Source organism: Rana temporaria, chromosome 7 (assembly GCF_905171775.1).
Source record: "Rana temporaria chromosome 7, aRanTem1.1, whole genome shotgun sequence".
Classification (NCBI taxonomy): domain Eukaryota; kingdom Metazoa; phylum Chordata; class Amphibia; order Anura; family Ranidae; genus Rana; species Rana temporaria.
In genome coordinates this window covers 104,508,088-104,796,445 of record NC_053495.1, presented here as the reverse complement: position 1 = coordinate 104,796,445, position 288,358 = coordinate 104,508,088, and positions in this window count along the sequence as shown.

Here is a 288,358-nt window from a genome sequence, read left to right as displayed (position 1 = left end):
ACTCTTCTCTACTCCAAAAATAATATTGATACAATTTGTGAGGAGATCTCTAATGTGCAGATACCTTCCCATTTTTTTTACTCCTTTATAGGATTAACCAGATGGACGTGTTTTTTCAACCTATGTAGCTATGTAATTCACTCCCTGGTCATCTCCCGCCTTGACTTTTGAAACTCCCTGATCATTGGCTTACCCTTACATAGGCTATCCCCCCTTCAGTTCATCGTGAGTGCTGCTGACAGGCTCATTCACCTTACAAAAAGATCAGTGTCTCCTACCCCTCTCTGTCAATACCTCCACTGGCAGGGAAGTGCTACAGTTAGTTACCATGATCCCCAAATTTATTAAAGGTACTTGCCTTCATGGTAATTACAGGCAAATTTCCCTCTTAAATGCTGATCTAAAAATCTATGCCAAAGCATTAGGCCTAAGATCATTAGACATCATTCTGTCTCTAATTCATCTAATTCACCCAGATAAGGTGGGTTTCATAAAAAAAACGGACAGGCCCTTGATGTACAAAACAGATTATAGCGCACACATGCAAAAATTACATTTATCCTGCAAGGCTAGTTAAAAACACCTGAACATATTCAAAAATACTTGGGTTTGGTCACACTTTATGGTCATATAGTGCTAAGCCCACTTACTGCGACAAAGTACCCCAAATTAGTGGGTCCTACCCTGTTAATAGAATGAAAGAACCTGTGTCTCAAACATGGGAGATAAACTCCTCTATGTGGGAGAACTAAAGGGATTCCTCCTATGCACTGGTGGCCACTAATGTGAGGTAATGAAGAGGGGGAGGGGTGCTCCAGCACAAGAGACCTGGTCAGGGTCTATACAACATACAAAAACATACGTGGGGGGCACACCCTAAAAATGCTATACATCTAAGATGGTGCTGCTATAAGACCAGAAACAGTACAAAACAGATTATAGCGCACACATGCAAAAACAACATTTATCCTGCAAGGCTAGTTAAAAAACACCTGAACATATTCAAAAATACAGGGGTTTGGTCACACTATATGGTCATATAGTGCTAAGCCCACTTGGTGTAACCAGAGGAATTTTACACCTACTTAGACACTCTGAGATCCATAAATCTCCCACGCTTTTTCCATCATTAGATTCAGAAAAAACATTGACCGGGTGCACATGGTATTCCTAGAAGTGGTCTGAAAGAAATTTGGCTTTCAAGACCCATTCTTATCTGCCATTATGGCTCTATATTTGCTTCCCTCTGCAAGAGTATACTCTTTGGGAGCCTTCTTATCTTCTGTATTCCCTATTACAAACGGGACCAGGCAAGGCTGCCCATTATCACTGCTTATCTTCGCACTTGGTAAGAACTAGACATGTACGGTTTATATCGTTCAGAATTAATTTCAGACACATTTTTTTTTTTATTCGGAGATCAGATATATCCGAATACCGAACTACAGTAAAAAAAAAAAAAAAAACTTTACTGAATGTTCCAAATAACAAAACAAAATTTGTCCGAATTTACGAAATTCTAATTTAAATTTGAATTGAATTCTATATTGAATTTCAATGTAATCGAACTGTAAACACATTTCTGAAATCAAAGACTGTGCGTGTTATAAGTAGGGACTAGGGAGGGATGAGCTGAACACCCCCAGTTTGGTTCGCATCCAGAACATGTGACCAGAACAAAAATTCACGCAAACATTTGAAACCGTTAAAGTCTATGGGACGTGAATGTGAAAAATCAAAAGTGCAAATTTTAAGGGTTAATTTCCCCAGGGGACATGTATCAATGCAAAAAAAGTTTTAAAAACTGCAGTTTTTCAGGAGCAGTGATTTTAAAAATGCTTAAAGTGAAACAAAAAAAGGGAAATATTCCTTTAAATTTCGTACCTGGGGGTGTCTAAAGTATGCATGTAAAGTAGCGCATGTTTCCCATGCTTAGAATTGTCCCTGCACAAAGTGTAATTTCTGAAGGAAAACAAGTCATTTAAAACTACAAGCAGCTATTCATGAATTGTCAGTCCCGGCAATACAGAGAAAAGTAATTGAAAACAATTACAGGGGTCCCCCCCAGGCCATTACCAGGCCCTGGTATGAATATTAAGGGGAACCCCTGTCATTTTTTTCAATTACTTTTATCTGTATTGCCGGGACCGACAATTCATTAATAGCAGGAGTAGCTTTAAATGACTTTTTTTTTATTCAAAAATTACATTTTGTGCAGGAAACCAAAATTATAAAAACAAAATTTGTGGGGGTCCCCAAAAAATTCCATATCAGGCCCTTCAGGTCTGATATGGATATTAGGGGGAACCATGTGTAATTTAAAAATAAATGACGTGGGGTTCCCCCAAAAAATCCATATCAGACCCTTTATCCGAGCACGCAACTTGGGAGGCTGCAGGAAAAGAGGGGGGACGAGAGAGCACCCCCCTTCTGAACCATACCAGGCCACATGCCCTCAACATTTGGAGGATCTCCCCATATTGATAGGCACAAGGGCCTCATCCCCAAAACCCTTGCCCGGTGGTTGTGGGGGTCTGCCGTCTGGGGGGGCTTATCGGAATCTGGAAGTCCCCTTTAACAAAGGGGACCCCCAGATCCCGCCCCCCATGTGAATTGATAACGGGTACATTGTACCCCTATAATTTCACAAAAAAAAAGAGTCAAATTGTTAAAAACCACACAGACACAGCTTTATAAATCCTTTAAAAAAAAAAATGAAAAAGAAAAAAAAGATTACAGCGATGAAATCCACTCTCGATCTCCACTTTTATTTGCATTGATACATGTCCCCTGGGGCAGGACCCAGGTCCCCAAACACTTTTTAAGACAATAACTTGAAAATTAACCTTTAAAATTAGCACTTTAGAATTCTCCCATAGACTTTTACAGGGTGTTTTGCGGCTTTTCGAATTTGCTGCGAACACCCCAAATTGTTCGCCAAACTGGCGAACAGCCAATGTTCGAGTCAAACTCATGCTCCACTCAACCTCGAAGCTCATCCCTAGTTATAAGAGTACCATTTCAAAATAAAGCTGTGTTTGTTAAGCCAAAGGTGATTTAAAGTGTTTAATTTGAGAATACATATATGTTTTTTTATATTTTGCGCTTACCCAAAATTAATCAAATAAATTCTGTGTATAATTACAAATTTGAAGAAATAATGATTGGTTAATTGGTGCTGCAACTTCAAAAGAATCAAAATACTTAATTCAGCTATATGGAATCAAAAATCAAGTGCACAACCACAAATAAACATAGTGGGCCAGATTCACAAAGCACTTACGCTGGCGTATCTCGAGATGCGCGGCGTAAGTGTAAATATGCGCCGTTGTATCTATGCGCCGTATCCCCAAAACCAGATACACCTGAAAACCAGCTTTTTCCAGCAGATGTAAAAAAATTACATCGGCGCATCGTGGGGCGCAAAAATACACTAGACGCACCATTGTTTTGCTAGTCAAATATGCAAATGAGGGAGATACGGCGATCCACAAAAGTATGTTTGTGCGGCGCAGGCTACGCCCTGTGCGCATCAGCTGTACGTCCGGTCTAAAGTTACCCCTTATAAAAGCAGCTTTAACTTTGCACCAGACGTGTGCAGGTGAGCTAAAGCAACACCGTTAGGGACAAGCTGAGCACACACACTTGCAGGACAACAATCTGTATGGCAACATGCCAGGGGCATCCATGGTCATAGCTATACTAGTGGCTTTAGATGTGCGCAGAAGGAGGAGGGAACGGAGGAGGAGGAGGAGGGCACGGGAGCGGATATACCGACCGCGCATAGACGTCTTTGGCATGGCTGATTCTGAGGTGGTTCACATCTTCAGATTCAGCCCTGATGCCATCATGGAATTAACCACAACCCTGAAAGATGACATCACCAGCCCAACACACCGCTCACATGCAGTGCAGCCACTGGTCAAGGTCCTGGCAACACTCCATTTCCTCGCCACTGGCTCTTTTCAGCGTACAAGTGGAGTGGTGGCTGGTATGTCACAATCCTCCATTAGCAGATGTGTGCACCAGGTTGTCCCCGCAATCCTCAGATGCATGGCCAACCAAATCATCAAACCCACCCAGGAGGGCCTGCGGATGAAGGCAATGCGTGATTTCTACAGAATTGCAGAATTCCCACGCACTGTGGGGGCCATTGATTGCACACATGTGGCACTACAGCCCCCCCGTGAGATAGAGCACATATACCGCAATCGGAAGCATTGGCATTCCATCAACGTACAGGTCATAGTCGATGCCCAATGCCTCATATGCTACGTCCGTGCCAAACACCCAGGATCCAGCCATGACAGCTACATATACCGTCAGAGCCACATCTCCACAGAATTTGAACAGAACGTGTACAGGGACAGCTGGCTGGTTGGTGAGTGACATGGGTGTCAGGCATGTCTGTCCCCCCCATGATGCAGACATCACGAGGGGCACATGCACGACTAACATCCTCCTGTCTTTTCCCTTCCAGGTGACTCTGCATATGCACTTGGGCCCCATCTCATGACTCCATTCCGGAATCCCCAAACCCCAAGAGAGGAAAGATACAATGAAGCACACGCACGTACTCGTGGAGTGGTGGAACGCACCTTTGGCCTCCTGAAGTCCCGTTTCCGATGCCTGGATAAGTCTGGGGGTACCCTGTTGTATTCCCCAAACTTTGTGTGCCAGATCATCGGTGCATGTTGCATGCTGCACAACTTTGCCGTGAGAAGGGGCCTGGAGATTGAGCTACGTGATGACCTGACCCCCCGAAACACACAATCCCCCCCTGACCGAGGGTACCCCGTCTTCTGAGGGAGCAGCAGTCAGAAGACGCCTTGCAGAAGGCATCTTTGCACGTTAAACACACACATTAATCATGGCACAATGAGAATGCACGCATGCACACCACTGTGGACCCTAGCACACACACACCCCACATCCTTATCAAATTGGATTAGACCAAAGTACACCGCACGGTACTAGGGAGCAGCAACGCCACGCCAAGGCTCCAATTATGTCACTGTACATTCATGCACCATTTACACGGACCTGGGGATCACTTCTCCCTGGTCCTGGGGAACCCTTCTCCACCACAAATGAGGGTGACACCCCTTTTCCGGCAGGAATGTCACCCCCACATTCATACATCATTCACAAACATAAAACAAATCATAATCACAGTAAAAAAATAAAATAAAAAAAAAACACTGAAAACAAAAATACACAAAAAATTAACGTCATTGGCGTGACCCACGCCGGGGGCCAGCCACGGCCCCGGCCCCTCAGGGGAGACTCATGGGGGGGAATTAGGGGAAGGAGGAGCCTCCCCTGGTCTCTGCCCACCTGCCAGCCTGCCCTCCAAGGCCACGGCAATTCTGTTGAGGCCCACATTGAGGGCTGCCGTATTGGCCTGGACTGCCTGGGTCAGGGCACTCACCTCCTGACCCATGCCTGCTGTGGCAGTCTGCATTTCATTAAAGCAGTTTATGAGAGCCAGGGAGTTACAGTTCATGTCCTGAACTGAGTCCTTTTTGGAGGCCAGGCTCTCCTCCATCCGGGCCAAAGTCTGGGTGAACTGACCCAGATGGCGGGTCTGAAGGGCCTGGTCCCTCCGCAGATTAGCAGGCAGAAAGTCTGCCACCCCCTGGTCTTGTGGGTCACCTTCCTGCCTCCAGATGAGGCTTGTGGCCTGGGAGTAGGAGAGACCCCTGGGGGGGAAGCCCTGTTGGGGGAGGAGTGGGAGGGGCTAGCCCTGATGGAGGCCTGACTGCTGCCAGCCACAGGGGGAGCCTCCTCCAAATGGAGAAGTACCTCATTGGCACTGGTTACCTCCTCCCCCTCAACCTCCTCCTCCTCATCCTCCTCCTCCTCCTCATGAGGTGAGCTGTGGCCACTCCCCTCCCCTGAGGACTCCTGGCTTTCCTGGGGGTCTTCATCAGCCTGATGTCCGGGGGATGGTGCAGAGTGGCCAGATGGCCCTGCACCCTCGTGCACACCTGTGGATGACACAAAACATACACAGGTTGGAGGATCCACACACTTGTCACATATTCCCTTCCCCCCCCCCACACATGCTACTCGCCAGATATAAAAAAAACGTACCTGTCCTCACGGCCTCCTTGGATTTAAAGCCAGGCAGGCCCACTACTTGCTGCCTGTGGAAGCACTGGGGCACTGCACGCTCCTCAGCAGTCAGCCTAATATTGCAAGGTGGTCCCCCTCTAGTGCCCCTGGCATGTGCTGTTAGCTTGGCCATTTTCCCACGGACCACGCGCCTCAGATCGTTGATCTTTTTTTTATCACACTGAGGCTCCTCGTCTCACCCCCAACGCATTGATATCATCTACAATGTCCTGCAGGATCTGCTTCCTCCTGGCCGGGGTGGTGTCCCGACTCTCAGGGCCATGCAAAAACCGCCCATGTAGGGTAATGGCCCTGATAAGAATCTCCTTCTCCCGCACAGAGAAGTTCAATTTCCTCTTCCTTGTTGCCATCTCAGCAACAAACACTCAGCACAAACAGACACAAAAAACAGACAGCAAAAACAGACAGCAAAAACAGACACCAAAAACAAACAGCAAATACAATCTCCAATAACACTCTCCAATAAGACTTTCCAATAACACTCCGACACAAACCAACAAACACCAACGGACAACAGAACAAAAGCACCTTGCTTCAGGAAGGGAAACACATGGATGTACTTTTGCAATGGAAGGGCGTATGTCTGTGCCTATTTATGCATTGGGCGTATCTCACTAAGTACGCCGGGCCTAGTTCCTATCTCACTGATTGCGCCGGGGCGAGTTCTGAGCATGCGCAGTCAGGCGCAGAACATAGTCGGCGTCATGCGCGCATGCGCAGTCCGGCTGGCCCTTCATTTGCATGGGGTCACGGCTCATTTCAATGGAGCACGCCCACTTCCTTCCCACTTTCAATTACCCCGCCTTACGCCATAATTTACGTTACGCTGGCGCATATTTGGACGCAAATACTCTGTGGATACGGTACTTGCGTCTCTAAGTTGAGCCGGCGTAACGGAAATGAGATGCGCTACGCCGGTCTATATATGCGCCGCTCTACGTGAATCTGGCCCAGTGATCATATATGGCTAAAAACAAGTGATAAAGTCCACATCACAAATAACATTTTAGTGAATACAGTCTATGTGTATTCAGTGCCAAGCATGGATGTCCCTGATATTCACTGCTGCAACATATAAATGGCCTCTTACCAGACAGGATGGACCCCAAGTTATAGGTCTCTAAAATGCTTGTAACCACCTGCGGTATCCTCCTCTGTCGGCTCAGCTGCAAAGTAGGGATGAGCCGAACACCCCCCGGTTCGGTTCACACCAGAACCTGCGAACTAACTGAAAGTTTGCCCGAACTTTAGAACCCCATTTAAGTCTATGGGACTCGAACGTTCAACATCAAAAGTGCTAATTTTAAAGGCTAATATGCAAGTTATTGTCCTAAAAAGGGTCTGGGGACCTGCGTCCTGCACCAGGGGACATGTATCAATGAACAAAAAAAGTTTTAAAACAGACGTTTTTGGGGAGCAGTGATTTTAATGATACTTAAAGTGAAAAAAAAATGTAAATATTAATTTAAATATCATACCTGCTGGGTGTCTATAGTATGCCTGTGAAGTGGCACGTGTGTCCAATGTTTAGAACTGTCCCTGCACAAAATGACATTTATATAGGAAAACAAGTCATTTAAAACTGCTTGCGGCTTTAATGTAATGTCTGGTTCCTGTAATATGGATGAAAATCATTGAGAAAAATGGCATAGGTTTCCAGGCCCTATATACTCTGAACAGCAGTATACAGGCGGTGCAAACAAGACAGGGACTGTATGTTTGTTGTTAAGCAGAATCTGTTTGTTATTTTGAACTGGTACATTTTTAAAGTGTAGCTCCAGCCAAAAAATCAATTTTTAAGCTTTTTGGAAAACAAAGGGAAGGGTTATCACCTCTGTTGAAAGTAGGGGCCTGCCACAACACTGTAAGCCCTCACTGTTAGTCTTGGTGGGCGCTGGAACTCCGTGCTGCGAACTATTATATCAAGAATTGTAATTACATGCCATTGTTGAACAGTGGTAGAAAAATTGGGCCTTTGGTGGCGGTGGTGGTGCTGGTGCCACACCATTGTAAATCCTCGCAGTTACTCTTGGTGGGTGCTGGAAAGAGCCCTGCTGTGAAATATTATATTAAGAATTGTAATTACATGCACCTGTTGAACAGGAGCAAAAAAAATTGGGCCTTTGGTGGTGGTGGTGTTGCCACAACACTGTAAGCCCTCACAGTTACTCTTGGTGGGCGCAGGAATGGGCCCTGCTGTGAAATGCTAGATCAAGAATTGTAATTACATGCCCCTGTTGAAGAGGGGCAGAAAAATTGGGCCTTAGGCACTGATGCCACAACACAGCAACCCCTCACAGATACTCTACTTGAAGCGCAGGAATGAGCCCTGCTGCAAAGTATTGCATTAAAAATAGTAATTACATGCCCCTATTAAACAGGGGTAGAAAATTAAGCCTAAGGCCCCATACAGACGACCGAACATGTCTGCTGAAACTGGTCCGCGGACCAGTTTCACTAGACATGTTCGGTCGTCTGTACAGCCGAGCGGACAGGATTCCAGCGTACATTTGGCCGCCGGGCCTTTTTTGAGCGGGCAAATATTTCTAAACATGTTTAGAAACATGCCCGCTGGAATCCTGTCCGTCGGACATGTTCGGTCGTCTGTACAGGCCTACTGTACATGTCCGAGCGGCCGCCATCCCTCGCATGCGTCGAATGACTTTGACGCATGCGTGGAAGCATTGAACTGCCAGGGCCACGCACGTCGCCGCGTCGCCGCGTATCGAGTATGCGCGGATTTCTGTATGATGATGAGTACAGTCATCATACAGAAATCTCCGGGCAGACATGTACGCTGAAAACGGTCCGGCGGACCGTTTTCATCGTACATGTTTGCTCGTCTGTACGAGGCCTTAGGCACTGATGCTGGTGCCACAACACTGCAACCCCTCACAGATACTCTAATTGGAGCACAGGAACAAGCCCTGCTGCAAAGTATTGCATCAAAAATTGTAATTACATGCACCTGTTTTTGTTTTTTTTCATTTATCTTTATTAGTTTTCTATATACACATCATTATTGCTTTGTACATAACATATCAAAAAGTCATTATTAAAGGGTCACTAAAGGAAAAAAATTTTTTAGCTGAAATGACTGTTTACAGGGCATAGAGACATAATAGTTAACTGATTCCTTTTAAAAATGATTACAAATAGTTAAAAAAACAATCATATAATGTGCCTGCAGTGTAGTTTCGTTTTTGCTGTTGTTTGCTGGTTCTCTGATGTACAGAGAGCCACTAGAGGGCAGTCAGCCAATAGAGAGCAGTGATACTTTGTCTAAAACTCCTCAGCACCAATCCAGTTTCGTTTTACACACAGCTCCTTGATTAGTGACCACCGTGAGAAATCTCCCAGTACTGTGGTTATCAGGAAACAGGCAACCAGGAAGTGTCCAGAACAGAGAGGATTTACAGCAACATCAAAGCAAAAACGAACAATGAGGACATGAAACCAGGACTGCAGCAAGGTAAAGGAAGCTATTTAGCTAAAAAAAAAAATTCCTTTAGTGACCCTTTAATATAGATATATCATAAAAAGTATAAAATATCACAAATCCCCCCCCCCCTCCCCAACCTCACCCCTCTAATATATCTCCAACTTCTCTTTTTCATATACTTTTCTCCTCTTCTCCCTACTGCCTAATAATAATTCGGATTTATACTATACTCCTATCACTTCTGCGTATCCCATTGTCTGTTAATACTCAGTCCATTCCTTCCACTTTTCTTTAAAATCCTCCCTTTCATCTCCCTCACTGAACCTCAAATATTCCATATTATAAATTTCATCTACTTTATTGCACCACCCCTTCAGTGTGGGACATTCCTGTTCTTGCCAATGTATGGGTATTTGGCTATTTGCAGCATTCAGGAGCTGTGGGAGTATTGTTTTTAGGTAGTGTTTAGTTGGTGTTCGAAACCCATGTAACAAGCATACCCACGGGTCATCTGGAGATTCAATGTTTATTATTTCTCTGATTTTTTGTCTTATCTCCCCCCAGTATTTTCTAATTTTGGGCTATGTCCAACAAATGTGGGCCATAGTTCAAGTTTCCTTGCAGCCCCTCCAGCATAACTGTGATGTTACCCCTGAGCATTTATGTACCTTGTCCGGAGTTAGATATCAACGAACGAGGCATTTATAATTCAATTCCATTATATTACAGTTTACCGATGTAGCATGCACCCTCTTTATTAATTGTGTAATTTCAAAATTATTAACATATGAGCCCAATTCCTCCTCCCACTTCCTGATGTATGGCGGCATGCCCAACTTTTTTAAATCGTTTAATATCTTGTATATTTTGGAAATTATCCCCTTCCCAGCCTTTCCCTCACATAATTTCTCCAGGGGCCTTAAATTTTTTACTGATCGAATAGAGTAGGATAGTCTTTCAAATAAATGTTTTAATTGTGCATATCACCATACATCAATCAGCATCACTTCCTTTTTTTTTTTTTAGTTCCTGATAAGTTAACAGTTTATTTTGCTCCATTACGTCTTTTTATTGTGTGTTTTCTTGTATAATCTATTTACCAAACTCTTTTTCTACTCCTGGTGTGAAATATTTTGTGTTGGTTAGTGGTATAAAAGGTGAATTGTAATCCCAATATTCCTTCTGGTGTATTTTGTCCCATATTTTTAAAGCGTGCTTGGTAATACAATGTGTGTCTGTGCTCAGTTCTCTGTACTGTGTCGGAATCCAAATTAATTTCCCCAGTGATGTTTTACTGATTGTAATTTCCATATTTACCCACCTTTTTTCAGTGTTAGTTTTAACCCATTCTATTATTTGCGATATTACAATCGTGTGATAATAGTTTCTTATATCGGGTGCCCCTAATCCTTGTTGTGCCTCATCCTTTGTCAATAATGTTAATTTAATACGTGTTTTTTCCCTCTCCAGATACATTTTAGGAACATTGGGCCAGATTCACAAAGCACTTACGCCGACGTATCCAGAGATGTGCGGCGTAATTAAATGCGCCGTATCCTCAAAACGAGATACGCCTGAAAACCATTTTTTTCGGTCCGACAAAAAACGATTACACCAGTGCATCTTGGAGAGCAAAATACGCTAGACACACCATTGATTTGCTAGTTAAATATGCAAATGAGGGAGATACGGCGATCCACAAAAGTATGCCCTGTGCGCATCTGCTAGTTTCCCGGTGTAAAGTTACACCTTATAAAAGCTGCCTTAACTTTGCACCAGCCGTGTACAGGTCAGCTAAAGCAACACCGTTAGGGAAGAGCTGAGCACACACACTTGCAGGACAACAATCTGTATGCCAACATGCCAGGGGCATCCATGCTCATAGCTATACTAGTGACTTTAGAGGAATGCAGAAGGAGGAGGGAACGGAGGAGGAGGAGGGCACAGGAGAGGATATACCGCACACGCCTAGATGGCTGTTTCTGAGGTGTATCGCAACTTCAGATTTACCCCTGAAGCCATCATGGAATTAACCACAACCCTGCAGGATGACATCACCAGCCCAACACACCGCTCACATGCACTGGAGCCACTGGTCAAGGTAGTGGCAACACTCCATTTCCTTGCCACTGGCTCTTTTCAGCGCACCAGTGGATTGTTGGCTGGGATGTCACAATCCTCCATTAGCAGATGTGTGCACCAGGTTGTCCCCGCAATCCTGAGACGCATGGCCAATCAAATCAAACCCACCCAGGAGGACCTGCGGATGAAGACAATGACAGATTTCTACAAAATTGCCAGATTCCCACGCACCGTGGGGGCCATTGATTGCACACATGTGGCACTACAGCCCCCCCATGAGACAGAGCACATGTACCGCAATCGGAAGCATTTGCATTCAATCAATGTACAGGTGATAGTCGATGCCCAATACCTCATATGGCACGTCCGTGCCAAACACCCAGGATCCAGCCATGACAGCTTCATATAACGTCAAAGCAACATCCCAAGAGAATTTGAACAGAACGTGTATGGGGACAGCTGGCTGGTTGGTGAGTGACATGGGTGTCAGGTATGACTGTCCCCCCCCCCATGATGCAGACATCACGAGGGGCACATGCATGACTAACATCCTCCTGTCTTTTCCCTTCCAGGTGACTCTGCATATGCACCTGGACCCCATCTCATGACTCCATTCCGGAACCCCCAAACCCCAGGAGAGGAAAACTACAATGCTGCACACATACGTACCCGTGCAGTGGTGGAACGCACCTTTGGCCTCCTGAAGTCCCGTTTCCGATGCCTGGATAAGTCCGGGGGTACCCTGTTGTATTCCCCAAACTTTGTGTGCCAGATCATCGGTGCATGTTGCATGCTGCACAACTTCGCAGTGAGAAGGGGCCTGGAGATTGACATACGTGATGACCTGACCCCCCAACCAGACATTCCCCCCCTGACCGAGGGTACCCCCTCTTCTGAGGGAACAGCAGCCAGGAGACGCCTCGCAGAAGGCATCTTTGCACAGTAAACACACACATTAATCATGGCACAATGAGAATGCACGCATGCACACCACTGTGGTCCCTAGCACACACACCCCACATCCTCATCTAATTGGATTAGACCGAAGTACACAGCATGGTACTAGGGAGCAGCAACGCCTCGCCAAGGCTCCAATTATGTCACTGTGCATTCATACACCATTCGCATGGACCTGGGATCACTTCTCCCTGGTCCTGGGGATCCCTACTCCACCAAAAATGAGGGTGACACCCTTTTTTCAACAGGAATGTCACCCCCACATTCATACATCATTCACCATAAATATAACAAATCATAATCACAGTACAAATCAAAAACAAAAAAAAAATCAAAAGCACATCCCTAACGATGGCGTGAGATACGCCTGGGCCGGCCACGGCCACGGCCACTCAGGGGCGACTCATGGGGGGCCTCTCCTGGTGCCTCTCCTGGTGTCTGTACACCTGCTGGCCTGCCCTCCAAGGCCATGGCTATCCTGTTCAGGCCCACAGTGAGGGCTGCCGTATTGGCCTGGACAGCCTGGGTATTGGCCTGGACAGCCTGGGTCAGGGCAAACACCTCCAGGGCCATGCCTGCTGTGGCGGCCTGTAGGTCACAAAAACAAGTTATGACCACCAACGAGTTTGTGCTTAAATCATTGACCAAGTCCTTAATGGCGGACAGGCTGTCCTCCATCTGGGCCAAAGTCCGGGTGACCTGACCCAGATGTTGGGTCTGACGAGCCTGGTCCCTCCGCAGAAACTCGGCCACCCCCTGGTCTTCTGGGTGGCCTTCCTGCCTGCAGATGTGGCTTGTGGCCTGGGAGGAGGGGAGAGAGAGACCCTTGGGGGGAGCTCTGTTGGGGGAGGAGTGGGAGGGGCTACCCCTGATGGAGGCCTGACTGCTGTCAGCCACAAGGGGAGCCACATCCAAAAGTCCAAGTATTTCCCTGGCAAGGTCCATCCGATCATCCTTAACCTCCCCCCTCATCCTCCTCCCCCTCAACCCCCTCATGAGGTGAGGTGTGGCCACTCCCCTGCCCTGGGGACTCCTGCCTTTCTTGGGGCTCTTCAGCAGCCTGATGTCCGGGGGTTGGTGCAGACTGGCCTGATGGCCCAGCAACCTCCTGGCCATCTGTGGATGACACAAAACATACACAGGTTGGAGGATCCACACACTTGGCACATATTCCCCCCCCCCACACATGCTACTCGCCAGATAGAAATAAAAAAAAACGTGCCTTCACGGCCTCATCGGAGTCAAAGCCAGGCAGGCCCACCACTTGCTGGCTGTGGAAGCACTGGGCCACGCACGCTCCTCATCTGTCCACCTGATGGTGCAAGGTGGTCCCCCGCCAGTGCCCCTGGCATGGGCAGTTACCTTGGCCAGCTTGTCACGGACCAGGCTCCTCAGATCATTGATCTTCTTTGTGATCCCACTGGTGGTCCTCGTCTCACCCCCCCGCATTGATCTCATCAGTAATCTCCTGAAGGATCGCCCTCTTCCTGGCCGGGGTGATGTCCCGGCTCTCAGGGCCATGCAAATATCGCCCATATCTGGTGATGGCCCAAACAAGTATTTCCTTCTCACGCACCGAGAAGTTGAGCTTTCTCCTCTTTGGTGCCATATCACCACACAGCACTCAGCACCAAACAGAAACAAAAATCAGACAGAACAAACAAACACAAAAAGACACAGAACAAACAGACACAAAAAGACACAGAACAAACAAACACAAAAATCAGACAGCAAAAACCAGACAGCAAAAGAAAACAGCACAAACACACAGCTAATACAAAATCAAAAAAACACACAGAAAATACAGACACAAAAAACACTCAGAAAAAACAAACACCTACTACAATCTCCTACTTCAATAAATCTTTACTCTAACACTACTACATTAACCAACAAACAGCCACAGACAACAGAACAAAAGCACCTTACTTCAGGAAGGGGAACACATGGATGTACTTTTGCAATGGAAGGGCGTTTGTCTGGGGCTATTTAAGCACAGGGCGTATCTCACTAAGTATGCCGGGCCTATTTCCTATCTCATTGATTGCGCCGGGCCGAGTTCTGAGCATGCCCAGTGAGGTGCATATTCATGCACGCATGCACAGTACGGCCGGCCCTTCATTTGCATGGGGTCACGGCTCATTTCAATGGAGCACGCCCACTTCCTTCCCACTTTCAATTACCCCGCCTTACGCTTCAGAATTTACGTTAGGCTGGCGCAAATTTGGGCGCAAATACTCTGTGGATACGGCACTTACGTCACAAAATTGAGCCGCCGTAACGTAAATGACATGCTAAATATGCGCCGCTCTACGTAAATCTGGCCCATTGACTGTAACGTTTTAAAAAATCCTGTGGTAATGGAATTGGGAGCACCTGCATTTTGTATACTATTTTGGGTAATATTACTATTTTAAAGATATTTATTCTGCCGCTCCAAGACAGTTGCCCCGGTGCAATTCTGTTAAGCTCTACCTTAATCTCATTTAACCACTTAACCCCCGGACCATATTGCTGCTCAAAGACCAGAGCACTTTTTGCAATTCGGCACTGCGTCGCTTTAACTGACAATTGCGCGGTCGTGCGACGTGGCTCCCAAACAAAATTGACGTCCCACAAATAGAGCTTTCTTTTGGTGGTATTTGATCACCTCTGTGGTTTTTAGTTTTTGCGCTATAAACAAAAATAGAGCGACAATTTTGAAAAAAAATTATATTTTTTACTTTTTGCTATAATAAATATCCCCCAAAAATATATATAAAAATAAATGTTTCGAGTGCGCATGCACGGGACTTCCGTGAAGACGTGCTGAACGGGAGCTCCGGACCGCCCCAGCACATCGTGGCTCATAGCGGCTGACTTGCTGGGAGATTTCTTCTGAGGAAGGTCCGTGGGGATAGCGGAGAACGAGGAGCATTGCCCTGGATGTCTGGCGGCAGTGAAAAGAGGGGTTCCAGCTGTCAGCTGGACTTCGGCCTAGCAGCTCCCTCAAGCCTCAAGATGGCGGCCGCGGCGCCTCCTCGTGGAGATGCTGCGGACACAGAGTCTATTGCAGACCCCTCGTCCCCCCGATCCAGCACACTCTACCCTTGCTGGCAACTCCTGTGAGTAATGATCCCTCCATCATGGTTTCCCCAGCCTCCACGGAATCGCTTATTAAGCACACTATGGCAAACATTCTGGGCACCTCCATGCTGCAATCCCCCATGAGTCAGGCTGGCCTCCAGACACCATCTCCCATGCCCCAACCCTCTCAATCTGATATGGCTCAGCTTCTGAACTGCTTTTCTGACATGCTGGGGTTAACACAGACTGCAACACAGATTACATCCTCCATTAAAGCTGATCTGCAGAATATAGGAGCCCGCATGGAAGCTATTGAGCAGGCGGTTGACAATACAGCAGCACGTACCAACCAAAATACTAACTGTATACAGTCACTGCAGGACCAACTTGACATAGCGCTTGCCAAAATTGACGATTTAGAGAATCGCAACAGGAGATATAACTTTCGCATACGGGGTATCCCCGAGGGGGTGGTTAATATCCCTGAGACTGTGAAATTATTCATTAAAACCATTATCCCTGACATTCCTGAGCATAAGCTCGAACTGGACAGGGCCCACAGAGCTCTACAACCTCCTCGCCAAGATGGACTCCCGAGGGATGTGGTGGTTAAGCCCCACTACTATAGTGTAAAGGAGGAGGTCATGAGGAGATCCCATAATATCGATGACCTCAATGTTCAGGGGACCAAGATACAATTATTTGCTGATATATCTCCAGCCACTATCCAGAAGAGGAGGTTCCTGAAGCCCCTTTTAGGGATCCTTTTGCAGAAATCCATTAAATACAGGCGGTCCTTTCCATTTCGTCTCCAGTTTGATTATAAGGACAAATCTTATGCCTTCTCGAGCTTCAGAGATGGTGAACAACTACTACTACGTCTTGGATTTATCAATCAAGAACTGCCCCCTCAGGAAGCTTCTCTCCGTTCCGGTTCATCTAAAAGGCCTCCCACTGGCAGTCCCATCTCCCCGTTGTGGAATAAGCAGCAACCAAAGAGGTCCAGAGATTCTCGTCCTCCAAGATGACTGTTTTTCCTGGAAATTTTTTCTTTGTGCCTACTTCTACCTTACTCGGGTGTTGTGTTTCCTGCCGGTATAGTGCTGCTTCCTATACCCAACAAATTCGTGCTACTTAAGTTGACTTTAGTATTTTCATTTTGCAGACATAGTCTTCTCTCTAATTTTTTTTTAGTCCCTGTTCTCCTTTTGGGGTTTACGAGGTCGTGTGTTGTCCTGTACGCTAATATTTATCTGTCTGCCATATTGATATTGTTTTTGCTTTAAGCTTCTTCATTGATTTTATATATTTTTTTTTGTTGCCTTTATCTAGGCCTATGGCCTGGAGGCCTCCCAGCCTGAGTTTCAATGCTTTTATGTTGGCCTTTAGGCTGGGGCGGTCTAGCACGCCACTCCCTCTGCGGTGACAGGTTAGAGTTTGCTCTTCTTGCTACTGCAGGTATACGTCACCTTACAGGGTCCACCCTTGGTTTGGACCCAAATTCAGGACTTGGTCGGCCAGTCCTGTCTAAAATTTTTCTCCTAGGCATTTTTATCTAGGTCTCTTTCTTCTCTTTCTTTTCTCTCTTTCCTTTTTTCCCAACTCTAATGTCTGCTTATTGTATCTCATATTTTTCTTTTTGTTCCCTTAAAATCCTCAGAAGTTTACACGGAGGGCCTCTACTTTGGTGGGAATTAACATACGACTTCCACTTGACTCCTCATCGCATGGTCCTGGTCTTTCGTGGGTTAAGGTAAGCCTTTCTCCAGTATGCTCGTCCTCACCCTTTTTGGTCCATGGCTGACACACCTCCCAGACTGGCTGCGCTTAGGATAGCCTCACACAATACACAAGGCCTAAACTCCCCACTCAAAAGACGCAAGGCGTTTCAGAGTTACCAATCCAGGGGTCTGGACGTTGTCCTACTCCAGGAGACCCATTTCCCCATCACGTATAACCCCCGTTTTCTACACCGTGGATACCCTACTTTTTTTTTGGCGAATGCTGAATCTAAAAAAAGAGGGGTAGCTATCCTTTTCTCGAAAAAGACCCATTTCGTACACTCTATGACTGTCACAGACAAGGACGGGCGTTATATTCTTGTTAAGGGTTCGATAGAAGGTAAGGTTCACACCATAGTCTCTTATTATGCTCCCAACACTGGGCAAAATCACTTTTTCTCCAAATTATTTACCACTTAGGCGCCACATTTTGAAGGCAGGGTGATTTTGGGTGGTGATTCTAATGTCACCTTTGACAATATCCTTAACAAATCAGCAGCTGGGATCCCACACCTCAAAAGACCTCCTAAACATAGCCTTCAAATTGCCCGTCTTCTGCATTCACTGGGTCTCGTAGACACTTGGAGGGAGCTTAACCCTACGGTAAAAGACTACACGCATTACTCGGCAACTCATAAAACTTACGCGAGAATTGATCATATTTTTTTACATGCCTCTGAGGTCCACAATGCGTCTTCCGCGTCCATTTTTGATGTTCCATGGTCGGACCATTCTTTGGTGCTCGTCAAACTTGCTAATACGATTTCTCCTCCCGGGTTTCGTCTGTGGTGCCTTAACGCATCTCTTCTCTCTAACTCGGTTCATTGTACCATGTTGGAGAAGGAGATTCGGGAATATTTTGAGAACAATGACAATAATGAGACTTCTCCCAGTTCCCTATGGGGGGCTCATAAGGCGGTAATCCGGGGTAAGATCATACAGCTTTCGTCGAAATTGAAACGGGAACATAAGATAGACATACTGAAACTTGAGAAAGATTTTGAAATTCTAAGTAAGTCCCACAAGCGGGACCCCTCTCGGGCTTCCCTTGCCAAGCTTGATTCTGCCAGACTGGCGCTCAATTTGGCTCTCACATCCTCGGCGGACAAACATCTGTTATGGCGGAACAGTAAATTTTACATGCGGGTGAATAAGTTCGGGCCACAGTTAGCAGCCAAACTCTCGCCTAAATTAAGGTCGTATGTGATTCCCAAGATTAAGGCTTCGAATGGCCACTTGACCCAAAACCCCGAAAAGATTCTTTAGGCCTTTCAATCTTTTTACTCAACTCTATATTCCTCCGATGCACGACATTCCCAAGCGGACCTTGACTCTTTTTTGTAGAATGTCCCTCTCCCCAGACTTTCAGACTCCCATCGCTCCATCCTTGACTCACCATTCCAAGTAGCAGAGATTTGCGATGTTATTAAAGATCTTAAGACTGACTCTTTTTCAAACCATTACTACAAGACTTTCTCCGAGATTCTGGTTCTGTCAGGGAAGGTTCCCCCTGCTGGTGTTACTGCCTGGTATTTGGCGTGCAGTACTGTGGCCCACCACCAGGTGTCTCCCGACAGTCTTGGACTGTCGGGGGAGTTCTTCCCTGGTGGTGCTATGTTATCCTTGGGCTGCAGTACTGGCGTCCACCAGCGGGGGATTCTTAGCAGTGTGGAGCACACAGCCCTTCCTGCGTTCAGGTGTAACCTGAACATAATTAACAGGCTTATATATACCCGGCGTGTGCAATCAGTCCTCGCCCTGGTATCGGTCTACTTACCCTGATCTTGAGCTTGTATTTGACCCTGATTTCTGGACTTGATCCCTGGACCTGATCCTGATCCCGATCCTTGATCCCTGCATGGACTTGTCCTCCCTGTGTCCTGATTCCTGTCCCCATCCTTACCCATCTACTGACCTCCCATGTGTATGACCTCGGCTTGGCTCGTTTATGAATACGGTATTCCCCTTTATTTGTACATACTGTTTGTCGTTTTATTGTGCACTGGTGGTTCACACATTTGTAAATAAACACCTTTTATTTCACTACTCACCTTGTTTGGTTCCTCTGTGCAGTCACACAGTCTGATCTACCAGCATTCCTGACAGGTTCCCTATCTGGTTTGGTTCTTCAATTCCATGCGTAAAGATCCATTATTGGATCCCTCAGCGAACCTAGAGTTCATATCAGTCATTCCCAAACCGGGGAAGGACCCTAGTGAAGGGAGCAATTATAGGCCAATCTCGTTAATTAACAATGATATGAAGATAATGACGAAAGCCTTGGCCAATAGACTGGCTTCCTTTATTGGCTCTTATATTAATAAGGATCAGGTGGGTTTCATCCCGGGAAGACAGGGACCGGACCAGATACGGAGAGCAGTGGACGTTATTTCCCTTATGAGGTCAGGCTGGGATGGAGGGCCCCCCCAAGAAGGCTACCTGCTGTCTATTGATCTTCAAAAGGCATTTGATACGGTTGAATGGCCTTACCTTTTTGAGTTGCTCCGTCAATGGGGTTTCGGGCCTGACTTTATCAAAATATTGGAAGCACTTTATTCCCAACCGATAGCACAGGTCATATTTCAGGGTCATTTTTCGGCGCAATTCCCTATCAGAAAGGGAATGAGACAGGGTTGCCCCCTTTCCCCCCTTCTTTTCGCGGTGGCCATAGAAACTTTGGCCATCGCGATCAGAAATCACCCTGATATACAGGGGGTTCGATGCGGACAATCGACACATAAATGTGCCTTGTTCGCAGACGACGTCCTCCTCTTTCTTACAGCCCCACTCACCTCGACACCTAATGTAATCCACCTCCTTAATGATTTCGGCGGCATATCAGGTCTGAGAGTTAATATGTCTAAATCGGTGGCACTTAATGTATCCCTCCCGCAATCACAAGTAGATAGCTTGAAAAGTAACTTCCCATTCTCCTGGAACTCTACATCTATCCCTTATTTGGGTATTAACCTCACTTCACAGATTGAATTTCTCCACAAATATTATTACCCACCCATGGTTAAAAAGTTAATGGAAGATCTACGTCAATGGTCTTTATATAATCTTTCTTGGCTTGGCCTTGTAAATGCAGTTAAGATGACCCTCCTACCCAAGATTTTATATATTTTCCGCTCCCTTCCCATCCCGGTCACTAAATCATATATTGATTCTCTCCAATCTGCTATAACTAAATTCATTTGGGAGAAAAAAGGGAACCGCCTTTCTAAATCGGTGCTTTTTAGGCCCAGGCTGAAAGGGGGTCTCGGTCTACCTAATTTGTGGTGGTACTATCGTGCTGCCCAACTTAGCCAGTTTTCTATAATTTACCTTAAAGGTCCCAAGCCAGACTGGGTCTTCATGGAAAGAGCAGCGACCCCGGGATTTACTCTAGATTTCCTTTTATGGACCCATCCTAGGAACCGACCTCCGATTTTATCTCCTACACTGTCCCACTCTATGTCTCTTTGTGACTCATTACATAAACTAACATCAGTGGTATCTCATTGGCACCCTCTTGCACATATCTTCCACAATCCTCGATTCCCACCCGGTTTAGACATTACAGCCTTCAAATGGTGGCTGGACAAAGGTTTATATAGAATTGGCCACTTTTTTTAATTCGAACGGACCCCTCACATTAGGTTATTGCTCCTCTAGATTAAAAATGCCCCTTCTGAGAAATTTCGCTTTTTTCAAATTTCCCACTTTTTACACCAGATTAAGAGGACCTGTACGGAACAACCTTCTGTGACCCCTTATGAGCAGTGGTGCTCCTCAGCCATGGACACAAAGGGGGGAGCCTCTGGAGAAAGCGCTTTACATGAAGAACTGGGAGCGTGACCTTGATCTCGATTGGTCATTGGAACGATGGCATGCTAATCTGGCTCGTTCCTTTAAGGGCATTCTGAATGTGTCACTTACCGAAGCGTGCCTCAAGGTCATGACCCGTTGGAACTTAGTTCCCACCTGTATTGCCAAATTTTACCTGCAATCCTCCCCTCTGTGTTTTAGGGGTTGTGGACTTTCTGGTTCATTCCTTCATATATTGTGGGAATGCCCCAGGATTCATTCCTTCTGGCACAAAGTTTTCCACCTTATTAGAAAAGTCACGGGAATAGGGGTTGCTTGTGATCCGGCAATTGCTTTACTTAACAGCCCTATCCCCAAAATTCCCAAAAGCTCACAGTCGCTGATATTTTTTATTTTATTAGGGGCAAAGATGACTATCACCAAGGCTTGGAAATCCCCGTCGGTCTCTATTTTAATGGCTAAGAGAAAAATCTCGTGGATGATGTCCAACGAGAGGATTTCCAACATAATCCTTGATTCGGTTGATAGCTTCAAGCTTATCTGGGAACCTTGGGCAACGTATGTTGGAGTCCTCCTCTGATTCCTTTCGTATGCTCTTGAAATATACGGTTTGATAGGCCCTCCGTGTACCTCCGTGGTCCTCTTGCTTTTTGATCTTCTGTCTTCTCCTCTTTGCTCTGTTTCCCCCTATCTTTCTCTATTTCTTTTCTTTTCTTCACTGTACTAGTCTCTACAATTTGATTAACATTACAGTTCAGGCCCGAGAGGGTCCATTTCGTTCTAATCACTTAATTGCATACGGTTCTGACTTTTATTTTTTTGCAATAAGGGTTTGTGATGCTTTATTTAAGGTCATTGAAAGTTTTTTGTTTTTGGTCATACCAATCTCCTATGACCCATGTGTTTCGTTGACCCTTAAGTCCTCCTCAAGCTTGTTTTAGTCCAGAGCTATTCTCAATATGACAGGCCTATCCTTAGTTATGTTGGTTTATTTGGGCTATTTGTTCATTTGGGATGATTCTAGGCCGCCCACTCCCGGGACAGTGTGTTCCCTCTTGGGGCTCGGGGGGAGGGCGGGTCGGGAATTTCCGTCACTATGGTTAGGTCTGCCTGTGATTTCCAGCTTATGTTATTATGGATACGGCTATATACTGTTTTCTTTTGATCTGGACTTATGGTACCTTTATGTATAATTTGCAAACCTTTTCAATAAAAAAATTTAAATAAAAAAAAAAAAAAATGTTTCCTCAATTTAGGCCGATACGTATTCTTCTACATATTTTTCGTAAAAAAAAAATCGCAATAAGCGATTACTAGTAATACTAGTAATGGCGGCGATCAGCATTTTTTTTCGGTACTGCGACATTATGGCGGACACTTCGGACACTTTTGACACATTTTTGGGACCATTGGCATTTTTATAGCGATCAGTGCTATAAAAATGCATTTGATTACTATAAAAATGCCACTGGCAGTGAAGGGGTTAACACTAGGGGCGGGGAAGGGGTTAAGTATGTTCCCTTGGTGTGTTCTAACTGTATGGCGGTGGCCTCACTAGGGGAAATGACTGATCTTCTGTTCATACATTGTATGAACAGAGGATCAGCTTTTCCCCCCCTGACAGGACCGGGAGCTCCCGGTTGCCGCTCTGTAACGAGTGATCGCATGTGCCCGACGGCGATTGTGCCCGCCGGGCACGCGCATGGGGAGCGATGTTATACTACGGGCTCTCGCGCAGGGGAGCCGACTTGCTGCCGTAAAAGGAAGGTGGGCAGTCGGCAAGTAGTTAACAATGGAATGAAATTAGCTTATTAGCTTTATATAATATCTCAGTAGTAGTTGCCAGCCTAATTCCCAGATATTTCAGTTCTTTTTTTTTTCCAGCTAAATGGGAAATCTTCCTGAAAAATACTCCTTTCTGCTTTAGGGATATTTATACTCAGTGGGCCAGATTCATCAAGAGATACGACGGTGGATCTCCTGATCTGCCGTCGTATCTCTGAGATCCGACGGTCGGATCTATGCGACTGATTCATAAGAATCAGTTACGCATAGATCTCCCTTAGATCCGACTGGTGTAAGTGACTTACATCGTGGGATCTTAGGCTGCAATATCCCGCCGCCCGCTAGGTGTCGCTTCGTTTTTTTACGCGAGGAATATGCAAATTCCGATTTCCGACGATTCAGAAACGAACGCCCGCCCGTTGCTTTATTTTTACGTCGTTTGCGTTCGGCTTTTTCCGGCGGATAGTTACCCCTGCTATATGAGGGGTAGCTAATGTTAAGTATGGCCGTCGTTCCCGCGCCGAGTTTCAAATTTTTACGTCGTTTGCGTAAGTCGGTCTGGAATACGGATGGCCGCAATTTACGTTGCCACCGAAAACAATGACGTCCTAGCGACGTCATTTGGAGCATGCGCACTGGGAAATTTCGCCGGCGGCGCATGCGCAGTTAAATCGGCGCGGGAACGCGCCTGATTTAAATTGTACACTCCCTCTAGCCGCGAAATTTGAATTCCGCCGGGGGAGTTACGATCCGCCGGTGCAAGTTTTGAGGTAAGTGCTTTGTGAATACTGCACTAGCCTCGCAAAATTGCACAGGTGGATCGTAAATCACATAGATTATGCGGATCTAAAGATCCGCTAATCTATGTGAATCTAGCCCAGTATTTCTGGATCCGTCGGATCTTAGGCTGCAATCTCCCGCCAGCCGCTAGGTGACGCTTCGGTTTTTTACGCGACAAATATGCAAATTCCGATTTCCACCGATTCAGAAACGAACGCCTGCCCGTCGCTTTTTTTTTACGTCGTTTGCGTTCGACTTTTTCCGGCGTATACTTACCCCTGCTATATGCAGGGTATCCAATGTTAAGTATGGCCGTCGTTCCCGCTCCGAGTTTTGAATTTTTATGTCGTTTGCGTAAGTCGGTCGCGAATACGGATGGACGTAATTTACGTTCACGCCGAAACCAATGACGTTCTAGCGACGTCATTTGGAGCATGTGCACTGGGAAAAATCGCGGCCGCGCAGGCGCAGTACGATGGGCGCGGGGACGCGCCTGATTTAAATAATACACTCCCCCTAGCCGCGGAATTTAAATTCCGCCGGGGGAGTTACGATCCGCCAGCGCAAGTTTCGAGGTAAGTGCTTTATGAATACTGCACTTGCCTCAAAAAATTGCGCTGGTGGATCGTAAATAAGATAGATTACGCGGATCTAAATTCTGATCTGAATCTAGCCCAGTGTGTCTAGTGCAGGATTCTGTAATTTACAATATAGTGTATATATTGCAGGAGTCTGTGAAGATAGTTTCGTTATTTCACAATCCTGCCCAGTCTCCTTCTGCTTTCACCTTGTGATCTGGCCAGTAAAACACCTGTTGTGTTAATAAATTTGGAACTACTAACAAATTTAAGCCAAACTCCAGCTCACATGTCATAATCTGATTTTTTTTTTTTTTTTGGATAAAGGTTTTGCATGAATAAATCAAAGCTGATAATTTTAATCACCCTTGTCAGTGTTAAATGGTTTATCTCAATTATGTAAACTGACTATGCTGGAGAGTTTGTGCTGTGAAAAACAACAAACTTGCTGGCTTGATTACCAGATGAGTAAAGTAAAAATAAACGAATACAGCCATCACATCTAAGAGCTGGAAAGCTGCAATATAATAAATGTTTGCTTTTGAGTTCAATAAGGCTTTAACATTTGTGACGCTATGCGAGGTGCGATACATGATCATAGGTACATTTTACCTCGCATACGTTCTATCATGAGAGACTGAACCGGAATCCATTCCGGGTTTTACAGCCTCTGGGCCTGGCTAGGGTTCCGGTCCGGATGTTTGGGTCCACTGGAGTCCACAATCAGCTGGACTTTAAATGACCAGGAAGAGAGCACAACAGGGCTCTGGCTTGAGACTCAGGAAGGAACCTGAGTGAGGGGAGCGCTGAGTGCTGGACTAAAAAGGTTTGCTTTAATGCATGTTTTTGTGGGTGATGGGGACCAGCCCCACATTGTATAGAGAGGAGATCCTGTTTGTTTAGTTTAGTGCCGGACGGCAAGGATTTAATTTACTGTTTTGTTTATTTTAACCTGCGAACCTTTTACAAATAAAATCTGGCATCCGCCAGACTTAAAAGAAAGTGCCTGCTTGCAGACTGTGATTCAGAAAAGGTGATCCCCACGAGCTAATCCCTCACACGTGGTGGATTCAGCGGGCACTTTTCTGAAAATGGAAGAAATGTTAAAGGCCCTGCTACAGGCCAATGCAGCCCAGCGGGAAACCAACCGCCAAGTCGCAGAGGCCGCTGCTGCACAACGAGAGGCCGCTGCAGCACAACAGGCTGCCCAGCAGGAGATAAACTGCCATGCATTAGGCCATATTGATGCAGACTGCCCTCTAAATGATGAACCTATGCAATGTGATTATGTTGATAGGGTAAGACGCATTTCTCTGTTTGCACAGGTCGCATGTGTTGCGACAGGTCAGCGTCACCTTGAAAAACAGATGTGCATTATTTCCGTAGATGGCAAGCCTCTTACAGCACTGCTAGACTCTGGTAGTGTGGTGACCTTAGTCAGGAGTGCGTGTGTAGACCCTGCAAAACTACACCCCAGTAGTATTGGGGTAATATGCATCCATGGGGACACTCGGGACTACCAGACAGCGGTGGTTGAGGTTGATACCCCCTGGGGCTGTGTAACACATTCAGTGGGGGTGGTACCTTCACTGCTCCATGAAGCCTTAGTGGGGAGAGACTTTCCTTATTTTTGGAAATTATGGGAGAGTGAAGGGAGGCCCGTAGATAGCGCTCCCCCTACTGGCGAAACTCGAGAACTCTCACCAGACCTGTTTTGCCAAAGGGAAGGGCATGCTGTTGGTGGGATCGAGGAGGCCAGAGATCCTCCACCATTCCCTGCCATGGCTGGGGAACCGGATGACTTAGAAGCTAGCACCCAGCCTGAGGGTAACGAACAGGAAACCTCGCCTGACCCTGACATGGAGAGTAGCCAAAATGTGGTACCCGACTTGGAGGTCAGGAGGGAGGATTTCTGTACCGAGCAACTGCGAGAGCCCACCCTCATGAATGCCAGGGAAAATGTTAAGGTGTTGGATGGGGAACCGGTGGATCCTAAGTGGGTGGTGTCCTTTCCCTACATGGCAATTAAAAACAATTTGTTGTATCGAGTGATAAAACATGGAGGGGAAGAGGTAGAACAGCTACTGGTTCCCAAAACTTTTCGCAGGGTGGTGCTAGACCTGGCTCATGGTCATGTAATGGGGGGCCATCTCGGGGTCGAAAAAACCCGGGAGAGAATCACCCAAAGATTCTTCTGGCCCGGTTTGCATGCAGAGGTCAAGGAGTACTGCGAATCGTGCCCCGAGTGCCAAATGTCAGCACCATCTCCCCATTTTCGCAGCCCCCTTGTCCCTCTACCAATAATTGAGGTCCCCATTGAAAGGATTGGCATGGTTGGTGGGGCCGGTGGGGCCGGTGGTGAAATCTGCCCGAGGTCACCAGCATATTCTGGTGATCCTGGACTATGCGATTCGCTATCCTGAGTCCATACCCTTGCGTAACACCTCCGCTAAGGTTATTGCCAAGGAATTAGTCCAGGTATTTAGTCGAGTGGGGATCCCAAAAGAGATCTTGACGGATCAAGGCACCCCTTTTATGTCCAGGGTTACCAAGGAATTGTGTAGATTGTACAAAATCTCCCATCTCCGTACTTCTGTCTACCACCCCCAGACAGATGGTCTGGTCGAAAGGTTTAATAAAACATTGAAGAGTATGTTGAAAAAGGTGGTCGACAAGGATGGGAGAAACTGAGATTTTTTGCTACCATATCTCATGTTTGCCATACGAGAGGTTCCACAGGCCTCCACAGGCTATTCCCCCTTTGAGCTCTTGTATGGTAGGCATGCCAGGGGCCTGCTAGATATTGCTAAAGAAACGTGGGAAGGAGAGGTCAGCCCATATAGGAGCATCATAGAGCATGTCTCCCTGATGCAGGACCGAATCGCAGCCGTCCTGCCCCTAGTACGGGAACATATGGAGCGAGCTCAGGAGGCCCAAAGGAGGGTCTATAACCGGGGTGCTAAGGTCCGTACTTTCAGCCCGGGGGACAGAGTGTTGGTACTGGTTCCCACGGTAGAAAGTAAGTTTTTAGCCAAGTGGCAGGGTCCCTTTGAGGTTGTCGAAAGGGTGGGAGAGGTAAACTACAAAGTCTACCAGCCAGGCAAAAGGAAACCCCACCAAATTTACCATGTAAATCTCTTAAAGCCCTGGAAGGACCGAGAGACTTTACTGGCCACGACCCCACCTCCAACAGACCGGATACCCGTGATACCTGACGTTCCCATCACGGATTCCCTGTCCGTAGCACAACAAACTGACGTTAGGGCATTCGTGCAGAAAAATAGAGACTTTTTCTCCCCCTTACCCGGACTGACCAACACGATCCAACATGACATAGTGACGGAACCAGGGGTTCGGGTAAATGTAAAACCGTATAGAATTCCAGAGGCCCGGCGAGAGGCAGTTGCGGAGGAAATAAAAAATATGTTAGAGTTGGATGTAATCGAAGAGTCCCACAGTGAGTGGTCAAGTCCCATAGTGCTGGTCCCAAAACCTGATGGCAGTATCAGGTTTTGTAATGACTTTAGAAAACTTAACAGTGTGTCCAAGTTTGACGCCTACCTAATGCCCCGGGTCGACGAACTTGTGGACAGGTTGGGACAGGCTCGCTACATAACGACCCTAGACCTAACGAAAGGTTATTGGCAGATACCGCTTACTGAATCGGCCAAGGAGAAGACTGCCTTTTCCACTCCTGAGGGCTCGTTTCAGTATAAGCGGATGCCGTTTGGTCTGCACGGAGCCCCTGCATCATTCCAGCGAATGATGGACAAAATTTTGAGACCACATCGCTCGTATGCAGCGGCGTACTTGGACGATGTGGTCATCCACAGCCCAGATTGGGAATCGCACCTGCTCCGTGTACAAGCGGTGGTAGATTCCCTTAGGGAAGCACGTCTCACGGCAAATCCAAAAAAATGTGCCATAGGCCTGGAGGAGGCCAAATACCTTGGGTACATTATTGGCCGGGGAGTGGTCAAGCCGCAGACCAATAAGATTGAGGCAATTCAAAAATGGCCCCAACCAGTCAATAAAAAACAAATGAGGGCCTTCCTGGGCATTACGGGGTATTACAGGCGTTTTATACCCAATTTTGCCACCATTGCCGCCCCCTTGACCGATCTGACGAAGGGTAGGGGGTCGGTCATGGTCAAGTGGAACCCCGAAGCTGAGGAGGCATTTCAGAAGTTAAAACAGGCTCTTTGTATGGTACCCGTACTAGTAACCCCGGATTTTAGCCTGGAGTTTGTTGTACAGACGGACGCCTCTGAGGTGGGCCTAGGGGCCGTACTCTCACAGAACAGGGATGGTGAGGAGCACCCAGTGGTATACCTGAGCAGGAAGCTGAACAAGCACGAGAAAAATTATGCCATTGTAGAAAAGGAGTGTCTCGCCATTAAGTGGGCCTTAGACTCCCTGAGGTATTACCTACTGGGGAGGTCATTCAAGCTGGTCACAGACCATGCTCCCCTGAAGTGGATGTGTTATAACAGGGAGAAAAATGCTTGGGTGACAAGGTGGTTCCTGGCTCTACAGCCTTTTAAATTTACGGTGGAGCACAGGCCAGGAAAGCTCCAAAATAATGCAGATGCCCTCTCCCGTGTGCACTGTATGGTAGGGTCAAGTGCTCAGCCGCAGGGGCTTGAGCAGAGGGGGAGGATATGTGACGCTATGCGAGGTGCGATACATGATCATAGGTACATTTCACCTCGCATACGTTCTATCATGAGAGACTGAACCGGAATCCATTCCGGGTTTTACAGCCTCTGGGCCTGGCTAGGGTTCCGGTCCGGATGTTTGGGTCCACTGGAGTCCACAATCAGCTGGACTTTAAATGACCAGGAAGAGAGCACAACAGGGCTCTGGCTTGAGACTCAGGAAGGAACCTGAGTGAGGGGAGCGCTGAGTGCTGGACTAAAAAGGTTTTACAAATCAAATCTGGCATCCGCCAGACTTAAAAGAAAGTGCCTGCTTGCAGACTGTGATTCAGAAAAGGTGATCCCCACGAGCTAATCCCTCACACATTGTTAAAGTCAACATTGCATACAAATTTAAGGTCCATGTTTCCTGAAGCCCTCCCCCTTCCCATCGTCCTATGTTAAAACACTTAAGCCCTGATCACACGATCGGTCAATCCGATGAGAACGGTCTGATGGATTTTTCCATTAGTTAACCGATGAAGCTGACTGATGGTCGGTCGTGCCTACACACCATCGATTAAAAAACCAATCGTGTCAGAATGTGGTCACGTAAACCACATGCAACGGCACTATAAAGGGGAAGTTCAACTCCAATGGCGCCACCCTTGGGGCTGCTTTTGCTGATTCTGTGTTACCGCGTGTTTGGTTAGAGCCGATTCGCGCTTTTCTGTCTGTTACAGCGTGATGAATGTGCTATAACGAACGCTAGGTTTACCAGAACGAGCGCTCCCGTCCCCTAATTTAGTCTGAGCATGCGTGGATTTTTAACCGATTGACAATCGTTTTTTTTTCTATCAGTTAGGTATCCATCGGTTAATTTTAAAACAAGCTTCAAATTTTTTAACCGATGGATAAATAACCGATGGGGCCTACACACGATCGGTTTGGTTTGATGAAAACGGTCCATCAGACAGTTCTCATCGGTTTGACTGGAAGGGCTGAATCCTATTGCAGGAATTTTTTCCTGCACTATATGGGATCCTCAGCCTTCCCAGGGTCCCATTAGAAGACCTGGCAATATGTCTTTGGTATCTACAGGAAGCCAGTTGTGAAGTTAGAAATGTTTACATCATTTTCATTTTCTTGTCCATTGAGTATTTTAAAATACAGGTACGGGAAGCTGAAGGATGAAAATCTGCTTTTACAAAGATTCTTAACCTTGTTGCAGTAAAGATAGTGCTTGGTAGTATGTTTCCTCATTCATTTGTTATACATGGAATATATATTATTTTTTTTTTTTGGGGGGGGGGTGTTTGCTTTCTATGGGCCAGATTCACGTAGAATCGCGGCGGCGTAACTTATCCTAGATAAGTTACACCGCCGCAATTTTTCATCGCATGTGCCTGATTCACCAAGCACACAAGCAAACTACGCCCGCGGCCTCCGGCGCAAGGCGGGCCAATTCAAATGGGCGTGTGCCATTTAAATTAGGCGCGCTCCTGCGCCGGACCTACTGCGCATGCTCCGTTTCCTAACTCCCGCCGTGCTTTACGTGCCGTGACATAATTTTTTTGAACGGCGACGCACGTAGCGTACTTCCGTATTCCCGGACGGCTTACGCAAACGATGTTAAATTTTGAATTTCGACGCGGGAACGACGGCCATACTTTAGACAGCAATACACTTGCTGACTAAAGTCAAGGCACCAAAAAAAAAGTGTAACTTTGCGACCGGAAACTAGACTAGCGGCGACGTAGCGAACACGAAAAACTGCCGTGGATCCGCCATTACTCCTAATTTGCATACCCGACGCTGGTTTACGACGCAAACTCCCCCCAGCGGCGGCCGCGGTACTGCATCCTAAGATCCGACAGTGTAAAACTATTACACCTGTTGGATCTTAGGGATATCTATGCGTAACTGATTCTATGAATCAGTCGCATAGATAGAAACAGGGATACGACGGCGTATCAGGAGAAACGCCGTCGTATCCCTTTTGTGAATCTGGCCCTATATTTCTTTTGCATTTCCTTTTTCTTATAATTACCTGGATGGTTTAGCAGCTGAAATGAGGAATGAAATCAAAATATCCAATACATTTTTCTAAGATTATTATGAATATAAAAAATTCACATTTTACAATTTATTCCTCTTGCTGACAAGTTAACAGCACAAATACAATGTTCATGACTGCTACAATCAAAACACGTCTTCCTGTAATTATATTAATGGTTCTGAAGCAAATATAATTATAATTTTAGAAATAAAATTGCCATCAAAAACTTTTAATGTTATAACAAAACTGTCATAATTTCAAGGAAGATTATTATTATTAGGACAAGAAAGAGCTGGCTTGTACCACTATTATGAAAGAAAAATGATTAGGCAATATGATAGCTGCTAAACTGTTGCCAACTACATTCATGAACATACTGTATATGACAAGGCTAATGTGCAATTTTTCTGTGTATGTGTATATATATATATATATATATATATATATATATATATATATATATATATATATATATATATATATATATATATATATATATATATACTAAAGCAATATGAGATAATATTCAATTTTCTTTATCTTTGACCATATTCATATGGTTTTAATTCAAATAATTTAGGTAGGATGGCTTATGCTATAAAATAGTCTGCACCACTTACTTTCTGTGTGCCTTCCTCCAGAAATGTAACATTACTCTTTTACCACCATTGATATCTTTGGCTTGTCTTTTTTTAACTGTGGTAGTCATAGATTATGCAACTGCTATGAATGCACAATGGCTGTAAATTTTCCTAGCACCTGGCTCTATTCTTGGCATGCTACAGATTCCAGAAATAAGACAGAGCTGAGTGTTAGGCAGATAAAAAGACACAAATCATTTAATCTCTTTAATCATTAATACATAATTAAAAGTATTTTTAAAAGCAAGCAGTGTAAAGTAAATATGGTACCTAAATTTGGCCTTGATTTAGAGTCTTGCAGTCCCTTTACAGCAGGGACTGAGTGGCTCCTGAGATGTGAATTCCGGTTCTGGAGAAAGAGAGGTGGGGGGAGGGGACAAAGAAAAATGGAGAGAAAGAAGAAGGGATAGAAAGCACAAGAAAGATGGATAGGGAGAGAGAGAAAAGGGGAAGAAAGGAGAACAGAAAGCAAACAGTAGGGTAAAAAATATTTGAACATTTTTATTGGGGGGGGGGGGGGTGACACCATATTTTACCGCACCAGGTGACACCAACCCTAGTGACGCCACTGACTGAGTGTAAAAGGAGAAAAGCAGGGCAAGCCAAGGAGTCAATTAGTTCATATTCAGGCATTCAGCTTGTTGATAGAAGCAGACAGCAAAATAACAGATAGATGAGCCTAATGCCCCGTACACACCATCACTTTATGTGATGAAAAAAAATGACGTTTTTAAAAACGTCACTTTAATTGACCGTGTGTGGGGGAAAACGTTGTTTTATGTCTTCTAAAAAACGACCAAAAAAAATTGAAGCATGCTTCAATTTTATGTGTCGTTTTTCAAAACGTCAACTTTTACTTCACAGAAATTGACCGTGTGTAGCAAAAACGTCGTTTAAAACGACGTTTTTTCACCCGCGCATGCCTAGAAGCTACTTATGAAGTGAGCTTCAATGGAAAAACGTGGTGGAACGTAACCTCGCTTTGCTAGAACATTGTGAGAAAAACGATGGTGTGTAGGCAACTTCGTCTTTGAAAATTGAAGTTTCAAAAACGTAATTTTTTACTTCACAGAAAATGTCGTTTTTTTTCATCACATAAAGTGATGGTGTGTACGGGGCATATCATTCTGTTGTTTTTCCTCTCACTGTGCAGTAACAGGCTGTAGAAGGCCCCAGACAGCCTCAAAGATGAGGCTGAATAATGCTTAACATCATAATGGGAAATATAATAGTGGGATATAACAACTGTGGAGGAGATTACTGGGTGGAAGGTGAATAACTCAGCAAAAGGTGTTTTTTGTATACTAACTTTTAATAGGTTATTTATTTATTTTGCTGTAGGGATAATTTCTGTATGCTAAATTATTTCAACCCAAAGAAAGAGCCACCATTATTTTATGGTTTTCGTACTATGTTTAAATACAGAATAAACTCCTTATTGTTTTAATTTGTATTCAATTTTTTTTTTTTTTTTTTTTTTTTTTTTACACGTCAGACTCTGCTCACATAAAGCCGAGAGACTAGCTCACGGTTCGCCCGCCCTTAGCGTCTCTCTTGCGGCTTTGCATCATTCGTGTTTTTTTTTTTTTTTTTTTTTTTTAAACATTACAGGTTTAACATTTTTAAATATTTAAGTTAATCTTTTCCCGCTTAACAGGTCTCACAGCCTTCCTTGCTAACGTAACATAGTTAATCCCCCCCTTTTTTTTTTTTTTTTTTTTTTTTTCCCCCCCACCCATCTCTTCCCTTCCCCCCCCCTCCTCCCCCCCCCAGATCTGTGTGCCATGCAATCTTCTTTATGGTTTCTCAGCTATCTGCTTCTATTATTCCCTGGACGACCTTTTCTGAGGATTTAAACACTTTCCATTTTTCCCAAACCACCCTGTATTTGTCCACTTCTCCTATCTCTGCAGGCAAGGTATTCCATCTCTTCTATATATTCCACCCTTTCTATCCACTCTTTAATTGATGGCCTCTTTGGGTGTAGCCATTTTTTGGGGATCAGAGCCTTAGCTGCATTTAACAACACTGGGACCAGAGTTATTCCATATTGTTTTTTTGTTTTTTCAGTTCCGTGAAACAAACAGGGCAGCGGGCTACATAGAATCGTCTCCCCTGTTATTTCTACAATATATTTCAGAATTTCTTTCCAATATTCTTGTATTCTCGGGCAGTCCCACCATATATGTAGCGTTGTTCCTTTTTGTTTACAGTTTCTCCAGCATAACTCAGAATTACTTGGGTAAATCTTACTCATTCTTGATGGGGTCAGGTGCCATCGCACCATACATTTATAGTTTGCTTCTATGGTGGTAATGTCCGCGGCATGATTATATACTGCACCTATCATTTGTGTTTTATCGATTTTTTTACCGATGTCGCTTTCCCATTTTTCTAAAAAGGGCAATGCTTCCTGAGTCTCGAGTTCTGTTAGTATCCCGTATACCTTTGATATACCGTGTGTCAGGGGCTTGTCCATGCTGCATATTTTTTCTATTGGGTATAGTATCTTATCTTCCCTAATTGGTTGTGGTAGTGTGCTCACAAAATGTTTTAACTGCAAGTACTCCCATTCACTCATGCTTTGTTCCCCTTCCCCTATTTTTATCTCTTGCCTTAGTTTAATTTTTCCCCGTGTAACAATATCTTTTAATTTTTTCTCCTCTAAGTGCTTTCCAAAGCGTGTTCCATTACCTGGTGGAAAAAAATTAGTGCCTGCTAATGGGATTAGTGGAGAGTTATACTCCCATTTTTCCCGTCTAAATATTGTGTCCCATATCCTAAATACGTTCCTTGTTATGCTATGTGTATTTGTGCTCAATTCCCTCATTTTCGGTGGTATCCATACATTTCTATATAATAGTGTCCCACTTAATATTTCTTCCATTCGTACCCATTTTTTTTTTGTGTATGCATTTGTCCATTCTACCAACCTCGCTAAGTTTACAGCATTATAATATCTTTTTATATCGGGGAGCCCCAACCCCCCTCCTTTTTTTTTCATGCTCAACAATGAGTAGCTTAATCTGGCCTTTTTACCCGCCCATATATATTTTAAAATTACTGTTTTAATTACTTTAAAGAAACTTTGCGGTATTTTTATTGGGAGCATTTGAAGTTTATATGTTATCTTCGGTAATATCATCATTTTAAACGCGTTAATTTTACCTATCCAAGAAATATGTTTTTTTGCTAGGTTTTTCAAGTCTTGGTTAATATCGTTGATTAAGGGGACAAAGTTGGCCGAGTAAAGTTTTTCAACTGTAGATGTAATTTTTATACCCAGGTATGTTATAGCTTCTTTTTCCCATGTAAATGGATATTCTTTCTGTAGTTCTTCTACTTCTTTTTTTTCCAACCCCAGATTCAAGATTACTGTTTTTATCGGGTTTATTTTGAAGTTTGAAAGTTCACCATATCTTTTTATTTCCTTTATGACATTGGGAAGGGAGATTCTAGGTTTGGTCAAATATAGGAGTATGTCATCCGCATACGCCGCCACCTTATGTTCTTCATCTCCCACTCTCACCCCCCCTATCCCCGGGTTTTCCCGAATTCTTGCTAACAGTGGTTCCAAAGCTATTACATATAGGAGAGGCGAGAGCGGGCATCCCTGTCTGGTTCCGTTTTCCATGTTGAACACAGACGACACACTCCCGTTGACCTTCACCCTTGCCGTTGGATGGCTATACAAGTTCTTTACCCATTTCATGAACCTTGGTCCCAGGCCTATATTTTGTAAAGTTTCCATCATATACCCCCAGTCGACTCTGTCAAATGCTTTTTCAGCATCTAAGGACATGAGTACGACTGGGGGTTTCTTTTTTGGATCTCGTTGTAGCAGTAACAGGGTCCTTATACTATTATCTCTTCCTTCTCTGCCTGCTACAAAGCCCGCCTGATCTGAATTTATTAATTGCGGCATTAAACTTTTTATCCTAGTTGCTAATATTTTCGCGTATACTTTCAGGTCTGCGTTTAACAATGCTATTGGACGATAGCTGGAACACAACGTTCCATCTTTTCCCGTTTTAGGGATAATAGAAATATTTGCCAAAAGAGATTCTTTTCTCATTTCCTCTTCTTCTCCTATTTTGTTAAAATAGTTACACATCTCTGGGACCAAGAGTTCTCCAAATGTTTTGTAATATTTGATCGGCAAGCCATCTGGGCCTGGGCTCTTCCCACATGGTGTTTCCCTGAAGGCTTTGTATATCTCTTCTTGGGTTATTGGGGACTCTAGGGATTCAATGTCATTTTGGGAAATTTTAGGTAGTTTCACTTCTTCTAGGTAATCCCTGATTTTCCTTTTTCTCATCTTTTCTTGCTCTTGGGTTTCCTTGGTTCTTATTGAATATAATGAACTATAAAAAGTCCGAAAGGATTCCGCTATTTCGGACGTCTTATATTTCATAAGGCCGTCTTGATTTTTTATTTTTTCGATGTAGTTTTTTTTTTTTTTTCCCTAGATATTCTGGCTAAATGTTTCCCTGGTTTGTTCCCCCATTTGTACCTCTCCTTTCTAACATTTTTGAATATGTCTCTTGTTTCAACCTTCATCAGATCCCTAAGCTGGGTCCTCTTTACTATAATTTCTTGATATATTTCATTTTCTCCTCGCTCTTTATGCATTTGTTCCAGTTCAAATAGCTCAGTTGTTAATTTTTTCATGTTTAATTTCCTTATCTTTTTTTTCCCTGCTCCTATTGAGATTAGTTTCCCTCTGATGTATGCCTTATGGGCCTCCCATACGGTAGCTACCCTTACTTCAGGTGTATTATTAAAGGTGAAGAATTGATCCAAATCCGTTCTCACTGTGTTGTTTACCTCTATATCCTCTATAAGTTCTTCATTTAAGTTCCATGATCCTTTTCTTTGCTCTATTTCTTTGAATCTAATTTCCACTATTACAGGGGCGTGATCTGAGATTGTAGATACACCTATTGAGGTTTTAACTACCTCTTCCAATAACTCGTGGTCTACCATTATATAGTCCAGTCTTGAGTATGTTCCGTGCACGGAAGAGTAATAGGTATAGTCTCTTTTATTTGGATATATAATCCTCCAGGGGTCTATTAAACAGTAACTATACATTTTTTTTCTTAATATTCTAAGCTGTTTGGTATTTCGCCTCTGAGCCCCGGATGTGCTATCCAGTTGATGGTCCATTGAAAGATTGAAGTCTCCTGCTAATATTACATGTCCTGATTTAAAGTCCATTAAGGCATTCAAAATCCCCCTCAGGTATTTATGTGGTTGACTGTTTGGGCAGTATATATTTGCCAGCGTGTATTTTTTCCCATGGAGTACTCCTTTTAGGAACAAATAACGACCATCTGGGTCTACCTTCCTATCTTCTACTGTAAAAGAGATATTCTTCCCTATTCCTATGGCAACCCCCTTAGCTCTCTTTTTTGGGGAGTCCCCATAGTACCAAATGGGAACTGCCCGAGAATACAATCTGACATTAGAATCCAACGTTATATGCGTCTCTTGCAGGAAAACTATTTCAGCGGAATACCTTTCAACTTCTCTTAGTACCATATGCCTTTTTTCAGGGCAACTGAGACCTCTTACATTGTATGTTAAGAAATTTATATTTGTCATAGTTTTTTTTTTTTTTTTTCCCGCTTTCGTGGGTATATATATTCTTTCCTATTGCATGACACACAGATCTAAATCCCTTTCCCCCCTCCCTCCCTAATCCTCCCCTCTCCCTTCCTACCCCAACTCCTCTTTCCCCTCCCTTCTCTTTCCCCCCCTCCACCGGTACCTTACCCCCTTGATCTTTATTTGGGGCTTTCTCCTCCCCTCCCCCCGCCCCCCCATCGATCCCTGACCTTCTGGTCATTTTTTAGAGCATTTTCTATTTGGCGCTCCTGGCGCTCTTTTGCTCCTCAGGCTGAGGTGGAGTTCTATTTTAGCCCGGTCTCCTATCCCCCTATACTGGGGAACTGGTGAAGAAGCACTCTCTGGGTCTCCCCTCTCCCCAGTCCCACCCCGACAGTTTACTATCTTGACCCTCCCCATCTCCCTCCCACCCCCAGCCCCCCCCCATCACTCCCCCCCTCCTCCACCAGTCAGCACTAATAATTTTTTGGTGTTGGGATGCCTAAACTATGACAAAATTCTGGTGTTTCCTCCAGAAACCTCAATCTTGCCGAAACACCATTTTTCCTGCCTATCAGGCACGCTGGGAATCCCCAATTATACTGAATATCGTGCTCCTGCAAGACACCCAGCAATGGTTTTAAACTTCTTCTTCGTTTTAACGTCTCTTGTGACAGATCTTGATAAATTTGAATATTATGTTGATCATATTCTAACGGCGACTTCCCTCTCAATTTTCTCCATAGCTGGTTTTTCTCTTCCCAGTTTTCAAAACGCACTATAATGTCCCTTGGGTAGTCCTGTGCTCTCTCCCTAGGACGTCTTATCCTATGTGCTCGTTCTATTCTGAGCGGGGAAGTTGTTTCTCTCTCTAATATTGGATTACAGATTTTTCTTATTATTTCTGGGAGGTCCTCAACCTGTGTCGTTTCTGGAACTCCGCGTATTCTTATATTCTTTCTTCTGTCTCTATTCTCTTGATCTTCTAATTTATACGCCTGTTCTCGTTGATTTATTTTTAATGCTTTTATTTCATCTTCTAGCTTTTTAAGTGAGGTTACATTGTGGTCAACTTTTTTCTCCACTTCTTCCACTCTTTCCAATATCTGCCCCATATTTCTCTCCATTTTTTCCATTTGCGTTTTGAGAGATCTTTCTAAAGCAGCGAACATTCCTTCCATTTCCCTTTTTGTTGGCAAAAGTGTCATATCCTGCGTTTCTCCTTTATTTCTCTGGTCTAAATCTGTTTCTTTATCTGTTTCACTATCTTGGTCTGTTCTACTCTCAAGGAGTGATTCTGTGAGTATTTCTGAGTCCGCCAGGGTGTTAGCTGGCCCTTTTTTCTTATCCTTTTTCTTTTCTTTTTCAGCTTGGCCTGCTCTACCAGTCGATGGTTTTTCTATATGCGGGTTATCCCCGTTTGTCCCATGGGTCACAAATTTGCACATTGGGCCTGGGCTTTGACTTAATCGGGGTACCTTTGGGATTGCCCCACCTTTCACTATTTTTCCTCTTGTGGTCATCTTTGCGCCTGAGTTGTAACTACGTCACTTTAGAGAGGTTCTGAGGGAGAACCGTTTGCACATATGATAGGTGTGTACTGCAAAAAAAAACTTTTTGATGTTTCTTATATCACAATCTCAAGTTATTATGATATTTCTTCTCTTTGGTTTTGACTTGGAGCTATTTGGGGCACCCGACTCATGTACTGACCTCCCCTCTCCTGCCCGTCTCCGGCGCCCGTATATCTCTAGGACCTCCTTCTACGGGTTTTCCTGGCTCTGTAGTCTGATTACCTGCAGTGTATGTAATGCTTTTACCGATGCTTTTACCGATACTTTTACTGTTACGTCTTTTGATGTTTCATTTATCACAGTTTAAAGTTGCTGTAATATTTCTGTTCTTTGTCATTGTCTTTAGCTTTACACAAAGGTATTCAAAACCATATGCATGTATACTCGCCCCCCTCTTCTATCCGACTCCAGTGTTCGTCTATCGAGTATAGTGCAAAAAGAGTTCCGTATGTCTAGTACACCAATTAATCCCCAAAAAAAAAAAAAAAAAAAAAAAAAGAGAAAGTATCCCAAAAGGGAGCCACCAGAGAAACTATGAGGTTACCGAACTCCTTACTGGAACCCAAAAATACAGTGCTGCACTCATGTCACTTATGACACATTTTTTTCACATTTTTATGTCACATTTTTTCAGGCTTTCATATCAATCCCGTTCATTTATCAGTCTCCTCAGGAAGGGGTGTCCCATTTGTTTATTTCTATTTTCTTAATTTTTAAGAGATAGAACGTTTGTACTCACCACTTCGTTGGTCAGAGTGCACTGTGGTATGTACTTACCATTCCAATGGTTGTCTACATGAGAGGAGCTTACCATCTGCTGTAATAGGTTCCAGGGTTTTCCCCACCTACTATTGTGGCTATGATGTGGTGGTAATGCCAGCCGCAGACTAGGTCCTCTTAGTCTTAATCTGGGGCTGATGCCCCATTTCGCTGGACTGCAGGGCTACAGAGCCAGAGAGCCACCCAGCACTGCGTGTCGCCCCCCCCCCCCGAGCCCCCCTCCCGGAGCCGCGCGGCACGCCTCCACAGCGCATTCGCTCGCACTCTCCAGGGACCCGGGCAGATCGGAGAATCAGGGGAGACGAGGGAGACGCAGCACCGCCGCAAGCTAGTCAGCCGGGAGAGTCGAAGGAACCGAGGAAGCCGCCCACGTGACAGCCCAAGTGTCAGGTAAACAGATCGGGGGAGACCCGTGCTGGTCCGCTCCAGCCAACAAGGAGCTATGTTCTGAAGAGGGAAAGGAGGAGTAAGGGGGGGGCGCCGGCGCCCTAGTGGAGGGAGCGGAGGGAGCGGGGGATCCGGTTCTCGCTCATTTCAGCGTGGGTTCGGAGCATGGCTGGGGAGCAGGCATCCCGTCTAGCTACTCCTCCACACTGACCGCGCCATCTCTAGACTCCTCCCTCTGACCGTTCAGACCAATTTGTATTCAATTAATGAGATATAAATTATTCCTGTATTGTATATGTAAAAAGTGTCAATAAGTATAATGTTCATAAACACATTTTAATTTGGTCTTTCTATAGATACACTAATGTCAGGTTATTGTTGTCCTTGCCTATAGTACGGAATGATCCAGTAGCTTGGACCTTGTAGGAAGTTAAGAGACCAATCCTGAGGGAAAATATCAGCCCACCTGACTTGTGTGAGTCCATAATAGCTTCTAGAGGTTAAGAAGTGATGTGCTGTGTATATCTATATCTATATTTATATCTATATTTCTATCTATCTATCCATCTATCCATCCATCCACCTATCTATCTATCTATCTATCTATCTACACACACATAAATATATATATATATATATATATATATATATATATATATATATATATACAGTTGGGATCGAAAGTTTGGGCACCCCAGGTAAAAATTTGTATTAATGTGCATAACGAAGCCAAAGATGGGAAAATTTTCAAAAGGCATCAAATTACAGATTAGACATTCTTATAATATGTCAAAAAAAGTTAGATTTTATTTCCATCATTTACACTTTCAAAATTACAGAAAACAAAAAAATGGCGTCTGCAAAAGTTTGGACACCCTGCAGAATTTATAGCATGCACTGCATCCTTTGCAAAGCTGAGACCTGCCAGTGTCATGGATTGTTCTCAATCATCGTCTGGGAAGACCAGGTGATGTCAATCTCAAAGGTTTTAAATGCCCAGACTCATCTGACCTTGCCCCAACAATCAGCACTAGATATGTGCATTCCCGTTCGTACGAATGTTATTTTCGTACGAAAATGTTCATTTTCGTACCCGCAGAATAATGTGTACATACGAAAAGATTTAAGCACCAAAATACGAAAATGACGGGATTACGAATGAGTCGCATAACCAACAACCGCAAATACGAACAAACGATCCGACGAAAATACAACAAAACGAAAACGGCAAAAGAACGAATATGAGATCTATAACAAAAGACTTGCATTCTTTATTTTGTTTGAATCCTTGTTCTGTTCGTATTTTGATTTTCAGTCGTATGTTCATATGACATCTAACAAAAGATTTTCATTCTGTATTTTGTTTGATTGCTTTTTCTGTTTGTATGTTCATATGACATCTATAACAAAAGATTTGTATTCTGTATTCTGAATTCCTTTTTTCTGTTCTTAATTTGGTTTCAAAATACAGAATACAAATCTTTTGTTATAAGATGTCATTTTCGTTTTTTTGAATGGACAGTGAGTGTAGTTAGTTAGTGAAGCAGCTTCTCTTTTGTGCTGAGTACAGTAGTATAGTAAAGCCAAATAAACTTTTCTGTGGATTTTCGTCTGAAGGGAGAGATCAGTTGGCCAGACTTTTGAACCTGGAACCCAAAAATGGTTTTCTGATGGAGTTTAAAAACGAACGAACGTTCGGTAAAACGATCGTTTTTATGTTTGTTGTTAAAAAAGTCTGACCAAGTGTATGGGGCTTAACAATAGTTAATATGGATGAGCCGCGTGTTGAAAGTGCCGCGAATCCCGCGATATATTTACGAAAGTACAAAATGACGAAAATTCACAAAAATTATTGTCTAACAAGTAACGAACATGAATTAAACAGAATAACGAACCATCCCGCATGTACGAAAATAAAACGGTAACCAAAATACGAAACGATCGGAATACGAAAAAATCGCGTCGTACGAAAAACGAACGGGAACGAACAGGAAAACGGGCGTCTTACGAAAAACGAACGGGAACGAACCTACGGAACGATACGAAACAGAACAAAAAAAAACAAAAAAAATTTCTGTGCACATGTCTAATCAGCACCATGGGTTCTTCTAAGCAGTTGTCTAGAAAACTGAAAAAGAAAATAGTTGACGCTCACAAAGCTGGAGAAGGCTATAAGAAGATAGCAAAGCGTTTTCAGATGTCAATATCCTCTGTTCGGAATGTAATTAACCACTTCATTACCCAGCCATAGTCAAATGACGTCCACAGATGAGATCTCCCATCCTGGGTGGACATCATATGACGTCCTCGGCTTTTCGCCGCTGCTGTGGGCCCCTGGGGGCCCGCCGAGTGGCGATCGGGGATCCGGTGTGTCCCTTGGGACACAGCCATCCCCCGATGGGGGTAATGGAGCGGTGGTGGAGCGGCGGCAGGCAGGCAGCGGAGCTTCATGTGCTGCTGACCGGCTAGCATTATGCAGAGCTGTGCAGCGGAATGCATGGAGCCCGCACGCGCCACCGGGGGCACGCAGAACGGCAATCGGGGATCCTGGGTGTCCCTGAGTACACAGCTGATCCCTGATTGGTGTAACGTAGCAGCGGCGGGCGGCGGAACTTTCCGGTATCGCTTACCGGATTTGATGCAGAGTACCTGCCACCAGAGTACCCACCACCAGAGCACACTCCACCAGAGTACCCACCACCAGAGTACCCGCCACCTCACCACCTGCCACCAGAGTACCCGCCACCTCACCACCTGCCACCAGAGTACCCGCCAAAAGAGTACCCACCACCTTACCAGAGTACCTGCCACCTCACCACCAGAGTACCTGCCACCTCACCACCTGCCACCAGAGTACCTGCCACCTCACTACCTGCCACCAGAGTACCCACCACCAGAGTACCTGCCTCCTCACCAGAGTACCTGCCACCAGAGTACCCGCCACCTCACCACCTGCCACCAGAGTACCCACCATCAGAGTACCTGCCACCTCACCAGAGTACCTGCCACCAGAGTACCCGCCACTTCACCAGAGTACCTGCCAGAAACCAGTACCTGGTTGAGAAATGAGATGTGTAATTTATGCTTGTAGAATGCCTGACGGTGCTACTTCAATGTTGGGCTTCTGTATATGGCCAGGCTGTGTAAAAGTCTCACACATGTGGCATCGCCATACTCAGGAGGAGTAGCAGAATGTATTTTGGGGTGTCATTGCAAGTATGAATGTGCTGTGTAAGAGAAATAACTTGTTGTTATGACAATTTTGTGAAAAAAAATTATAAAATGTTTTCCCCCAAGTATTGTGTGAAAAAATTACACGTTCAAAAAACTCACCATGCCTCTTACTAAATACCTTGGAATGTCTGCTTTCCAAAAAGGGGTAATTTGGGGGGTATTTGTACTTTCCTGGCTTGTTAGGGTCTCAAGAAATGAGATAGGCCGTCAGTACTTTAGGTGTGATCAGATGTGATAATTTTTCAATGATTTGCACTATAGCTTGTAGACTCTATAACTTTCACAGAGACCAAATAATATACACTTGTTTTTATTATTTTTACTAAAGATATGTAGCAGTATATATGTTGGCTCAAATTTATGAAGAAAAATTACTTATTTGCAAAATTTTAGACTAGAAACTAAAAAAAAAGTGTTTTTTTCCCCCCAAAATGTCTCTATTTTTTCTGCTTATATTGCAAAAAATCTAAAGCCCAGCTGTGATTAAATACCACCAAAAGAAAGCTCTGTTTATGAGAAGAAAATGATAAAAATTTGGTTTGGGTACAGTGTAGCATGACTGAGTAATTGTAATTCAAATTGTGAGAGCGCTGAAAGCTAAAAATTGGTCTGGGAAGGAAGGGTGTATAAAAGCCCTGTATTGAAGTGGTTAAGAAATGTCAGTCATCAGGAAAAGTGGAAGTTAAAGCAAGATCTGGAAGACCAAGAAAAATATCAGACAGAACAGCTCACAGGATTGTGAGAAAATCAATTCAAAACCCACGTTTGACCGCACGATCCCTCCAGAAAGATCTGGCAGACACTGGAGTTGTGGTACACTATTCCACTATAAAGAGATACTTGTACAAATATGGTCTTCATGGAAGAGTCATCAGAAGAAAACCTCTTCTACGTCCTCACCACAAAAATCACCGTTTGAACTTTTCAAATGAACATATAGACATTAGACAAGCCTGATGCATTTTGGAAACAAGTTCTGTGGGCCGATGAGGTTAAAATATAACTTTTTGGCCGGAATGAGCAAAGGTACGTTTGGAGAAGAAAGGGCACAGAATTTAATGAAAAGAACCTCTGTCCAACTGTTAAGCATGGGGGTGGATCAATCATGCTTTGAGGTTGTATTGCAGCCAGTAGCACAGGGAACATTTCACGAGTAGAAGGAAACATGGATTCAATAAAATTTCAGCAAATTTTGGATGGTAACTTGATGCCATCTGTAAAAAAGAGGAAGTTAAAGAGAGGATGGCTTCTACAAATGGATAATAAAGCTAAACACACCTCAAAATCCACAGGGGATTACATCAAGAGGTGTAAACAGAAGGTTTTGCCATGGCCTTCACAATCTCCTGACCTCAACATAATTGAAAATCTATGGATAGACCTTAAAAGAGCAGTGCGTGACAGACAGCCCAGAAATCTCAAAGAACTGGAAGACTTTTGTAAGGAAGAATGGGCAAAGATACCTCAAACAAGATTTGAAAGACTCTTGGCTGGCTACAAAAATCGTTTACAAGCTGTGATACTTGCCAAAGGAGGCAGTACAAGATATTAACTCTGCAGGGTGCCCAAACTTTTGCAGATGTCATTTTTTTGTTTTCTGTAATTTTGAAAGTGTAAATGATTGAAATAAAATCTAACTTTTTTTGACATATTATAAGAATGTCTAATCTGTAATGTGATGCCTTTTGGAGATTTTTCCATCTTTCCTTGGCTTCGTTATGCACATAAATACAATTTTTTACCTGGGGTGCCCAAACTTTCGATCTCCACTGTGTATGTGTATATATATATATATATATATATATATATATATATATATATATATATATATATATATATATATATATATATAATATTATATATGTTATGAAGATAAGAGGAAACTAGCAAAAATGCATTACTATATATTATAAAAAAACACATAAGCTTATGTATTCATATTTTTCCCACAGTCCTGCAGATGAGTAATGATCTAAATGTAACTTGGGGATAGAATTTACAAGACTGTTTCTTTAAAATGCTGCAGATACGAACATTATCAAGCAGACCTATAGAAAGTAGATGATCAGATTCCATTACTCTTGTTACAAAATTCTGATAACCCAACTTCACCATTTGAGGAGAACAAAGTCCTGAACTAATATATTGAATCATTCAATAAGGAAGTCATTGATTGTAAACAAGAAATAGATATTTTCCAGGTATCTACTTGCATACAGAACTGGTCAAGCCTATAAATGGTTACGACCTATTAGAAAAAGATCTATGTGCCCTGTCTTTGAATCTTCCTCTAGACACAGCACAAATTCATTGGATTCAGATATTGATATTTCTCTTTCCACAACCTTGCTATCCTCTCAGAGTAGCGAGGCTTCTTCAAAATGCTCTTCCACTTGCACAGGCATGGGTAGATCTAAAAAATTGGTCAGAATACACATAACACACATTCAAAGAGACACAATACTCAATATATTTCAGACTTTGATCTCACACGCTCCTAATGCCCCGAAAACACGGTCGGAATTTCTGCCAGCAAAAGTCCGATGTGAGCTTTTCGTCGGAAATTCTGACCGTGTATATGCTCCATCAGACTTTTGCTGGCAGAATTTCTGCCAGCAAAAGTTTGAGAGCAGGTTCTCTATTTTTCCGTTGGAAAAAATTCCTACAGAAAAATCTGATCGTCTGTAGCAATTCTGACGCGCAAAATTCCAACGCATGCTCGGAAATAATTTGACGCATTCTTGGAAGCATTGAACTTAATTTTCTCAGCCTGTCGTAGTGTTGTATGTCACCGCTTTCTTGACAAACAAAAGTTTAGAGAACTTTTGTGTGACTGGGTGTATGCAAGCCAAGCTTGAGCGGAATTCCGTCAGAAAAACCATCTAAAGTTTTTCCATCGGAAAATCAAATCGTGTGTACGGAGAATAATTTTGAGGATCACAAAAGGATTTATAAAGCAGGGAAACCCATTGGTAAGAATGATTTGACCAAACTAAATGCCACTTAACAACCTATACCAAGTTTGATTCCTTTAGAGGAATCCAAGAAAACACAGCATGCTATGCAGGTTATTAATCTTTCCTCTCACCTTAAGGTATTACAACTAAGATTTCACTATTCAGGATTTGTGGGTTTTATGTAATTTTATGTGTCTTTATGAGGAGGGTGGAGTAGATGATATTGATGATAGTGAAGATGAGAATTCTGTTGCTGATGAGGTGATTCCAAAGACACAAGATTGTATGGAGCCCTCATTACAATCAGCTTTACAAAAACGTAAAAACAACTCAGATTTGATCAATAAGCCCTTGGATAAGGGAGGTAATGGCTCATAATGAACAGATCTCAGTACATCACCATGTGTCAAATAGGGATGAGTCGAACACCCCCCCCCATTTGGTTTGCACCAGAACCTTCGAACGGACCGAACGTTCACGCAAACATTTCGAACCCCATTGACGTCTATGGGACTCGAACGTTCGAATTAAAAAGTGCTAATTTTAAAGCCTAATATGCAAGTAATTGTCGTACAACGTCTTTGAGAACCCGGGTCTTGCCCCAGGGAACATGTATCAATGGAAAAAAAGTTTTAAAAACGGTTGTTTTTTCTGGAGCACCGATTTTAATGATGCTTAAAGTGAAAAAAAAATGAAAAATTTCTTTAAATATCGTACCTGCTGGGTGTCTATAGTATGCCTGTGAGGTGGCACGTGTTTAGAACTGTCCCTGCACAAAATGACATTACTATAAGAAAAAAGTAATTTAATACTGCTTGCTTTCAGTGATTTTCATCCATATTGCAGGGACCAAACATTACATTAAATGTAATGTTTGGTCCCTGCAATATGGATGAAAATCACTGAAAAAAAGAGCATGGGTTTCCCCGCCCCCACTCCCCCCAGGTCATTACAAGACTCTTTGGCCCTATATACTTTGAACAGCAGTATACAAACAAGACAGGGACTGTAGGTTTGTTGTTAAGTAGAATCTCAACCATGTCATACTTTGCTGCTGCATATTGCACAATTTCCTAAAGAGAGACTCAACAAATTACATGACACTTGTGCCTGATGAGGCCATTGATGTTCCAGTGGCAGCCCGTGAGGCTGGCCATACAGGCTTGGCCCCCCAAAGCGCACGTGCTGTGCGGCAACAATATGCCGATTATTTTAGGAGTAGGGGGGGGGCATTCCAATGCCAGATCTTGGCTGAATATTTTTTTTTTTTTTTAAAGAAAAATTCTATAAAAAAGGGGGGTTGCCATCCGGGGCCCCCTTTGAACAAATTCTGTGAAGAACTCCTGTTCTCTGAAGGCCTCCATTATTTCTGCAAGTCAAAACTAAGCAAAAAAAGCTAATGTCAGTCAAACCTCTACTACCAAGCTTTCTCCCCATATCTAACCCATAAACTCATCCACTGATCATAAAGTCTAAAATCAAGTTACGTACTGTCATAGTAAACGGTCGTTTCTTCTGCCTTCTTCGACAGACTGTGAACAACGTTTTCACTCACGCGGTATCCCTTTATACACTGCGCATGCGATAAGCTCTGCACGTTTCCCCGCCCCTGACGATCATACTAGTACTTTCCCCGTCCCTTTTCGGTCGTTCAATGCAATACAACATAGAGGACACTCAGCAAGTTGCAACCTCAAGCCAGGAGCGAAGCCAGGCGGTAGCACACACCAGATACAGGAGCAGGAGGTACAAGGCCACAAATATGGCGTTTGAGGAGATGGTGGAAATGGTGGCAATCCTAAGGAGGGAGGATTATGATGGAAAACATGGCCCTTACAAGAATCCAAACAAAGTGAAGGCCCATATCATGGACAATGTGCTGAAGAGTCTCCACCATAAATTCGGGGTGCGCAGGTCAAGGGAACAGCTCTGCAAAATGTGGTCTGACCTTAAATTAAGGGAGCCGGAGCAAATGGAGAAGATTAAAAATGTCATTAGAAGAAGTAAGTAATTTTCATGTGTACTCTGATTTGTTTTTCTTATTATTGTGCGGCATGTGCTTTTTCTTTCAGGTTGTATATAAACAGTTCAAGAATAGATGTCTCAAGGTTCATGATTGTGAGCATAATAATTGGTTGTATGAGTCATCGTTCATTCGCTCACTAATAATAAAATACAGACAAAAAGATGGTATTTTATTAATAGTGAGTGAGCGAATGAACGACGACTCATATGACCAATTATTGTGCACAATACACACAAACATGAAACTTTAGACATCTTGATCTATTTATGTGAGACTAATTTATTATTTAATGTAGATGTGTTCTTAACTAGATTTAAATAATCCAACTTAAGTCAATATACAGTAAAAGGAGAGTATGCTCAGCAGTTGGTTACACATATGGACTCAGTAGCACAAGTGTTGGCCACAAGAACAACCTATTTAGGGTGTCACACAGAGGTGATCCAGTGGATACTTGGTGTGTTTCCATGTAGGAAACTTGGCCAAAGATAGAGAAATGTAGCAGCTTTGGTAATGGATACAATCCTGTGTTAAGCTTAGAAGGATTGTAAAAACAGACAATTGTACCACACTTTATAAAAAGAATGATTCATATTCCTCTTTCAGGCCTCTAATCTTTTTGATTTGTGTATCCCTTTTTTACAATCTCATAGGGCGCAATCAAGCTTCAAGACTGGAGCAGAGAAACCCCACACATACCAAAGCCCCACCCCCGCGGGATGTGCAGGAAGTGGAAACTGCCACCACATCAGGTCAGTGTCATACAGCACAGCTTCAGGTAATAGATGTAGGCCTGCATAATTTTAATACATGGTTTGTTTCCAAATTTCAGGAGGTTTTCGTGCTGTTGATGGTGGATTGGACACATACAGCGCCCAGCTGTTAATTGGAGAGGTGTTGTCCTGCAGGGCTGAAATCGAGGACATCCACATCTGTTTGAAGAAGATGAGAAAAAAACAAAAACGGTGGAGCGAAAACTAAAGAATTTAATGGATGTTCTGTGGAGGGTTTAAAAAAATAATAATTAAGTTTTGTTTGTTTTTATATGTATGTTTTGTTTTAATTTTTTTAAAGTTGAATCTTTAGTTTTCTGGCTAAAACGCATGAACAATGACAAATGCTAAAAATTTGGTCATTCTTCATGCGTTTTAACCAGAAATGTTTTAATTTTGTTATTCTCAAAGAAGATACACCAAAAAAAAAAAGATATATAAGAAAAAAAAAGATCTCTAAAAAAATAACAACCAAAAATTATATATATATAAAAAAAATTGATGTTGACAAATATTTCTAGCCAAAAATATATTTCTTGATCATAATAAAAAAAAAATATTCTAATAAGATATTTTTGGATAAAAAAAACCATAATGACACATTTTAAATGTGAAACGATAAATATTTTTGGATACTCAACAATGTGTGGCTTATTATTATATCAATGCTGCCTAAAAGAACAAATCTAGATTTGTGGTGTTTACATTGACAATGATGAGTATTTAGTACAGGACAATAAACATGGCACTATGATAACCTAGGCAAAAGCTACATTAAACCAAAATTAGAAAATAATCAAACAAAGAAAAATACTAGAACAGGGGCAGAAAAATTGGGCCTTAGGCACTGGTGGCGGTGCCACAACACTGCTACCCCTCACAGATACTCTAGTTGGAGCGCAGTAATAAGCCCTGCTGCAAATTATTGCATCAAAAATTGTAATTACACGATCCCTGTTAAACAGGGGCAGAAAAATTGGGCCTTAGGCACTGGTGCTGGTGCCACAACACTGCAACCCCTCACAGATACTGTAATTGGAGCGCAGAAAAGAGCCTCATGCAAAGAATTGCATCAAAAATTGTTATTACGGTGCCCAGAACCAACAATGTTCTTCGAAAATATCAGCAAGATTATTGAGGAGGGAAAGGATATTCAGTCAGCATAACAGGACAGTCACTGAGCATCAGCATAGGCAGTCTCCAAGGGATCTGACATTTCAAAAAAGTTATTCAGTTACATCAGCATCAGGTGCTTGGTAGCTGGTGGTGATCCAAACCTGATTCATTTTTATAAAGGTCAGTCGATCTACGGAGTCGCTGGAGAGGCGCACCCTGTGATCGGTCACAAAGCCTCCAGCAGCACTGAATGTGCGTTCTGAAAGAACGCTGGATGCAGGACAAGCCAGTAGCTCAATTGCGTACTGTGCAAGCTCTGGCCAGTGATCCATCCTCAAGACCCAGTAAGCCAGAGGATTTTCGGTGGGGAAGGTGTCCAAGTCTGATTTTGCCCCTAGGTATTCCTGCACCATGTAAACCAGACGCTGGCAATGGTTGCTGGAACCGGTCATACCTTGGGGCTGCAGAATAAAAAATTGTCTGAACGCATCAGTCAGATGGTCGCCTTCTCCACCGATCCTTCTGTGACTCACCGAAGCCTCAGCAACACATTGTCCAGGACCAGGATTTGGTAACCCCCTAGTCTCTGGGAATGCGTTGCACAGACCTTTCTGCTAGGCCTCCCGAAGATGTTTCATCTTCTGATCCCTCTGCGACGGCAAGATAATGTCTGCAACCTTACTCTTGTAACGTGGATCAAGGAGAGTTGCCAGCCAGTAATGATCCCTTTCCTTGATACCACGAATATGAGGATCCTTACACAGACTTTGCAGGATCATGGAGGCCATGCAGCGTAGGTTTGCTGAGGCATTCGGGGCAGAGTCCTCTGGGTCACTGAGGACGACAGGATCCGCAGCCACCTCATCCCAGCCACGTAAAAGTCCACAGGATCCTTGGGACTGTAATTGATCCCTTGAAGACTGCTGATGATGCTGAGTGCTAGGCTCCACCTCCATGCTGCTGATACAATCCTCCTCCTCCTCATCCTCATCCTGTGTGATAGGTGGGCAAGCAGGACCACTGTCTGGATAAAGGGGGCCTTGTAAGGTAAGGAAGTCCTCCTCTTCTTCCCTCTGTTCTGCCTCAAGGGTCCTGTCCATTATTCCATGTAGCGTGTGCTCCAACATGTGAATAAGAGGGACAGTCTCACTGATGCATGCACTGTCACTGCTCACCATCCTCGTGGCCTCCTCAAATGGTGACAGGACAGTGCATGCATCCCTGATCAAGGCCCACTGGCGTGGGGAAAAAAAACAAGCTCCCTGACCCAGTTCTGCTGCCATATTGGCACAGATACTCATTGATGGCCCTCTGCTGTGTGTGCAGCCGCTGCAGCATGGCCAATGTAGAGTTCCACCTGGTGGGCATGTCACAGATTAGGCGGTTCTTGGGCAGGTTGTATTCCCTTTGGAGGTCTGTCAGCCGAGCACTGGCATTATATGACCTTTGGAAATGCACACAGACTTTCCTGGCCTGCTTCAGGACATCCTGTAAGCCTGGGTACCTGCCCAAGAACCGCTGTACCACCAAATTCAGAACATGAGCAAAACAAGGTACATGGGTCAGTTGTCCCTGTCGCAGGGCAGAGAGGAGGTTGGTGTCATTGTCGCTAACCACCATTCCTGGCTTAAGCTGGCGTGGCGTCAACCACCTCTGAGCCTGCCCCTGCAGAGCTGACAGAACCTCTGCCCCAGTGTGGCTCCTGTCTCCCAAGCACACCAGCTCTAGCACCGCATGGCATCTATTTGCCTGCATTCCTCGTAGCCCCTCGTACGCCTACGGAGCACCGCTGGTTTCCGAGGACACATCAGCACATGAAGAGTCCACAGAGGAAGAAGAAGAGGGGGTGGAGGAGAGAGGTGTGTCATAACCAGTAGTAGTAGTTTGGAGGCGTGGTGGCGGGGCAACCTCCAACAATACTGTACCTTGCCCTGCGTCCTTCCCAGCTGCCAGCAGTCACCCAATGCGCCGTGAAAGAGAAGTAACATCCCTGTCCATGCCTGCTGGACCATGAGTCAGCGGTAATATGCACCTTACCACTGACCGCCCTGTCCAGCGAGGCATGGACATTGCCTTCCACATGGCGGTAGAGAGCCGGAATCGCCTTCCATGAGAAAAAGCGTTTGGGAACTTGCCACTGAGGTACCGCACATTCCACAAACTCACGGAAGGAGGCATAATCTACCAACTGAAAAGGCAGCAGTTGAAGTGCTAGCAATTTCGCTAAGCTAGCATTCAACCGCTGGGCATGTGGATGGCTGGGAGAGTACTTTGTTCGGCACTGCATCATCTGGGGCAGGGAAATTTGTCTGGTACAATCTGCCATCGGTGTGCCGATAGTAGATTGCCCGCATGTACTACTAGGTTGTGATACACCTAATTCTACACCTTCAGTCCTATCAGTGCAGGCTTCAGAGAGGACTGAGGGTATAGTGGGGTTGGATATCCCAGCTGATGAGGGGCAAGGGGAGGTCCTCTTTGTTCTTTGCTGTGGGTCTTTCAGGTATGCTTGCCAACGAACTGCATGGCAGGTCGACATATGTCTGGTCAAGCATGTGGTGCCCAAGCGGGTGATGTTTTGGCCACGCGAGATACACTTGAGACATATGTAGCAAATAGCAACGGTGCGATCTGATGCACATGTCTCAAAAAATGCCCACACCAAAGAACTTTTGCAATAACGCTGAAACACAGCAGCGCCCTGCACATGCGTAGCTCTGCATTGTAATGCAGTCGGTGTGCTGCCCTTAAGCTGGCCCCTGGAGGGAATCCTGCCTCGTTGGAGATGTGCCTGTGCCTCCTGCTCCCTCCTATCAGGATCCCATGTACAGTCAGTGACCTCATCATCCACTCCCTCCTTATCACTGTCAAAAACCTGGCAGTATGCTGCAGCTGGGGGAACATGACTGCCAGATTGCTGTGCTTCTTGGGCACCCCCTCTCTCTGGGCTCACATTACTGCCTTCCTCTATCTGTGTTCCATCATCGGAGCCTTCAAAACGCTGCGCATCCTCATGCAGCATGTACCCAACACTCTGTTCAAACAGTTCGGGGGACTCCTCAGGAGGACATGGTGGGACTAGGGAAGGAGTTAGTGATGCCATTGAGCAGAGGGTAGAGGAAGCCTTGGCAGGTACTTTGCCAGACAAAGTACCCTGAGCCTGGGTGAGAGAGGATGAGGAGGATGAGGACGGCTTGGTCATCCACTCTACCAATTTGTCTGCATGTTGAGGCTCAACACGGCCAGCTCCCGAAAACAAGGACAAGCGTGTCCAACGGCCACATGCTGAAGAGGGTGCACCGTGTCCAAAACCAGCACATTTGCCTCTAGACGCAGAACCTGCTTGCCCTCGTGACTCTCTGCCTCTCTTTGTTGTCCTTCCAGACATTATAATGGCCTGCAGAGGACAAAGTCAGTACATACACCAAGTGGGTTTAGGTGAAAAGTAATGAGCACACTTGCAGTATACACCAAGTGGGTTTAGGTGCAAAGTAATGAGCACACTAGCCATATACACCAAGTGGGTTTAGGTGCAAACTAATGAGCACACTTGCAGTATAAACCAAGTGGGTTTAGGTGCAAAGTAATGAGCAAACTTGCAGTAGTAATGAGCACACTAGCAGTATACACCAAGTGGGTTTAGGTGCAAACTAATGAGCACACTTTCAGTATACACCAAGTGGGTTTAGGTGCAAAGTATCGAGCAAACTTGCAGTATACACCAAGTGGGTTTAGGTGCAAAGTAATGAGCAAACTTGAAGTATACACCAAGTGGGTTTAGGTTCAAAGTAATGAGCACACTAGCAGTATACACCAAGTGGGTTTAGGTGCAAAGTAATGAGCAAACTTGCAGTATACACCAAGTGGATTTAGGTGCAAAGTAATGAGCAAACTTGCAGTATACACCAAGTGGGTTTAGGTTCAAAGAAATGAGCACACAAGCAGTATACACCAAGTGGGTTTAGGTGCAAAGTAATGAGCAAACTTGCAGTATACACCAAGTGGGTTTAGGTTTAAAGTAATGAGCAAACTTGCAGTATACACCAAGTGGGTTTAGGTGCAAAGTAATGAGCACACTATCAGTATACACCAAGTGGGTTTAGGTTCAAAGTAATGAGCACACTAGCAGTATACACCAAGTGGGTTTAGGTGCAAAGTAATGAGCAAACTTGCAGTATACACCAAGTGGGTTTAGGTTCAAAGTAATGAGCACACTAGCAGTATACACCAAGTGAGTTTAGGTGCAAACTAATGAGCACAATTGCAGTATACTCCAAGTGGGTGTAGGTGAAAACTAATGAGCACACTAGCAGTATACACCAAGTGGGTTTAGGTTCAAGCTAATGAGCACACGTTCAGTATACACCAAGTGGGTTTAGGTGCAAAGTAATGAATACACTAGCAATATACACCAAGTGGGTTTATGTGCAAAGTAATGAGCACACTAGCAGTATACACCAAGTGGGTTTAGGTGCAAAGTAATGAGCAAACTTGCAGTATACACCACGTGGGTTTAGTTGCAAAGTAATAAGCACACTAGCAGTATACACCAAGTGGGTTTAGGTGCAAACTAATGAGCACACTTGCAGTATACACTAAGTGGGTTTAGGTGCAAAGTAATGAGCAATTTGCAGTATACACCAAGTGGGTTTAGGTTCAAAGTAATGAGAAAACTTGCAGTATACACCAAGTGGGTTTATGTTTAAAGTAATGAGCAAATTTGCAGTATACACCAAGTGGGTTTAGGTGCAAACTAATGAACACACTTGCAGTATACACCAAGTGGGTTTAGGTGGAAAAAAAATGAGCACACTTGCAGTATACATTAAGTGGGTTTAGGTGCAAAGTAATGAGCAAACTTGCAGTATACACCAAGTGGGTTTATGTTCAAAGTAATTAGCAAACTTGCAGTATACACCAAGTGGGTTTAGGTGCAAACTAATGAGCACACTTGCAGTATACACCAAGTGGGTTTAGGTGCAAAGTAATGAGCAAACTTGCAGTATACACCGAGTGGGTTTAGGTTTAAAGTAATGAACACACTAGCAGTATACACCAAGTGGGTTTAGGTGCAAAGTAATGAGCACACTAGCAGTATACACCAAGTGGGTTTAGGTGCAAACTAATGAACACACTAGCAGTATACACCAAGTAGGTTCAGGTGCAAAGTAATGAGCACACTAGCAGTATACACCAAGTGGGTTTAGGTGCAAACTAATGAGCACACTAGCAGTATACACCAAGTGGGTTTAGGTGCAAAGTAATTAGCAAACTTGCAGTATACACCAATTGGGTTTAGGTGCAAACTAATAAGCACACTTGCATTATGCACCAAGTAGGTTTAGGTGCAAACTAATAAGCACACTTGCAGTATACACCAAGTAGGTTTAGGTGCACTGAGCACACGGGCAATACAACACATGAGAAGAACACTGCTGCTAACACAATCAACTGCCTGACAGATTATGAAGAACTAATCTAACTAAACTATACAGTGTATAAATATATGTACAACACCTGGGATGTATATATATCCTCTACACACTGTAAATTTTACTGACTAGCGTGCCTGCTCTATCTAGCTAGAAAAAAAAACAATCTCTCTCTCTCTGTCTGATCTGTGACGAGCGCCGGAACACACTACACGAGGCCGCCGAGGCTGCAGGTGGCCTTTTATAGTCAGGGGCATGTACTAAAGCCCTGAGCCATCATTGGCCAAAGCCACCCTGGCTTTGGCCGATTACGGCTCTCTTTACTGACGGCGCTGTGATTGGCCAATCATGCGGGTCAAAGAGCATGCTTGGCCAATCATAAGCAAGCAATGCCGCAGTGAATTATGGGCCGTGGCACGTCACTCTAATTTGACGCGAACGACCCGTTTTGTTCGTATTTCGACGAACGATCGAACATACGATGTTCGAGTCGAACCTACGTTTGACTCGAACACAAAGCTCATCCCTAGTGTCAAAGTATTCTATCTAATAATGAATGGTACAAATTGATCTCAGAATCACAGATTGCTAAGTACTATGCATAGTATAGGATGATTATCAATGAAGCCTATTCAAGGGGCCTCCTTAATAAAGATACCTGGGAATATCTCAATGCCAAGTGTCCGGTGACACCAACTGACCCCTAGGCCATCCAATTTTATCTGTTATAGGCTACATATCAGGGGCTTGACAGTCAATTGGTGGACGATTATTTGAGACCATTTGTCTTTTTCTCTACTTTCCTAAGATGTACCCAATATCCATTTGTATGGGGGGTGGGATCTGGGGACCCCTTGTTAAAGGGGGCTTCCAGATTCCGATAAGCGCCTTGTCCACAGACCCTGACAATCACAGCACGAAGGGTCTGGTATGGACTAGGGGATAGGGGGGCACGCTTTTTTTTTCTTTTTTTTTTCAATAGCCGGGTGCCGACAGTAACTGTGAGTCATTTTAAAAGGGATTTTTTTTTTCTTTAGAAATGTCATTTTTGCAGTAGTGTGTTTTATGCATGCTACAGATGCACCACTTTGCAGGCACATTAAGAGGACTCCCCAGTCACTATATTTAAAGGAATTTTCATTTTTATTGTTGCACTTTACACATAATTAAAATTATTGATCCTGAAAAAAACTATCATTTAAAAAATGCAAATAAATTATTGATACATGTCCTCCAGGGCAGTACCCAGAGCCCCTGTTATGCCCAATTACTTGCATATAATTCTTGAAAATTGGCACTTTTGAATTTTCCTCTTCACCCTCCATAGACTTTTCTATGGGGTTTGCTGTCTGGGTTAGAACATTTCCCCTGTTTGGGACTTCTGCTGTGAACCAAACAGGGTGGTGTTCGGCCCATCCCTATTTCTTACAGAGGACCCTATCATAGCCAAACTGGCGATTACTTATAAGAGAGCTAAATCTCTTAGAGATCACCTAACAAATAGAAATCTTGCTAAAATGTCACAACCTCTAAGGCAGAGTCCTAAGGTTTGTGGTAAATGAGAGGAAATTGCCATTATATATCCTATAATTGCATTGATATATATCAGCTACAATATACACATAGGGGCAGATCCACAGAGATCTGCACCGGCGCAGCGTATGGGAGATACGCTATGCCGCTGTAACTTACTTGTTTAAACTTTGAATCCTGGAAGAATTTGCGCCGTAAGTTACGTCGGCGTAGTCTATCTCTCGCGACGTAAGGGCGCCTAATTCAAATCGCCGAGTAGGGGGCGTGTCTCATTTAAATCAAGCACGTCCCCGTGCCGAATGAACTGCGCATGTGCCGTTCCTAAATTTCCCACCGTGCATTGCGCTAAATGACGTCGCAAGGACGTCATATTTTTTAACATTGACGTGAATTACGTCCATCCCGATTCACGGACGACTTACGAAAAAAAAAAAATTCTAAATAAACGCGGGAACGACGGCCATACTTAACATGGCAAGTCTAACTATACGCCGCAAAACAGCAGCTTTAACTATACGCCGTAAAAAGCCGACTAGAGACGACGTAAGAGAATGCGACGGCTGCGCGTACGTTCGTGGATCGTCGGAAATAGCTAATTTGCATACTCGACGCGGAAAACGATGAGAACTCCACCCAGCGGACGCCGAAGTATTGCATCTAAGATCCGAAGGCGTACGAAGCCATACGCCTGTCGGATCTAACCCAGATGCCGTCAGTATCTTGGTTTGAGGATTCAAGCCAAAGATACGATGCGGGAAATTTGAAAGTACGCCGGCATATCAGTAGATACGCCAGCGTACTCTCTTTGTGGATCTGCCCCAGCCTATACAGCATATCAGCTATAATATACACATAGCCATAATCTTTTACATAGCGATAGTTAGAGTTCCTTTATATGTAGGAAAATTACTGGTATAGTCTTTTAAACAAGTAAGAGATGTTTTGCAGATGTTTGCAGATGTTATGTAACCACAAGTTCATCTCAAGATAGCACTGTCTGAGGTACATACAGCTAAGTTGCAGAACTCGTCTGAAAAGTGTACAAACACCTGCCAACTCTAGGCCACATATCCTGGGATAAAAGGGATGACATTTGCTATAGCAAATGTTGTGGTAGATGTGTTATGTTATTAGCTATTATTTGCATAACAAATGTGACATGTTTTTTCTATGTACCTTGTATTCTGTATAACCTCTGTGTAACGGGGTAGATTTTATAAACTCCTTAGTTGATTGGGCATTGGGGTGTTGGGAGGGTGTTAAGCTAAGGGGAGGTTTTGGGAGGTATAGGGAAATCTTGTGTTTTAAAGTTATAAATTGTCTACAATGTCAAAACTCAATACACAATCGTATGAACCCATCACTGTGTATTAGTCATTTTTGATTGTCCAGCTAGCCGAAGGTTCACACACAGATCAAACCAAGGGTGCACCCGGGTTAAGGATCCTTACAGTAACTTTAAATGTCACAATTGTGAATTGGGTCAAGGAAGGAACTAGCATCAAACTTCCTAATGGTCAAGTATGAACACACCGCTATCAAATAGATTGTCATACAATTGGGGTGATGTACTCCTTGAAGTGCAAATGTAATGCATTCTTTATTGGTAAAATTTGCAGACCCTTCTGGAATATAATTCAGTACCACATCTACTTGATTAAAAATGGTAAGATGGTGACTACCATCAGAAGGCACATAGGGCTCTATCACAGTTTTGATTTATCTCTGATTGAGTTCTTTGCATTAGAACTATTAAGATTAGAAACTAAATGGATCCTTATGCCATGTAAACACGATCAGAATTTCTGACAACAAATATTCGATGTGAGCTTTTGGTCGGATATTCCAACCGTGTGTATGCTTCATCGAACATCTGCTGGGGCTTCAAAATCTCCCTGCCTTAATTAGCTACAAGACATTCCTATGAATTATTTGGACCCCTTTTTTTTCGGATAGCTTTTCCATTTCTTGCTACATGCTATTTCCAGGGTGTTTCATATGCTTATTTAGCATGTCTTTTGTGTTTTCTGTTTTTTAGCTCATTATTATGTAAACAGTGCTTTTGACCTTAATTTATGGACCACCTGTCACCATAGGCTAGACTCATGCAGTGGGCAATTTGATTTAATTAAATATATATATATATATATATATATATATGTATATATATGTATGTGTATATATATATATATATATATATATATATATATATATATATATATATATATATATATATTTTTTTTTAACTATCTTTATGTATGTGAGTTGAGAACTTTTCCCTCCCATGCTGTCCCCCCGTGGTGGGTTTTTGGGTGATTTGTTTGTTTTTTTGGTTACTGTATGAGGTGGTGTGTTTATGCGCTGTGCGAATGGTCGGGGACTTCAGTTGTATGATTTGGTGCATGGGTGGGTATGGTGTGGTGTAGGATGTGCAATTTGTTTTGGTCCAAATCTAAATTCAGACACATTTTTTGTTATTCGGAGATTCTGAGATATTTGAATATCCAAATAACATTTTTTAATAAAGTTTGTTAAAATGTGTTTCATTTTGTTTCATTAATTTGTTTTGTAACAAATTCAAAATTTTCAAAACCATTCCAATTCAAATCAGTCAAAAATGTATTGACCAATCCGAATTCTCGCTGTTAGCTCGTCGTTAAGAAGTGTCAGGAAGCCGGCCGCTACATTCTTAACAACTGAAGACTCGTCAGTGGGTTTCCCAGGTGCAGCCTGGGGGGGGGTCATCTGACTACATCACCCTGAGACACCGCCCCTTCTGACCTCACATGCCCAGCATGCACCAGTCCCTGATGTCAGAAGGGGGTTGTGCCACCGAGTAACATAGCCAGGTGGCCCGCCCCTTATGTTATAAGAAATGTCAAAGTGCAGAGGAGGCATTTGGAGGCAAGAGCATTTTTTTTATTATTATCATTTTATTTTTTAATAACCAATTTATCAAAAACTCTTGTGTTTATAACTTTTTGAATTTTTTTGGTGAATGGGTAGGGTTACTATGTACACGATACCCATTCACATGGGGTGAAGGATCAAGGGGCCCCTGGGTGGGATCTGGAGGCCCCCTTGTTAAAAGGAGCTTCCAGATTCCGATAAGCCCCCCCCCCCGCCCACAGACCCTGACAACCACAGCCCAGGGTTGTTGGGAAGAGACCCTTGTCCACATCGTCATGGGGATAAGGCAGAGCCACCCACCTCATAGCACCCACCCCCACGTTGAGGGCATGTGGCCTGGTATGGTTCAGGAGGGGGGGTCACTCGTTCCCCCTTTCCTGACCTGCAAGGCTGCATGCCCGGATAAGGGTCTGGTATGGGTTTTGAGGGGGACCCCATGACGTTTTTTTTGGCGTGGGGTTCTCCTCCAAATCCATAACAGTCCGCAACCAGACATCTCATGATTATCTTTTATGATCATAAATTCCCTCTGATGGCCATAGTGTAACATATTATGGCCACTAGATGGCAGTGTTGCCAACCATCAGTATTTTTACTGGCAGCCAGTAAAAAATGGGCACTTTTCTCCTGCCAGTAAATGCCAGTAACAGGAAAGGGTTGGCAGTAAAAAATATGGCTGTGACACTCAGTCCGAAGCCAGCCGAGACCATTCGTGTGCCTGCTACAATTTTTTTCGGGCAGCAGGTCTGGCGGAGACAGTGCTTAAGCATGTCGTGTGATGTCAAGGTGCAAGGGAGCCGAGCCGAGTAGCCAGAGCCTTGTGTGTGGGTCTGTGCGACGGGAGCAAGGCAAGTCAGGAGCAGAACTGTCAGTGCTGTTTGGACTGGATTGAACTGAAGGGACCACCGTGGAGAGAGAGTGTCTCTGTGACTCGGGAGGGGACATGTTATGTCAGTGAGGTGTAATCATTATCTGGGCTGCTGCACACTGCTGTCAGTGTCACTGTGAGAGTCAATTTCATGTGTGTGTGCCCACCCATTCTAATTTCTTTCCCTCCTGAGTCCTGTCCCTGAGCTACTTACTATATCGAAAATAGAATAAGAAATATGTTTTTTCCTTAATATCTACCTTAAATCACATTGCTAATTGCACTACGTACTTGTTTGCAGCCTAAATACTGAAATTTGCACTTTCAACTGTAACTTTGTAACTTTTGGAAATGCCAGTAAAAACTTGACTGTGCCAGTAAATTTTTGGTGATGTGTCAGTAAATTTCAATCTGGTAGGTTGGCCACACTGCTAGATGTGCTTATAATCATAGGAGATAATTATATTACACTGAATGTGGTAAGTTTCATTGGTGTTGTGCAAATATTTGTTACATTTGTTCTGTGAACATTTTATAAATCAACCCCTAATGCCACGTACACAGAATCGGAATTTCCGATAGATAAAGTCAGACTGACTTTTTCCATCGGAAATTCCGACTGTGTGTATGCCCCATTGGTTAAATTCCATCGGAATTCCGATGAATTCCATCAGAGTTTAAATATAGAACATGTTCTATTTTACTCTCAGGCCCCGTACACACGTTCGAGGAACTCGACGTGCCAAACACATCGAGTTCCTCGTCGAGTTCAGTGTGGAAGCCACCGAGGATCTCGGCAGGCCGACTTTCCTCATTGAACAACGAGGAAAAAGAGAACATGTTCTCTTTTCGGCCCGACGAGTTCCTCGTCGGCTTCCTCGCTGAAAAGTGTACACACGACCGAGTTTCTCGGCAGAATCCAGCTCCGACCGAGTTTCTGGCTGAATTCTGCCGAGAAACTCGTGTGTATGGGGCCTGATGGAAATCCGTCGGAATTCCGATGTGCTTTTGGTCGGGCAAAAGCCTGATCGTGTGTATGTGGCATAAGTGACTTCTCCACTAAATATATTTTCTTTTTTGTGTAATATGTAAATAAAACAGTACACCTACAAGCTTGTGTTTCTGGAGCACAGCAGTATCACCACTTATTTCTAAATGTTACAGTAAATCTGTACTGCTTAGCAAACAAAAATCTTGATACAGTACACAAATATATTTTTGGTTGTTGTTGTTTTGCTTTTAGTTTACTGATGCAATTCAGTCCATTGTCTTTTTTTTTTACACTATTGATTTTTTTATTTTATCAAAATTATTTTTGTACTCCATTAGTCCCCTTGCATGCCTTGTTATGCATGAAAACAATGACTCAGAGGAGAAAATAACTTTTCAGTTGAAAATAGTTACTGAATAATTTGCATCTTGTACTAACAATATTTTCAGTAAAAGAATACACCAAAAAATAATACAGACTGCATCTGCTGTGCCCATCTTATTCTCTTTGTTTTGAAAATCGTTTATCAAAATGGAAGCATCATTTAAAACAAATGATTTCCGCTTTGCTTTTTTTGAATAATGAAAACAACATAATAAACAAAGAAATGGCATTGTTATATTTGGTATTGCTAAATTAAAACGTGGCAAGACAAACACATCTGTGTAACCATTAACCACTTAAGCCCCGGACCAATATGCTGCTAAATGCCCAAAGGCGTTTTTACAATTCGGCACTGCGTCGCTTTAACAGACAATTGCGCGGTTGTGCGACGTGGCTCCCAAACAAAATAGGCGTCCTTTTTTCCCCACAAATAGAGCTTTCTTTTGGTGGTATTTGATCACCTCTGCGTTTTTTATTTTTTGCACTATAAATAAAAATAGAGCGACAATTTTGAAAAAAATGCAATATTTTTTACTTTTTGCTGTAATAAATATCCCCCAAAAACATATATAAAAAAAAAATTTCCTCAGTTTAGGCCAATACGTATTCTTCTACCTATTTTTGGTAAAAAAAATCGCAATAAGCGTTTATCGATTGGTTTGCGCAAAATTTAGAGCGTTTACAAAATAGGGGATAGTTTTATTATTATTTTTTTTTTACTACTAATGGCGGCGATCAGCGATTTTTTTTCATGACTGCGGCATTATGGCGGACACTTCGGACAATTTTGACACATTTTTGGGACCATTGTCATTTTCACAGCAAAAAATGCATTTAAATTGCATTGTTTATTGTGAAAATGACAGTTGCAGTTTGGGAGTTAACCACAGGGGGCGCTGTAGGAGTTAGGGTTCACCTAGTGTGTGTTTACAACTGTAGGAGGGTGTGGCTGTAGGACTGACGTCATCGATCGAGTCTCCCTATAAATGGGATCACTCGATCGATGCAGCCGCCACAGTGAAGCACGGGGAAGCCGTGTTTACATACGGCTCTCCCCGTTCTTCAGCTCCGGGGAGTGATCGCGACGGAGCGGCTATAAACAAATAGCTGCTGTCGTCCCGGATTGCGACCCGCGGGAATCCGACCGCCGCCTGTAGCGGAGGGGGGGGGGTCCCGATCGGACCCCCGACCCGCAGGAAAGGCAAGGACGTACCTGTATGCCCTTTTGCCTATACGTGTCATTCTGTGGACGTACATATACATGCGGCGGTCGGGAAGTGTTTTTTGTATCATGTAGATGTAGGAATTTAGTGAAAAATGTATTTAAAACTTAAATGAAAGAAAAGTATCCCAAGTCCTGAGCTAGCTATGTAAGCTAGGGAGTAACAGCAAAGACTGCCTTTTTAATAAGTGGTGTTGAATCAACTATTGCAGTGACCTGTCTTCTAAAATGGTACTTCAGGCAGTTAATAACCAACAGTATTAATTTGCAGCCCACATTAGGCAACTAGCATTCTAGCTTATTTTCATGACCCTGGCATTTAACTGTTAGATTAAAACTGAAAATATATATGTTGCCTCTGTCCATCCATTTTATCCTCCTTAACTTTTAAACAATGTGGCCTTTATGAAAAGCATCTGGAGGCAATGTTAAGACAAGTTCTAGCTTATTACAATTAGCCTTATAAAAGCATTATTTTTATTTTCTCCAATACAGCTACTTATGTGGTTGACCTTTGGAAAGGCACATCTACTGTATTCTGGTGCAGTAACACCCTAAATAGGATAGCTATAATGCTTTACTCATTCGTTGAACTTTTAGACAAATGTTTTATTTTTTTCCTTGAAAGATCTTTCCAAATTCACCACTATGCCTCATCACTTAGAAGATTATTCATGTAAACTAGAGAAGTGAAACACAAAATAGTTGTGTCTAAGTCCCTAAGGAAACAATGTACAGTAATACAAAAGGGACAATGGAAATTGTCACAGCCTCTGCCTGTACTCCCTGGTTAACTATGTCCAGCTTAAAGGAGTTGTAAAGGAAAACATTTTTTGCCTAAAATTAATGTCTGCAAGGAAGACAGACAGAATAGTGTAATGATTCTGTTAAAAAACAAGTAAATACCTATTAAATTCCTTCATCTATATCACCTCCGGTGTTCTAGTTTCTGTTCTCTCATTCACTTCCTGGTTTGCATCGCTCGTTCATGTAAGAACTACATTTCCCAGTATGAATTGCGGCACGCCCAGTAATTCACACCTCATTGAATTCTCCAACATGTAGAGAGCGTCCTGCCACACAGATGTAGTTCCCAGGAGGGGGTGAGCACGTTACGGACCACCGCAGAAAAGCCTCCCTTCACAGTGGTCAGTAAAATCAGACAAGCAGGAAGTGAATAAAACAGAGAAAAAATAGAGCAACTTCTGAGCAAAAACGAACAATGAGGAAGTGAAAAGAGGAATATCTGCAGGTAAAGGATGCTTATTATGAAAAAATGTGTTTTCCTTTACAACCCCTTTAAAGGTTTCCCCAGAACCAGTGACACCCTCAGAGAAGAAAATCCATCTGTCTGATTTCTACCCCCTCCTTTCTTACTTATTTTGTTCTCCTGTCTTTGTTTCCAATGCTACAGCTTTCTTAATTAGCTGTTTATACATATCTGGCTTTCTATCTTTGAATCATTAAATGTTAACTCATGTTAATGAAGCTGGAGGCAAATTGAATCAGAAAAGTTCACCTTTTCAAAATATCTTTAAATAAATATAAAAGGACAACACCCTTTTCTTTAAAAGCTAAAGCTGTTTACTGTACAATAAAAATATTTTTTCCTCCCTTGCTCTGACCTTCTGGACTTAGATCATTTTGGCATGGTATATTATTTGTCTAAAGGCATAAAACTTCTCTCTACGTCGTGTTACTCAGATATGCTGTTGGACTTCTCCTGTTGTATCAATTCTTGTGTATTTTTTTCTAAAACAGATGACCTAAGCTTCCGTAATATATTTGGATTGTAACCACTAATGCTCCGTACACACAATTGGATTTTCAGTCAGAAAAACCTTGGATGGTTTTTCCGACGGAATTCCGCTCAAGCTTGGTTTGCATACACATGGTCACACAAAAGTTCTCTGACCTTTCTACCGTCAAGAACATGGTGACATACAACACTACGACGAGCTGAGAAAATTAAGTTCATTGGGCCAAATCTTCAAAGGAGATACGCAGGCGGAACTGCTGTTCAGCCTGCGTATCCCTGTGGCTATCTTTGGAAACGATCCTCAGAAGGATTTTTCCAAAGATAGTCAGAAGATCCGACATCTGTAATAGACTTACACTGTCGGATCTTATGATGCAGTACCGCATCTGCCGCTGGGGGCATTTCGAGTCGAAATGCCGCTTTGCGTATGCAAATGATTACTTAAGCAGATCCACAAAGCTTTTTAGCTTTGTGTTTTCTGCGTAAGTTATGTTTTGCATACGTAAAATTAGGGATGCTTTTACAAGGCCTAAACTGTTTAGACCTTGTAAAAACAAACCTTTTTTTCGATCGCCGCGTTTTTTTTTTAATTTCGAATTTTTTTTCCCGGCGCGTATTTTTTTTTTTACCCGACGCAACTTTATTGTCCCGTTGCGATCCACAAAGCCCGGCGTAAAGTACGTTCGCGCGATGCACGTCGGGAAAAATGACGTCACAGGCATGCGCCGAACGTCCGGCGCGGGAGCGCGCCTCATTTGAATAGGAATCGCCCCCTCGAGCAGACGACCGCCTTGCGACGGAGGCACTTAGGTTACACAGCGTGTAATTTCTAGGTAAGTGCTTTGTGGATCGGGCACTTAGGTAGAAATTTAACGCCTGTGTAACTTAACTGCTGAAAGTTAAGTTAGGCAGCTTTTTTGAAGATTTGGCCCATTGTTTCCGTCTGAATTTCTACAGAAGCTCAGATTTTCTTATAGGAATTTTTTCCGTCTGAATATTTGAGATACAGCTCTCAATCTTTTGCTGGCAGAAATTCCAACAGCAAAAGTCTGTTGGAGCATACACACGGTCGGAGTTTCCGTTCAAAAGCTCACATCGGACCTTTGCTGTCGGAATTTCCGATCGTGTGTACGGGGCATTAGGCTAATGTTAGGATTATTATGTCTTTGGACTGTGGAAAGAAATGAGAGCACCCAAAAGAAACCCATGTATACATCAGGAAAACAGGATACTTGCAGGTGTTGCCCTCGCTGGGAATTGAAGACTCTCAAGCCTAATATGAACAATATAAAACATACAAATAAATAAATACAAGAAGGCTAGAGTGTAAAGGTTATTTCTTTACTGAAGCAGTTGCAAACACCAAATGGGCCCATGTACCTTTTGGAATACATTTCTGAAAATAATCTCTGTAAAAGCAAATAGTAACTGAACATGAAGTTGGTCACTAGGGATGAGCTTTATGTTCAACATTGGCTGTTCGTCCGTTCGGCGAACAGCGAACACTTTGGGGTGTTCGTGGCAAATTCGAAAGCCGTGGAACACTGTTAAAAGTCTATGGGAGAAATCAAAAGTGCTAATTTTAAAGGCTAATATGCAAGTTATTGTCATAAAAAGTGTTTGGAGACTTGGATCCTGCCCCAGGGGACATGTATCAATGCAAAAAAAGTTTTAAAAATGTCAGTTTTTTCAGGAGCAGTGATCTGGAGGATCTGGAGTACCCCTTTGTTAAAGGGGGCTTCCAGATTTCGATTTTCCCCATGTTGAGGGCATGTGGCCTTGTACGGTTCAGGAGGGGGGCGCTCTCTCATCCCCCCCCTCTTTTCCTGCGGCCTGCCAGGTTGCATGCTCGGATAAGGGTCTGGTATGGATTTTTGGGGGGACCCCACGCCATTTTTTTTATTTGGTGTGGGGTTCCCATTACTATCCATACCAAACCTGAAGGGCCTGATATGGAATTTGGGGGGGCCCCCATGTTTTTTTTTTGGTTCGGGGTTCCCCCAAAGGGCCTGGTAATGGACTGAGGGGGGGGGAGACTCCTGACATTTTTTTCAATGACTTTGATATTTGCCAACAATTCATGAATAGCCCCGAGTAGTTTTAAATTACTTTATTTCCTTTAGAAATTACATTTTGTGCAGGGACAGTTTTAAAAACGGGAAACATGCGCTACCTTACAGACATACTATACACACCCCCCAGGTATGAAATTTAAAGGAATATTTCACATTTATTGTTTCACTTAAAACCATTGCTCCAGAAAAAACAGACATTTAAAAAAAAAAATTGCACTGATACATGTCCCCTGGGGAAGGACCCAGGCCCCCAAACACTTTTTATGACAATAACTTGCATATTAACCTTTAAAATTAGTATTTTTGCGTGCTCAAACAAATGTTTTGCCTGTTCACATGTTCTGGTGTGAACAGAACAAGGGGGTGCACGGCTCATCCCTATTGGTGACTAGTGACCAATAACATTAAGGCAGATTGAAAGATGATGCTTGATAAAAATTGGCTTTTTTGAATTTTTTTTCCATGTTGCAACATCTATTGATCGGTGCAAGATATGTTTTCAGAAAATACAGTGCCTTAAAAAAGTATTCAAACCCCTTGACATTTTCCAAATTTTGTCAACCAAAAACATAAATGTATTTTATTGGGGTTTTATGTTATAGACCAACACAAAGTGCCACATAATTGTGAAGTAGAAGGAAAATGATAAATGATTTTTCATTTATTTTTTACAAATGAATATCTGAAGAGCGTGGCATACATTTGTATTCAGCCCTACCGAGTCAATACTTTGTAGAACCACATCTCGCTGCAATTACAGCTGCAAGTCTTTTTGGGTATGTCTCTAATAGCTTTGAACATCTAGAGAGTGACATTTTTGCCCATTCTTCTTTGTAAAATAGCTCAAGTGCCATCAGATTGGATGGAAAACGTCTGTGAACAGCAATTTTCAAGTCTTGCCACAGAATTATCAATTAGCTTTAGGTCTGGACTTTGACTGGGCCATTCTAAGGCCTCGAACACACGACCATTTTCCTCGGCAGAATCCATCAAGAAACTTGGTGGCAGAGCTTTTTTGCCAAAGAAAACAGTCATGTGTATGTTTTTCGTTCTCTTTTTGCTCGTCGGGAGTCTCAATTTCCTCGTTGTGTTTCTCGTCGGGCTGGTTTTGGACGAGAAACACGTTTGTGTGTATGCTTAGAAACCTGTGAATTCTCAGAATAAAGTATGAGACGGGAGGGCACCTTCGATAAAAGTAGCGTTCGTAATGGAGATAGCACATTCGTCACGCTGCAAAAATGATTGCATCGTTTAAATACTGTGCATTTAAATCATCTTTAGAATGGTCCAAAAATGAACAATAATGATCTTCTTTTGCTACTGATATTCACACAGAGATCTGACTAACTTTTTGTAACATTTTTCATGCTATCATGAATATTTTTGAAAAATTTATATAGCCCGAAAAATATGTTTTTTTTTTCAAATATAGATCTTCATTTTTAATTATTAGTTAATTTCTAGTCATCTCCATGATTTATTTTTTAATTGTGTTGTGTCAAGTTACCACCATTGTAACGTTATTGTTTGGTCTTATCTGATCTGTCCCTTTATAATTATACCTTGTGTAGTTTTTTTAAAAAATTTAACCTACCTACTCACAAGCTACATTTTTGGGTTGATTAAAAACACATAGGCAAGTATGAAATGTAAAACAAAACGACCATTTATTCTGGTAAAGAATATTAATAAAATAAATAGAAGGCAGCACTGAAGAACCTGCTGCCATGTGTGCAACTCTATGTGGACACTAAAATTGGGACATTGAGAGGCACATACAGGAGGGAGCCCAATCTGGTCCTGGACTCCCAGAGGTCAGGAACAGCAGCAGGTCAGATAAATGTCCCAAGGTTGTGATACTACAGCAGGCTGCCTTCTGTCAGACCACCTTGAAGCAAGGCCATCACTTCCTGGTCTTCCTGGTAGCCTTCCCTGCAGCCTTCCTTGCTGCTTTCTCTGCAGCCTACTCTGCAGCCTTCTCTGCAGCCTTCTCTGCAGCCTTCCTTCTCCGCTTGGCTGTGCCTCTTGAGGTGTACTTGTGCCAGGAGGAGGAGAAGAAGGTGGAGGAGTAGGAGGTGAAGGAGATGAATGTGGAGGAGAAGAAGGTGGAGGAGAAGAAAGTGGAGGAGGAGGAGGTGGAGGAGATGAAGGCGGAGGAGATGAAGGTGGAAGAGATGAAGGTGGAGGAGGAGGAGCTGGAGAAGAAGAAGGTGGAGGAGGTTGAGAAGAAGGAGGTGGAGGAGGTTGAGAAGAAGCAGGTGGAGGAGATTGAGAAGAAGCAGGTGGAGGAGGAGGAGGTTGAGAAAAAGCAGGTGGAGGAGAAGGGGGAGGTTGAGAAGAAGAAGGTGGAGGAAGAGGACGAAGTTGAGAAAAAGCAGGTGGGGGAGGATGGCCGTGGCTATAAATGACCATGTCCTCAGTAAGTAGCCCCCTCACCCCCTTATTCAGCAAACTTATGAGTAGTGGCTTAAATATGAGGCGTTGATCCTCGGTCATTTGGCTCATTTTAGCCATTACGAGGGTGCCATAGCCCTCTTCAGGGGTGGTAGGCTGCTGGAGGATGGCCTATGCCTCTCTAATCAGGGCCAGTGCTGCCTCGCTCACCCTCATATCCCTCCTGGCCCTTCTTGTAGGAAGGCGGATGGGAGGCACCTGGCACCTTGTGCTGCCACTTTGCCCTGCCACCTCCTCTGTGCCACTCACTCCTGCCACCTCCTCTGTGCCACTCACCCTGGCCTCCTCCTGCCTGACACTTTCCAGACCCTCATCCTGGCTGATGTCCTCCTGTGTTTAAAAAAGGGACAGTTTGAGTTTTGGGTTCAACAATCACACACAATTTTCAGCTCATGACTGATTGATTGATTGATTGATTGATTGATTGGATTTGTAATGCGCCAAATACTGACCCGTCAGGGAAGCGTCTAAGCGCAGAAGACATACCTGTAAATAGATAAATCAAGTCAGGGAAAGAAAATAGAAGGAAAAGAAAAAAGGAGAGCACAAAAAAAAGCAAACTACCAAGGAACAACAGGGAAAACTAACGTGACTCAGCCTGCTTTTCCCTCAAAAAACCAAGTTTTTATCCTTTTACGAAAGGCCATAATGGAGGGGAGAGACCGGATAGAAACAGGGAGACTATTCCATAGGGCTGTTGCTTTCACAGAAAAGCGTCTACCCCCGAAGGTAAGCAGGCGAGCAGATGGACAAGTGACGAGACCAGCTGTAAGAGATCTAAGTCCTCGTGCAGGGGTGTATCGCGTTATCAAGGAATTCAGGTATTGTGGGCCCGTCCCATGATAAGCGCGATAGGCGAGACAGAGAGCCTTAAACTCAATGCGATCTACCACAGTGAGCCAGTGCAGTGATCGCAGGGTAGGGGTAATATGCTCCCGCCTATTTAAGCCGGAGATTAGTCTAGCGGCCTGGTTCTGGACGAGCTGGATTTTCCTCAGCCACTTTAGAGGCATACCCAAATACACAATATTGTTGAAGTCAATCCGGGAGTTGACGAGAGATTGAACCAAGACTTTCCGGTGGTACTGAGAAAACAAATTTTTGACCTTTCTCAAACACCTGATATAATACAGTGCATTGTGGATACATTGATTGACTTGGGGTATCCAATTCAGATTACAGTCAAAAATTGTCCCCAGGACGCGGACTTGATTCACTGGAACCGGACACGGCCCAAGGCTCGTGGGCCAGTTTCCCAAAAAGACAGCTGGATCAATACGTCCAGAGATGAGAATTTCTGTCTTTTTAGCATTTAGACTAAGGGAATTGCGATCCATCCATTGTTTGATGTCTAATAGACAGGAAGCAAGCTGCAGGCCAGGAGCAGGGTTGGATAGGCTGTCAACGACCAACTGGACATCGTCTGCGTACAACCGATTAAACACTGCATGGGTGTCCAGCAGACTCGCAAGCGGCCGAAGATACACATTAAACAGCCATGGTGACAGGGCAGAGCCCTGAGGCACCCCACAACTCAGGGTGCTGATGGCAGATAGGAAAGGACCGGTTTTAACCTGAAAGGTCCTGTGGGTGAGAAAGTCTGAAAGCCAATGTGAAGCGGAGCCGGTAATGTGAAACTCGTCCCGAAGCCTGGCAATCAACATAGCGTGGTCCACGGTGTCAAAGGCCGCGGAGAGGTCAAGGAGCACCAAGGCAGCCGCTCCCCCCGCATCCCTGACTCCGAGCAGCTTCTCTCTGGTGGAAAGAATCATGAGCTCAATCCCACGGCCCGGGCGGAAACCGCACTGCGAGTCGTGGAACAGACCTGTTGTCTCCGAGTACGATTGAAGTTGGAGAAAAATTTCGTATTCCACCAGTTTAGCCAGGAAACCTATAGCAGAAATGGGTCTGTAATTAGAAAGACAGCCAGGGTCCAAGTTGGTTTTTTTTAAAATTGGTGTGATAATGGCATGTTTCCAGCGAGCCGGAAACACGCCATGGGTTAGAGAAAGATTGACAAGTATCAGAAGGTCGTTCACAACCAGCTCCGCATTCTTCTTCAAGAGCCAGGCTGGACAAATGTCACCATAGAAGTAGGAGGCCTTAATTTTTGCCATAGATTTTAGAAGATGTTCCCGGCTGACCTTACTAAAGGACGACAGGGAATTAGGCACTGAGGAATTTGGTTTGGAATTTGGTTTGGGGGGGCAAGACTGCTGAAAATTGATTGTAAATAAATAGACAATCATTCTGACCCCAGCTGTTTTCATTCTTTTCTCCCCAACTTTTTGGGCCACTACTGTCTATTGATATGGAAAACACTTTTAGATCAAAGTCCAGTATGGGATAAGAAAGAAAGTTTACCGCTCAGAGGTCCCAGAGAACTGCAAGGCAAAGTCCAAACACTTGGGTGCAGGCACTGCAATAATATGCAAAAATGTATGTGGAAAAACCGCACTCCAAAAATAAAAATGTGTTCCTTTTAATAAAAATCAGGAAAAGGGCTAACGCGTTTCACACTCTAATGTAGTGCTTATTCATTGCTATGAATAAGCACTACATGAGAGTGTGAAACGCGTTAGCCCTTTTCCTGATTTTTTGCTGTGACATATCCATGTTGTGACCAGTTTTTATTAAAAGGAACACATTTTTATTTTTGGAGTGCGGCCGTCCCGGTTTTTCCACATACATTTTTACTTTTAGATCAAACATTATATATTTTTTACATATTAACATCTATTTGACAGCATTTTTTGTCCACAATAAATACATTTAAAATACTATACCTGGCTCCAGACAGCCAAATATGTCTCCTCTTGCTCCTGAGAAGGCTCACCTTGCTCCTGAGAAGGATCAGCTTGGCTGCAGGGAAGGCTGTAGGCTTGTCTTGAGGGAAGGCTGGAGGGAAGTCTGGTGCTTTTTCTGGAGCTTTTTCTGGAGGGTTGTCTGGGGAGAAGGCTGGAAAGTGATGGCCTTGATTCAAGGTGGTCATCAAGGAAGAACATTCTGCTGTAGTACCACAACTTCGGTACATATACCTTCCCTGCTGCTGCTCCAGACCTCTGAGAAGCCAGGACCATGTTACGCGCAGTCCTGTATGTGCCTCTCAAGGTCCCAATTTTAGTCTCCAGTTGTTCAGCTGTTACATTGGGCATCTTTGTGTGCACAAATGGGAGCAGGCTATTTAGTTCTGCTGTCCTTAGCTCTTTATTCCTGTGGATGGGGTCTTTTGTCGCTCAAAGAACGGGCAGCTCCCTTAACCTGTCAATAAATTTCCCCAGGAACTCTCTCTCCTGAAATGGATTCATATTTTCTGCAAGACAAAACAACAGACAAATATACTAAGGTCAATCACAGTCTATAAACTCTAGTAATCTTTATCCCAAAAAAAACCCTAAATCTCTTTGCAGTATAGGCCACTGATGTCCCAAGTTCAAATCATACCTTCATTCACACGTTCGTCAATCTAACGCCTTCCTCCATACATACCGAACGACACATGTGTGTTAAGCTTTATATACACTACGTATGCGTGACACTCCGTACACGTTGCCCGCCCATGACGTTCTTACTCGATGTTTCCCCGCCCCTTCTCTTTCGGTGCGCAAACGACATGGCGGAATCAGATGAGCAGGTGTTTGATATTAGGCCAACTTCATCCAAAAACGAGGACATGGCGGAATCAGATGAGCAGGTGTATGATATTATGCCAAGTTCATCAGAAAACGATGATATGGCGCAATCAAATGAGCAGGTGTCTGAAAATAGACCTAGATCATCCAGAAAAGTCGACGTGGCAGGATCAGATGAGCAGGTGTCTCCAATTAGGCCTAGATCATTCAGAAACTACGACGTGGCGGAGTCAGATGAGCAGGTGTCTGTAATTATAATTTGTCTAACGACGACACAACAAGCCCAGAGCCTAAAGAGGAAACGTCAGAAACACGGAGCAGATACAAGGCATCTAACATGTCCTACGCGGAAATGGAGGAAATGGTGGACATCTTACAAAAATCTGATTACGATGGCAAGCATGGGCCCTATACCCACCATAATTTAAGGAAGGGCAAAATTATGGATAAAGTGCAAAGAAGCCTGGATTGTCATTTTGGGGTGAAACGATCGAAGGAGCAGCTCAGAAAGAGGTGGTCAGACCTCAAACTCAGGGAGCCGGAACAGTTAAAGAGCATTAAGAGAATGCTTGAAAAAAGTAAGTACTTCTCCTGTGTCCCTATTATTATTGTTTTTCAGAACTTGTATGTTGCTCCATGTTGTTGCTTTTGCATATAGGACCTTAGAAAATAAATGCCAAATTTTCTTTTAAAAATTGTCATTTGAAAAAATGACAACAAGAAAATATTGCTTTAAGAAGCATGGACGACGGGTGGGGGCCATCTTGCCCTCACTCGCATCCACAGCAAGCAGGAGACAGCACCTGATCCCTCCGCCGCTGCCGACGGCTCCGGTAAGCGGCGGAGGGCACGGGAGAGCAGCGGGAGGGGGGCCCCTCTCCCGTCGCTGATAACGGTGATCTTGCGGCGAATACGCCGCGGAGACCACCGTTATCGTTTAGAGGACCTCTCAAGGAAAATATGGATATCTCGGTTGTGGCAGCAGCTGCTGCCGTTACCGAGATATCCATCTTTAAAAACAGGACGTATGTAGTCGTAAGCGGGTCCTTAAGTGGTTAAATGAAGCATGCATCCCAGGACATACACAACAAGAAATAACTATGGCAATAACCTGTTGCATTTAAACTTAAATCGTTAAATTAGGGCATTGCAAATCGACAATTGGCAGTCATTACTTTAATTGTATATAAAATATATCAACAACAATCATAACACAGTATACCTAGTTTATCGGTTAAAAATGGAATAGTACATAGAATATAACAATATTGGTAGCAAAGTATAATAACATGATAAGTTCATAATAAAAACAATGCAACAGAGCCAGTTTGTAAGGTGTATCTCCATGGTGGGTAGGTGTAGCCTAGATACATTGGTACAGTCCAATTAATGTATAGAAATAGTTGCTGGTAGTAGTGCAGTATATAGACAAATGAGCTTCTAAAGGCTCAAGATAGCATGATATGGCAACATGATTGGTACACAGTATAAATGTTAAAAAACAGTTAATTGGAGTAAATCTCTATAGTAGCTGTAATCCTAATTGGTCGGTAGAGTCCAATTGGTATCTGGGATAGTTGGTAAAAAGGTAGCAATATATGTGTGATGGGCATCTATTAGCTCTACGTGTTTCGTGGTCATCGCCACTCTTCAGGAGCAAGTATGAGGTGAATGTCTAAAATGTTAAAAAATAAGATTGTAAAACTAAAAATAAAGTTTTATAATGGGTCTAGCTATGAAGAGGGTGGAGAGAGAGGGGGAGAAAAATAGAGGCAACAACGATTCCCCAAAATTACTTACAGGTAAGTCTATGACTGGTAGCGTAGGCGTGGAGGGCAGGAGGCTGGCCGAAGGAAAGCACAGAGAGGGAGAAGAACCGACAGAGGGAGAAGACATTGCCAGAGGGGGAGAAGAGACAGAGAGGGAAGTAGAAATTGGAAGAGACGCCGGGCTGATTTAATAAATTACTTAAAAAACCTGTGTAGTGTTTTTATTTCTTAACACTTTTTTGGAGTGAATGGGTACCATGCACCTAGGGTGGGGAGCCAGGATCTGGCAAAAGAGCGAGAAGACAACAGAGAGAGAAGACAGCGCAGAGAGAAGACAGCACATAAAGGAGAAAAACTGGAGAGGGGAGAGGGACCGACAGAGGGAGAAGACGCCGCCAGAAGAGGGAGAAGAGCCGGAGCTGCCTTAACAAAATAATTTCAAAACCTGTGAATTATGTTAATTTTTGACACTTTTTTAAGGTGAATGGGTAGGGGTGCGATGTACCCCATACTCATTCACGTATACCCCATACTATATTCTACTTTCTGTTCTAAAACATATCCAAAAATATAAAAATAAATACAATTTCTTCATAAATTTAGGGCAAAATATATTTTGCTACACGTCTTTGGTAAAAAAAATCCCAATAAGTGTATTTTAATTGGTTTGTTTCAAAAGTTATAGCGTCTATAAACTATGCTATATATACTAGAATTTACGCAGCTATAGATGCTATACTATAATGGCGGTGATCAGCGACTTATAGTGGGACTGTAATAGGGTGGTTTCTTTTGATACTTAATGTATGTTCTGCGATATGGGGGTGAGTGTCTCTTTTCTATTTGGTCCGATTCTGTTGTCGTTTTCTCCTTTTTTTCAGCTTTTTCTTTCTTTTCTGGAGGTTTCTAAAACTCAGAGTTGTGCTTGACACCTTCTATGGTCCTTGGTGGAAGCTCTAGGCTGACTGTCCACTGTCCTTATATCTCATCCAATATGAGCTGTGTACAATGTGAATTATTCCAAAGTCATTGGCTCATATTACAGTTTTTACATCACATGACATTTGTTGGGATGGACCATGTACCTGGAAATGATGTTTCCATCTCTTGTTGTGTTTATGTACCTTTGATGTACAGGTGAAAAAATTTGAATATCGTGAAAAAGTTCATTTATTTCACTAATGCAACTTCTTTTTTTTTTTTTTTTTTTTTTTTTTTTCCCGCCACTTCAGACTTCACCACAGCGAGAGACACGCTCATGATTTTATTCATAATTCCGTCTCTACATCTGGTTTAGCATCATTTGTGGTCTATTACTTATCATGTTTTATACTTATTTTATTTTTATTTTTTTTTTTTTTTTTTTTTTTTTTTTTTTTTTTTTTTTTTTTTTCCCCAACGGGGACTATATCCATTGTACTAAGTACAGATTTTCAATAACAGAAAATTTTTTTTATCCACGTGGCAGAAAAAAAAAACAAACCCCTTTACCCCCCTCCCCAACAGAAAAAACCCCCTCTTCCCCCCACCCTACCCCCCCCTGGACCATCCCACGACTCCACTTGATGAATTCATTCCCTTAATTGCAATTTCATTCCCATTCCTCTCTCAGGTTTTCTGCGAAACTCCAGGTCTTTTTAAATTCCAACCAGGATGCCCACATATCCTTTTCCCCTACCTTGTTTTTATAAACTCCATATTTTAATTTCTCTCTCCTATAAGTATCCTCTACGGAGTCAATCCATTCCCACATTTGCGGACTTTCCAGCTCTCTCCATTTTAGGGGTATCAGTCGTTTAGCTGCATTGAGCATATGAGGGATCAATGAACTCTTATATTCCTTCTCTGGTACCTCCCCCCCGTGGAAGAGAACTACCCATGGGTTATCTTCTACTTCCTTTTTTGTTATTACTTTTATCAGGGCCAAGATTTTTTTCCAATAGGCTTTAATTTTCAAGCAGTCCCACCAGAGGTGCGCCATCGTTCCTCTTGACGCACAACCTCTCCAACATTTCTCTGACTCCTCCGTTCTAAATTTGGCCATTTTATCTGGAGTGGCATACCACCTCGTCAGGCATTTAAAGTTCATCTCAGCGGTTTTTACATCCACCGCCGAGGTGTGAGTCATGTTCAGGATTCTTCCTATGGACGTTTTCCCCCTCGGGACACCTAAATCTCTTTCCCAATTTTGGATGTATTTTAGCGTGTCCGACTCTTCCGTTTTCTGCAGGTAATTATAGATTTTAGATATATTTCCTTTTGAGCTCTCGGTGCTACACATTTGTTCCAGAATAGTGTATTCCTCTTGTGTCCTCAAAGGGTGTGGGAGGCGCTTGACAAATGACACCAACTGCAAGTATCTCCACTCGTCAAGCGCCCTAATTCCAATCTTATATTTGATATCGTGAAGTGTCCTAATTTTACCCTCTAGTGTTATATCTTTTAGCTGTGTTCTATTTGTAATCCAATTTCCGCCAACTTCTTTTGTCCCTGGTGAAAAATATTCATTTTCTTTTAACTCTATTAAGGGTGAGTTGAATTTTGTTTTTAATTGTTTATGTAATCTATCCCAAATCCTCCACGCATTATGTGTAATTGTGTGTGTTGACGTGTGTAAAGATCTATATTGTGGTGGGTTCCAAATTAATCTCCCTAACTGTGCCCTCGCTAATGTGCATTCAATGTGTATCCATCTTTTATCCTGGGACTCTTTAGCCCATTCTATAACCCGTGAGAGAACCGAAGCGTTATAATACAATCTGATATCCGGTACCGCTAAGCCTCCCTTTTTCTTGGCCCGTTTTAGTGTTTGAGCAGACACCCTGTGTTTTTTATTATTCCAAATATAGTTCATTATGAGGGAGTTGATTATCTTAATGTATGACGGTGGCAGGTAAATTGGGACCATTTGAAACTTATACAACATTTTTGGAATAAGGACCATTTTTACCACATTTATCCTCCCGAACCACGAAATTGGTTTATTATATATGTTTTTAATTTCTCTTTTAATTTCGTTGAGCAGGGGGATAAAGTTTATTTTATATATTTTCTTAAAATTATTTGCTAGTTTTATGCCCAGATACTTTATCTCACTTTGCCATGTAAAGTTATATTTCTTCCGCAGATATTGTTCTTCCTCTTTAAGAATATTAATGTTCAGGATTTCCGTCTTTTCTGTATTCATTTTAAAGTTTGATACCTCACCATATTGTTTTAAGGTAGCTATTAATTTCGGAAAAGTGACTCTTGGGCTGCTTATAAAAAATAGAATATCGTCTGCAAAGGCGGACAATTTGTGCTCGTCTTCTCCTACTTCTACTCCATATATTTCTGGATTTTGTCGAACCATTGCCAGAAGGGGTTCCAATGAGAGGACAAAAAGGAGGGGGGACAGGGGGCACCCCTGCCTGGTTCCATTTCTCATCTCGAAGGGTGCTGAAAGAGATCCGTTGACCTTGATCCTAGCACATGGATGGAAATAGAGAGTTTTGATCCATTTGATCATCCTTGGACCTATTCCTATATATTCTAATGTTTGTATCAGGAACCCCCAGTCTACCCTGTCGAACGCTTTCTCAGCGTCTACTGACAGGAATAGACCGGGGGTCCCTTTTTCTTTAATCTGCTCCAAGAGTAAAAGAGCCCTAACCCCATTGTCTTTACCCTCCCTCCCAGGTATGAAGCCAACCTGGTCTGGGTGGACAACAGCTGACATCACCCCCTTCATTCTTTCGGCCAAAATTTTTGCATACAGTTTAGTGTCTGCATTCAGGAGTGAGATTGGTCGAAACCCTGAGCAGATCGTGTTGTCCTTTCCCTCTTTTTTAATGACAGTGATCGTAGCTGTTAATGCCTCTCTACTCATCTCGTAGTCTAGGCCCAGGCCGTTGAAGTATTGGCAAAGTCTAGGGACTAAGATGGTACTAAACCTTTGTATGTAGGCTGGCGTGAAGCCGTCAGGTCCGGGGCTTTTCCCCTTAGGGGTATTTTTTAAGACCTCTCTTATTTCCTGCTCGGTTATACATTCCTCCATTCTTTCTATCTCGTACTCTTCTATCTTCGGTAGGTTAGTTTGCTGTAATACTTCCCTGATCTTATCCCTTTTTTCGGCTGGGTCCCTATACTTCTGTTGAACATCGTATAGTTTTTCATTATAGCTTCTAAAAGATTCTGCTATTTGATTTGTCACGTATACTAAGTCCCCATTCCCGTTCCTGATTTTTTCAATAAAATTCCTGGTTTTCTTTTTTCTTACCATTCTGGCCAAATTTTTACTAGGTTTATTTCCCCAGACGTATCTTTCTCTCTCTATCCTCTCCATGAAATTCTTGGTTTCTTGCCCAGCAAGGGCTTTATATTCATCTCTTGTTATAGTTAACTTACGGAGTGTTTCCCTCTTTTGGCCCTGTATTTTATGTTCCTGTTCCAGCTTATATATCTCCTCCTTTAATGTTTTTAATTTACTCGTCCTTATTTTCTTTTTCTTTGCCCCTTCTGCAATGAAAATCCCTCTTATATAGGCTTTGTGGGCGTCCCACAGAGTTGCTCTTGAGATACCCTCCCTGTCATTCTCCCGGAAATACCATTCTAATTCTTTCTGTACTCTTTCGACCACCTCCTCGTCCCCCAACAGACCTTCATCCAATCTCCATTCAGGTGGAATGGATATTTGTATGGATGTGTTTATTTTCATGGTTACAGGAGCATGGTCTGATAGTGTCGTAATCTCACACCTTGCTTCAACCACCCTCTCCAAAAGTCTGTGGTCCACGAGGATGTAGTCTATCCTCGAGTACGTCCCATGCACAGGGGAAAAAAACGTATAGTCACGTGTCTTGGGGTTACAGATTCGCCAGACATCAACCATTTGGTTTTGTGACATTTGTTTTTTCAATAGCTTAAGCTGCTCACCACTATTCCCCTGTACCAGGGACGTACTATCGAGGCTCGGGCACATGCAGAAGTTAAAGTCCCCCATCAGCACCACATGTCCCTCCTCAAAATCTTTTAATTTTCTGAGGATTTTACTGATATATTTAACCGAATTCACATTGGGGGCATACACATTTGCCAGGGTGTAACCCTCCTCTCCTAGTTTTATTTTCAAGAACAAGTATCTCCCCTCTGGGTCGATCATTCTGTCCACCAATGTGAATCTAACTCCTCTCGAAAATCCAATGGCAACCCCACGAGATCTCGATGAGACTGTATCTCCATAATACCATACAGGATATTCAAGTGAGTGCAGCTTTATATTGGACTCTAAGGTGATGTGGGTCTCTTGTAGGTAAACAATATCTACTTTATACTGCGTTAATTCGCCAAGAATTTTATGTCTCTTGGTATGGGAGTTTAATCCTTTTACATTGTATGATAGAAACTTAATATCTGTCATTTAACTTTTTTTTTTTTTTTTTTTTTATAAGTTTGATAGAGAATTCTTGTGGAGTCGTTCGGATGGTCCCCCTCCCGTTTCCCTCCCTCCCTCCCTCTTTCCCCCCCTCCCTCCCTCTTTCCCCCCTCCCCCCCCCCGCCCTGGCCCATTATTGGCCTGGGAGCCACTCTTGAAAGACTCCTCGTCTTCCCCCTTGGCTCCTCGTTCGTGGTGGTGCTCCAGAGCACTCCATTGACTCCCCCCCCACACACACCAACCGCCCCATCCAGTTGCTCAAAATTTCAGACTTTCCAGAACCCAACTAATCCACCCAGTCCGGTAACTCAGGAGCTATTAAATCCATTTTAGAGCAGAATTCATTCAGTTCCTCCGGATACCTTAGTCGTGCTGTTTTACCCCCCTTTATGCCTATGAGGCATGCCGGGAAACCCCATTGATACTTTATATTTTGTGCCCGCATCAGCTCTAGGAGGGGTTTCAGGTGTCTTCTCCTTGCCAATGTTTCTTTCGACAAGTCGGAGAATATTTGTAGCTCAGTCTCTCTATATTTCAAAGGGGGTTTCCCCCTGAGCCTTCCCCAGATTTCTGCTTTGTCGACGTAGTTCCTGAAACGTACCACAACATCCCTTGGGCCGTATCTTCCTGTCTGTTGGGGATTCCCCACTCGGTGCACTCTCTCGATCTTAAGGGGCTTCGATTCTGCTGATCTCTCTAGCAGGGGGTTAAAAATTGTGTTCATGATGACTCTGAGGTCTTCATCCTTTTCTTCTACTATGGCTCTGATTCTAAGGTTCTGTCGCCTGTTGCGATTCTCCTGGTCCTCTATCCTATATGCCGCCAGTCTTTGACTTTCGCTCAGGGCCTTTACTTTCTTTTTCAGGGAGTTTATTTCCTGGTCCTGTTCCTCTATTCTCCTTTCCGTCTCTTCCACTCTTTCGCGGAGCCCTCCAAGGTCTGTTCTAACCTTATTAATTTCTGTCCTTATGACATTTTCCATCCTCAGCAGCATTGCGTTCATCTCAGCCTTTGTGGGGGGTTGTGTGTCTTGTGTGTCTTGAGCTAGCTCTTCAGAAATATTATGGTCATGCTCGCTTTCTATTGTCGTTTCCCCTTTAGAACTCTCCGCACTGCTTGCGCCTTTTTTTATGTGGTTCTTCTTCTTTTCAGTTTTTTTTGCGAGTCCTGGGCTTTTCAGGCTCCCTTCTTGAGTCATGTATTGCTGAATAGAGCTATTCCCGGAATTATTCTTGGTTGGTTTTGTAGTGACTCCTCTCGTCGATCTATTCATTTTATTGGAGGGTCTGATTCTCTTCCCCAGTTTGGAATATTTTTTTTTTTTTTTTTTTTTTTTTTTTTTTTTTTGCGCTCTAAGGTTTATTTCTTATACTCAGCCTTACTTAGGTGACTACCCACGGGGATTACTATTCCTCTCTCGCTATCTTTTCCCTTCCCTTTCCCCTCGCTCCTCTCCCTTCCACTCCCTCCTAGGAGGTCAAACCGCATAAATTGTCGTATATTCTGCTCTGCTCCAGTTAGGGTGTTTAACACACACGTGACAAAGTATACTGGTCTATCTGTGGGGGAGAAATAAGGAGCAAAGGGGAAAAGGGAGAAACTACCGGGTAATCAATCAATTTAAAAAGAGAAAGAAAAGGACCAGAAAGAAATCAGGGAGGAGACACCAGGGGAAGAGGAAACCCCGGAGCGGAGCTACCACCTGCGGCCTCTCCGTCCCGTTTCCCTGTTGAGTCCTGTCTACTGCCCGTCTAAAACCCAGTTTAATTACTACTATGGTCTATCCAGCTGTAGCTTCCGGATTATCTCGTTATAGGGGTGATATCCGCAGTGTATTTTAGTGATTTAACCCCGGTATTTTCTCTAACCAATCTTCCTTTCACTGGGTGACCTGCCCGAGCAGGTGTTCAGGTGACGCGAAGCAGATGCAGATGCTTATAGCTAAAACTTCCCTTTTCACTGCCACCCCATTCATGAGCACTAGGAATTTACTAGCATAGACCAGGCGCCTATATATCTTACTTCAGATAAATCCTGCAAAGTTGTGTATTTATGACCATCATTCACATGCATAGATTTCTGCTCTTCAAACCATTAATACTTCGGTACCCGCATTGACATGATCACCTTCTCGTCTTAGCCCAGAGTCTCTTCCCTGGGCTATGCTCCACAGATGCCCTGAGGGATTTTTATATCAGTAACCACCTTGTACATGAGGGTTATACAGCTCCTCAAACTAATGAGGCTATGATAATAAATTACCACCCTTCCTCCTTGATCTCTGCCTTAGGTCACCATCCAAAGTTACTTCTCTGTGTTCAATTTCTTGGCATACATTTTATGAGTCATCCGACCCGGTGGGGGGGGGGCGGGGGGGGACCCCGTGGGGGAGGAGGGGGATCGGGTCGGCACCCGACCCTGCTCGGCTCAACTGAGCGTCTCACCCAACCTAGGGGTCCTCTCACGACCTGCTGCCACTGCTCCGCTTTTCCCTGCTGATCTCCTCCTTCGTCTGTGTCCTGGCAGTCTCTATAGCTCAGTGATGTGTCCGTCCGGACCCGCTGCGCTGGGAGACTGAAGACTTCCGTCACATCGGTCCGTCGGGAATCTGTTGAGTCCTGGGTCTTGGGTCCCGCAAGTGTGTCAGGTCGCGCTGAGCGGGTTTCCGACTCCAGTCTTCGGGATGTCAGCCTCTCACGCTGGTCTCCACCGGACCGTTGCTGGCTCCGTCGGACCCCCGCCACTCGCTACCTCCAGCCATGGAGCGCTCCGGCACCTCCCACCCTCACGCACGTCACGTCCTCATTACGTGCCCCGTCCTCTGATATCCATTAGATCTGACAGGCTCACTAATGCAACTTAAAGGGTGAAACTAATATATGAGATAGACTCATTACATGCAAAGCAAGATAGTTCAAGCCATGATTTGTCATAATTGTGATGAATTTGGCTTACAGCTCATGAAAACCCCAAATCCACAATCTCAGAATCACAATCAATAAAACAAGGATTGCACATAGAACAATATCGGACCTCTGAAATATATAAGCATGCATATGTACTCAGTACTTGGTTTGGGCCCCTTTTGCAGCAATTACTGCCTCAATGCGGTGTTGCATGGAAGCTATCAGCCTGTGGCACTGCTGAGGTGTTATGGAAGACCAGGAAGCTTCAATAGAGGCCTTAAGTTAGGTCTCATGTCTCTCATCTCTCTCTTGGCAATGCCCTATAGATTCTCTATGGGGTTCAGGTTCAGGTCTGTGGTCTTCCATAACACCTCAGCAGTGCCACAGGCTGATAGCTTCCATGCAATGCCGCATTGAGGCAGTAATTGCTGCAAAAGGGGCCCAAACCAAGTACTGAGTACATATGCATGCTTATATATTTCAGAGGTCCGATATTGTTCAATGTGCAATCCTTGTTTTATTGATTGTGATTCTGAGATTGTGGATTTGGGGTTTTCATGAGCTGTAAGCCATAATCATCACAATTATGACAAATCATGGCTTGAACTATCTTGCTTTGCATGTAATGAGTCTATCTCATATATTAGTTTCAGCTTTTTAAGTTGCATTAGTGAAATAAATGAACTTTTGCATGATAGTCACATTTTTCGAGTTTCACCTGTATCGCTGCTGTTTCAAGGTTTTATTCTTCATTTTGATTAAAAATTAAAAATATATTGAAAGAAAAAGAAGAAGAAAACTCACAACTGAAATATAGCTTTAATCATATGCTTCTTTGCCATATTGTCACTGAATATTCTTCTTCTTGGGGGCCTAATAGAAAAAAATCCAATTTACAACAATGTGAATTAAGATATATTGCAACGTACCTGATGATGGAGTCTGAATTACATAGGTAGACCTTTCCTACGGCTCTGGCTCAGGAGCCCTGGTAAGGTAACAGGGAATGCAGAAGCACAGAGTTGCACAAGTGCCTGTAAAGTTTTCTGCCAGCACATGCTGATGTGTGTTAAGGCACGCAGAGATGACTGGCTGGATGCACATAGGCAGAAGGACCAGAGCTGGAGGCAGGCACAGGTCAGCTAATGCAGATGTAGGTATGAGAGCCAAGGCAAGGTCAGACAGTCCAGGTCAGCAATATTCAGGCAGATAAAGGTACAGACAGCAGGTAGCAGGTAGCAGGTAGCAGAGTAATCAGAAACCAGGTTGGGTTCAGCAACAGCAAGGCAGATCATACAAAGTAGCAGGCAGAAGAACAGTCCAGAGGTAAGCCAGGGGTCGGTACAGGCAGCGTTCAGGCAGAGTCAGGTACAGGTGAGGTCAGCAGCAGAGGATCAACACAGTAACAGATGCATAGATGCTTCAGAAAAAAAAAAGACTTTCTGTGTTTGTTCTTCCAAGTGCCACCCTTGGGAATTTTAACAACCTTCATTGTGTGTGTTAAATGTAGAAACTGTAAGGCCCCGTACACACGACCAAACATGTCTGCTGAAACTGGTCCACGGGCCAGTTTCAGCAGACATGTTCGGTCGTGTGTAGGACCGAGCGGACAGAATTCGAGCAAACATTTGCCCGCCGGGCCTTTTCCCAGCAGACAAATATTCCTGGACTTGTTTTCAAACAGCCCGCTGGAATCCTGTCCGCTCGGACATGTTCGGTCGTCAGTACACAAAAGCAGCGTACAAAAAAACCCGCGCATGCTCAGACAAAATGAGGGGCCGGGAGCGCTCGTTCAGGTAAAACCCGCGTTTCTTTGGGATATGGCACATTCGTCATTTCAAAGATTTATTCTAGCAATAGAACAATGAATAAAACGACGCAATAAACAACAGTTTATTGCGTCGTTTTATTCATTGTTCTCTTGCTAGAATAAACCTGTTCTCTTGCTGATGCAATTTCAACTGAGTTGTCCCATACTGAAATGTGACATTTGTTGCTTGTGATGTAATATTTCGTAAATGTTTTCGAGCCCAGACGTGGCTTTTTTTTTTCGTGGTCCTCCACATGTATTTTCAATTTTTTTTTTTTAAGTTAATGTTCATTTTTTCTTTATTTTTTGGTTGTTTCTAGTTATGTCACCATTTTTTTCATTTTGGTACTTGTTATATTTTTAATTTTTGTCAATTTTTGGAATAATTTTTATTTTTGTTGTTGATTAAAATAGTTTCCCATGTTGGCACACCAAATGTCCCCCCCCCCCCAAGGAGTTTGTTTTTTTGGTAAATGACCCATTGTATTTGTTTTTAATGTTTGATGCCTAATAATCCCCACAGTATAACAAACAATAGACACGTTTTCAAAATAAAGCAAAATGCCATTTATTTTGGCAAATGCAAAATTTAAAAAAAAACAGAATGGCAGCACTTGAACAGCAGCACTTGAAGAGCTAGCAGAATACATGCAAACTTGCATTTTAGACATGATGAAGGATAAACTAGCAAACCTCAGGAGGCACCCAAAAAAAATCTGAAGCAGCAGCACATAACCAAAGGAACCCAAACTGTGGTAGTCCAAACAAGATGTCTTTTGTGGGGAATCAAATGGAAGGCAGGGAATCAACGTTTCCTCCTCTTTCCAGCCTTCCCTCCAGGCTGCCTTCCAGCGGATCTTCCACGGACCCGTACACGGCCCCTTGCAGGTGGGGATGATGTGGCAGCAGGAGGATGGTGTTCAGCAAGCCGGGCCGGGTCACATAGCCCAGTGTCTGTGGACAGCAGGTCCCTCTCCATCCACCAAAGGACCTGATTGATCAGGCCCTTTGCCAGTCTCCTCTGCTCCTCCCCCCCTTGATTAAGATCGTGAGCCACGGAGGCACTGTAGGCCTCTGTGGGGTTGAGGGGGGCCCTCATGATGGCACTGGCCTCCTGGATCATACGGAGGCTTGCCTCCTCAACAAGCCTCAAGTGCCTCCTTCGGCCTGGTGGCCTCACCTGGGGGGGAGAAACCTGGCTGGTGGTGGTTGTCCTGGGCGGGGGGACCTGCTGAACGCCACTGGGCCCAGCCTCCTCCTGGCTGCCACTGACCCCTTCGGCCTGGCTGACAGTGACTGGAGGATCTGCCACCTCCTGGCTGGTCTCTTCTTCCTGAGTCAAAAAAGTGACATGTTTTAATATTTATCCCAATCAAATCACACACATTTTCATGCTTGATTTTATATTGTTTTGGTTCATTTTAACTTGAACAGACTCTCCTTCTGACCTCTGCAGTTGTCATCCCTGACACCTATTTGTGTCGCCACAATTTTTTTATATTTTTCCCAGCTTGGCTTTTATTTTACAATATCAAGTCAATAATCCAACAAAAATTATTTAGGCCAGAAATATTGGGGAAACTACTATACCTCATCAGTGAAGAGTCGCAGATCTGCCTCTCTGTCAGCCAGGCCCTCTTTTTCCGACTCTGCAGGGCTGTGTGGATCTTGGGAAGGTCCGCTGGAAGGTAGCGTGGAGGGAAGGCTGGGAGTCAGACTTGACATCGATTTCCTGCCATCCAGTTGATCCCGCAAAAAAGACATCTGTTTGTAATACCACAGCTTGGGCTCCTTTGGTTGTCTTGCTGCTGCTCCAGATTTTTTTAATTGGTGAGCTTTGTACGCTCTTCTATATGTGCCTCTGAGGTTGGCAAGTTTATCCTTCACCATGTTGGCAGTGCATTCTGGCACCCATGTTCTCATGTAGTTTGCTAGCTCTTCAAGTGCTGCCGCTCGTAAATCTTTATTGCAATAATTAGGTTGCTTAGAATCCCACAGGATGGGCATCTCTCTGAATTTATCCAGCAAGTTCTGGATAACTTCCTGGTTTTGAAGTAGGTCCATTGCTTGGCCTTTTCAATTGATCTTAGTTTAGTCTAGATTAACAAAACATAAATAAGAAAAAAACAAGATTGTAAAAAGGCTCAGCGTTGACATTGATAGAATATGTGTCTCCAAATTTATGACCTAGATATAAATACAAATACAGTGTCTCCTGTTTCAAAAAATCTGGCCAACTCTTCCCCATTGGTTGTCCCAAAAATTGATTTTATACATGCAGCCCCTTTGGTTACATTGCAGTAAATAAGTGGAATCTAGAACCATACCCAATTATTACAAATGAGAGCATTAATCTAGGCACTCTTTCATGTGTAGATATCCTGCCCCTCAGCATTGATGACATAAAAGACACTTCCTAATGACCTCTGTCCAATCAACACAGAACAATACTTGGCCTGATCTGAATACACCATTCAAAAATTTTAATGAGGTAGAGCATTGTTCCCATGTATATTTTGTGATGTGTCCAAAAACATTTGGATACCAAAATACCATTGTGGTACCCAAGAGACATGATAGCTTAAAAGGGTGCAACCAACAGACCAAACCCCCATCCCATGGGTCTCCATTTTCTAGGCCTCTGCTGATCCCATGTTGAAATTTCTTACCTTCGTCTCTCTAGCTCCTCGATTCTCACGCTCGACTAATTACCGCGTAACCTAAGTAATCACGTTGTTTGCCTTTTATACACTCCGCGTATGTATGAAACGCCGCCCTCGTCACCTTTGCCATGCCCCTAATCAATGTGTTACGGAAATATGGCGTTAACTGTGTATGTTCTGGAATCGATCGAATAATCTCCGCGTAACCTACGTAAACACGTTGTTTGCATTCTCTACCCTCCGCGTATGTATGAAACGCCGCCCTTGTCTCCGCCCATGGCGGAACATTTCCTCTTTTCCACGCCCATATTCTCTGTGGGAAGGAAAGATGGCGATGTCACACGAGCGGGCACGATGCTCTCAGGCCGCAAGTGAAGGGACAGAGGCAGGGACGTCCCGATCCAGCCAAAAAAGATACAAAGCCACTAATATGGGGTTCGACGAAATGGTGGAGTTAGTTTCCATCATGCGGAGGAAGGACTATGATGGTGAATTAGGGCCATACAAGACCCCTAACCGCCGAAAGGCACACATTATGGACAAGGTGGCGAGGAGAATGCAGGAGATGTTTGGTGTCACCAGGTCCAAAGAACAGCTCCTAAAACGCTGGTCCGACTTAAAATTGAGGGAGCCACATCAGATGAAGAAGATCCTTAAAATTCTGTGTAAAAGTAAGTAATTTTTTTTTGGGGGGGGGGGGGGGATTGTCTGCAAGAATGTGTTGACATGTATATTTCGACATCTGCCTCCTTGGCCTGCTTGTACTTTTGAAGACATGTTGAAATTTTATTGTTTTTATGTAAATACCTACCTTTTGCAAATAGTGTTCTTAGTAAACCGCGTAACATCACATCGTTTCTCATAAATGCGAGGTTAGTCCAGGAACAACACACCTGGACATGGCTCACTGGCCAAAAACGTTGTTTGCAAACATTGTGTAAAAGCTAGTTCTGACAAATCAAATTAAGAGAATGTGAAAGGCAAACAGGATTCATTCTCAACACTGATAATAAAGCAGATGTTTTCCCATCTGCAATGCAGAGCACCTGTGTCTCCCAAATAAATGTGAATTTTTTGGTAGGGTCTCCCAGAAAGAAAGTTTAGGGGGGACATCCATGTGTGTCACTTCGCTAAAAAGGGGCAGGATCAGAGCTTGGCCTAGAAGTCTGTCAAAAATGTAGGTTTGGTGAAAGAAGAAAACAAAAAAAAGACAGCCTCTTCTAAGCAATGTATGCGATTTCTGCTCTCCAATATCTGTGTGCTGATGAGTATACCTTTTGTTTTGTGTTATTTAGGGGAAAGAAGACGCCAGCATTTGGAGGAGGCAGAGAGGGCCAGACAAGGCCAAAACCTTCCATCTCGCCATGTGGAGGAGGAGGAGGATGTGGAAGGAGAAGAGGATGTGGAAGGAGAAGAGGATGTGGAAGGAGAGGAGGATGTGGAAGGAGAAGAGGATGTGGAAGGAGAGGAGGATGGAAGAAAGGAGGAAGGAAGAGAGGAGGAAGAAGTCATTTTGGATTTAGAATTTATAGAAGATGAAGGGGAAGTTGAGGAAGAAGAATTTGGCGATTTGGAAGAAGGTGGATTGATGGATGAAGGAGGAGTCGATGATGATGGGGAAGTGGTTGAAGAAGTAGGAGTCGTGGAAGATGATGGTGAAGTGGTGGAAGAAGGTGGAGTGATTGAAGATGGCGAAGTTGTGGAGGTGGAAATGAGCAGACCATCAGGTCAGTGTCACCCCAGCTTTATATGGCAAAACATATGTAGATAGGCGTAATAAAATATTTTATTTTTGATTGCCCAATTTTAATTTTTTTTGGGGATGAAGATGGTGTTGCACATTTTTTGCGTGCAAGTGCTGCAATAATTATTCAGCAGGTAATGGAGTGCAGCACAGAGATGGACAATATGCGGGAAAGGATGGTTGTCATGGAACAGAATGTTACAAATGTCCTTTTGGAGTGCAGCACGGAGGTGGACAATATGCGGCAAAGAATGTTGGTCATCAAAGCTAATTTTAAAAATATTATTGACATGATGGGCCGTGTCAAAGACTGGAACACCCCCGCCCATCCCCCACCCCCACAACCCTTTTAAATTTTTAATTCAGCAATACGCCAAAATTTGAAGATGCACACACGTGCTATCTGCCATCACAGAATATCTATTGTCTGTGCTTTGTGGGTACAACCCCCTCCTCGCTCCTCAAGTAGTTGAGAGGAAGGGTTTGCTCCCCCAAAACACAGACATTGATCACCCATGATGTCAGATAGCACATGTGGCCATTTGTCTGTTGAAACAATGACATTTGGCGAATTGACACTGAATTTGTGCATCTTCAAATTTTGGCGTGTTCCAGTGTGAAAGCACACCATGACTGACTGCTGTTGTGAATTGTTTACATTTTTTACTGTTTAAGTTCTATTGGTTGTCCATTTTGACATTTTGACCTAAGAAAAATGTGAGAAAAGCAACAACCCAAAACCAAACAAAAAAAAAAGATTTGGGATATATATATATATTTCTATAATTATATATCTTAAAAAAATAATCTAAAAAATTATGAAGTATATATTTTGTTAAAAAAAAGGAAACAGAAAGCTTTATTTTTCAAAAAAAAAAAAGAGAAAAAAAATTAAAAATGTTTTACGAAATAATGAAAACTATTAAAAACCAAAAAATATTATATTTTTTACCTCAAAAAAATAAAATATATTAAAAAGTTTTTGAAACAAAAAAAACAAAATATATTTGTATATTTTGCTAAAAAGCAGACAAATCTATATTTGATGACCTAGATCTTTTTTTTTTTTTTGAAACAATTATATTCAGTATATATATATATATATATATATATATATATATATATATATATATATATATATATATATATATATATATATATATATATATATAAACTAAAAAAAAAAAAACGAGTTCAGAACAAAAAATGTCAAATTTTTAACACATTTATATTGTTGATAAGAATTTTGTAAAAAAAAAAAAAGGTCAAAAAAGATTAAACCCAAAAATAAAAAAATATGACTCCTAATTTTAAAAACATGTTTGGCGAAAAAAAAGCCTACTTTTTTGTGTGGTCATGAACAAGCTGAAAATAAAAAGCTTGACCTCAAAATTCAATAAATGAGTGGCTTCTTATTTCTAGACTCAATACCCTGTTTGTAGATGAGTGAATAATGTGCAATTGTGGTTATTTACTAAAAGTGGAGAACTACATTTCACACTATAAGTGCACTAGTTAGTTTGAGAACCAGGAAGACAGATAAAAAGCGAAAAAGCAATAATGACAAACAACTGTATAAAGTCCAATGGTCAAATATGATCTGGCATAGCAATGGCCCCCCGACCCATGAAAGTACTCAACATATTTGTCGCGTACCTCACGAGCAGATTGTGGGGCCAAGCCAGCGCGACCAGTGTCCAGCCCAGGAAGGGTATCTGAGGGTAGTCTTGCCTCAGAACCGATGTCGGGTAGGTACGTCTGGGAGTGCCTGCGTAAAAAGTTGTGCAAAATGCAGCAGGCAAATACAATGGTGTTCAATTTATATTTCGCTGTCAGGAACAGGCGGAACCGGTTGGAGAGGATCCCAAAGGCATTCTTGACTACCCTCCGAGCCCTGGCCAACCGATAATTGAACACCCTCCTCTCTGAGGTTAGGGTCCTCTGGGGAAAAGGCCACATGAGGTGAGGTCCAAGCCCGAAAGCTTCGTCCGCTAGAAACACAAACGGAAGTCCTTCCACATTATCTTCATCCGGTGGCAGTGCCAGACCACCAGCTTGGAGACGACTGTAGAAATCTGTCCGCGCGAACACTCCCCCATTAGACATCCGGCCGTTCTTCCCCACATCCACATATAGAAACTCATACTGTGCCGACACCACCGCCATCAACACAATACTATGATAACCTTTGTAGTTAAAATAGTAGGACCCCGAGTGGGGTGGGGGCACTATGCGGACGTGTTTCCCATCTATTGCTCCACCGCAGTTCGGAAAATCCCACCGCTGGGCAAATTGGGAAGCCACAGACTGCCATTCCTGTGGTGTGGAGGGTAGCTGTGGGGACAAACAAATAAAGAGATTTAGTACTTTGGCACATAAACATTGCAAACATAATCCTACAAGCATCCTTGTGTAACTTCACAGTATTCAAATTGCATTTCTAATTTGTGCAGGGATAATTTCGGGCCACAAATATATAGGCCCACTTAATTAAGAGATTCCACAGCCCTCTGATGGGGACAAAAACAGTTTTAAGGGGGGGGGGGGTTTAAACTGAAAAAAGAAAAAGTCAAGATAAAAATAGGCTAGGTGGGGTTGTCCCTAGGATAGCATGGTGGACAGGTTAATATTGGGTAAGGTACAAATATGCAGGTAGGCCAAGAAAAATAACATAGAAAGCTTATATCAACATGCATAGGGAGAAAAGGGAACGTTAGTTAAACACACAGCATATCTGGGAAATTAAAAAAAAAAAATTGCCCACATTATTAACCAGTTAGCAACCGCCCTATAGACTAAATACGTCTACAAGGTGGTTGCTTAACTCTGGGAGGGCGTCAATGTACGTCCTCCCAGAATCGCGCTCCCGCGCGCCCTGTGGGGCGCGCACACGGGAATCTCCGTGACCGCCGGGTCCTCAGGACCCGGCTGATCACGGATCACGGTAAATCGCCGCTGATAGCGGCGGTTTACCACGTGATCGCTCCGTCCAATGACGGAGCGATCACTAGTAAACAAACCGGCGTCATGCGATGACGCCGGTTCCTCCCTCTCCTCTCTGTACCGAACGGTACAGTGTGAGAGAGGAGAGGGGAGAGAGCGCATGCAGCAGCAGCTGCTGCGGGCTGGATCTGTGACACATGCAGTCACAGATCCAGCCAGCCATCCATCCCTCCCTGTGCAATACTCTGCAATGCCCCAGCAATACTCTGCAATGCCCCAGCAATACTCTGCAATGCCCAAGCAATACTCTGCAATGCCCCAGCAATACTCTGCAATGCCCAAGCAATACTCTGCAATGCCCAAGCAATACTCTGCAATGCCCCAGCAATACTCTGCAATGCCCCAGCAATACTCTGCAATGCCCCAGCAATACTCGGCAATACACTGCAATGCCCCAGCAATACTCTGCAATGCCCCGTCAATACTCTGCAATGCCCCAGCAATACTCTGCAATGCCCCGGCAATAATTTTTTCTCTTATAGCGCAAAAAATAAAAAACCCAACGGTGATTAAATACCACCAAAAGAAAGCTCTATTTGTGTGAAAAAAAGGATGAAAATTAAATTTGGGTACAATGTTGTATGACTGAGTAATTGTCATTCAAATTGTGAGAACACCGAAAGCTGAAAATTGGTCTGGTTATTAAGTGGGTTTACGTGCCCAGTGGTCAAGTGGTTAAAGACAGATTGTGAGGTTAAAATGAGGAAACTTACCTTAATATACTCCTCCTGCAGAACTTTGATGATGGCAGAACACGTGTCCGGTATGATGACCCCAAGCGCCTGCGGAGAGATGCCTGTCGAGAACTTGAGGTCCTGCAGGCTCCTCCCAGTCGCCAGGTACCGCAACGTGGCAATAAGCCTCTGCTCGGCCGTGATGGCTTGGCGCATCACAGTGTCCTGCCTCGTGATATAGGGGGACAGAAGATCCAGCAGACGGTTGAATACGGGCTCCGTCATGCGGAGAAAGTTCCTATAGTCATTAGGATTATTCTCCTGGAGTTCCCTAAGCAGAGGCATATGAGAGAACTGGTCATGCTGGCGCAACCAATTCTTGGCCCAGAAAAGCCTCCTCCCCCTGTTCCTGGCCAAACTACTGGAATGATGAGCATATCCAGAAGCCATCCCATAAACAGCACCAATTCGCGAAAATTGACGCTGCTGCTCCATCATGTCTTCAAACCGGCAGGCTGGTCAGTCAAGAACACACTCCTTCAGAAAGCACTCGCAAATCCAGCACTACCTGCAAAGAAAGCGCGACAAACAGATACGAGCGGACAGGACGCAACTGCAAAGCAGCACGACCTGAAAGCCTGTACTCGATTGCCAACTACGATCCCGCAAGCACACGCACTGAACCCGAGAATACTACCTGGTAAAGCGCGGAGACCGAAAAGCGCGAAACGGCTCTAACCAAACCTTCACTAACACGAGCAAACCCGTAACTAGTAAAAGCGGAACAGAGGGCGGCGCCATTGACTTTGGGCTTTCCCTTTATAGTGACGTCGTACGTGGTTTACGTGCACGCGTTCTGGTATGACGGGAATTTGGTCCGCTGGTGTGTACAAGCCAGCGGACCAAAAGACAAATCTGCTTTGTACGCCGGAAACTGCCCGTCGGACAGTTTCAAACGGACATGTTTGGTCGTCTGTACAAGGCCTAAGTCTATTCATATGAGACACAGTTGGATTTAAACACCCTTTTTTTTCCCTTTATGCTTAGATTTATTTTTTCATTAATTAATTTATTGGTGAGTGCACTCACACTAGCATTAGTGGGCTAGTGCTTCACAGGTCAATTTTTAGCGCAGCTTTTTTTCCTTTATAATCTCTATAGATGCTCAGGAGCCTAATAGCCCAAGAGCCTAAGGGGGTAATCCACAAAGAAGCGACGCAACGTAATTTTTCCTATTTAAGTTACACCGCCGCAAAATTTCTACCTAAGTGCCCGATCCACAAAGCACTTACCTAGAAATTTTGAGCGGTGTAACTTAAATTCTCCAGGGGGCGATTCCCATTTAAATGAGGCGCACTCCCGCACCGGCCGTACTGCGCATGCTCGTGACGTCATTTTCCCGACGTGCATAGCGCAAAATTATGTTACGTCGGGCTTTGTGGATCGCGACGGGACAATAAAATTGCGTCGGGTAAAAAAAAAGATACGGCGCCAAAAAAAAAAATTTAAATTAAAAAAAAATCGCGTCGCTAGCAAGAAAGGTCTGTTTTTACAAGGTGTAAACAGTTTACACCTTGTAAAAGCAGCCCTAATTTTGCGTTTGCAAAATAAAACTTACGGAGAAGAAACGAAGCTGAAAAGCTTTGTGGATCTCCGTAAGTCCTAATTTGCATACCCGAGGCGGCATTTCGACGCGAAATGCCCCCAGCGGCGGATGCGGTACTGCATCCTAAGATCCGACAGTGTAATTCAATTACACATGTCGGATCTTCGTCCTAACTATGGGAAACTGATTCTGTGGATCAGTTCCATAGTTAGGACCAGGGATATGACGGAGTAACAGCAGTTACTTCGTCGTATCTCTTTTGAGGATTTGGCCCTAAGAGCCTAATAGCCCAAATGGTACTGACACATAGGACTAGTGCAGTTTAAATAGCCCACCTTGCGCCAATGCGCATGAAAACATGCACCCACCACATGGCCATGGGCAGTGGTTTTTAGGCCTATGCACTTGCTTGCAAGCAAACGTCTTTCCTGACAAATATATCTTTCTGAAAACCAGGTCACCAACCTATACATTGTTTCTATTATGTTAAATACATATTTATATGGTAACTAAATTTTCAGTTCCTATAAGGAAAGTAATCTTTGAACAAACCAATGTTGAAAATATCTGTAAGCAGTAACAAACCCCTTAAACACTGCATAGTTTGCATGACCCTCATGCCTGATGTTCACAAGCAATGATCTCTCTGATCAGTTTCCTCTCTTGTTGAGAGCACAGTTGGATACACACAGAGAATCAGGCTCAAGAAAAATCACATTCGTTTCTAAGTCTACTTGTAAGGCAAGGAGCTTGAAATGATTTACCAACATTTTATTTTAAAGTACAGTATGTTGAAAAAAAAATTTTTAGCTATGTCCTCTCTGGAGCAGATTTTTTTTTTCACACACATTTTAAAATCTGCATTTTCACTAGAAATTACTTAAAGAAGAAGTCCAGCCTGGGCTTTTCCTCTGGGTCATAGGAGTGCAAATCAGTTCGCACTGCTGTGACCCGTTTTCAAGTTTCAATTTTTCCAAGTCTGGACCTGCCAGGTGCCTTAACCTCCCTGACAGTATGATTATTTCAGATTTTAGGTGCTGAAAGCGGTACCATTATTTTGCAAGGAAATTTGGCGTTTTACATTGTAGGTCTGTAATTCTTAGGCCTTGTACTCACGACCGGATCTGTCCGCTGTAAACTGTCTGACGGACAGTTTCCGGCGAACAAGGCTGATTTGGCTTTTGGTCCGCTGGCTTGTACACACCAGCGGACCAAATTCCCGTTGTACCGGAACGCGTGCACGTAAACCACGTACGACGTCACTATAAAGGGGAAGACCAAAGTCAATAGCGCCGCCCTCTGTTCCTCTTTTGCTAGTTACGGGTTTGCTCGTGTTAGTGAAGGTTTGGTTCGAGCCGATTCACGCTTTTCGGTCTCCGTGCTTTTCCAGGTTGTATTCACGGGTTCAGTGCGTGTGCTTGCGGGGTCGTACTTGTCATTCGGCTATAGGCTTGCAGGTTGTTTCTGCTTTTGCAGTTGCGTCCTGTACGCTCGTATCTGTTTGTCACGCGTTCTTCGCAGGTAGTGCTGGTTTTGCGAGTGCTTTCTGTTGGAGTGTGTTCTTGACTGACCAGCCGGCCGGTTTGAAGCCATGACGGAGCAGCAGCGTCAATTTTCGCGAGTTGGTGCTGGTTATGGGATGGCTGCTGGATATGTTCATCATTCCAGTACTTTGGCCAGAAACAGGGGGCGGAGGCGTTTCTGGACCAAGAATTGGTTGCGCCAGCGTGACCAGTTCTCACATATGCCTCTGCTTAGGGAACTCCAGGAGAATAATCCAAATGACTATAGGAACTTTCTCCGCATGACGGAGCCCGTATTCAACCGTCTGCTGGATCTTCTGTCCCCCTATATCACGAGGCAGGACACTGTGATGCGCCAAGCCATCACGGCCGAGCAGAGGCTTATTGCCACGTTGCGGTACCTGGTGACTGGGAGGAGCCTGCAGGACCTCAAGTTCTCGACATGCATCTCTCCGCAGGCGCTTGGGGTCATCATACCGGACACGTGTGCTGCCATCATCAAAGTTCTGCAGGAGGAGTATATTAAGGTAAGTTTCCTCATTTAAACCTCACAATCTGTCTTTAATAATGTGGGCAACTAACTATTTATTTTATTTCCCAGATATGCTGTGTGTTTAACTAACGTTCCCTTTTCTCCCTATGCATGTTGATATAAGCTTTCCATGTTTTATTCTTGGCCTACCTGCATATTTGTCCCTTACCCAATATTAACCTGTCCAGCATGCTATCCTAGGGACAAACCCACCTTGCCAATTTTTAAAACAGGACTTTTGGGTTTTTCTGTTCCAACCCCCCCCCCCCCCCCTTAAAACTTTTTTAGTCCCCATCAGAGGGCTGTGGAGTCTCTTAATTAAGTGTCCCTATATATTTCATTCCCCAAATTCTCCCTGCACATTTTTGAAATGCAATTTGAATACTGTGAAGTAGCACAAGGATGCTTGTAGGATTATGTTTTCAATGTTTATGTGCCAAAGTACTAAATTGCTTTATTTGTTTGTCCCCACAGCTACCCTCCACACCACAGGAATGGCAGTCTGTGGCTTCCCAATTTGCCTAGCGGTGAGATTTCCTGAACTGCGGTGGAGCAATAGATGGGAAACACGTCCGCATAGTGCCCCCACCCCACTCGGGGTCCTACTATTATAACAACAAGGGTTATCATAGTATTGTGTTGATGGCGGTGGTGTCGGCACAGTATGAGTTTCTATATGTGGACGTGGGGAAGAACGGCCGGCTGTCTGATGGGGGAGTGTTCGCACGGACTGATTTCTATGATCGTCTCCAAGCTGGTGGTCTGGCACTGCCACCAGATGAAGATAATGTGGAAGGACTTCCGTTTGTGTTCCTAGCGGACGAGGCTTTCGGGCTTGGTCCTCACCTCATGCGGCCTTTTCCCCAGAGGACCCTCACCTCAGAGAGGAGGGTGTTTAATTATCGGTTGGCCAGGGCTCGGAGGGTAGTCGAGAATGCCTTTGGGATACTCTCCAACCGGTTCCGCCTGTTCAGGACAGCGATACACTTGGCGGAATATAAATTGAACACCGTTGTATTTGCCTGCTGCATTTTGCACAACTTTTTACGCAGGCACTCCCAGACGTACCTACCCGACATCAGTTCTGAGGCAAGACTACCCTCAGATCCCCTTCCCGGGCTGGACACTGGTCGCGCTGGCTTGGCCACCCAATCAGCTCATGAGGTACGCGACAAATATGTTGAGTACTTCATGGGTCGGGGGGCCATTGCTATGCCAGATCATATTTCTTTCTAATTCGGCCCCTAAAGAAAGAAATATTCACAGAACTAATAAATAATTAGACCATTGGACTTTATACAGTTGTTTGTCATTAATGCTTTTTCTCTTTTTATCTGTCTTCCTGGTTTTCAAACTAACTATTGCACTTCTATTGACACATTTAGTTCTCTAGTTTTCTGAAATCACCACAATTGCACAATATTCACTCATCTCCAAACTGGGTATTGACTCTAGAAATAAGAAGCCACTCCTTTTTCAAATTTTGAGGTCAAGCTTTTTATTTTCTGCTTGTTGATGACCGCACAAAAAATTTGTGTTTTTTAAAGTACTCCCTGCTTTTGGACTTAGGAGTCTACAATATTTTTAGTCCTTTTTTTATTAATTTTTTCTTTTATTTACCAAAAAATATTCTCAAGAATATACATTTTTAAACAAGTTCACATTTTTGGTTATCAAATATAGTTCTATTTCTTTTTGACATAGATATATATATATATATATAATGTAGTAAAACTTTGGCCAATAAACTCTAAAAATAGAGAGATATATAGATAATATTTTTTTTGTGGGGTGTTTACCGCCATTTATTGAGTGTTTTTTTTTTTTTTTTTCTGACCTTTGGACCTTTTGTTTCCAAATAAAATAATTTATATTTTTGAGAAATATTTTGTTTCGATTTTTCGAAATGTTATCTTTTTCTATTTTTTAAAAAAATTATATTTTTTGGGTTTGTTCTTATTTTTTTTTGGTAAATATTTTTTTGTCTTTTTTTTTTTAGTAAAAAATATTATATTTGTTTTTGATTTTGGTGTCAAATATCGACTTACCGAAATTTTGGCTTTTTAAGATATATAATTATACATATATATATATATATATATATATATATATATATATATATATATATATATATATATATATATATATTTGTTTGGTGTTTATTCTTTGATTGTTTATGGTATAAACTTTTTAGTATCCAAAAATGACAAGATGGACAAACAAAAGAACTTAAACCTTATAAAAATATAAGAATTCACAACAGCAGTCAGTCATGGTGTGCTTTCACACTGGAACACGCCAAAATTTGAAGATGCACACATTCAGTGAAAATCGCCAAATGTCATTGGTTCAACAGACAAATGGCCACATGTGCTATCTGACATCATGGGTGATCAATGTCTGTGTTTTGTGGGAGCAAACCCCTCCTCTCAACTACTTGAGGATGGAGGAGGGGGTTGGACCCACAAAGCACAGACACTAGATATTCTGTGATGGCAGATAGCACATGTTGGCACACTGTGTGTGCATCTTCAAATTTTGGCGTATTCATTATTCAAAAAGTAAAAATGGTTGTGGGGGTGGGGGATGGGCGGGGGGTGTTTCAGTCTTTGACACGGCCCATAATGTCAATAATATTTTTAAAATTTGCTTCGATGACCATCATTCTTTGCTGCATATTGTCCATTTCCGTGCTGCACTCCAAAAGGACATTTGTTACATTCTGTTCCATGACAACCATCCTTTCACGCATATTGTGCATTTCAGTGCTGCACTCCATTACCTGCTGAATAATTATAGCAGCACTTGCACGTGAAAAATTTGCAACACCATCTTCATCCCCTAAAACAAAATTAAAATGGGCAATCAAAACTAAAATATTTTATGAGGCCTATCTACATATGTTTTGCCAAATAAAGCTGGGGTGACACTGACCTGATGGTCTGCTCCTTTCCACCTCCACAACTTCGCCATCTTCTATCACTCCTCCTTCTTCCACCACTTCCCCATCATCTTCCACGACTCCTCCTTCTTCAACCACTTCCCCATCATCATCGACTCCTCCTTTATCCATCAATCCACCTTCTTCCAATTCGCCAAATTCTTCTTCCTCAACTTGCCCTTCATCTGCTATAAATTCTAAATCCAAAATTACTTCTTCCTCCTTTCTTCCTTCCTCCTCTCCTTCCACATCCTCTTCTCCTTCCACATCCTCTTCTCCTTCCACATCCTCTTCTCCTTCCACATCCTCTTCTCCTTCCACATCCTCCTCTCCTTCCACATCCTCTTCTCCTTCCACATCCTCTTCTCCTTCCACATCCTCCTCTCCTTCCACATCCTCCTCCTCCTCCACATGGTGAGATGGAAGATTTTGGCCTTGTCTGGCCCTCTCTGCCTCCTCCAAATGCTGGCGTCTTCTTTCCCCTAAATAACACAAAACAAAAGGTATACTCATCAGCACACAGATATTGGAGAGCAGAAACCGCATACATTGCTTAGAAGAGGCTTTCATTTATTTCGTTTTTTTCTTTCACCAAACCTACATTTTTGACAGACTTCTATGCCAAGCTCTGATCCTGCCCCTTTTTAGCAAAGTGACACACATGGATGTCCCCCCTAAACTTTCTTTCTGGGAGACCCTACCAAAAAATGCACATTTATTTTGGAGACACAGGTGCTCTGCATTGCAGATGGGAAAACATCTGCTTTATTATCAGTGTTTTTAGAATGAATCCTGTTTGCCTTTCACATTCTCTTAATTTGATTTTTCAAAACTAGCTTTTACACAATGTTTGCAAACCAAGTTTTTGGCCAGTGAGCCATGTCCAGGTGTGTTGTTCCTGAAATAACCTTGCATTTCTGATAAACGATGTGATGTTACGCGATTTACTAAGAACACTATTTTCAAAAGGTAGGTATTTACGTAAAAAACATTAAATTTCAACATGTCTTCAAAAGTACAAGCAGGCCAAGGAGGCAGATGTCGAAATATACATGTCAACACATTCTTGCAGACAATCACCCCCCCCCCCCAAAAAAATATTTTTTTAGTTGTCATAATCTAGACCAGACAGATCCTGTCCACATTTTCCACATTTTTCTCGGATGTTTCAATACATCACTTTGTGGATCTAACTGGCCTAGTGACTAATTAGTGTAACTCCCTTTTTGGCATCTTTCGCTATGTAATCTACAGTAGGTGAACCCAATTTTGTGTCAATCTCGCTCTCTTTCTCGGCGAGATTGAGCACCTACGAGCCCCATCGCGGGAGCCAGCGCCGAGCTGGCTTGCCGCGATGGAGACAGAGCCGTCATAGAAGCGACGGGAGATCCGACTTGGATTCCCGCCAATTCTACACGTGTGCGGCGTTTGTTATGAATCCTGAGGGGGAAGTCCCCGCCGGATTTTAAATAAAAATCCGGCATGGGTCCCCCCTCAGGAGCATACCGGGCCCTTAGGTCTGTTATGGGTTGTAAGGAGAGCCCCCCTACGCCGAAAAAATGGCGTAGGGGGTCCCCCTACAATCCATACCAGACCCGTATCCAAAGCACGCTACCCGGCCAGCCAGGAAGGGAGTGGGGACGAGCGAGCGCCCCCCCCCTCCTGAGCCGTACCAGGCTGCATGCCCTCAACATGGGGGGGTTGGGTGCTCTGGGGCAGGGGGGCGCACTGCGGCCCCCCCACCTCAGAGCACCCTGTCCCCATGTTGATGAGGACAGGGCCCCTTCCCGACAACCCTGGCCGTTGGTTGTCGGGGTATGCGGGCGGGAGGCTTATCGGAATCTGGGAGCCCCCTTTAATAAGGGGGCCCCCAGATACCGGCCCCCCACCCTAAGTGAATGAGTATGGGGTACATCGTACCCCTACCCATTCACCTGCAAGAAAAGTGGTAAAAACACAAATAAACCACACAGTGTATTAAAATATTTTATTTTTCTGCTCCGGAGGCCCCCCCTGTCTTCTTTATTAGCTCTTTTACCAGGGGGAGCTTCTTCTTTGACGTCTTCGGGTGGGTGGGGGCCGCCGTCTGGTTCTCTTCCACCGCCGGGGGGGGTGGCTTTTAAAAAAGCCCCCACCCCCCCGGCGGGTTTCCTCCGGCGTCTTCGGCGGGGCTCTTCTTCTTCCGCTATCCCGACGGGTCTTCTCCGCTATCCGGGGGGTCTCGCCGCTCTCCGCTGTTGACTCGTCGCACCCCGGTTCTTCGTCTCGCAGTCCGGTCCCTTCTTCCGTGCTGTACGTCTTCTTCCGTGCTGTGAGTTCTTCTTCCGCGCTGTGACGTCATGTTCTTCACTTCTCTTCTTCTCCCGATGTTGACTCGCCGGTCCTCCTCGCTGAAATGACGGATGCGCGCCTTGCATCGGACCTATATAGGCCTCACAGTCCCATCATGCTCTGTACCTACCCATGTGATACCTACAGTACCCACGTGGGTAGGTATCACATGGGTAGGTACAGAGCATGATGGGACTGTGAGGCCTATATAGGTCCGATGCAAGGCGCGCATCCGTCATTTCAGCGAGGAGGACCGGCGAGTCAACATCGGGAGAAGAAGAGAAGTGAAGAACATGACGTCACAGCGCGGAAGAAGACGTACAGCACGGAAGAAGGGAGCGGACTGCGAGACGAAGAACCGGGGTGCGACGAGTCAACAGCGGAGAGCGGCGAGACCCCCCGGATAGCGGAGAAGACCCGTCGGGATAGCGGAAGAAGAAGAGCCCCGCCGAAGACGCCGGAGGAAACCCGCCGGGGGGGTGGGGGCTTTTTTAAAAGCCACCCCCCCCGGCGGTGGAAGAGAACCAGACGGCGGCCCCCACCCACCCGAAGACGTCAAAGAAGAAGCTCCCCCTGGTAAAAGAGCTAATAAAGAAGACAGGGGGGGCCTCCGGAGCAGAAAAATAAAATATTTTAATACACTGTGTGGTTTATTTGTGTTTTTACCACTTTTCTTGCAGGTGAATGGGTAGGGGTACGATGTACCCCATACTCATTCACTTAGGGTGGGGGGCCGGTATCTGGGGGCCCCCTTATTAAAGGGGGCTCCCAGATTCCGATAAGCCTCCCGCCCGCATACCCCGACAACCAACGGCCAGGGTTGTCGGGAAGGGGCCCTGTCCTCATCAACATGGGGACAGGGTGCTCTGAGGTGGGGGGGCCGCAGTGCGCCCCCCTGCCCCAGCGCACCCAACCCCCCCATGTTGAGGGCATGCAGCCTGGTACGGCTCAGGAGGGGGGGGGCGCTCGCTCGTCCCCACTCCCTTCCTGGCTGGCCGGGTAGCGTGCTTTGGATACGGGTCTGGTATGGATCGTAGGGGGACCCCCTACGCCGTTTTTTCGGCGTAGGGGGGGCTCTCCTTACAACCCATAACAGACCTAAGGGCCCGGTATGCTCCTGAGGGGGGACCCATGTGGGATTTTTATTTAAAATCCGGCGGGGACTTCCCCTTCAGGATTCATAACAAACGCCGCACACGTGTAGAATTGGCGGGAATCCAAGTCGGATCTCCCGTCGCTTCTATGACACGCTTGCTGGGATGTGCTGTCACTATTCCAGTGAGTGCAAGATGTCGGCGAGATCTCGGCACCATGTCGCCGAGTATCAGCGCGACGCTGTCGTGCTAAAAGCACAATATCACAAACACCTACTGTATGAAACTGTTATTATGTGTACTGCTTAATATATTAAAGATACTCTTTTTCAGAGCTAGTCTCTGTTATCCAATGGTTAGCCCCCTGCCCACTTTCCCCTTTCTCCTTTGCTGACAGTATATGCAACATTTTGTGCTGCTTCACTGCCACCGCCCCTTTAGCTATCCCCCTTTTTTGCAGTGCCTTGCTCTGTAATTGTTTTTTGTTTTTCTGTTGATATTGTCTGTATTTTCTTTGCTGGGTTACTGTTAGGCTATCACTTGTCTTCAGCATGGCAGACTTTCGTGGTGCCGCCTGGGAAGGATTTATGCTCAAGATCCAATCCAGCAACAACAACGCTGATATAACTATACCTGAATTGGATAGAGCTTTTTCGAGACTCCAGCGACTTCTGGAAAAGAAGGTTAGAGTGTTTTGGCACAAACAATATTTCACCAAATACGTTGAAAATCAGATCACACCATTTGGTCTAAGAATACAAATATTCCCTAATCTCAAAAAGGTAGATGACACGCTTAAACTCAGATGGGAGCAAAATTTACAGACATGTTCATTCGAAATGATGAACATCCTCTGTAACCAATATGACACTGAACTCAAAGATCTGGACGCCCAGGTTAATGATTGGTATATTGAACTTGTACTATCCGTATCTAATCCCCTATTTATTGAAAGGGAAAGATCCCTAAAAGAACATTTAGAAGAATACACTACCGATCTAATTAATATGAAGGAAGGTAAATACTTAAGGGATAAAGCTGCATACGACAACAAATATGCCTATAAATGGAATCAGCCTACATTTAACAAACCTACAGCCTATCCACCCGCACGTAATATGCCCACGAATATGACCAATATACCTAATGTTACATCTTTGTCCTCAACAGCATCGAGTCAGTCAACAGTGTACCGAGAAATGTCTCACGATCGTTTTCCGAGGAAACGTAAAAGCGATCGTAAATCTGCCTCATCTGAATCTTTATCTCAAACTGGACCTAATACTACTAAGCGCCTACCCACTAATTCCTCTATTCCAGATAATTTTCGACCATCTTCCTTGTCGCGAATTCTGCATCCTGACACGCCACAGGTAACTAATTCTACAATAGTGCACTCCTCACGGGCTTCGGCACAAGCGTCGCCCTTATCTATGGCAACCAACACCACCCCGATGAGACGGGTAAGCGAATCGAATATATCTTTACACCTACCTTCACTTTTTCCCCAGAGTTTGGCCAATGTGGATCCTAAGATTGCACCTATTTTTTTAGTCAAGCCAGTGGACCTGTCATCCACTCCAATACCGCTGACGAAATAGATGCACCTGCATTGGATCTCAAGGTCATCAATTTATCATCTGCTCAACTCAGCAGACATGAAATTGATGTCCTTAAGCTGGGACTCACCTTCTGTCCATCTACAGCAGGTGATAAATTCCAGTTAACTAAGGATATTTACCTTTTTGCTCGCAAATTAATGTTTAAGGTTATCTACAGCAAATCGTCCACTGATTCATACATCGTTACTTTTGAACAGCTTAAAAAAGATGCTGATGAGATACAAGCTATTGAAACTCTCATGGAATTATGGGAGGAGGGTCATGTTGATGATGAAACCCCTTTGGTGCCACCCATTAAGGAAATTTGTGCCCCTGAGGTCACCTTCCCTCCACCTTTTTCTTATAAGCCGAAATCGCAAAACTTTCCTCTTCTAAACAAAAATCCCAGTATTTGGTCGTTTGTCCAACAGACTACCAAGGAAATAGAAAAACTTGATCTTTCCAATAACACTCAAAATCTTACCTTTAAACAGCGACAGGCCTTGAAAAACCTTCAGAGCAATCGATCTATAATTATTAAACCCTCCGACAAAGGGGGTAACGTGGTAGTCATGGATGTCCATGACTATGAACGTATGTGCATTAAAATTCTCGAAAACACGGACTGGTATTGTCCTATTTCCCAGTCTGCGATTTTGAAATTTAATAATGAATACTACTCCCTGATCACCCGAGCCTACCATCATGGCTTGATTGACAAGGATACGTGGAATTTTCTTAACACCCAGGAACCTAGGGTTCCCACTATGTACGCCTTACCCAAGATACATAAGTCCCTTACGTGTCCACCAGGGAGACCCATAGTATCTGGATGTGCTGGCCTCACGGAAAACGCAAGCTCGTTGGTCGATAATTATCTTCGTCCTCACGTTGTTGCCTTAACCTCGTATATCAAGGACACCATTGACCTTTTACAAACCATTGATGGTATCTCAGTCCCACCAGACACCTGGCTAGTGGCCATTGATATTGAAAGTCTGTACAACGCTATTCCCCATGATAGGGGTATTGAAGTTGTGGGAAAAATTCTCAGAGATAAAGGCGACCAGGCTCAACCGTATAACTTATTCATCCTAGATCTACTTAAGTTTATCCTTACTAGAAACGTTTTTATGTTTGGACTCTCCCACTACCTCCAGGTGCAGGGGGTTGCGATGGGGACTAAGTGTGCCCCATCGTATGCCAACCTGTACCTGGGGGGGTGGGAGAAGGAACTATTTTCCAGTGATGATTCCTCGATGTATCTGTTCCACGTGATTGCGTGGTACAGATACATTGATGACGTTCTATTGCTATGGTCGGGGACCAGATCAGAACTCGAACAATTTATGAATGTACTAGCCAACAATACCTATAATCTGAAATTTACCATGGACTGTAGTCTTAAATCCATTAATTTCCTGGACCTTACCATCTCTATTGGCTCCGATGGAGTTATATACTCCTCCCTTTATCGGAAACCATCATCTGGCAATACGATTTTGCATGCCTCCAGTGGCCATCCCAAATAGCTCGTGAAAAGCATACCCTACAGTCAATACATCAGACTAAAAAGAAACTGTGTTCTTAACAAAGACTATGAGATAGCTGCTAGGGACCTATACTCCCGATTGCGGGATAGAGGATACAGCCATAATATCCTTAAAAAGGCATATAATCGAGCAGCCAATATTGACCGCAGGGATCTGATCTTCCCTAATAAGAAGGCGGATACCCTGCAACCAATCCGTTTGCTCACTCAATACTCTACCTGCCATGTACAGTTTAGGGAAATCTTGGATAGGTTCTGGCCTCTTTTGTTGGCCGACAATACTGTGAGCAAATACATCAAGGACCGACCGGAAATTACCTACCGTAGAGCACCCTCGTTAAGGGATAAGCTTGTTCAGAGCCATCACAACCCTGTGGAAGATTCTCACTATGTGGTCAATGGAACTTTCTCTTGTAAGGGATGCAATATGTGCCCCTTTATCCTTAGTGGATCCACTGTTGTGTTACCCAATGGACGGACCCACACTATTCGGCATCGGGTCACATGCCAAACCATCGGCGTGGTCTACCTGGCCAAATGCCTGTGTGGGTGCTTCTATGTGGGCAAGACGAAAAGACCATTTTTTAAACGCATATCAGACCATATGGGACCTATACGGAAGAAACTACCCACCACGGCCATTAGCCGTCATGTTGGGGATGAGCATAATTTTGAACCCACCATGGTCAAATTTTCCGCACTGGAACACGTGCCCACACACATTAGGGGTGGGGGCATAGATCGGAGCCTCCTACAACTTGAAACTAAGTGGATACAATCTCTCAATGCCACCCAGTACCCAGGGTTAAATGAGTACATTACCTACAAAACTTTTTTGTAAGACTGGTACTCTTTACATTGAGTGTGGTTTGTTTTTACATTTTTTTTTTTTTCCCCCTACTTCGTTGAAAGTATCATTACTCAGAGGCTTTGCGGAGGTATTATCCATGCTATGCTTGACTGATTGCCAGGGGACCCTGGCTTAGAACCCATGATGCCTTCCATCTTGCATCATTGGTGTACGACATATTTTCCTTCCCCTTTTCCTTTTTCCCCCCCTTTTTTCCATCCCTCCTTTTCTTTTCTTCTCTTCCTGTCCTCTTTTCTCCTCTTTTTTCTTTTTCCCCAACCTCCCTTATCCTATTACTGTGGGCTACCAAGGTCTATAGCACCCTCTCTACAATTATGAGCTATTTGGATATGATGTTTTGTCATTTTTTGACCTATAATTTTTTCTTGATAAAATGATCTTTGTACTATATTCTGACCTATTAATCACCATTTTTTGTAAATCGTTCTGCCATTTCATATACACTACTGCCACCCTGCTGTCCCTCGAAGCTGCCTTGGTCCCTGCCTTTTTTAATAAATGTATGGGACCTTTATTATGTGTTTTTTTATTGATGTTGTCATTAGTTTTTTTCTGCCACTGGGGGGCGTTTATTTCTCTCTGCATCCCAGTATCCCTTTCGGCCCCGCTGCGGATGTTTGGCCCTTGTTTGTTTCCCCTTCCATATGGACACCCAAGGGCTTCACTCCAGTGAGCCCGTTTTATGTTGGTGTTCTTCCCGGGTGGCTCGCGGACATGTGCCCATGCCATCGGCTGCCTTGCCCCTCTCTGTCGTTAGCTTGTGGTCAATATCCATATCCACCGGCTGTGCTCCCTCTCCTGTGGCTGTGCCCTCCCTCGGCACGCCCGGATTGGTTGCGCTTTCGGCTCTCCCCGCCTACCACCACTGGGGCTTCTGGGGAATGTAAGCTTTTGTCCTGCGCTCCTTCCGGCGCATGCGCACTGACATCAGTTGTCCGCCCACGTCCGACCGCGCCCCCTGTGACGCTCGGACATGTGGGAGGGGCGGGAGATACTTAGGGAGCCGGCTTATGTGTGCAGCCTCAGTGTGCTGTACACTCCTGCTGGAATGACCTATGCTACTGAGCTGTGATTAACCAGGTACTTTTGATGGACTCAATTCACACTATCCTGCTATATATTCTGGGCTGAAGTATATTTCCCTGTTATACTCTGACTCATCTCTAGATTCTTGTTCATTGCTTCTATTAAAATATGAGTTCTGACTTTTCTAAATGAATGGGTTTCTTAACCTATGTGGACCAGCTGTATGCTTAAAGTCCCATATAATGTCAGATTTAAGTCAGCTTACTATTATTTATATACACATTTTCTTGCCTTCCTTTTCTTTAGCTCCCTTTTTTTACCATTTTTCTTTTTCTGACCATAGAATTCCTGTGTCTGAATTGGCGTTCTTGTAAGCTTCTCTTGACGAACCCTGCAGCCTTAATCATAGGTGGTCATTCCACAGATGCTATGTATGCTCACCTGAGCACTGTAAGTGAAGTTCTCCTTACATTATTTATGATAAATTAGATGTATTTATGAACTATATATCTATGGCAATTAATTTCCTTCTCCGTAGCTGGTCATCATCTCCCCCTGAACCCCCTCTCCTCCTATGGTCGGGGATTTTGTGACCTCCACCTGTGGCATTGTCTGGCAGTGGATTATCACCATCTACGTCCTCCCATGTTGGCCGACAACGTCTGTCACGCGGTCTTGTCCATCTGACTTAGAAAGTGACTAGGGTGCTCAGTCACCCCTTCTCTTTTTCTTCTTTCCGGACCAGCAGGTTGGCACTTTGTGGTATGCTTTGGCAGAATGAATACATTTTTCTCTGTATGTACTTACTGTATTTATAAATATATATTTTCTGTATTTCATCATTAGAACCGGAACTTCGATCTTAACCATACCCCTGAAGAAGCCCATCCGGGCTAAATATATTGGGTCTCATCAACCTGGTTGTGATCTCTTTGCATATTACCTGTTCTATGTTGCTGGAAATTTTATAAGATTGTGCTAATAATCAGGTTATCTTTGTACTTGTTAGGCCTGTCTGTGTGGCCTACACTGTGCTATGTAGCTTGATGCACCACTATTCTCTTTTTAATAAATATTTAAAACTTATGCCATTATTTTGCTATTTATTGTCAGCACCGCTACAGTCCCACCTTTGCTTTTTCTCTTCTACACACTACTTTGGGATGAGGTGCGTTTTTTTAGTTGTCATAATCTAGACCAGACAGATCCTGTCCATATTTTCCCCAAAAATATTAACTTACTTTTACGCAGAATTTTAAGGATCTTCTTCATCTGATGTGGCTCCCTCAATTTTAAGTCGGACCAGCGTTTTCGGAGCTGTTCTTTGGACCTGGTGACCCCAAACATCCTCTGCATTCTCCTCGCCACCTTGTCCATAATGTGTGCCTTTCGGCGGTTAGGGGTCTTGTATGGCCCTAATTCACCATCATAGTCTATGATAACTCCACCATTTAGTCGAAGCGCATATTAGTGGCTTTATATCTTCTTTGCCTGGATCGGGATGTCCCTGCCTCTGTCCCTTCACTTGCGGCCTGAGAGCATCGTGCCCGCTCGTGTGACATCGCCATCTTTCCTTCCCACAGAGATTATGGGCGGGGAAAAGAGGAAATGTTCTGCCATGGGCGGAGACGAGGGCGGGGTTTCATACATACGCGGAGTGTAGAGAATGCAAACAACGTGTTTACGTAGGTTACGCGGAGACTATTCGAGCGATTCCAGAACATACACAGTTAACGCCATATTTCCGAAACACATTGATTAGGGGCATGGCAAAGCTGACGAGGGCGGCGTTTCATACATACGCGGAGTGTATAAAAGGCGCACGCCGTGATTACGCAGGTTACGCGGTAATTAGGCGAGCGTGAGAAACGAGGAGCGAGAGACAGGAAGGTAAGGAAATTCAAAATGGGATCAGCAGAGGGCTAGAAAATGGAGAGCCATGGGATGGGGGTTTGGTCTGTTGGTTGCACCCTTTTTAAGCTATTCTGTCTCTTGAGTACCACAATGTTATTTTGGTATCCAAATGCTTTTGGACACCTCACAAAATATAGATGTGAACAATGCTGTACCTCATTTAAATCTTTTTGAATGGTGTATTCAGATCAGGCAAAGTATTGTTCAGTGTTGGTTGTACAGAGTTCATTAGGAAGTGTCTTTTATGTCATCCATGCTCAGGGGCAGGATATCTACACATGAAAGAGTGCCTAGATGAATGCTCTCATTTGTAAGCATTGTTTATGTTTCTATATTAAAATTATTTACTGCAATGTTACCAAAGGGTCTGCATGTAGCAAATCAATGTTTGGTACAACCAATGCGGCCGAGCTGGCCATCATTTTTACAACAAGAGACACTGTGTTTGTAATTATATAGGTCATAAATTTAGAGACACATATTATATCAAGGTCAACGCTGAGCCTTTTTAATATCTAGTTTTATTTGGTTTATGTTTTGCTAATCTAGACTCCAAAATCACATCAGCAAATAAGGCCGGGAAATGGACCTCCTCCAAACGAAGGAAGCAATAGAGGCCTTACTGGAAAAATTTGAGGACACGCCCATCCTGTAGAATTCCAAAAACATGTTCTATTGCAATAAAGATTTACGAGCGGCAGCACTAGAGGAGCTAGCAAACTATATGCAAACATGGGTGCCAGGATGCACTGCCAACATGGTGAAGGATAAACTTGCCAACCTGAGAAGCACATATAGAAGAGCATACAGAGCTAATAAATATACAAAGTCTGGAGCAGCAGCAACACAAGCAAAGGAACCCAAACTGTGGTATTACAAACAGATGTCTTTTTTGCGTAAGGAAATGGAGGGCAGGAAATCGATGTCTAGTCTTGCTTCCAACCTTCCCTCCACGCTACCTTCCAGCGGACCTTCCCCAGATGACCACAGCCCTGCAGAGTCGGAAGAAGAGGGCCTGGCTGACAGAGAGGCAGATCTGCCACCCTTCGATGAGGAGGTATAGTAGTTTGCTATATATTTCTGGCGTAAATAATTATTGGTGGATTAATGACTTGATATTGTAAAAGAAAAGCCAAGCTGGAAAAACCAAAAAAAAAGGTCGCCAGACAAATAGGTGTCAGGGATGACAACTGCAGGGGTCAGAAGGAGAGTCTATTCAAGTTATAATGAACCAAAAATATTAAAAGAAAAACATGAAAATGTGTGTGTTTTGATTTGGCAAAATAGTAAAACATGTCCCTTTTTTTGACACAGGAAGAAGAGATCAGCCAGGAGGTGGCAGATCCTCACGTCTCTGTCAGCCAGGAGGAGGCCGGGGTCAGTGGCAGCCAGGAGGAGGCCGGGCCCAGTGGCCTGCAGCAGGTCCCCCCGCCCAGGACAACCACCACCAGCCAGTCTTCTCCCCCCCAGGTGAGGCCATCAGGCCGAAGGAGGCAGTTGAGGCCTGTGGAGGAGGCAAGCCTCCGCATGATCCAGGAGGCAAGCGCCATCATGAGGGCCCCCCTCAACCCCACAGAGGCCTACAGTGCCTCCTTGGCACACGATTTAAATGAAGGGGGGGAGGAGCAGAGAAGACTGGCAAAGGCCCTGATCAACCAGGTCCTTTGGTGGATGCAGAAGGACCTGCTGACCCCAGACACTGGGCTATGTGACCCGGCCCGACTTGCTGAACACCATCCTCCTGCTGCCACATCGACCCCACCTGCAAGAGCCTGTGTAAGATCCGCTGGAAGGCAGCCTGGAGGGAAGGCTGGAAAGAGGAGGAAACGGTGATTACCTGCCTTCCATTACCTTCCACACAAAGAACATATTGTTTGGACTACCACAGTTTGGGTTCCTTTGGTTCTGTGCTGCTGCTTCATCAGATTTTTTTGTTTGCCTCCTGAGGTTTGGTAGTTTATCCTTTACCATGTTGGAAATGCAAGTTTGCATATAGTTTTCTATCTGTTCTAGTGCTGCCGTTCTGTTTATTTTTTGGGATGACATTTGCCAAAATAAATGGCTTTTTGCTTTCATTTGAAAACCTGTCTATTGTTTGTTATACTGTGGGGATTATTAGGCAGCAAACATTACAAAAAAATACAATGGGTCATTTACAAAGGACACAAACTCCTTGGGGGGGGGGGGACATTTGGTGTGCCAACATGGTTAAATATTCCAAAATTAAAAAATTAAAAAAAAATGCACTAAAAAATAAATATAACATGTAATAACAAAATGAACAAAATGGTGACATAACTAGAAACACACCAAAAAAATAAGATGAACATTCCTTTACAAAAATAAAAGTGAAAAAAATGGAGGACCACCAACAAAAACACACGTCTGGCCTAGAAAACATTTTTAAATGATTACATCACAAGCAAGAAATGTCACATTTCAGTATGGGACAACTCAGTTAAAATTGCATCAGCAAGAGAACGGGGTTATTCTAGCAAGAGAACAATGAATAAAACGACGCAATAAACTGTTGTTTATTGCGTCGTTTTAAGACATTGTTCTCTTGCTAGAATAAAAGCTTTCAAATGACGAATGTACCATATCCCAAACAAACGCGAGTTTTACCTGAACGAGCGCTCCCGTCTCCTCATTTTGACTGAGCATGCGCGGGATTTTTGTACGCTGCTTTTGTGTACAGACGACCGAACATGTCCGAGCGGACACGGTTCCAGCGGACTGTTTTAAAGCAAGACCAGGAAACTGTTGTTCGTTGGGAAACGGTCTATCAGACAAATGTTTGCTGGAATCCTGTCCGTTACTGCCTACACACGATCGAACATGTCCGCTGAAACTGGTCCGCGGACCAGTTTCAGCAGACATGTTTGGTCGTGAGCACGGGGCCTTAGGAATAACTCACTTAAATCTGTCCGAACAAGAGTCTAGCAGACATCTCGAGTATGAAAAAGTTTGAAAAACAAAATCATAAATTATAATATAATAAATAATTATAACAAATAATAATATAATTATAATAAAAAATATTCAATAATATAATCAACTCAAAATCACTGAAATTTGCTCAGTTGCAGAATTGTTGCTGTCATTACTTGAATTTTTTTATGACAAATTTCCCCACAAATCGCTATTGCTCAATTCTGCAAGTGATTCTAATTCATTATCGCTGTTTTCTAGCTGATCTAAAATCACTTTTGACATGAAGGGACAGTTTTTGGTTGCTATGGACAATCTACAATTTGCAGGCAGAAAGAAAAGTTTTTATTATACAAAAGTACATGCAGGACACTGGGCAGACCACTAGAGACAAAGGGGGTGTGTATTTTTTACATACAGTACTGTAATCTGTAAGATTACAGTATACTGTATGTAATGTGTTTATTTACTTTTTTGAATGTGGCGCCGTTCTCGTAACGTCGCAGGGAACGGAGATCAGCGGCACAGGGACACTGTGAATCGAGCGAGGAGACACCGCTCGCTCACACAGCGCGGCAGCGTCGCAGGATCCAGGGACAAGGTAAGTAAAACCTGCCTGTGGCTGCTGCGAGGCGATCCCGAGTGTGGCTCGGGGTTACCGCTTTTGGTACAGAAATCTTACCCCGAGCCACACTTGGGAATACCGCCAGGGGGGTTAATTGATGGCAGTCTCAGTGTCTCAGCGAGCTGTTAAGACACTGAGATGGCCACTACCCGCCCCTCCACAGTTCAGCGATCCAGTGAATGTGGAGAAGCAGAGAGGAGAGATGCTGACTGACAGGCAGCAGCTCTCCTCTCAAGGATCTGTGAAAACCGAGCCATCAGCATTGTTCGATGGCTCGGTTCTTAGTTCAGAGATGGCGGGGGACAGATGCAGCATCGGCCTGATGCTCCATCCACCTATGTAAGTATGAATCACAAATAAAATAAAAAAGACCCATACTTCTCTTTTAAAACCCAGAACATCACATATGTTAAATTTGCAATTTTTTCAATCACTCAACATTTGCTCAACTGTTTATCAAATCTATATTTTCTCAATATATTGTATTTTGTACAAAGTTAAAGATAAGGTGTTGTTCGATAAGTAGATACCAAGCATGTCCAGTATCAAAACTGTGTGTGCCTGCTAGAGAAAAAGTGAAAAGTTATGGTACCCAAAATTATCAGTCGTTGATGATTTAAATACATTTATAGAAATATATTCAGACAGCAGGAAATGTGAATTCTTGAATCTTGTTAAATGTTTCCCCATCAGTTTCAGTGTATATGCGTTGTTGGTGCCTACGTGAGACAGTTGTAAGTTCCCCCTCATCTTTGCACTATCGACTCTCTTTAATGTTGATGTTGATGCTAATATTACCTCTAGCATAAATATACCAATGCAACCTCATTATAAAACAATATATAAATAAATGTCTTTATAGCTCATCAGTTCAGCCACAAGTGAGGGACATGGAATTATTGTGCTCACTCCCATGTGACACCCAATATGTAATTATTGGCATACATATGAGCACCCTCACATGTGTGTGTGGACTAACATCTTAATTTGTATTTTTTTGATCATTTACTTTAATAAATAATTTGTTTTCACAACATGATGTTACTTTAGTGACAGGTACTCTTTAATGAGGACTCAAGGGTTCTATTAGAGGTCTATGTTTGATCAGCTGTTTAAAAAAACTTTTGACAGCTGTAAACTGGAAGTAATGAGGAGATGTGACAATGGGTGTTCCCTGATGTCCTCCCACTTGCAATTCTGAAACCCTCTATTGTGGCCCTTGGCTTTTGGGAGTAGAGGCAGAGCTCAGAAACCACTGGGACAGTGGGGGGCTGCACAGAGGGAGAGCTGTAAAAGTGATTCAGCACTTTCATAGCCACTTGATAATGAAAAAAAAAAAAAAAAAGCTGGGAGCTGGTAGGAAAAAGCAAAAGCCAGTTTACCACTGCTATTGCACTCATAATATTTTTGTAACCCCTCGAACCTCTGCTTTCACACACAGCTCCCGGTTCTTGCTCTGTAACGAGCGATTGTGGGTGATCGCGCCCGCCGGGCACTTGCAACGGCACCAGGGGCGAGCAGGGGGCGCCCCTAGTGGCTGCAATGCAAAATCACATTATATTACATGATTTTGCGCAGCCGACCTGCCACTGTAAAACTACGGTGGGCGGACGGCAAGCGGTTAAAGGGGTTGTAATGGTTTGTTTTTTTATTTTCTAAATGGGTTCCTTTAATTAAGCTAGTGCATTGTTGGTTCACTTACCTTTTCCTTCAATTTCCCTTCTAAGTGTTTTTTTTCTTTGTTTTGTTTTTCTGAATTTCTCACTTCCTGTTCCTCCTCAGTAAGCTGTTCTGGCTGACTAACCACCGCTCAGATGATGGTGGCAAGTTTACTGAGGAGAAACAGGAAGTAAGAAATTCGGACAAAGAAAAAAAACAATAAAGGAACCTATTTAGAAAATAAAAAACAAACCTTTACAACCCCTTTAATCTATTTATCATTTCACATGGTTCCACCTTTATGTATCAGCATGCAGATGTATGCATTTTCATTTAATATTTATCATCAGATGGTTTAGCGCTGAACATTATACAAATATTATATACTGTATGTGTTTTATCCTAATTATTGTACATATTGTAGATGTAATGTGTTTGTTTTTGTGTTTGAAAGTTTTTCTTATATTTGGCACTCAGCAAACATAATGCAGAACTTTGTGGTACTGAGTTGGAATCTGGGAATTATAAACATATTTACTTACACGTGTGTAGGTTGAAATAGGCTTACTGGATAATTATACAATTAGCCATAATCTGAAAGAAAATGTTTATACAATACTAATTACTCTTCCAAACATTTAACCTTATGTGGTCATTGGAGTTGATTTACTAAAGGAACAGAGGCTTTTATTTACAATGCCAATACAAGTATTTATCCCTTTGGAAATCATCATGTTTTATCGTCATAGACTAAGGTAGAACATTAAATTACAGTAATTGTAACTTTTTTGTTACATTAATCAATAAACTTTTTGTCAGCATGTAATTTGATTTCTGAAGTTTGAATTAATTACAATGAAAGAACACAAAAATCTAATTTCATAAAAAAACATACCCCCTACTTCTGGAGCAACTACAACATTGAGTCTGTGTAAAAAGATCTGTTAGTTTTGCATATTTGCACATCTGGGGATTTTTTTTCTAAAAGAAAACAGATGGTTCACTTTGTGAGAGAAGTTGCACTTTGCAAGGTAACTATCCCCAGAGTTTAGTGAATGAGGTGACTGCTAACTTCAATCATGCAAATATATGCAAGCAAAAATGCAGCTTTTTAAAAAGTATTTTCCTTGCACATGATTGGGTATTTTTTGCAAAGTGAGATTTCTCTACATTCACTAAGCTCCTAGGAAAAACAACCTTTTGCCATTAGTAAATCAATTCCCTAATCTAATTTTCCAAGTTTTCATCTGCAGGTTAAATAAGGATCTTAAATGAACAGTTGTTTTTTCAAGTTCATCAACAAATTCTGAATAGGATTGAAACCTGGATTCTAACTCGACTAGTCCAGAACATTAAAGAAGAACTCCAGGATCCATTTTTAGATCCTTCACCCCAGGTATTTTTACACTGGAAAAGTGTACTTTTCTTAACATCCAAGGCTTTCTGTCCCTGCAATATCATTCTGTCCCTCGTAAAAAAAGCAATGTTTCCATGAGCAGGGAGGAAAACTTTCATTTTTGTATTTTACCAGTCAAAATTAGGATTATTCAATCCATGATTCATGCAAAAACAGAAGCAATCTTTCTTGAATATATCCAAATATGAAGCCTTGTGGAGACTGTGGTTTGAGCATTTTCTACCTCCGGGTTTTGATAAAAACATTGTTGTCTCTGTGAGGGAGTTTTCCCTGTAAATATCCTCTCTGGAAATATTCCTCATTCTCCACTCTATCGTTCCCTTACATCAGACTGGTTTAGTTTTACTTTATTTTTCTTACAAACAAGTTTAACAAATAAAAACAAGGGTCATTGGAGATAGTTAGGAATACAACGTAATCTCCAGATAACGCCAAGCCAATTAGCAGGAACTTGGCCCTGGAATAGTTCATTAATTTCCCCTATTTTAGGTTATTTTGACCCGCTATATCGAGCAAACGCTATATTCTTCCATTTTCGCTCTAACTAAATATTACCTTTTATATTCTCCTATCTTGATTATATATGGTTGTTATTGATGATAGCTAGAATAACATCACTAAATTGTTATGATAACTGAAATGTTACACTAAAGAATACTCCTTACATTTGGTTCTATATTCTTCATGAGAGAAGCATAGTTATAACTGCTTTTTTGCATTTTATTCTTTTCATTGTATTGTACTAATGTGAATGGTATTATTCTTATGATCTTTGTTTTGCTTTATGAAAACATAATAAAATATTCAAACAGGAAAACTTTAATTTTTACTGCACGTCACATCCCTCTGTGTAAACAGTGCTATATTTCCCATAATGCAATGGGAAATGCAGTAATTGGAGGGTGTGTCTTTGGGAGGAGCTGGGGTTCCTATATACTGTACAAGTAAATTCCCAGACTGCCATCCATCAAATTACATATTTATAATGGGTGGTTCCAACTCCCAGATCCACCTACTGCAGCGAGCAGGGATGCAATTACATTACCACTGAAAGAACTGCGGCAGGGAAGTTACTAAGATTGGTGACTGGGGTGATAAAGAGCACAGTGGAGACTGGTCTAATAAAATGTATATGCAGAAGAATAAGCCAGTTGCTGTACCCCCGAAGGAGTGTGTTTCCTCAATGGGATTTTAAGCGTGGGAGATTGGTTGTAAAGTAAGGACTGAATTAGTCGACAAAAAATGTATAAAAAAATATCAAATTTTATTTTAATGATGTTGCTCGTAGACAATGTATCACAGTAAATGTTAACAGCATAAACAACATTCAAATGACCAAAAAAGGGGAAAAGAAGGCACGACCTAGGGTGAGCAACCGTCAGAGGGCACCGAGCATCACTAAAGATAGAACATAAATTCAGAATTGTATATATATATATATTAAAGCGACAAATAAATGCAATGGGAACCCTTCCAGAACTGTCTCATGGATGCAGACAGATATGCCAACGTTTCGAGGCTTTATGAAGAATACCGCCTCTTCATCAGGGCTAGGGTGATGCAAAAGATGTTGCGAATACAATCTAAAATAAAGAAAATAAATACTTTCAATACACAATGAAAAGTATAAATTAAATTTTTTTTTAATTTTTTTTTTTTTAAATTTAAAATGTTATTTACATTGAGAACTATATACATGAATCAATGACAGATCCTCATCGTGGCTCCTACCATGCATGGAGGAGTGCTCAGAGCCAAATGTAAGGACAAAAAGGATCCCAAAATACCTTCCCTGTGTTAAACCCATAGTTGCAATCTTATAATTTCCAATTATCACAGTGAAGGCAAACAAAAATAATAAGTAACTACTAACCGGTCAGTAAATGGTCGGTTTGTCTCCAAGAGACATCACAGATGTTGTTAGGTCGGTTTAGAAGAAAGATATCCTAGGTCATAAGTGGTTCACAAAGTATCTCCATACAATGCGACCTATGGTCTGGAGAATATAAGAGGCAAAAGGGAAGGGAAGAAAGAGAAAATCAAAAGGATGCCATAAAAAATGGAGTAACACATTTATCAGTGGTAGCAGAGACAGCTAACATGGCAGTTAGGTATGTACTGTCATAGTATGTAAGTGCTAAATGCTTATAGGGCTAGTGGTGAAAGAAGGTCATTGGCAACAGGGGGCGGCTAAAAAATGCATGGTGGAGCCCACCTGGATGCAAAACATATTGGATCCATGGCAGTTAGGTATGTACATGGCAGTACATACCTAACTGCCATGTTAGCTGTCTCTGCTACCACTGATAAATGTGTTACTCCATTTTTTATGGCATCCTTTTGAAGAAGAATGAGATCTGTTGACAGTAGCTCTCACAACAGTAGAAATATACACATGAAAACAAGAACACATCCCGACAAGGTTAAAAAAAGCACCTTTTTTTTTTAAAGCTGTCAATTCATATTTAACGATGGTATGTTAACAACCATTAATTCTTTAACCACTTGACAACTGGGCACTTAAACCCACTTAATAACCAGACCAATTTTCAGCTTTCGGTGCTCTCACATTTTGAATGACAATAACTCAGTCATACAACACTGTAACCAAATGAAATTTTTGTCCTTTTTTCCCACAAATAGAGCTTTCTTTTGGTGGTATTTGATCACCTCTGCGGTTTTTATTTTTTTCGCTATAAATGAAAAAAGAACAAAAATGTTGTAAAAAAATGAATTTTTCTTCATTTCTATTATAACATTTTGCAAAAAATGAATTTTCTTCATAAATGTGGCCTAAAATGTATACTGCTACATATCTTTGGTTAAAAAAATAATTTTGGATATTATTTAGTCTGGGTGAAAGTTATAAGGTCTACAAGCTATGGTACCAATTACTGAAAATTGATCAATTTGATCACATCTGAAGTACTGACGGCCTATCTCATTTCTTGAGACCCTAACATGCCAGAAAAGTACAAATACCCCCTAAATGACCCCTTTCTGGAAAGAAGACATTCCAAGGTATTTAGAAAGAGGCATTGTGAGTTTTTTGAAGTTGTCATTTTTTCCCACAATTCTTTGCAAAATCAAGGTTTTTTTTATTTTTATTTTTTTTCCACAAAAGTTTCATATTAGCAGGTTATTTCTCACACACAGCATATGCATACCACAAATTACACCCCAAAACACATTCTGCTATTCCTCCCGCGTATGGCGATACCACATGTGTGAGACTTTTACACAGCGTGGCCACATACAGAGGCCCGACATGCAGGGAGCACCATCAGGCGTTCTTGAGCACCCAAACCAATTCTGACATTTCTCTCCTACATGGAAAAATCATCATTTATTTGCTAGAAAATTACATAGAACCCCAAAACATTATATATGCTTTTTTAGCAAAGACCCTAGAGAATACAATGGCGGTCGTTGCAACTTTTTATCGTGCATGGTATTTGCACAGCAATTTTTCGAACGCATTTTTTTGGGAAATAAAACAGTTTTGTGCTTTTTAAAAAAAAAAACATTAAAGTTAGCCCAATGTTTTTGCATAATATGAAAGATGAAGTTACGCCGAGTAAATAGATACCCAACATGTCACCCTTCAATATTGCACACGCTTGTGGAATGGCGCCAAACTTCGCTACTTAAAAATCCCCATAGGTGACGTTTTAAATGTTTTTACTGGTTACATGTTTTTAGTTACAGAGGAGGTCTGGGGCCAAAATGATTGCTCTCGCTCTAACGTTCGCAGCGATACCCCACATGTGTGGTTTGAACACCGTTTTCATATGTGGGCGGGACTTACGTGCACATTCGCTTTTGTATACGAGCACGCGGGAACAGGGGCACTTTAAATATATATTTTTTTTTTTATTGTTCATTTTACTTTATTTATTTTAGTTTGACACGTTTTTCCCCAAAAATAAATGTTTTGATCACTTTTATTCCAATTACAAGGAATGTAAACATCCCTTGTAATAGGAATATAGCATGACAGGTCCTCTTTACAGTGAGATATGGGGTCAATAAGACCCCACATCTCACCTCTAGGCTGGGAAGCCTGAAAAAAAAACGATCCTGGCTTCGATCGCAGCGGTGAGTCGGAAGAAGCACCGGAGGGCGAAGGGAGTGGGGACGTCCCCTTTTGCCTCCCGTAAAAATGATCAAGAGGCAGAACAGCCGCCATGATCATTCTTATGGTGTAGAGAATCGCCGGCTGAAAAAAATGATATCTGAATGATGCCTGTAGCTGCAGGCATCATTCAGATATCCCTGCACAAAGTCAAGGACCTCATATGACGTGGGCGGGAAGTGGTTAAAACACATTTTTTTCCCCAGAGTATTTTCTGGGTATTGCAGAGTATTGGCCGGGGTATTGCAAAGTATTGGCCGGGGTATTGCAAAGTATTGGCCGGGGTATTGCAAAGTATTGGCGCGGGGGTATTGCAGAGTATTGGTGCGGGGGTATTGCAGAGTATTGGTGCGGGGGTATTGCAGAGTATTGGTGTGGGGGGTATTGCAGAGTATTGTGTGGGGGGTATTGCAGAGTATTGTGTGGGGGGTATTGCAGAGTATTGTGTGGGGGGTATTGCAGAGTATTGTGCGGGGGTATTGCAGAGTATTGTGCGGGGGGTATTGCAGAGTATTGTGCGGGGGTATTGCAGAGTATGGTGCGGGGGTATTGCAGAGTATTGTGTGGGGGGTATTGCAGAGTATGGTGCGGAGGTATTGCAGAGTATTGTGTGGGGGGTATTGTAGAGTATTGTGTGGGGGGTATTGCAGAGTATTGTGCGGGGGGTATTGCAGAGTATTGTGCGGGGGGTATTGCAGAGTATTGTGCGGGGGGTATTGCAGAGTATTGCGCAAGGGGTACTGCAGAGTATTGCGCAGGGGGTACTGCAGAGTATTGCGCAAGGGGTACTGCAGAGTATTGCGCAAGGGGTGCTGCAGAGTACTGGCAAGGGGGTATTGCAGAGTATTGAGTCGGGGTATTGCAGAGTATTGCGCGGGGGTATAGCAGAGTATCGCGCGGGGGTTTTGCAGAGTATCGCGCGGGGGTTTTGCAGAGTATTGCGCGGGAGTATTGCAGAGTATTGCGCAGGGGGTATTGCAGAGTAATTGCGCAGGGAAGGCAGAGCATTGCAGAGTATTGCGCAGGGAAGGCAGAGTATTGCAGGGGTTAATGCAGGGATGGCTGAGCAGGGATGGATGGATCTGTGACTGCAATAGTCACAGATCCATCCCACACTGCTGCTGCCATCCGCGCTCTCCTCTCACACTGTACCGATCGGTACAGCGAGAGGAGGGAGGAACCGGCGTCATCAAATGACGCCGGTTTGTTTACCTGTGATCGCTCCGTCATTGGACGGCGCGATCACATGGTAAAAGACCGCTGTTATCGGTCAGTTACCGTGATCTGTGTAGCGCCGGGTCTCATAGACCCGGCGCGCACAGAATTTTCTTTGTGCGCGCCCGAGGCGGTGGTTAACTGGTTAAAAAATCAGACCTATTGGGTCATTTGCTAGTGATTAGAGTGCTTGACATGTTGTATTGGTAATATGTTAATGCTAAATTTAACTTTAGATGCAGGAAAATAAACTAGTTTGCTTTCAGTCCTATTTCCATCACATACTGTACTTCAATTGCATTGTTTAGTGTTCATAGCAACAGCATGTGCCATCATAATTTTGAGGGTCATTTGTGTGTATGTCTGTCATTTTTACTGATTTAACAGTAGTTCAGTGTATAGAAATAAGGTCCCTGCTGTCTTATGTACTGTTGCAGATCATTCATAGAAGTATTGTAGTGTGACATATTGTACCAGAGCTCTTAATGTAACTATAAGGTGAAATGCCTTTTTTTTTTCAAGTCTTTCATTTTTATTTTCATATCACATCTCACAGATTACTTATGGAAACCATAATACATATATGCAGGAAAGAACTGGATAAGACCTTCTGAGTGAAACATGTTGTAATTAAATGACTTTAAAGGGGCTGTAAACCCTTTCAGCTTTTCACCTCAATGCATTCTATGCATTGAGATGAGAAAACCTCTTGTAGTTCACCAGCCCCCCTTTTACTTACGTGAGCCTGATCATTCCTGTGCCAGCAATGAGCACACCCGCTCCAGCCGGAGTCTCGGGTCCTGATTGGATAGATTGATAACAGCACAGCCATTGGCTCCCATGTCATTGGATCTGATTGACAGCAGAGGGAGCCAATGGCTGCACTGCTACAAATCTATCCAATCAGGACAGTCTACTCGGGAGGCGGAGCCAAGTCCTGCTGTCTGTGTCCATAGACGCAGCAGCAGGATACAGGAGCAGGCCCACACAGGTTCCCCCGAGTGAGAGCACTTCTCCGACGGGGGGAATAAAGAAGAGGAGGAGCCAGGAGTGCCACTGAGGGACCCAAAAAGAGGTGGATCAGGGGCAAACTGTGCAAAACCAACTGCAAATGTAAAATCATCAAAGGGCTGCACTAGCTGATGGTTTTAAATGGTTTTAAGTTGAAAAATTCACTTTTTAAAGTAAACGATTCCTTGCCCTAGTTAATAAGATGAAGCTGTGCATGACTTACCCAATCATTTGCAAGGAAACTTAAAAAACCTAATCAGGTAACTGAAGTGAATGCAGTTTCACTTTTATTTACTACTTTTTATTTACTTTACTTTGCAAAGTACATTTTTACTTAACTTTGTGAATGAGGTGACCTGACTTTAGTCAACCAGTCATGTGCAAGCAAAAATCTTTTTTTTTTTTTCTGTGCACATGGTTGGGTATTCTTTGCAAACAGGATTCTTCCTGAGATGTATCCTAGTGATCATGCTCTATTGTGCTTTAGTAAGTCAAAAATGTGGAAGTTCCTTCCTAAGAGGTAATATAGGAGCAAATCTAAGGCCACTTAATAGCATTTGAGCAACTCCAAGACCCACATTCTCTACTATAGCATAGTTTTTCTCAGTTGGGATTATTTTATAAAGTACCTGCACAAAGGTGGATACATCTAAGGCCGCGTACACACGGTCGGTCCAAACCGATGAAAACGACCTGAAGTTCAGTTTCATCGGTCCAAACCGACCATGTGTACGGCCCATCGGTCTGTTGTCCTTCGGACAAAAATTAGAGAACTTGCTTTAAAATTGAACCGATGGACGGCTGACCATCGGTCAAAACCGATGATTAGTACACAAAAGCATTGGTTCAAAACCCGTGCATGCTCAGAATCAAGTCGACGCATGCTTGGAAGCATTGAACTTCGTTTTTTTCAGCACGTTGTGTGTTTTACGTCACCGCGTTCTGACCCAATCGGTTTTTGAACTGATGGTGTGTACGCACATCAGACCATCGGTCTGCTTCATCGGATGGATCGACCGTGTGTACGCGGCCTTAGAGGAGCTTGGATTTCAATACTTATGGATATAAAGTAGTAAAGGGAAGGATGACAATCATTCAAAAAGCTCTCTGGCTCTGGTTAGATGGCTCACGTGCAATTACTGCTAACCTTTAATGTGCACTCAAAAACATAATTTAGAGCTTAACCCAAAAGAAGGAAAACCAGACCAAATTCAAAAAGGAGTCCAAAACAGCTTTAATAATTTACAAGACAGCCAATGTGCTTTGGGAGCAAAACACACTCCTCTTTATCAGGGCTACTAGACAAATACAAAGATGTAAAAATAAGAAATTTGTAAATAAAAAATATGGGATCAGTATCCACTTTTACATAGTGCCTAAAACCAGCATATTATGAACAAGACCAACAGATGTTTTACAGTTACTTTCTAAGACAATGGGATAGATACACAAAGGTTTATTCCCAATGGGGTCATAATTTCCTATTCATTGTCCATTGGAAGGGGACTTGAGCAGTCTGAAGTCCGAGATGCATTCTTTTGTATTGGAAGTGACCCTCATGGATGAAGAAATTGGATTTTTCCCAGAAAGCCTTTGTCAGGATGGGCATTCCAGTAGACAAGATGGCTCCTCTGGGCTGACTTTTGTACATCTTCACAGGCTAATCCACATGCCTCTCATGGAAATAGGAATTGGGCACATGCTCATGTGTGCAAATACACATGCGCATCGGCATGTTCACACACACTTGTGACAGATGGTTGTCACCAAATATGCTATTTAAACTGAGCCAGTGCTGGTTCAGTGCTACTTTTTTCAGCCTTCTGTGTATCCTGAGAATCTTTTATCCTGTATTCTGACATCAGTTGTTGACTCTGCTTTTCGTGACTACTCCTTCAACTCTGCCTGTACTGACCTTAGATTGCCTTTTGCTACTGCTCTGCTGATCGGCTCCTGACCTGACTTGCATCTTGACCAAGCTTTTGTATGTGCCTCTGTAACTGATCTGTCTTGCCAGTGTATGACCCAGCCTGCCTCACTCTGCTATTCCTCCTGCTGTCACCAGTATCTGCCTGTCATCCAGCAGTGTCTGCTCATCTACTATCTGCCACCAGTACATGCCTTGCCTGCCTGCTGTTGCCAGTTCCAGCCTGCATCAATTTGATGCTCACCAGCTGCCACCCAGCCTGCCTGGTTCACTGAAGACCACTGGTGACTACCCCTGCCTGGCTTGGGCACCTGCTCTGCTAGAAAGACTTCCATGCACTTGTTCACTCTGCACTTCTGCACCTTCTGTTCACAATATCAGGGGCCCAGAGTCAGAGGTGTAAGAAGGGCCTTCCTTATCATATCAGGCTCTCCTACCAGGTACAGTATGTGATTGCCTTGGTTAAATGTATATTCCCTTCTAATATATAAAGGGGTGATGTATCGGGTAGAGCCTTGTTTTTCTTTGAGCTCATCAAACCAGGGATAAGCATCAGTTTTTAAACTTGGAAGCTTATGAAAATCATTGCAGAATTGCAGAGTGGTATTGAGTTTGCACTCAACTATTCACTTTGCAATTCTTCAATTACTCCCAGCAGCCCCATTTTCCCATTATTTTGTACCACCAGCTTAACGTGTACTTGCACTTTTGCAGTCAAATTGGGATAACACCTAAGGTAGTGGATATCACTAAACTTCACCAATCCGATTAGCATACCTTGGCTGCTTGCAGTGGGTGAATAAATAAATAGCTTTGATTCTCTCTGGGAACTGGTCTACTTGGATTGCTGCAAAACATATTGAGGCAGATCCTCAAAGAAATTCCGCCGGCGTATCTCTTGATACGCCGCGTAATTTCAAATTTTGCGCGTTGTATCTTTGTTTTGGTATTCACAAAACAAGATACAACGGCATCTGGGTTAGATCCGACAGGCGTACGCCTTAGTACACCATCGGATCTTAGATGCAATTTTCCGGCGTCCGCTAGGTGGCGTTTCTGTCATATTCCGCGTCGAGTATGCAAATTAGCTATTTAGCATTCGGCTTTTTCCGGCGTATAGTGAAAGCTGCTATATGGTGGCGTACTCAATGTTAAGTATGGCCGTCGTTCCCGCTTATAATTTTGAAAATTTTGCGTCGTTTGCGCAAGTCGTCCGTGAATGGGGCTGGACGCCATTTATGTTCACGTCTAAACCAATGACGTCCTTGCGACGTCAATTGGAGCAATGCACCCTGGGAGTTTTTACGGACGGCACATGAGCAGTTTGTTCGGCGTGGGGACACGCTTCATTTAAATTAAACACGCCCCCCTACCCGCCGAATTTGAATTCCGCGCCGTTACGCCGCAAGAGATACGCTACGCCGCCGTAACTTATGGCGTGGATTCGTTGAGGATTCAAACCAACTCAAAGTAAGTTACAGCGGCGTAACGTATCTTACATACGCTGCGCCCAGCACAGATGTATGTGGATCTGCCCCATTGCATCTTACATGTTGTGAATCGTTTCTTAATATAAGATTTGGCAAATGGTTTAGACCACTGTACTACTTTACGTGCTCCCTTTTCTTGTTTTCTTGTTCTATTGTTGCTGCAATCAAATGTGTACCCGCCAAAGGCAGATTATTTGTATCATGCTTAAAATCCAACAAAGAACTAACAATAAAAGAAAATTGGGATAACGCTTACTTTATGTTTTTTACAGTTTCCCATTAATATAGCATACCTTAAAAAAATATATAAAAAAATGCTGGTTACCATTTTCAAATGCATTTTACTTTGTAAAAAAATATGCTTACCTGCTCTTCATGCTTTGTAATGTTTAGGAAAGGGTTGTGGAGTAATGTTTAACATAATTAACGTTGTCTGTACTCTGTTTTGAGTTCTTTGTTAGCTGTGAACTATGGTGTACATTTATGAAAGTTTTTTCTCAGTTCAGTTCTCTGCAGTTTCCAGAGGAAAATTATCTCCTCCACTGCCTCTTTATGAAGCCGAGAACTTCAGTGCTCAGAGGGAGAACAGAGGATACGTTTTTCCTCTGAAAATGCCTGAGATCTGTACATAAAGAGGTGAGCTGCCTGTAATCTTGTGAGATATTAGGATATTACAGTTCCACAAAGTTTAAAAAGTGAAACCAAGGAGTCTAAAAGAACATCTAATGATATGTACAGACACATGGTAGCTATATACACACAGTTGTGTTAAAAAAAAGTATTTCTCCTTTCTGCTGTATTCATTTCATGCCAGATGTAAGGGGGCGCACACCTTCCAAAAAGTAAAATTTTTGTCTCATCAGTTCACAGAATATTTGCCTAAATGTCTTGGGGATAATCAAGATGTTTTTTGGTAAATGTGAGATGAGACTTTGTGTTTTTTTGGTCAGCAGTGGCTTTGGCCTTGGAACTCTCCCATGAATGCCATTTTTGCCCAGTCTCTTTCTTATTGTTGAATCATGAACACTGACCTTTCCTGAGTCAAGTGAGGCCTGCAGTTCTTTAGATGTTGCTCTGGGTTCTTTTATGACCTTCTGAATGAGTCGTTGTTATGCTCTTGGAGTCATTTTGTTTGGCCGGCTACTCCTGGTAAGGTTCACCACTGTTCCAAGTTTTCTCTGTGACGGACCCATCCGTATACTGGACATATTGTGTTCGTCTGCTTTGCCGTTTTACATGAAGTCGCCCATTCGTATGTCGGCAGTTATAAAGTTATAGATTTTAATGTCTGTTATTTCAGTCTCCCATCTGGTCCCCTAGGGGAGTGTCCACCAGGTGGGAGACCTGCATAAATAATATGCCCTCAGTTCCAGGCTATCTGGGGATACGTTATATGAATATAAAATGTTCGGCAGTTATAAAGTTATAGATTTTAATGTCTGTTATTTCAGTCTCCCATCTGGTCCCCTAGGGGAGTGTCCACCAGGTGGGAGACCTGCATAAATACGGGCGGGTAGCCCACAGTAAATGAGTTCGTGTTTTACCCTCATGATGGAGCTTGGTCTCGTTATTGGAGGGGATTGGGTTACTGGCCACTAAGGACGGTGTACTTTGGAGCTCGGGAAGAGAGGTACCGCAACAACTGGTGGCAAGCGACGGGATGAACCTCAGCGCCCAAAGAAACCACTACAACCAGGACCAAATGGAATTGCAATACCAAAACCTGAGAAGAGCTACCTTAAAGGATTTATTAGAGCAAAGAGGCGGACAGGCCAGTAACCTCAAAAAGGGGGACATTATCACATTATTGCTGGAAATGGATGGAGTACCAGCAGCAGAGGGAACCAATGGACTCAGCCCAGACGACAGAACCCCCGAAGAAGAGAGATTTGACCGGGCGGTAAGAATTAGGCTGGCCCATTATGGTCCCAACCCATCTGCGGAAATTATCGCCCAAGTCCAAGCCGCTGTGGAGGCCAACCTGCTACGCCAAAGCGGCACTGCAGCAGCCCCAGTCACAGCAGACACGGGGGAAAGAAAGAAGGTGCCGTTTGCAGCATTTAAAGCCTTCAGTGAGACAGAAGGAGAGATCGATGGGTACCTTGCCAATTTTGAGCGGCAATGTGCCCTGCACAAGGTACCCCTGGAGGACTGGATCCCTATATTGTCCGGCAAGTTATCCGGCCGGGCCAGTGAGGCTTTTCGGGCCATCCCTGACGAGGAGATCGGGGATTATGTGGCCGTCAGGGAAGCTCTACTCTCCCGGTATGCCGTTACACCCGAGGCATACCGAAGGAGGTTCCGGGACACTGTAAAAACGACTGGGGACTCCTACGTTGAATGGGCATGTAAGGTGCACCGCACCGCCGCACACTGGATGGCGGGGTGCCAGGCTGTGTCCGGAGAGGAGGTGCTACAGATGTTTCTGTTGGAACATTGCTTCGACAAATTACCAACAGGGGTCAGAGAGTGGGTAAGGGACCGTAAACCCTCCACTCTCCATGAAGCAGCTCGCCTGGCGGATGAGTATACGGATGCCCGAAAATTGGACAATTCAGCCACCAAGGCTCCCGCCAGGGTGGGACACAAGCCAGCAGCTACTATTTACCAACCCCTTATGAATCGGCCCTCAGCACCCCCTCCGTCGACCCAGTATCCCCGCTCACCCCGGTTTAACTCTCGGGAATACTCACAACCCAGTCGGTGCTACCTATGCAATCAGCTGGGACACAAGCGACCGGAGTGCCCGATGAACAATGCCAACCAAAGTCAGTCCTGGAAGAGACCCCCAGGGGCCAATCCACGACCACCTCTCCCCGCAACTCACTGTGTGGAGGAAGAGGAATGCTGGGGTATTCTGCATGAGGCCGACCCCGTTCAGGCGGCCCACCGAGATAACAGGCAGCACCACAGACAGTGTGTCAAGGTCAACGGGAAGGAGGTCAGTGGCCTACGGGATACCGGTGCGACCATGACTTTACTCCAGAAGCACCTAGTATCCGAGAACCAACATACCGGGGACACGGTCGCAGTACGAGTAGCCGGAGGTGCCGTGTTCCGACTACCCGTTGTCCGGGTACATTTGGATTGGGGAGTGGGCGCTAGACAAGTGAACGTGGGGGTTATGAAAGACTTACCCGCCGATGTCCTCCTTGGCAATGACTTGGCCCCCCTCCTTTCAGCCTATACTCCCATGGGCCCCGCTGCAGTAGACGCTGTCATGACCCGGGCCCAGACCCGTGCCACCGAAGCCGGCCCACCTGCTGCTGCGACCCAGGTAAGACCCTCTACCCCGACGTGTATGTTAGATCCGGCCCCTTTAGGCTGGGATACCCCAGAGATGTACGGAAGGGAGACTAGGGAAGACCCGACGTTAGCGAAGTACAGGGCCAGGGCCGACTCAGGGGAGGAAGGAGTAGATGGGGAGCACTACGAGTGGGTGGGGGATAGGCTGTACAGGATCCCGAGACCGTCCCAAAAACCGAGCACCCCTCCGCACAAGCGACAGCTAGTGGTACCTGCCAAGTACCGGCAGGAGATTTTACGGATTGGGCACGATGTGCCGTTAGCGGGCCATCTAGGCTCCCACCGCACAGCTCATAGGATCACTCAAAACTTTTTCTGGCCCAATTTGAACCGAGACGTGCGGATGTATTGTAGCACGTGCGACACCTGTCAACGGGTAGGAAAGCGGGGAGATCACCCAAAAGCTAGGCTTCAGTCGATGCCTATCATTGGGGAGCCCTTTTCCTGCATAGCCGTTGACCTTGTAGGTCCACTGGCCAGGGCTAGCCCCTCCGGTAAGAAGTACATTCTTACCGTGGTGGACTATGCCACACGTTACCCAGAGGCAGTAGCGCTGTCTAATATCGAGGCAGAGACAGTAGCTGATGCCCTGGTTAAGATATTCACTAGGGTCGGGTTCCCTCAGGAGATTCTCTCTGATCAGGGAACTCAGTTTACCGCTGTGCTCACCCAGCAACTGTGGAAGGTGTGCGGCATTAAACCGCTGCTTAGCTCACCGTATCACCCACAGACCAACGGCCTCTGCGAGCGATTTAATGGTACCCTCAAACAGATGCTGAGGACCTTTACTGACACTTGCAGAGACTGGGAGCGATTCCTGCCTCATCTGCTATTTGCATACAGAGAGGTGCCCCAGGAATCTACTGGGTTCTCCCCCTTTGAGTTACTCTATGGGAGAAGGGTCCGAGGACCCCTAGATCTCATTAGAGGACACTGGGAGGGGGAGACAGAGCAAGAAGGGACCCCCATAGTACCATATGTCCTGGAACTCCGGGACCGCATGGAGAAACTATCCCTGATGGTAAGGGAAAATCTCCAGGCGGCCCAGGGGAGACAGAAGCGGTGGTACGATCGGGGCGCCCGACAGCGGGTCTTCCAGGTTGGGCAGAAGGTTCTAGTGCTCAAACCTGTGAAGGCAAACAAGATGCAAGCATCTTGGCAGGGCCCGTATAAAGTATTAGCGCAGATATGTGATACTACCTACCTTATAGCCAGCTGTTCAGATGAAGGGATCCAGCGATCCTTTCATGTGAACATGTTAAAGGAGTATCAGGAGCGACCAGAAGATGTTGCGGCAGTCTGTGCCCCAGCTACGGATGACCCCGAGAACTTACCTTTACCTGACTTGTTAGAGAGGAATCCCCAGACGGACCTTACGAGCCTTGTGCAGCTAGGAGACCGGTTAAACCCAGCAAAGAAGGTACAGGCAAGACAGCTTCTGTGGGAGAAGCAAGCGACGTTCTCCCAAGAACCCGGGTACACCACACTAGCTATGCACAAAGTCGAGACGCCCGGACAGAACCCCCTACGACAACCCCCATACCGTATCCCTGAAGCAGTCCGAGAGGAAATGCGGACGGAGATACAGGAGATGACTCGGCTGGGGGTTATCGAGCCGTCAGACAGCCCTTGGGCCTCGCCTGTAGTTCTGGTGCCTAAGAAAGATGGGACCACCCGGTTCTGCGTAGATTACAGGCGGCTCAACGAACGGACCACCACTGACGCGTACCCGATGCCCCGGGTAGACAAATTATTAGACCGCATTGCCAGGGGGCGCTACCTGACCACCATTGACCTGTACAAGGGTTATTGGCAGATCCCCCTGGCCGAGGATGCTATCCCTAAGTCGGCCTTCGTCACCCCATTTGGCCTATACCAGTTTAAGGTTATGCCATTTGGAATGAAAAATGCTCCGGCTACCTTTCAGCGTATGGTGGATAGACTCCTCGATGGCTTCCAGGACTTCGCGTGTGCGTACCTGGATGACATTGCGGTCTACAGCGAGACTTGGGAAGACCATTTAGTCCACGTGGGGGTGGTGCTGGACAAGATTCGGGCCGCCGGCCTGACCTTGAAGCCAGATAAGTGCCATTTAGGCATGGCAGAAGTGCAGTACTTGGGTCACAGGGTAGGATGTGGGACCCAGCGACCAGAGCCAGCTAAGGTCGAGGCGGTAGCTAACTGGCCCACACCTATCACCAAGACCCAAGTGCTAGCCTTCCTGGGGACGGCAGGGTATTACCGACGTTTTGTCCCCGACTACAGTACGGTGGCCAAGCCCTTGACGGACCTGACTAAGAAAAACTTACCTAAGCAGGTCCTGTGGTCGCCAGCTTGTGAAGCCGCGTTTCGGGCCCTGAAGCAAGCTCTAGTGAATGCCCCTGTCCTGGCTGCCCCAGTGCCTAACAAACGTTTTCTCGTCCATACGGATGCTTCCATGTATGGACTGGGGGCTGTGCTAAGCCAGGTCGGGGAAGATGGAGGGGAGCACCCTGTCGCGTATCTCAGCAGAAAACTACTACCCAGGGAAGTGAGTTATGCGGCAGTGGAGAAGGAGTGTTTAGCCCTGGTCTGGGCACTAAAGAAATTGAGTCCTTATTTATACGGACAAGAATTTTCCCTCATTACGGACCACAACACCCTAGTTTGGCTTAACCGGGTCTCAGGAAACAATGGCAGACTGCTGAGGTGGAGTCTGGCACTACAGCCTTACAATTTCACCATCAGCTACCGACCCGGTAAGCAGAATGGGAATGCGGATGGATTATCTCGGCAAACAGACGTCTCTACGCCTTCTCCGTCCGGTCATCCCCAAGTTGACCCGCCAAAGGGTCAAGCCGGGTCTGCCGGAGTGTTCCACAAGGAGGGGGCCATGTGACGGACCCATCCGTATACTGGACATATTGTGTTCGTCTGCTTTGCCGTTTTACATGAAGTCGCCCATTCGTATGTCGGCAGTTATAAAGTTATAGATTTTAATGTCTGTTATTTCAGTCTCCCATCTGGTCCCCTAGGGGAGTGTCCACCAGGTGGGAGACCTGCATAAATAATATGCCCTCAGTTCCAGGCTATCTGGGGATACGTTATATGAATATAAAATGTTCGGCAGTTATAAAGTTATAGATTTTAATGTCTGTTATTTCAGTCTCCCATCTGGTCCCCTAGGGGAGTGTCCACCAGGTGGGAGACCTGCATAAATACGGGCGGGTAGCCCACAGTAAATGAGTTCGTGTTTTACCCTCATGATGGAGCTTGGTCTCGTTATTGGAGGGGATTGGGTTACTGGCCACTAAGGACGGTGTACTTTGGAGCTCGGGAAGAGAGGTACCACTGTTCCAAGTTTTCTCCATTTGTGGATAATGGCTCTCACGGTGGTTCGCTGGTGTCCCAAAGCCTTATAAAAAGCTTTGTAATCTTTTCCAGACTGATACATCTCAATGACTTTGTTTCTCATCTGTTCTTGAATTTCTTTAGATCACTGCACAATGGGGGTTATTTACAAAAGGCAAATCGACTTTGCACTACAAGTGCAAACTACAAGTGCAAAGTGCACTTGAAATTGCACTGAAAGTGCACTTGGAAGTGCAGTCACTTTAAATCTGAAGGGTAGATCTGAAATGAGGGGAAGCTCTGCTGATTTTATTATCCAATCATGTGCAAGCTAAAATGCAGTTTTTTATTTTCCTTGCATATCCCCCTTGGATCTACAGCGACTGCACTTCCAAGTGCACTTTCAGTGCAATTTCAAGTGCACTTTGCACTTGTAGTGCACAGTGGATTTGCCTTTAGTAAATAACCCCTTATATTTGAAAACTGTCTGTCCCAAAAAAGTGTTGAAAAAAATAGAAACTGCCCTCTGCATTTATTTGTAATGAGGGATAGCTAGAGTCTGTGTGGGGAAAGAGCAATTGTAAGTTTCTCCAGAAATGCTAAGAATCACACACATACGCATACACACTTATTCTTGTATGTGTTGTCATGCTACCATTATTCTGTTCCATGATGGAATATATCATACTCGGCAATCCACTACTACTGAAGCTGATGTGGTTGACATCAAGTTTACATTGCTGACTCTAAAAAGTGTCTTTCTATACAGTGCGCTAGTGTCAACTATACAGATATCCCTCCAGGGGGTACCTGTTGTGATTTCACGCTGCTCGTCTTCAAGTGCGGTTTATATTTCTAATTATGGCAACACATATGGGACCAGGTATAGGGGGTGCCAGGTAGGAGGAAGTATGGGAGGAGGCTAAAAGATTATATCAAAATACAAACAGGTAATTCCAGTCACCACCCTGATACATGTAACACAAATGAAAAGTAAAGTATGTTACCTATGAGGTAAGACAGATAATTTCACTAGAGACTGTCTGAGTGGCAAGGATAAGGTGGGGTGTGAAAACTTGACAAAGAAGGATTCAATTATTTATACTGACAATGTTACTATTGTTTTAGAGCTGGATGCAGAACTTTTTATTAACATAGTCTTTCAATTCCCTGTCCTATAGACACAATTCTACGCGCCTTTTACTTACTCCTAGGCTAATATTATAATGTTATAACCCTGCCTTACTCTATCTAGAATGATACTTGCCTTTAGTTCTACCTTAATGATTAATTAAGGACTTATGTCGTTAAAAATTTAGTTAAAAACCAATTTAAGGACTTAGACTTATCTCAATAGTATTATAAAGGTCACAATGTTGGGAAACCACATTTATGGCTAACTATTGAATTCCTCATCTCCACTGATAAATGAAGTGCAAGTGGTTTTTGCAAGTACAACATATTTTATATTATTTCATTTTTATAAAAGTATTTGTCTGCACTTTCTATGTCTGTTTTTACATTCATAGCTGTAATAAAGGGTCTACATTTCAGAAATGGAAATAGGTCTACCATTCACAAGACAAATGGAAAGGAAATATTTGAGTTACTAAAGATAACTCAGTTTGCATTTGGAAGTTTACATTCATTTCAGATTTACAGTAAATGTTTACTGCAACCTTGATTGAAAATAGTGGTTTGGACTTTCACAGAGCTGCAAGGACTAGAACAGTGTTCTGTGGGATTAGGTTGATACTTATGAGCATGTTTCAATATTTTTGCTCTTTCCTTCATAACACCTGTAAAAATAATACAACATGTTCAAGTAAGATATATTACATGTGACCTATTTAAAGTGTTAAAAAAAAATAGTGTTTTTGTGACCCGTAGCAAGTCAGACGTGTTATTTCACTTTCAAACATGCACTGGAAGAAAATACTCACACTCAGGGAAAATAAACGGTTGTTATTAGCAACAAGGACAGTTTTCTAAAGAACACTGCTTGTAAATGAGGCACATCATCAAGTCACACCATTAAATGTACTCCTCTTTGCAGAAAGTAAACTAATGTCAATTGATAACATTTTTCTTGCTTAAAATACAATTAAAATGAGATTACCGTTAGCTCCTCTCTGAAATCACCAATTTGTGCATTCTCTAGTACAGATGCATTTTATTGCTCTCATCTTGTTTGCAAGTCTGCCTTTTTATTGCACCTCTGTCCTTTTGCATTACCAAACCAATAGTAGTAGGAATTAAGCAGCAAAATAGAAATAAGAAACATTGCATCCATAACCTAGCATAACATAGCAAAGAATTATCCTCACAGCAAAGTCAGCAGATATATAGAGCTAAGATATTTATGCACCATTAAGCTGTCATTTTGACAAAGTTTATTTTTCTACTAGGGAGACACTTCAATATCATACAAAGAGAATATAAACCAATACTCTTGTTTTCCTTAATCCGGCCAAGTACACAACACAAGCATCATTTTTCAGTTCTGTCCAGATAACACTTAAACTGTATGGAAATTTTACATTTTATCTGTTTTCCAGGCTTCAGCTAGAGGGATTTTACAGGCCTATTTAACATAACAATGTGAAAAACAAATATACCCAGTAACCTATACCAGCTGTTACTTACTGAGGTTAGTACTAGGTGGCATCATAACGGGTCAGAGGGTATATGTTATGGCACTACTAGTTGGTTATATGTGAGGCTGGAGCCATCCTATTTTGTTTAGACGTTATATTTATTTTAGTTTGTTTTGGTATATTTAGATGATATACAGTTATAATTCACCAAGCATGTCTCCCATGTTCTGCAAAGTTGAAAATTACAACAACCAGTTGTAGTCTGTATTCAAAAAAGAACAGTTAAAGCTGAACCACAGTCAGAAAATTAGCACATTTTCTGCCTTTACCCACCTTCTGTTAACCTATTGGTGATATTAAGAAACATATATATCTCTTTTTTTTTTTTTTTCACAATCAGGTTTATTAATGTGCAAAAAATGAATACAGATTACATTTTACATAGTATTGACATTAGATGTCCAGAGTAACAAACAGTATACAGAGAAAAGAATTTGAATTAGCAGTGGGATTTCGGACAAGATCTAGTAATAATTATTCTATTCATATAAGTGCATTTCAGAATATGAGGTAGGGGGAGGGAGGGGGGGTCGGAGGGTGGGGGGTGGAGGTAGGGGGGGGGTGAGGAGAGGTGGGGGGAGGAGGGAAAGAAAAAAAAAAAAAAAAAAAAAAGGGGGGGGGGGGAGGGGGGGGGGGGGGGGGTGTATCTTTTATCAGGAGGGAAAGCTGGTCTATATATTCAACGTTACATTGGTTTGACAGGAGGATTGATATTATATCTGTCGCAGTTAATATACAGGTACATATATAGTCATATCATTGTGTGGTAAGAGTAACATTCTGTTTAGTCATGTTAACAACAGTTGGTAGTCATTGGTATACTTAAATAACACCCAGGGTTGCCAGATTTTGTGGAAATTTGTAGCGTTTTCTTTCTTCATGGCTATTAATTCGTCCATTTTGTGCATATATTGCACTCTGTCTAACCAATCTTTAATGGATGGGCATTTGGAGGATTTCCAGTGTAATGGGATTAGGGTTTTCGCTGCCATCAGCAGGTGTCTTGTGAGGGACTTTTTGTAGCTGCTAATCGAGAGGTGATTAGCGTGGATAAGGCAAGCGGCAGCGTCTAGTATAATACTCGTGTCTGTGATTAATTTGATGCAACTTATAACTCGAGACCAGAAATCAGCTATCGGTGGGCAGGACCACCAGGTGTGCAAGAAAGTACCCACTTCTTTCTTGCATCGCCAACAGGTGTCTGAGGTTGTCGGCGACCATTTTCTGATTTTTGAGGGAGTTATGTACCATTGAGTTAAGACCTTGTAGGATATTTCTTGGAACTTCGTGCTTAGTGAACACCTGTGGGCGAAAATACTTGCTCTTTCCCATTGATCGTCACTCAGTGTGGTGTTTAGTTCCTTTTCCCATTGGCCTTTGTGTTTGTTTTGCGCCTGTTCCTGTGTCTGGAAAAGCCATGAATAGGCAAGAGAGGTCGTTCTTAGGATCTGGGCTCCTGAGAGGCAAATTTGCTCCAATTGGGTAGGTTTTTTCCTAAATTCTGATTTATGTTTACTATTTATCAAGAAATTCTGGATTTGAAGGTAGAACCAGAATCCCGGAAACGACCCCCCCAGCTCATTTTTCAGAGTGTCCATGGTTTTAATTTTATTGCCGGTGAGACAGTGTATGGCAAGTAGCTTTTTTGTGGGCAACACAGATTTAGGTATAATTATACCTTGGCCTGGAGGGAAGTCTGGGTTGTCAGTTATTGGGGTTAGTGGTCCCGGTATTGAGGCTAGATTGTGTAACAAGGCTACACTGTGCCATACTGACATTGTCGCAGTTATTAGCGGGTGAGTACTCTTGTTTTTGGATTTGGAAGTATTGGACCAGGGGTGGAAAGCAAGTGTGTTGGTGTCTTGTGTTAGTTCTAGTTGAACCCAGTCTTTAGTCGATTGGTGACAGTGCCAATCAATGAGTCTGGTGACATGTGCTGCGAAGTAATACTTTTTAAAATCTGGGAGGCCTATTCCACCTTTTTGTTTGGGTTGTGTGAGTTGTGAGAAGTTAAGTCTTGGTTTCTTGCCCGCCCAAAGGAATTTCAGTTGTGCACTGCGTAGTTTTGTAAAGAAGGAGGCATGTATTTTTATGGGTAGAGCATTAAAAAAATATAGTAATCTTGGAAGAATCGTCATCTTCAAGATAGAGGCCCTGCCGAACCAGCTGAACAACTTGGGGGACCATCTTTGTAGGTCCTTGGTAATGGATTGCAAGAGAGGGGTGAAATTTGCTGAGAAAATTCCGTCTATTGTAGGGGTCAATTTTATTCCTAAATATTTGAGATTTTTTTGTTCCCATTTAAAATTGTGATTACTTTTTAATAGATCGTATTCTCTAGTCTCAAGGGTCAGGTTAAGTGCTTCCGATTTATTGTTATTTATCTTGAAGTTGGAAATATATCCGAAGTTATTGAAAATTTTGAGGATGTTGGGCATGGATATATGTGGTTTAGAAACGAAGAACAATAGGTCATCTGCGTAAGCAGCAATTTTATACTCTCTATCTTGTATTGTGAAGCCTCTAATGTCACAGGAATTGTTTATTGTTCTAATGAGGGGTTCTAGGGATAAGATAAATAGAAGTGGGGATAAGGGACATCCCTGGCGGGTGCCATTTGTGATTGTTATTGGTTTTGAGAGAGTGTTATTAACCTTTACCAGAGCCCTGGGGTTAGTATATAGTGCGCCAATCCAACTAAGCATGTTGCTCTCCAGACCTATGTGTGAGCAAGTGGCCTTCATATAATCCCATGAGACTCTATCAAAGGCCTTCTCCGCGTCTGTAGACAGGAGAAGGCCCCTGATTCCCGATTTTTTGGCGTAGTGGATTAGACTCAGAGCTTTGGAGATGTTATCTCTCGCTTCTCGGCCGGGCATAAAGCCCACCTGTTCTGGGCCGATCACCTGGGAGAGGAGTGGTTTTAATCTGTTTGCAAGTATTTTTGCTAGTAACTTAATGTCTATGTTCAAAAGGGAAATAGGCCTGAAGTTGGCGCACTCTGTATGGTCTTTGTCTGGCTTGGGTATTACAGCTATGTGTGCTGTGAGCAATGAGGTAGAGTTGTGATCGTTTTTGGCTAGGTGGTTTAGAGCTCTGACCAGGGGGGGTGAAATGATTTGTAAGTATGTTTTGTAATATTGTGATGTGAACCCGTCGGGGCCTGGGCTTTTACTTTCTTTTAGTGATTTTATAGCTTCCTGTAGTTCGATTAGTGTGATTGGGTTCTCCAAAAGTTCTATGTCCTCTTTACGTATGGAGGGCATGTTACTTTCTCGTAAGAACTCTGTGATATGTATTTCTCTTGGGGTTGTGACATTGGCAGGTCTGTGTTGTGGGGGAAGATTGTATAGTTTTGTGTAGAATTCGTGAAAGAGTGTTGCAATACGTTCAGGGTCATGTTCGAGAGTGCCTTGCTTGCTTCTAATGGCTTGAATGCGGTTTGTAGTAATCATGTCTTTAAGTGCCCTAGCTAAATATCTGCCACTCTTATCACCGTGTTCGTAAAAAATGTTTTTTTTAAATAGGAGGGATTTTTGCGTCTGTAAATTGAGCAGTTGTGCCAAAGCTTTCCTATTGTCAGCAAGTTCCTCCTCTACTTGGGATGAAAGGTTTTTTTTATGTTGTAGTTCTAATTGGGCTATTTTGTTGGAGAGCGAGGCAATCTCTTTATCTCTTTCTCTTTTCCTAATAGATCCCCATCTGATGAGGTCTCCTCTAATTACGGCCTTGTGGGCTTCCCAATTGTTCAGCGGGTTCGTGTCTTGTTCCCCGTTCTCCTCAAAGTAGTTTCTTATAGAGTCTTGTATACTGTCTCGTATTGTTAGGTCGGTTAGTAGGGCAGCATTCAGTCTCCAGTTGAAACCCCTGGTCCTAGTTGTTTCAAAATTAACAGAGAGTGCAACTGGGGCATGGTCTGATATGGAGATGATGCCTATCTCTGCTCTGGTTAGTTTAGGTAAATCTCTTTGGGTAATGAATATTAAATCAAGTCTTGAGTACCTCTTGTGGGGGGCAGAGTAGTAAGAGTAGTCCCTATCTGTGGGGTGTGAGGACCTCCAAGTGTCTACCAATGACAGTGATTGTAATTGGGCTTTTATTTTCTTTAGGATCTTGTAGGTTACATGAGTGTGACCGGTGGAAGTATCTTGTAGGGGGGAGAGGGGAACGTTGAAGTCACCTCCTAGAAGCACACATCCCTCAGCAAAACACTTTAATTCAGAGATGATTTTCTTGCAAAAAGTAATGTGTTTTCTATTGGGGAAATATACATTAGCAAGTGTGACGGGGGTGCCTTCCCATGTTCCTTTCAGAAAGATGTACCTTCCTTCTTGATCAGTCAAGGTATGTTTGAGGGAAAAGGGGGCATTCTTATTGATTAATATTGAAACCCCTTTTGTCTTGGCGTTGGGGTTAGTTGCGTGGTAGGCTGCAGTGTATAGATTGTCGGTTATTTTAGGGATATTTTGACCTTTAAAATGGGTTTCTTGTAGGTATATGATTGAAGGTTTAATTTTCCTGATTTCTTTCAAAAATTTAGTGCGTTTCTCTGGAATGTTAAGTCCATTGATGTTGTGTGAAACCAATGTGGGAGATTTGCCTAGAAATGCGTAGGCCAATATTGGGGGTTGGAGAGGTGGAGAGGGAGTTGGAGATAGGGGAAAAAAAAAAAAAAAAAGGGGGGGGGGGAGGAGGAGGGGGGGGAGGGAAGGATGGGGTGGATAAGTGATATGTGGAGGTGGGAGGGGAGGTGGTAGAGAGGAGTCCGTATGGAGCACCAACAGACACCTCACGTGAGTCACGGCCCTATTTGGGGTAACGGGTGTTAGGGCCCGTAGACACTCTTGTTTATGAGAAAGACAAAAGTGTCAAAAGATGACTCTGGTGGGAGTGTGGGAGGTCACTTTGTGGATGGGTTGTGTTCTTGTGGTCCGAAGAAGAGAACACAAAACTTGGATTTATGAAGGAGTTATCATTGTGGTCCGGAGTTGGAACAGTAACGTTGAACAAAAGTAAGATAAAAGTTTTAACATAACCGTCTCGAAGGCAAGTGGTACAGAGGTAGTGGTGTGCATTGTTTATTTAGGGTATCTGTCACCTAAATGTGGGTTTAAGCGGTTCTAACCAAGGGTTGTAGATAACCTTGGTCATATAGTAAAGGTGTAGATCTCGGAGGCTGAGTCAGCCTTGCATGTCAGTGGTGTATGCTCGTATTAGCCCATAACAATAGAACATGGGGCGCAGAACTGGCTCCATGTTCAGACCCTATTGAGGCAACTATTGACATTTGCTCTGTTGGAGATTCATCAGCTCTTTTATATGATATGCTCAGTTTAATTTCAGGTGTATAGTGTCTAGAAGTCTTGAGGGTTTATGTAGTATTTAGTGTGCGTTTTTCAGATGGCGATGGAGGAGGTCATCTACTCCTCTAGGACATCAAACCCAGTTTACCATGTCTCCTGACTACAGAGGTAGATGTATACATTTTATTCTATGAGGGGTATCTCAAGCTTGAGTGCATGTAAGATATGTCTACATGTGGTAGTCTGGTTGGCATACCCTTTTCTCCAGGTTTACATGCAGTGTGTTTAAGCAATGGGCATAGTACCCTGTACAGTTTGATGAGTTTTTGGTGTAGAAGAGGTGAAAATTAGTTGAATAGGGAAGTTTTATAGATTGACTTATTTGTCACTGCTAATATCTGGGCTTCATGTGATGGTTGTTGGAATGCCTGTTCATAAGATAATGAAGTTATATATTCTGTCAGGTGTGAGGCATTGTATTTAACCCAAGTCACACCAGTATCTCAAATCATCTAGGGATTATATCATCTGTGACACTCATCTTGACATGTGTCAAGATCTGTGATAGAGTTAGGGGTCCCTCTAGCGGGTGAGACAGGTGCCATAATGCTAAAGTTATCTAAAATAAAATACAATAAAACCTATCTTTCTCGTGGCCAAGTTGATCTATCATACTGCCATGGGTTTGTGCCAGTGTGTTGAGCATAGCAGATTGATAGTATTCCTGCAAGCAGGTTACGCGTGGCCCGCGCGACGCGCCCTCCGCTCTGCAGGGATTATTGTATTAAACCAGCTGTGTGTCTTCAGTATTTCTTACCTCCATGCTATAAGTCATGTTAGTTTACTCTAAGCGAATTTCCCACAAGACATTTTTAAAGTACACACAGTGGAGCGAGATATTGAAATAAATAAAATATGAAATGATGATTGTTGGGGTATCTGTTCATATAATAGTGAAGTTATACGTTTTGTCAGGTGTGAGGCATTGTATTTAACCCAAGTGACAGTATTATCACCTATCGTCTAAGGATTATGTCAACTGTGATATTCATCATGACTTGTGACAAGATCTGTGGTAGAGCTAGGGGTCCCCCTAGTGGTTGAGACAAGTAATATAATGCTAGAGTTATCTAAAATACAATTCGATAGAGCTTATCTCCCTCGGGGCCAAATTAAACTATCACTCTGCCATGGGTTTGTGTCAATGTGGGGAACATAGCAGGTTGGTAGCATTTCTACAAGCAGATTACGCGTGGCCCGGGCGACGCGTCCCCCGCTCTGCAGGAATTATTAAAGTAGACACACTGTGTATCACTAGTATTTCTTACCTCTTGACCACAATTCATGTTAGTTTACTCTAGACAAATCTTCTACAAATCAGCTTAAAATACATACTGTAGAGAGAAATATAGAAATCAATAAAATATGAAAATAATGAGATATAGATGGGTTAACCTTGAAGGGGGCATACATTAAACGTGATTCAGCAGATGTCATTGGAATCAAGGTGTGGGGGGGAGGTATTGGTTCCAGTTTCTATCGAGGTGCTAGCGCCTATCCGTGTGATTGCAGGTGGGGGGGGACCTTGGGGAGTATGGTGGTTTGGTATCTCTGACCTGAATCTCGGAGCAGTAGGATGTGTTTTCAGAAGACAGCCGAGTAGCCTTGTGTAGGTTCTCCGACGCGATGTGCATATGAGAGGCATTTAGAGCGTTGAGTCCTGTGCAAGGCAATAGAGTCGATGTGTCTCTGGTAAAGCTGAGGTATGTTCTTCGCCTTTGGTGGGAAACTGTTAAATACACAAAAATAATACTGGTAAAAAAAGAAAAAAAAAATGGAAAAGGAACCGCTGTAGGGGTGTTACTTAGGTGTTATTACAATGCACACCACATTAGAGGATCTGTGCTTTATCTTGCTTCCCTCGATTTTGGAGCCTTGGCTGCTGGTGAGGGTTGGTTGCCTCTGTAGTAACTTTTCTTGAGCTTTCCAGCGTGGTAAGGTGATTTGGCCGGGGATGGATCTTGCTGCAGAGGTTGATGTATGAAGGCTGGGGGTGGTAGAAATTCCGCGTACCAGTCGGGTAACTCTACTGGTGCGATTTGCAGGTTCTCGCAGAACTGTCGCAGCTCATCCGGAATCTTGAGGAGGTATTGTTTCCCACTGAAGGCAGCTTGCAGAGCAAATGGAAACTTCCATCTATAGCTGATTCCTTTAGACCTCAGCACTTCTAGCAGGGGTTTCAGGGCCCTTCTGTTTTTGAGCGTGATCGGCGACAGGTCCTGGAAGAGCTGGATATCAACCTTGTTGTACACGATCTGGTCATTCACTCTGGCCTTTTGCAGAATTTCTTCCTTTAAAGGATAGTTGGGTAGGCAGCATATTATATCCCTGGGTGGTGTGTTGTCAGGGGCTCTCGGTCGCAGTGCTCTGTGCGCCCTGTCGAAATCGATAGGTGAGGCTTCAGGCCTGTCTAATAGGCCGTTGAAGATGGTTGTGAGAGCCGGCTTGATTTGTTCTGGGAGCACCGATTCAGGGACACCTCTCACCCTAATATTGTGTCTACGTCCGCGGTTGTCCAGATCTTCTATTTGGCGGTTGGAATCGATCAGTTGTTGGGAGTGTACTTCTGCGATGTCGTCTAGTCTTGTAAGAGCTCGGTCTCGTCTCTTACCTGCTCTCTCGTTTACCGCCATTTGTTCCGACATTCTTAGCAGTTCTGTTTTAATGTCCGTTATGGCGACCGAGAACGAGTTCTTAATATCTGCCGCGATCTCCATCATGGTGGCGTAATTTAGTGGGCAATCGGATGGTATGTTGTCCCTACTAGAGTCCTCTGAGGCAGGGAGGGAAACCTCGTCATCCTCCATGTCGTCTCTCCTATCCGAGTTGTGAGCCAGCGCCATCTTGGGTTTCATGTGCCCGCTGTTGTAGCGATATTTGTTCAGGTTTGCGGGTGTATTCTTCCCTTTAGGGGTGCCCATCGACCTGAGTTGTCTGTTAGGAGTCCCCCTTTTGATGCGGGTGTTCATACTCCTTTTTTGGACGGTGTTTGCAGCGTCTATTCCAACTCTGGGACCGGAGCTCCTTCACTCAGCGTCCATCCACGCTGCTCGCCAGGCCACGCCCCCATATATCTCATCTAAAACCTCAGTCATCATATAGGCTTTCTCCCAGGTGTAGAGTGTCGTGCTCGCCCCCTCCCTTGGACTACAGGACAGTCAGGACGCCCACTAACACACAGCTCCTTTCTCTATCTGCAATGTAGAGAGCGTCCTGACTCTCCTGTTGTCCAAGGGAGGGGGCGAGCACCACACTCCACACCAGGGAGAAAGCCTTGCATTACTGTGTGGAGTTACAGACAGAAGAACAGGAAGTGAGGATTTCTCAGAAGAAATAAGGGCATTTAAAAGCAACATCTAAGGATGAGGTAAGTAAAGGAGGACTACACTAAGGTAAAGGAAGCTATTTAGGATTTATTTTTTACCTTTACAACCCCTTTAAGGGGAAGTACAATGATATCGGAAGTTTTTATTTCAATATCCGCCACCTGAGAAGGTACCGCAGAGGGTCATATGTCAGTAAATTAAGGTAACTTATTCAATAATTGAAAAAAATACATAGTAAGAAGGTGTGGGTAGGTTGGGAGATACATTTTTTTTGCCTAGACTTTTGCTTTGAAGTGTATGTATTGTATAGCCAAAACACATTTTTTTTTAAATCATAGATTAGTGAAGAACGAAATCCTTTCTCAGACAATTTTCTGATATATGTGTACTGTTGGGGAATATTTGTTTTACTTCCTGTTCAAGAGGCACAGCACCAAACTAGAAGAAAACTCCCAAAGTGAGAGTAACCCCTCTAATAGATAGTTACAGGAATGAATGTCCTCACTAAATTATTCACTCTTACATCTTGTTCTTGTGTCAGATCTACAGTATTGGATTTCCCCTCACAGTGTCTCATTAACAATAATTATTAGTACAAATAGGGGGGGCAATTCTCCACAAAGGCGGCAAAAACAGCAATGCTAATGCTTCACCCCTCTATCCAAAACAAAACGTTTTACATTTACATATACTTTAAAACTATGGCATTTGCTTATTTGTTGCTGTGGTTTATCTTTACAATTTCCCAGAGAATTTTTTTATAATTATGCTGTCTCTAGGAACTTGTGAATGCAAATCGCTGTAGTTTTAGTAGAAAGGGAGATATGACCTGGGTGGGACAAGGATATATCTTTTAAACAAAAGAATGAGGGTAGCTCATTATGAAATACTCACTTTAGAACAAGGTCCCTGTATCACATCCCGGTCTATGTTGAGGGAGCTGACATTTTTCCCTCTGCGTTTCCTCTGTCCAGAGCCGCGTTGACGCCACTCTTGTGCTGACGTCAGCGGCTGCATGCAAAGTGAATATCTCCCAAACCGTACAGGTTTAGGAGATATTCATTTTACCTACAGGTAACCCTTATTATGGGCTTAACAGTAGGTAAAAAAAAAAAAAAAGTATACAACTGCTTTAATATTACTAACTATGCTCTCTTTCAGAAAACAAACAAAACAGAAAGGTTGTGGTGTTTGTCTCACGGGGGTTAATTTACTCGAGAGTGCAAAATTTGATGCAGATCTGCATAGAAAACAATCAGCTTCTAGTTTTTTTTTGTCAAAGCTTAATTGAACATGCTAAAGTTAGAAGCTGATTAGTTACCATGCACAGCTGCACCAGATTTTATTAACTCAACCCCTGTGTAAGACGTGATCTCAAAGTGGGTGTGAAAGAGGACAGTTGATGGAGAGTGTAATGAGACTGAAGCATTATGGATGGAAATGCATATGGGTGTGCGTACTACAAAGTTAATCATTGGAGTTTATCATAGGTCACCCAGTGTTAATGGGGCGGTAGAGACTCCGCTCCTTGCACAGATAGAAAGGGCAGCAAGGACTAGCATAGTGATAATAATGGGAGATTTTAAGTAATCTAAAACTGACTGGAGTGATGGCACTGCTGGTGCAAACATTTATAAACCTATTGCAAGACTATTTTATAGTACAGTTCATAGAGGTCCCAACTAGAAATAATGCTCTGCTAGACCTTGTAATGTCACCATGTAGAGCTTATTACTTATGTTCATATAAAAGAACATCTGGGTAGCAGCGACCATAACACAATTACATTTTATGTTAGCTATAAACAACAAGCACATATTGAAAAGATAAAAACACTTAACTTCAGAGAGCAAATTTTCCAAGGCTGCTCTTTGTGACTTATGCCCTGTACACATGATCGGATATCTGATGGAATCTAATCTGATGGATTTTTTCGTCGGATATCCGATGAAGCTGACTTTCATCAGTCTTGCCTACACACCATCAGTCAAAAATCCGACCGTGTCCAACGCGGTAATGTAAAACACTACGACGTTCTGATAAAAATGAAGTTCAATGCTTCCGAGCATGCGTCGACTTGATTCTGAGCATGCATGGATTTTTGACCGATGGAATTCTCTCATACACAGACCTGCCAGATGATGATACTGTGGCTGCAGGGAGCCTGGGGGACCTCGCTGCTCCTTCCTTCTCCTTCATGCCTGGTACACCAAAGCCTGCTTAAGGCTGGATGACAGTCTAACAGGACATGAGATGAGCCCTGGAGAGCCTTCTTTACTTACTGTAACTATCCTATACTATCTCTACATGCTTATTTTGTCTCCCTTACACAAAAATTGTCAGCTGAAGTGCACTCACTAGGGGAACAAGTCCACCATATTGACATTTCTATGGGAGACATTACCACCACGGTAAATGATCTAGTGGTTGCAAATGATGACCAGTGGCAACTGGTGCTTAATATTTTTCAGTGGTGGCAAACCAATGGCACCCCTACAAGAGAGGGACGAACAGGAAGGTGCCGATCTGAGGCCTCTTTTCCTTAGGAGGTAGATGACGAGTTCTGGCTGGGATGACACTCTGATCTTCTCTCTTCCTCCCTATACTGTCCAAGCTGGGGAGTGCTGGATGTGGCTGCAGGTGAGATGTCCCTGGAGACCTTGCTCTGGGGCCATTGCTTCCCCTCCTGGCCAAACAGGAGGAGAATCAGGAAGACAGTAGCAAATATAAATTCTCTATTGTCACAGGGTGGGCTCAGGGCACAGTGCTCTGTGCCCCAAGCCCACCCTTTTTTAAAGCCAATTAGAGCCTCTGGCTCTAGCCACGTGCCTAAAAAAATAATGCATCTGGCTCCCTGCATTGAGATTAGGGTCCGGGTGCATGGTTTAAGGGGTGTCACCCCTGAGACCCTTATAGACCGGCTGCCCCTGATGATGACAGTATTGAGGAACGCACATGGCTTAAAGCAAGAATTTGTATGGCATGGACAATCCGCGCTATCCCCATAAAAACAAAGTGCACAGTGGCAAACGTGTGATTAAATAAATAACAATAAATGAAAGTGCCGCACCTAATAAAAAAAAACTAATATCAGGCTTAGAGAATATGTGTAAAAGTGAAAAAAGGGCTCAACCAAATTAGGCAATACAAATTGCATGTGAAAAATCATATACACAGTGAAAAAATAAATAATGAAATGCATTCAAAATGTCCTTATTGCTGTGCAACAAAGGGCGTGTAATAAAAACTAGGAAAGTGTCCTCACTCCTCATGAAGTCACATCAGTGCAATGGCTCAAACAGGGTCTTAATCTTCTGTCTGCTGACTGAATGGATGCAGATAACTTCAAACAAAATTCCCGCGAACAAAGGAAATAAGTGGCCGCTTACCAGATCCGTTGGATCCCTCCAGGGATCAGACAGACTCAGAGACACAGATGTCAGCGGTTAATTCAAAGCAGTTACTCCTGGTCCACTCCTCTGTTTTGAATCCAATGTGAAAACTTCTGTGGTCTCTTATCACTTATTCCAGGGATAGACCAGCCTCACACAATGTTGTGGGAATGTGTAGGTAAGAAGGAGAAAAAGCGCTCTTGATACGTCGCGTAACTTCTAGGATGCGCCGGCGTATCTTTTTTTTGTATTCAGAAAACAAGATACGCCAGAATTTTGGTAAGATCTGACTGGCGTAAGCCTCTTAGGCCGTCGTATCTTAGTTGCATATTTACACTGGCCGCTAGGTGGTGCTTCCATAGATTTATGCGAGGAATATGCAAATTAGGTAGATACGCTGATCCACAAACGTACGTCATTTACGTAAGGCTTTTTCCAGCATAAAGTTACCCCTCATAAAGCAGGGGTAAGTCATGTTAGGTATGGACGTCGGAAACGTACGAACAGCGTCGTATTTTACGTTGTTTTTCATAAGTCGTTCGCGAATAGGGCTGTACGTAAGTTACGTTCACGTCGAAAGCATTGACAGTTTGCGGCATAATTTGGAGCATGCGCACTTGGAAACGTTCACAGACGCCGCATGCGCCATTCGTAAGAAACGTCAATTACGTGGGGTCACAAGTAATTTAAATAAAACACGCCCACATCATCCACATTTAAATTAGGCGGGCTACGCCGCCGTAATTTTGGGCGTAAGATCTTTCAGAATACACTACTTGCCTGACTGAGTTACGGCGGCGTAGCGCATATGAGATGTGCTACGCCCGCAGAAAGATACACTAATCTTTCTGAATCTGGGCCAGTGTGTGTATGTGTACTAATGGGTTCAAGCTCTGAACATCAGATTCCTCCTGGTACCAGCAGCAGTGACACAGCACAATCACTGGCAAAGTGCACTCCTGAGAAGGGTGTCGTATTGCATTTGAGCAGAGGAGATGAGTTTTGAGAAGCAGCAGAAGAGACATTGTCATTGTGTGTGTGTGTGTGTGTTGTTATGGATTTAATAAACAAACGACTTTCAGAATTACCATTCGTTATCACAAATATATATACATAAATAACTAATTATCCAAAGGTAAGGGCTCATGCACAGCTGCTCCATGGATGGATGCTTGATCCGTGAGCTCTGCACCACTTCGGCCAGTTCTCCCTGCTGCAGCTACTAAATGGCTAGGTCCTGGGCGGACTCACAGCCCATCAACCACGGAGGAGCAGAGTGACACCCCGGGTGGCAGGAGGCTCGGCAAGATGGGACTTATGCCAGCAAATGGATCCCGGGCCTACAACATTGCCCTCTTCCAAGAAGGCGGCCGTTAGTTTCCCATGAGGCGAGGGGATGGAGATGGAGGAGTCCATAGTGAATCAGGATGGCTCAGCCACACTCAGGAGATCACTGCAATACACTGCAGTACACAGATCCCTGATATGTTGTCTCTGTCCTCCACCCAATTTCCTGGATGAGCTCCTTCTCACCCCCATGGATGATCTGACAGGCAGGCCTGAGCAGCCCAGAGATCCCAATCGAGCTCTCCCTACTACGCCAGTTGACCTAGTCTCCATGATGGACACATGCTCTAAAATGCTGGCACAAAATGCGGCCCAAATTACCTCTGCCATCCAGGCTGACCTACACCACTTAGGGGCCAGAATAGAAACCATGGAAATGAAAACTGATCAAACAATACCCAGAACAAACGGGAATACAGACAGAATACAAGAACTACACGACCAACTGAACTATGGCACTTTCCAAACTAGACAATATAGAAAATAGATTGCAAAGATATAACTTCAAAATCAGGGGGCTCCCTGAGTCATTCAAGAAAGTTTACACAGTTGTTAGCACTTTTATTAAGGACCTTATCCCTAATATTCCCAGAACACCATCTGGAGATGGATCGGGCTCATAGGGCCCTTCAACCTCCATGCTAAGATGGCCTCCCTAGAGATATCGAGGTCAAACCACACTTCTACAAGATCAAGGAAGTCATCATGTGTCGTGCTCAAGAAGCAGATCACCTCACAATACAAGGTCATCCTATAAAAATCTTTGCAGCTCTTTCTCTTATACTATACAGAATAGAAGAGCCCTGAAACCTCTCCTCCGAGTGTTGACCCAGAAATCACCTACCGATGGTCCTTCCGCTTGAACTTCTCCATCCAAAATAAATCCTACGGTTTCTCTTCATTTGCTGATGGTGAATAGCTGCTCCTGCAATTGGGTTTCATCTCTCAAGAACCTGCTGTAACTTCAGCTACCAGAGGGCCCAACTCTTTCAAAAGACCCCCGCTGCCCAGCCCCATCACTCCTGTCTGGCAAAGACACCAAAGAAATCGAAAGACTCTCGACCCTCCTAATCCGAGACTGACATTCAAGATTTTTTCAAGTTTGGACCCTGCTAACATATTTTTCTCCACATAAGTAATATATTCCTCCTTGTCATTCACTGTTTGTTCTTGTTTGATAAAGTTATGACTGCCAAGTGTTATCCATTTAATGTTTTAAATCCATCCCTCTGTTCATTCCTTCTGAATGTATATCGCTGTACAATGGCAAATACAACATTCTGATGAAGCGTGGTGAGCTGCATTTGTTATTGGTGGTGGTTTCTCCCTCTTCCACTGGCCCAGGCCGGGGGGAATCCTACTTAGGGTCCCTTCTGGCTGGCTTGTGGTATTGGGTGAAACCTTCATTATTTAGTAGGCGGGATTGTGCCTCTCCTCTTACTGTCAGCTATAATTAAGCAGGGAGGCCGGAATGGATGTCCTATGTCTCCAACTGTCCCTGAATGGCACTTTCACTCCATTCATGGCCGATGTCTCATCCGCCTCCTTTGGGGATGCCTCTTGGGGAAAGATACGGGGCAAGAATGGGTAGGCCCCTTCTTGCCTTATTGGGGTTTGGGGTTATTTTTTTTTGTGTTTTGTTTCTCACATGTCTTGTCTTCTTTTTTCAGTGGACATCCTTCTCTCTTCTCTTCCCCACCCTTTTTTCTCTTCCTTTGGGTCACCTAAAAGGCATCCTCACCCACCAGTCTCTAATCCAGGGGAACTTCAGAATCAGGACCTGGAGCGATGGCTTGCACCCACACATCTCGGGGTAAGAACCCATTTGATAATGCGCATATACCACCCCCTGATCCATGCTCTCTGACAACCCTGCTTCCATTCCACTGTGTATAGCCTCATACAATACACAGGGCATGAATTCCCCCGTCAAAAGGGGGAAACTGTTCAAGCTCTATCTCTCTCAAAAGATAGATATTCTTCTGCTCAAGAGACCCACATCCCCCACCTCATTTAACCCTTCCTTCTTATACCAGCATTATCCCCAATTCTACTTATCTAACACTGTTAATAAAACGAAAGGTGTAGCTATATGTTTCTCAAAAAATCAAAACGTCTCTCAGTCAGATGTCCTTAGGGACCCCCTAGGCAGATATATCCTGGTGAAGGGTTCAATAGATGGGACAATTTATTTGTTTGTCTCTTACTATACCCTTAACAGTGGGCAGACCTGTTTTTTCTCCTCCATGATTTCATCCCTTAGACCTCACCTAGAATGAGTAATAATTCTGGTGGGAGATTCAAACGTAGCATTCGACCAATCGCTAGATAGATCTGGGAAGTGACTTCCTCACACAAAACGACCTCCCAAACAAAGTCGCCAATAAACAATTTACCTGGTGCTTCAATGAGACCCTTCTACATTAAGTGATCCAGTGCAATGTTCACTGCTTGAAAAGGATTTAAATTAGTATTTCCAACTAAACGACACTGATTCTGTCTCCCCAGAAACCCTATGGGCAGCACATAAAGTGGTGACAAGAAGAAAGATCATTCAAATTACTCCCCCGCCTAAAACAAGAACGTCACTCTACAATAGATAAACTTACTAAGGAGTTCAATTTATTGAGCAAGACTCATAAATGAAACCCCACTAACAAGGCCCTGGACCACCTAGAAGCAACCTGTTTATCCTTAAATTTGGCCTTAACCACAGAAGCAGAAAAGCACCTCACATGGTCGGGGGCTCGGTTTTACTCCCAATAAGATAGGATAGGCGCTAAATTATCAGCTAAACTCTCACCTAAACCACGCTCCCTAGCCTTCCCTAAAATCCGCACCCCATCTGGGAACCTATCACAAAACCATCAGCGCATTATGGAATGCTTCCACGAGTTCTATACAGACTTTTATAAGGAGAAGGCTTCAAATATACAATCGCAACTAGCTAACTTAATCAATAGTATACCCCTTCCAAAACTGTCAGAGAAACATATCACCAATCTCGAAAACCAATTACTGATTTTGAAGTCATGGATGTCATTAAATCACTTAAAGTGATACTAAAGGTTCAAACATGTCATCCTTAAAGTGGGGTTCCAACCACAATCAGCATTTTTTAAATGTATGTCCTTTCATCATGCGTTTTTTTAATATAAATCCGGTCACTTACAATTTTACAATCCGCCGCCGCTCCGCATAGTTATTCAAAAAAGATAGTTTATAAAACTATGTCCACACCGTTGTCATTTTGCTTGTGGGCATTGTGAAGCCCACAAGCACTTACTTCCTGGGAAATGCATCCTGGGAAATGATGACACACATTTCCCAGGAGCATTAGAGGGAGATGATGTCAGGATCCTAGGTGATTCCAAAGGCAGATTTCGTGGGACTGCATAGCAACAGGCATTTTTTAGGTCTAATGAGCACAATAATAAAAAAAAACACTTTAAGTTCGCTGTGCAGTTCGTTTTGCACAGAGTGGCCGAAACCTCATCTTCTGGGGTCCCTGGGTGGCTGTCTCAGCTCCTCCCAGCATCCGATAATCCCCTCTGGAGGAGAGGGTAGCTTTGTATGCAGACGATCTTCTATTGTTTTTAACTGATGCTGGCCCCTCGCTACAAGGGGCCCTAGAGATACTGGGGTAGATCCACAAAGCACTTACGCCAGTGTATCTCGAGATGCGCGGCGTAAGAGTAAATATGCGCCGTCGTATCTATGCGCCGTATGCACAAAATGAAATACGCCTGAAAAATAGTTTTTTCCGACCGACGTCATTTTTCTGCGCGGGCGCATCGTGGGCGCAAATATACGCTGGACGCACCATTGATTTGCTATGCAAATATGCAAATGAGGGAGATACGGCGATCCACGAATGTACGTGCGCCGCGCATAGGTCATACGTCCGGTCTAAAGTTACCCCTCATAAAAGCAGCTTTAACTTTGCACCAGACGTGTGCAGGTCAGCTTCAGCAGCACCGTTAGGGACGAGCTGAGCATCAACATTTGCAGGACAACAATCTGTATGCCAACATGCCAGGGGCATCCATGGTCATAGCTATACTACTGGCTTTAGATGCGCGTAGAAGGAGGAGGGCACGGAGGAGGGCACGGGAGAGGATATACTGACCGCGCATAAACGTCTTTGGAATGTGTGATTCTGAGGTGTATCGCATCTTCAGATTCAGCCCTACTGCCATCCTGGAATTAACCACAACCCTGAAAGATGACATTACCAGCCAGACACACCGCTCACATGCAGTGGAGCCACTGGTCAAGGTACTGGCAACACTCCATTTCCTTGCCAGTGGCTCGTTTCAGCGTACAAGTGGAGTTGTGGCTGGGATGGCACAATCCTCCATTAGCAGATGTGTGCACCAGATTGTCCCCGCAATCCTCAGACGCATGGCCAACCAAATCATCAGACCCACCCAGGAGCACCTGCGGGTGAGGGCAATGCGTGATTTCTACAGAATTGCAAGATTCCCACGCACCGTGGGGGCCATTGATTGCACACATGTGGCACTACGCCCCCCGTGACACAGAGCACATATACCGCAATCGGAAGCACTGGCATTCCATCAACGTCCAGGTGATAGCCGATGCTGTGCCAAACACCCAGGGTCCAGCCACGACAGCTACATATGCCATCAAAGCCCCATCCCAACAGAATTTGAACAGAACAACGTGGTTGGCAAACCGTGGAAATTGATCTCTCTATGGCCTTGTACACACGACCGGTCGTGTTTCTTGTCGGGCTGATTTACGATGAGAAACACGTTTGTGTGTATGCTTAGAAACCCGCGCATGCTCAGAATAAAGTATGAGACGGGAGCGCACCTTCGGTAAAAGTATCGTTCGTAATGGAGATAGCACATTCGTCGCGCTGTAACAGACTGAAAAGCGTGAATCATCTCTCATCAAACTTTTACTTAACACGCAGTAACATGAGATTAGTAAAAGCAGCCCCAAGGGTGGCACCAGTGGAATCAAACTTCCCCTTTACAGTGCCGTTGTATGGGTTGTACGTCACCACTTTTGAGAACGACTAGATTTTGTCTTGACAGTGTGTACGCAAAGAAAGCTTGACAAGATTCTTGACAAGCCTGACAAGGAACTAGTCGAGCAAAACAATGTTTCTTTTATGACGAGTTGATCGGTCGTGTGTACGAGGCCTATTACTCAAGCGCCTGCACTAGCTATTCTCAACCAGACCATTGAATCTATCCCCTCTCACTTTCGTAAAATTATCATGCATGTTCTCTTGGTGGCTAGGTTGAATGTTACCAGACTATGGAAATCCATGGTCAGTATTGCACACCAGTTCACAGAAACGACATTGGGAAAGTGGAGAGAGCACAAAGAAAGACAACCAAACTCATAAGATGCATGGAGGAGCTCAGCTATGAGGAACTGAATGTATTCTCTCTTGAGAAGAGCAGATTAAAGGTGTTGCAAAGGCTGAAGTCTTTTTACCTTCATGCATTCTATGCATGAAGATAAAAAACCTTCTGTGTGCTTCCCCCCACACACAACCCCCTAATACTCACCTGAGCTCCCTCTTGATCCAGCGACGTGCTTGAAACAGTCGGCTATCCTGGGACTCCCTCTTCTCCTTCCGAGACATCTGCAGGCATCATTGACTCCCACTGCTGTAAATCACAGCCAGTGAGTCAATTAGGAGATAGTGAGAGGCAGGGCCAAGCCACGACTCTATGTGTCTTATGGACGCATAGAGCTAAGCTCGGTAGTGAGCTTGCATTGAGGGCACTGGTCAAGTGGGAGGAGCCTGGAGTGCCGATGGGGGACCCAACAAGAGAAGGATTCAGGCTGCTCTGTGCAAAGCCACTGCACAGAGTAGGGCATGTTTGTAATTTAAAAGAATATCCAAACCTGTCACTTTAAGGAGGATATGATCAACATCATAAGTGGTCCATATTGGGAACATATGTGTAGTTGTTCACTTTAAGGTCATCACAGAGGACAAGGGGGCACTTTTTATATCTAGAGGAAAAGAAATGTAATCTCCAAATATGGAAAGGCTTCTTCACAGTGCGGTGAAGATGTGGAAAAGATTTCCTTAAGAGCTGGTTCTGGCTAGTTCTGTATATGTGTTTTAAAAAAAGTCCTGGATTTTTTCCTAAATACACATAATATTACTGGACACTAATATTTATAGGTAAAGTTAATCCAAGGAATATCCAATTTCTTCTTGGAGGATAAGATAGGAATTTAACCCCCCGCTGGAGCAAATTGGATCATGCTTTATTGTTTTTTTTTGCCTTCCTCTGGATCAACTTTGGTTATAGGATAGTGTATATGAAGGTTTTCAATTTGTGTGTTTTATGTTTTTTTTTTCTGTTGGTTGAACTGGGTGGGCTATTTTTAACAAGATTAATTGTGTAACTACAGTATATGTAACTTTGTTATAGAGCCTATAAGAGGCAAAATCCCTGTAGAAATGGATTTCATATGCAATCTCTAGTACCCTGAATGATATCACAATGATATTGATGTATGTTAGGACTGATTTGTGGGAGCACCTTGATGCTAATATGGTTATGTACTTTGCTTAATCCCTATACATTTAAGATTTACTGATTGTTCCCGCAGCCCCACACTGGGTAGATCATAGATCATGGTATATGCGATATGCATATGAATGCATATTCCAGTAAGTATATGTTAGCAACAATAGTGTATATCTGTTTGATTTCTTGACTTTCTGTGTAATGAGGGATGTAAGTTTTATATTAATTGTTCAACTATACTATTTTATATAACACCTCTAAACTTCTAATAAATCTTTCCAAGAAACACATTAAACAAAGCCAACTTTTCCATGCTATGGACTAAAAAACAACTATTTGTGATAAATAATCTGTATTTTTGGGAAGTGCATTTATAGGCAATAGATAAACAGACATTCTCATATGACCTATATTGTTACACATACAGTGCCTGCCGCCGAGAATGTGTTTTTAGCACGACGGCATCGCGCTGATTCTCGGCGACAGGGTGCCGACATCTCGCACTCGCGCTGGAATAGTACAAGCACATTCCAGCAAGCGCGTCATAGAATCGACGGGAGATCCGACTTGGATTCCCACCAATTCTACACGTGTGCGGCGTTTGTTATGAATCCTGAGGGGGAAGTCCCCGCCGGATTTTAAATAAAAATCCGGCATGGGTTCCCCCCTCAGGAGCATACCGGGCCCTTAGGTCTGGTATGGGTTGTAAGGAGACCCCCCCTACGCCGAAAAACGGCGTAGGAGGTCCCCCTACAATCCATACCAGACCCTTATCCAAAGCACGCTACCCAGCCGGCCAGGAAAGGAGTGGGGACGAGCGAGCGCCCCCCCCCCTGAGCCGTACCAGGCTGCATGCCCTCAACATGGGGGGGTTGGGTGCTCTGGGGCAGGGGGGCGCACTGCGGGGCCCCCCCACCCCAGAGCACCCTGTCCCCATGTTGATGAGGACAGGGCCCCTTCCCGACAACCCTGGCCGTTGGTTGTCGGGGTATGCGGGCGGGAGGCTTATCGGAATCTGGGAGCCCCCTTTAATAAGGGGGCCCCCAGATACCGGCCCCCCACCTTAAGTGAATGGATATGGGGTACATCGTACCCCTACCCATTCACCTGGAGGAAAAATGTTAAAGTTAATAAACACGACACAAGGGTTTTTAAAATAATTTATTAATCTGCTCCGGAGGCACCCCCTGTCTTCTTTAGCTCTTTTCACCAGGGGGGGGCTTCTTCTTTGACGTCTTCGGGTGGGGGCCGCTCTTCTTCACCGCCGTCTGGTTCTCTTCCACCGCCGGGGGGGTCGCTTTTATAAAAGCGCCCACCCCCCGGCGGGTTTCCTCCGACGTCTTCGGCGGGGGGTGGTGTGCTTCTCAGGGGGGGGGCTTCTTCTTCCGCTATCCGGGGGGGTCTTCTCCGCTATCCGGGGGGTCTTCTCCACTCTCCGGGGGTCTTCTTCTATGTTCGCCGCTCTCCACTGTTGACTCGGCGCACCCCGGTTCTTCCTCCCGCTGTCCGGTGCCTTCTCCTTCAGGGCTGAACGTCTTCTTCTTCTTCTGTGCTGTGACGTCTTCTTCTTCTTCTTCTTCTGTGCTGTGACGTCTTCTTCTTCTGTGCTGTGATGTCTTCTTCTTCTCTTCTCCCGATGTTGACACGTCACCTCTTCTCGCTGCAATGACAGGTGCGTGGCTTGCATCTGACTTATATAGGCCTCACAGTCCTATCATGCTCCGGTACCTACCCACGTGGGTAGGTATCACATGGGTAGGTACGGAGCATGATGGGACTGTGAGGCCTATATAAGTCAGATGCAAACCGCGCACCTGTCATTGCAGCGAGAAGAGGCGACGTGTCAACATCGGGAGAAGGCAGAAGAAGAGAAGAGAAGAAGAAGAAGACGTCACAGCACGGAAGAAGAAGAAGACGTTCAGCCCTGAAGGAGAAGGCACCGGACAGCGGGAGGAAGAACCGGGGTGCGCCGAGTCAACAGCGGAGAGCGGCGAACATAGAAGAAGACCCCCGGAGAGCGGAGAACATAGAAGAAGACCCCCCGGATAGCGGAGAAGACCCCCCGGATAGCGGAAGAAGAAGCCCCCCCTGAGAAGCACACCACCCCCCGCCGAAGACGTCGGAGGAAACCCGCCGGGGGGTGGGCGCTTTTATAAAAGCGACCCCCCCCGGCGGTGGAAGAGAACCAGACGGCGGCGAAGAAGAGCGGCCCCCACCCGAAGACGTCAAAGAAGAAGCCCCCCTGGTGAAAAGAGCTAAAGAAGACAGGGGGTGCCTCTGGAGCAGATTAATACATTATTTTAAAAACCCTTGTGTCGTGTTTATTAACTTTAACATTTTTCCTCCAGGTGAATGGGTAGGGGTACGATGTACCCCATATCCATTCACTTAGGGTGGGGGGCCGGTATCTGGGGGCCCCCTTATTAAAGGGGGCTCCCAGATTCCGATAAGCCTCCCGCCCGCATACCCCAACAACCAACGGCCAGGGTTGTCGGGAAGGGGCCCTGTCCTCATCAACATGGGGACAGGGTGCTCTGGGGTGGGGGGGCCCCGCAGTGCGCCCCCCTGCCCCAGAGCACCCAACCCCCCCATGTTGAGGGCATGCAGCCTGGCTCAGGAGGGGGGGGGGCGCTCGCTCGTCCCCACTCCTTTCCTGGCCGGTCGGGTAGCGTGCTTTGGATAAGGGTCTGGTATGGATTGTAGGGGGACCCCCTACGCCGTTTTTCGGCGTAGGGCGGGTCTCCTTACAACCCATACCAGACCTAAGGGCCCGGTATGCTCCTGAGGGGGGAACCCATGCTGGATTTTTATTTAAAATCCGGCGGGGACTTCCCCCTCAGGATTCAAAACAAACACCGCACACGTGTAGAATTGGCGGGAATCAAAGTCGGATCTCCCGTCGCTTCTATGGCGGCTTTGTCTCCATCGCGGCAAGCCAGCTCGGCGCTGGCTCCCACGATGGGGCTCGTAGGTGGTCAATCTCGCCGAGAAAGGGAGCGAGATTAACACAATATCGCGGTCACCCACTGTATGGATGGACATGCTAATATATAACATCTTTTATAGTGTTTTTTAATGATATGTTGTATAATAATCTTGTTAAAGTGTTTTCGGGAGCTTTTAGTGTTGCTAGTTGAAAAGAAGGTCCCAACAGAGTTTTTCTGTTAATTTTCAACTCTCTTATTAGATAAATAACATGATATTGACAAGTCTTCAGAGAGTTATATGAATCTGAGGTATATTTATTAAGAACAAATGATAAGTTCACATTGAAATGCATCACTGCACATTTGGATTTCTCATTCTTTTATTAAAAGCCCAGGAATCAGTATCATTCACTACACATATACCATTACACAAAACCAACTAATTCAAAGCCTCTGAGCATGATCTGCTTAACAAATTAACAATTTTCAGAGTTCAAATCAATATTTTTACTATTTTTTTAATATCCACTGATTCCTACGATTGACCAACTGCACAAAATAACATTACATTTCAAATGTGGTGTTGAATCTTTTGTGAAAACCCTTTTCTATCCTCATTGATATAAATTAATATTTTAACCAGAGTGAAGTTGATTTACTAACTCCCAGTATTTAGATAAAGTTATATTTAATAAATCAAGTCTATTACCAGTACACCTTTAGAAAATCAATCCCCAGTATCTTAACATTATGTGTGTTCCATAAAAAATAACTAAACAGCAGGTACGATTCTGGAGATGGGGGGGGGTACACACTCACTGCTCCCAAGTTCTAGGCCTGTATGCTCATATAAGGATCTGGTAGGGATTTTTGGGAACCCCTACACTTTATGTTGCATTTTATTTTGTGTGGGGTTCCCTCATAACATCCATACCAGACCCTCATCAATGATAAGTGTCTGTTAGTGATTTTGGGGTTGGGGGAATGCTTGTTCTTTATTTTAGATTGTTTTGTCATTTAGCTGAAGTTTGTATTTATTTTTTTATAAAAAAAAAAGTAAAACAAATAAAACTGCATGGGTTTCCCAGATAATGGTCTGGTATGCACATGCAAAAAACAAAAAGGCATGGGGTCCCCCAAAATCCATACCAGTCCCTTATATGAGCATTATGTGTGTCTGGCCAGGAATAGGGGAGGCAGAACGTGTTCACCCCCCTTCTTAACCACACTAGACCACATGACATCAAACGGCAGCTGGAACTGCGATGGGAGTGAACGTGTCTGCATTTTTATTCTGGCTAGTTGGTGGGAATCATCATCATAAATCCTGATTGACAATGGATCTCCATCTAAAATGATTTGATCAAATGGATCTACATCACTGGATTATGTGGAAGATGATGTATTTACATCATAGAGCTTCCCTTTTTAAATGAAGGTCAAATGTGTGTGTTTACCAGGATGGATATGTCAGGGGAGTTGTTGTTGCAGTCTGTGGGGGAAATTTTGGAATCTGAGATACCAGCTTTCTCATATTGCTCATCAGTAAGGATGAGCCGAACACCCCCCCCCCCCCCCCCGGTTCGGTTTGCACCAGAATGTGAACAGGTAAAAAATTAGTTTGAACGTGCGAACACCGTTTATGGGACACGAACATGAAAAATCAAAAGTGCTAATTTTAAAGGATTATATGCATAGTATTGTCATAAAACGTGTTTGGGGACCTGGGTCCTGTCACAGGGGACATGTATCAATGCAAAAAAAGTTTTAAAAACTGCAATTTTTTGGGGAGCAGTGATTTTAATAATGCTTAAAGTGAAACAATAACAGTGAAATATTCCTTTAAATTTCATACCTGGGGTGTCTATAGTATGCATGTAAAGTGGTGCATTTTTTCCGTGTTTACAACAGTCCCTGCACAAAATGACATCTCTAAAGGAACTACTTGTGGCCATAATAAATTGTGGGGTCCAGCAATACAGATAAAAGTCATTGAAAAAAACGTCATAACCCCCCCCCAATCCATTACCAGGCCCTTTGGGTCTGGTATGAATATTAAGGGGAACCCCCGAACCAAAATTTTAAAAGAATTGCGTGGGGGTCCTCCCAAATTCCATACCCTTCAGGTCTGGGAACCCCGTGCCAAAATTAATAAAAAAATGGTGTGAGGTTCCACCCAAAAATGTAAAAGTTTGGTTGCTTTGCCCTTGGATGGCAACCAATCATCCTTAAGTAACATAGTGCCGCATCCTGAAGATATATTGAGAGAAAAGAGGAGCAAAAAATGGACTTTGTAGGCACTTTTTATATAAAAATACAACATTTTTTATTTAATAATTCACATTAACAATATAAACAAAATGATAAATAAATTTGATTCTTAAAACATGTATCGGATAATTAGAACCAGAGGCAATGGGCCGTGCTGAGTGAATTAGTTGATATGGATCACTGAAGAACTTTGGTTCGCACTGGTCCACTCGTGGTTCAATCCTTTGACCATGTACAGTGTTCCGCAATTGGCTCTACTAGTTTCGCGGAGCTAGTCTGCTTCATCGGGAGCTTGGAACTGAAAAATAAGAAGTAAGTATCAAAAACAAACAATAATAAGATAACAACAGAATGCCGAGAGCCTGGACCAGGTCCATATCAACTAATTCACTCAACACGGCCCATTGCCTCTGGTTCTAATTATCCGATACATTAAGAATCAAATTTATTTATCATTTTGTTTATATTGTTAATGTGATTTATTAAATTAAAAATGTTGTATTTTTATATAAAAAGTGCCTACAAAGTCCATTTTTTGCTCCTCTTTTCTCTCAATGTTCCACCCAAAAATCCATACCAGACCCTTATCCGAGCACACAACCTGGCAGGCCCCAGGAAAAGAGGGGGGACGAGAGAGTGCCCCCCTCCTGAACCATACCAGGCCACATGCCCTCAACATGGGGAGGATGTTTTTTTTATATACTGTATTTTGGTGTGGGGTTCCCCTTAAACTCCATGCATGAGCTTGCCACATCTTACCACTGGTATTTTTGCCCATTCCTCCTTGCAAATGTGCTCCAGCTCCTTCAAGTTTGGGTGGTTTGCGCTTGTGAACAGCAATTTTTAAGTCTGACCACAGATTTTCTATTGGATCGAGGTCTGGGCTTTTACTAGGCCATTCCAACACATTTACATGTTTCCCCTTAAACCACTCAAGTGTTGCTTTAGCAGTGTGTTTGGGGTCATTGTCCTCCAGGAAGGTGAAGCCTCAAATCACACACAGAATGGTACAGGTTTCACCCTTTCCCTGAACCCTGAACAGTTTCCCAGTCACGACTGCTGAAAAAACATGGTGTTCTTTGGGTGATGTGGTGTGTTGGGTTTGCGCCAGACATAGAGTTTTCTTTGATGGCCAATAAGTAAAATTGTAGTCTCATCAACCCGGTGCACCTTCCTCCATACATTTTGGGAGTCTCCCACATGCCTTTTCCCAAACTCAAAATGTGCCATTTATTTTTTTTGCTGAAAGTACTGGCTTTCTTCTGGTCACTCTGCCAAAAAGCCAACTCTATGGAGCGTACGGCTTATTGTCGTCCTATGTACAGATACTCCAGTCTCTGCTGTGGAACTCTGCAGCTCCTCCAGGGTTACCTTAGGTTTGATGTTGTGCCATGTTCTTTCCATTTGGTTATGATAGATTTGATGGTGCTCCTAGAGATCATCAAAGATTTGGATATTTTTTTATAACCTAACCCTGACTTATAGTTCTCAACAACATTGTCTCTTACTTGTTTGGAGAGTTCCTTGGTCTTCATGGCAGTGTTTGGTAAATGGTGCCTCTTGCTTAGGTGTTGCAGCCTCTGGGGCCTTTCAAAAAGGTGTGTATATGTAATGACAGATCATGTGACACTTAGATTGCACACAGGTGTACATAATTTTACTAATTATGTGACTTCTGAAGGTACCGTATATACTCGAGTATAAGCCAACCTGATTATAAAACCGGGGAACCTTATTTTACCACCAAAACTGGGAAATCTTATTGACTCGAGTACTAGGGTAGGAAATGCAGAAGCTACTCTAAGTGGAAAATGTCCATCTACAGCCTCACTATGCTCATTTACAGCCTCACTGGGCCCATTTGCAGCCTCACTGTGCCCATCTGTATGCCTCACTGTGCCCATTTTCAGCCTCACTGTGCCCATTTTTAGCTTCACTGTGCCCATTTGCAGCTTCATTGTGTCCATTTGCATGCCTCACTGTGCCCATCTGCATGCCTCAATGTGCCCATCTGCATGCCTCACTGTGCTTCATGTACACTGAATTATGTTTTCGCTAGTTAACATAATTAGGTAATAAGAAGAGGCTTTTTCACTTACAAACAGATGTATGAAGATGTACAAAACATCAAGAGTTAGATCATAGGTGTGCGCAAAAGTCTTAACTGCAGTCGGTGGCCGTCCAGTGTTACAAAGCACCGCCTCTTCCTCGTGCGTGATAGGCAGAACACTGCTTCAATTTCCTAGCAGTGAGTCAGTGTTCTGTCTATCACGGATGAGGACAAGGAGGAGGCGGGGCTTTGTTACCCTGGATGGCCGCCGACTGACTGCATGACACAGCGGAGAGACTCAAGTATAAGCCGAGGGGGCTTTTTAAGCACAAAGAATGTGCTGAAAAACTCTGCTTATACTCAAGTATATACAGTAATTGGTTGTACCAGAGCTTTTTGTGGGCTTCATAACAAAGGGGGTGAATACATTTCACAATTATTATTTTTTTTGAAAAATTGTTTTATGCATTTATTTTTCTAATTTTACCTCACCAACTTAGACTATTGTGTTCTGATCCATCACATATAATTCAGATTAAAAAGACATTGAACTAAAGTCTGTAATGTAACAAAATAGGTAAAAAGCCAAGAAAAAATGGAGAAGGACACGAAATGGGTGTGGGAAGAGATGCTCACCCCTAAATGATAGATAATAGGACGGACTCCCCCAGTGGGGTTTTTAGGCAGCAAGGTGTATTAGATAGTAGGTGAAAAAAAAAGAACTAAAAAATGAATATGATTATAAAAAGTAGAAAATATTTATTGGTACATTGGAAGTCGTAAAAATGAGCTCTGGTATTCTATACAAGGTCAATGAGTACATACAGAAGAGTAAGCAACAAAAGAGTGACATAAAAGAACATAGATGGTATACAAATATGTCAGACAGGTCCTGACACGTTTCAACCCATTTGTGGGGTCTTCTTCAGAGGAACTATAAGGTGCTAACTGTAACAAGAAGTACAAAATCAACATATATCGTTGCTGCAGTGTATAACAGAACAAATATCTATTGGCAAGATTGTTACAAATATAAATACCTACTTGCTGTATGTAAACGTAGTTGTATTTAAACCAGAGATTGCTTAAAAGCTAAAAAACTCGAAGAATGGACACCAAGAATGATCTTCCACACAGAGGGCAAAGCACCGGAGAGACCCTAGGCGTGGTGTCTCAGAATGGCGGCTTGCAGGAGCTCACAATAAAGGTGGGAATAAGGATGACAGACCAAGTCAGGACTGACAAGGGAAGGGGATCCCGGCAAGACAGCCAGCACAGGGACACCTATCAAAAATAATAAAGTATACAATATATAGTATTATATGAAAAGTAACTGAGTTGGGTCAGGTCATCGTGCATACACATTACACATCAACCATTAAAGGATCACTAAAGGAAAATAGCTTCCTTTACCTTACTGCAGTCCTGGTTTCATGTCCTCATTGTTCGTTTTTGCTTTGAAGTTGCTGTAATTCTGCTCTGATCTCCACACTTCCTGCTTGTCTGGCTCCTTATGAAAAATCTCATGGCAGCTTTTCACTGTGGTCCAAGCTGTGTGTCTAAAACTCCTCAGAACCAATCAGATTCATTTTAAAAACAAAACACTGCCCTGGATTTGTTTGTTTTTGTTCTGTGTCTCTCTCTACTTCACAGAAACATGAAACCAGTTTAAAAACGAAAGTGAAACTAGAGGCACATTATATGATTGATTTTTATCTATTTTTAATCATTTTTAAAAGGAATCAGTTAACTTTTATGTCTGTATACCCTGTAAACAGTCATTTCAAATGTTTTTCCTTTAGTGACCCTTTAAGTGTCAGCAGGGGATCAGAGAAGGGGGGAAGGCATGGGTGGCGATGTTATTTTGTTTGAACATAGACAAAATAGTATTTTGGTATACTGGCATGTTATATAGCACATGCGGGAATGTGAGAGAGAAGAAGAAAAAAATGGGGGGGGGTAAAAAAGGGGGGATAGGAAGTGAAGGAGGTGCTAGTGAGGTGATAGAACATGTGCATATGCTATGCAGAAGGTAGAGACAGCTATGTATAAATAGATATGTTCAAAAAATACCTCTGTTGGTGAAAAAGCTAGGGCCTGGGAACAGCATTAGGCTAACAATATAAGCCCATGCCTACAGATAAGAAAAGATATACGAAAGAAAAAGTTATAATGGGATTAAATGGAATCACATCAAAATAGCACTACCCAAAAGTTCTTACCCCATATTGACATGATCCGTTCCTGCAACAGTGGACAAGGGTCACAGACTGACTCGATCAGTCCATGGAGAGTGTATATATAGGTGTATGCACAATACCTGAGCCAATGGTGGTCCTGGATTGAGGGCTGTCTCCACCCTGTACGACCTCCCCTCAACACCTGAACCAGTCGGGTCCATGCTGCAATGGCGGCTATCCCCATTGTGAGCTCCTCGGCGTCGGTGGTGGTCAAGTCCCCGACCACTGACGCAGTCCCGTCGGTAAAAAGCCAAGGAGGTGAATAATTTTGCAAGGCACTATATATATATATATATATATATATATATATATATATATATATATATATATATATACACAGTATATGGTATCCTTGTGTATAGAGGAGCTAGCTGAACATATTTTTGGATGCCGTTTTACCATGCAATCACTCTGTTAGCGAAATCCATCACTGAATTTATTCTGTGTTGAATATTTAGCATTTAATTTTTTCCCTACTTTTGCTGCCAACTGCATTCTGAATATGGGATTTCAAAGTCCAAGTTATACCCATCCCAAAAACCTTGAGGGATCTACTTTTATAAATAGAGTGACTTGGGGTCAAGTTTCTAGGGTGCTGCCACTCCTGAGCCACTGTAATTGCAATTAGGTGCAAAAAAACAAATACGTCTGTTTTCAACTATTGAGAGCCAGAATGTGCTTCCTTGTTTCTGGACTCTGCCATGGTGACTAAACATACTTATGTAATGTTCTCATGTATCTGGGTAGTAGTATACAGTATTTTACAGAAAAAGTGTGATGGAGCATACACGGTCACAATTTGCGATAAAAGCTCACATCGCACTTTTCTCTTGGGGAATCGCGATCGTGTGTACACTTCTTTTTGGGACTTTTTACAATCCTTTTTGCTCAAAGTTTATCCTCTTTTTTCATCTTTTACATTTTTTATGTCTTATACTTATTTTGGACTTTATTTAAAACACGACTAATCAACCAATCAATTGATTTGGGTTTTTAGTACACTGTGTTTCATACTTAATTTTGCACATTTATTACCGGTAATCTAATCTGATTTGATTATTTTATTCACTTAATTTTGCACATGTGTTAATCTGATTTGATTATGTTATTGACTAAATACTTTTGATGTTTGTATGATCATTAATCACTTTTTGGGTTTTTGTGCATCTTTTTTGTATATATATTTAACCACTTAACCCCCGGACCATATTGCTGCCCAAAGACCAGAGCACTTTTTGCGATTCGGGACTGCACGGATTTAACTGACAATTGCGCGGTTGTGCGACGTGGCTCCCAAACAAAATTGGCGTCTCTTTTTTCCCACAAATATAGCTTTCTTTTGGTGGTATTTGATCACCTCTGCGGTTTTTATTTTTTGCGCTATAAACAAAAATAGAGCGACAATTTTGAAAAAAAATAATATTTTTTACTTTTTGCTGTAATAAATATCCCCCAAAAATATATAAAAAAAAAAATTTCCTCAGTTTAGGCCGATACGTATTCTTCTACATATTTTTCGTAAAAAAAATCACAATAAGCGTTAATTGATTGGTTTGCGCAAAAGTTATAGCATTTACAAAATAGGGGGTATTTTTATGGTATTTTTATTAATATATTCTTTTTACTAGTAATAGCGGCGATCAGCGATTTTTTTTCGGTACTGCGACATTATGGCGGACACTTCGGACACTTTTGACAAATTTTTGGGACCATTGGCATTTTTATAGCGATCAGTGCTATAAAAATGCATTGGATTACTATAAAAATGCCACTGGCAGTGAAGGGGTTAACACTAGGGGGCGGGGAAGGGGTTAATTATGTCCCTGTGTGTTATCTTACTGTGGGGGGGGTGGCTTCACTAGGGGAAACACTGATCCTCTGTTCATACATTGTATGAACAGAAGATCAGCATTTCCCCCGCTGACAGGACCGAGAGCTGTGTGTTTACACACACAGCTCCCGGTCCCCGCTCTGTAACGAGCAATCGTGGGTGCCCGGCGGCGATCGAGCCCGCCGGGCACACGCACGGGAGTTGGGGGCGAGCGGGGGGTGCGCACGCGCCTCCGGCGGCACGCACGCGCCCCTAGTGCCCGCTCGAAAAGCGGACGTATAGCTACGGGCTCTCGCCCAGGAGAGCCGACCTGCCGCCGTATAATGACGGTGGCTGGTCGGCTAGTAGTTAAATATATATATATATATATATATATATATATATATTTATATATATATATGTATATATATATATATATATATATATATATATATATAGTTTATGAATTGAGTATTTAATTCTTAGAGAAATGTATACCCACATTTAATACTTATCACCTTTCTTATCACCTTTCAGATTGATGGTACCAATTACATAGTAGTTGGGTGAGCGCAGAATAACCAAACCATATGCATTGTGACAGCAGGCAGGTAAAACTTCATGTCGCCTCAAGTTTTTCGCGCTGTAGATAAAAACAATGGAAGTGAATGGAAGCAGTGTTAATACACACGACTCAAGGCGATCCGACTTCAGAAAAGGTTCCTGTACTACTTCAATCCGACTTATAGGCGATTTGTACCCATTGATTTCAATGGAAGTCGCCTCACAAGTCGGATCACTGTCTTAACTGAAGCAACTTTCCAGGAAGATAACATACATTTCTCAGGCAAACCTCTCCTGCCCCCCTCCCTCCCCCTCCCTCTCCCAGAGCTGATTGTTGTTTTATTGGCCACTGGAAAGTCTCCTGTCCTGGAGATAATTTCAAGTTGTGTTGTAAATCGCCCCAGATCGCCCTGTGGTTCATGTTCAAGTCGTGTCGGAGTCGCCTCTGAAAGTCGTGCTGGAAGTCGTGTCACCCTAGTGTGAACCGACTCTCACTGCATATAGGATAAATAAACCACACCTTTGTTTTTGTTTTCACCTACAACGCTGTCTGCTGTGCCTGACTTTGTGTGGTGAACTCATCCAGGGGGTCACACACACCCACTGCCAAACTAACCTACTCACAGCATATAGATATTAGAACCTTAATTTTAAATACTGTAGCTACTCCTTGTAATTCCAGATACTGAGCCAAAAAAATAGGCAAGCCAAGTATGCTTATACGCCATTCATTTCAGTCCCATGTTGAGGTATAAAATAGCATAGAATCAAGTGACACGAGGCTTCAGTCCTAGCCAGAAGTATATATGATGATTATGAAATATTTTGCTGAAAGGCATCATCAAAGCATAGGCTAAATAACTGAGAGGACTTTATTACATGAGCATGATTGCAATGTTTCCAAGGTAACACTAGAAGATCATAATTGATTTCCCTTGCTGTCTGGTGTTGCTCATGAATTATTGTGTAACATACCAAAAAAGGAGTTCAATTTAATAAAGTTGAATTTATGACAGTAGTTCACAAAGTCTTGTAAATTTCAATTAAAACCGCATTAGCTCAATCTATACGCTATAATACTCTGGCTTTAGCACTTGGTTAAACAATCTTCTATTTTGTTGCTGTTGATCTTCATGATTGCTTATTGTTGAATCTGTATTTTATTATTACCACAAACTATATTAAAATTAATTATAATATTTTAATTTGCCTAGAAACTTGTGATGTGAAATGTAAAAGAGCATATTCTAGTAATTCTAAGTTTTTCTGTAATTACTGAGTATTACTGATTTATATCTCTGGCCACCCTAGACTGCCCCATTCAATACAATGTACTAAAACGTTCATACTGCAGGCTTTCCACCATGTACAAAATTTTGGGAATGACACACTTCAGACCCCCCCCCCCCCTTCTCTCTGTAAACTGTGAGATATATTTCATATTCCGCACTACTGCACTTCAAATGTTGTGCTGTATGTTATATTGTATGTTCCATACAGCAAATGATCACAGTATTGTGGTAAAGATGTTACTAATATTAGTAAAGTTAGTAAAACCACTAGGACATTTGAATTACAGCCAGTTCCAAGAAGGGGGTGTTGCTCCTGTACAATTTCTCTCTTTCATAGGCAAACTGAAATGAATGCAATAACAAGTCATTTTAAATTGGGAGTATATTCATCACTGATTTTACCCAATATGCACACAAAATTATTTGAGGAACATTCACCTTATGTACCAAGCCAGTTTAGTGAAAACACACTCAATATTCACCCAGTGAATACTACATTCTCTAACATTTATTAATGTCTGTTCATTTGATAGGAAAGGGTCTTTACTGTAACATCCACCATTTGTAAGAAAAGGGTGTTCATTTCCCTGCACATACACCTGACATTCCATTAGACTATTATATTTGTTTTTCATACTGGTTCAGCACTTTAATGATAATATTTTTATATTTATTATAATTAAAAGAAAGCTTGCCCATTTCCTTTCTAGAACTCGCCAATCTAGTGCACTAGATATGCAGGCTGGCATCACCATTGCAAAAAGGACCTAAAACCAGTTCACCTACTGTACTTGTGCCCCATGGGAGAATGGTTCCCCTTTACTGACACTCTCAAATAGCCACTATTGGTGCTGGAGTGCCCAGTGCCCATCAACAGGGAGTGGTACCCTTCTAGTGTTTCAGAAGAGAGAACCTCAAAAAAGGGAGATTGTTATGTTTATAGCAGCCTCCCTCTTATCAACATGGGGGGGGGCTGAACACAGGAACTTCATTGCTATCAAGAGACCGTCCCACAAGCCTAATGATGCTAGACTGGTTAGTTCTGGAAAGGGGGAACATGCTTTATTTTTTTTACTGCTTTTACATTTTAAAACATTACATTTAACCTCCTAGTGCTGAAACAGTTTTTGACCATAAAGAGGTATTAGTGAGAGATTTGCCTACCATCTTAATACTGTACTACTAGTTAATAATGCTGTACAGATCTGACAGCTCCATCTGAGTACAAAAATAAAGTCCTCTATTTAACCCCTGTTAGATTTTAAATTCATTAATATTTTTATGAATTAAATGTTTCTGAAGCATTGGTTTAAACATGGTAGTTTGAGGAAGGTCAGTTATAGGATGACACTACATCTGTCGTAGGCATCATGTATTTCAGGAGATATGTCAAAGACGGTGGGTGGAGATGTTACTTAAATATACACAAGTGGGTGTTACATTTGTGACAGAAGCTTGCCACCATCCTTGGAGCTAATCTATATATGAATTATGCTAAGTTTGGCTTTTTAAATCAGTATATAAGAACACGTGGTGAGTGTAGTGAGCTAGGAACCTCAGGGTCACCCGGCCCGACGGGGGTCTCGGTGTCATCGGACTCTGCAGAGAGATGGGGGTTGGAACCCAACCTGCTAGAAGGGACTCTAGCCAGCAGAGAAGATGTACCATCCATTTCCTCCTTCTGTAACTTTCTGAAGTATCAACCTGCATTGATGTCCTTACCAGCTGTAACGATGTAAGCATAGACTGTCTGTTTGCTGTCATATCTTGTGGAAGAATAAACATTGTATAATAAATATTTTGGGAGCAACGCCTGGAGAAGGAGAGTTTTGACACATCGCATGACACGTGTTGGAGGAAAAGGTCCTCTGTTCTCTGTTCTATCTCATCTATCTCTCCCCCTCTCCCTATCATTCAACATTTGTCGCGCCAGCCATGTTGGTCATTTTTTTTTAAAGCCTTGAAAGGGGGAAAATGGACATGAAGACATAAAGATGTTTTTTTTCAAGTCTTGAAGAAAAATACGACCAAAGGATCTAGAAGCAAAGAGGTGTTTGTGTTCCATCAGACGTGAGAAGGCTCAAAAACACAAATGGTGACTTTTTACGCTGTTTTGTTTTCCTCACCTGTTAGAATGCTTGTCTGCTTACAAGCTTACGAGAAAAACAAAAAAAACCCTTACACGAGGAGACTGGGCCAGCTATTTTGGAACAGAAGGTTTCAAGATATCATGCAAAATCCAGCGAGGACTTTCCGGTTATGGAGAAAAATCGTAAACGTTTACGTACGTGAAGAGCTGCCAAGAAGTTTCTAAAAGAGGTGAGAGTTCTCACAGATGAAATAGGATCTAAAGCTTCACGTTATTTTTACAGGCCACCATTGTAGTTACACAGGCAGATGTACACTTTGGGTGAGCTATTATGAAAGTCGGGATTTTGATGTTTGAACGGTCCAAGAATACACTATACATTATACAATCCTTTCGCTACACAAAAAGGAGAAAGACATTATTTTTACGCACGCATCTTTACATTTGTTTACTTGAGGATACCTACAGCCTAACTAAACATTTACATTTACACGTGAGCCAAAAATAAGAAGGCGGGCCAGAGATGAATAAGACAAGAACTGCTAGAAAATTAATTCTTCAATGAAAAAGATAAGGACATTGGGCCAGATCCACAACCAGCGGGCGCAACGTAACTTTTGTGATTTAAGTTACACCGCTGCAAATTGCCCAAGTTAGTGCCCGATCCACAAAGCACTTACCTGGAAATTTGCGGCGGTGTATCCTAAATCAGTCCGGCGCAAGGCGGGCCAATTCAAATGGGGCGAGTCCCATTTAAATTATGTACACATATTCGCCAGCACACCAAGGATCATTGAAAAAACGTCCAAAAATTTAATGCATAATAGCGATCCAAAAAGCAACGTTTCGAGGTCACGCAGGACCTCTTCGTCATCTTTTGCCTGACGAAGAGGTCCTGCGTGACCTCGAAACGTTGCTTTTTGGATCGCTATTATGCATTAAATTTTTGGACGTTTTTTCAATGATCCTTGGTGTGCTGGCGAATATGTGTACATGATTTGCTTTCCGGTTCCCAGCTGGTGATCGTTTCAGCACCCTTTTACGTATTGGCCATTTTCCTGGAAGGTGTGCAGTTGGAATATTTTGTGACTGTCCCATTTAAATTAGGCGCGCTCCCGCGCCGGACGTACTGCGCATGCTCCCGAAGCTATTTTCCCGACGTGAAAATACGTATGTGTAGCGCTAAAATTAATAAATGAATATCAAAATACCAAAAAATGTGTATAGTAAAAAATAAAACACATATAACATTAATAAATGTTAGACACAAATTGTGAAACATGTGAGATTCCTCTGTAGCGAGGGGTGACAACAGTGCCAACTGGCACGTGAACTGATACACCTAAGGTGGTATCAAACATAAAAACAAAGTCCAACAAAAACTCCTAAGTGTGATGATCCGAGGTATGTAGCAAAGTTCATCAACATCCACAAGTCATTCAAGTGAAAAGGTGAATAAATAGAAAAAGCGTGACTCCTTTAACGTGACAATCCCATCACCGGAAAAAGTGCAGGCTTACCGGAACTTGTTGACCACTGGTGGCATATGCCAAAAGAGGTCAGTCAAGGCTTTATATGACGGTTGTCAAACAGCAATCCTTGGCAGGAAGCGTAGGTCCAACTGGTGGGTAGGTCCTTATATGGAATAGGTCCCCAGGAGTAAGCCGGAAGCTATACTGATGTTGGTATCCCAAAACCAATTGGCTCAGTGTGTTAGTGGTGCATAGAGAAAAATAAAGAGAAGTGGCCACATAGCGTAACTCCGTATAAAAGAAAAAATACGTGTTTATTCACAGCTAACAAACTTACATTTGGCTGGAAGTAAAAGAGCTCTTGCATGTAAATGGGGCGACAGTGGAGTCCTCCCGACGCGTTTTGTGGTCAAAAGCACATCGTCTGGGGTGTCTCTCCACTGCAGCCCACTCCAATATATGTGTAGTCCATGTAATCACATCCAATCAAATGAAGATCTGACTCACCCCAAACAATCAGCAATCACAGACAGCACATCACCTATCCAAGATGGCGCTGCAGTTTGCACTCCAAGCCTCTATATGAAACAGGAACCTGTAGTTTGCACTCCAAGCCTCTATATGAAACAGGAACCTGCAGTTTGCACTCCAAGCCTCTATATGAAACAGGAACCTCACAGAGAATATGGGTATAGTGTCTTTAACGTGGCTGTTACATTTGGAATGTAGTCATTAGGAGTGTGACATGGACATACTGAGTAAAATGAAACAAAATGAAATGCACTGGCCATTAAAATACTTGAAATGTATAAAATAAAATAAACTCAACTATTATTTATTTTATACATTTCAAGTATTTTAATGGCCAGTGCATTTCATTTTGTTTCATTTTACTCAGTATGTCCATGTCACACTCCTAATGACTACATTCCAAATGTAACAGCCACGTTAAAGACACTATACCCATATTCTCTGTGAGGTTCCTGTTTCATATAGAGGCTTGGAGTGCAAACTGCAGGTTCCTGTTTCATATAGAGGCTTGGAGTGCAAACTACAGGTTCCTGTTTCATATAGAGGCTTGGAGTGCAAACTGCAGCGCCATCTTGGATAGGTGATGTGCTGTCTGTGATTGCTGATTGTTTGGGGTGAGTCAGATCTTCATTTGATTGGATGTGATTACATGGACTACACATATATTGGAGTGGGCTGCAGTGGAGAGACACCCCAGACGATGTGCTTTTGACCACGAAACGCGTCGGGAGGACTCCACTGTCGCCCCATTTACATGCAAGAGCTCTTTTACTTCCAGCCAAATGTAAGTTTGTTAGCTGTGAATAAACACGTATTTTTTCTTTTATACGGAGTTACGCTATGTGGCCACTTCTCTTTATTTTTCTCTATGCACCACTAACACACTGAGCCAATTGGTTTTGGGATACCAACATCAGTATAGCTTCCGGCTTACTCCTGGGGACCTATTCCATATAAGGACCTACCCACCAGTTGGACCTACGCTTCCTGCCAAGGATTGCTGTTTGACAACCGTCATATAAAGCCTTGACTGACCTCTTTTGGCATATGCCACCAGTGGTCAACAAGTTCCGGTAAGCCTGCACTTTTTCCGGTGATGGGATTGTCACGTTAAAGGAGTCACGCTTTTTCTATTTATTCACCTTTTCACTTGAATGACTTGTGGATGTTGATGAACTTTGCTACATACCTCGGATCATCACACTTAGGAGTTTTTGTTGGACTTTGTTTTTATGTTTGATACCACCTTAGGTGTATCAGTTCACGTGCCAGTTGGCACTGTTGTCACCCCTCGCTACAGAGGAATCTCACATGTTTCACAATTTGTGTCTAACATTTATTAATGTTATATGTGTTTTATTTTTTACTATACACATTTTTTGGTATTTTGATATTCATTTATTAATTTTAGCGCTACACATACGTATTTTTTTGGTTGTTTTGCTTTTTTGAATAAGCCGTGTCAGCAGCTACCATTTACGCACACCTGGCAGCGCAGGGTATCCACTCTCTTTCTATTTTCCCGACGTGCTTTGCGTTACGTTACGTTGCGCCAAGTTTTGTGAATCGCGACGGGTAAAAAAGAGATGCGGCGGGAAAAAAAAATTTGACAGCGACGCGGGAAAGACGGGTATACTTTTACATGGTGTACTAACTTTACACTTTGTAAAAGCAGCCCTATCTTTGCGAAGGCAAACTAACACTTACGTCGACTTCACGAAGGGAAAAACCTTCGTGGATCTCCGTAAGTGCTAATTTGCATACGCGACGCTGGTTTACGACGAGAAATGCCCCCAGCGGCGGCCGCGGTACTGCATCCTAAGATCCGACAGTGTAAAACAATTACACATGTCGGATCTTAGGGATATCTATGCGTAACTGATTCTATGAATCAGCCGCATAGATAGAAACAGGGATACGACGGCGTATCAGCAGATACACCGTCGTAACCCTTTTGTGGATCTGGCCCATTATTCTTCCAAGATAAAGCAATGAATGAATATACAGCAACATGAAGATGCAACAAGAAAAATCACCAAAGACAGACAATGTAACAACAATGTAACAAACTAAAGAAACTAAGGTTAAGACAAAGTTAAAGGACATTGCATCTCTTGTTTTTTTAAGTGTTCACAGGAAAATCATTCTAAACAAGGGGTAAATATGTTTTTTTATATAAGTGGTTTAACATGGGATGGTTAAAAATCTCAAAGTTCAGAAGCATATCCCAGTAATATTCAGGAATTGATATATTATATATATATATATATATATATATATATATATATATATATATATATATATATATATATATATATATATAGATAGATAGATAGATAGATAGATAGATAGATAGATATATGCAATGCAGGCATGTAAACAGTAGTATGGTAATTAATTAATTAATGCCAGAGTGTAAAGAAGTTCTTTAATTAAGAAATTAATTGTATATGTTTGGGAATATTTTAGCCCTAAAACAACAGAAATGTGTTATTGCATGTCATTCAAAGCACTAACAGGGGCAGAAGTTTAAAGGAAAAACTATTAATTAAGATTATGTAAGAACTGTATAAGATTCAGTTAATAGAAAACAACAAGGTATTTTAGTATTTAACAAAACTCCTACAGATTTGGTTGTAGAAAATAATAAGTTAAGGATTGAGCAATGTTTACAAAAGATTCCAAACTTGGTTTTGGTTATTAAATTAAAAGCAGTAGATTGTTTACTTAAGTTTACCCAGGAACAATTTTAAAATATGAAAGTTTTGTTCAATCTAAAATGAGCAAATATAGAAGAAAAAACTATTGTTAAAAGTTTTTATAATTGACTATTTCTGATAAGAATGAGGATTTTGTTTGGAGGAATTTTCTCAGGAAAATGGCCAATTCACAGTTCATTAGGCTGGAACTAATCTGTGAGTTTCGTGAGATTTTCTCCTAAACAATGTTTTGTCATTATTATGATCAAGAAATGTCATATTATAATGTAATGTACATGATTTTTAGCAGATGTACAAACCAAATATGTTTAAAATGTTTTAAAAAAGGTTAAAAATTGTAAAAATGATAAAATTAGATTGGTTAGACAAATTGTATAGTGAATGGGTAGCTAAGACTGACAGTGACAGATCTTTCTCTGGGAGTGTGACATGTGAAAGAATGTACTATTAACAGAGAAATGGAGGTCGAGTTACAAAGCAGATGGTCAGTCATGCCATGAGTTTTTTCACTTCTATGGATATAAACACATTTTAGTGTTTAAATCTTTTTTCAGAAATCTGAAATAAAGGTTCATGGACGGGAAAAAAATATTTAAAAAGGTATTACTAACTAAAGTAATTGTTTTGAAAAAACACGTGGGTTTTGCACCATTTGTTTTGAAAAACTAAAGGTGTTATTTTTAATCATGAGGTGTCAACACAAGGCTTTGATTAAGCTTTTGTCTGAGTGACAACTGCATGTTAAATAGTTAGCAGTCAGAAGTTTCTTTCTGAAATAAAATATTTAGGAAAACCCAACCTAAATGTTCTTTTGCAAAATTAAAGCAATTATAAGTAAAGTATAGTAAAAGAAAAATACAATAATCTGGTAAAAATATTACTTTTAAAAAATATAATTAGTCACATAATAACAAGGGGGACGATGAAAATTGTGTTTCAGTACAGACTGATAATGAAGATAAAATTCATTGTAAAAATAATTGATTCCTACAATAATGGATAGAGTTATTTTTTAAATGAAAATATTTATTTTTGCATATCCAGGTACCTGACAGATTGACTGACAAATTGATTAATTGATTTTTTGTTTGAGCTAATGAAAGAAATTTTGAACTACTCATTATTAGAACATTTTTGTCATCAAACTTCTGAATATTGTTTTATTATGTTTATAGAGCAATTCAAAAGGCAAAGAGTGATCAGATACTATAAAGTATTGAGAAATTTGCAATCTATGTAGATTGAGTATATTAGATTTTTTCACCTGCTGAAGGGGTATACAAGTATGTTTTTTCCTTTTTAGTTAATTTTTTTGGTAAAATTAATTGAGGTAATTCTAGAAAAAATAATATATTTTTAATGAAAGCTAAGTTATGAACTTTGTCACATTCCATTGGGGTTGATTTCAAACCATCGAATCAGATAATGATTTTTTTCATTTTTATAGGACAGGTGATGAAGGACATGTATGCAATTTTAGTATTTGATAAAGTTTTTGTTTCTTATCATCTTTAGTACCCAGATATTATAGAACGCTACAATAGTATTTTTAAAGTCTAAATAGGGTAAGATGATTCAAGAAAAGGTAAATACTAGGTGACTTATTTACCTGTTATATTTTTTGTTTAAAACCTTTTCTAAAGCAAGGGTTGGTTACATTTTTTGAGTAATTGACAGGATGAAGAATGTCTGTTCTTCTATGTCTTTTTAAAATTAGCATATATAGCTATTTGCAATCTGTTGCATAGGACAAAGTACAAGTATAGGAATTTCAGAAGTTTGTTCACAAAATATGGCTAGGCCTTTGCTAAATTTGAATAGAAATTATGTTTTGAATAAGATTTCTACTTTTTATGAGTATGTTTCATAATTTATTCCAGTAGCTAAAGTTATGGTTAGGAATATAGGGCCAGATTCACAAAAGGGATACGACGGCGTATCTCCTGATACGCCGTCGTATCTCCTGATACGCCGTCGTATCTCTGTTTCTATCTATGCGACTGATTCATGGAATCAGTTACGCATAGATATACATAAGATCCGACAGGTGTAATTGTTTTACACTGTCGGATCTTAGGTTGCAGTACCGCGGCCGCCGCTGGCGGGAGTTTGAGTCGTAAACCAGCGTCAGGTATGCAAATTAGGAGTCACGGCAAACCACAACGGATTTTCGCGTTCGCTACGTCGCCACTAGTCTAGTTTCCCGTCGCAAAGTTAATTGTCGTTTTGGGTGCCCTAACTTTAGTCAGCAATCGTATTGCTGTCTAAAGTATGGCCGTCGTTCCCGCGTCGAAATTTAAAATTTAACGTCGTTTGCGTAACATGTCCGGGAATACGGAAGTACGCTACGCGCGTCGCTATTCGAAAAAATGACGTCACGGCGCGCAAAGCACGACGGGAATTGCGAAACTGAGCATGCGCAGTAGGTCCGGTGTGGGAGCGCGCCTAATTTAAATGGCACACACCCATTTGAATTGGCCCGCCTTGCGCCGGAGGCCGCCGGCGTAGTTTTCATCGCAAGTGCTTTGTGAATCAGGCACTTGCAATGAAAACTTGCGGCGGTGTAACGTATCTAGGATACGTTACGCCGCCGCGATTCTACGTGAATCTGGCCCATAGATCTGAACGTACCAGGGATGTCAATAGGAATGCCAACTGAAATATCAGATTTCAATTGGGAAGGTTATTTTATTTTTTGGATTCTTTCATGACCATGAAACAAGCACAACTAAAATTCTATTTTGGTTATTACTTCTATTTTTTTCAAAATTATTTTTTGATTATGTTATCAAGGATCATCATTTTTGGATGAACTTCAATGATGTATTCATATGGACTTACATCAAAAGTGACATATTGATCGATTGATCATTATGTAAGGGGGAGTTGGAATGTAATTCTAATATAGGAATTTTTTTGAATTTTTTGAAATATGGAAAAATAGTTGTTATATTTTGGTTTCTAAATCTTTTTTAAGAATACATATTGATACACATAGAATTTTTTATTTCACATAGAATAATTAATTTGCATTCATTTTTATAGAACACATAACTTGGGAAAGTTGGATGGATAGTTTGTTATTACAAGAATGTATAACAAAGTATACATTTGAAGTATTAATATAGTTAAAAAACGGGGGGCGTGGCCTGCAGCGGAGCCGGATGGAAGCTTGGTGAGAGAGCTCCGTCACCCACGAGACTAAAACGGCACTAAACGGCTGGATACAGGCACAAAATTGATCCCACGACCGAGCGATCCGATCCGGGCAACGGCAGGGAGGATGACCAACAAGCGGAAGGGGTCCGCAAAGCCTCAACGACTGATGGACATGTTCACAGTGCCGAGAGAGGGAGGCAGGCAAGATGGCGCCGACGCGGCCTCGACACCCAGGCCTCCGCACCAGGCCAAGAACATGGGGGGAGAGCGCTCCCCTCGTAAAGCGCAGACATCCCCTCCTAACACACATCTATCCACCCCTTCTCCATCCGACAGCCTGGTAAAGACTCGGATGAGACTGGATGGAGCTGGATGCGGCCCTGCAGTGAGCCCTGTCACAGACTCCGGAGATGACACACGTGAGTTACCAGATTCCATTGCAACCTTCCCTACTAGTAATCAGCCTGTGATGGACACTGTTCTCAGGGACATGCTGGTGACGCTGCGTAGCTCACTACAGGCAGATATGATGAACTGTATGCACAGGGTGAGTGGAGAACTTAGAGAGGTGGAGGGCAGAGTGGAACACATAGAATCCAAGATGGGGGAGTATGCCTCCACAATTAACAATCTGGTGGATGCAAGTGAAGTGCAGGAGGAGAGTAGTGAATGGATTAAGAACAAGTTAGCAGACCTCGAGGACAGATCCAGGAGAAACAACATGAAAATAAGAGGCATCCCTGAATCTGTGCAACCCCTGGATCTGCGATCGTATGCGATCGATTTATTTTCATCTCTCCTTCCAGATCTTACCAGTGTGGACCTCACCATTGATAGGATCCACAGACTTCCGAAACCCGCCTTTCTCCCTGCAGCTGTCCCCAGGGATGTGATCCTACGTATGACTTTTTTCCATGTGAAAGAACAGCTCATGCAGACAATGCGCAGAAATGACAACATTCCATCCAGGTTTCAAAACCTGCAGTTTTACCCTGATCTCTCCCAGCACACCCTACAAAAACGAAGGAATCTAGGCACTATCACTAAAGCTTTGAGGAACCATGACATCCCCTATAAGTGGGGTTTCCCCACTAAAATTATTATCACTTACGGTGATAAATCATTCAACATAGACTCAGTTGAACGTGGAATAGGCTTACTGAAAGAATGGGAAATTCTACCAGCTCCTGCCGAAAGCGACAGGCCAGTCACGCGGAAAACCACTGTCATCCCTGACTGGAAACAAGTCACACAAAAGAATGCCAGATCGCACAAATAACTTTTCTTCTCCTTTTTGTTGTCCTGCACCAGGATTCATAAAATGTTACGTGGGAACCAAAACGGTTCTTGGTCATGAACTTATCCCCAATACAACCTGAGCAGCGTTTAGCTGCACCCGGGCATGGCCCTTCCGTGCTATCTTCTGTTGCCATGGACATGGCTGGTTGCTTACTGATGTTTCACTTAACTTTTTGTTATGTTTTCTCGTTCTTTTCTTTTTTTTCTTGTTTTTGGATCCACTCGATATCCATCTCACGGGACTAGGAAGATCTCAACTCGCTTCATGAAGACGTACCGACTCGGGACCACAGTGAGTACACTCGGCTACAACCACATGCAAACATCGCCACTTAGCTCACTGAGAGAGTCCTTGAACCCTCCAAAAATGTCTCTATCATACCCCACGTCACTTCTTTCTAACACAAATGGCGATTAAGTTTATATTAATACGAGGGGTATGAACCACCCTGTCAAGAGAAAATCCCTATGGAAGGAAGCTATACTACACAAGAGCGACATCATTTGTGCTCAAGAAACACATTTCAGCAAAGACTCGCCACCTCAGTGCTCTCATAGAAATTTCCCCAACGTATTTACTGCAAACGCCAATACTAAGACCAAAGGAGTATTAACGGCCATACGAGATACAGTCACCTTCTCCCTACAAATAGAACTAGCTGACCCTGGCGGCAGATACTTGATCTTGGTGTGTGACATCAATTCAGTGACCTACACCATTGTGAATGTGTACGCCCCAAATGCCCACCAAATGTGCTTCTTCAAAAAGCTTATGAGGAAAATACAACCTATCAAAAAGGGTTTCCTTATACTGTGCGGGGACTTTAACGCTGTGCCTGATGTAACCATGGACACAACATCCAAAGCACTTAGAGCAGGAGTGTCACTACAGGGAGCTATCCATACCGCAGAATTATTCGATGTGTGGAGGTGCCTTCATTCGGACGAGAAAGACTTCACCTTTTTTTCAGCCCCACACCGCACCTACACGAGAATAGACTTGTTCTTGACTGACTACACCATTTTGACCAGATCTGTAACAGCATCTATCAATGATATAACCTGGTCAGACCACGCTTCGATCTCCCTAACCATCGGGGATGCTGTCACCACCAACCCGTCCCCTGTGTGGAGGGCCAACACTTTTTTGCTACAACAACATACTGCTAAAATAACTGTTGAAAGGCACCTAAAGGAATTTTTTCATATAAACGATACACCCGGTCAAGACCCATTTTCATTGTGGTCTGCACATAAAGCGTATATAAGGGGTATTCTTATCCAGTTGGGGGCTAGGGCAAGGAGGCAGCGGCATAAAAATATCAAAGACCTTACTGATGAAATTGCAAAGTTGGAAGGCGAGAACAAAAGGTTGCCCTCACAATCACTCACCACCAAACTCACGCAAATAAGAGGCGATCTCAGACTTCTCCTACTGGAGGACTTTGAGAGGCTATCCAAACGATTGAAAATGAATTATTATGCACAGGGCAATAGAGCTGGTAAAATGTTAGCGAATAGGCTTAAGGGCCATAGGATTAAGACCAAAATTCCCCATATTTTACATCCCATACATAAGACGAAATTGTTCCACCCTCAAGATATGGCTGACGCCTTCAGCCATTACTATGGCTCCCTGTATAATCTAAAAGATGATAAGGACACACCCCAACCCACTACTTCACTGATAAATGATTTCTTGAGCAAAGTTTCCTTGCCTCAACTCTCCCCACCACAAATAGAATCTCTGAACTCCCCCTTTACGGTGGACGAAATACAAAAAACAATAGACTCCCTACCACCCAACAAATCCCCAGGCCCTGATGGCTTTGTGAGTGAATATTACCAGATGTTTAAGCCCACTCTGTCACCTTACCTCGAAAAAGTATTTAGTAAAGCCGCCGCCTCTTCGTCCTTCCCACCAGAAATGCTGGAAGCACTAATTGTAACCTTGCCCAAGCCAGGGAAGACTCCTGATACACCAGCCAACTTCAGGCCCATTTCATTATTGAATAATGACCTCAAACTGTATGCCAAACTTATTGCCAGACGTCTGGTGGACATAATGCCCTCATTGATCCACCCGGATCAAGTTGGCTTCACAAAAGGGCGCCAAGCTTCCGACGCTACGAGACGACTGGTCAATATTATACATCTCGCGGAGGTTCAGCGAAGGCCTTCTCTGCTCCTGGCCCTGGATGCGGAGAAGGCCTTCGATAGGGTCCATTGGGGCTATTTAGAAATGGTCCTTAAGAAATTTGGGTTCGTAGGACCCATATACACAGCAATAATGGCCCTATACTCAACGCCGTCAGCTAGAGTGTTCACTTCGGGGACGCTCTCTAAACCTTTCGCCATTACTTATGGCACTCGCCAAGGGTGTCCCTTATCACCGTTAATTTTTAACTTGATCCTAGAACCCCTAGCTTCGTACATACGAACACATAAGGATATCAGTGGCTTCCCCTCCTCCAAAAAAGTACATACTATCAGTCTTGTCTCCGACGACATTATCCTAATGCTCTCAGACCCTGTCACTTCCCTGGCTTCGGTACATGATGCACTTCAAATGTTTGGGAAACGTCATACTATAAAGTCAATGAGAATAAGTCTTTTGTCTTGGGGATGGGGATTAGCACCAATGTGAGGCGTGCACTCAGTTCGCGATTTCCATACGCCTGGAGTAAAGGGGGCATTAAATACCTTGGCATTACCCTGTCATCTACGTCAAGGGACCTATTTACATGTAACTATACCCCATTTCTGGCCTCCCTACCAACTAAATTGCAGGAACTGGCTAAGTCTGAACTACTTTGGTCAGGCAGATAAGCGGCCTTTAAGATGATGGTCCTTCCACAACTCATATACCTGTTCAGGACCCTTCCCATTCCAGCTCCTAACTCTTTCTTTACTAAAACCCAGGCCCTAATTAATCAATTTCTATGGAAGGGTAAAAAAGCAAGATGGGCATTTAGGAACTCTATAGCATCTAGAGGAGCAGGAGGGGTTGGCAATGTAGTGGTGAGGGATTATCATGTGGCAGCCGTTTTGGCACAAATAAGGACTTGGTTCCCTGATCCGCCTTCTACGAGATGGCGGGAGCTAGAGGAAACCCAATATACACAAGGCAGCTTGCACGACCTATTGATGTCATCTACACTCTTAGTTAAACCCCCTGGTGGACTATCTCCTACGATGATGGCTTCCTTGAAAGCCTGGGATGTACTCCTAAAGACATCCCAGGTGCAACATCCCAAGACATACCTCCCAATACCAATGACATGTCTCAAGGGCGTTATTCCTGATTTGAATGTTGCTCACTGGACTAAAAAGGGAATAGTTCACATCTCTGATTTGATGATAGGCCCGAGTGGGAAGCCGTTCAGATCACTCCAGGTGGAGTTTGGCTTGGGGGAGTCCGACTACTTTACTTTCCTAAGAATAAACCACTTTCTCCAGACTAGTCCGACTCTCTCGATCCAACTCCCGTGGAGAATTGCGCTGTACCTCACCAAACAGTTTACTAATATTAGAGGTATATCCCTATTTTATAGTGCTATGAACAACAAGCTAATATTTGTGAAATCTAACAATATAGTAGCATGGGAGGGGGATCTGGGAATAACATATTCCCCAGAGCAATGGCAGCAAACTTTACGCACCACATATACCTCCACCAGGAGTATTAATCTCTGGGAACTATACCAAAAGATATTACTGCGGTGGTATTTAACCCCGTTCAGAATCGCAAAGTTTAGCTCTCAGGTCTCCCCGCTATGCTGGAGGGGATGTGGTCTTGTGGGAACTCTGTTCCACATATTATGGGAATGTCCTGCTGTGCATCCAGTTTGGAGGGAGATCTTTGCCCTGATTGCCCGAGTAGTGAACGTAGGAGTGCCTCTATCCCCGGGACTGGCGGTCCTCTCATTGGGGATAGACTCTATCCCGAAAATCAGTAGAGCAGTTGTTTCCCATATTTTACTAGGCACTAGACTAGCTATTACTCGCCACTGGAGGGACCAAAAAGCTCCCACATTACAAGAGATAATTGCAATAATTAACACGCATATTGACTACGAACGGATGTTCGCAGCTTCACAGGGTAGATTCCTTTCGGCCTGTGAGCGATGGAGGTCGTGGACTGAGTGGTACAAGGGGTGGCATGGTTGTTAAGGCCCTATCTCTGAAGTAAATTTAATACATGATAAACTAAATAATTGTGGATCCAGACTGTATCTTTAACCACTTATGATCTGTTTCTGTTCTCTTTTTCTTTTCTTTGTCTCCTTTCTCTTTTCTTTTTATCTTTCTTTTATCTCTCTTTCCCCCTCCTTCCCTCCCATCTCCTCTAGCTAACAACCATCTTCATCTATCCATTAGGATGCCTTAGCAACCTCGAAAATGGTAAACGTTAGGAGCTTCGGGGCCTGCTGGCTCGGGGTTGGGCGGGTTGGGGCCGGGGGAGCCTCCCCCGGGAGAGCACAGTTTGATCCCATGGGGGTGCTGGGGGTGCCTCTCTGCGCCCTTTTCCGCTCTGCCCTGTGGCGGCATTGGCTTGGGGGCCTATTGGGCCCATCTGAGGCATATATGTGGCATTCTGGTGTCTTGTGAAAGTTTATAGATAAGCCAATGACCATGCACGAATGTGATGTCGAGGATTTGACCTCTTTTTCTCTCTTCTCTTTTTATCTTTATTCTTTATTTGATGTTGTTCACAGCATATGATGTTCAATGTATGTATGTTTGTGAAACTTTATAATTTACCAATAAAAAACTATTGAATGGAAAAATATAGTTACAAAACATACAGGTTTGTGTGGAAGAAAAGGATTTTAAAGTGTCTAAAACAGAATTATTGTTGAATTAAATAATATGGAACATTGAATAATAAATAAAAGAAAGAGCTGCTTGCTGGTCATGGATAGATAAATAAATTAAATGGATAGATAAATAAATTAAATAGATGGATAAATAAATACATAAAATAAATAGATTAAAAAGAAAGAAAAATAAATAGAAAGAAAGATAGAATATATAAAAATATGACAATCAAATAATGGGAAAGTTATGTTTTTATGTATCCACAAACAAGAAGATTACGTATTATGTTTATAATTGTTCAGTGTCAAGGATAATGTATAAAAACTTATACTGAAGAAATTTGGTTATTGAAATTTCAAGAGAAATGCAAAAAAAAAATATTTATTAATTAATAATTTAATACTATAGAGTAATATAATTTGATACATCAAATATATTTATTTCTTCTTTATGATAAAATAGTTATATGATATGGTAGAAGTTATAAGAAGTAAAATTTATGAAGGTAAAGGAAGAACATTTTTATTTTACATAATTTAGATTAAAATTAATTAACAATATAATAATTTATAGTTTCTTAAAGGAATCAAATGGTTAAATATTTCACAGGAATATCGCAGAATTTTGGAAAAAGTTTATGTACAATATCTGAAATGTTAAATTGTATTGTTGGATCAGAAACCTTTATTATTTAAGATGAATGCACTTATTTTGTTTGTTAATTATAGTGCATTAGGGGGAATTGTTAGATTTTAAATTCATTAATATTTTTATGAATTAAATGTTTCTGAAGCATTGGTTTAAACATAAAAAACAAGATAATACAGCGCTAATAGCTTGACCTGTGAAAATTATATGTGAAATGAATGGCCAATAATAATATGAGTGAACACAATAAGTGAATTGAGAATATAACATTCAAAATATCAGACCCATCCAAATTAATGAATGAGTGTAATAGAAAAAATAGTTCATAAAAAATCAGTGAATTGTGTCCAATTTAAGTGACCAACAGTATCTGCATGTGAAAAGATCCTCCACCGAAGATGAAGTAGAAAGACACCCAATATGTGGGAAATGAAATCTCCTTACCAGAGAAAAAGACCGGGCTTTCAACGGTCTCATAAGGTATGAGGATGTTTAAAGTCTTCCCTGAAAAGACTATTCCAGACACTGCTACTAACACCAGCATAAGAGCTCCAAGGGACAAGATCCTAATCAGATCCACTCCAGTTTAGCAATTGGCGTTGATGTATTCATAAAATAAAGAATGGTGGGAAACCACATAGTGCGTTACTGTGTAAAAATTGAATTTAATAAAAACAAGTGTGCACTTACAGCAAAGACTTGGTAAAATCGCATGTGGGATATGGCGTGGAGAGGATGGCGTTTCCTCGACCTTCCGTTTGCTTCGTACCTCCGTTCGTCACGTGTCTCTCCGTCTAACGTGATGACGTCACTACGGCTAAGCTCCTCCTACGCGTTTCGTCGCAATACGGACGTCTACGGGGATAGGTTGCCTGGGAGATCGTCATCACAAAGCTCACTATATATAGCCACATCCGCCATGATGGAAGAGGGCAAAATAATAGGAACAATGGGAGAGAAAAAAAAAACGGAGCGTGCATGTGTTGATGTGCGACGCACAAACGAAGCTATTTGCGGAAGAGAATAATAATAATAAGATGGGTGCCATCTTGTGGACAAAAAGGAATAAGACACATGGACGGAGTAAGTACAGCAAAGGAAAAATCAGGGAACACCATATCGACTTCACATAGCATAAAGTTTCTTAATGAAAATAAACCTATAACATATATATATATATAAATCTTGAGCCGACTTATAACATATAAAGATATACATAAATATATATATCCTAAGCCATATATATTAATTCAAAGCCTTAAAAGAGAATCATATCATTTCATTTAAGGTATACATTTACATGATTAAAAAATATATTAAAAAATGTTAAAAACACCTATTGATAAAAGGAGGAAAAATGGATGGTGAAAGGGTAAAACAAGAAATGTGGACAGGACAAAAAATCATGCATTATTTAAAAAACAATTGATGTCCCAGTCCACATTTAACCCATGATGCCTATAAGATCGCATGTTAAAAATCCAGCGGGTCTCAAGCTGGGAAATGGTACGCACTTTGTTTGTGCCCCTCCAGTGTGGACATAATTCTTCCATGGGTAAAAACAATGTCCCATCAGTGCTTTTGGCATGATGCTTCGCAAAGTGTTTAGATAAATTGTGTTTAGGGAATCCTCTACCAATATTACCTACATGTTCATTAAGTCTGATGTTAACAGCTCGTTTAGTCCGACGGATGTATTGTTTTTTACAGGGACACTGTATTAAGTAAACCACATGATCACTAGTACAGGTGATAAATGTCTCAATATTGTATACCTTAAGGGTCTGAGTAGATTGAAAAGATGTGAGTTTACGTCCCTGAAATGCATTAATTTTGCAAATATTGCACTTGCGGCATGGATAAAAGCCCTTCATTTCCTGAAAAAAATGCACCACCTTAGGGGGATCAATGATATTTGGGGCAATTTTTAAACGTAATGACGGTGCTCCCCTGAAGATTACTATGGGTTTTTCTGGGATAATCGATCCCAGTATTTGATCATTCTTCAGAACACCCCAGTGTTTTCTTAAGATCTTTTTTACAGAGAAGTGTTGATCAGAAAATCCAGTAATCAAAGCAAAACTGAAGAAATCTTTGTCATTAGTAACAGTCTGTTTTGAGGTTAAGAGCTGGTCTCTATTCAAAGTACTGATAGCCAAAATGGTTTCATCAATGCTGTCCTCTTTGTAGCCTTTATCTAAGAATTTCTTCTTTAGAGTTTGGGCCTGCTGTTGAAAATCATGTAGAGAAGTGCAATTGCGTCTAATTCTCTGAAATTGTCCCTTTGGGACAGCCTTAAGCCATTGTGAATGGTGGCAGCTCGTAGTGGGGATATATGCATTTAGATCAGTTTCTTTAAAGTGAGTCATGGTGGTTATTGTCTCATCTTTAACCGTAATGATAAGGTCCAAGAAATTAATCGTAGATTCACTAATATCATATTTTAAAAAAATTCCTTGGTCATTAATATTCAGACTAGATAAAAAACTATCGAGGGACAGGGTGTCACCCTCCCAAATCACCAAGATGTCATCAATATATCTTTTCCATAATTTGAGTTGACTTGGAGGGTTAACATCAATGACTTCTCTTTCCCAAAAAGACATGAACAAGTTTGCCACACTAGGGGCAAACTTGGCGCCCATCGCTACTCCGCATTTTTGCAAATAATAGTCTCCACCAAACCAGAAATAATTGTGGCTAGTTGCAAATACCAAAAGATTGGCAATAAAATCTCTTTGAATAACTGAAAGTGAAATGTCTTGCTGTAAATAAAAGCGAACTGCTTCCAAACCATGATGGTGTGAAATGACAGTATACAGTGAATTTACATCAGCAGTAGCTAATGTAAACCCATTTCTCCATTCACAATCCTTCAATAAATTAATAACCTGGGTGGTATCACGTAAGTAAGATGGAGTAGAGATGACCAGTGGCTGCAAAAATTTGTCTATATATTTGCCAATACGCGCCGTTATAGAATCCAACCCACTAATGATCGGACGACCAGGTGGGTTGGTGGTACTTTTATGCACCTTGGGCAGGTAATATATCACTGGCACTCTCGGTGCTGATGGAATTAAGTGAGCTTTTTCTTTTTTATTTAGAACACCCAATGAGAAACCTTCATTTATTAAGGCCTGAAGTTCTTTCTTATATTTAACTGTTGGGTTATTGGCTAAAAGGCTATAAGTGGCGGTGTCAGACAAAAGCCTATGCATTTCTGCTATATAATCGCTCTTATCCAGGACCACCACCCCCCCCGCCCTTGTCAGCTGGGCGTACAACCAAATCGTTACGTTTACAGATCTGTTTCAATTGACCCTGAAACTCAAATGTATTTCTGGATCTGGGAATTTTAAGATCCGCTATATCCTTTAAGACAAGTTCCTTAAATGTCTGTAAAGAAGAGGAAATAAAACCTGGAGGATTATATAAAGAGGCATTTGCCAATTTGGTGTGTCTGGTTGGAACCACAACATCACCAATCGGCACACTACCTGATGATGGTATAGAGCATAGCGATGGACCTGTATACGCGACCTTGTTTAGGCCACTGACACCCATAGGGTTAAGAAGAAAATGCCTCTTAATGTTCAATTTCATAATTAGTTTGTGGGCATCTATAAAGGTCTCAAATTTATCAAGGGTCCGTGGGGGAGCAAACTTTAAACCTTGACTGAGAAGGGCCTGCTCACCCTGCGAAAGTTGGGCTGAACTAAGATTAAAGACTCCTGAAATATTTATCTCTTTCTTTTCTTTGGTCCTGATCCTCCTCCCCCCTCTGACACCCCTCTTTCTTCGTGAGTCCTTTTTGGTCTGGTGTTGTCCATGGGAAAAAAACGAGGTGACTGGTTCCTTTCATACACTGGGGGTGTGTATGGGGGTGGTGCAAACCACTACCCACCTCGTAGGAGGAGGCCTTCGTATTATTATGATGACCGTGGATTTTATGGTCATGTTTGGTTTGGAAGCAGTTCGCTTTTATTTACAGCAAGACATTTCACTTTCAGTTATTCAAAGAGATTTTATTGCCAATCTTTTGGTATTTGCAACTAGCCACAATTATTTCTGGTTTGGTGGAGACTATTATTTGCAAAAATGCGGAGTAGCGATGGGCGCCAAGTTTGCCCCTAGTGTGGCAAACTTGTTCATGTCTTTTTGGGAAAGAGAAGTCATTGATGTTAACCCTCCAAGTCAACTCAAATTATGGAAAAGATATATTGATGACATCTTGGTGATTTGGGAGGGTGACACCCTGTCCCTCGATAGTTTTTTATCTAGTCTGAATATTAATGACCAAGGAATTTTTTTAAAATATGATATTAGTGAATCTACGATTAATTTCTTGGACCTTATCATTACGGTTAAAGATGAGACAATAACCACCATGACTCACTTTAAAGAAACTGATCGAAATGCATATATCCCCACTACGAGCTGCCACCATTCACAATGGCTTAAGGCTGTCCCAAAGGGACAATTTCAGAGAATTAGACGCAATTGCACTTCTCTACATGATTTTCAACAGCAGGCCCAAACTCTAAAGAAGAAATTCTTAGATAAAGGCTACAAAGAGGACAGCATTGATGAAACCATTTTGGCTATCAGTACTTTGAATAGAGACCAGCTCTTAACCTCAAAACAGACTGTTACTAATGACAAAGATTTCTTCAGTTTTGCTTTGATTACTGGATTTTCTGATCAACACTTCTCTGTAAAAAAGATCTTAAGAAAACACTGGGGTGTTCTGAAGAATGATCAAATACTGGGATCGATTATCCCAGAGAAACCCATAGTAATCTTCAGGGGAGCACCGTCATTACGTTTAAAAATTGCCCCAAATATCATTGATCCCCCTAAGGTGGTGCATTTTGTTCAGGAAATGAAGGGCTTTTATCCATGCCGCAAGTGCAATATTTGCAAAATTAATGCATTTCAGGGATGTAAACTCACATCTTTTCAATCTACTCAGACCCTTAAGGTATACAATATTGAGACATTTATCACCTGTACTAGTGATCATGTGGTTTACTTAATACAGTGTCCCTGTAAAAAACAATACATCGGTCGGACTAAACGAGCTGTTAACATCAGACTTAATGAACATGTAGGTAATATTGGTAGAGGATTCCCTAAACACAATTTATCTAAACACTTTGCGAAGCATCATGCCAAAAGCACTGATGGGACATTGTTTTTACCCATGGAAAAATTATGTCCACACTGGAGGGGCACAAACAAAGTGCGTACCATTTCCCAGCTTGAGACCCGCTGGATTTTTAACATGCGATCTTATAGGCCTCATGGGTTAAATGTGGACTGGGACATCAATTGTTTTTTAAATAATGCATGATTTTTTGTCCTGTCAACATTTCTTGTTTTACCCTTTCACCATCCATTTTTCCTCCTTTTATCAATAGGTGTTTTTAACATTTTTTTATATATTTTTTAATCATGTAAATGTATACCTTAAATTAAATGATATGATTCTCTTTTAAGACTTTGAATTAATATATATGGCTTAGGATATATATATTTATGTATATCTTTATATGTTATAAGTCGGCTCAAGATTTATATATATATGTTATAGGTTTATTTTCATTAAGAAACTTTATGCTATGTGAAGTCGATATGGTGTTCCCTGATTTTTCCTTTGCTGTGCTTACTCCGTCCATGTGTCTTATTCCTTTTTGTCCACAAGATGGCACCCATCTTATTATTATTATTCTCTTCCGCAAATAGCTTTGTTTGTGCGTCGCACATCAACACGTGCACGCTCCGTTTTTTTTCTCTCCCATAGTTCCTATTATTTTGCCCTCTTCCATCATGGCGGATGTGGCTATATATAGTGAGCTTTGTGATGACGATCTCCCAGGCAGCCTATCCCCGTAGACGTCCGTATTGCGATGAAACGCGTAGGAGGAGCTTAGCCGTAGTGACGTCATCACGTTAGACGGAGAGACACGTGACGAACGGAGGTACGAAGCAAACGGAAGGTCGAGGAAACGCCATCCTCTCCACGCCATATCCCACATGCGATTTTACCAAGTCTTTGCTGTAAGTGCACACTTGTTTTTATTAAATTCAATTTTTACACAGTAACGCACTATGTGGTTTCCCACCAGTCTTTATTTTATGAATACATCAACGCCAATTGCTAAACTGGAGTGGATCTGATTAGGATCTTGTCCCTTGGAGCTCTTATGCTGGTGTTAGTAGCAGTGTCTGGAATAGTCTTTTCAGGGAAGACTTTAAACATCCTCATACCTTATGAGACCGTTGAAAGCCCGGTCTTTTTCTCTGGTAAGGAGATTTCATTTCCCACATATTGGGTGTCTTTCTACTTCATCTTCGGTGGAGGATCTTTTCACATGCAGATACTGTTGGTCACTTAAATTGGACTCAATTCACTGATTTTTTATGGACTATTTTTTCTATTACACTCATTCATTAATTTGGATGGGTCTGATATTTTGAATGTTATATTCTCAATTTACTTATTGTGTTCACTCATATTATTATTGGCCATTCATTTCACATATAATTTTCACAGGTCAAGCTATTAGCGCTGTATTATCTTGTTTTTTGTGCTCTTTTGTTTACTATGGTATTTAGTAATTAATACTGGCAGCTTTTTAATTTAATTTACACGGTTATTTAATTGATTTCACACGTTAGCGCAGTGTTTTTTCTGTTTAGATAGAGAAATCCCTTTCCATACATTGGTTTAAACATGGTAGTTTGAGGAAGGTCAGTTATAGGACGACACTACATCTGTCGTAGGCATCATGTATTTCAGGAGATATGTCAAAGACGGTGGGTGGAGATGTTACTTAAATATACACAAGTGGGTGTTACATTTGTGACAGAAGCTTGCCACCATCCTTGGAGCTAATCTATATATGAATTATTCTAAGTTTGGCTTTTTAAATCAGTATATAAGAACACGTGGTGAGTGTAGTGAGCTAGGAACCTCAGGGTCACCCGGCCCGACGGGGGTCTCGGGGTCATCGGACTCTGCAGAGAGATTGGGGTTGGAACCCAACCTGCTAGAAGGGACTCTAGCCAGCAGAGAAGATGTACCATCTATTTCCTCCTTCTGTAACTTTCTGAAGTATCAACCTGCATTGATGTTCTTACCAGCTGTAACAATGTAAGCATAGACTGTCTGTTTGCTGTCATATCTTGTGGAAGAATAAACATTGTATAATGAAGGTAACCTATGTCTGAATATTTTGGGAGCAACGCCTGGAGAAGGAGAGTTTTGACACATCGCATGACACGTGTTGGAGGAAAATGTCCTCTGTGTTCTCTGTTCTATCTCATCTATCTCTCCCCCTCTCCCTATCATTCAACAACCCCTTGCCACCTCCACTTTTTTTTGCGGATCTAAATGCCAGGAGGCAGAGGTGGGTTTCATATTATGTGAAAGCTGTGATTGGCTGTCACAGCTTTCACATGATTGTAAGCTTCCAATCACAAGTATGCATCAGGAGCTATCTGAGACCTCTTAGTCACTGGCCTGGGAGCATGCGCTGAGTGCACTGACAGGACAAAAAAGCTGTTCCCAATGGATGCATATATGTGGCCACTCAGTGTTAAAACTCATCCACCCAATGACCACATCTATGTGTACAGTCAGCAGGAACAGGTTAAAGAAAGGTAGAAACTACCAATGGAAATGCACTTAAGAAATATTATACAGTCTATTGTTTAATCACATTGCATAAAATCTTTGCAGTTCTACTGTATGTTACATCAAATATACAAATACAAAGTATAAACACCACCCTAGCCCTGTAAGTCAACCTTGGAAGAAAATGTCTTGGTGAACAATGATAATTATTATTCCATGATGAACACTATTCTACTTTTTTAAATGTATACTAATGTGAACCCAAAGACAAAAATAAAAATAAACTTTGTGATGGACAGAGCCTCACACTCAAAGCATTCATGTAGTACCTGGTAAATTAATTTCAATACAAATATCATTCAATGTTATTCATTTATGCACATTTGAGATTTCCAAACTGGGAGCTCACAGATGGCATGCAAGAACTGATTATCATGTTAGAGAACCGAGAAATGTGAAGCTGCCCCAAATCTATCTGAAACGGTAAATGTAGAATAAAGCTTAATACACATCAGTCATGTGATGCATATTACTGTTTATATTTATCCAGAATGTCACATTCTTTTAGCACGGCTACCATTTTCTAATAGTTCTCCTATAAAAAATACCTGATTGGTGATATTTTATTGTACTTTATATTATCAAAATAGGAATTGTTTGAAAAAAAAAATCAAAACAGATTTCAATGTTTTCTGGTATATATCATTGCTAAGCATTCCGATTCATAAATCATACATAATTGCACTGCAACACTAAATTGAAATTATAAACTGCTAGGGTTTTCTGTTTCCCCATACAGTAAAACCTTGGATTGGGAGCATAATTCATTCCAGAAACATGTTTGTAATCCAAAGAACTTGTATATCAAGGCAAATTTTCCCATAAGAAATAATGGAAACTCAAATGATTTGTTCTACAACCATTTATTCATACAGTAGGTCTTTCAGTTTATAGTCTGTAAAAAAAGATTATAGCAATGTGATTGGTTTTGTCCATCCATAAATTGTCCATCCACAAATGGCAGCCTCCACAAGGGGATTCGAAGAAAAATCCAGCAGGAGCTACAGAGTATAAAAGAGAAGAGAGGCGCCTCTAATGCCTCGTACACACGATCGGTTCATCCGATGAAAATGGACCGATGGATTTTTTCATCAGATTTCCGATGAAGCTGACTTTCATCAGTCTTGCCTACACACCATCAGTTAAAAAATCTGTTTGTGTCAGAATGCAGTGACGTAAAACACGATGTGCTGAGAAAAATGAAGTTCAATGCTTCCGAGCATGCGTCGACTTGATTCTGAGCATGCATGGATTTTTAACCGATAGACTTGCCCACAGACGATCGTTTTTTTAACCATCAGATAATTTTAAAACAGGTTCTAAGTTTTTTCACCGATGGGGCCATACACGATCAGTTCGTCCAGATTCAGAAAGGAGTTACGACTGCGTATCTCCAGATACGCCGTCGTAACTCTGAGTGTGAGGCGTCGTATCTTGGCGCCTGATTCAAAGAATCAGATACGCCAGAATTTGTCTAAGATACGACCAGCGTAAGTCCCTTACGCCGTTGTATCTTAGTTGCATATTTACGCTGGCCGCTAGGGGCGCTTCCGTAGATTTACGCGGCAAATATGCAAATGACCTAGATACACCGATTCAGAAACGTACGTGCGCCCGGCGCATTCATTTACGTTGTTTACGTTAGGCTTTTTCCGGCGTAAAGTTACCCCTGCTCTATGAGGCGTAGCCAATGTTAAGTATGGATGTCGGGACAGCGTTGAATTTTGCATCGTTTACGTCATTTGCGTAAGTCGTACGCGACTAGGGCTGTGCGTAAGTTACGTTCACGTCTAAAGCATTGACTATTTGGGGCGTAATTTGGAGCATGCGTACTGGGATACTTTCACGGACGGCGCATGCGCCGTTCGTTAGGAGTGTCAAATACGTGGGGTCACGAGTAATTAGCATACAACACGCCCCCTACCAGCCTATTTTGAATTAGGCAGGCTTACACCGGCCCATATACGCTACGCCGCCGTAACTTTGGACGCAAATTCTTTCTGAATACGGGACTTGCCTGTCAAAGTTACGGCGGCGTAGCGTATATGAGATACGCTACACCCGCCTAAAGATAGGCATTTCTCTCTGAATCTAGCCCATTGTGTTTTTTTTTTTAATTGTCTCTGTTCTTTTGTTTATAGCGCAAAAAATAAAAACCGCAGGGATGATCAAATACCACCAAACAAAAGTTCTATTTGTGGGGGGAAAAACATAAAGATTTAATTTGGGTACAGTGCTGCATGACCGCGCAATTGTCATTTAAAGTGCAACAGCGCTGAAAACTAAAAATTGGTCTGGGCAGGAAGGGGGTGAAAATGCCCTGTATGGAAGGTTTTAATCACCACAGTTTTTTTTTTTTTTTTTGCTATAAAAGTGAAAGAAATGCATTTTGAAAAACAAGTTTTTCTTATTTTTACTAATAATGCTTTATACATTTAAGCCAAAATACATTATATTACCAAAAAATTGGGACGCCTGCCAAGCACATGAACTTTATTGGGATCCAAGTTTTAGTCCGTAGGGTTCAATATGGACTTGGGCCACCCTTTGCAGCTATAATGCCCCGTACACACCATCACTTTATGTGATGAAAAAAAACGACATTTTCTGTGAAGTAAAAAATTACGTTTTTGAAACTTCAATTTTCAAAGACGAAGTTGCCTACACACCATCGTTTTTCTCACAATGTTCTAGCAAAGCGAGGTTACGTTCTCACCATAAGTAGCTTCTGGCATGCGCGGGTGAAAAAACGTTGTTTTAAACGACGTTTTTTACTACACACGGTCAATTTCTGTGAAGTAAAAGTTGACGTTTTGAAAAACGACACATAAAATTGAAGCATGCTTCAATTTTTTTTGGTCGTTTTTTAGAAGACATAAAACAACGTTTTCCCCCACACACGGTCAATTAAAGTGACGTTTTTAAAAACGTCATTTTTTTTCATCACATAAAGTGATGGTGTGTATGGGGCATAAAAGGTTAAGTTCTTCTGGGAAGGCTGTCCACAAGGTTTATGAGTGTGTCTACGGGAATCTTTGACTATTCTTCCAGAAGAACATTTGAGAGGTCAGGTACTGATGTGGATGAGAAGGCCTGGTTCGCAGTCTCTGCTCAAATTCATCCCAAAAGTGTGTTATCATGTTGAGGTCAGGTCAGTCAAGCTCCTTCACCCTAAACTCGCTCATTCATGTCTTTATGGAGCATGCTTTGTGCACTGGTTTGCAGTCATGTTGGAACAGGAAGGGGCCATCCCCAAACTGTTCCCACAAAGTTGGGAGCATGAAATTGTCCAAAATGTCTTGGTATGCTGACGCCTTACGAGTTCCCTTCACTGGAACCAAGCCCAACCTCTGGAAAACAACCTCACACCATAATCCCCTCTCCAACAAATGATTTGGTCCAATGCACAAAGCAAGGTCCATAAAGACATGGATGAGCAAGTTTGGGGTGGAGGAACTTGGCTGGCATGCACAGAGTCCTGACCTCAACCCAATAGAACACCATTGAATTTGGGCAGAGACTGTGAGCCAGGCCTTATTGTCCACATCAGTGCTTGACCTCACACTCCTATACCTTGTGGACAGCCTTCCCAGAAGAGTTGAAGCTGTTATAGCTGCAATGAGTGGACCAACTCAATATTAAACCCTATGGACTAAGACTGGGATGCCATTAAATTTCATGTGCATGTAAAAGCAGGCATCCCAATACTTTTGGTAATATAGTGTATATTCTATTACATTTCTTTGTTAAACATACCCAAATCAGTGTATATGATTTAGACGGTGTTAAAGTTATAGGCCCATATCCACAAAGCACTTACGCCGGCGTATCTCTAGATGCGCTGCGTAAGTGTATATATGCGCCGGCGTAACTATGCACCGTATCCACAGAACTAGATATGCTTGAAAATAGTCTTCTTCCATCCGACGTAACTTTTCTATGCCGGCGCAGCGTGGGCGCAAATATACGCTGGACGCATCTGGCGCTCCCATTAATTTCCTAGTCAAATATGCAAATGAGGGAGATACGGCGATCCACGAACGTACGTGCGCCCGATGCGGGCTACGCGCGCCGCGCGTAAGTTGTACATCCGGCCTAAAGTTACCCCTCATAAAGCAGGGGTAAGTCAGCAGCAGACATGCACAGGTCAGCCAGAGAGCAGCTTCAGCAGCACCGTTACGGACGAGCTGAGCATCCACACTTGCAGGACAATGTATGCAATCATGCCAGGGGCATCCATGATTATAGCTATACTACTGGCTTCACAGGTGCATAGGAGGAGGGCACGGGAGAGGATATACCGACCGCGCCTAAACGTCTTTGGCATGGGGGAATCGGAGGTGTATCGCATCTTCAGATTCAGCCCTGCTTCCATCCTGGAATTAGCCACAACCCTGCAAGATAACATCACCAGCCAGACAGATCGCTCACAAGCAGTGGAGCCACTGGTCAAGGTACTGGCAACACACCATTTCCTTGCCAGTGGCCCGTTCCAGCGTACAAGTGGAGTTGTGGCTGGGATGGCACAATCCTCCATTAGCAGATGTGTGCACCAGGTTGTCCCCGCAATCCTCAGACTCATGTCCCACCACATCATCAGACCCACCCAGGAGCATCTGCCGCAGAAGGCAATGCGTGATTTCTACAGTACTGCAAGATTCCCACGCACCATGGGGGCCATTGATTGCACACATGTGGCACTACGGCCCCCCCGTGCCACAGAGCACATATACTGCAATCGTAAGCATTGGCATTCCATCAACGTACAGGTGATAGCCGATGCCCAATGCCTCATATGGCACGTCCGTGCCAAACACCCAGGATCCAGCCACGACAGCTACATATACCGTCAAAGCAACATCCCAACAGAATTTGAACGTGTACGGGAACAACTGGCTGGTTGGTGAGTGACATGGGAGTCAGGCATGACTGTCCGACCCCATGATGCAGACATCACGAGGGGCACATGCACGACTAACATCCTCCTGTCTTTTCCCTTCCAGGTGACTCGGCATATGCACTTGGGCCCCATCTCATGACTCCATTCTGGGATCCCCAAACCACAGGAGAGAGAAGATACAATGATGCACACATACGTACCCGTGCAGTGGTGGAACGCACCTTTGGCCTCCTGAAGTCCCATTTCCGATGCCTGGATAAGTCCCCAAACTTTGTGTGCCAGATCATCAGTGCATGTTGCATGCTGCACAACTTTGCCGTGAGAAAGGGCCTGGAGATTGACATACGTGATGACCTTACCCCCGAACCAGACATTCCCCCCCTGACCGAGGCTGCCCCGTCTGCTGAGGGAAGAGCAGTCAGGAGATGCCTCACAGTAGGCATCTTTGCACGTTAAACACACACGGATCATGGCACAAGGAGAATGCACGCATGCACACCACTGTGGTCCCTAACTCACACACACCACATCCACATCACATTGGATTAGCCACCATGCAGGACTTGGGAGCAGCAACGCCACACCAAGGCTCCAATTATGTCGCTGTCCATTCATACCACATTCACATGGGTCGTGTGGATTACTTCTCCCCAACAACCGAGGGTGACACCCCTTTTCCGGCAGGAATGTCACCCCCACATTTACACATCAGTCACACTGACCATGTGCTGGGTCTGGGGGGTCTGGGAGTATTAAAAAAAAAAACACGCAATCATCTGCGCTGTCGTGGCCCACGCCTGGTGCCAGGGCCCCGGCTCCTCATGGGAGCCTCATGGGGGGGAGGAGGAGGAGCATCCCCTGGTCTCTTCATGGCTGGCTGCCTGCCCTCCAATGCCAGGGCGATGCGGGTGAGGCCCGCATTGGTCTCGGCCTGCAGCAGCCTTGACTGCCTCCCCTCCGCCTGGATGGCAGCAGTATTTTCAGGCACGGCCTCTGCCAGGGTGTGGACCTCTTCCACGAGGCCTGCTGTGGTGGCCTGCAGATCCCTCAGGCAGGTGACCACAGCAGCACAGTTGCCACTGACGTCCTGGACACTGTCAATGATCTGTGCAGAGGAGGCCATGCTGGCTGCCACTCGCTTCATCTGGACGGCAACCTCACCCAGATGGCGGGTCTGGCGGGCCTGTTCCCTCTTGAGGTGTTCCCGGGAGCAACTCAGACACCCCCCTAGTCTTCCTGGTCACCTTCCTGGGGCCAGGAGAGGCTTGGGGCCATCTAGAAGGGGAGCCCCTTGAGGGGGGTGACCTGTTGGGGGAGGACCTTGAGGGGCTTCCCCTGATGGAGGTGGAGGTCTGAGAGGGCCCAGCCAAAGGGGGAGACTCCTCCAAGTAGAGGCAAACCTCATTATCACTGGTCACCATCTTCTCAACCACCTCCTGAGTAGAGGTGTGGCCACTCCCCTCCACCGATGACTCACAGCTTCCCAGGGGGTCAGACTTCGAATGATGTTCGGGGGATGGTGTGGAATGGCCACCAGCATCAGATGGCCCAGCTCCCTCCTGCACATCTGTGGGTGACACAAAACATTCACATGTTGGTGGAGCCACACACTTGTCACATGTTCCCTTCCACCCCCACACATGCTACACACCAGATAGGAGATAAAACACACTTACCTGTCCTCAAGGCATCCTCAATGGAGTCAAAGCCCTCCACTCCCTCCACTTGATGCCTGTGGAGACACTGGGCAACCACCTGCTTATCAGGAGTGAGCGTGAGAGTAGTTGCTGGTCCCCCTCCAGTTCCACTGGCATGAGCACTCATCTTAGCCAGCTTACCTCGGACCAGGCCACGCAGGTCGTTTATTTATTTTTTGGATGTCGTTGGTGGGTGGTCCTGACCTCGTATCCCAAGGCATTGACATCTGCCACAATCTGCGTCAGGATCTCCGTCTTCCTGGCCTTAGTCGTGTTGCCACTCTCTGCACCATGGAGGTACACATCATAGCGGGACATGGCCCTGATTATCACATCCTTCTCCTGGTCAGAAAAGTTCAGCTTCCTCCTCTTCTCAGAAGCTGGAGCAGACATGGCTCAAAAAACAAACCAGCAAAAAGTACCTTGCTTCAGGGGGGGAAACAAGCAGATGTACTTTTGCGCTCGACGGGCGCATGTCTGGGCGTATTTATGCCCTGGGCGTATGTTAGGGATTACGCCAGGCCTCGTTCTGAGCATGCGCAGAGGGGCGCGGGACATAGTCAGCATCACGGTTCATGCACCATTCATTCGGCCCTTCATTTGCATGGGGTCACGGTTCATTTAAATGGAACACGCCCACTTCCTTCCTACTTAGAATTACGCCGGCTTACGCCTATGAATTTACGTTGCGCCGGCGCAACGTTGGAAGGAAATGCTCTGAGGATGCGGTGCTCGCCTCTCTGAGTTGAGCCGGCGTAGCGGAAATGAGATGCGCTACGCCGGCCTATATATACGCTGATGTACGTTGATCTGGTCCATATATATTTGATTTTTTTTTTTCATAAAGTTGTCATGTTAAATTATTTCTCACACACAGCATAGCCTTATTTATATTTAATCCCAAAAACACATTTTGCCATGTCTCCTGAGTATGGTAATACCCCAGTGTGACACTTTTTCACAGCCTAGATGCATTGAGGGGCCTCAAATCTGAGAATCACCTTTGGCCATTCAAAGAGCGTAAAGTATGCATCTAATTTCCTGACTACCTAACACATTTTGGAAGCCCTGGAATACCAAGACAGTAGAAAAACCTACAAAATGACCCAATTTTGGAAAGCAAATACTCCAAGGTATTTACTGAAAGTCAAAGTTAGCTTTTTGAAAAGGTATTTTTTGCAAAATAGTTTTTGCAAAATACAGGAAAGAAAATGAAAATGCTATTTTTTTACACAAAGTTGTCAATTAATAAGATATTTCTAACACACATCATAGGCATACTTAGAATTACACCCCAAGACACATTTTTCTACTCATTCCATGTAAGGCACAGCCTAACACCCTAACCACATAGAGGGGCCAAAAGTCCATGGGGCACCTTCAGGCAATTCTAGGGGGATAAATCATGCATCTATTTTCCTGACTACCTATTATGCCACGTACACACGATCGGACATTCCGACAGATGTTGGCTCAAACTTGTCTTGCACACACAAATGTTGTCAGAAATTGCGAACGTCAAGAACTTGGTAACGTACAGCACATACTATTGCACAATAAAAGTGAAGTTCCATACCCAGTGCACCACCCTTTGGACTTCTTCTGCTAATCTTGTGTTAGTAGAAGTTTGGTGAGAGACGAATCGCGCATTTCAGCCTCGTGCTTTTCAGTCCGTTACAGCATGATAAATGTGCTATCTCCATTACGAACACTAGTTTTACCAGACTGAGTGCTTCCGTCTCGTACTTGATTCAGAGCATGCATGGAATTTTGTGCGTCAGAATTTTCTACACACGCTCGGAATTTACAAGAACGGATTTTGTTGTTGGAAAATTTGAGAACCAGCTCTCAAATTTTTGTTGTCGGAAATTCTGACAGAAAATGTCCGAGCTTGAACATTTGTTGTCGGAAATTTCTGACCGTGTGCTGCATTACAATTTTGGTGCTCCAGGACAGTAGAAACACCCACAAAATGAGCCTATTTTGGAAAGGAATTACCCCCAAGGTACTTTTTAAGAGGCATGGTAAGTCTTTTGAAGACTTAATTTTTTGCCACAAATTTGGGGAAAATGCACAAATTAAACGCAAATTAACTTTAGCCCCAACCCCATTGATCATGTGTACTGACTGATCAATTCATTCACTTTCCATTGTCCCATTCCATTCAGATAACCATATATTCATAATTATATATAGTCCCCTTTACCCTCACCCATCCTTGTAATCATCATCCTGTTATATTTATTTAATATAAAACCTTTTTATAGTATAGTTAAATCCTCATAACCTTTACTCCCATCCGTCATCCCCCTTGCTTTCATTTCCATTTAACCATTGGTGTCTGTCACAGTAAACGTACTATGTTTCATTTTATCAATGGATAGCCATTCATCAAAAAAGAGACACCAGAGGTCTGTTTAGCCCCCGGATGTTTCTCCAAAGTCCCCCCCCCCAAAAAAAAAGAATGTTTACAATATGCAAACAAAAAGTTGTAAAAAAAACATAGTAAGGGTAAGTTCCGGCATGCATCTAAATCTCCCTTGCCTCTGAAGCCCGATCCATATTCTGATAATACTCCAGTGGCTACTGACAACCGGTGACAAAGGAATGTGATGCCTCCTCACGGCCATTTTACCTCCATTTTATCAACTGCGTGCATTGAACAAGGTTGTGGTTTGTGGTGCTTCCTAGTTAACATGAATGTGCAGTGTTCCGAAAACGGCATCGCTACAAGGTGGGTCAACTTTGCCGTGGACACAAAGCATTATGGCATCAGTACCCTGTCCACTGCCTATTGCAGCTTAAGTGGAGGGCTTTGGCAGATGGCAAAAATGCAACTCAACCAAGCATTTTTGCCGCCCCCAACTGTATGTCTAATCTGTCTGCACAGGGATGCACAGTTATTCCATGCATTCCCACGTGAGCAGTCCCAGTGATGTCATTTGGGACACAGCAGCTGCACAGGAATGCACAGGTGTTCCATGCATTCCTGTGCAGACAGACCCATTCATATTGATTGGGACACAGAGGTTGAATTGGCACAGCCACATCTCCCAACTTGACATCCATGTGGGTATATGTCCCTGAACTCACACTTTTTGCATTTGGGGCCATGCACTTGCACCTGCACAGATGTCATATCTGTCCTTGCAGCTGCTGCATCCCAGTTGTCATGAATAGGGATGAGCTTCATATTCGAGTCGAACTCACGTTTGACTCGAACATCCTATGTTCGATTGTTCGTCGAATTACGAACATTTTGGGTCGTTCGCGCCAAATTCGAGGGGCGTTTTACGGCCCATAATTCACTGCGGCTGATGATTGGCACTATGACCCGCATGCTTGGCCAATCACAGCTTGCAAAAAACGGAGAGCCATAATTGGCCAAAGCCAATTTAGTACATACCCCACACTATAAAAGGCCGTTTGCAGGTCGGCCTTGTGTAGTGTGTTGCGGTGATTAAGAGAGATAAGACAGAGAGAGAGAGAGAGAGAGATTGTCATTTTTAGTAGGTAGATAGAGCAGGCAGGCAGGCTAGTCAGTTAAAGTTACAGTGTGTAGAGGATATATATGCATCCCAGGTGTTGTATATATATTTATACACTGTATAGTTTAGCTAGATCCACTCTTCCTAATTTACTGACAGTCAGGCAGGTGATTGTGCTAGCTGCAGTATTCTCACGTGGTGTACTGCCTGTGTCCTCTGCAGATTGCACCTAAAGCTACGTGGTGTGTGTACTGCATGTGTCCTCTGCAGTGTGCACCTAAAGCTACATGGTGTGTACTGCCTATGTCCTCTGCAGTGTGCACCTAAAGCTACGTGGTGTGTACTGCCTGTGTCCTCTGCAGTGTGCACCTAAAGCTACGTGGTGTGTGTACTGCCTGTGTCCTCTGCAGTGTGCACCTAAAGCTAGATAGAGCAGGCAGGCAGGCTAGTCAGTTAAAGTTACAGTGTGAAGAGGATATATATGCATGCCAGGTGTTGTATATATATTTATACACTGTATAGTTTAGCTAGATCCGCTCTTCCTAATTTACTGACAGGCAGCAGGTGATTGTGCTAGCTGCAGTATTCTCACGTGGTGTACTGCCTGTGTCCTCTGCAGTGTGCAACTAAAGCTATGTGGTGTGTGTACTGCCTGTGTCCTCTGCAGTGTGCACCTAAAGCTACGTGGTGTGTACTGAATGTGTCCTCTGCAGTGTGCACCTAAAGATACGTGGTGTGTGTACTGCCTGTGTCCTCTGCAGTGTGCACCTAAAGCTACGTGGTGTGTGTACTGCCCGTGTCCTCTGCAGTGTGCACCTAAAGCTACAGGGTGTGTACTGCACGTGTCCTCTGCAGTGTGCACCTAAAGCTACATGGTGTGTACTGCCTGTGTCCTCTGCAGTGTGCACCTAAAGCTACGTGGTGTGTACTGCCTGTGCCCTCTGCAGTGTGCACCTAAAGCTACGTAGTGTGTGTACTGCCTGTGTCCTCTGCAGTGTGCACCTAAAGCTACGTGGTGTGTGTAATGCCTGTGTCCTCTGCAGTGTGCACCTAAAGCTACGTGGTGTGTACTGCCTGTGTCCTCTGCAGTGTGCACCTAAAGCTACGTGGTGTGTACTGCCTGTGTCCACTGCAGTGTGCACCTAAACCTATGTGGTGTGTGTACTGTCTGTGTCTGTGCTATTTTTCTCAATGATTTTCATCCATATTGCAGGGACCAGACATTACATTAAAGCCGCAAGCTGTTTACTTTTTTCTTATAGTAATCTCTTTTTGTGCAGGGACAGTTCTAAACCACTTCACAAGCATACTATAGACACCCAGCAGGTACGAAATGTAAAGGAATTTTTCATTTTTCTTTTTCACTTTAAGCATCATTAAAATCACTGCTCCAGAAAAAACAACTGTTTTTAAAACGTTTTTTCCATTGATACATGTTTCCTGGGGCAAGACCCGGGTTCTCAAAGACATTTTACGACAATAACTTGCATGTTAGGCTTTAAAATGAACACTTTTGAATTCGAATGTTCAAAGGTCCCATAGACGTCAATGGGGCGCTAAATGTTTGCGCGAATGGTCGGTCCGTTCGAAGGTTCTGGTGCGAACCGAACGGAAGGTGTTCGGCTCATCCCTAGTCATGAATAGGACTGTCTGCGCAAGAATACACAGTGTTCTGTGCATCCCCATGCAGGTAAACATGGCCCTCCATGGACGTACGCTATAGCACACCCCATTGAATGAGGCCTTAGTAGGAGTGTAGCAGGAATTTTGTAATTTATGCTGTGCTTTTGTGTGCAAATAAAGATTTTTGTGTGTTTTTGTGGAAAAAGCGATTTAATAAACACTTGCCCAGCTATTGTGGAGTCTAAAAAAAATCATTGCCACTTTATTTGTATTCTACTGTTTACACACAGCTCTCCCCATTCTTCAGCTCCGTTGACCGATCGCGGGACTCCAGCGGCGATCGGGTCCCCGGGTCCCGCGGTCACAGAGCTTTGGACCACGGCTGGGCACTTAAAGAGGACATACCTGTACGTGCTTGTGCCCAGCCGTGCCATTCTGCTGACGTATATGTGCAGGAGGCGGTCCTTAAGTGGTTAATAAAGGTAACATTTTTATATCAACTAGGGCCCAGATTCTCAAAGGAGATACGATGGCGTATCTCCAGATACGCCATCGTATCTCTGAGTCTAAGCCGTCGTATCTATGCGCCTGATTCTTAGAATCAGTTACGCATAGATTTCTATTAGATCCGACCGGCGTAAGTCTCTTACGCCGTCGGATCTTTACTGCATATGTACGCTGGCCGCTAGGGGCGTGTACGCTGATTTACGCCTAGAAATATGTAAATCAGCTAAATACACAAATTCACGAACGTACGCCCGGCCGACGCAGTACAGATACGCCGTTTACGTTAGGCTTTTCCTAGCGTAAAGTTACCCCTGCTATATGAGGCGTACATGTGGCGTAACAATGTTAAGCATGGACGTCGTTCCCGCGTTGAATTTTGAAAATGTTACGTCGTTTGCGTAAGTCCTTCGTGAATGGGGCTGAACATCATTTACGTTCACATCTAAACCAATACGTCCTTGCGGCGTACTTTGGAGCAATGCACACTGGGATATGTCCACGGACGGCGCATGCGCCGTTCGTAAAAAGCGTCATTTACGTCTTCCAAATTTGAATTAGGCGGGCTTACGCCGGCCTATTTACGCTACGCCGCCGCAACTTATGTAGCAAGTGCTTTGAGAATACTGCATTTGCCTGTCTAAGTTGCGGAGGCGTAACCTAAATAGGATACGTTACGCCCGGACAAAGATATGCCGATCTACAAGAATCTGGGCCTAGGGTTTTAGCAGGAACTGTGTAAAATATGCTCATTTTGTATCTGCTAATAATGATTTTAGTGTATTTTTAGCGAAAATATTTTTTGGATAAACATTTGCGAAAATATCATGAGTCCCTATAAATCAGTAGCATCTAATTTTTAATCTACTGGTCATTTGCTTTCAGAAAATATATGGTTTGGGGGTATTTTACAAACTCTGAAAGCTTTAAGTGAAAAATTAAAACCTAAGTTGTATTGAAATTTCTTTGTAATTTTCTGTATGTTCGATTTTTCACCATTTCACAAAAAGGCACGACATAAAATTTACAAATATTTGTTATTTATTAACTCAATACAGGTCAAGCTTTTATATCCAGTAGGAATTTAGTAGGATTTTTTTTTTATGTGCTGTGTTTGTCTCTGCTAATAATGATTTTTTTTGTATTTTTAGTGAAAGTATTGTTTTGATAAACATTTGCACAAATACCATGGGTCCCTAAAAATCAGTAGCACCTTCTTTTTATTCTAATGGTCTAATGTGCTTTCAGAAAATATATAACTAACCTAATAACTAACCAGCTACTTTATAATACTTATCAAAGTAACCTTTGCATGTATATATTTCCAAACTCAAAGAGAGGGCTAACATGTATATTTGTCTATAACTAGTGTGTGTGTGATACTTAATGTTGCGTGCGTTTGTAAAATATAACCTTCAGCAAACTTCAATTAAAAGCAGTGTGGTGCTTTATAGACTTAATTTTATATGAAAAGTCTCTGAAAAGCTCACCAACAGAGTCATAAACAAGTGATATTGACACATACTGGTGCCAACACAGTGCAAAATGTACTGTTTCCTATTTAATTGGATGTATTTTGATAACATTCGGAAGGGCTGTAATAGAAGTTATTCAACTTGTGCCTGACATTTAATACAAACAATTTTCTGGCTGTAAATGAATCATTAATAACTATTTGTTAAATTTGCTCCTACATTGACTGTATACTGATTAATAATTAACTTTATGTATGTTTTCCGCCCTTCAAATTACCATGGAAAAGAAATAACCACAGTGAGCAAACATTATTATTATTCATTACATTTTTACAACTGATTTAACTTATTTTACACCAGGTTGTCATTTAACATCTTGAATACATTACAGTTTTATGCAAGTCTTCATTTATGGATATACACAGTTAGAATTTTTTTAAATAATTTGTATCTTTCTGTGTCACAGAATACAGTAAATACATACCCCTACACACATATTTCTGTGATATAAAAAAAGAGACAAAGATAAATAATTTCAGAACTTTTAACCGCTTGCCGACCAGCCGTCATCATTATACTACGGCAGGTCGGCTTGTTCCCGCAAATCGCCATACCGGTACGGCGGTCCCTTTTAGGCCCCGTACTCACGACCAAACATGTCTGCTGAAACTGGTCCGCAGACCAGTTTCAGCAGACATGTTTGGCCGTGTGTTGGCCCGAGCGGACCATTTTGGGACGGATCGGACAGGTTTCCAGCGGACAACTGTTTCCCGGACTTGTTTTAAAACAGTCCGCTGGAAACCTGTCCGCCCGGACATGTACGGTCGTCTGTACAGACCTACCGTACATGTCCTGCCGCCCGCATCCCTCGCATGCGTCGAATGACTTCGACGCATGCGTGGAAGCATTTTTAAGGCGGCCCGCCCACGTCGCCGCGTCATTGTCGCGGCGACACCGCGTCATCGACGCGGCGACACCGCGGACACGCCCCGCGTAATGTTTACGCGCGGGCTTCTGTTCGATGGTGTGTATAGCCATCGAACAGAAGTCCCCGGGCAGTCCCCGGCCAGACATGTCCGATGGAAACGGTCTGCAGACCGTTTTCATCGGACATGTCCTGCCGTGAGTACAAGGCCTAAGAGCTATAGCAGGCACACGTGCATGCCCACTGCATGGCGGTGGAGCTGATACATGTGGCTGGCGGCCGTGATGTCCGCCAGCCACCTGCGATTGCTCCACAGAGAGAGCCAGAATGACGACCTGTTAATATAAACAAACAGAGTGATTGTCTGTTCTTAGTGATTAGGAACAGTGATCACTCTGTACTCCCAGTCATTCCCCTCCCCCCACATTTAGAAACACCTCCCATGGAACACATTAGCCTCTTGATCACCACTAGTGTTAACCCCTTCTTTATCAGTGTCATTTATACAGTAATCAGTACATTTGTATAGCACTGATCACTGTATACATGACACTAGTCCATAAAAAGTGTCAAAAGTGTGTGATCTGTCCGCCGCAATCTCACTGCCATTACTAGTAAAAAACTAGTAAAAAAAATATTAATAAAAATGCCACAAATCTATCCCCTATTTTGTAGATGCTATAATGTTTGCGCAAACCCTACCAATATATAGTACGCGTATTGCAATTTTTTGCTAAAAATATGTAGAAGAATACATATTGGCCTAAACTGATTTTTTTGGGGGGATATTTATTACAGCAAAAAGTAAAACATATCGTTTTTTTTGTCAGTCTCTTTTTGTTGATAGCGCAAAAAAAATAAATGCAGAGGTGATAAAATACCACCAAAAGAATACTCTATTTGTGGGGAAAAAAAGAACACCAACTTTGTTTGGGTACAGCATTGTATGATGGCGCAATTGTCAGTTAAAATGGTGCAGTGCCGTACCACAAAAAATCGACTGGTCATTAAGGGGGAAAATCTTCCAGGGATGAAGTGGTTAATGCGACCTACAACCTACAACTCAATTTAAAAACAAATAGGGGGGGGGTAAAACTAAAATAATAATGTGATTGCATAAGTGTGCACACCCTTTTATAACTGGGGATGTAGCTGTGTTCAGAATGAATCAATCACATTTAAACACATTTTGAAAAGGAGTTCAGTACTCTCTTTCTTGTTATATGTGATTTAGGGTCGCTAGGACTGCATCTCATGGTTATCCTTTGAGATGAAAAGATTGAGAAACTATATTCGTTAAATTTATATTATAGATTACAATAATTTATACAATTGATCCAGGCGCCCAATATATATTTTTCATAGACTTCCGTAAAATATGACTGTGTCAGTCTCTATGAATGGCAATCACTGTATCGACAGATCATAGGTGTGTGCAGCCTATTGCATTAGGGGTTGAACCCCAAATCTCAAACTTGTGGAAGCATAGTAAACTGTGTTTACTATGCTTCAATTTGTGAATGAACACAGTGAGTCATTTTCCCCCGCTGTTGTAATATCAATATAGATGTGTAGGTATTTAAAATATTGTGTTATATGTATGGCATGGTATTTATGTGTTGCATACAGGCATTCAAGGTTACTCATCAAAAGGTGTTTGCTGACCAAAAGGGTTAGTGGCCAAACACAGATCAAGAGGTACAGAGGACCCTTTGATGTGTTAATCTTATCTAAGACTACCTAGGTGTGTGAGATGGCCTGGTACTTCCTTACATACATAAGTAAGTATTTATTGATGGTAATTAGACTTGAGGGGGTTTTCATTCAGGGAAACAGTTGGTTGACCTGGAAGAACCACTCCCTCCAGTGTGAGACCAGTATTTGATAAAGTCAAGCTGGCATTCGTCTGTTCTTGTCACTGAGAAACATGGCACAGATCTAGAAGTACAGAGAATATACCCCTATGTATTCTCTGTATGAATATATGTTGGTCTGGAAGTGATCAGAATATAAATTCTCTATGTATTCTCTGAGAAATATAGCACATGTCTAGGAAGAGATTTGAATTATATACTCTGTTGGATTTGTATCATCTGTGGAATTTGGACTTTGTTCGTTATTGGACGTTAATTAAAAATGCTGTGGAACAACAAATTTATAGTCATCATATACTACCTAAGATATCAATTATCTAAGAGGACTGGACACTATACCTTTTTTATATCACTACATTTATTGGACAAATTAGATCACTACATTTATTGGACATATTAGATCACTACAGAGTAGGGAAAATTAGGGAATCTGGGCACACCACCTGCGCACGCCTATGCTACAGATTAAATAAATTAAATTTAAAAAAATGTAAATGGTTATTTATGGCTACGTACATTTTAACACAAAATCATAATAATATACAATTCTGATCCAGGAATTTGTTTGCTTGCCAGTCCCTAGGTCCGAAAGCTATTGAAAGATTCCAAAGATGTTCATAGTATTATATTGTTTTTTGCTAAATCAAGAACATGCCCTTATAATGAACCCCTGTGCTGTACCTCTTTAGCCAAAACAGGTACTCATAAAGACTGAACACTTTGCCAAGACAGTGCGTGATCTATAGTAGCTATGGTAGTGCAAGTACAAAGGTTGTTTACCAATTTCTCCCAGTAACAAGAAAGACAATATCAGTTAATCAACATCTGGGGATGATTCATTTGAGTTAAACTTCTAGTCAGGCCTGATAGAATTGTTCTGATCTTTACTTAACCACTTCAGCCCCAGAAGAATTTACCCCCTTCCTGATCAGAGCACTTTTTGCGATTCCGCACTGCGTCGCTTTAACTGACAATTTTGTGGTCGTGCAATGTGGTACCCAAACAAAATTGACGTCCTTTTTTTCCCACAAATATAGCTTTTTTTTTAGGTATTTGATCACCGCTGCAGTTTTTATTTGTTGCGATATAAACAAAAAAAAAGAGCGAAAATTTTGAAAAAAAATAATTATTTTTTACTTTTTTCTATAGTAAATATCCCCCCAAAAAAATATTAAAAACAAAAACAAATTTCTTTCTCAGTTTAGGCCGATATGTATTCTTCTACATATTTTTGTTAAAAAAAATCGCAATAAGCGTATATTGATTGGTTTGAGCAAAAGTTTTATGGCATTTTTATTAATATATATATTTTTTTTACTAGTAATGGCGGCGATCTGCCATTTTTATCTTGACTGCAACATTATGTTTGACACGTTTGACACTATTTTGGGACCATCATTTAAACAGCTATCAGTGCTAAAAAAAATGCACTGATTACTGTGTAAATGACACTGGCAGGGAAGGGGTTAACCACCAAGGGGCGATGAAGGGGTTAAGTGTGTCCTAGCCCCCCTTCTAACTGTGGGGATCTGAGCTACCAGTGACATGACATTAATCACTGCTCCCGATGACAGGGAGCAGTAGATCAGTGTCCTGTCACAAGGCAAAACAGAGAAATGTCTTGTTTACACAGGCACCTCCCTGTTCTGCATCTCTGTGACACGATCGCTGGACTCCGGTGGACATTGAGTCACCGAGCTTGTGGCAGGGTGCGCTCGCCCGCACAGCGGGCTTTTCAAAGTAATGTACAGGTACGTTGCTTTGCCCACAGGAGCCATTCTGCCAACGTATAAGTGTGTGAAACAGTCTGTAAGTGGTTAAAGAGCAAGAGACCACACTTAAATTTACCTTCAATGTTTAAGTAGAAATAAACCATTGCTGTCTGGTCTAAACAAGTAGCTGTGGAAATGTGCGTATATTATACATAAACACACACACGCAGATAAAGAAAAAATATGAAGTAATAATCAAAAGCTTGTAGAAAAAATTACATGTTCAAAAGACTCATTATGCCTCATAGATTATACGTTGGGGTGTTTTCTTTACAAAATTGTGTCATTTTTGGGGCGTTTCCATTGACCTGGTGCTCCAGTTATATGTGTAATTTATGCTCCTAGAATGCCTGATGGGGCTCCCTACATGTTGGGCCGCTGTATGTGGCCACACTGTAAAAGCCTCACACATGTGGTATTGTCGTACTCAGGAGGAGTAGTAGAATGTGTTTTGGGGTGTAATTTGTGGTATAAAAAAATCTTAATTTTGCAAAGAATTGTGGGAAAAAATGTCAACTTCAAAAAACTCACCATACCTATTAATAAACACCTTATGCCGGGTACACACGAGAGGATTTATCCGCGGATACGGTCCACCGGACCGTTTCCGCGGATAAATCCTCTGAGGATTTCGATCCGCTGGATTGTACTCACCATCGGATCGAAATCCGCGCCGAATTTACACCGCGGTGACGTGTCGCGCCATCGCCGCGATGATGACGCGGCGACGTGCGCGACGCTGTCATATAAGCAATTCCATGCATGCGTCTAATCATTACGACGCATGCGAGGGATGGGTTCGGACGGATCGATCCGGTGAGTCTGTACAGACCACCGGATCGATCCGCTGGAGCCGATTCCAGCGGATAGATTTCTTAGCATGCTAAGAGATTTTTATCCGCTGGAAATCGGTCGGCCCGAAATATATCCGCTGGATCGTAAACACCAGCGGATCTATCCGCTGAAACCGATCCGCAGACCAATTTCAGCGGATCGATCCTCTCGTGTGTACGGGGCCTTAGAATGTCTACTTTACAAAAAGGGGTCATTTGGGGGGTATTTGTACTTTCCTGTCTTGTTAGGGTCTCAAGAAACTTCAGTACTTCAGGTGTGTTCAATTTTCAGTGATTGGCAACATAGCTTGTGGATTCCATAACTTTCACAAAGACCAAATAATATACACTGATTTGGAGCAAAAAGAGGGTAAGTGGGGAGGAGGGGGCAGTAGCTGAAACTGCACCCAGAATATCCCCACTCAAAGGGATTTCCTGGACTATATCGGTACTGGTAATGACAAGATACAAAGTAATATATAAAAAAAGATTTATTTGGAAAAATCAATTATACAATTAACACTATTAAAATTGAACAAACAAGAAACAGACGCTCGGGTGACCCCCAAGAACCATCTGTAATTGTCGATTGCTAGATTGGTCGAAGTCTCGACTAGTTTCGTGGTTGCCCACTTCCTCAGGAGAACCAATCTCTAGAACAGATACAATAAAAACATATGAACATAATATTTACACATACAGCAAATCATATATAAAAATATAGGTATAGCTGAGTAGCTTACCCACTGAATAGACAATTAATGTGTGAACCATGGACGCCATACAGGATCCCCTGCGGCGGACAAAGGGGGTATGGGTGGATACCTATGGTATAAGGTATAAAATGAGTAAAAGATACACTGATTTGGGTTATTATTACCAAAAATATGTAGCAGTATAAATGTTGGCTAAAATGTATGAAGAAAAATTACTAATTTGCAAAATGTTATCACAAAAACAAAGAAAAGGGATTTTTTTTACAGAATTTTCGGTCTTTTTTCTATTATAGCCCAAAAAGATTAAAAACCAACAGTGATTAAATACCACCAAAAGAAAGCTACATTTGCGTTAAAAAAAGGACAAACATTTAATTTGAGTAAAGTGTTGCATTATTGAGTAATTGTCATTCAAAATGTGAGAGCACCAAAAAAAAAGCAGAAAATTGGTCTGGTTAGGAAGGGTGTTTAACCACTTCCATACAGGGCTTTTATACCACCTCCATACCAGGCCTATTCTGGCACTTCTCTCCTACATGTACAAATCATATTTTTTTTGCTAGAAAATTATGCAGAACCCCCAAACATTATATATGTTTTTTTAGCAGACACCCTAGGGAATAAAACGACGGTCAGTGAAACGTTTTTTCTTGCACGGTATTTGCGCAATAATTTTTCAAATGCCTTTTTTTGGGAAAAAAATTGTTTCATGAATTAAAAAAATAACAAAACAGTAAAGTTAGCCCAATTTTTTTGTAAAATATGAAAGATGATGTTACACTGAGTAAATAGACACCTAACATGTCACACTTTAAAATTGCGCACACTCATGGAATGGCGCCAAACTTCGGTACTTAAAAATCTCCATAGGCAACGCTTTGAAATTTTTTACTGGTTACCAGTTTAGATTTACAGAGGAGATCTAGTGCTAGAATTGTTGCTGGCACTCTAATGCACGCAGCGATACCTCACATATGTGGTTTAAACGGCGTTTGCATATGTCGGCGGGACTTGCGTGTGCGTTCGCTTCTGCGCGCGAGCTACTGGGGACAGGGGCGTTAAAAATTTTTTTTTTACATATTTATTTATTTTTTTACACTTTTTTTTTTATTTTTATTTTTTATTATCACTTTTATTCCTATTACAAGGAATGTAAACATCACTTGTAATAGGAATGTGTGTGACAGGTACTCTTTATGGAGAGATGCAGGGTCAATAAGACCCCGCATCTCTCCTCCAGGCCTGAAAGCATGAAATCAGTGAAAAAAAAATCACCGATCTCATGATTACCGTTGCTTAGCAGCCGCAATCGCGGCTTTGTTTACTTACGGGGACCCGGGCGTGATGTCATCACATCGCGCACGGGTCCTCCGACGGTCATAGAGATGACTGGTGACCATATGGTCACCAGTCATCTCTATGCTTCCTGCCAGCGCCAGACGATTCGTTCTCCGGGCCCCCGATGGCACGGGAGAGCCCGGAGAAGCACCGGATGGCGGCGGGAGGGGTGATGTCCCCTCCCGACGCCTATTAGAACGATCAAGCGGCGGAACCACCGATATGATCATTCTTATGTTGCACAGAATCACCGGCAGAAGAGAAAGATATCTGAATGATGCCTCTAGCTGCAGGCATCATTCAGATATCCCCCCACAAAGCCCAGGCTGTCATATGACGTCCACCCAGAACGGTAGATGTCCTTTGTGGACGTCATATGACAATGGGCTGGTATTGAAGTGGTTAAAGTGGATGTAAACCCACTCTTTTCTAAACTACTGCCATAGTGCAGTGCTGATCTATAAGGATATACATGCCTCCTGCATGTATCCTTACCTGTCAAATGTCTCCCCTCTGTCTGTTATAAGAACTGAAAAAACTGCAGATTCTGTGGGTGGGTCTGTTGTCTGGAGCTTGGGGTGGGAATTGAAAAATAATGCCTGTATCGGGCTAGTGTTTGAGATATGTAAATAACCTGTCATTCACAGCAAGGGGGAAGAACAGGCAAAAGTTTTCTCCTGTCTGTCCGTTTATCTCACCGAAAAAAGAAAAGAGGATTGCTCGGAGCTGGATTAACTCTTTGTTAACTCTGAATAGTGAAATAAATAATAAATGTGGAACTAAATAAGTGGCCATGAATAAAGAATGTACTGTAGATGTGCAAAACAACAATAAAATGCAAAACTCCACAACAATAAATTTACTGAAACACTTGATAAAGCTGAATAATTGTCAATCTTCAAATGAGTCCAAATTTCCACAAAAGCATATATCAACCTCCCTTCGGAGACCCCACTCACCAGAAATTACAGATCCACAGCTTCTCAGTCTGGGATCATAAAGGCATAAAACAATCTCTCTAAATGTCAAAGATCCTCAAATGGGTTTCTCAGCACATGCTTGATGGCAGGAGGGATATCGCATTTCACCGACAAACAAAGAAAAGGAAATATAGTGAAGTAACGCTGGGCATCTGGGACATGCGCATCAAGGCGCTACTTATAAAATGTATGGCAGAGACAGGCTTTCAGAAAAAACTTCTGCGATCGCCGCTCAAATGGCATGCACTCCATGGAGGCAGGAAATGATGTCACTGGTTTGCTGCCCCTCCTCCAGGGCGTCATTAGACATCACATCCGGTTCGCATATACTCCAATTAATATTGCAAGGGGAAAACTCCTCCCTGTCAGGGCTGGGCTCAGCCCTTCCTTCTATGTGCTGGCAGCTCAGCTGTCAGCCAATTGCCAGCTCCCATCTCTCCACAGTGATCCACCTGTTGATGATCTTGCTTGTCAGCTCTGCCTACTTAAAGCCTTCCTGTTCATTTGCTCTTTGCCTTCGCCTGTGTTAACATCACAAGAGACTTTCTCCTGCATTCCTGTTGAAGACCTGCTTGACTGACCTACCCTCTGGCTACAGATCCTGCTTGCTGTATGTCTATCTTTATCGCTAGCTCTTGGACATTGGCTTGGCCGACTACCCGATCCGGTTACTGAACTCTGGCTATGTATTGACTACGCTTACTCTGTTTACCTTTTTATTTTTTTTATTAAACAAGTGTGATTTAACTGTACTTCTGTCTCGGTCTGATTCATGGTCTCTGACACTCCCCAAAGGGAAGAAAGTACAGACCAATCACGGTCGGTGTAAATAGACACTTTCTCCTGGTACATAATTTCCTGTCTGTCAGTCATAAAGCTTTATTAACATAAAAACAAAACAAAAGGCACATGCCAGTGGCATAACTAGAACCTTCAGGGCTCCGATGCAAGAAACCATGAAGGGCCCCCCTGACCCCTGGGCAGGGCTCTTTTCTCCGTGCCCGGTGGCGGTAGGATGACCACATCTCCAAACTGCCTTTCAGGGACACCCCCCCCCCCCAAAAAGGTGATTTTTGGAGAAAAAAATTACGACTTTTGGGGCAGGGGCGTATGAAATCAGTGGGCCCGTGTGGAAGATCAAAAGTGGGACCTAGGCATCAAGAAAAACAATATGTTGCACAAAGCGCGTTGTGGGGAACAGTGGACAGGTCTTAAATTGCGCTTAAAGGGGGTGTTATTAAAGAGAGTCTGGGATGATTATTTAGTGCAGAACGTGGTAATGTTAAATAGGCAATGCAGAGTGTATGGCAGGGGGTAATATGTACATAGTGGGGTGGATAGGGGGACAGTGTGACAGTGGGATGGATAAAGGCACAGTTAGTGTAGACGGAGGGACAGTGGGGTGGACGGAGGGACAGTGGGGTGGACGGAGGGACAGTGGGGTGGACGGAGGGACAGTGGGGTGGACAGAGGGACAGTGGGGTGGACAGAGGGACAGTGGGATGGATGTAGGGATAGAAGCACAGTGGGGTGGACAGAGGGACAGCGGGGTGGACAGAGGGACAGTGGGGTGGACAGAGGGATAGAGGGACAGTGGGGTGGATAGAGGGACAGTGGGGTGGACGGAGGGACAGTGGGGTGGACGGAGGGACAGTGGGGTGGACAGAGGGACAGTGGGGTGGACAGAGGGACAGTGGGATGGATGTAGGGATAGAAGCACAGTGGGGTGGACAGAGGGACAGTGGGGTGGACAGAGGGATAGAGGGACAGTGGGGTGGATAGAGGGACAGTGGGGTGGATAGAGGGACAGTGGGGTGGACGGAGGGACAGTGGGGTGGACGGAGGGACAGTGGGGTGGATGGAGGGACAATGGGGTGGATGTAGGGATAGAAGGACAGTGGGGTGGACAGAGGGAAAGTGGGGTGGATAGAGGGACAGTGGGGTGGATGGAGGGACAGTGGGGTGGATGGAGAGACAGTGGGGTGGATAGAGAGACAGAGGGATAAAGGGACAGTGGGGTGGATGGAGGGATAGAGGGACAGTGGGGTGGATGGAGGGACAGTGGGTGGATAGAGGGACAGTGGGATGAATGGAGGGACAGTGGGGTGAATGGAGGGACAGTGGGGTGGATGGAGGGACCGTGGGGTGTATGGAGGGACCGTGGGGTGGATGGAGGGACAGTGGGATGGATGGAGGGACAGGGGGACAGTGGGATGGATGGAGGGACCGTGGGGTAGATGGAGGGACCGTGGGGTGGATGGAGGGACAGTGGGGTGGATGGAGGGACAGTGGGGTGGATAGGACAGTGGGGTGGATAGGACAGTGGGATAAAGGGAGGGACAGTGGGGTGGATAGAGGGACAGTGGGGTGAATAGAGGGACAGTGGGATGAATGGAGGGACAGTGGGGTGGATGGAGGGACCGTGGGGTGGATGGAGGGACCGTGGGGTGGATGGAGGGACAGTGGGGTGGATGGAGGGACAGTGGGGTGGATGGGGGGACAGTGGGTTGGATGGAGGGACAGGGGGACAGTGGGATGGATGGAGGGACAGGGGGTGGATAGAGAGACAGAGGGATAAAGAGACAGTGGGGTGGATGGAGGGACAGTGGGATGAATGGAGTGGCAGTGGAGTGGATAGATGGACAGTGTGGTGGATGGAGGGACAGTGGGGTGGATGGAGGGACCGTGGGGTGGATGGGGGGACAGTGGGGTGGATGGATGGACAGTGGGGTGGATGGAGGGACCGTGGGGTGGATGGAGGGACAGTGGGGTGGATGGAGGGACTGTGGGGTGGATGGAGGGACCGTGGGGTGGATGGAGGGACCGTGAGGTGGATGGAGGGACAGTGGTGCTCAGTGATAGGATGCACACATACCTCTCTCCTGCTGTGGGTTGTACTATAGCAGGGGTGGCAGTATAATAGGAGGGATGGCAGTGGAGGGCAGACAGTATGTTGGGAGGGGGTAGTAGTGAAGGACAGTATGATGGGAGGGGTAGTAGTGAAGGACAGTATGATGGGAGGGGTAGTAGTGAAGGACAGTATGATGGGAGGGGTAGTAGTGAAGGACAGTATGATGGGAGGGGGTAGTAGTGAAGGACAGTATGATGGGAGGGGTAGTAGTGAAGGACAGTATGATGGGAGGGTAGTAGTGAAGGGCAGTATGATGGGAGGGGTAGTAGTGAAGGGCAGTATGATGGGAGGGGTAGTAGTGAAGGGCAGTATGATGGGAGGGGTAGTAGTGAAGGACAGTATGATGGGAGGGGTAGTAGTGAAGGACAGTATGATGGGAGGGGTAGTAGTGAAGGACAGTATGATGGGAGGGGTAGTAGTGAAGGACAGTATGATGGGAGGGTAGTAGTGAAGGACAGTATGATGGGAGGGGTAGTAGTGAAGGACAGTATGATGGGAGGGGTAGTAGTGAAGGACAGTATGATGGGAGGGGTAGTAGTGAAGGACAGTATGATGGGAGGGGTAGTAGTGAAGGACAGTATGATGGGAGGGGTAGTAGTGAAGGACAGTATGATCGGAGGGGGTAGTAGTGAAGGACAGTATGATGGGAGGGGTAGTAGTGAAGGACAGTATGATGGGAGGGGGTAGTAGTGAAGGACAGTATGATGGGAGGGGTAGTAGTGAAGGACAGTACAGCATGACTGGAGGGGTGCAGTGTATGGGACGGAGCAGAGTGACCATGAGTCAGTCAGAGTCAGGGCAGGGCAGTGCAGGGAGCATTTAGCTTACCTTTCTTCCAGCGTAAGAACAGCCATCAGGGAATAGGCGGGGTCGGGGGCGGAGTCGGGGGCAGAGCTTAGGCGTGAGGCGGAATCCTCCACTGGCTCGCTCGGAATGCTGGGGCTCCACTCTCCTCTCATCGTGACGTCACTTGTTGTTAGACGCCAGTCGGGCTATACCTAGCAACCAGTTGTTTTGGCAGTGAGCCAGGCAGCGTCTGAGGGGAAAACCAAGTGGTCTCGCCGGACAGAACTAGCACAGCGGGCAGTGAAGGACAGCGGCAATGCGGTGGCAATTTTTAGGGGGCATCAGATCGGCCAAGGGGGCAATTCCGGGACACTGTATTGTCCCGGAACGAAGGTGGCCGGGACCAGGGACAAAGATACCAATTACGGGACAATCCCGGGCAGTCCGGGACACATGGTCACCCTAGGTGGCGGAACAGGACCCGGTTGCAAGTGGGTGGCTGCATATAAAGGAACCGATTTCTCCAGTTCCCCCTGCTTCTCCTCCTCTCCCTCCTGCATGCATTCAGCGGCTGCAGGAGGAAAATGGAGGCATTGGTTCCTCTATGTCGGTGTTTCTCAATCTTTTTCCAGTCAGGGCACCCTTGAAGTATACCCCTAGGTGAATGGGGCTGCACTGCAAAAACCCCCCTGCAACTGTGTGCATTGCATGCAGTTGCAGCATAGCGATGATGCATTTAAGGAGTTAAAACAGGCGGTCAGTAGGCAAGATATTGCCTCTTTACCGGCTGTCAAATGCCTCTGAAAAGCGATCTGAGCATGGATCGCTTTTTGGAGGAACCGCCTTTTTTTTGCTGGTACTATGAACAATTAAAAAAATAAATAAACAAATAGGTTCTGATTGTACACACATAGGGGGTCAGGATTAAAAGCGCATACATAAAATGTGCATACATACATGTAAACAGAAACACATATAAAAACACACACATATATATACAGTAAATGCACATATGCATGCACATATAAACTAGTGGCGGCTGGTGCTCAACATTTTTAGGGGGGCGTAAGCAAACTGAAAAATTATTAAAAAAACATCATTTGCAGCCACTGTGCCCTTCATTTACAGCCACCCTGCCCATCAAAAGCTGCCACTGTGCCTATCAAATGCTGCCACTGTGTCCATCAAAAGTTGCAACTGTGCCATCAAACACCACCACTGTTCCCATCAAATGCCGCCACTGTGCCCATCAAATGCTGCCACTGTGCCCATCAAATGCTGCCACTGTGCCCATCAAACTCTGCCACTGTGCCATCAAACGCCACCACTGTTACCATCAAATGCTGCCACTGTGCCCATCAAACTCTGCCACTGTGCCAAACACTGCCACTGTGCCCAAATGCTGTCACTGTGCCTATGTAAATGCCGCCACTGTGCCATCAAATGCTGCCACTGTGCTCATCAAATGCTGCCACTGTGTCCATTAAATGCCGCCAGTGTGCCCATCAAATGCCGGTGTGCCCATTAAATGCTGCCATGCTGCAACTGTGCCATCAAATGCCATCACTGTGAATCCCCCTGCCTGCTTGGCAGGCACTTACCCTGTCTCGTAGGGCAGCAGGTGACCGCCACGAGCGGGATCCTCCATGCGTCTCCTGCCGTCTTCATATTCCTTCCTCTCCTCCTAAGAATCATCCAATAGCTGCTCCTATCGTTTCAGCCAATCAGGTGACGGGTAATAGACCCGCACACCTGATTAGTGGAGAGGTGGTTCAGTGTTAGGAAAGTGAATATTAATTTGCCTAATAAGGCTTACTTGTAGGTATAAATAATATCTCCTAAACCTGTAAGGTTTAGTTGATATTCCCCCCGCAATGCGCCGCTGACTGCAGCGGCGCATGCACAGCGGGGTTCCTCGGCTAAAGGGCTGGCAGCCGCCAGACCTTGCCGGAGAGAAGTCTCTCACACGCATACGCAGGAGTGATGACATCGCCGCTCCAGCCAATCACAGCGCTGGAGCGGCGATACCCGGAAGACATGCCGAGGAAAGATGACATGTCCCTCGGCGTGGACCAGGTAAGTTCCTCTCACCTCGTTCCAAGGTAAGTATTTCATAATCAGCTAGTATGCGGTGCATACTAGCTGATTATGGCTTTTGCTTTTCAGGTTTTAAAAAAAAAGACAGTGGGTATACAACCGCTTTAACATACATACATATGCACACACGCATGCATACATACATGCACACACACACACACACACACACACACATACATACATATGCACACACACATACATAAGCACACACACATACATACATATGCACACAGACATGCATACATACATACATATGCACACACACATACATATGCACACACACATACATACATATGCACACACACATGCATACATACATACATGCACACACACATACATATGCACACATACATGCATACATACGTGCACACACACACATACAGTACATACATATACACACACACATACATACACATACACACACACACACACATATAAACACACATAGGGCCAGATTCACGTAGCTCAGCGGATCTATAGATCCGCTCGATCTACGTGAATTAAGATCCGCTCCCGTAAGTTTAGGAGGCAAGTGGCTAATTCACAAACCACTTACCTCCAAACTTGCGACGGCGGATCCTAAATCCCCCAGCGGAATTCAAATTTCGCGGCTAGGGGAGTGTCATATTTAAATCAGGCGCGTTCCCGCGCCGATTTAAATGCGCAGGCGCCGTCCGCGAAATTTCCCGGCGTGCATTGCTCCCACTGACGTCGCTAGGACGTCAGTGGTTGCGACGCTTACGTAAACGACGTCCGTCTGTATTCGAGAACGACTTACACAAACGATGTTAAAAAATTTAAATTCGACGCGGGAACGTCGGCTATACTTAACATTGACTGCGCCTGATAAAAGAAAGGGTAAGTATACAACGGAAAACCGCTACGGAAACAACGTAAGAACACTGCGACGGGTCCGCGTACGTTCGTGAATTTGCGTATCTCGCTGATTTACATATTATTTATCGTAAATCAGCGGGAACGCCCCCGGCGCCATTTTTAAATTGAAAAAAAGATCCGACAGTGTAACACATTGTAACACTGTCGGATCTAGCCCTATCTATGCGTATCTGATTATATGAATCAGGCGCATAGATAGGACCAGTTTACGTCAGAGATACGATGGTGTATCTGTAGATACACCGTCGTATCTCTTTGTGAATCTGGCCCATACAGTAGATAGATAGTCAAAAAACGGGAGACATTTACCTTGGCTCTTCCTCCCGGTTACTGCACTCTAGGGGGAGACAAAGAGCACACACTACTTTTACTACTTTCATGTGACAAGCTCCTTCCCTGCACAGTTCGGCTGACGATCGGGGAGCTCATCTCAGCAGCCCCTGCCGCTCAACTGCCGCTCCTTCTATCGAAGAGTACAGGGGACCCCCAAGGGCCCCCTGCAGCAAGGGGTCCGGTCGCCATGGCGATCTCAGCGACTCCTATAATTCCGCCACTGGCACACGCCATTTTGTCTTCAATGAGATGAACATTAAAAACGTATATGAGCAAAATATATATATATGAAAAAAAAAAAAAAATGGTAGAAAGTAAAATATAGCATTACAATCTCATGTAGAATATATATATACTGTATGTGTATATAGTTACATAGTTACATAGTTACATAGTTAGTCAGGTTGAAAAAAGACACAAGTCCATCCAGTTCAACTACAAAAAACAAAAAAACAAAATAAAAAACACAGTAAAATCCTATACACCCAACTCCATACCCACAGTTGATCCAGAGGAAGGCAAAAAACCCCAGCGGAGCATGATCCAATTTGCTACAGCAGGGGAAAAAAAATATATATATATATATAGTATACATATATACTGGGTGGGCCAGATTCACATAGAATTACGCCGGCGTATCATCAGATACTCCGACGTAAGTCCGAATCTAAGGCTGTCGTATGTTTAAGTGTATTCTCAAACTGAGATACACTTAAACATGCCTAAGATACGACGGCCAGCGCCGTTGTATCTTAGGGTGCAATATCTACGCTGACCGCTAGGTGGCGCTTCCATTGCGGTCGGCGTAGAATATGCAAATGCCTAGTTACGCCGATTCACGAACGTACGATTGCCTGTCGTAGTGATTTTACGTCGTTTGCGTAAGAGTTAGGCGGCGTAAAGATAAACATGCCCCCTAGGTAGCGTACTCAATGTTAAGTATGGCCGTCGTTCCCGCGTCGCAATTTGAAAATTTGACGTTGTTTGCGTAAGTCGTCCATGAATGCCGCTGGACGCCATTTACGTTAACGTCGAAACCAATGACGTACTTGCGACGTAATTTCGCGCAATGCATGCCGGAAAAATTCGAGACGGAGCATGCGCAGTATGAACGGCGCGGGAACGCGCCTAATTTAAATGATCCACGCCCCCTACATGGATCATTTGAATTAGGCGGGCTTGCGCCGGTGGACTTTACACTACGCCGCCGCAAGTTTACAGGCAAGTGCTTTGTGAATCAAGCACTTGCCCGTAAAACTTACGGCGGTGTAACGTAAAGGAGAAACGTTACGCCGCCCCAGTTATACGAGAATCTGGCCCTGTGTATGTATATATGTATATATATATACTGTATATACAATATATATATATATATATATATATATATAGTATATATGTATATATATATATATATATATATATATATATATATATATATATATATATATATACATACACACAGTGGGCCAAATTCCCAAAAACGTAGCCTAACTTAAAGCGGGGGTTCACCCTTAGAGGGCACTTTTCCCCCTTAGATTCCTGCTCGTTATTACTAGGGGAATCGGCTATTTATTTTAAAATATGTGCAGTACTTACCCGTTTACGAGACGCATCCTCTCCGCCGCTTCCGGGTATGGGCTTCGGGAATGGGCGTTCCTTCTTGATTGACAGGTTTCCGAGAGGCTTCCGACGGTCGCATCCATCGCGTCACGATTTTCCGAAAGAAGCCGAACGTCGGTGCGCAGGCGCAGTATAGAGCCGCACCGACGTTCGGCTTCTTTCGGCTACGAGTGACGCGATGGATGCGACCGTCGGAAGCCTCTCGGAAGAATGTCAATCAAGAAGGAACGCCCGCTCCCGAAGACCCATACCCGGAAGCGACGGAACAAGATGCAGCTCGAAAACGGGTAAGTACTGCACATATTTTAATATAAATAGCCGATTCCCCTAGACCGAACGAGCAGGAAGCTAAGGGGAGATTTTTTTTTTTTTTTTAAATGGGTGAACTCCCGCTTTAAATTTCAGCAGTTAAGTTACACTGACTTAAAATCTCTACCTAAGTGCCCGATCGTCAAAGCACTTACCTAGAAATTTCAGGCCGTGTAACTTAAGTGCCGCCGTCGTAAGGCGGTCCTCCTCTCCTGGGGGCGTTTAAAATTTAAATGAGGCGCGCTCCCGCGCCGGCCGTACTGCGCATGCGTGTGACATCATTTTCCCGACGTGCAGCGCGCGAACGTAATTAAACGCCGGGCGGCTATGAGAATTTCGACGGGACACTAAAGTTGCGACGGGTGGAAAAAAAAAAGACGCGCCGGGAAAACAAATAATTGTAAAAAAAAATGACAGCGTCGCTCAGCATGCATTCCTGAGAGGGAAAACTCCATGCCAATTTTCAAAGAAAAAACCGGCATGGGTTCCCCCCCCCCAGGAGCATACCAGGCCCTTAGGTCTGGTATGGGTTGTAAGGAGACCCCCCCACGCCTAAAAATCGACGTAGGGGGTCCCCCTACAATCCATACCAGACCCGTATCCAAAGCACGCTACCCGGCCGGTCAGGAAGGGAGTGGGGACGAGCGAGCGCCCCCCCCTCCTGAGCCGTGCCAGGCCGCATGCCCTCAACATGGGGGGGTTGGGTGCTCTGGGGCAGGGGGGCGCACTGCGGGCCCCCCCACCCCAGAGCACCCTGTCCCCATGTTGATGAGGACAGGACCTCTTCCCGACAACCCTTGCCGTTGGTTGTCGGGGTCTGCGGGCGGGGGCTTATCGGAATCTGGGAGTCCCCTTTAATAAGGGGGTCCCCAGATACCGGCCCCCCACCCTAAGTGAATGGATATGGGGTACATCGTACCCCTATCCATTCACCTGGAGGCAAAAAGTAAAAGTTAGTAAACACACAACACAAGGGTTTTTAAAATAATTTATTATTCTGCTCCGGAGGCCCCCCCTGTCTTCTTTATTAGCTCTATTACCAGGGGGGGCTTCTTCTTCCACTCTCCGGGGGTCTTCCACTCTCCGGGGGTCTTCTTCCACTCTCCGGGGGGGGTTTCTTCTTCCGCTCTCCGGGGGGGGGCTTCTTCCATCTTCTCCCCTCTTCCGCTGTTGACTCGCAAACCCCGGTTCTTCTGCAGATGTCCGGTGCCTTCTTCTTCAGCGCTGGCTGCCTGCTATCTTTGTGTGTTAGCTCAATTAGTAACAGGCAGCCGGCGCGGTCTTCTGTGACGTCAGGGTCTTCTCTTCTGTTCTTCTCCCCTCTTCCGATGTTGACTCGTCGCATCTTGTCGCTGTAATGATGGAAGCGCGCCTTGCATCCCATTTATATAGGCATCACCGTCCCATCATGCTCCAGTAGGTACCCACGTGGTGGGTGCACGTGGGTAGGCACCCACCACGTGGGTACCTGCCGGAGCATGATGGGACGGTGATGCCTATATAAATGGGATGCAAGGCGCGCTTCCATCATTACAGCGACAAGATGCGACGAGTCAACATCAGAAGAGGGGAGAAGAACAGAAGAGAAGACCCTGACGTCACAGAAGACCGCGCCGGCTGCCTGTTACTAATTGAGCTAACACACAAAGATAGCAGGCAGCCAGCGCTGAAGAAGAAGGCACCGGACATCTGCAGAAGAACCGGGGTTCGCCGAGTCAACAGCGGAAGAGGGGAGAAGATGGAAGAAGCCCCCCCCCCGGAGAGCGGAAGAAGAAACCCCCCCCGGAGAGTGGAAGAAGACCCCTGGAGAGTGGAAGACCCCCGGAGAGTGGAAGAAGAAGCCCCCCCTGGTAATAGAGCTAATAAAGAAGACAGGGGGGGCCTCCGGAGCAGAATAATAAATTATTTTAAAAACCCTTGTGTTGTGTGTTTACTAACTTTTACTTTTTGCCTCCAGGTGAATGGATAGGGGTACGATGTACCCCAAATCCATTCACTTAGGGTGGGGGGCCGGTATCTGGGGGCCCCCTTATTAAAGGGGACTCCCAGATTCCGATAAGCCCCCTCCCGCAGACCCCGACAACCAACGGCAAGGGTTGTCGGGAAGAGGTCATGTCCTCATCAACATGGGGACAGGGTGCTCTGGGGTGGGGTGGCCCGCAGTGCGCCCCCCTGCCCCAGAGCACCCAACCCCCCCATGTTGAGGGCATGCGGCCTGGCACGGCTCAGGAGGGGGGGGCGCTCGCTCGTCCCCACTCCCTTCCTGACCGGCCGGGTAGCGTGCTTTGGATACGGGTCTGGTATGGATTGTAGGGGGACCCCCTACGTCGATTTTTCGGCGGAGGGGGGGTCTCCTTACAACCCATACCAGACCTAAGGGCCTGGTATGCTCCTGGGGGGGAACCCATGCCAGTTTTGAATTTAAAAATTGCCGTGGAGTTCTCCCTCAGGAATGCATACCAAATGCCGTCGCTTGAATGGGCCTTTACAAGGTTTGACTAACTTTACACATTATAAAACCAGCCCTAGTTTTGCGCAGGCAAATTCGGAACTTAGGCAGAAATCAGAGTGATTAAATGCTTTGAAAATCTGCTTAAGTCCTCATTTGCATACGCAAAGCTGCATTTCAATGAGAAATGCCCCCAGTGGCGGATGCGGTACTGCATCCTAAAATCTGACCGTGTAAGTGTCTTACACATGTCAGATTTTCTGCCTAACTTTGGAAAAAGCCTTTTGAGAATCGTTTCCAAAGTTAGGCACAGACTGAACAGCAGTTAAGTCTGCGTATCTCTTTTGAGAATCAGGCCCAGTATGTATACATATAAAATCTACTTATACCATGCTTGGAAAAAGTATTCATACCCCTTGGAATTTCCACATTTTGTCATGTTATAAGCAAAAACGTAAATGTATTTTATTGGGTTTTTATGTGATAGACCAACACAAAGTGGCACATAATTGTGAAGTGGAAAGAGAATGGTAAGGGTTTTTCCAATTTTTTTACAAATACATATGTGAAAAGTGTGGTGTGCATTTGTATTCAGCCCCACCTTTCGCTGCAATTACAGCTGCAAGTCTTTTTGGGAATGAAAGCAAAGGGAGCTGTTTTAAGCCCCCCGAGCCCATGGGAATGCTTGCAGAAGGGAGGTTTCCAGGCACCCCTTTCATCCCGCACATCTGGGAGTAGTGGGTTGTGGTTCAGGCCCCAAAGGGGGTGGGCTTAGCTCCCCCTCACACCTGTAAGGTAAGGGCTATAGGTGAGGTAAGCCAGGGACCAATAAGGGTCAGGATTCAGGTCACCTGGTACAAGGGAACATTCTGGAAAGGTGGGAGCTTATTTAAGGCAGGTACAGCAAGCTGGGGTGACCAGGCTTTCAGGTAATCCTCACCTGTGAACTCCCTCCCCCCTCCCTTGTCACGGCCTAAATATTTCATGGTACCCCCTTTTGGTTTTGTGAATAAACATTAGGGAAAAAAAAAAACATTAGGGGTTGGTTAAGAAAGAGTTAAATCCAACCTGAGCCTTAGTGGCTGGGTTTAGGACTGTTGGTGGTTTTAAGATAATGAGTGATGTGTTATTCGTTATATTGCAATGGTTATTTGATTAATAAAATATTGATGAGAAGTTAATAAATATAATATCAGTAATAAAGGCCTGCGGCCAAGTTTAACCCGGCTTATGCTTCTGTAGTCATTATTTATAGTTAACATTCTGCATACAGTCCCATGTCTCTACCAGCTTTGCACATCTAGAAAGTGGAATTTTTGCCCACTCTTCTTTGCAAAATAGCTCAAACTCTGTCAGATTGGATGGAGAGCATCAGGGAACAGCAATTTTCAAGTCTTGCCACAGATTCTCAATTTGATCCTGATAAATTGTATAAATGCAAAAGCCTTTCTGATATGTTGTATGTCAGTTCTACAAAGCACTTTACATGTATTGTTTTTTTTAATCGGTTATAACCATCATAATTCTAAAAAGAAGGTTAAAGTCAATTAGAAATATGCCAAAATACCAATGTGCTATCTTCTGTGATGCCCTCACACTATTTGAAAACTCTAATAAGCCACCCAACTACAGGTGCCACACTAAGAATCTTAGCCTTGACTTTTTTTTGCCTATAATGGCCCAGATTCAGGTAGAATTTGCCCCTTTTTTACGGAGGCACAGGGCAGCGTTTTTGCCCTGCGTCCCCGCAAATTTACTGCGCTACGCGCGAATCGTGGAGAAGTAGCTACGTAAATTGCATGTGCGCTCTTTAAAATTGCCCTGCGTAAGGGCGCATAATGTAAATGATCCCGTAGGGGGCGGGAATCATTTAAATTAGGCACGCTCCCGCGCCGAGCGTAGAGCGCATGCTCCGTCGGGAAACTTTCCCGACGTGCATTGCGGCAAATGACGTCGCAAGGACGTCATTTGCTTCCAAGTGAACGTGAATGGCGTCCAGCGCTATTCACGAATCACTTACGCAAACGACGTGAAATTCAAATTTCACGATGCGGGAACGGCGGGTATACTTTAGCATTGGCTGCCCCTACTATTAGAAGGGGCAGCCTTACGCTAAAGACGCCGTACGGAAACTCCGTAACTTGCGTACGCAGGGCCCGTGCAACATTGTGAATCGGTGTTAGTATGCAATTTGCATACTATACACTGAGCACAATGGGAGCGCCCCCTAGCGGTCATCGCAAGAATGCAGCCTAAATTCTGCGTGGCATAAGAGCCTTATGCCACGCAGATTTTAGGCTGCAGTCGGCGTTACGATGTTCCTGAATCAGGAGCATTCGCAACGCCGGAGCAAGTCAGCAATTGCGCTGCGTAACTATGGTTAACTATGGTTACGCAGGCGCAATTGCTCTCTGAATCTGGGCCAATGTCTCTACATCCCTCAATAATTACCCTAGTGCTGGGAGACCCAGATTTTCCAGATGGAGAGGAGAATAAACACCTTAAATTCCTCATGAACACGGGCAACTACAGATGTCTACAATTTTTAGCTTTAGAACAATTAGTTAACCCAAACAGCAATTCAAACCGTGATTTTCCTGCCTCTGGATGTATACCAACTTTAAGTGTTACTAAACTCAAGAACCTGCATTCACTATATGTGGTCTCCCACAGTACTCAGAACATGCAAATGAAATTGTTTTAGTAAATATAAGCTGCTAAATAAATATTCTCATCAGCAGAATATAGCAGTCTTGTAACTGCTAGCAGTGTCTGGTTAAAGCTTGTAGAAGAAGTATTCATACTGCCCTGGCTGCCCTATCAGGATGCAGAACCCCCCTGCCCTATCAGGACCAGATCCTCCATGACCGGACCAGACCCAACACGACTGTGACAGGTGACCCATAGTGACGGTATAGTGGGACATTGTCGTGCTGGAGGCGGTGTACCAAGGACAGTAATCATTCCACAGACACAGACAAAGGAGGCGGGAGGACATCCTGCGGGACCGGAGGTGAAAGGCCATCAGGGAGAGGCGGTGGGTAAGTGAAGTGCAGACCGGAAGGAGAGTGTGAGGCTGATAAGTGAGCTGCGGCATTAAAGGTGACTGACTGACTGCTAGTGTCATTTTACAAAGGGAGGTTGTGCAGAGTAACACAGAGACACAAACATCAAAACCTGACTGACAGTGTATCTAAGTACCTGAGTACTGTATGTGAGTACCTGAGTATTGTGAGTACCTGAGTATTGTGAGTACCTGAGTATTGTGTGTACCTGAATATTGGGAGTACCTGAGTATTGGGTGTACCTGAGTGTTGGGTGTACCTGAGTATTGTGAGTACCTGAGTATTGTGTTGGAAGTACCAAAATGGGGGGGGGGGGGGGTGGCACGTCTGTGTGAGAGGATGTGAGATCTTAGGAGACACAGGAGATGGAGCTCCACCACTGACCGTCTCCTTACCTATATCCTTGATGGGATTCCTTCCTTTGTGCGGCCGATGCCCTTGGTGCATTACTGGGACCTTTTTGTTGGTGACAACAGTAGCTATCCTGCTTGGCATCTGATGTCTGGTGATCGGATTGGATTGTCACGCTGGTGGACCCATCCGACACATCCGACAGACACAGCATCCCAGTAGACACAGATGCAGCTGATACGGCTCTGATTACAATTAGCCTCCAGCTGACAAACTCCAATTCCCGGCTCCCAGCTCTCAATTTCCAGTACACGTTCCCAGGCTCCCAGGTGCCAGCACATGGTGCACGGCTTATGGTGTACTGCTGACAGTTCACGTCTAATGACCATGGCACTGGCTTACAGCTTACAGCCCACAGACTCCGGTCCTAAGCGTTCAGCTTCTTGGCTTCTGCTCCTTGCACATGGTATCCAGCACACGCTCTGTGGCTCTGTTCTGCTCAATGGCTCTGTAACCTACTCTGCTCTCTGCACCTGGCTTCCAGTTTGTGGCCTGCAACCTATGACATACAGCCTTGATGACAAAGCTTCTTCGATGCCAGGTACATTTTCTGATTTGATATACAAGGCTTGCGGCTAGAATATCATATATAGAACACCCTACACTATATATTACTGGATAATGTGAAGGAGGAGGCGGTGATAAAGAACACTAAAATAACAAGTGGAATAGACTTGGAATATATCTGGATGTAACTTGCAAGCTCTGATATTGATCATGGACTTTGAAATCTTTATTTCTTTCCTCTGATTATACTGGTAATAACTCAGCTAAGTACCTCTGAGCCTTGTTATATTTTGGCTTTATCTGATTATAAATAGCAATATAACTTTGCCTTTTTTCCATACGTGTTTTTCTTATTTATATATCATTAGAGGCGGTGCAATATTTTTATGAATTAAAGGTAGCAATTGAAGTTAATATCAGAATCAATACCTCAGCCACTAGGACATTTGTTGGCTCTCTATTAGCTCTTCAATTCCATATAATACATGATATGTGATACATGGACAAATAAAGATGTTGAAGATTGCTGATGTGAGCTGGTGTGAGTTGTAAGATATTTAATCAGGGTGAGGCTACTGTCAGACTACTGTGAGACTACTGTGAACCAACTGTGAGAATACCAGATCTTAAGAGAATGACACACAGAACTAAGAAGGATGTGGGGAGTGAAGAACAAGCCACTAATGAATGCTCTTCACAGAGTAGCTCAGATAAAAACACCAAAATAATTCTCAAATTAAACAAGAAGTAATAACAGCCTGGCTTGAAAAATTTGCCCATACTCCTACTACGAACACTACTACGGCCAAAGCCAAGGATGAAATACAAGCTGTTATCTCTAACATAACACAAGGTTATTGGACCCAGCTAGAGAAGCGCAGGCCACTGGATAAGGGATAATGGAAATAGAGTCGGACGATACAGTAAGTCACGCCACCTCAGATTGATTTGCATGATATATCAGCTAGTTCAACTAAATACCTCAAATAGCCCAAATAGTTCAAATACAGAGCGTGCAGTTACATTAACAGACATTATGAAGGCTATTAATACATGTAATAGCTCTGTGAATGTTCTAGCACATAATCTAGAGTGAATGAGGGAAGATATAAATTTGTTTAGACAAGATATGCATACAATTAAATATACAATATCAGATGCGGAAGAAAGAATAAGTACACTTGAAGATTCCCTACAAACAATTATGAAGTCTGAGAAAAAGAACACACAACAACTATCCCTATATGATTCTCATTTGGAGGACTTGGAAAATTGTCTCCGAAGAAATAGTATTAGGGTGGTAGGTCTACCGGAATAGGCAGAAGGTAATAAGCCAGTTGAATTTATAGAAAAAAGGCTCAAAGACACTATAGCGGTTAGTTACGAAAGGCAAATCCACTTTGCACTACAAGTGCACTGAAAGTGCACTTCCAAGTGCAGTCCCCGTAGATCTGAGGGGGACATGCAAGGAAAGTAAAAAACGGCATTTTAGCTTGCACATTATTGGATGATAAAATCAGCAGATCTTGCCCCTCATTTCAGATCTTCCTCTCCGATCTACAGCAACTGCACTTCCAAGTGCACTTGCAGTGCACTTGTAGTGCAAAGTGGATTTGCCTTTTGTAAATAACCCCCTATGAGAGCAGACCATTTTTTCTTTCTTTTTTCTGTGGAACGGGCACACAGAGTAGCGACATGCTCCCCGCCTCTGGGAGAGCAATTAAGACCAAGAACCTTTATTTTGAAGATGCTGAATTATAAAGACAGAGATATGATAATGCAAAGAGCCCATTTGCAAATGTGCCACCCCTTGGCAAATGTGCCTTTCCCAAAGAGATGCTTTGATATACAGTATACTGTTAGGAATGGGGGGTGTGTTCTTCTAATTACTAATTAGGGAGGTAATAAAAAAGACTGGCTATGCAGAGCAGAATTCTCACTTAAGAAACAGACTTACAAGTGGACAGCTAATAGAGATAAGAAAAGGCCATAATTTAGAGGTAAGGCATAGGGAGGAAACAAAAACAAAAGCAAGGTATGTGGATAGTCTACAGATTGCTAAGCAAAGGCATAAGGGAAACAATTTTCACTATTGCAATTAAAGTTGGCATTGCATCAGTGCAAACATACCAGCAATTTAGACTATGGGGAATTAAACACTTTTCAGTTTTCAATTCTGGGTGTATGGCAGACAGCTGCGAACATACCAGCAATTTAGACTAGCTCTGGAAGTCATAAAATAGGTATTTTCGCTGATGATATTATCCTTACAGTTTCCAATCCAACAGTCTCCCTACCTACCATCCAATTCTTAGGCCTGTACACACGATCGGACAAAACCAATGAAAATGGACTGAAGTTCAGTTTCATCGGTCCAAACCGACCGTGTGTGGGCCCCATCGGTCTGTTATCCTTTGGTCGAAAAATTTAGAACTTGCTTTAAAATTGAACAGATGGATGCCTAACCGATCGGTCAAAACCGACGGTTAGTATGCAAAAGCATTGGTTCAAAACCTGCGCATTGCTCAGAATCAAGTCGACACATGCTTGGAAGCATTGAACTTCATTTTTCTCAGCACGTCGTTGTGTTTTACGTCACCGCGTTGGACTCGATCAGTTTTTAAACTGATTGTGTGTAGGCACATCAGACTATCAGTCAGCTTCATCGGTTAACCGATGAGAACGGTCCTTTGGACCGTTCTCAACAGATGGACCGACCGTGTGTACAGGGCCTTAATACACAGATTTGGACAGGTCTCCTTTTTACAAAGTCAACACATCCAAATGTTATGCCCTGACACTCAATATTCCAAGTGAAGAAAAAAATAGATTACAAAATATCTTCCCTTGCAATTGGGACCCCCCTTCAATCACGTACTTGGGTGTGCAGCTAACTTCCTCTTCCTCTAAAATGTATGCAAGTAACTATCCCCCACTGTTAAACAAAATAGAAGCAGAACTTACCAAATCAGCACTCTACATCTTACACGGCTGGGGAGGATAGCTGCATACCAAATGCAAGTGATGCCTAAACTCTTATACCACTTAAGAACGCTGCCTATCCCGATTCCCCAGAAATTTTTTACTCAACTAGAGATTTCTTTAAAGAAATTTATATGGGGAGGTAAGAAGCCCAGAGTTGCACTAGCACAACTTTACAAACCTAAACATCTAGGTGGAGTTCGTCTACCTAATGCTAAGATATACTATAGGGCTGCGGTTTTAGACCAAATGCGCGACTGGTTCTCCTGCCAAACAGACAAGCGATGGTCATATATTGAATGCGCGGTCACACCTGGTCACAACCTTCCAGCGCTAGCAATGGCTGCTAGCATTCACCACAAACCGATCACACCACCGTATCCAACCATAAAAGCAACTATTGATGCTTGGTCCTCACTAACCAATAACCATTTTACTGACACCCCCATTCAAAAGCTAAAAATCCCACTAGCAACTTACGAGTATCTCATTCCTAACTTCACGGTCCAACCATGGAGGAAGATGGGAGCGCACTATTCCGTAGATAGATATAGAATCTTCCAAATACAGCACTACTCGCATGCCAACCCAAACAGACCCATAGAAATTCCACAGACTCTCTGGGACTTTCTACTGAGTAAATCCTCAATCAAACGCAAAGGGATATACCTCTTTTACAAGTTTGCATCCCTTCTATATGTCCAAGATAAAAGCCCTATTATGAGGAAATGGGAACAAGAGCTACAAATAGAGTTTCCCCTACACCAATGGCATGAGGCAATAAAATATAATAGTAAATCCTTGGCATGCGTGGACCACTGGGACAATGCACATAAACTATTGCATAGATGGTATTTAACCCCTGTCCGTCTAAACAAAATGAGCAATACTATATCACCACTCTGTTGGAGAAACTGCCAATAATGGGTAGCCTGCTCCATATCTTTTGGAACTGTATTGTTATACAGACTTTCTGGTCAAAGGTCCAATTACTCATTTTGAACGTCACTAACGTTAATTATGCCCTTAATCCTGCATTTACGCTACTGACCCTAGGTATCGAGAACTTCCCACCGCTAATGAGAAAGGTAGTCATTAGGGATGAGCCGAACATACCCGGGTTCGGTTCGCACCAGAACGGTCGAACAGACCGCGGTTTCGAACGAACATTTAGAACCCCATATGGGACTCGAACGTTCGAATTCAAAAACGCTCATTTTAAAGACCAATATGCAAGTTATTGATGGAAAACGTCTTTGAGAACCCGGGTCTTGTCCCAGGGAACATGTATCAATGGAAAAAAAAGTTTTAAAAACTGTAGTTTTTTCTTGAGCAGTGATTTTAATGATGCTTAAAATGAAAAAAAAAATCCTTTTAAATATGGTACCTGCTGGGTGTCTATAGTAGTGGCACGTGTTTAGAAATGTCCCTGCACAACATGAGATTACTCTCAGAAAAAAGTAATGTAATACTGCTTGCGGATTTAATGTAATGGTTGTTCCCTGCAATATGGATAAAAATCATTGAACAAAATAGCATGAGTTTCCCCGCCACCACTCCCCCCAGGTCATTACAAGACCCAGTGCCGATCCTGACCTCCCTGGGGCCCTAAGCAAAATGACATGGCACATTAAAAATGAGAATCAGGGGGGGGGGCACGCTGACGACAGTGACATGTCACATTAAAGAAAGTTGAGAAGCGGGGGGAGGGGCTGTTCTGCTGTCGGAAATGACTCAGCCAGCGAGATTAGAAGCGGGGTGAGGGGGCGAAAATGACTTCTCACCAGTTGGGGCCTCTAGTAATTTGGGGGGCCCTTTGCAGCTTTGCGGGACCCTAAGTGCCTTGCATAGTGAGCCTATAGCGAGGATCGGCCCTGACAAGACCGTCTGGCCCTATATACTTTGGACAGCAGTATACAGGCATTGCAAACAAGATAAGGACTGTAGGTTTCTTAAGTAGAATCAGAACCATGTCATACTTTGCTCCTGCATATTGCACAATTTCCTAAAGAGACCCTCAACAAACTACATGACACTTGTGCCTGATGAGGCCACTCAGGGCCGTCTTAATAGCATCATGTGCCCCTGGGCAAAGTAATGCTCTGGGGCCCCTACAATGGAGACAGTGCATGTAAACAGAAATCAACAAATGTAGATTTGTGGTGTTTCCATTGACAATGATGAGTATTTAGTAAAGGAAAATAAACATGACACTATGAGAACGTAGGAGAAAGCTAGAATGAACTCAAATTAGAAAAGAAGCAAACCAAGAAAATGACTAGAACAGGGGCAGAAAAATTGGGCCTTAGTCACTGGTGGCGGTGTCACAACACTGCAAACCCCTCACAGATACTGTAATTGGAGCTCAGCAAAGAGACACATGCTAAGTATTGCATTAAAAATTGTTATTAGACACCCCTGTTAAACAGGGGCAGAAACATTGGGCCCTAGGCACAACACAACACTGCAACCCCTCCCAATATCTTTAATTTGTGCGCAACAAGGAGCCACGTGCAAAGTATTGCATCAAAAGTTTTTATCAGACGCCCCTTTTTTGCAAAGGGGCAGAAACATTAGGCCTTAGGCACAACACAACACTACAACCCCTCCCACTATCTTTAATTGGAGCACAACAAGGAGGGACGTGCAAAGTATTGCATCAAAAATTGTTATTAGGCGCCCCTGTTAAACAGGGGCAGAAAAATTAGGCCTTAGGCACTGGTGGCAGAGCCCAGAAATACAACATTTCTTTCTAGATATCAGGAAGAAAAGTGAGGAGGAGAAGGATATTCCATCAGCAGCATAACAGGACAGTCACTCTGCATCAGCATACGCAGTCTCCAAGGGATCTGACATTTCAACAAAAAATTATTATTCAGTAACATCAGCATCAGGTGCTTGGTAGCTGGTGTTGATCCAAGCCTGATTCATTTTGATGAAGGTCAGTCGATCAACAGAGTCGGTGGAGAGGCGCACCCTGTGATCGGTCACAAAGCCTCCAGCAGCACTGAATGTGTGTTCTGAAAGAACACTGGATGCAGGGCAAGCCAGTAGCTCAATTGCGTACTGTGCAAGCTCTGGCCAGTGATCCATCCTCAAGACCCAGTAAGCCAGAGGATTTTCGATTGGAAAGGTGTCCAAGTCGGAACCTTCCCCTAGGTATTTCCGGACCATGTAAACCAGACGCTGGCGATGGTTGCTGGAACCGGTCAGACCTTGGGGCTGCGGACTAAAAAATTGTTTGAACGCATCGGTCAGACGGCCACCTTCTCCACCGCTCCTTCTCTGACTCACCGAAGCCTCAGCAAGACATTGTCCAGGGCCTGGTTTTGGTAATCCCCCCGGTTCTGGGAACGCATTGCACAGACCCTTCTGCAAGGCCTCCCGCAGAAGTTTCATCTTCTGCTCCCTCTGCAATGGCAACATAAGGTCCGCTACCTTACTCTTGTAACGTGGATCAAGGAGAGTTGCCAGCCAGTAATGATCCCTCTCCTTGATAGCACGTACACGAGGATCCTTACGCAGGATCAGGGAGGCCATGCAGCTTAGGTTTGCAGAGGCATTCGGGGCACAGTCCTCTGGGTCACTGAGGACGACAGGATCGGCAGCCACCTCATCCCAGCCACGTAAAATTCCACGTGTTCCTTGGGACTGTAAATGATCCCTTGAAGACTGCTGCTGTTGATGCTGAGTGCTAGGCTCCACCTCCATGCTGCTGATACAATCCTCCTCCTCCTCCTCATCCTCCTCCTCCTCCTCTTCCTGTGTTCCAGGTGGGCAAGCAGGAACAGTGTCTGGATAAAGGGGGCCTTGAGAGGTCAGGAAGTCATCCTCTTTCACCCTCTGTTCTGCCTCAAGGGCCCTGTCCATTATTCCACGTAGGGTGTGCTCCAACATGTGAATAAGCGGGACAGTCTCACTGATGCATGCACTGTCACTGCTCACCATCCTCGTGGCCTCCTCAAATGGTGACAGGACAGTGCATGCATCCCTGATCAAGGCCCACTGGCGTGGTGAAAAAAAACTCTAGCTCCCCTGAGCCAGTTCTGCTGCCATATTGGCACAGGTACTCATTGATGGCCCTCTGCTGCATGTGCAGCCGCTGCAGCATGGCCAACTTAGAGTTCCATATGGTGGGCATGTCACAGATTAGGCGGTTCTTGGGCAGGTTGTATTCCCTTTGGAGGTCTGTCAGCCGAGCAGTGGCATTGTATGACCTTTGGAAATGCACACAGACTTTCCTGGCCTGCTTCAGGACATCCTGTAAGCCCGGGTACCTGCCCAAGAACCGCTGCACCACCAAATTGAGAACATGCGCAAAACAGGGAACATGGGTGTGTTTTCCCTGTCGCAGGGCAGAGAGGAGGTTGGTGCCATTATCGCTGACCACCATTCCAGGCTTCAGCTGGCGTGGCGCCAACCACCTCTGAGCCTGGCCCTGCAGAGGTGAAATAACCTCTTCCCCAGTGTGGCTCCTGTCTCCCAAGCACACCAGCTCGAGCACTGCATGGCATCTCTTGGCCTGCATTCCTGCATAGCCCCTGGTACGCCTACGGAGAACGGCTGGTTCTGAACAAACATCACCACAGGAAGAGGCCACAGAGGAAGAAGAAGAGGAGGGGGTGGAGGAGAGAGGTGTGTCACAAGCAGTAGTAGTGTTTTGGAGGCGTGGTGGCGGAACAACCTCCAAAACTACTGTACCTTGCCCTGCGTCCTTCCCAGCTGCCAGCAGAGTCACCCAATGGGCCGTAAAAGACAGGTAACGTCCCTGTCCATGCCTGCTGGACCATGAGTCAGCAGTAAGATGCACCTTACCACTGACCGCCCTGTCCAGCGAGGCATGGACATTGCCTTCCACATGGCGGTAGAGAGCCGGAATCGCCCTCCGGAAGAAAAAGTGGCGTTTGGGTACTTGGGTACTGCACATTCCACAAACTCACGGAAGGGGGCAGAATCTACCAACTGAAAAGGTATCAGTTGAAGTGCTAGCAATTTTGCTAAGCTAGCATTCAACCGCTGGGCATGTGGATGGCTGGGAGCGTACTTCTTTCGGCGCTGCAGCAGCTGGGGCAGGGAAATTTGTCTGTTACTCTCATTAGATTGCCCGCATGTACTACCACTACTACGTTGTGACACACCTATTTCTACACCTTCGGTGCAGGCTTCAGAAAGGACTGGGGGTCTAGTGGGGTTGGAGGTCACAGAAGGACAAGGGGAGGTCCGCTTCGGTCTTTGGTGTGGGTCTTTCTGGTATGCTTGCCATCGAGCTGCATGGCAGCTCGACATATGTCTGGACAAACATGTGGTGCCCAAGCGGGTGATGTTTTGGCCACGCGAGATACGCTTGAGACATATGTTGCAAACAGCAAAGGTACAATCTGATGGACATGTTTCAAAAACGGCCCACACCAAAGAACTTTTGCTGTACCGTTGAGACACAGCAGCGCCACGTAATGCAGTTGGTGTGCTGCCCTTAAGCTGACCCCTGGAGGGCTTCCAGCCTCTTTGAAGATGTGCCTGTGCCTCGTCCTCCTCCTCCTCTTCCTCCTCCTCCTCTCTCCTATCAGGCACCCAGGTAGAGTCAATGACCTCATCATCCCCTCCCTCCTCATCATCACTGTCGAAAACCTGGCAGTATGCTCCAGCTGGGGGAACATCACTCCCAGATTGTTGTCCCTCTCGGCCACCCCCTCTCCCTGGGCTCACATCAATGCCTTCCTCTATCTGTGTTCCGTCATCGGAGTCTTCAAAACGCTGCGCATCTTCATGTAGCATGTACCCAACACTGTGTTGAAACAGTTCGGGGGACTCCTCAGGAGGACACGGTGGGACTAGGGAAGGATTGTGTGATGCCATTGTGCAGAGGGTAGAGGACGCCTTGGCAGCTGCTTTGCAGACAAACTATGATCAGTCTGTGTGAGAGAGGATGAGGAGGATGAGGACGGCTTGGTCATCCACTCAACTAATTTCTCTGCATGTTGAGGCTCAACACGGCCAGCTCCCGAAAAGAAGGACAAGCGGCCACGGCCACGTGCTGAAGAGGATAAACCACATCCACCACCAGCATTACCTCTAGATACAGAGCCTGCTTGCCCTCGTGACTCTCTGCCTCTCTTTGTCCTTCCAGTCATATTTATGCCTTCAGGTGCTATGTACCAAAACAGACGCAGTCACAGCAACTGCGTTCAGGTGTTAGAAAAACTCCACACAAGCAGTAAGAGCGACTGCGTTCAGCTGCTATATAAAAAAATAATCGCAGTCACAGCAACTGCGTTCAGGTGGTATTAAACAGCAACCGCACAGTAAGAGCGAGTGCGCTCAAGTGCTATGTAACAAAATAGTCGCAGTCACACCAAGTGCGTTCAGGTGGTATTAAACAGCAAGCGCACAGTAATAGCGACTGCGCTCAAATGCTATTTAACAGCACACACGCAGTGACACCAAGTGCGTTCAGGTGGTATTAAACAGCAAGCGCACAGTAATAGCGACTGCGCTCAAATGCTATTTAGCAGCACACACGCAGTGACACCAAGCGCGTTCAGGTGGTATTAAACAGCAAGCGCACAGTAATAGCGACTGCGCTCAAATGCTATTTAACAGCACACACGCAGTGACACCAAGTGTGTTTAGGTGTTATTAAACAGCAAGCGCACAGTAATAGCGACTGCGCTCAAATGCTATTTAACAGCACACACGCAGTGACACCAAGTGCGTTCAGGTGGTATTAAACAGCAAACGCACAGTAATAGTGACTGCGCTCAAATGCTATTTAACAGCACACACGCAGTGACACCAAGTGCGTTCAGGTGGTATTAAACAGCAAACGCACAGTAATAGCGACTGCGCTCAAATGCTATTTAACAGCACACACGCAGTGACACCAAGTGCATTCAGGTGGTATTAAACAGCAAGCGCACAGTAATAGAGACTGCGCTCAAATGCTATTTAACAGCACACACGCAGTGACACTAACTGCGTTTAGTTGCTATTAAACAGCACACACGCAGTAAGAATGTCTGCGTTTCTGTGCAATTCAATAGCCCAGTTGCATTAACAGCGACTGCGTTTCTGTGCTAATAAATTGCACACGTGCAGTAACAGGTAATGCGTTTGTGTGTGCAATTAACTAGCACACGTTCAATAACACAGACTAATATTTTAAAGCTAATCCCTAATGCAGGCAATACAACATGTTAGAGCACTGCATATAGAACAAACTCCTGCCTGACAGATACTAATAGCAGATCTAGCTGAGCTATACAGTTTATAAATATATTGACAACTCCTAGGCCCCGTACACACGAGAGGATCGATCCGCTGGAATTGATCCGCGGACCGGTTTCAGCGGATAGATCCCCTGGTGTGTACGATCCAGCGGATCTTTTTCCGCGGATTTTTTTCCCCGGGGATGGATTTCCAGCAGATCAAAATTTCTTGACATGCTAAGAAATCTATCCGCTGGGAACCTGTCCGCCGGACAGATCCGTTGGTTAGTACACAATATCCGCGGAAAAAACCCCCGCGCATGCTCAGACAAAATAAGGGGATGGGAGCGCTCGTTCAGGTAAAACTCTCGTTTGTTTGTGACATGGCACATTCGTCATTTTAAATATCTAGTGTGTCGTTTATTGCCTCTTTTTTTTCAAAGCGTTCTCTTGCTAGAATAACCCCGTTCTCTTGCTGATGCTATCTATCCAGATGTTGTAACTTTATTTATGTCCTCCACATGTATATATTTATATACGTATGTTATTTTGTATGTAATCTTGATGTTATTTTTTTTATTTATTTATTCTTTGTCAAGTTATGTCACCATTGTTTTTTGGGGCCCTTTTTTTTCTTTTCTTTTTTTTTGTGTTTGGCAAGTTATGTCACCATTGTTTTTTGGGGCCCTTTTTTTTTTTTTTTGGTGTTTGGCAAGTTATGTCACCATTGTTTTTTGGGGCCCTTTTTTTTTTTTTTGGTGTTTGGCAAGTTATGTCACCATTGTTTTTTGGGGCCCTTTTTTTCTTTTTTTGGGGGTTTGGCAAGTTATGTCACCATTGTTTTTTGGGGCTCTTTTTTTTCTTTTTTGGGGGGGGGGGTTGGCAAGTTATGTCACCATTGTTTTTGTGTGTGTGTTTTTCCTTTTTTTGGTTTACTAAGTTGGTACACCAAATGTCCCCCCCCAAAAGGAGTTTGTGTCTTTTGTAAATGACACATATTTTTTTAAATGTTTCATGCATAATCACCACAGTATTAAAACACAATAGACAATGTTTTTCAGTAAAGCAAAAAGCCATTTATTTTGTCAATAAAGAAAATTAATTTAACTAGAACGGCAGCACTTGCTCAGATAGCTACATACATGCAGACTTGTGTTCCAGACTGCACAGGCAACATAGTCAAGGACAAAATGGGAAACCTTGTAGAGCACATACCAAACATAATATAGATATAAAGAACCACAAAACCAAAAACCAGGAGCAGCAGCAAGTGAGCCAATGGAGCCCAGGCTGTGGTAGTCCAAAAAAAACAAAGTTTTTGCGTTAATAATCTGGAAGGCCGGGAATCACCTTGTCCTCTTCCTTGTAACCTTCCTTGCAGCCTGCATTGCAGGGAATCTTCCACGGACCCGTCCACGGCCCCTTGCAGGTGGGGATGATGTGGCAGCAGGAGGAGGTTGCAGGTGTTGTGCAGGATAGGCCGGGTCACTCAGCTCAGTCTGACTGGTCAGCTTGCCCCGGTGAATCCATAAAAGGACCTGGTTTATGAGGTCCTTGGCCAGCCTCCTCTCGTCCTCCCCCGCTTGGGATATTTCATGGGCAACATAGGCGCTGTATGCCTCAGTGGGGTTGAGGGGGGCCCTCATTAAGACACTAGCCTCCTTGATCATCTCGAGGCTTGCGTCCTCAACTTCCCTCCTGCGCCTCATTAGGCCTGGTTGCCTGACCTGGAGGGGAGGGACTTGGCTCGTGGTGCTGAGCCTGGGCCTGGGGACCTGCTGACTTGTACTGGGCCCGGCCTCCTCCTGGCTGCCACTGACCCCTTCCGCCTGGCTGACATGGACCTCATCATCAGGAGCTGCCACCTCCTGGCTGGTCTCTTCTTCCTGTGTCAAAAAAGGGGCATGTTGTAATATTTGGCAGAATCAAATCACACACATTTTCCTGCTCTAGACTGGTTTGTTTTTTCCTACTTTAAACTTGAACAGACTCTCCTTCTGACCCCTGCACTTGGCATCCCTGACCTCTATTTTATGGCCACGACTTTTAGTTTCCTTTTTTTTTTAAGATTTCCAATATCAACTCAATAAACAAACAATAATTAGCAGACCATAAATTTGTTGCATACTACTCTACCTCAGAAGTGGAGAGTCGCAGATCTGGCTCCATGTCAGCCAGCCCCTCACTGTACTCTTCAGGGGTGTGGGGATCCGAGGAAGGTCCGCTGCGATGACGGCTGGAAGTAAGGCTTGACATTGATGCCCGGCCCTCCATTTGATCACGCAAAAACTCCATCTCTTTGTAGTACCACAGAGTGCGCTCCGTTGACTCGCTTGCTGCTGCTCCTGATCTTTGGTCATGTAGTTGACGATTAATTTTACGGTACGCGCTCCTCAGGTTCTTCATCTTATCCTTCACTATGTCGCCTGTGCAGCCAGGAATCCACGTTTGCATATATGTAGCGATCTCGGCAAGTGCTGCCGTTCTTCGGTTTCTATTGTGATATTGTGGGTGTTTCGAATCCCACAGTATGGGCATTTCGCTGAATTTTTGGATCAGCCTCACAATATTATCCGGTCCCACGATATGGTCCATCTTTTGGATATTCGGAATTAATTTGGTTCAAGATTAACACTGTTAAAAACATAAAAAAATACCGTTAAAAAAGGCTCAGTATTCACATTGTCAGAATATGTGGCCCCAGATTTTTTAGCTACTATACAAACACACTGTCTCGTGAAGCTAAAATGCTGGCCAGCTCTGCCCCATTGTTGATCCAAAAAATGAGTTTACATGCAGACCCTTTGGTTAAATTTCTCAAAATACGTGGGATCTCTAACCATCCCCAATTATTAATAATTTTACCATTCATCAAGGCACTATTTCATGTGTAGATAGCATGCCCCTCAGCATTGCTGACATATAAATAAACTTCCTAATTACCTCTGACCTACCAACACAGAACAATACTTGCATGATCACAATACACCTGCCAAAAAGTAAAAATAGGTAGAGCATTATTCACATCTAGATTTAGTGATGTGTCAAAGCATTTGGATAACAAAATAACATTTTGTTCCACAAGAAACATAAGTAGCGTTAAAAGGGTGCAAACAACAGCCAAAACCCCAATCCCATGGCTCTCAAGTTTCTAGGCCTCTGCTGATCCCATGTTGTATTTTCTTACCTTAAAGTCTCTCTAGCTCCTCGTTAAGCACGCTGTAATAATCTCCGTGTAAACAACGTAATCACATAGTTTCCCTTTTTTTACACTCCGCGTGTGCCTGACACGCCGCCATCGTCACCTTTGCCATGCCCCCTAATCAATGTTAACTACAAAAATCTGGCGTTAACTATGTAGCTTCTGTAAACTCCTCGAATAATCTCTGCTTAACCTAGGTGATCACGTCCTATTCATTCTCTACACTCCGCGTATGCTTGACACGCCACACTCGTCACCTTTGCCATGCCCTCGAGTCAATGTGAAACTTTAGAATATGGCGTTAACTATGTAGCTTATGTAAAACGAGCAAATAATCCCCGCGTAACCTAGGTAATCACGTCGTATTCATTCTCTACACTCCGCGTATGCATGAAACGCCGCCCTCGTCCCCGCCCATGACGGAACATTTCCTCTTTTCCACGCCCCTAATCTCTGTGGGAAGGAAAGATGGCGATGTCACACGAGCGTGCACAAAGCTCTCAGGCCGCAAGTGAAGGGACAGAGGCAGGAACGTCCCGATCCAGGCCAAAACGGTATAAGGCCACTAATATGGAGCTTGTAGACATAATGCGGAGGAAGGACTATGATGGGCAATATGGGCCATACAAGACCCCAAACTGCAGAAAGGGGAAAATTATGGACAAGGTGGCAAGGAGAATGAAGAGGATGTTTGGTGTCACCAGGTCCAAAGAGCAGCTACGGAAGCGTTGGTCCGACTTGAAACTCCGGGAGCCACATCAGTTCAAGAAGATAAAAAAAATAATCAAGAAAAGTAAGTTCTTTATTTTTTTTGGGGGGGGGACAATTTTATTATTTAATGCTTGGTCAGGTACATTTCTACATCTGTCTCCTTGGCCTGGTTGTACTTCTGAACACATGGTGAAATTGAAGGTGTTTTCCCAAAAAATTTTGCTTTGGCAACGACTGTTAATAGGAAACATCGTTCACATCAGATTTTTTCTCCCAAATACGATGTTGGCCCAGGAACAACACACCTGGACATGGCTCTATGGCAAAAAACATTGTTTGTAAACATTGTGTACAAATATATTTATGGAAAATTAGAATCGTAGAATGTGAAATGCAAACAGTGATAATAAGCAGCTGATTTCATATCTGTAATCCAGAGCACCTGTGTCTCCCCCAAAATATTACACTAATTTGTAGGGTCTCCGAGAAATAAATTTGAGGGTGAGACATCCATGTGTGTCACTTTGCTAAAAAGGGACAGAATCAGAGCTTGGCCTAGAAGTCATCCAAAAATGTAGGTTTGGGGTGATAAGACCAAAAAAATTAATAAATTAAAGCCTCTAACTTCTAAGCAATGTGTGCGATTTCTGCTCTACAATATCTGTGTGCTGATGAGTATACCTTTTGTTTTTGTGTTATTTAGGGGAAAGAAGACGCCAGCATTTTGAGGAGGCAGAGAGGGCCAGACACGCCCGGAATCTACCATCTCGCCATGTGGAGGAGGAGGAGGATGTGGAGGAGGAGGAGGATGTGGAAGGAGAGGAGGAAGGAAGAGAGGAGGAAGGAAGAGAGGAGGATGTGGAAGGAGAGGAGGAAGGAAGAGAGGAGGATGTGGAAGGAGAGGAGGAAGGAAGAGAGGAGGATGTGGAAGGAGAGGAGGAAGGAAGAGAGGAGGATGTGGAAGGAAGAGAGGAGGAAGGAGTAATTTTGAATTTAGTAGTTGTGGAAGATGAAGAGGAATTTGATGAAGATGATTTTTGCGAATTTGAAGATGGTGGATTGATGGAAGAAGAAGAAGGAGGAGTGCTGGAAGATGAGGGGGAAGTGGTGGAAGAAGGAGGAGTTATTGAAGATGGAGTAGTGGTGGAGGAGGAAATTCGCACACCATCAGGTCAGTGTCACCCCAGCTTTATAGGGCAAAACAGATGTAGATAGGGTTGCCACCTCATCCCTTTAATCCCGAACACATATGGATTACACATGTTCTGTGGCTAATGTAATGCAGATATGGCACCAGGTGAGTTTAATTACCACATTAATCAGCCACAGAACCTGTGTAATTAATATGTGTTCTGGTTTAAAGGGATGAGGTGGCAACCCTAGATGTAGATAGGCCGGTAAAATTGTTTTTTTTTAATCATTTTGTAGGGGATGAAGATGGTGTTCCGCATTTTTCTCGTGCAAGTGCTGAAATAATTATCCAGCAAGTTATGGAGTGCAGCACTGAAATGGACAATATGTGGCAACGGATGGTTCTCATGGAACAGAATGTCAAAAATGTCATTTTGGAGTGCTGCACAGAGCTGGACAATATGCGGCAAAGAATGCTGGTTATAGAACAGAATTATAAAAATATCATTGACATGATGGGCCGTGTCAAAGACTGAACACACCCCCCCCCCCCCGCCCATCCCCCAACCTGTTTAAATTTTTGACTCTGCAATGCGCCAAAATTTGAAGATGCACACACAGTGTGTCAACATGTGCTATCTGACATCACAGAATATCGATTATCTGTGCTTTGTGGGTACAACCCCCTCCTCGATTCTCAAGTAGTTTTCGAGGAAGGGTTTGCTCCCACAAAACACAGACATTGATCACCCATGATGGCAGATAGCACATGTTGCCATTTGTCTGTGTTTCTATGTTGAAGAACTGACATTTGACGAATTACACTGAATGTGTGCATCTTCAAATTTTGGCGTGTTCCGGTGTGAAATCACACCATGACTGTTGTTGTGAATGTAAAAGTGACCCATTTGTATTTTGCATTTTGTTTCCATTTTATCCTTTTTCCCCAAAAAAATTGCTTAAAATCATCAAGCCTGAAAAAAATAAAAAAAATAATAATAATTTAAAAAAATATTTTTTTTTTAAAAAAGTAATATTTGGTACCAAATATATCAAAAAAAATTCTCTCTATTTTACAAAAAAAATATATAAAAAAGTTATTTAAAAAATAACATAGGGGGCGTGGCCTGACGCATGGAGCTGTAGGACGTGTCTGCTCGCAGCTCCCCGGTCCCTCGGCTCCACGGACCACAAGCATCGCAGGAATCCGCCTTCACCGCCGCATATGGGGAAAGACAAGCAGCGGGCACCGAGGGGCACCCGTGGAAACACGCAAAACGGCGATCTCGAGGAGTTATTCGCCAGATCTCGGGCCGCTGCACTCCGCCGCCCAGAATCCAAGATGGCGCCGGCCCCGCCGTCTCCAGCCCGCTCTGAGTCCTCAATCCACACGCAGGTGAGCTCCCATAGCCATCTCCCGCTCCCCGAGGACAATCTGTTCCCCTCCATGCTCACCAGGAGCAGGTCTAATGTATCCCTGGGCTCAGGTGATTGCTGGGACATGGAGGCCCAGATGAGATCCCTTCACAGTTACATCAGGGCCCTGCCCACTAAATCTGACTTTGAAAACTGTGTCCACAGAATAGAAAAAGCGCACAAAAAGGAGATCTCTGACCTTAAGAAAGATATGGGTGCCCGCTTTGAGGACATAGATAACACCACTGATAGCCTCAGCAACACTGTGCAGACCCATGATCAAATCCTCAACACCCACACTATCATGCTGCAGCAACTCGCTTACCAACAAGACGACATCGAAAATAGAAATCGTCGCAATAATATACGCATTCGCGGGATCCCTGAAACGGTTGACCCCAAAAATCTGCCCACGGCTGTGACGGCGATTTTTAACCAATTGCTGCAGCGCCCCAAAGATGACCCCATTGAATTAGACCGTGTGCACAGAACCTCGGGACCCCGGACCCCTGACCCCTCTTTTATACGGGACACATTATGCCGAGTTCACTTCTACAAGATCAAGGAGGAAATCATGAGAGCGGCTAGCTCACAGACCACTATCCTCTTCAACGATGCCCCTGTGATGATTCTCCCGGATCTGTCTCGTCAGACCCTGACGATGAGGAAAGCCTTGAAGCCGCTTACACAGCTACTGCAAGCTAAACAGATAAAGTACCAATGGCGATTCCCCTTCCATCTCCGAGTACACCACGAGGGCAAAACCGCCATATTCCGCACCTTAGGAGATCTGCCTTCCTTCCTCAGCACACTGGAGCTTCCGCAGGTCTCTCTCCCAGATTGGCCATTCACTCCTACTACGCCGGGCCTCCCCTTTGCACCTCAATGGCAGAAACAGGGCCGCAAACGCAACACCAAGCATACGCCTCAACGCTCCGGATCCATGCCCCGGCAGGGCCCCAATGACTGAGATGTCCTGCTTTTCCGCACTGATTTCCCACTCCTACAGGGAACCCCCCTGTACTGCTGATGACTAAGCATACGCTGGATTTTCCTATCCTTTTTTCTTCTTTTTTTTTTATCACCATCGCTATTTTTGTGGGACAAGTTTTTTGATCTGCTGAACTGCCTGACGTTTGGGACCTGTTATGTTTTGTTCACCCTGAGATATGTGGCATTATTCATGCGATTGATTGTTCCCTGCAATTTGTTGCGTGTCATTGTTATTCGCCATCATCACATGTTGTACTGCATGCTTGTTAGTTTTAACCTATTCTATAATTAATATTATTATTGTTTCTTTTTTTTCTCATACTCCGTGGAGCTGGGGGACCTAGGGATTACTCTGCTTTGTGGGTCTTCCCTCGCACCCCCCCTTAAGGGTTTTTTTTTTTCTCAGTGCCATATTGGACACTGAGTGATATACTGTCGTATGTCAAGTGGTAAGGATCTTTTTTTTTCCTTACCTATGGTTCTTTGGTGCCACCTAGTGGCCTTTTTTGTTTTTGTTTTTTCGAACCTTTTTTTTTCTAAAGATAGCTTGTCGATCACCCCATCCTCTAAATCAAGATTCCCCTTGCTTATTGTTTTTACCTCCTATTTGTGGTTTGGAGCATGGTGGTCGAGATATAGTAATTCACCTTCCTGCATTATGGGTTCTTTTGCTCTTTACTGCTCTCTCCTACCCCTCCTTCTCTTGCTACCTCTACTCACTTCCCCTCTTCCTTCCTCCTTCCTCCTTCCTCCTTTCTTTCTTCCTGTACCTCTCTCAACTTTGCTGGTTAGATCGAGGGCTGCTGATTTCTGGGACAATATTGATACCTACCATCCACCCTCATGGCTAAGGTGACCCCTATTGCTTTAGCATCCTTTAATTGTCGGGGGTTCAACAAGCCGGAGAAGCGGAGCCAGATTTTATATCACTTTCACAAAATGCGCTCTAATATCCTTTTGCTCCAAGAAACGCATTTCCGTACGGGCTCTATTCCGGCCCTACGCAATAAATACTATACGCAATGGTTTCACAGTACTAACCCTCAGGCCAAATCCAAGGGGGTGTCTATTGGTTTTCATAAGCCCTTCAAACCTGAGATCTTAGATTCCTTTATCGATGTAGCCGGCCGTTTTATTTTTCTTAAGCTGAGACTAAATGATTTTCTCTTTACAGTGGCCAACATCTATGTACCTAACGTGGACCAGGCTCGGTTCCTCTCATCCATTCTCACCAGATTATCCTCGTTTGGGGGTCCCTGTCTTATCGTCGGTGGAGACCTCAACTTCGCCATGTCCCCATCTGCAGACACTTCCTCGGGTAAGTCTCCTGTTTCCTTCTCCTCTTTGACACGCATCAAATCCCTACTACATGCGTCTCGTCTGGTGGATGTCTGGCGTGTCCAGCATCCTACAGAGAGAGACTACAGTCACTACTCTGCAGCTCACAACTCCTACAGCAGGCTAGACCACTTCCTGATATCACAGTCTTTGTTAGATACTCCCCTCCAGGCCTCCCTGGGCCACCTTCTATGGTCTGACCATGCCCCGATCTATCTGACCTTAGCCCGCCCTCCAACATCTCGCGTCGGTACGCACTGGAGGCTCAATGACAATATACTGAGGGACACCGTCTGTGTGGCAGACATCTCTACAACCATTCGGAACTTCATCGCTGATCATTCCTCTGACTCTACTTCCCCCCTTATCCAATGGGATGCCCTAAAATGTGTGATCCGGGGAGTGCTCATACAGCACGGATCCCGTCTCAAGCGGATGAGATCGGATGACATACGCCGTCTCCTCTCCACCATAGCGGACCTCGAATCCCTCCACAAAAGGGACTTAGATCCCGCCGTGTTCGTACGACTCTCAAATGCGCGTAGGGACCTACTGCAACTCTTAGATACACATTCCTTGATAGCTCGAGACAGAGCGCGTAACCATTATTATTCTCTGGCCAACAAATGTAGCAAACACCTGGCAAAGATCCTCCATCCTAGACCGCCCCGAGACTCCATCCCCTTCATTACCTGCCCTGATCAAACCAAGACGTTTAATACGAAAGGCATCTCCTCTGCCTTCAGGGATTACTACTCCCGGCTGTACAACCTCCCCCCCTCAACCCCACCCGCCCGCACCACCCATCCTACTGGCACTATACAGGACTACATTAGGGAAACAGCATTGCCTACTATCCCCAAACTAAACTCCCTGGAACTAGACAAACCCCTGGCAGTGGCCGAATTCCTAGGTGCCATTAAAGTCTTAAAAATAGGCAAGTGCCCAGGCCCGGATGGCTATACCCCCCGCTTTTACAAAACCTTTGCTCTCCAACTGGCGCCACTTTTAGCTAAGGCTTTTAACGCCATAGACGATCTCCATCTGCCTTCAAGAGATCTCCTATCCGCCAACATCTCTGTGATCCCTAAGCCAGGCAAGGATCCTTCCCAATGTACCAGCTATCGGCCGATATCCTTGCTCAATATTGACCTCAAATTGTTCGCCAAGGTGTTGGCCAATCGCTTGTCTCCTCTCCTCCCGAACGTAATTCATAATGACCAAGTGGGATTTGTCCCGGGCCGCGAGGCGCGAGACAACACCACTAAAACGATTCACCTTATATCCCTTGTCCAACGTACAAACATGAAAGCCTGCCTCCTCTCCTTCGACGCCGAAAAAGCGTTCGACAGGGTCAATTGGGAGTTTCTTCAACTCTCGCTGGAACAATTGGGGCTAGGTTCTACCTTTATCTCTAAGGTGCTGTCCCTGTACTCCCGGCCGTCTGCCTCGGTTCTGGTAAACGGCACATCCTCTGAACCGTTTGACATAGCTAATGGCACCCGGCAGGGTTGCCCCCTCTCCCCTCTATTGTTCGTTATTGTTATAGAACACTTGGCCTGTGCTATCCGGCAGAACGCCTCCATCCAGGGTATACAAACACCCTCCGCCCACCATAAGCTGTCCCTATATGCTGATGACCTCCTGGTTTATATGCAACACCCCCATACCTCTCTGCCATCCCTTTTCCATGAATTCCAAAGGTTTGGGTCTTTTAGTAACTTTAAGCTTAACGTCTCCAAAACCGAAGCTCTCAACATTTCTCTCCCTGCCCCTGTGATGTCCTCCCTACGGTCTAACTACTCATTCCAATGGAAGGCGAAGGGAGTGTCCTACTTGGGGGTTACAATACCCTCCAACCTTTCCAACCTGTTCTCCCTGAACTATATCCCTTTACTTTCTCGCATCCGGAAGGACTTGGAGGGATGGGGAGGTTCCCCCCTACCGTGGTTTGGAAGGATCAACACCCTTAAAATGGACACCCTCCCCAAATTATTATACCTCTTTCAGACGATCCCTGTTTTAGTCCCTAAAACCTTTTTTACGGCCCTACGCTCACTAGCTATTAGATTTCTATGGAATAGGGGGATGCCCAGAGTGAGACACAAGTTACTCACACTCCCGAAGTCACAGGGTGGAGCAGGTCTACCCGACTTTGAGACTTATTACAAAGCCACTCATGTGGCACGCATTCTGGAATGGTTCCCCCGCCCTTTCCTAAAGGCTTCTGTCGCCATCGAACAAGACCTAACACCCGTAGATCTACGGGTCCTTCTCTGGGGATATGGGTCCAATCTTTCCCGCTTGCCGTCCCTCTCGCCATTGACGATTGCCTCTCTCAGACTATGGGTCCATAGGGGTCTATGCACCTCTTTGTCCTCCGACCCTTCCCCATTGTCCCCTTTGTTTGATAACCCCGTATTCCCCCAGGGCATAGGGGCGGCCACACTAGGGCCCTTTAGGCGTTCTGACTGGCCACAAGCACACTCTTTTGTGGACCCGCTGCGAGGGACTCCGGTCACATCGACGGGTCCCATAGACTGGCTTACCACCCTACACCTCTCTACATTTGCACAGTGCCTACACAGTTCCTCCCAAATCCACCGTCCCTACACTGAATTTGAGCGGCTGTGCTCCCTCTCTGAAACACCCAGACACCTTCTCTCTACCATATACTGTCTCCTTCAAGCTCTACTACATAGTGATTTGCCTCCTTACACGGGGAAGTGGTCTGCAGATCTGAAAGAAGATATATCCCGATCGGACTGGCAGACCTCGTTTCTGTTTACTCACAAATCAACGATTTCCTGCTACTCCCAGGAAAAGAACTATAAGGTTTTGTCGCGGTGGTACAGGGACCCCCTCACGTTACACAAATTGTTCCCGTCTACTCCAGCCACATGTTGGCGATGCACTTCTGCTACAGGGACCTATCTTCATATCTGGTGGGAATGCGAGAGGATCCGCCCCTTCTGGACCCAGGTATTTACTTGTTATAATAAAATTTATGATGACACATTGACACCCTCCCCCAAGATCGCCCTCCTTTCCATTCTCCCTGGGTCGGTTTCGTCTCAAAAGAAAAGTCTTCTCCGTTTCTTTATGTCCTCAGCGAGACAGCTCATTCCTTCATTTTGGAAAACGACTGTCACTCCCCCCTTGTCACGGTGGGTTTCAATCATGAACGATACCATGAGAATGGAGGAGATGCTGGCCCTTGACAATGACTCATCTGAAAAATTCAAGATGCTGTGGTCGACTTGGCTCCACTTCTCCGCCTCTGATACTCTCATTAACATGCTACCACCCCCGACACGACCGCCCTGACCTATGACCCTACTTCTGGGCTGATCGAGGCATACACCTCCGGATGTCCCTCCCCATTGCCCTCCTGCGACTCTACCCAGCAAATGTTTTCACAGCAGCCCTCGTACCCTACCCCTACTGTTGCCTGCTCTCTTCTGCTCTTTCTTCTTTCCTTTTCTCCTTTTCCCTTCCCATGACCTCCTTTAGGTCGTTCGTTTCCTCTCTTTCTTCTTTTTTTTCTTTTTCTTTTTTATTTTTCTTTGAATTTCTCATGTGCTATCTGATCGGAAACAATGACACCCGCCTGATGGGAGTCGTTCTCTGCTCCTAAAGACGACTGTTGACGCTCATTACTCCCTATAGGACATCAGGAGTTAAGCTGTGGGCGATAGCCATTGGGCTGACTCAAATTACATGTTCGATCACAATCGTCACTTTTATGTGCCATTGATTATTGTTTCCTTTTGTATTATTCTTCTATTTTTATGTATTGTTTATACGAAAACAATAAATACATTTTCAACTCTAAAAAATAACATAAAAAAAATATACAAAAATATTTTGTGAAAAATAAATATTACAAAAAAAAAAAAATATTTGGTAACAAATCTATCTTAAATTTTTTTTCTAGATTTTTTTTTAAAAAAATCTAAAACAATTATATTAAAAATAACGTGAAAAAATATACAAAAATATTTTGGGAAAAATAAATATAAAAAAAATAATAAAAACAACAAATTTGGTCAAGTCTACATTTTGAAAATATAATTTTTTGGGGAAAAATGGTACAATTGTACTACATTGTTTGTGAACCAAAAATACATTTTAAGATATTGTTTTGACAAAAAAAAAAATTATAAAAAGGTTTTCTAAAAAACATACACACAACCAAAAAAAAATAGCCAATAAAAAAAATATTATTGGCATGTTTTTTTCTAAAAAAAAACAAACAAATGGATAATGAACAAGCTGAAAATAAAAAAAGCTTTGCCAAAATCCAAAAAATGAGTGGCTTTATTCTTTATATGCTGAATTTGTAGATGAGTGAATATTGTGCGATTGTGTTTATTTACTAAAACCTGAACCATACATTTGGCACTAGAACTGCACTATTTTTGGGGAGAACCAGGAAGACAGATAAAAAGAGAAAAAGCAATAATGACAAACCACTGGATAAAGTCCAATGGTCAAATTATTTATTATTTCTGTGAATATTTCTTTCTTTTGGGGGCCGAATTAGAAAGAAATATGATCTGGCATAGCAATGGCCCCCCGACCCATGAAGTACTCAACATATTTGTCGCGTACCTCACGAGCAGATTGGGTGGCCAAGCCAGCGCGACCAGTGTCCAGCCCAGGAAGGGTATCTGAGGGTAGTCTTGCCTCAGCACCGATGTTGGGTAGGTACGTCTGGGAGGGCCTGCGTAGAAAGTTGTGCAAAATGCAGCAGGCAAATACAATGGTGTTCAATTTATATTCCGCCAAGTGTATCGATGTCAGGAACAGGCGGAACCGGTTGGAGAGGATCCCAAAGGCATTCTCGACTACCCTCCGAGCCCTGGCCAACCGATAATTGAGCACCCTCCTCTCTGAGGTGAGGGTCCTCTGGGGAAAAGGCCGCATGAGGTGAGGTCCAAGCCCAAAAGCTTTGTTCGCTAGAAACACAAACGGAAGTCCTTCAACATTGTCTTCATCCGGTGGCAGTGCCAGACCACCAGCTTGGAGACGACTGTAGAAATCTGTCCGCGCGAACACTCCCCCATCAGACATCCGGCCGTTCTTCCCCACGTCCACATATAGAAACTCATACTGTGCCGACACCACCGCCATCAACACAATACTATGATAACCTTTGTAGTTAAAATAGTAGGACCCCGAGTGGGGTGGGGGCACTATGCGGACGTGTTTCCCATCTACAGTATTGCTCCACCGCAGTTCAGAAAATCCCACCGCTGGGCAAATTGGGAAGCCACAGACTGCCATTCCTGTGGTGTGGAGGGTAGCTGTGGGGACAAACAAAAAAAAAATTATTAGTACTTTGTCACATAAACACAATACAAAAACCATCATTGTGCAACATCAACAACAGGATTCACATTTCCTACAATCATTGTGGAGTGAGTATTTCTGTACTAAAATAGAGGCCCACTTAATTATTGGACTCCACACCCCTCTGATGATAGAGCTAGAAACATTTTTTTGGTGGGGGCTCAGAACTACAATGGATTAGAAAAAAAAACATTTTTTGGAGGTGTGTTTGGGCCTAGGATAGCATGCTGGACAGGTTTATGGTGGGTAAGGACAAAATATGCAGGTAGGCCAAAAATATGAACATGGAAAGGTTAACGACATGCATGGGGAGAAAAGGGAACATCCAACACACAGCATATTACAATCTCATGGTTATTAGGGGAAAAAAAATTATTAAACTTTTGCACACATTTTTGGAAAAAACATTGTGATGTTAAAATGAGGAAACTTACCTTAAGATACTCCTCCTGCAGAACATGTATGATGGCAGAACACGTCTCCGATATGATGATCCCAAGCGCCTGGGGAGAGATGCCTGTCGAGAACTTGAGGTCCTGCAGGCTCCTCCCAGTCGCCAGGTACCGCAACATGGCAATAAGCCTCTGCTCGGCCGTGATGGCTTGGCGCATCACAGTGTCCTGCCTCGTGATATAGGGGGACAGAAGATCCAGCAGACGGTTGAATATGGGGTCCGTCATGCGGAGAAAGTTCCTATAGTCATTAGGATTATTCTCCTGGAGTTCCCTAAGCAGAGGCATATGAGAGAACTGGTCACGCTGGCGCAACCAATTCTTGGCCCAGGAACTCCTCCTCCCACTGTTCCTGGCCAAACAACTGGTTCACTGAGCATGTCCATAAGCAATCCCATAACCAGCACCAATTCGCGAGAATCGACGCTGCTGCTCCATCATGGCTTCAAACCGGCCGGCTGGTCAGTCAAGAACACACTCCAACAGAAAGCACTCACAAATCCAGCACAACCTGCAAAGAACGCGCAACAAACAAATACGAGCGGACAGAACGCCACTGCAAACGCAGAAACGAGCTGAAAGCCGGTATCTGATTGCCAACTACGATCCCGCAAGCACACGCACTGAACCCGAGAATACCACCTGTTAAAACGCGGAGACTGAAAAGCGCGAATCGGCTCTAACCAAACCTTCACTACCACGCGGTAACACAGAACTAGCAATAGCGGAACAGAGGGCGGCGCCGTTGACTTTGGTCTTCCCCTTTATAGTGACGTCTTACGTGGTTTACGTTTACCACGTTCTAGTCCGAGGGGATTTTGATCCGCTGGTGTGTACAAGCCAGCGGACTAACGGATAAGTCCGCAGATCCGGGGATAAATATCCGCGGATAAATTTCCGCGGATCAATCCTCTCGTGTGTACTAGGCCCTAGGGATGTGAATATATTCTCTACAAACTGTAGATTTAACTATACTGACTAGCTTCCTGCTCTCTCTATCTATCTATCTATCTATCTATCTGGTAGAAAAGACACGGTGTCTCTATCTCTCTATCTCTAACTGTCTGTCTGACTTGTCTTTAACAAAGCCGGAACACACTACACGAGGCCGCCGTGCAGGCTGTCTTTTATAGTGTGGGGCGTGTATTAATCCCCCTGAGCCATAATTGGCCAAAGCCACCCTGGCTTTGGCCAATTATGGCTCTTCGTTTTTGGCGCGCTGTGATTGGCCAAGCATGCGGGACATACAGCATGCTTGGCCAATCATCAGCGCTCAACGCCACAGTGAATTATGGGACGTTTTACGTCACTCTAATTTGGCATGAACGACCCGTTTTCTTCGGGTTTCGTCGATTGAACGAACGACCAATGTTCGAGTCGAACATACGTTCGTATCGAACGCGAAGCTCATCCCTAGTAGTCATCCACATCATGTTCGTTGCACGAATATCGATAGCAAAAGTATGGCTCTCCCAAACACGTCCCAGTATCACAGAGGTGATATCAAGAGTGAACTCACAATACACCATGGAAAAAATGCTTGCTTACACAGAAAGGAGATCCCTGACCTTTCATAAACATTGGGAGATATGGAGGACATCAAAATATGCCCCCTCACATTTGTTGAACGCATGTTCTCACTCATTCTAATGTATCAGCATCTCAACATCTAGTGGTATGATCCGAGGATAGGTATGGCCAAGAATGCTTGTTCAACATTTCAAGTTACTAGAGTTAAATCATTCTATGGTTTATGTTTACTGTTGGTTATTACTATGGCTTGAGAAAACTTACCATACGGATATGCTCCAAGGACCTTCTCTAAAGTCCAGGTTGGGCTACCTGCTACCGTCCTTGCAGAAAGCCTGCTCACAGTTTGAACCCAAAAGGGGTGACAGGCCTAACCTCCTGCTGAGTTCAATCCAATTGATTCTTTTGTAGCTCAAACTTATGCAATGTATTTTTTGTTGTAAGATATATACCTGTTTTTCACTTTGTATATCTTTGTACTGAAAAGAAAAAAAGAAGAAGCAGAGAATAGTATATTATAAATGGAAATGAATGGAATATTGTATAGAGGTGTATGTTTGTTGTTCTGTTTTGTTAGATGTTTTTTGTAAAATAGATACCTATTATAGTGTCTGATTTAATCTTTTCCTACTTACATTTAGAAACTAAATGAAATGTTTATAATTTTCATGTCTATCAGCAACTCTTTTAAATTTCTGTATGGAACAAGCAATAACAAAAGTAAAATAAAAACTATCTGATTAAAAAAACTTTGTTGGGAATGTTGGGAGCAGGGCAGCCATCAGAAATTGTGGGGCCCCTTACACAGCTTTAGGCCTTTCCACTGAATCCGCCCATATTTTGGAGACTGGATGGATGATGCTGGGCATGGATGTGGATACTGGAGGGATGATGCTGGGCGTAGATAAATTGTGGAGACTGGAGGGATGGATGACCTGGGTGTGGATGTGGATACTGGAGGGATGGATGGATGGATGGATGATGCTGGGCATGGATGTGAATACATTGTGGAGACTGGAGGGATGGATGGATGGATGATGCTGAGAGTGAATACATTGTGGAGACTGGAGAGATGGATGGGTGATGCTGGGCGTGGATACATTGTGGAGACTGGAGGGATGAATGGATGATGCTGGACATGGATACATTGTGAAGACTGGAGGGATGGATGATGCTGGGCGTGGATGTGAATACATTGTGGAGACTGGAGGGATGGATGATGATGGGCGTGGATGTGAATACATTGTGGAGACTGGAGGGATGGATGGATGGATGGATGATGCTGGGCGTGGATATATTGTGGAGACTGGAGGGATGGATGGATGATGCTGGGTGTGGATACATTGTGGAGAGGGATGGATGATGCTTTGCATGCATTTCAAAGGGACCCCATCAAAGTCTTGCCCATAGTGTAGCATGCATTACAAAGTGGACCCGTCAGAGTCCTGCCTATAGCCTAGCATGTATTACAAAGGGGGCCCATTACAGTACTGCCTATAGTGTAATATGTGTTACAGTGGGGAGTGGCAGGGGGCATGAATTATAGAGGATGTGTATCTGAGTCTTGACTATAGGGAAGCATGCATTACAAAGGGGACCTGTCAGAGCCCTGCCTAATGGATGGCATGGAGGGATGGATGGATGATGTAGGGCGTAGTTTAGTCCTGCCTATAGTTTAGAATGCATTACAAGGGGTAATGTTGGAACCCCACCTTGAGGTTGGTAAAGGGGATGTGTCTGAGCCCTTCTATAGGCTCAGGTGCATTACAAAGCCCTGACTATAATGTATCATGCAACACAAAGAGGACCTGTCATATTTCTGCCTATAATGTAACATACATTACAAAGGGGACCTGTCAGAACCCCGTCTTTAGGGCAAAAGCCATGCTAGCAGGCAGATTGAGATAGTCCACATTTCCATTCATGTCTGTCCAGTGGCAGCTGGTGCTCAAAATTTTTGGGGGGCGCAAACAAACTGAAAAAAAAAACATCAATTGCAGCCACTGTGCCCATCAAATGCAGCTACTGTGCCAAACACAGCTACTGTGCCATCAAACGCAACCACTGTACCCCTAAGTTTCCGCCACTGTGCCATCAAACACAGCCACTGTGCCCATAAATTGCTGCCACTGTGTCATCAAATGCAGCCACTGTAGCCATACATTTCTGACACTGTGCCCATCAATTTCTGCCAGTGTGCCCATCAAATGCTGCCAGTGTGCGGATCAATTGCCACACTGGCAGCATTTGGGTCAGACACCTGAATAGGAGGTGTCAGCAGCGACCATAGATAGATTCATGCAATGCATGAATCTATCTATAGAAATAGAGTGCTGCAGGAGAGAGGGGGTGGTGCCCATGCACCCTTTATGGATGCACCGCCACTTTGTCTATCTATGGCCAGATGCACCTGGGTGGGGATGAAGATGATTAAGTTACATTGTGAAAATGGATGAGGATGACTCTGGGTGGGGATGAGAGTTACATAGTAAAGAGGGGCTCTCCACAATGTAACTCTCATCTCCACCCAGAGTAACTTAATCATGCCAGCTTGTCAGCCTCAGGTGTCCCATCCAAGGAGATTAAAATAAAGTCCAAATATAACACAGCACAGGGAGCAGTGAGCACAGCAGCACACACCAACTTTTTGTGACTTACCCTCCCACGCCGCTCTCTCCTTTCTATATGCACCTAATAGAGCTGGTTGGTTCACTGCAGATGGACTGACCACACCCCCTGCCCGAGTCCCGGCCAATCAGAACTAACCTCCGCCTCAGCAGTAAAATAAGTGGAGCGCTGGCTGCAGTGGTAGTGAAAGGCTGTGGATCTGGTGGCTCAGCTCAGACTTGATTGTAAGCTCCCCCTTCCTTCTGTTCTATAGCGGCCGCTCGGGGGGGGGTGTTAGTGCTAGCAGAAGAGAGGCGGCAGCTATTCAGAGTTCAGCCAGGTGGGCCCCTTGGGACGCTCGGGCCCCTTACAGGAGTACTGCCTGTACCCCCCTGATGGCGACCCTGGTTGGGAGTACCTGAGTATTGTGAGTGTTGGGAGTACCTGTGTATTGTGAGTGTTGGGAGTACCTGTGTATTGTGAGTACCTATTTGTTGTCTGAGTAGTGTGTGGATTGTTAGTGCCTGTATGATTTGTATACTTGTGTATTGTGAGTACCTATGTATTGTGAGTACATGTGGGCAATAAGTACACATGGTCTGTGGCTGCGCGTGGTCTGTGATTGCATGTGGTTGGCAAGTACCTGTGTATTGTATTGTTGAGTATTATTGTCAGGAAGCTAGTTGTTAGGTAATTTGGGCAGGGTATAATCCCCAATCCTCATTAAATTAGTAGGTACGATGCCCGACGGGTATGGAGATGCGACTCGGTGTACATCTTGCAGCATGTATGCGTTGCTTGATCATCTGATTAAGGGTAAATACTGTTGTGCAAAATGTAAGCACGGTGTGTCCCTGGAAGCCCAGGTTCCAAATCTAGGGTAGCAACTGTCTTCACTGAGAAGACCCTCCATACTAAACGAGAGCTGGGAATGTACCCGTCAGGGGCCAGCACAGAGGCGGGTGGAGACAAAGAGGTGCAGGCACTAGAAACGAGTAGATGGGTGGCAGTCAAGAAGTATAGAGGGGGAAGTGCCAGGGAGGCCAATCCTTGGCTGGAGCATCCCAATAAGTATGCTCCATTGATTGCCATTGGCGAAACTGGTTAGGAACTAGCACTGCTGGAGCTGAGGGACTCTCCTAGCTGCCAGGGGAAAAACTCATCCAGTGAGAGTGGGGGGAAGTGAAGGGAAAGGATAGACAGCTTCTGGTGGTAGGGGACTCAATTCTTAGGAAGGACAGAGAGGGCAATCTGTGACAAAGACCCGAAGCACCGAACTATATACTGTCTACCGGACCCTCGGGTTTGGCACCTCACGGATCTGGTGGACAGATTACTGGGAGGGGCTGGGGAAGACCCAGCTGTCATGGTGCACATTGGCACCAATGACAAAGTCAGAGGCAGATGGAGTGTCCTAAAGAACGATTTTAGGGACTTAGGAGCTAAATTGAGGAAAAAGACCCCCAAGGTAGTATTCTCAGGAATAATACTGGTACCTCGAGCCACATGAGAAAGGCAGAGGGAGATTAGAGAAGTAAACAAGCGTCTGAGGTGCTGGTATAGTAAGGAGGGGTTTGAGTTCCTGGAGAACTGGGCCGACTTCTCAGTCAGTCACCAGTTTTATAGAATGGATATAGAATGGACGAACTGCACCTAAATGAGGAGGGTGTGGATCTGTAGGGAGATAAGATGGCCGGAAAGTTAGAGGGGTTTTTAAACTAGGCAAAGGGGGGTAGGGTCCAGAGGTAGAGATAGTCAGCAATAAACATATTCTGGAGGGTAGAATTGGGGAATTAGTGGTAGGTTGACTAAAGCACATAAACCTGAGGTAAGTATAGTAACAAGTCCTATTTGCATTCTTTAGAAAAACCCAATAAGAGGACAGTATGTGACCATTCTAAACTACGTGGCATGTTCACCAATTTCAGGAGCTTGGCGGACAAGATGGGTGAACTAGAAATACTAAGTAATAGGTGAAACTCCTGCGCTGTACTGGATCAGTGAGTGGAGGAAGGGGAGGGAAAGGGGAAAGGGGTAGTGAACGGGGAGTGGGTGCACTGCAGCAAACAGAAAAGGTCTATCCTGATAGACAAGAATAATAATGCAAAAGGTGATAATGTCTGCGCTGTGAAGTAGAACACTGCCAATGGGTTAAAGGCAATGAAAAGGGAATGGGCCCGTGGGGGTAGTGAGGTGAAAAAATAATATTACAAAGTGACAAACAGATAAGCAATGCAAACGTCAATCCTAGTGGCAAAGTAAATCAGTACATTGAATAAACATAATGAATGAATAATTTAAATTAATAATTTAAATAAATTAAGTAAGCATGACAGTCCCGGTCCCACGATCAAAAGAAAGAGGAATCCAGGTGAAGCATGTAGAATAGATGAATAAATAAAAAGTCTGAAGTGAAAGTTCCAACAGCCAGATCTGTGAAAAGGCGCAACAAACAAATCCAAAAAGGATTGACGTTTGCATTGCTTATCTGTTTGTCACTTTGTAATATTATTTTTTCACCTCACCACCCCCACGGGCCCATTCCCTTTTCATTGCCTTTAACCCATTGGCAGTGTTCTACATCACAGCGCAGACATTATCACCTTTTGAACTAGAAATACTGATGAACGAGGAGGATTTTGTGGGAATTTCAGAGACCTAGTTCAACAGCTCTCATGATTGGCTGGCAACCATTCAAGGGTATTCCCTTTATCGCAGGGACAGGGAGGGTAAAAAAGTGGGAGAAGTATGCCTATATATCAGGAATAATGTACAAGTGAATTTTGAGAGATGACATAAATAAGGGAGCTAGGGAGGAGGTAGAATCCTTATGGGTAGAGCTCCAAAGGGATGGAGCTAAGGGGAAAATAATACTGGGAGTATGCTATAGGCCCCCTAACCTGAGGGAAAAGGGGGAGATGGACCTCCTATCACAATTTGGATTAGCAGCAAGGATGGGAAGTGTTAGTGTTATCATAATGGGGGATTTTTTTTTTTTTTTTTATATCATTTATTTTTATTTGCTTTTTTTGATTCAGTGATTAACAGGTTCAGTGAACATTATTACAAAGTAAAAATAGTATAACAAACTACGACCTTGTGCCATACTAAGAGAGTATACAATTTCGGTTAACCCACAGAAGAAAAGAAAGGAAGAAGAGAAAGAAAAAAAGAGCAAAAAAAAGAAGAAAAAAAAAAAACTGTAAAATAAAAGAGAGCCAACTTCCTTTTACTCTTCCCCCCTGTGTCTATTCCCTTGTGTCTCCCTCCCCCTCCCTCCCCCAATCCTCGGGAGCGTGCCACCCTCATCTTTTCCTTGCTTAGGAAATGGTCGGGTCAGTCTTCTAACCTCATTACCTCCATGGGTCATTGGCGAAAGAAATCTGGCTAGCGAGCCTTCTATCTAGGCCCCTCCCCCAGGGGTCACCGCTATGGAGACGGTTGGGCAGTTAAACTATAGATATCCCTTGTTGCCAGAGGAGGTGACATCTCAATGAGCCAGGGCATCTTCACCGCTAGGTCCCTTCATGAGGGATCTCCCACATCCCTCATCCAAGGTCCCCAGAGTCTCTCAAATTTCCCATAGTTCCCTTGTCTGGTAAAGGTCACTCTCTCGCTGGAGATGGTTATATTAATGGTCGCTACCCAATTTTCTACGGACGGGGGGACATGTGCTTGCCAATTTTGAGCTATTATCTTGCGTGCCTGAAAAAGGCATCTTAATATTGCTTCCAGGTTGCCAGGTGGGACTTGATTGTCCTCCATATATCCTAGCAGGCAGGTCAACGCCACTGGGTCGAGGGAAGACCCAAAAACCCTATTAATCCTCTCAGTTATCTCCACTCAATAACTGTAGAGCTTTGGGCACCTCCAGACCATATGTAGGAAATCACCTTTAGCTCCACATCTTGGGCATTCATTGTTTTGCCTCCACCCTAATTTGAACAATTTTTGGGGAGTATAATACACCCTGTGCAATAAGAACAGGTAAGACAGTCTCTGCGCTGGAGCTATTGAGACCAAAACTCCTCGATGCAGGATCTTGTCCCACTGTTCAGGGGTTACTGTCCCGATGTCCCTTTCCCACCCTTCTCTGCTCTTATTGGGGCCCGCTCGGCTTATTGCTTTAGTCCCCATAGTGATGTACATTACTTAAATTAGGCCTTTCGCTGTTCTTGCGTTAATTAATCTAAGGAGGGCGGGAATCTGGGTCCATATAAGTGTCTGTGAGGCAAATTGTGATTGAATGGCATGGCGCACCTGAAGATATTTATAAAATGTCTTATTTGGGATGTTATATTCCCTTGTCAATACAGAAAATGGTTTTATGGTATCCCCCTCGAATAAGTGTATTAACCGGGTTATACCCTGTCTCTCCCATTCCCCTGGTTTCTCTATGTTCATCATCTCCTGTAAATTTTTATTGTTCCATAAAGGGGAAAATTGTGTTACCCCGGCATACCCCAATAAAACCTTTGCTGTCTGCCATATTTTACTCACTAATTTTGTAGTCGGGCATTTATAAACAAAAAAATCTGCCTCGCGTGGCTGTGGACGTGATATATTTGGATTTTGCAAAAGCGTTCGATACAGTTCCGCACACACAGCTCATGTGTAAGGTAAGGTCTACAGGATTGGATATATCAGTTTGTAAATGGATAGAAAACTGGCTGAAAGCCAGAATTCAGAGAGTCGTGGTTAATGATTCTTACTCTGAATGGTCCAATGTTATCAGTGGTGTACCCCAAGGTTCAGTGCTGGGACCCTTACTTTTCAATATATTTATAAATGATATTGGGTCTGAGATCAAAAGTAACATTTCTGTCTTTGCAGATGACACCAAGCTATGCAGTGGAATAACGTCCTTACAGGATGTCTCCAATTTACAAGCCGACCTCAATGCTCTGTCTGATTGGGCGACTAAGTGGCAGATGAGGTTTAATGTAGATAAATGTAAAGTTATGCACTTGGGGGCTAAGAATATGCATGCATCATACATACTAGGGGGAGTACAACTGGGGGGGTCTGTAGTGGAGAAAGATCTGGGGGTTTTAGTTGATCATAAGCTCAATAATGGCATGCAATGCCAAGCTGCGGTTTCCAAAGCGAGCAAAGTCCTTTCTTGTATTAAGAGAGGTATGGACTCCAGAGACAGAGATATAATTTTGCCCCTGTACAAATCATTAGTAAGACCTCATCTGGAATATGCAGTTCAGTTTTGGGCACCAGTTCTCAAAAAGGATATAGGAGAACTGGAGAAAGTGCAGAGAAGAGCAACCAAACTGATAAGAGGCATGGAGGAGCTCAGCTATGAGGAAAGATTAGAAGAACTAGATTTATTCACTCTTGAGAAGAGGAGAATTAGGGGGGATATGATCAACATGTACAAATATATAAGAGGTCCATACAGTGAACTTGGTGTTGAGTTATTCACTTTACGGTCATCACTGAGGACAAGGGGGCACTCTTTACGTCTAGAGGAAAAGAGATTTCACCTCCAAATACGGAAAGGTTTTTTCACAGTAAGAGCTGTGAAAATGTGGAACAGACTCCCTCCAGAGGTGGTTCTGGCCAGATCAGTAGATTGCTTTAAGAAAGGTCTGGATTCTTTCCTAAATGTACAGAATATAACTGAGTACTAAGATTTGTAGGTAAAGTTGATCCAGGGTAAATCCGATTGCCTCTCGGGGGATCAGGAAGGAATTTTTTCCCCTGCTGTAGCAAATTGGATCATGCTCCGCTGGGGTTTTTTGCCTTCCTCTGGATCAACTGTGGGTATGAAGTTGGGTGTATAGGATTTTACTGTGTTTTTTTATTTTGTTTTTTGTGGTTGAACTGGATGGACTTGTGTCTTTTTTCAACCTGACTAACTATGTAACTATGTAACTATGTAACTATGTAACTATGTAACTATGTAAAGCTTCCACGAGTACCCTATGGGGATTCCCTGCTAGCAGCAATCAGCTATTGGGATTATCTGGCTCCGTGGTTCCACAACCCGCCAGATGTTGCAGCTGGACTGCTACAAAGTATAATCTAGGGTGTGGAACCGCCATGCCCCCCTCTTTTACCGGCAGTTGTAATGTTTGCAAGCTAATCCGGGCTTGACCCCCCCTCCATATTAGTTCTCTGAATAGCGTCTCCATTTTTTTGAACCAAGATTGCCCTAGCCAGATCGGAGAGTTATGGAGCAGATATAGTATCTGTGGCTGCCATATCATTTTTATTAAGTTACAGCGTCCTGCTACCGACAACGGTAGGCGTTTCCATATATCACATTTTTGTTTTAATTTGAGGAGAAGTGGGGAGATATTAATATTTGCATATTGCGTGACATCCTTCGTAACCCAGATCCCTAGGTATTTTAGTTTGGTAACCACACTTAATTGCGAGATTCCTGGAAATGTCTGGGGACCGAGTGGGTCCAATGGTAACAAGGCGGATTTTTCCCAATTGATAGTAAGGCCTGAGAACTGCCCAAATTCCCCGACCATTTTCATCACTCTATCTAATGAGGTTTCTACATCCCCTAGAAAAAACAAAACGTCGTCTGCAAATAATGCGATCCTGTCCTCCCCCATCTGTCTTCTGAACCCCCTTATGTCCGCCCTCGTCCTGGTCATAATAGCCAGGGGCTCCATGGCAAGGGCAAACAAAAGGGGGGACAGAGGGCACCCCTGCCTCGTCCCTCTTTCCAAATGGAACACTTCTGACAACTCATTGTTTATTCTAACTTTAGCTCTTGGTTCCCTATACAGTAATCTAACCCAGTTGATAAAGAGAGGTCCAAAACCAAAATTTTCTAGCGCCTTCCAAAAGTACGACCATTCTAGGCTATCGAAGGCCTTTGCCGTGTCAAGTGACAACACCGCTCTAGAGCCCCCGTTGTCTATTGGTGCCTGTAAATTCAGAAATAGCCTTCTAATATTGGTGCTAGTTGCTCTACCTGGTATGAAACCTGACTGGTCTGGATGGACTAAGTGATTGATACATCTATTTAAACGAGTCGCTAGTACTCTGGCCAAGATCTTTACATCAGTACATAATAGCGATATTGGGCGGTAGGATGAAGGGTCCAGTCGGTCCTTCCCCTCCTTGTGGATTACAATTATGGTCGCTTCCGACATTGAGCTAGGAAGTGCCCCCCCACTTGCTGCCCCTTCCAGGGTCCTAAGAAATTCTGGTAGTAATACCTCCCCATATCGCCTATATACCTCTATTGGTAGCCCATCAGGGCCTGGGGACTTCTGGTTAGGCATACCAGCAACTGCTTGCTTTATTTCCTCTAGGGTGATTGGTGCCTCCAGGTCCTGCATGTCCTTAACTGGTAAAGTGGGGACTGTTATTGCTTGAAAAAAATCTTCCATATCACCACTCCTCGCCCCTTTTTTGGATTTATACAGCGTTTTGTAATACTCGCAAAACATGTTTATCACCGCTTGGCCATTGGTCGAGATTTCTCCCCCTTCTGTCCTTATTGCTGGAACATTTGATGGAGGGGAGTTAGTTCTACACAAAAGCGATAGCATACGGCCCACTTTCTCCCCTTCACCAAATTGACACTGCCTCTGTAATATTCTCTTGCTCTCTAACTTCCTCATAATGACCGTTTTATACTCCAGCTGCTTCCCCAGCCATTCTTTCTGCCTGGTTGGAATAGGCTCCTCAATAAACCTCACTTCTGCTTGGGCCACCTCCAATCCAAGTTTACCCTCTCGCTCTCTTCCTTCTCTTTTGACTTGTGCTACCTGTTGGATCAAAAGGCCTCTTAAAAAAGCTTTCAAAGAGTCCCAGACCACCCCCGTCGGTCCTGAGCCTGTGTTGATTTGTAGGTACTCTTTCAAACTAGGGACCAGGTCTCCCGAGTCACCAAGCAGCTCGAGCCAGCCCGGGTTAATTTTCCACTCGTTACGTGGGAGCCTTAACCCCTATTTTGATTGTCAGCACCAGCGGGGAATGGTCCGAGACCCCCCTGAGGCCATACTCTACCCCCTTCACCAAGGGTAGCATTTCCTCACTACCCACCGCCATGTCAATTCTAGAAAGAAATGGGGGATTTTAATTATCTAGACATAGACTGGACATTCGCCATTTCCTAAATGTCTTGCAGGACAATTTAATGGGTCAGATGGTAGACACACCAACTATAAACAAGGTGTTACTAGATCTACTGATTACCAACAATACAGACCTGATCAGGGATGTGAAAATACAGGGCAATTTAGGAAACAGCGATTACAGGTCCATGGCTTCAGTATAAATCACACAAATAGGTAACACAAGGGGATAACAAAGACACTGAATTTCAAAAGAGCCAACTTCCCTAAATGACAAACCTTGCTAGAAGATATACATTGGGATAAAATCTTAGAAACAAAGAACATGGAGGAGAGATGGGTTTGCTTTAAGAGCATATTAAATAAGGGGATTAGCCAGTACACCCCATTGGGAAATAAATGTTAAATAGTGAACAAAAGTCCTGGATGGCTTAACTCCAATGTAAAAATGCATATAAAAGAAAAGGAGGAGCAGCCTTCAAAAAATACAAGGCTGAGGGACCATCATCAGCTTTCAGACAAAGAATGCAACAAGATATGTAAGGGTGCAATTCGGGCAGCTAAGATGGAACATGAAAGACACATAGTGGAGGAGAGCAAAGAAAATCCCAAGAAATTCTTTAAGTATATAAACAGCAGTCATTTTGTCATCACGTGATGAGGACGTGACGTGCGTGAGGGTGGGAGGTGCCGGAGCGCTCCATGGCCCGAGGCAGCGAGTGGCAGGGATCCGACGGAGCCAGCACCGGTCCGGTGGAAGCCAGCTTGTGAGGCTGACACCCCGGAGACCGGAGTCGGAGCCCTGCTCAGTCCCGCTCAGCGTGACCTAAACTCTCCGACGGGACCCGGGACTCAACAGACACCCGACGGATGGAAGCGTCGGGTGACCAGATGTGAAGAGGGGGAGCAGCTGCTGCGGGTCTGCGAATGGTCCCGAGGTTGGGTGAGACGCTCATTTGAGCCGAGCGGACCGGGCGCCGTCCCTCCCCTCCCCCCCCCTCCCCCCCTGACGGTTTTGGTGATCTCAAAAAAAAAAAAAAATTCTACATAAAATATACATATTACCTGCCTTGATTTTGGGAATACTGATGAGTAAGTCTGGTCTATGATACAATGCAATACTTGCCTTGATAAGGGGAATACTGATGGATTGTGATTTAAATACAATACTTACCTTGAATTTGGGATTACTGATAAAAGTAAGCGGGACTGTGATATAATGCAATACTTACATTGTGTCAGTATTGATAAAGAAGTCGGGGCTGTGATATAACGCAATAATTGCCTAGATCTTGGGAGCTCTGATAAGTAAGCCTGGACTGTGATGCAAAGATGATCAAAAAGGGAGAGAGATAAACCGGTATAAAGCCTCAACTGATTAACTGATTAAGGATCGCAAAGCCCTCATATACTGTGCAGTCACTGTATAAAATCTGTAGAAAATCTCACAGGACATTTGTAGTGTCTGTCCCAGCGTAGAGATTCTGGGCTGGGAGATGCGGGTGAACATGCTGTATTCTGTCCCCGAAGTAATAACGGCCTAATGGTTATAATTACACAACCAGGCAGGATACATTTGATGTAAGATTCAAAGGCGGCCGGTCTATATCAGTAAATTACCTGTTTGGGTTGACAACTCTGTGCAAGGAGGAAAATACCGGGGTCAAATCCCTAAACTACACCGCTGGTACCCCCCGCATAAGAGGATAAGCTGGAAGATACGGCTGGCCTGACCATAATAGCCATTGTTCGGCACAGATAGAACCGGATTGGTAAAAAGGGTCGGATTGGCAGTGGAGGCAGCCCCGCTCCGGGCTCTCTCTGTCATTGGCGCCTCTTCACTGACTTCTTCCTGGTTGTTACGTTTCTTTTATTCTCCTTCTTCTCCCTACCTTTTTTTTTATTTTTTAGGGGCCCTTTCTTTTTTCCCCGTTGCTCTACAATCCTCTCCCTACAGACTGACCAGCCTAATCGGTCACTGAAGTGTCAAACTCCCTAAGTATAGTAGAGCTGAGTAACGAAAATAGATTCTGCTAGATTGCAGGGAGCGAGGGGAGAGGAGGATAAAGCGAGAAAAGAAGAGATAGTGTCGTGGGGAGTGACCACCAAGGCCGAGTATAACCACTTGCTGACGGCCGTACGACTTTGTACGGCCTCAGAGCGGCTCCCAATTTCTAACAGGCCGTCTTTTTACAGCCTCCCCTTTTCGCGTTCCCCGCGCGCGCTCCCGAGCGCGCAGCGGGGAACTGCTGTGCTGGCCGTGTCCCTTGGACACAGCCAGTCACAGATCGCCGTGAACGGCCAATCGGAGCGGCCGTTTCCTAGGCGATCTGTGCGGCCAATGAGAGATGATCTCATATGTTTACATATGAGATCATCTCTCATTCCCGGCTCTCGCAGACAGCGGTGCTGTCAGGGGAGAGAGGAGACGGATCTGTGTCTCTTGTACATAGAGACACAGATCGGTCACCCCCCCCCCAGTCACCCCCCCTCCCCCACAGTTAGAACACTAATTAGGGTACACATTTAACCCCTTCCTCATCCCCTAGTGTTAACCCCTTCCCTGCCAGTCACATTTATACAGTAATCAGTGCATATTTATAGCACTGATTGCAGTATAAATGTGAATGGCGCCAAAAATGTGTCAAAAGTGTCCGATGTGTCCGCCATAACGTCGCAGTCCCAATAAAAATCGCAGATCGCCGCCATTTCTAGTAAAAAAAAAGCATTTATACAGTAATTAGTGCATATTTATAGCACTGATTGCAGTATAAATGTGAATGGCGCCAAAAATGTGTCAAAAGTGTCCGCTGTGTCCGCCATAACGTCGCAGTCCCAATAAAAATCGCAGATCGCCGCCATTTCTAGTAAAAAAAAAAATTTATGCAGTAATTAGTGCATATTTATAGCACTGATTGCAGTATAAATGTGAATGGCGCCAAAAATGTGTCAAAAGTGTCCGATGTGTCCGCCATAACGTCGCAGTCCCAATAAAAATCGCAGATCGCCGCCATTTCTAGTAAAAAAAAAAAAAAAAAAAAAATAATAATTCTGTCCCTTATTTTGTAGGCGCTATAACTTTTGCGCAAACCAGTCGCTTATTGCGATTTTTTTTTTTTTTTTACTAAAAATATGTAGAATACGTATCGGCCTAGACTGAGGATAAAAAAAAAAACGTAAAAAAAAAAATTGAGCTATTTATTATAGCAACAAAGTAAAAATATTTTATTTTTTTTCAAAATTGTCGCTCTATTTTTGTTTATAGCGCAAAAAATAAAAACCGCAGAGGTGATCAAATACCACCAAAAGAAAGCTCTATTTTGTTTGGGAGCCACGTCGCACGACCGCGCAATTGTCAGTTAAAGCAACACAGTGCCGAATCGCAAAAAGTCCTCTGGTCAGGAAGGGGTTTAAGTGCCCAGTAAGGAAGTGGATAAGAAATAAACGGTAGATTGGGAAAGGGAAGGAAGGAGGGGGAAGGAGAGAGGGGAAGAGGCGAGAAGGAGGAAGGGAAGGAAGGGGAAAGAAAACAAAAAAACAAAACATCATTTCCAAACTGGGGAAGAGAATCAGACCCTCCAACAAAATGAATAGATCGACGAGAGGTGGCACTACTAAACCAACTAAGACTAATTCGGGGAATAGCTCCATACAGCAATATATGACTCAAGAAGGGAGCCTTAAAAGCCCGGGACTCGCAAAGAAGAATGAAAAGAAGAAGAGTGATAAAAAAAAAGGTGCAGGTAGTGCGGAGAGCTCTAGAGGTGAAACGACGCTAGAAAGTGAGCAAGAGCAAAATAACGCAGAGGAGCCAGCCCAAGATACACACCCCCCTACAAAGGCAGAGATGAACGCAATGTTGCAGAGGATGGAAAATGTCATGGAAAATATTATAAAGACGGAAATTAACAAGGTAAGAACAGACCTCGGAGGGCTCCGTGATAGAGTGGGAGAGACGGAAAGGAGAATAGAGGAACAGGACCAGGAAATAAACTCCCTGAAAAAGCAAGTAAAGGCCCTGACCGAAAATCAGAGATTGACGGCATATAGGATCGAGGACCAGGAGAATCGCAACAGGCGACAGAACCTTAGAATTAGAGCGCTAGTAGAAGAAAAGGATGAAGACCTCAGAGAGATCATGAACACAATTTTTAACCCCCTGCTGGAGAGACCAGTAGAATCTAAGCCCCTTAAGATCGAGAGAGTCCACCGAGTGGGGAATCCCCAACAGATAGAAAGATTCGGTCCTAGGGATGTCGTGGTTCGTTTCAGGAATTACGTCGATAAAGCAGAAATTTGGGGAAGGCTTAGGGGGAAACCTCCCCTGAAATATAGAGAGACTGAGCTACAAATATTCTCCGATCTGTCGAAAGAAACATTGGCAAGAAGAAGATACATGAAACCCCTCTTAGAGCTGATGCGAGCACAAAATATAAAGTACCAATGGGGCTTCCCGGCATGCCTGATAGGCATAAAGGGGGGTAAAACAGCACGACTAAGGCACCCAGAGGAACTAAAAGATTTCTGCTCGAAAATGGACTTAACAGTTCCAGAACTACCGGAGTGGGTGGGCTAGCGGGGCACTGGTTAGCCTAGAATCTCAGGATGCTGGATTGGGGGAGAGGGGAGGGGGGGATGGGGGGGAGACAATGGAGTGCTTTGAGCACCACCATAAAAGAGGAGCCGAGGATGAAGGTGATGAGTCTTCTACCAGCGGCTCCCAGGCCAAGAGCGGGCCAGGGTGGGGGTGGGAGGGATGGGGGGACGGGGATTTGGGGGGGGAGGGGGGGAGGGAGGGAAACGGGAGGGGGACCATCTGAACGACTCCACAAGAATTCTCTTCAAATTTATAAAAAAAAAAAAAAAAAAAAGGAGATAAATGACAGATATTAAGTTCCTATCATACAATGTAAAAGGATTAAACTCCCATATCAAGAGACATAAAATTCTTGGCGAATTAACGCAGTATAAAGTAGATATTGTCTACCTACAAGAGACCCACATTACCTTAGAGTCCAATATAAAGCTGCACTCACCTGAATATCCTGTTTGGTATTATTATACAGTCTCATCGAGATCTCGTGGGGTTGCCATTGGATTTTCAAGAGGAGTTAGATTCACATTGGTGGACAGACTGATAGACCCTGAGGGGAGATACCTGTTCTTGAAAATAAAACTAGGAGAGGAGGATTTCACCCTGGCAAATGTGTATGCCCCCAATGTGAATCCGGTTAAATACATTAGTAAAATCCTCAGAAAATTAAAAGATTTTGAAGAGGGACATGTGGTGTTGATGGGGGACTTTAACTTCTGCATGTGCCCGAGCCTCGATAGTACGTCCCAGGTACAGGGGAATAGTGGTGAGCATCTTAAGCTATTGAAAAAACAAATGTCATAGGTCCTTGTCTGGCCCATTCCCTTCGGTTATGGGATTCGGTTAAATATTCTGCAGGTCTGATCTCCCCTCATCTTCCGTTGCTTCAACTTCTTCATAGCCCCCTATTCCCACCACGTAGGGATAATCCCTTACAGTTTGCATGGTGGACTGAACATGGCTTCGTAGATGTTCATTCTATGCTTTCTCCAACCAAGATTATTTCTTTTTCACTCTTACGTTCCTCCCATGATATTCCCCTCAGGGAACACTATAGCTACTTACAACTCCGACATTTCCTTCAGCGCCTTCTCAGATCCCAACCTACCCCCTATATCATGACCCCCTTCGAAAGCTTATGTAGATCGCGCCCCCATTCCCAGGGTCTCATATCTCTGATTTACACAGCGATTATCAACTCTAAGAGACCGCCTTTGAGACCTTATCACCTCCAGTGGGAGGCTGAGCTTGGGAAGCAACTCGATCCGGAAGATTGGCAGGCTATGACCATGGCATTGTCTAAATGTTCTACGAATGTTCTCTTTCAAGAGAACGCTTATAAAGTGTTCTATAGGTGGTACTATACCCCGACCAAGCTGGCGAGTTTCATACCTTCCTACTCTCCTTTGTGTTTCCGTGGATGCTCTCAGGAGGGTACGATGGCACACGTCTGGTGGACCTGTCCCAGGGTATGCAGATTGTGGGTTAGAGTTTATGCGTTGCTCCGCAACCTCTTTGATACCAACTTGAAGAGGGACCCCTTTGAGGCCCTTTTATGGAAACCGATCACGGAGCTTCTCCGCCCTGAACGCCAGTTGGCGGCGCATGTTTTTACTGCAACTAAATTGATCATTGCAAGGGCCTGGAAGACCCCGGTTCTCAGCTTCGAAGCAGTTAAAAACTGCATTAATGATATTATGGTTAATGAGAAACTTACTGCTGTGTTGGCAGATACCCACGATAAATTCCTCCGGGTATGGCAACCCTTCACGGTTTGACCCAGCACTACTTTCTCTTTGATGAGCCTCCGTTCCCCCCGCCCCGTGGACCCCTTTCCTTCCTCTTTTTTTTTCTTCTATCTTCTTTTATTCTTTTTACTTTCTTCTTGCTGTTCTTTTCTATTTCTATTCCTCTTTCCCTTCATCGCTACTTGTTCATGCTACTTTTCTAGCTGGCTTTCTTTCTTTTCATCCTCCCTTTCTTTCTTTGTGGCTCGGGCCCTCAGGCTTGGTCCTGCTGGCCTTGGACACAGGATGCATTTTTTCTTTTACAAATTGGAATACTGATTTCCTCTGTTATGTGCCTGCTTGAATTTTATATATATGTATATATATATATATATATATATATATATATATATATATATATATATATATATATATATATATATATTTATATTTATATTTATATATTTTATTTTTTATTTTTGTCACATCATTTATTTTTATATATATATGTATATATTTCTATTTTTTTATTTTTTTTATATATATATATATATATATTTTTTTTTTTGTAAGGTTGTGTATTGTATAACAACTGTGCTTTTAAGTTTTACATTTACCCCGGTGTGATAACCGGAATGTTACCTAAGTCAGCATTAGGTCACTCTAGCAGGCCACTTGAGTTGAGGACATTCTATAGCCGGCCTTCTGGATTCGCTTTCGGATCCCTAGGAGCGGGACTAACCTCAGGTTTACGGACTATCTTTTCTGATATTTGATAAGCTTATGGTGTGTCCTCCACTGCTTTTTTTTCTTTTGTATTCTCTTTTTTTTTGATTGTTGATGTGTTTTTCAATAAAACTCTTTTGTACAAGAAAAAACAAATGTCACAAAACCAAATGGTTGATGTCTGGCGAATTCTCAACCCCAAGACACGTGACTATACGTTTTTTTCCCCTGTACATGGGACGTACTCGAGGATCGACTACATCCTCGTGGACCACAGACTTTTGGAGAGGGTGGCTGAAGCAAGTTGTGAGATCACGACACTATCAGACCATGCTCCTGTAACTATGAAAATAAGCACATCTATACAAAAAACTATCCCACCTGAATGGAGATTGGATGAAAGTCTGTTGGGGGACGAGGAGGTGGTCGAAAGAGTACAGAAAGAATTGGAATGGTATTTTCAGGAGAATGACAGGGAGGGTATTTCAAGAGCAACCCTGTGGGACGCCCACAAAGCCTATTTATATAGGGATTTTTATTGCAGAAGGGGCAAAGAAAAAGAAAATAAGAATGAGTAAACTAAAAACATTAAAGGAGGAGATATATAGGCTGGAACAGGAACATAAAATACAGGGCCAAAAGAGGGAAACACTCCGTAAGTTAACTATAACAAGAGATGAATATAAAGCCCTTGCTGGGCAAGAAACCAAGAATTTCATAGACAGGATAGAGAGAGAAAGATACGTCTGGGGAAATAAACCTAGTAAAAACTTGGCCAGAATGGTAAGAAAAAAGAAAACCAGGAATTTTATTGAAAAAATCAGGAACGGGAATGGAGACTTAGTATACGCGACAAATCAAATAGCAGAATCTTTTAGAAGCTATTATGAAAAACTATACGACGTTCAACAGAAGTTTAGGGACCCAGCCGAAAAACAGGATAAGATCAGGGAAGTATTACAGCAAACTAACCTACCGAAGTTAGAAGAGTACGAGATAGAAAGAATGGAGGAATGTATAACTGAGCAGGAAATAAGTGAGGTCTTAAAAAATACCCCTAAGGGGAAAAGCCCCGGACCAGACGGTTTCACGTCAGCCTATATACAAAGGTTTAGTACCATCTTAGTCCCTAGACTTTGCCAATACTTCAATGGCCTGGGGCTAGACTACGCGATGAGTAGAGAGGCATTAACAGCTACGATCACTGTCATTAAAAAAGAGGGAAAGGACAACACGATTTGCTCAGGGTTCCGACCAATCTCACTCCTGAATGCTGATACTAAACTGTATGCAAAAATTTGGGCCGAACGAATGAAGGGGATGATGACAGTTATGGTCCACCCAGACCAGGTTGGCTTTATACCTGGGAGGGAGGGTAAGGACAACGGGGTCAGGGCACTTCTTCTCTTGGAGCAGATCAAAGAAAAAGGGACCCCCGGTCTATTCCTGTCAGTAGACGCTGAGAAAGCGTTCGACAGGGTAGACTGGGGGTTCCTGATACAAACATTAGAATTTATAGGAATAGGTCCAAGGATGATCAAATGGATCAAAACTCTCTATTTCCATCCATGTGCTAGGATTAAGATCAACGGATCTCTTTCCGCACCCTTCGAGATGAGAAATGGAACTAGGCAGGGTTGCCCCCTGTCCCCCCTCCTTTTTGTCCTCTCATTGGAACCCCTGCTGGCAATGGTCCGACAAAATCCAGAAATATATGGAGTAGAAGTAGGAGAAGACGAGCACAAATTGTCCGCCTTTGCAGACGATATTCTATTTTTTATAAGCAGCCCAAGAGTCACTATCCCGAAATTAATAGCTACCTTAAAACAATATGGTGAGGTATCAAACTTTAAAATGAATACAGAAAAGACGGAGATCCTGAACATTAACATTCTTAAAGAGGAAGAACAATATCTGCGGAAGAAATATAACTTTACATGGCAAAGAGAGATAAAGTACCTGGGCATAAAACTGGCAAATAACTTCAAGAAAATATATAGAATACATTTTATCCCCCTGCTTAACGAAATTAAAAGAGAAATTAAAAACATATATAATAAACCAATCTCGTGGTTCGGGAGGATAAATGTGGTAAAAATGGTCCTTATCCCAAAAATTCTATATAAGTTTCAAATGGTCCCAATTTATCTGCCACCGTCATACATCAAAATAATTAACTCCCTCATAATGAACTATATTTGGAATAATAAAAAACACAGGGTGTCTGCTCAAACACTAAAACGGGCCAAGAAAAAGGGAGGCTTAGCGGTATCGGATATTGGATTGTATTATAATGCTTCGGTTCTCTCACGGGTTATAGAATGGGCTAAAGAATCCCAGGATAAAAGATGGATCCACATTGAATGCACATTAGCGAGGGCACAGCTAGGGAGATTAATTTGGAACCCACCACAATATAGATTTTTACACAAGTCAACACACACAATTACACATAATGCGTGGAGGATCTGGGATAGATTACATAAACAATTGAAAACAGAATTTAACTCACCCTTAATAGATTTAAAAGAAAATGAATATTTTCCACCAGGGACAAAAGAAGTAGGCGGAAATTGGATTACAAATAGAACACAGCTAAAAGATATAACACTAGAGGGTAAAATTAGGACACTTCACGATATCAAATATAGGATTGGAATTAGGGCGCTTGACGAGTGGAGATACTTGCAGTTGGTGTCATTCGTCAAGAGCCTCCCACACACTTTGCGGTCACAAGAGGAGTACACTAGTTTGGAACAAATGTGTAGCACCGAAAGCTCAAAAGGAAATATATCTAAAATCTATAATTATCTGCAGAAAACGGAAGAGTTGGACACGTTAAAATACATCCAAAATTGGGAAAGAGATTTAGGTGTCCCAAGGGGGAAAACGTCCATAGGAAGAATCCTGAACATGACTCACACCTCGGCGGTAGATGTAAGAACCGCTGAGATGAACTTCAAATGTCTGACGAGGTGGTATGCCACCCCAGATAAAATGGCCAAATTCAGAGTGGGTGAGTCAGAGAAATGCTGGAGATGTTCTGCGTCAAGAGGAACGATGGCGCACCTTTGGTGGGACTGCCTGAAAATCAAAGCCTATTGGAAAAAAATCTTGGCCCTGATAAAAGTAATAACAAAAAATGAAGTAGAAGATAACCCATGGGTAGTTCTCTTTCACGGGGGGGAGGTTCCAGAGAAGGAATATAAGGGTTCATTGATCCCTCATTTGCTTAATGCAGCGAAACGACTGATACCCCTAAAATGGAGAGATCTGGAAAGTCCGCAAATGTGGGAGTGGATCGACTCTGTAGAGGATACTTATAGGAGAGAGAAATTAAAATATGGAACTTATAAAAACAAGGCAGGGGAAAAGGATATGTGGGCACCCTGGTTGGAATTTAAAAAGTCCTGGAGTTTCGCAGAAAACCTGAGAGAGGAATAGGAATGTATTTGCAACTAAGGGAAGGAATTCATCAAGTGGAGTCGTGGGATGGTCCAGGGCGGGGGTAGGGTGGGGGGAGGAGGGGTGGTTTTCTTGTTGGGGGGGGGGTACAGGGGCTTTTGTTTTTTCTCTGTCACGCGGATAAAAAAACAAAAAAAAATTCTCTTTTTGCATTGAAAATCCGTACTTATTACATTAGATATAGTTCCCGACGAAGGAGAAAAAAAAAAAGGGGGAACGGTCTATAAAAATAAAATAACAAGTATAAAACATGATAAGTAATAGACCACAAATGATGCTAAACCAGATGTAGAGACGGAATTATGAATAAAATCATGAGCATGCCTCTCGCTGTGGTGAAGTCTGAAGTGGCAAGAAAAAACAAAAGAAAAAAAAAAAACAAAAGAAAAAAAAACAAAAAAAAAGTATATAAACAGTGAAAAAGGGAGGACAGGGCATGTTAGCCCCATAAAGAATGAGGAAAGACATCTGGTTAAAAAGGATAGGACGATATCGAAGGTATTGAATTCATTTTTCTCCTCAGTCTTCACAAGGGAATCGGGGGGTTTTAGTAACCAAAACTGCAGTGTTTTTCCTCATGACACATCACAGGAAGAAATAGACTTGGGAAACTTAACATTAACCACTTCTCGACGGCCGTACGACTTTGTACGGCCGCAGGGTGGCTCTAAATCTCTGGGAGGCCGTCTTTTTATGGCCTCCGCTCCTCCTGGCCACTGGGGGGCGTGCGAGCGCGCCGGCGGGGGGCGCGCGTGCCCGCCGCATCACTGAGATGCCGATGCGCGTGCCTGGCGGCCACGATGTCAGCCAGGCACCCGCGATCGCGGTTACAGAGAGAGGGACATGGATCTGTGTGTGTAAACACACAGATCCATGTCCTGTCAGGGAGAGAGGAGACCGATCTGTGTCCCTTGTACATAGGGACACAGATCGGTCACCTCCCCCAGTCAGTCCCCCTCCACACACAGTTAGAACACTATGCAGGGTACACATTTAACCCCTCCCTCACCCCCTTTTTTTTTTACAAAAAATATGTAGAATACATATTGGCCTAGACTGAGAATTTTTTTTTAAATTAAAACATTTTTTGCTATTTATTATAGCAACAAGTAAAACATATTATTTTTTTTTTCAAAATAGTCGCTCTTTTGTTGTTTATAGCGCAAAAAATAAAAACCTCAGAGGTGATCAAATACCACCAAAAGAAAGCTCTATTTGTGGGAAAAAAAGGACGCCAATTTTATTTGGGAGCCACGTCGCACGACCGTGCAATTGTCATTTAAAGTGACGCAGTGCCGGAAGCTGAAATTTTACCTGGGCAGGAAGGGGGTATATGTGCCCAGTAAGCAAGTGGTGTTCCCAATTTTTACTGACAGTCTACTGACTGGAATGTTACCAGCTGATTGGTGAAAAGCCAATGTAGCAACAATATTTAACAAAGGGCCAAAATACATCCCTTGGAATTACAGACCAGTTAGCCTAACATTAATAGTATGCAACCTCTTGGAGGGGATGATAAGGGACTATATACAAGATTTTAGTAGTGAAAACTGTGTCATTAGCCGTAATCAGCATGGATTCATGAAGAATCGTTCTTGCCAAACCAAGGCGATAATTCTCCCACTCTACAAGACTGGCCTCACCTGGAGTTAGTTGTCCAGTTTTTGGCACCAGTCCTCAGGAAGGATGTACTGGAAATGGAGCGAGTACAAAGAAGGGCAACAATAAAGGGTCTGGAGGATATTAGTTATGAAGAAAGATTGCGAGCACTGAACTTATTCTCTCTGGAGAAGAGACGCTTGAGATATGATTTCAATTTACAAATACCATACTGGTAGAGGGTTCTTTACTGTAAGAGTGGCAAGGATGTGGAATTCCCTTCCACAGGTGGAGGTTTTAGCACAGGGCATCAATAGTTTAAAAAAACTATAAGATAAGCACCTGAACGACTGCAACATACAGGGATATACAATGTAATACTGACATAAAATCACACACATAGGTTGGACTTGATGGACTTGTGTCTTTTTTCAACCTTACCTACTATGTAACTATGTAAAAAAAAAAAACTCTGTAGCAATACACACCAAACTGAGCATGTGCAGCCTGACATGTTTTGGGATCAATGCAAGAAGTAGAGGATCTGTGCATACAGGATAAAACAGACATTTTTTACACAATGGAGAGGATTAACCCCTTAGGTTCCACAGTGAGCATAGCAAGCTTTACTGCATATATAGACTGATTTTACCAGGGCCGATCCTAGGGTCACAGACGCCTGGGTGCAGAAATATTTCTGGCGGCCCCCACATGGGCGTGACCATCTTACTAACTCCTCCCCTTTACACATGTTTCTATGGCTACGACTCAAACACAGAGATGCTCCCCTATGAAGTCTTCATTAGTGTCCCCCATCAGAGCCCCCCACATCAGGTGTCCCCATAGATCAGTACTTGACTACTTGTCCAATAGATCCCTGTAGCTCGGGCACGCTGAGAGCAGAAGAACATTACAGGGGGCGGGGCATATGTGGTATCTTTGGTTACTAGGAGGGTGGCACTTGTAGAGCATTTCTGGGAGTGTATGGGATGATTGGTAGCAGCTCCGGCCAACCCAGAAGCCTCTCATCACACCGCCTATGGGAGAAGAGCCGACACACGCAGAGGGGGTGGGGCAGACAGGAGACTGCTCCATGCGCACTTGACAGAATTAATTAGTGGAGCCTAGTACCGGAACGTGTTCCGGTACAAGGCTCCGCTGTGGTACCCAGCCCGGATTCCGGGTATGCGCTCTTGTCAGTTGCCAGCGGAGAGAGCAAGCGGGATGGGGAACCGCAGCACCATCTACATGCGCTCCGCCTCTGGACACAGACAAAGAGGAGGTAGGGGAGCACGTTGGAGCTTCGGCACCTCCACCTTCGCAGCGCCTGTGTACCAGAAAGCTATGTATTGTCATATATACATAAATGGGAACAGGAATAGCAAGTATTACTTACCCTTTTGTAAATTAACAGAGCAATTAGACTAGCACATGCTTTGTCAATAGTGAACAGTTTTCAAGAACAGGGTTTCAAACTCTTGCTCTGCTGGTATAGAGTCCCTAGATGACTAGACAAAATTGGCTCACAATTCTCCATTTGTCAATGTTATCAGCAGGAACCAGGTCAATTACTACACATTTTTTTAGGACTGTTCCTTGCTTTATTCATTCTTGTCTGAAGTCCAGTTAATCCTAAAATTTATCCTCAGAACAGAACAGATTCTAGTGGGGTACTTTTTTTATATCAACCAGATGCCCTTAAAATTATACAAATCATTGCACGCTTACCTGTTAAATGCAGCATGTCCCTTATTCCAGCGTTGTAGAAGCAAACTGCTACTTCCCTCCTGTTCTTATGTTATGATAATATTGTAAACAATGGCAGATGGAAGGCTTTACTTCCAACTTTTATGACCAAAAATTAAAAATGATTTACATATAATGATATGCTGACTCCTTCGGGCTCCAATTAGACTGGAATATAAGTGCACACATTTTTTTTTTTTACCTAATAGAGAGTGTGAAAATAGAGATCGACAGGGAATGTTGTTTTTTCCCTTTCTTGGAAACTTGTATCCAGACATATGAAATTCACATACATATACACACTGCTACCACAACACCTTTGCCCCTTATTACACCTTTGTTCCTCCCTTACCCATTCTCTAGGGATGAGCTTTGAGTTCGAGTCGAACTCATGTTCGACTCGAACATTGCCTGTTCGCCTGTTCGGCGAGCAACGAACAATTAGGGGTGTTCACGGTAAATTCGAAAAGCCGCGGAACACCCTGTTAAAGTCTATGGGAGAAATCTAAAGTGTTCATTTTAAAGACTAATATGCAATTTATTGTCCTAAAAAGTGTTTGGGGACCTGGGTCCTGTCCCAGGAAACATGTATCAATGCAAAAAAAAGTTTTAAAAACGGCTGTTTTTTCAGGAGCAGTGAATTTAATAATGCTAAAAGTGAAACAATAAAGTGTAATTTTACTTTAAATTTCGTACCTAGGGGGGTTGTAAAGTCAGCATGTGAAAAAGCGCATGTTTCCCATACATAGAACTGCCCCTGCACAAAATGTCATTTCTGAAAGAAAAAAAGGCATTTAAAACCGGCTTTGCGGCTCTAATGAATTGTCGGCTCTGGCAATTACAGAGATGATTCATTCATAAAGAAAAAAAAAATGTGTGGGGGTCCCCCAAATTAAATTACCAGGCCCTTCAGGTCTGCAATGGATATTAAGGGGAACCCCGCCGTAAAAAAAATAATTACGTAGGGTTCCCCGCAAATATCCATACCAGGCCCTTCAGGTCTGGTGTGGATTTTAAGGGGAACTCCACCCCAAATAAAAAAAAATGGCGTGGAGTCCCCCCAAAAATCCACACCAGACCCTTATCTGAGCATGTTAACCTGGTCGGCCGCAGAAAAGAGGGGGGGACAGAGTGCGGCCCCCCCTCTCCCCGCAAATATCCATACCAGGCCCTTCAGGTCTGGTGTGGATTATAAGGGGAACTCCACCCCAAATTAAAAAAACTGGCGTGGAGTCCCCCTAAAAATCCACACCAGACCCTTATCCGAGCACGTTAACCTGGCCGGCCGCAGAAAAGAGGGGGGGACAGAGTGCGGCCCCCCCCTCTCCTGAACCGCACCAGGCCACATGCCCTCAACATGGGGAGAATGTCCCCATGTAGATGGGGACAAGGGCCTCATCCCCACAACTAGGGTTGTCCTGATACCGATACTAGTATTGGTATCGGGACCGATTCCGAGTATTTAGGACCGATTCCGAGTATACCCATACGTCACTGGGAAAGACCCTGAAAGACCGGGCTTTCCCAGTGACATACGAGGGTGCGTCAGAGGGGGCGGGGTCACGTGATGGGTGGCCGCTTCCCCTATATAAGAAATGTCACAGCTCCAGCGCGTCATTCTGCTGGGCTGTGTCCAGCGGAGAGAGGAACTCCCCTGCTGCGCTCTGGACGGATGGATCTTCTCATCGCTGGACCGGACCACTGATCATCCGTCGCTGGAGAGATCATCCATCGCTGGATAGAAGAAAACGTTGGAGCGGGGGGCTGGGCCGAGAGTGGATTCACATCGCTGGATTTTTTTTTTTTTTTTTTTATTAATAAAGGATTTTTTTCTACGGTGTCTGTGTGTTTTTTTTAACTATTTACACTTCCTTCGTGAAATGGTAGAGGTACAGTGTACCCCATTACCAATTCACATAGGGGGGGCCAGGACCCGCAGACCCCCACAACCACCGGGCAAGGGTTGTGGGGATGAGGCCCTTGTCCCCATCAACATGGGGACATCCTCCCCATGTTGAGGGCATGTGGCCTGGTGCGGTTCAGGAGAGGGGGGGCCGCACTCTGTCCCCCCCTCTTTTCTGCGGCCGGCCAGGTTAACATGCTCGGATAAGGGTCTGGTGTGGATTTTTAGGGGGACTCCACGCCATTTTTTTTTAATTTGGGGTGGAGTTCCCCTTAAAATCCACACCAGACCTGAAGGGCCTGGTATGGATATTTGCGGGGAACCCTACGTCATTTTTTTTTTTTACGGCGGGGTTCCCCTTAATATCCATTCCAGACCTGAAGGGCCTGGTAATTTAATTTGGGGGACCCCCACACATTTTTTTTTCTTTATGAATAAATCATCTCTGTAATTGCCAGAGCCGACAATTCATTAGAGCTGCAAAGCCGGTTTTAAATGCCTTTTTTTCTTTCAGAAATGACACTTTGTGCAGTGACAGTTCTATGTACGGGAAACATGCACTTTTTCACAAGCTGACCTTACACCCCCCCCTAGGTACGAAATTTAAAGTAATATTACACTTTTATTGTTTCACTTTTAGCATTATTAAATTCACTGCTCCTGAAAAAACTGCAGTTTTTAAAACTTTTTTTTGCATTGATACATGTTTCCTGGGACAGGACCCAGGTCCCCAAACACTTTTTAGGACAATAAATTGCATATTAGCCTTTAAAATTAACACTTTAGATTTCTCCCATAGACTTTAACAGAGTGTTCCGCGGCATTTCGAATTTGCCGCGAACACCCCTAATTGTTCGTTTTTCGCCAAACAGGCGAACAGGCAATGTTCGAGTCGAACATGAGTTCGACTCGAACTCGAAGCTCATCCCTAGTCCTAGGGAGTGATTGTAACTGTAGGGGGGGTGGTTTCACTAGAACATGACAGAGATCACTGCTCCCGATGACAGGGAGCAGTAGATCCCTGTCATGTTGCTAGGCAGAACAGGTAAATGCCTTGTTTACATAAGCATCTCCTCCATTCTGCCACTCCGTGACACAATTGCAGGCTTCGAGTCCGCGGGACCCGCGGGCACGCTCACAGAGCACGCGGCCGGCACACACGCTCCCACAATTCCAAGATTTAAAGGGGACGTACAAGTACACCCATTTTTACAGCCATGCCATTGTCCCGACGTACATCATTGTGCGCTGGTTGGCAAGGGGTTAAATTCATCTGGATATGTACATCAGTATGTCTGAGAAATAACTTGTCCAAAATAATTAATATGTAAATATTTAATGTATGTTTAGACATTCTCACAAGAACTGTTTCTTGATATTTAAAGTGCTGTAGATCAAACTGTGACATTTTTCAATGTACTCTGTGTATCATAAACAATTGCCATGTTTTTGTCTATACTTCTTGCCAACATTCACTCATGGGAGAATCAGCTGCACATCATTGCACTAGATTGGCTCTTAATAAAGGACATCCATACCAGTGCAATGTGTGTTGGTATGGCAGTTTGTAGTCTCTATTTGTATAGTATTTATTAATTAAAGATTATTTTTTTTATAACTGACAAATATGCAAGGAATACCAAAACTGTTGGGGGATGGGTTGAACAACCTCTAGGCATCACTTCTTTACCTCCAGCAAGAAAAGTTAGTAATTTAATTCAAGGACATGTATGTATACTGTATACTGTGTTTGAAGCTTTCCCAATTTTGGCACCGACATCCATTTAATTGATCCAGATCCTATAGAAAGGAATGTGCAGTAATTATTCAACAGGTAACCCAAGTGAACAATTTAACAGGGCTTGCCATAAACTGGTACATTAAATCTTTTGGCAGGGCATCATTGCATATCCTATCACATTGTGGAGAAACTTATACATCCTGCCTAAAAAAATAAAAAATAAACATTTTTGTTAGACTTTGTGGCAGTTTACTTTGTAAAAATGTTTTATATTTCTTTTATTCTGCAGCTGGAGTTTTTTTTTTATAGGATCAATGACAATCAGACAGCATACAAATTTTGCCATTTAACACAGAAAAAAGTAACTTGCAAATAAAATGTAAAAACTATTACATATAATATATAGCCATGAGACATCAAGTAATTATTTAAATTCAAACCAAGCAGCTGTTGTTTCCATACATATTAATCTAATTCAAATCTAGGAATATGGCAGTTTAATAATGTATTTTAACCACTTGCCGTCGCCGCACCGTCATAATACGTCCACAAGGTGGCTCTCCTAGGCGAGATCACGTATTATGACGTCCTACCTTTTAGCCGCCACTAGGGGCGCACGCGCGCCGCCGGAGGCGCGCGCACGCGCCCCCCGCTCGCCCCCGACTCCCGTGCGTGTGCCCGGCGGGCGCGATCGCCGCCGGGCACACGCGATCGCTCGGTACAGAGCGGGGAACGGGAGCTGTGTGTGTAAACACACAGCTCTCGTTCCTGTCAGCAGGGGAAATGCTTTTCTTCGGTTCATACACTGTATGAACCGAGGATCAGTGTTTCCCCTAGTGAGGCCACCCCCCCCCCCCACAGTAAGAACACACCCAGGCATACTTAACCCCTTCCCCGCCCCCTAGTGTTAACCCCTTCACTGCCAGTGGCATTTTTATAGTAATCTAATGCATTTTTATAGCACTGATCGCTATAAAAATGCCAATGGTCCCAAAAATGTGTCAAAAATGTCCGAAGTGTCCGCCATAATGTCGCAATACCAAAAAAAAAATCGCTGATCGCCGCCATTACTAGTAAAAAAAATATTAATAAAAATGCCATAAAAATACCCCCTATTTTGTAAACGCTATAACTTTTGCGCAAACCAATCAATAAACGCTTATTGCGATTTTTTTTTACGAAAAATATGTAGAAGAATACGTATCGGCCTAAACTGAGGAAAAAAAATGTTTTTTTATATATTTTTGGGGGATATTTATTACAGCAAAAAGTAAAAAATATTCATTTTTTTCAAAATTGTCGTTCTATTTTTGTTTATAGCGCAAAAAATAAAAACCGCAGAGGTGATCAAATACCACCAAAAGAAAGCTCTATTTGTGGGAAAAAAAGGACGCCAATTTTGTTTGGGAGCCACGTCGCACGACCGCGCAATTGTCTGTTAAAGCGACGCAGTCCCGAATCGCAAAAAGTACTCTGGTCTTTGGGCAGCAATATGGTCCGGGGGGTAAGTGGTTAATGTAGATCTTGGTGGTAAACTATACTGTTTATTAACTAAAAAAAAAAAACAATTTTCTGGTTCGTTTTCCCTTTGAGTATGACTAAGTATTGAAGCAATGCCAAAGGTAGTTTCAACTTGAAGCATTATGATAATTTACTTTCCCTAAGGCCTCTAGCAATTGTTGGAGCGTCTGTGACCTTCACTTTTGAAGTGAGATGGTAGAATAGGAAGATAGCTGCTATTGTCCCTAGTGTTCAAATAATGGAAATTGCTTAATTTTGAGAGCTGCATAATCCAGAGGTTGAAACATAGTAAACTATGCACATTCTAGTTTTCAACATTTTACTAAGTCCACAGGAAAAAGGTTCACACATTGGTGCACTAGACTCAAATATGAGACTTTAGTTTATATCTATCCAAAATGATAACAGCAAAGAATATAAAGTAAATATAGGGTTTACAACTAACAGAAAAATATGTGCATATTGAATATTTGACTTTCTTAACATTCTGTTTGAAGTGTAATGCAGCATATATTTTTTCTATAACCACTTAAATACCAAGGGCCATATTCTGAGTAAATCTCCGCCAGCTTCGCTTAGGGCACTTACACTCCGCTGTCCCAACTTACTGGAGCAGGTGCTGTATTCCCCAACCACTTGCTCCATAAGTTGGGACAGCGGAGTGTAAGTGTCCCGGCGTAGCCTGGCGGATCTCCAAGGGGGCGGCTTCTATTCAAATGAAGCGCGCCCCCGATACAGAAGAACTGGGCATGCGCCGGGCTGCAAAAAGCCCAGTGTGCATGCTCCAGTTCTCGGCGGAAAACGTCAATGACGCCGACGTGTGCGTCATTGACGTAAAGTCGTATTCAAGAACGACTTACGTAAACGACGTATCCGACGAAAAAACACGACGGGGACCCGACGCCATCCGTAACATGGCCTACGCGAGACTTGCGGAAACTTACCCCTCATATAGCAGGGGTAAGTTTCCGCTTACGCAAACGACGTTAGCGACGGTTACGCGACGCGAACTCGTTCGTGAATCGGCGTAGAAGGATCATTTGCATACGCAAATGACTCCTTCACTTAAATGCCATCTAGCGGCGGCCGGCGTCATTGCATTTAAGATCCGCCAGTGTAAGTGACTTACAGATGGCGGATCTTAA